At 43.8% G+C, this 288,358-nt stretch overlaps 1 protein-coding gene and 3 long non-coding RNA genes across 8 annotated transcripts; 3 read left to right on the forward strand and 1 right to left on the reverse strand.

Annotated features, from left to right (window-relative positions):
- Window positions 1-40,099: 40,099 nt before the first annotated feature.
- Fam240b (family with sequence similarity 240 member B) lies at window positions 40,100-69,860 on the reverse strand. 4 transcript variants are annotated; one of them, XM_071602769.1, is made up of 4 exons: window positions 69,471-69,860; window positions 68,919-68,951; window positions 49,224-49,368; window positions 40,100-40,628 (listed from the first exon to the last, which is right to left on the reverse strand). In XM_071602769.1, the coding sequence occupies exons 3-4, from the start codon at window positions 49,364-49,366 to the stop codon at window positions 40,535-40,537; spliced, it is 237 nt and encodes a 78-aa protein (XP_071458870.1). In that variant the 5' UTR covers window positions 49,367-49,368; window positions 68,919-68,951; window positions 69,471-69,860; the 3' UTR covers window positions 40,100-40,534. The 4 variants fall into 4 exon arrangements, with proteins under 4 accessions (XP_071458870.1, XP_071458868.1, XP_071458869.1 ...); XM_071602767.1 differs by having other exon boundaries at window positions 69,316-69,860; XM_071602768.1 differs by lacking the exon at window positions 68,919-68,951 and having other exon boundaries at window positions 69,316-69,860.
- Window positions 69,861-76,509: 6,649 nt separating this feature from the next.
- On the forward strand, window positions 76,510-235,244 carry LOC139702151 (uncharacterized). Of its 2 annotated transcripts, none has more exons than XR_011704749.1 (3): window positions 76,510-76,784; window positions 134,872-134,966; window positions 235,143-235,244. It is a non-coding gene; the product is annotated as an uncharacterized lncRNA (long non-coding RNA). The 2 variants fall into 2 exon arrangements; XR_011704748.1 differs by lacking the exon at window positions 235,143-235,244 and adding an exon at window positions 224,698-225,199.
- LOC114104748 (uncharacterized) lies at window positions 95,262-114,039 on the forward strand. The gene is made up of 3 exons (XR_003584886.2): window positions 95,262-97,136; window positions 111,724-112,388; window positions 113,505-114,039. It is a non-coding gene; the product is annotated as an uncharacterized lncRNA (long non-coding RNA).
- LOC114104747 (uncharacterized) lies at window positions 138,211-160,016 on the forward strand. The gene is made up of 4 exons (XR_003584885.2): window positions 138,211-138,681; window positions 138,772-138,868; window positions 153,026-153,127; window positions 159,354-160,016. It is a non-coding gene; the product is annotated as an uncharacterized lncRNA (long non-coding RNA).
- Window positions 235,245-288,358: the final 53,114 nt, after the last annotated feature.

Here is a 288,358-nt window from a genome sequence, read left to right on the forward strand (position 1 = left end):
TTTTGTTACTTCTCAAACCACTCCCTCTGGCATTTTGCCAGGCACCATCCAGACTTGTTTACGAACTCTAACATTCCCCTGGCTAAATGCCAGGTGTTATTTTGACTTCTTTACAGACTCTAACACTGGGTGACCTCTGTCCTGAGGTCTTGGACTAGTATGCATTTCATTCCTTTGTCCCTGGGAGGCTAGGCTGCAGGGTCACCCCCAGACCTGGCGTCCCTCTACAGAATGTGCAGCGAGAACCACAGCAGCCACAAGGAAAGGGGATATAATGCTTGACCCCTGCCTGTGTCCTGGAGGCCAGTGACAGCTGCTCTTCATGTCCACCCTGGGGCTCGGTCCCTGCCTCCCTGTACCTGCCATTCAAAGTTGAAAGGGAAGGTTTCCCTTCCCCTTCTCACTTGTCCCCAACATCCTGGGGGTTGCTGGCTTGGTAGCTTCTCTTTGAAGCAGGTTGCCCAGATAAGCCCTAACATTCTTCACTTTGTCATTGTGTCCGAACATCTGGTTAGAGGTTGATCTGCCTTCCCAGCCCAGGGAAGCCCGCAGCCTCCCCGGGGGTGGTCAGAGACTTCCGTCTGACCCCTCCCTGAGGTCGGGGTGCTGCCTGGTGGTGGGTGAGGCAGGAGGCAGGATGTGTGCCTCCGAAGTGGTGAGGACCACGAGGCTCATGCTCTGAGGTGGAGCACCAGTGTGCAGAGGAAGGAGGGAAAGGAGACCCCAGACCCCTGCCAGACCCACTCGGTTCATCAGAACATTTTGGCCGTTGACAGCCCTGTTGTTGTTCTAGGGCTTGTAGCAATCAGGAAAGGATCCGAAACATAAAGAAACAAAGCATTTTAGGGTCAGAGAGAAGATTCTTTTATTAAAAATAAATTAGTACTGGGGATTGAACCAGGGGCCCTTTTTATTTTGAGACGGGGTCCTGCTAAGTTGCAGGAGGTTTTGTTAAGTTGTTGAGACTGGCCTCGAACTCAGAGTCTAAGGGGCCGGGATAGCAGCCCTGTGCACCACCGTCTGCTGAGAGTGGATGGTGACAAGCAGCATTTGCTCCCCAGTTCTTCGGCTCACACCTGCCATCTGCACTTCAGACACTAGGTGGCAGCAGGACACCGCGCGCTAAGGTGCCTGACCCAGCCTAGCTGTCTCCACTCAGCCAGGCCCAGGCATCTCATCCCGGATGGAGGGTCAGCAAGGGTTTGTGATGGCCTCTTCTCACATCGTGCTGTCCTCTTGTCAGTATTGCTTCTTCGTTTTCTGACTTGCTTTCTCCCACGGGTAAGAATATCACATGGCTGTTGGAAAGATTTTTGACAAATATTTCCCCCTATTTGCTCACTATTCGCTCACCCATGTCGATGCCATGATCCGACCTTCAGAGCTCCTTTCTCATGAAAGGGCTTGCTTTCTTTTTAAAACTAATATTCCATTATTATTATTATTATCATTATTATCATTATTATTATTACTATTATTATTAATGAATAATATTAACTTTGGTACCGGGGGATGGAACCACTCAGCCACATCCCCAGCCCTTCTTATTTTTTTAATTTTGTGACAGAGTCTTGCTAAGTTGATGAGGCTGGCTTTGAACTTTCCATCCTCCTGCCTCAGCCTCCAGAGCCTGCTGGGATTACAAGTATGCACCACTGCTACCAGCTCCCCCCAAATTTTAACATGAATTCAAAGGGGGGAACATTTCCAATATCTTAAGTGTAAAACAGATGAGGAAAAAATCAAACATATTTATTTGGCACAATATTTAATTTAGTTGCCTGTGAAAGAATCATTCAGTCAACAAATATGGCTCGAGACTACTGTGATCAAGTGGGAATAAAATAAATTACAATCAACCCAGCATGAATTGGAACTAGAGTTAGCACAAGCTTAATAAAACTTACAATCTTTAGAACACGAGAACTTATGAATTTTTTTAAAAAAAGTCATGGTGTGTGTTACCTCTGAATAGTGGGGTGACTATAGTTCACCTAAATGTGTTATATATTTATACTAAATATAAAAATGTATTTTATATATAAATTATATAATAACTAGAAGAGTCATGATAACACATCGAGTCATGATAAGAAGATTGCAAAGCTAATTACCCTGATTTGATCAGTACATTTTTTATATGTATGGAAATATCACAGTGTACTTCATAAATATGTACGATTATTATGCATTAACTCTTTTTAATGTTTAAGGAGAGGGAAATATTAATGATCCTGATTTGAGCATTATATTTTTATATGTGTATCAAATATCTCACAGTCTCATACATTTATACAATTAAGATGATAACTGATGGAAAATGTTTATAAAACTAGCTTTATTGAGGTATAATTCGTATCCCACAGAACACCAATTTGAAGGGTGTGATTCAACCATCATCCTAGTGTGGCAGTAGAACTTTCATTACCCCGTAGAACTTCCTTGTGCCCCTTTGCACACAATTAGTTTTTACATTTGGTTGTTGCAAGATGCACTTGCAGAAAACTAATATTTAATTTGCTTAGTGGGAGAAAATGTTTTTCTTCCTTTTGTCAGTGTGTGTCTGAACCACCTGTTCAAATTTTATTCACAGCCTTGCATCAGAAACTGTCTGTTCCGTCCAGCAGATGTCTCTCCTTGTCCCCACAGTCCTGTAGGCTCAATCTCCTCTCTGGGTCTGTGTTCATGCTAGTCCCCTGGCCCAGAACCCTTGCTAGGGTTTAGATGTGAGGTGTCCCCCTAAAGCTCAGTGTGAGATGGTGCAAAGAGTTTAAAGGTGAAATGATTGGGTTACGGGAGCTTTAACCTATTCAGTGCATCGATGCCCTGATATGGATTAGCTGGGTGTCAACTGCAGGCAGGTGGGGTGTGGCTGGAGGAGGTGGTCATTGGGGTGTGCCCTTGGGGTATATATTTTGTGAGCTGAGCTCAGTCTCTCTCTCTACTTCCTCCTGGTCCATATCCTGCGCCACCTTTCTCTACCTCACTCTTCTGCCATGATGTTCTACCTCCCTTCCAGCCCACCTATGGACTAGACCTCTGTAACCATGAGCCACAGATAAACTTTTCCTCCTCTAATTGTTTTTGTTAGGTCTTTTGGTCACAGCAGGGGAAAAGCTGTGGATGAGTGAATTGGACCAAGTCTTTCTGTCCTTTACCCTGTGCCCAGACTGCACCATCTCCAAACAGCCTGGCGGTGTGCCACACCTGGGCCTCCCAACCTCAGAGCCTCTGGTTGATGGAACCTGTTTGGCATAACCTGAATGTATTTCATTTCTCTGATTAACTTTGAGTGCTTTGAGGCTGAAATGATCAGGTACACTCCTTTGTCCAGTGTTCCTGAACTCCTGGGGCTCAGGTCAGGAAACCTGAGATGACCCGGCCATTGGCTGAGTAATTGACAGAGCAGCAGAAGGATACTTGGCAAGAGTGGAGGAGGTTGACCTGTGGAAGAGCTGTCAGGTCAATTCAAGATTAGAGGGGAAGTGGCTTTAGGCCACTTAGGGACCTTCTAAAATCTAGAGGAGAGAGGAAAGGAGTGGAATATGCCCAAGGACTATTTGCTAGACTTTTTTTTTTTGGTACCATATTCTACACAATTCTGGAAGGTTTGCAGAAGACTCCTGGAAGCTCGTCCTTCAGGCTCTGCCCCGTGTGCCTTTTCCCTTTGCTTGTCTTCCTTTTGTGGTGCTAGATCTCAGCCAGGAGCAGGATCATGTGTTGACTCCTGTGAGTGCCTGCAGTAGGTCCTCAGACCTGAGGGTGGTCGTGGGAACCTCACAGTGAGGGAATGGAAGGTGTTATGGTTTGGATAGGAGGTGTCCCTGGAAAAACCTGTGTGTTAGGCAATGCAGAAAAGTTCAGAGGTGAACTAAAAAGATCACAAAGCTGTAACCTAATCAGTGGATTGATTTATTTGACGGACTGATAATTCGAATGGATTACTGGTGGTAATTGTAGGCAGGTGGCGGTGTGGGTAGAGGAAGTAGATCACTGGGGATGCACCTTTATGGATTTTATCTTGTCTCTGGAACCTTGTTCTCTTCTTCCTGCTTGCCATGACCTGAGCAGCTCTGCTCCACCTTTTCCTTCCATCTTGGTGCTCTGTTTCACTCAGGCCCAGAGAAATGGAGTTGGCTGACCATAGACTGAACCTCTGAAACTGTGAGCCCAAAATGAACTTTTCCTCCTTTGAGGTGTTCTTGTAAGGTACTTTGGTCATGGAGACAAGAAGCCAATTAACACAGAAAGCATTTTGCATGCTTAAAGAGCAAGGTTTGGCTGAAATGTAAGGGACTTGTAGAAAGAGAAGGCTATAAAAGTATATTGTAAATGTCCTACTTGCCAATATCTTTTTGGTTTCTATTTCAATTCATTCCATTTCAGTTGGGGAAGATATTTTTTTTGTGTGATTTTCATTCTTTAAATTATGTTGAATTTTCTTCCCATGATGTGATACAGGGTATGACTTCTCTCAGTGACTGTTCCTTGTTCAAGTATTCTGTTATTGTTGGGTGGAGTAGTTTGTAAATGTCAGTTAGATTGAGTTGATTGGTGTTTTTGTTCAGTTCTTCTTTTGTATCCTTGCTGATTTTCTATGAACTTGACATATCAGTTATGAAGAGAAGAGCTTTGAGGTCTCTAACTTTAACTGTGAATTTTTTTCATTTCCTTTCAGTTGTATCCTATTTTACTTCATATATTTTGAAGTTCTCTTGTTAGGAGGATGCACATTAGAACTGTCACATCTTCTTTGTGAATTGTCTATTTTGTCATTATATAATTAATGTTCCTCCTTATCCCTGATAATTTTTCTTGCTTAGAAACAGTTGCTCAGCTTTCTTTTGATTAGTGTTTACATAGTACAATCTTTCCCACCTTTTGTTTTCAACCTACCTACTTTTAAATATTCTTGAAGTAAGTTTCTTATAGACAGAATATAGTTAGGGCATTTAAAGAATAAATTCTGACAGTCTCTGTCTTTTAATTGGTATGTGTAGGCCATGTATATTTAGTGTCATTATTGATGTGTTTGTATTTTGTCTATTATTTTATCATTTGTTCTCTGATTGTTCTATATATTTCTTCTCCTTCCCCCCTTTTCTGTCTTCTTTTCTTTATTTGAATAGTTTTTAGTCTTCTATTTTAATTCACCAATTGAATTTTTGACTACAGCTTGTTGTATAGTTTGTTTTTAGTGGTTTCTCTAGAGACTGCAATGTTTGTATTTTCACCATCTTCTAGGAGTTAATGCTTTTACTACCTGAAGTGGAATTTTGAAGCCTTACCAATATAAGTCATTTATTCTCCAGTCATGTTGTAGTTGCCATATTTATAATATCAATATATAACACAGAAAAAATATATAACACAGAAAACTCTACCAGGCAACACAACATTTCTTTTTCATGTTTTTCTTTCAATACTCAGTACTTTCAGGAGTTTAAGAGAGTAAAGTAGTATTGTATGGTGTTTACATTTTTGTTTTCTTTACTTCTTCTTTCCTTCCCCCCTGTACTGAGGGTCGAGTCCAGGGCTGCCCTACCACTGAGCTATATCCCCAGCTCTTTGTATTTTACATTTTATTTTGAGAAAGGGCCTAAGTTGCCCAGGCTGACCTTGAGTTTGTAATCCTCCTTCCTCAGCCTCCTGAGTAACTGGGATTATAGATAAGCACTACTTTGGCCACTTGTTTCTCTTTCTTCACACTCAATGATCCAAGTTTCTCTCTAATATCATTCAGCATGCCTGTCTTCTGGTGATAGATCTATTCATGTGAAATTGTCTGTATTTTACCTCATAAAAGAAATATTTTAACTGGATATAGAATTCTGGGTTGACATTTGTTTATTTACTTAGCCACTTTAAATTATGACATTTTCTTTTGGTCTCTATAGATTCTGATGAGAAGTTCATAGTCATTCAGATCAGTACTTTCTTGCATGAAGTGTACTATTATTCTCTAATTCTTTTTTTATTTCTATTTTTTAGTACCAGGGATTGACCTCAGGGGCACTTAACCACTGAGCCACATACCCAGCCCTATTTTATATTTTATTTAGAGACAGGATCTCACCGAGTTGCTTAGCACCTCGCCATTGCTGAGGCTGGCTTTGAACTCACGATCCTCTTGCCTCAGACTCCTGAACTGCTGGGATTACAGGTGTGTGCCACTGCACCAGTCTTCTCTGATCCTTTTAAGGAATTTTTGTTGGTTTTAATCTTTCACAATTTTATCACAATGTGTCTAAATGTGGATTCATTTGAATTTAACGTTTTGCTTAGCTTATTGAGTCTATAAGCTTTCTTTGCCAAATTCAGAGGTTGTCAGTCTTTATTTTTTCAAATATATTGCTTATAAATGTGTACCTATAAGGCTGTTATAGGTCTATGTCTCCATCTCTCCATTGTTAGAGTCTGTAAACAAGTCAAAATAACACCTGGCATTAGCCAGGGGAATGTTAGAGTTCGTAAACAAGTCTGGATGGTGCCTGGCAAAATGCCAGAGGGCGTGGTTTGAGAAGTAACAAAAGCGAGCCATTAAGTGTGGAGATTCCTGATTGGTTGACTGATGTATGTAGTTTATGCTAATTAGATAAGCTGTGTGGAATGTATAAATACTGCTCCTGTCCTGCAATAAAGGGCTCCCACTCCTGCTGTATCAATGCACACAAGTTGCTCGTCACCCCCCCCCCCGCCCCCCCCCTCCCCCCGTTATTTTGCTGCAGCCAGACTGCGGCACTCCATTGCTAACTTGGTGCATGGGTCTCACTGATGAATGTTAAGCCTTTTCATGTTACTGTTCAGGTTGGAGGTTTTGTTTGTTTTCTTCTATCATTTCTTCTCTGTTGTTCATATCAGATAATTTCTGTTGTTCTTTGAACTTATGACCCTTTAGGCATCTCAGTTCCACTACTGAGCTCTTCCTGTGAATCTTTTATTTCAGCAATTGTAGTTTGTAGTTTCAAAGTGTATATTTAGTTCTTTTCTTATATTTCCATTCATTTGGTTTGCCTTGTGGAATAGCCAAAATCACCCAGAAAGAAGAACAAAGTTGGAGGTTTTGCATTTTTTAACTTCAAAACTTATTACAGGGCTGGGGTTGTGGCTCAGTGGTAGAGCGCTCGCCTCGCACGTGTGAGACTCTGGGTTCGATCCTCAGCACCACATAAAAACAAATAAATAAAATAAAGATACTGTGTCCATGTATAACTAAAATATATTTAAAAAAAACTTATCACAAAGCTATGGGAGTCAAAATAGTGTGGTACTGGCATAAAGACAGACAAGTAGACTGATGGAATATCAGAACTAAGAAAAATCCAGAAAGAATCCCTCACTTGAAGGTCAAATGATTTTGCAAAAGGCACCCACCAGGACCATCCAATGCAGGGAAAGACAGTCTTTTCAACAAATAGTGGTGGGAAAAGTGGATGGCCACAGGCAAAGAATGAAATTGGATTCTTACCTTACACTTTATGCAAAAATTAACTCAAAATGAATTAAAGACCTAAATACCATAAGACTCCTAGAAGAGAACAGGGCAAAATCTTCATGATGTTGCATTTGGCAGTGATTTCTTGATATGACCTCAAAGGCACAGACCACAAGGGGAAAAATATAAATAAACTGGATTCATCAAAATTAAAAATATTTGTATATCGAAAGACTATCAACAGAATAGAAAGACAACCCACAGGATGGGAGAAATATTGGCAACTCATATATCTAAGAAATTAATATCTAGAATATATAGAAAATTTGTAAAACATAATTCAGAAACCAAAAACTCAATTGAAAAATGGGCAAAGACTTGAATAGACATTTTTTTTTCAAAAAAGTTACACCCATGGATGATAAGCACATGAAACAAGGCTTAACATCACTATTAGATAAGTGCAAATCAAAACCATAATTAGATGCATTTCTGCTCTGATTAAGTTGCCTGTTATCAGGGATAAATAGGGGAGATAAATGCTGAGAGAGATGTGGAGAGATTGGAACTCCTGTGCACTGTTGGTGGGGATGTGAAATAGTGGGGCCACTGTGGAATACAGTTTGGTGGTTCCTCAAAAATTAAATATGTAATTATCTTTCTGATTCCCCTTCTGGGTACATTTCCAGAAGAACTGAAAGCAGGGAGTAGAACAGATGTTTGTCCATCCATGTTCACAGCCGCATTATTTGAGTAGTCAAAAGGTGACTGCAGCCCGGGTACCCATCAATGGGTGGAGAGATAAGCATCATGCGGTATGTGCACACACCGGGAAGTTGTTCAGCCCTAAGATGAAGGCAGCTCTGACACGCAACAACACGGGTCCACACTGATGGTGCTGTACTGAGTGTACTGAGCCAGTCATCAAAGGATATCTATTTTATCATTCAACTTATAAGAGACACCTAGGGTGGTTAATTTATAACCCAGAAATAGGAGAGAGGCTACCAGGGGGCTAGGGGAGGGGAAAGGAGGAGCTGGTGTTCAATGGGGACAGAGTTCATTTGGATAGTTAAAAAGGTCGGGATATTGATGATGGTGGTGGTTGCATATCAGTGCCTGTGTGTAATGCCACTAAAACGTACACTTAACAATGGTGACAGTGGAGAGTTCTGTGTTACACACACAGTCATCCCTCTGGTCCTGGCAGAGCCTGCAGTTTTTGCATCCACAGATCCAACCAACTGGAGGTGGAAAGTATATGAAAAAAAATTCCACAAAGTTTAAAAAAGCAAAGCTTGGATTTCAGACAAACCAGGCAGGCACTCCCCTGAATACATGGAAGGGAGTGAGGGGAAGGCATGTCCTGCCCTGGCTTCCCGCCATTTCACAGATCTGTGTCTCTCTCCTGCGTTTTATTTGTGGCCTGTGTGGTCAGTTAGGCCTGTGATGGACATGGCGGTGCCTGTACTAAACAAATGCAGACTGTTTTTTCTTGTCATTTTTTTTTCTAAAGAGGACAGCATAACAACTATGTGCATAGTATTTGCACTGTTTTGGGTAGAATAGATTATTTAAAATATATTGTTTGATATGTGTAGGTTATATGCAAATATTTTATGTAAGGGACTGGAGCATCCATGGATTTTGGTGTCCTTGGGAGTCCTGGAAGCATTCCCATTTGAACACTGATGGATGACTACATTTTACTACGATATAAAAGAATTTTGTGAATTTAATTGGATTTGCTAATTTAATGACATTTGTGTGTAACGTCACCATTGACAATTATGTGGTAGTTATGCTGTTTCATGGAAGATGATTCTCAATCTGAATTTGAGTAGTGGATTTGAGGAATCTCCAGAAGTGACCCCTAATATCCTGAACCTACTAACTCTACAGAGGAGAGTCTGGCTGGTAACAAAGCTTCTGCTTGTCCAGTTAGACATGAGGCTTCATACAGGTGTAAAAACGCCTAGGGTTAGAGGAAGGAGAGGGCAACATAGGGCAGTGTGGTCTACCCCGCCAGGCACACCTGGAAATGCAGTCCCTTTTGGAGTGGCCTTAGGGTGCACCTTAGACCTTTGGCCAAAAGCATCTCCTCTAACTTAAACATGTATTTCTGACCTGAGGATGAGGGTGGTTTGGGGACAACTTGGCCCTCTTTGCCGTCTTCTTGGGTGGATCTTCTTACCTGGACATGAGGTCTCACCCTCCTGATGGGGAACACTGCCTGGGACAAGGTGACCTTGCACGCAGCCAGAGGAAGGTGTCGATGTGCCGCCTGCGAGTGCTGGAAACAGGGTGTATCTCGGAAGTTAGGTGCCATTTTATTAGAAGATAAATGGAATTTATCCAAACACTGAAAAAATGGATTAGGATTCCCCTGGTGTCTTGGGACAGATTGAGAAGGAGCAAGAAGCCAAGGTCTGCGACTTCTGGCCAGGGACGGGGTGACACGGGGCGGGGGGGTGGGGGGTGGTTGGGGGCTGGGCGGGGGGGTGGGGGGTGGTTGGGGGCTGGGCGGGGGGGTGGGGGGTGGGTGGGGGCTGGGCGGGGGGGTGGGGGGTGGGTGGGGGCTGGGCGGGGGGGTGGGGGGGGGCTCCGCCAGGTGGCGCTGTGCGCCCGCCCTGCGCCCCAGGAGCGCACTCGCCCGGCGGCAGGTGGGGAAGCCAAGGGAGCTTCTGTACCTTTCCGAATCCCGAATCCCGAGGGTTGGGGCAGGGGCGGTTCCTGGCAGTCAGTCCTGCGCACTCCTGCGGGGTGCTCCTGGCCCAGGCCGCCAGCGGGGAGGTGGCCGCTGGTCCTCAGGGCAGACTCTGCGACGGCTTGGGACAGGCGCTGCCCTGGGAGGAGCCGCCACAGAAGCTGGCGCTGGGCAGGTGCAGGGTGGGCAGCTCCTGGGAGGACCCTCGTGGGCGCTGGGATTAAAAGAAACGGACGCCTGAGCAAGGGGACCCATCCTCCCGGGCGGCTGTCACTCTGGCGCAGCCAGGTTCCTTAGAGATTGCTGTCCTTGCTGACACGCCCCCTTCCCCTTCCTGCCAGCTCTGTGGCTCTGTGCTTCCTCACACGGGGGCTTCTCCTGGCTGCAGTCTCCAGACCTCCCTGGAGGCTGGAAACCAGAGGCTCAGCATTTCTGAGGGAAGCTGCTGTCCAGGCGAGAGGTCATGGTAGCTCATCCAAGAGAAGCTGTGTTGTTTCCCTTTTTAGGTGGTACTTAAAACACACACACACACACACACACACACACACACACACACACTTTAACATTACAGTGGCTCGACTTCTGTACTTATTACCTTTGAATGAGAAATATTTTTCTACTTTTCTTATCAGCAGAAGTGAAGCCATTTTTACTGTACTATCGTAATTTAATAGAACAAGTACCTAAAGACTTTTTTTGTTGTAGATTATTATTATTATTATTTTTGGCAGATTTTGTCTGTCCAGTTTTATAAAATGGGTGGAAAATTTTCCCACAACTGGGTTTTGGATTATTAGCTTTGAGAAAGTGACCCCCTGGGGCCCCTCCGATGTGCCCCTTGCAGGCTGGGCAGTGAAGGCTGGGTCTTGTCCCACTGTAGGGTCAGGCTGGCTTCATGCCAGGAGCAGTTCTGAGAACCACATCCTCAGGCGGTCCCCTCTTGTGCCCACAGTGAGTGCTTACTTGATCCTGGAGGGTCCAGTCTGCCGGACATGGAGGCTACCTGAGATCCAGCCCGTCGCCCTGAGGCCACTACAAACAGAAAAACACAAGATAACAGAAAATGAGGCAGTGAAGAGGACAGTCAACACCAGAGACAGGAAGTTGCTGCCAATGACACAACCCTGAATTTTTCAGTAAACTCTTTTTTTAAAAAAAATAAGTAGAAGGAGTGCATTCTAATACATTGATAAAAGCATAGCATGGAAAATACACAAACCGATGACATGCGTTATCATTAAGTGTCATGCACTGTGTCTGATGGTGTGAGCGTATTTTCCTGTGACTACAGCACAGGGGTTTGTTTACACCAGCTTCCCCACAAACAAGTGATCATCTAGTGACAGCTAAGGGGTTCCTGGGCCATCAGGATTTTCATTCCTTTGTAATCTTACAGGGTCACCGTCACTTGCACGGTCCATCCTTGACTGCAGTGTCATCATGCAGGGCATGACTGTCCGTGCTTTTCTCTCTTTGTATTATTTTAAGAACTCTAGGTGAATTCATGGAGGAGGACCGAGTCCTGCCTATGACACAGCAGGTTAATCGTCCCAGCGTTTGTGGATGCTGCAGAGGGAGGAGTGAGGGAGAGGGAAACTGTGGTCCTGAAGCCGCAGCTGGTCCTGAGACATGAGCACCTGCATCCTGAGCCTTGTGAAAGGTGCAGCTCATTGGCTTTGTTCTGGGACTAGGGTCACCTAGGAGAGGGGTATCTCGTGTCCCTGCATTAGCTCATCTCCTGCTCAACACGTCCTCATAGCTCCTTGTCACTGCCCTGTTTTAATGAATGTGACAACTTGATTGGCTTCTTTCCCTCCCTCCAGTCCGTAATCTCTGTGACGGGAGGGCCTGGGTCTGTTGGCCTCACCTCTGGATTCCCACCCTCAGCAGGGTGCAGACCCAGAGAAGGCCCTCGGTGCACTTGGAATAAAAGGCAGCTCTTTTGCCGAGGCTCACACCGCTCTGAGGGGCTGGGCTCGGCCCCTCCGATCTCACCTGAGTCCTTGGAAGTGCCTCTAGAGGAAGTGTGGGAGCCTGGACTGGGCACCGGGGGAGAGCATCTCCACAGAAGGCCGGGACCCACTCGACTTTACCAGATATGTTTCAAGAAGTTCTGACGGGCCAGGTTCAGGGAGACGGTGGTGATAGTCATGGTCCCCTCCACGTGTTCCCTGTTCTTTGGCGTTTACCATCTAGTGAGGGAGCTAGGCCTAGTGAAACAGGCCGGAACACAAGCGGGCAGTCACACACTGAAGTCAGCAACCCCACACTGTAAAGTCAAGAAACGGGTGTCACCACAAGAGCAGCCACGGTGGAGCTCAGCCTGGACCACGGACTCGGGGAAGGCTTCCCTCGGGCAGAGAAACTTCTGCTCCGAGTCACAGGAAGCCCGAAGGGGGCCTGTGCAAATGTCCTGCGTGCAGAGGAAGTAGAGCTTCCTCGAGGACCTGAAAAAATGTGAGACCCTGGGACCCTAAAAGCAGGAGAACCTCGTGCCAAGAGCAGAGCAGAGGTCAGAGAGGTCAGGTCAGAAAGATCCTTAGGTGTCAGGGGTTTCAGTCTTAAGAATGGGTGGTTTTGAAGCACAGCGGGGGATGGCTGGAAGCTGTATCGGTTGTCTCTTGCTGCATAACAAATGACCCCCAGACACAGTGCCATAAAGCAACTCACAGCATTTCCTCACAGTTATGTGGGTCAAAAATCTGGTCATGATGTGGCTGACTCCCTGTCTCTGGGTCTCCCAAAGGGCAACCAGATATCAGGGGGGCTGCAGGCATCTCAGGGTTGGCTAAAAGAGGGCCGCACCTAAGCTCACTCACGTGGCTGTGGGTGGAGACATCTGTTGTCCCTGGACCTCTCCATGGGGCTGCTCATGACATGGAAACGGATTCCCCCCGGGGCGTGGAAGGCAAGGGGAGGAGCTGGGCAGGGAAAGAGAAGAGACAGAGCAGTCTTCCCGCAGCCTCATGTGAGTGGGACAGCCCATCACTTTCGCCACATTCTGTTCATAGAAGCAGGTCACGTGATGCAAGTCACACACGAGAGGAGATTCTACCAGAGTGTGGATACCAGGGGGTGGGGATCACTGGGGCCACTGTAAGGGCTGCAGTGTGGGGAATGGACGGGAGGGGCCGCAGTCCATGGAGAGGCTTCAGAGGCCATTGCCAGAGATGAGCAGACTGGAGCTTGGACAAGGGTGTCCGCCATGGTCCTGGGGAATCTGGCGGATATGTTGGAGAGATACTGAGGAGGTAAAATGGATGGAAATAGGGTAGACTAGGTTGAATGGGGGAAGGCAGAGTCGTTAGGGAGAACTCCTAGGTGTCTGTGTTCTCCATTGGGTGGACAGTGGTTCCTACCACTCATGAGGCTGGGGAGCATGAGACAAGGATCAGGTTAAGGGAGAAAGGTTGGGGGTTCCCCGTTGGCAAAGAGCCATGCACAAGCAACCCGAGACTCTGGGTCACCTTCCTGGACATGCTGAGCATATGGGCAAGTGCTAAATCTTGGGCTCAGAGGTGAGGTCCAGGTTTGAGATTTAAAAGTGGAATCGTCAGCGTGTTGTTCAACACTGATTTGAGGAACCTTCAGGGTGACAAGAGCCGGCTCTGGGACTGAGTCTTGGTGAGCTGCATGCCATGGCGGGCAGAGAAGGAGGAGCCTATGAGAAGGGATGTGAGACAGGACCAGAAGGGACGAAGATCAGGAAATGAAGCTTTTGAACCCAAGTGATTTGGTACGAAGTGTGTTGAAGTCTCTTGCGTCTGCAGTGGGGGTGGATTTATTCATATGCATGTTCACAAACAGGATCCCTTCAATCCCATTCAGCCATCGAATGGGCAGCTGCCATTCTCCTCATCGGCTAAGGAGGGAAACAGGCTCAGCAGCAGTGACCCAAGCACAGTGGAAATGCCGAGACCTGGAAGAATCTGGGAGGTGAGCCAGACCTCTGGGGCCTGCGCCTCCTGCCACTGCCTCAGGATAACCGTGGGATCTTTATCTCATTGGTTGCCCAGACTCTTTTGATCTACTGATTTCAAGTCTTCTGGGGCTGGGATTCTGATGTGTGTTTTTAAAGAAGCCTCCCAGCTTTGTGCAGCCAGGCTAGGGGCCTGCACAGGGAGCATCACCCCATCTAGCTACAGCCTGGACACTTGCAGAAAGCCTGATTTTAAGAGTCTGTCAGTATTTCACAAAGAAGAATGAAATTATGGCATTTGCCGGTAAATGGATGGAACTGGAGAGACTATCATGCTAAGTGAAATAAACCAGACCCAAGTCCAAGGTGGAATGTTCTCTCTGATATGCGGATGCTAACACCACTCTGTGGTTGGGATCATTAACATCCTGTGTCTGTCCGTGCATTCTGTTCCCACTCAGGCCTCACCAGGGGAGTGCAGGGTGGTAGCAATTCAGGAAGGTGTTTCACCCTTGTGCTTGATAAGCATGTGCTGCTGAGTGGTGGCCTTCAGTGGCCCTCACCCTACTGGCCTGCCATCAGCCTCTGACGCTGTCAGCCACTCCCTTTTTCCTGAAGAGTCTCCTCCGTGGGCTTCCCGGTGGCAGATGAACCATGGGGTCTCTGCAGTAAGGGCTGCAGAAAAATTCACCTGGCTTCTTCAGTGACATCCTAGGTGAGGTCTTCATGGCACTGACCTATGATGACATCGTGGCAGGACTTCATTCTTATTGATAAATGGTGACCTTTGCAGTACTAATAGTCAAAAGAAAAACCTTACTTACCCATGAGCCAGCAATCAGAGACAGCACACCCTCCAACTCTCGGCATCTTGAAAATAAAAACGAGCAGTGTGCCAGAACACCAAGAAAATGGAGCCCTCGTTTGCACTTGGGATTGTTGGGAATCACGGCATAAGCAGTGCATGCAGCGCGGGCCTGTGACTAAATCAACCCCCACCCACTGCAAACGCAAGTTGCTTCAATATGCTTCAACCAAATTACTTTTGATTGTAAAGCTTATTCAGGAGCTAAATGCAAATTACTTCTGGGTGTGCTTCCTTCAGCCAGCTGTTGAGGATTTTAAAGTGCAAGGGTGCAGCACCCATAGATCTCGTTTTGTGCAAACCCAGCGGTGCAGGTTTTCTAAGCAGGGTTTTGAGCCTGTGTTTCAGAGCTGCATGTTCCAGCAACGCAGCCAGAGCATTTAGGAGGATGGTCATGGGAATGTGGTTTGAATGACTGGATGTGCTCACAGTTTCATGGAGAGACTTTTTGTATGGTCTGTGTCCCAGATGGCACGTGCTGGACCTGTTGTAGGATGATTGACAGTTGCAACAGATTACTCTTTAATAAGCAGAGAATACAGAGAGATAGGTACAGTCTGAAATTATGCAAAGAAGTCAGGCTCTCATAGTTATAGAGAGGGATTATGAGCAGAGAAAGGAGAAAGCTGAGAGGGCAGCTAGAGGCGCCGGTATTCCCCAATAGCCTGGACTTCAGACTGTCCCTTTGTCCCATAACCACCCTAGTATTTCCCCATCAAAAATACCATTACCATGAGGGACAGGCACTAATATTTATTTGTACTTGACACACCTTTTCTTACTTAATAATCAAAACAACCCTACGAGATCCCTATTCCCATTTTGAGATGTGGAAACTAAGGTCCAAAGTCATATGGTTAGAAGTGGTGGGGACAAGATTCGAGTTTGACAAGCCCACGGATTTGCCACCGGCTCTTCCCCTGCTGCTCACACAGGCTTGCTCCTGGACACCGCAGCAGCTGGGCTGGTGGTGCCCCACTTCTCTGCGCCCCCGCCCTCACTGGTGACAGATCTTCTCAGGTCATGTCTTGTCCCTGAGAGATGACATAAGTTAAAAATGTTTTGTAGAAAATAGTAACCAGCCAGGTGTGATGGTGCACGCCTGTGATCCCAGCAACGTTGGAGGTTGAGGCAAGAGGACTGCAAGTTCATAGGCAGCCTCAGAATCTTAGTGAGGCCCTGAGCAAGCCAGCGAGAACTTGTCTCAAAATGAAAAGTCAGAATTCCCTTCACATGTTAAATTCTGCAGTAAAATATTCATAACTTTTATTTTTTTAAAAGGACCTCTTTTAATTCATAGTAGGCCATTGTCTTGCTTTTCTGGTAACTTTATAAACTCTTCATTCCTGGTGAAGATGGAGGCTACAGACAGAATCCATTTTCTCTACTGAACATCTCCTAACTTGCCTTCCCACTGCCGGCAAGAAGGTCTTGTTAAAAAGCCAAAGCACTGTTAGTGGTCTCAGAGCCTTGAACAGTATATCAACTAGAGAATTGGTTTTCAAATAACCAACAGTGTGTGAATTAGGGAAGTGACAGAGAGTGTATTTCATAATAACTCATATTTTGAGACATTGGTACAAATATCAGCAAAATATAGTAGATAAGGCTTTGCTTGGAGTTGGGAGACTAGACAAGAAATTCATCCATGTTGGTTTTAATTTCCTCATTGATAAATGAATGAATTGCATCAGCTTAACTTACAAATTTTTCCTGTATCCTTTGACTCTTGGTAAAGTAGTATTCTTCACTGTATTTCACTAAACATGTCCCGGCTTGTAGCTGTATTTCAGTATTAAAGGGTAGAGAGAAACATGTTGTCACGGAGGTTCCAGAAAGGAAATGGTTTGCAGGATTCTCACTCTGGTTCTCAGCACTTCTGGGATCCTTGGAAAATTTACTTAAACTCTTTGAGCCTTAACATTTTCCAAGAGTCAGAAATAAAGATATTTATTTACACATAGTGAAAGCTTCCTGTACCATTCATTTGCAACCATTAACAAAAAGTCACTCTTCACTGAGAAGACTCACTCTCGCTGAGAAGTTTTAAGAAGCTGGCAAAGTCTTTAAATCATTCTGAAAACATATGAACGATGATGTGATGATGTGACAAGTCAGTGTTGCGAGCCAGCCAGGACTGTGTGCGTGAGCTTTGTGCCTTTGAGCGTGTGAGGGAACTGGTCTGCCTTGCTGCCTGACTGGGCTGGGCAACTCTGCCTTTGATCCCCTGGAGCAACTGAGATGGGTGTCACTCTCCAAGATGTCAGTCAAACTGCCGACCAAGACAGCGCCAAGCAAGACTCCATCCTCCGAAACCGGACCCCTTGTTCTCTTGTGATCTCACCCCTTGGCCTTATTTGGATGGAATGTTCTATCCAACAGCGTTCCCCAGTAAAATCCAGGGCTGGGGCGTGCTCTGTGTCTCTTGCTTTTCTTTTGCCTCCCTTTTGGGAGTGGAGACTGAGGAGCTGTCACTGCACCCCAGAAAAGGTATTTTTCTGTGTTTGTGTGGTCTTTAGTCGTCAGCCCAGTTCCCATGGAGTGAACCTGATCAGTCGCGGGTCGTGACAAGTCAGGTTGGGGGCACACCTGTGAGCCCAGCACTGGGAAGGTTGTGGTGGGAGGGCCACGTGAGTCCAGGAGCTCTAGACCAGCCTGTGCCACACTAGATACAAAGTCTACCTGATGTGATGACGACGTGTCACCCTGTCATTGAGATTCACGATGTATGTACCTATTTTGATACAAGGTGGAAAAATGTGGAAGTCTGAAGAGGTTCAAGAATTGAATACCCTCCAAATGTATTAGAGTCACTTTTTGATAATGGCTGGAAACGAAGGATGTAGGAAGCTTTCACAATGTGTAAACGTTAAGATTTGTAAGGCAATGATTAGTTCATGTATTTGATCCATGTACTCGATTTTATTTTGCTAGACAGGCATTATATTGTTCTCATGTAGTATGATCAAATCAATGAAATCCTTACAACACTGATGAAATGTGATCCATTCCGTAAAAGTCTCACGTGGCTCTTCCCATACATGTACCAGTGATATATGAACTATGTGTTACTAATAGAGATTTAAATTATTTCAGGCACTTGGTGATCTCACTTCATGCCATAGCTTTATCTTTGGAATAAAAACAGATTCAAGGGACAAGAGAGGTGACTGCAAGCCTCTTGGGACTGTGTGGGGTCTTGCATTCTGCCGGTTCCTGTGTCTGCTTACAGGGGTCAGTGGGAAGGGAACATCTACCAGCCAGCTTCTTGATACCTTCCTGCACCCTCAAGTTTGGCCCTGTCTTTCATCATCCGGGAGGGAGCTAGTTCAACTTTCTACCCAGGACCCTCCCTTCTACCCTGATTATTTTTCAGCTTTCAAAGCCGAGGATATTGTGGCGGTTCTGCTGCTCAGTGGGAAGCCCCTCTCTCGACTTTGCCCAAGTCCTGAAGTCACAAAACCACAGACTGTTCTCATGAGTGTGACGTATTAGCTTTGTCTTCTGCTGGTTTGCACAGAAATTAAGATGCTACCTTTCAGTAGAGAATTTGCCTCAGCGCACAGTTGAGAGGGAAGAAGATGGGTAATACCTCAGGGAGTCAGAGGCTGAGCCATTTCTCAGGTGTGTTCTAAAGAGCAGAGCCACAGGCTTCAGGGGACGGAGGAGGGAGCTGGAGCTGCCACAAATGAAGGGTGTCATTGCAGATAAGTCTGGCTCACTGCTCCACAGAACTAATGTGAAAATTCCTTAATCTAGACTGAGAAAGAGAATATCAGAGATGAAAGAGGGATCCTCATTATCTACCAGATGGACTTTAAAAGGACAAGGAAGGAATATTTTGAACAATCCTATGTCCACAAATTTTATGACATATATAATGACCAATTCCTTGAAAGACACAATCTTTTAAAACTCACACAAGAAGAAACAGATCATCTGAATGGGCTCATATCTATTAAAAGGGATGAATCAATAATTAATAACCTTCCAAAACAGTAGACACCAGTCTCTGGTGGGTACACAGGCAGATTGTAACAGACATTTGAGGAAGAAATGATGATAATTTTCTACAGTATGTCGCAGAGAATAAAGCAGAGGGAATACCACCCTGAGTCACGAGGCCAGCATCACCCCGACACCCAAAGCACACGAAGACAGTACAAGACGGGAAAACTACAGACCAGCACTTCTTACAAACATTGATGCAAATACCCTTCCACAAATACTAGCAAGTCCAATGTTATATAGAAGGGAAATATGTCACACCCAGTGGGGTTCATTGCAGGTGTGCAAGGCTGGCTCAGCAGGCTACCAACAGTTAGTGCAATCCACCAAATCAACAGGCTAAACCAGAGACACTTACATCATGATGATGAAGGGCTGCATGTGGTCACTTCTGAAAAACCTGGTGAGGTCTTCCTGTGGCTTCTGATTGGAGCTTTAGGGTGAGAGATGCAGGATCCACAAAGGTGAAGGCAGCCGTGGATGGCCCATGACACGCTGGCACTGTCACACGGGACTGTGCTTCCTGGATTACTTTTAAGGAGGACTCATGTATGTCATAGTAGCTCTTGGGGCTTGAGGGTAAGATAACAGGGATTTTCAGCCTGCATGGAGTGTGTCCTTAGAGCAATTTTAAGTATTTGATGTTGCTCCTGGCCCGAGAGTCTCAGCAAATGGTAGGCACTTCCTGGAGGGTTGACTGCTGATGCAGAAGGTCTAAAAGCCGGAATGGGTGGTGGTTTTTATGTTACATGTAAATATAACTGGATGCTGGTCACAGCAGAACGGGTTAAAAACCCAGATGCTCCTGGTGGAGAATCCCATGTGCAGTAAATAACAATCTAGAAGAAAATTAAAAGGAGCTTTCCTGAAGAGCACTACACACCTTGGCAGACACTCCTCAAAGAAGACGTGGACAAATGGCAAGAAACTGTGACTAAGATGAACTTCTCATCAAAATCCTGGGGGGAGGAGAGGGGAGATTTGGCAAAGTACCGCTAAAATTCTCTTGTAGGTAAACATTGAGCAAACCAAAAATCTTGGACAATCAGGAGTACTGTAGGATTTCAAATACACTGTGGACGCACATCCAGGTAAGGTCTGTGATAAAGACAGAAAGAGCAGAGACTGTGAGGGGTACCCCCTCCCCAGAGGAAGGGCATATTGATGGATGTCAGAAGTGCTACCCCTGGTCATCAAGGACAGAAAGCTCAGCAGTCAGCCCCATGGGCACAGCTGGTGGGGAATGGGTGTAGAGTCTCCTCTCAAACCATCTACTGACCACAGAGTCTCCAGCCCTTCAAGGTCCCCTGATATGGCCTGGCTTCATGTCTCCACCCTAATACAATCACCTTGTTGGCACGGGCTCTCCACTGTGGCCCACAGCCCTGGGGATACGAAGACCTCACGAGGTGGACGTTCCGAGGAGCTGGAGGTGATGCCACAGGCCTGGAGAGTCAGCCCTGTCTGTGCAGGTGGGCTCTGCAGACTGAAGCCCGAGGAGGGGCTCTGGCCGGTGTGTAAAGGGACAGGATTCTGGAGTGAGCAGGGCCTGGGAAGCTCTTCACCTGTCCGACCCATGCGTGTTCAGTGGCACTGTCCTGAGGACAGAGCCTGGTCCACAGGCAGAGGCAACCAGGGGAGATGGCAGCCTCAGGGTCAGTTCCAGGTTCCGTGCCCACAGTGGAGTGTGTCCCCCTCGGTGTGGATGGCATCTGACAGTGAAGGCTCTGAGGTTTTTTTTTCCTGCTTGATTACTCTCTGGTTGGAGGATGGCGGTTTTGAAGAGGTTCGGGGCATATTCAGACAGCTCTGGTTTGGATGACTGTCCCCCAAACACCCATGTGCTAAAGACTTGGTCACCAGCCTGGAGCACTCCTGGGAGATGGTGGATCCTTGAGAGGCAGGACGTAGGGAGAGAAATTGAGGACACTAGTGGCATGCCCCTAAAGGGGATGTCGGGACTTCAGCCTCTTCCTCTCTCTTTTGCTTCCCAACAGCCATAAAATTAGTAGCTGCTTCTCCCATGGACTTCTGCCACAGTGTCCTGTCTCACCACAGGCCCCAAAGCAAGAGGCCAGCCATGCAGGGGCTGAAATATCTAAAACTGAGTCAAATAAACCTTTCATTCTTATAATTTGTGATCTCAGGTTTTTTGTTACAGTAACAGAAAGTTGCCTGAACAGTTGCTGTGCATGATATTTGTTTTTATTTCTCCAATTCATTCATTCTTTCTTTGTCCAACTGCATTATGAGCTGTTATCCTAGGATGTTTTAAAACATAGACTTGACTCATTTTCTGGAAAAAAGGACAGTTATAAAGACTCAACTACTCTATACCATGACCCTACTATTTCTTGTATGATCCTACAAGAGGACAGACAACAAGATCAGGGCAGACAACATGTTCTCAGAAAAGAAGTCTTCACAACGTAGGCACAACACAGTTGTTGTTAACTATGTTAGAGTCCAAAGATCCTGTCTTTCCTGTTCTCAGGAGATGTTTTCAACATTTACAGTGCTTTATGGTAAAAGTCCCAGGAGAAACTGAGGAGTATCCATTCTTGGGATGTTTAGTGTCTTTAAAATTAAGGCAGAAAAATCCAGGCAGAGTGTCACACACCTGTAATCTCAGCAGTTCTGGAGGCTGAGGCAGGAGGATCCCACGTTGGAGGTCAGCCTGGGCAAGTTTGGCAGATGCTATCTCTAAATCAAAGAAGAAGGATTAGGGGTGTAGCTCCTTGGAAGAGTGCTTGCCTAGCATGTGTGAGGTCTTGGGTTCCATCCCCAGCACTGCAAAACAAAATAAAAAGTAAAGCAGAAAGGGATAGAACATTATCATTGGCGTGACCCACCGGAAAGGCCGAGGGAGTGACTTGGTGCTTGCTTGGGAACACTCATTCCTAGGAGTCAGAGGGGCACTTCTGAGACGGCATGTCCCACCTGGGCTGCAGTTTCAGCCATCAGACTCTCCTCCAGGACAGAGGGCACTGTGTCTAACCCGCGGCCTCTTTCCTGAGAGTTGAGCACTTAACATTCTCTCAGAAGAGTTTGCAGACTAATGCTAAATCTTCCCGAGACTGCAATACTTTAATCACTCTTTCTCAGATTTATGTTAAAAGCAATTAAGGAAATCTGTGAAGTAAAGAACATAAATTACTAGATGAACAGTTGACATTTAGTGCCCCACTATTAGTGATTAGAGAACCCTTACGGTAGGGTATTGGTGGACTCTTAAAAAGCAGTCTCAAATTATGCAGAACTGGAATTCTGCGGAGCAATTAGAAATCTAAATAGAAAAGAGGTTTTCTCAATTAAGACAGCTCTGACTTGACTATTATTAAATTATGGATGAGCTAGACTTGGAGAGGAACGAAACTTTTTTCATTAAAGAGCCCAAAACAATAAAAATGGGAAAGAGACGAGAGATAAAAGCCTGGGCTTCTTTTTTTGCATCAGATATCTACACCCTGTAAAAAAGCGGCTGAGCTTCTTGTGCGAGAGTTTAACCACCTCCATTATCTACCACCGTCCTGCTCTATAACTATAGATTGGTAATTAGCAAGCAAAACAAAAGTAAGCACCTAATAAGTTAGAAAAAAATAAACCCAGGTCTTAACGTACTTACATATTAGTCATTGTAAGACTCCCGAGTCCATTGTCTGATCAGCTGGTTATTGTCACCTGTTTTTGTCCTCAGGTGGGTTGTGGTCCTAAACAGCACCTGAGGTATTCAACATTCCTGTTGGAAGCACACCTGGGAAAGGTAAGCTCAGCTCGTGGGACCCCACCTCCTCAGCATGCAGTTATCGTCACAGGAGCGGACACGGGACCCCAGCAGAAGTGGAGAATTCTGAAAGCACCATCCCAAAGGCCCAGAAGGGAGCCTGAGAGAAGCATGGACCATTGGAAAATGTCACAAATGGTAAATAGGTGAGATTGGGAGGGGGCGGGTGGGGGGGAGTATATTTAACTGGAAAAAAATGGAAGAAACGCTTGGTGGAAGAAAGTCGAAAGTCCATTTTCTGTGATGTCTCATACACTTGGTTTAATAGAGGAATCGGGGAATCCCCTGCTGGGAAAGGTCAGCAGAACTCCCAGACTTTCTGAGGTGACTTTTGGTGAGGGCTGAGTCCTCTCATGCTCATTTTCTTGGTTTTCTCAGGGGATGAGGAATTCTTTTTTATATTTATTTATTTATTTGCATTCAGCAGAATACTTTGTGTCTTGATTTTTATGTGCTGCTGAGGATCAAACCCAGGGCCTCACATGTGCTAGGCCAGAGCTCTACCACTGAGCCACAGCCCCAGCCCCCGGATGAGGGATTCTTGAGAACCCCCCTCCTTGTGGGGGGATGGTTTATTCCCAATTACATGCTAGGTAGTTTTAAAAGCTAGATAGACATTAAGAAAAGCCACGGCAGGGACACCTCCATATAAATAGCTAAAGGATTTGTTAAAAAATAAATGAAGATTTCAGTGTAATCAGAGCCCCGAAAAAGGCTTCTAAATCCTACCTGCTGTTCAGATCACTAGGTGCTTCCCTGGGAGAACCTCAGAAGATTAAGTAGGTAGAAGCCAGACTCTTTTGGAAAAATGCCTCTTTGCTCTGAGCCATCATGTTTGTGGGGTGACGCAGTCAATATTTTATTAACACCAGGAGCAGCAGCTCTGCGTGCGTGTGCAGGGCCCAAGGAAGAATGGTGTTCTGGCTCTCATGCCTTCTGTCCTTGTTTACACAGCAAACGAGACTGGTATTAGCCGCCCTTGGAAATCTGCCCTTTCATATCTGACATTGAGTTCATCTGGTACAAATAGAAAACCTTCAGGAAATGTGAGTCTGTCTTCTGCAGAGGTCACCGTTTGTTATGTAAACAGAGAGCCCACCTCTTGTCCTGGCTGGGTCCAGCCAGCTGCTCCCTGGCCCTCCCTGAAGATGGATCTGCTGTCACCTGTGACACCCGAAGCTCCCTGGGTGATGGCCTTAGGGGGCCCCTGTGCTCCCCAGAACCTTCCTCCTCTGGCTGAGGGAATTTTCCACAGTGGTGAACGACACATGGCAGCAGAGGCCTTCGCCAACCTGCCTGTGCCTGGAAGAACAGGGAGAGAAGGCTGCCCATCCCGATGGACATTTCTTGGCCTCTGGCTGGTTGTATTTTGGTCTTGTTATATTACTTTTGTCTTTCTGAACTAGATGTTGAGTCCTCTTCTGATTTATGCTTCTGAATCACCAGGAAGTCAGGTTTGTAGTCACTGAGTGATGAAAGGACTGAGATAGGACAGCATCCTTATAGCCACCACCAGGGCTCAGAGAGTACCTTCGGCCCCTGCTGTTGTTGCTGCAAGACAGAGACTCATACATACCATGAGTGACCATAGCCAAGCACAGCAGTCTTCCTCCTACTTAATGCCCAGCCTGTTGAGGCTAATTTAATTCCCAGCCAAAGGCCAGACTTTGCAGCCAGATTGAAGAAAGTTGCATGGTGCCTTCCAACTCAGCGAGCATTGCTCTGTGCTCCTTTCACCCCCTTTTCACTGGTTCTATGATTTCAGCCTTAAGTTTGCTAAGTGAATCCTTGCAAATGCATGATCATGAAAAATCTTAACATCAGGAATGGTTTAGACTAGAAGGGCTGGACTACGGAAGAACCCAATAGTGGACTAGCAGCTCCTGAGAACTTCACTCAAACAGTCATTACCCTTTCTCCACAGCCACTATGTGTATGTGCACGTGTGTGACCATGTGTGTGGATGTTGAGGGCATTGATTTTACCTGAAAAGTCAGGAACAGTTCAAGGACAGAACATATGCATGAACAATCAGAGTTACCCTGTGCCTCTGGGAGGATTCTGACCCCTGACCATAGTGATCTTGATGCCCTCACGCACACACTGTGTCCTCAAGTGAGGTCACCATGCTGAAGACCCATGAAGGGAAAAGGGAGCAGGTACCAAGTGTGAAACACAGAAATCAGTGGAAACGATCTGCACACTGACAAACTTAAGATCAGACAATCAAACCACTAATTGAAGGAAATGCAAGCACAGAAGTGCTTACGTCGGGAGAGAGGATTTCATAAGTAAGGATCAGAATGGAAATCAATGCCAAGTAATAATTGTGATGAGGATAATGTCAGAAATTTATGAAAAAATACAAAGAAAACAACAATCAAATACTTTGTTCCCCGTGGAACAGTTGGGAGTCCTTTCAGAACCCGTAGAAGGGGAGACTACTGAGGTAAGATGACGGAGCCTGGGGAAGGTTTCTTATTTTTAAACGAAGGGATTTTGGAAAATCTCCGAGGAGGTGGGTTACAAGCGTTTGGGGGAATGCGCTTGTTTGTGTCGCTGTGAGAAAGAAGCAGAGCTACCCGTGTGTTCTGCCCCAGGGGATCTGTGGTCGCTGACATGGAAACAGATGAGCTGGGCCAAAGGAGAGGAGGCCGGGGTCACGGAGTGAGGCGCGGAAGGGAAAATGCGGTGGAGGTGATGAAAAGCAGATTTGTAGATGCAGAAACAGGGAAGCCTACTGGGAGACGGGAAATGTGGGGTGCAGGACGTTTTTGGTCAGTGGAACCTTTGGCTCAGTGGGGCCAAGGCTGGGCGCCGTGGTGGTGGGAAGGGACAGGTGTGAGGAGGTTTTGGCTGGTGACCTCACTGCGGGGCGCCTGTCTTTCTTTCAACACCGCCTGGGCCAAAGGCTGAGGAGTCATCTCAGCACGCACTGCTCCTGCAGAGGGAGCTTTTGCATTTTGATCCTCCCTTTGATCCAGGAGATTAGTGTGTTGTTCTTCACCACTTTCTCCCTGAGGAGGGCTGGACAGCAGGATTTGGAGGAATCCCCTGGGGGTAAGCCTGGGGAGGCAGAGGGCATCCATCCTAAGTCCCCCCTCCCCCCAGGATTAAGTGGAACTCTGCAGAAAATCTGGAAAACCTTCAGCTTCAGCTCCAAGGTGGTGTCTGCACAGGACATTCCAGATGTTGGAGGCTGAGCCTGGGACGTGGCTTCTGGGCTGGGACTTGAAGGGTTTGCATGTCCCCAGACAGTTTTTTACTATCATGTGGTGCCACCTCCCAGACTTTGGAGCAGCTGGACAGTCAACACACTCTGAAAACCCACAGAGTGGATGACCCGGTGTCAAGTGTCCCAGGGCCTTACAACCACAGGCCACATCTCTTTTCACTACTCATGGCTTTGCCTGTGGTACACAATGACTAGAAGATTCTTATTTATAGCTCTGCACGCAGGCCTTGATAGAGTGGCCTCTAAAAAGTACAGTGGAGACTGTCACTTGGAGCAAAGTGGAGCGGAGTCTTTCGTGCCAACATCAGATGTCACACCCGACCCAGCCCCCGCGAGGGCTTTTGATGCCTGTGCATTCGGCCCTTGTCTGTGACACCCAGGATGCTGTTTTTGCTTCTGCTGATCATCCCTGATGTCAAGGCAGTGCCCAAAGTGGGAAGGGACACGCGAATATGAGCCGTTCTTGCTGTGACAGGGCGTGTCAGAGTCCTGGGCCCATGAAATCCCAAATCAACCTGGTCAGGCCCCAGAGCCGGGTTTTCTAGAATCAGGCCTGACGAGCTTTCCGTGAAATCAGTGGATGCAGGCAAGTCTCAGGCTCCGGGGACGCTGTCTCCAGACCCACAATCAGGAGGGGGTAGGTGGCTGCTCTGCAGATGTAGCGGGGCAGGACCGAGTTGAGGGTCTGAGGCAAAGGAAACTCTACATTAGTTGACAGAAATTACAAACTGCTCGGGAAGTCCAATTCTGGGTTCCACAGATTCCAAACTTGGATGAATAGAATAAAAGGAAACCTCCAATTGAAAAGCCGACAGGTGGTTTCCTCAGATGTTTAATCGCTGTGGGGAAATTGCTCTTCAGCTTGAGACAAGAAAGAAAAGGACACTCACTGCTGGCTTTGGTGTTCCAACGGCAAAGCCAAGATCGTGCGCTGTCACGAGTTCAAGACAATGTGGAACCGCGTAGTTTTCTATAATAATGTCAGGATGGTCTTCACCGTGGGCAGGTTTGCATTTCTTCATTTTTATACTTATTTATTGAACTAAGATGTGCCAAGGCCCACCCTGTACCTTACACTCCTCCGGGCCATGGGTGCTGCCCTCTTGGAACTTGCAGTGCAGGGGTGGTGACAAGATACCATCAACAGTCACAGAACTCCTGCTGAGGGTGTGAAGCCGAGGGCAGTTGGGACAGGCCACCAGCCATGGTCTTGGAAGGACTCTGAAGAAGGGACTTTTGAGCTGAGATCTGAAGGGCAAGTCAGAGCTTATCAATTAAAGTCCTTGGGAGTCGAGGGCAGAGGACAGGCCACACAGCACCTGGGAACTGATCTTGGTCCTGAGACTAGTGGGAGTGATTGGAAGGCTCTCACCAGGGTAGTGACATAACTTATGTGGTAAATAATCCCCGTAGAGTAAGGTGGAGACCGGCCGGAGAGGAAGGGGCAGTGGCTGACCAGTTAGGAAGGCATCCAAGTTCATTGGGAGAGAGAAGTTGCCACTTGGACTAGGAGAGTGACCTTGAGATAGAAGAGGATGGAGCTGAGAGAGTTCAGAGGGCCAAAGGCTGAACTTGCTGATGGGTGGGTGATGGGTGGGCGAGAGCAGGCACCTGTCCACGTGTCCGACGGGTGGGGTGGCCAGTGACTGGGCTGGCGGCACAGAGAGAAGGGACTGGAGAGGTGGACGAGTCTTGTTATGGACAGGTTGGATTTGTGAGCTCCCTGAGATCTGTAGCTGCCCGTGTGTGGGGGTCTGGAGCATTGGGGTGTTAACTCAGGGTTCACCGAGGTCCACTCTGCTTTTTGGTAGGGCCTTTAGTGACAGTCCCTGACACTTTTTGTTTTCTCCTTTTGTGTTTTTAAATTAGTGCACTGTAGTCAGAGGGAACAGTGGGGCTTGTTATGCACAGAACCTGGTCAGTTTCATTTCCCAGCCTCGCCCTGCCCTCCCCCTCCTTTCCAGGCCAGCTGTCTCTCTGCTGGTGTCCCTTCTGTTTTCCTGGGACTCTCCACAGGCCTTGCACGCACATACATTCCCCCCGCCTCCTTTTTTCCTCTCTAACTTTCACATGTGAGAGAAAACATATGACCCTGGATTTTCTGAGTCTGGCTGATTTCACTTAATGTGATTTTCTCCAATTCCATTCATTTTCCAGCAAATGACACAGTTTCTTTCTTCTTTATGGCCGAATAAAACTCCATATTTCTTTTCTCTCATGTTTCTTTTCCCATTCACCTGTTGACAGGCCCTGGGCTGGTCCCATAATGTGACTGTTGTGAATTATGCTGCTATAAACACAGGTTCGCATGTGTCACTCTCACAGCAATGTCTTTAGAGGCATGCCTGTCACCAGGCGTGTGAGGACCCAGGGCCACTCCCTGGAGAAAACAGATGCAGCACCCACCCACCCAGTCTGCCTCGTGCAGCCCGCAGGCTGCTCCACTGGGCAGCTGACACCAACAATCTTCTTCTTATGAATGGCTGCTCCCAAAGAAGCCAGTGTGGCTTTGTGACAGAATCCCAGCTAAGCTGTCCATGGTGTTGGTGGCAGATAAAATGGGGTTGGGTGCGCATGACTGGTGAGCCCTTGGTGTGTCCAACTCTGGTGGACGGTCCTCAGACAGCTTCTGAAAGGTCGCCATGTACGGCAGACACTGGGTGCCAACTGGTGGGAGCTGACGTTGTGTGTGGTCACAGGCTGGAGTGTCTGGGACAGCTGCCTTTTCATTTAATGCTCTTGGGAAAAAAAAAATACACAGTTGAGATCCGCCTGAGGCAGACATGGCATTGGATCTGCGAGCTCCTCTCCTCTCTGTCTCCATCTGTAACGCCCAAGACCCTCCCAGCCTTGCTCTGAACTAAGCCCATTTTTTATACACACTTCACAGTGAAAGGAGTGTGAAGGCTCCCACGGAACAATCAGATGTCAGGAAAACACATGCAGGGCACACCACCCACACTGAGCACGCAGTGGATGCCTGCAGTTAGTCCCACAGGCCTCAAGAGGTAAACATGGGATGGATTGAATGACAGCCTTTTAATTGTGCCCGCGGATAGAGCCTACGGAGTAAAGAAAGGGTTCAGGCCAAATTCTGGGGCAAGTTCAGAACTCAAGCTCCCTGGAAATGGCTGGTCATAATCCATTTTAAAAGTGGATAAAAATGAGAAAGACCATTTGCCATGATGACTCACCCTCAGATTCGAGGGTAATTATGTTCTGAGGAAAACATGTTAATTTACAAAAGTGGAAGAGGATGACCTTGATGGGTCCCCAAGAAAACACAGTAGGATATAAATGAGACTATGTGCAAACCAATATGGCGGCCGGCTAGGGGAAAGAGCCTATTTTGATAATAGAAGGCTGGTGGGAAACCTGGGGTGGGGAGAAGGACCCAAAGGGAGAAGACCAGCCTCGTTGCCCCCTCCACACCCAACTGCACCAGCGTCTTCCAAATTCGGCTCTGTGGGGAGCCGGGCCAGTGATTCTGCAGCACCCACTCAGAGTATTCCGTACTCTGAACGCTACAGTGTCACTCAGATTTGCATAAACTCCTCACTAGGGTAGTGCCAGTCAGTTCAGGAGACTGTTAACTACGGGGGTCTTTCCCATGAGCCCCTAGACCGTGGGGTCGCGGGGCACTTTACATCTGCCATTATTTTAGTTAATAAAGACCATTTTGAATTTGAGTTCTTGGTCTACTTAAAGTCCCATTTCGTAGCTGGGCTTGTGTAAATATTCCCTTATGGTGGCTCTCAGACAAAAGCTTGGCCTTGGAAAGGTCAAGATCCCTTGCCCTCTTCCCTTACAGGATGTCCCAGAATTAGCTGTCTGCTGTATAATTAACAGTGAGTGGCCATTGTCCCTGGTTCCAATACTGCAAAGCTTTGGGATTTCCGGAGTCACAGGAGTGTCTTGGTCATCCAGGAGCCTCTTGGATCACAGCCAGTTTATCCTAACAAGGTGACTGGGGATGGGGGCTGGTTGCTGGAAAGACCAGCCATGGCCTAGAGGGTGGGTCCTTGAGCCAGCCTGGCCTCCCGCAGGGAGGAGGCTGTGAAGTGACCTCAATGGCGTGGCTGATGGCTCAACCAGCCACAGGTACGTAATGGAAGCCCGCTAAAAGTTCTGACTCGGAAGCTGGGTGGAGCCCCTCGTTGGTGGACCTGTTGATGGACGGGCAACGGAAGCTCCCTGAGGCTCCAGGGAGGGTGTGGTGGCTCTGTGTCAGGACCCTCCTGCACCCTGCCTGTGCCTTATCTGGTCGGTCCTCATCTGAACCCATTATAATAGAACCTGTGTCTGCTTTCCTGACTTCTGTGAGTCATTGCAGTGAATTATCAAAACTCTGAGGTGTCATGGGAACTCGTGGACTTAGAACCAGTTGGTCAAAGTACAGGTGGCCTGGAGATCCCCAGATGTATGACTGGCATCTGATGTAACCCAGTTTTGTTGGGGATCCTGTCCTTTAACCTATGGTGTCTGGTGGTCACGCTGGGTGGTTAACATAAAAAAGGAATTGTACTGTAGTTTCAAGGGCTGTGTTCACGACAGGGAAGGAGATGTCCTGGTGGGCCCTGGGGTCCTAAGGATTCACGTGGGGCCACATGCCCCAGGTGGGGTTAGTGTCTCTTAGCTTCACGTCATCCTGTCTTTTGTCACTAGAGGCAAACATGTCTTAGGAGACTCGTCGATGTGTGAGTTGGCCTTCTGCTTACTGTCATGCCACTGAAACAGCTTGTTACCTAAGTAGTTGGAGCCTCGCTTTCTCAGGGGTCTGAAAGCTGTGTTTTCAACCTGTGGTGTCCACGCGTTCCATACATGGGTTGTTACCCACGACGGTTGATGAAGTGAAGAGGGTCAAGTCCCTGCCCTGTGCTGAGCAACTGGTGCCCACACTCTTCTCTGAAAACATTAAACCCAGCATCAGTTCTTGAAGAGACAAAGGGAGGGACTCCACATAGCGCTGTTATCTGCAGAGACAAACTCCTCCTGATGTGTCATTCACAGGAGGCAGAGCTGGAGAGGATCCCCCCACCACTCAGCTCAACCCCCTGTTAACACACTCATGAGGGCCCTTCTGCTCCACCCCTGGAACACCTCTTCTCCTTGGAAGCCCCTGGACGCAGCACTAGTAAGGGTTCCCCAACCCTGTCTTTTATGATTTTCAGAACACTCTGGACTCAAGTCTTCTCTGTTATATGCGACAAAACATCCCCTTCACTCCAAGGTTTGAATTTTCCTTTTCCCATATAATGTACCCAGAAGAACCAGGGCTCCAGTATTAAAGATCATGCACTTTTTTTTTTCATGTGATTCTTCCAAAGTAGAGTTTATCACCCCATATTGAAGATGAGCATGTTTGTCAGTTTTCTGCTACTATAATAGAATTCCGGAGATAACTTATGAAGAGAAAAGGTTTATTTTGGTTCCCAGTCCATGATAGATTGGTCCCATTGCTTTGGGCCTCTGGGGAGGCAGCACTTCATGATGTCAGCTTATGGCAGAGTAAAACCACTTATATCTCAAGCCAGGGGGCAAAGAGGGAAAGAGGAAGAGGTTGGGGTCCCATAACCCCTGGGACCTAAAGACCTCCCACTAGGCCCCACCTCTCAAAGGTTCCACCAGTTCCCAGCGGGAAGGAGACCAAGCGTTTGACACACGGACCTTTGGGGGACACTCGAGATCTAATCCACAGTAGCAAGGAAACTGGTGCTTACAGAGGCCAGATCATGTGCCAGTGAGTGACAGCTCTGAGATTAGCTCCCAGAACTGACTGACTCCCAAACCCATGCACCTAATCCCCGGCTCTGCAAATAACAACTGGTTATTCGTTTTTGAGACCTGGTGACATTCCCAGCAAGCAACACTTGGACGCTGGATTGGTAGGTTTCTGTGCCTTTGCTGACTACCCTTCCACCTCTCTGCTCCACACCAGGAAGGTGCAGGTAGCTGGTGACTGCTGATCACTAAATGTTAAGTTGATCTTAGGGAAATTCTTAAAAGAGTAACATGACCAAGACATACTGAGTTAAAGAATGAACTCTTGTTAACCTCTTTGACCTACTTTTTAACTGAGTTTTTAACATCCAAACTGGACTACTTGGCAGGGTCCTCCCAATCATAGGACTTGGCAGGGAGAGAGCAAACACGGGATTGAAGTGACACGCCTGTGTCCCTCACGTGTCCACTGGGCATCATCTTTAGACTGCCCAAGTGAAGGTGGTCAGGTCCCCACCATGTGCTGCGTTTGGGGCACTTGGCTGTGCTGCCGATGGCTGAGCAGAGAGTTCATGGGGACAGGGGGTGTCTGTCTCATCCTCGTGCACAGCACAGGGTAACAGAGGGTGGGAACAGCGTATCAGAAGATGCCTACCCGGGGAAGGGGGAGGATGTTAATATCAGTGACTCTGCACCCTGGTCTGTTGGCTTCTCGCAGTTGAGAGTCCACCCTGCACTTCCCGCCGGCCACCTTGCTCAGTGTTGGTGCTCCCCCACTGGGAGAGTCCTTGCATTCTAGTTCATGTTCCAGAAAAGTCCTGGCAGAATGAGGAAGGGCACCTGTCCTGGTGACTTGGACGCTTCTGGTGTGAAGCCAATGGAAAGGTTGAGCTTCAACTAGACCTCGAGGGGCATCTTGGTCCTGAGGGTCATCTTGGTCCTGAGGGTCTCACCAAGGCCCTCTGAGGTCCTGGCTGTATTCTCCAGGTCAGTTTATGGCCACGTCCTAAAAGTCAGGTCTCAGGTGTTAACCTAACCCTGGGGGCCAAGGGTCTGGCTGTGGAGGGAGGGAGGGAGGCTTCTCCGCCCTATATCCCTCTGCACATTCTGAACTTTCCCCTCACTGTGGTGTAGGTCACCATCTGAATATTTAAAGTACTGAAATAAAGGTGCAACTGCCCAGCGCTTGCTTTGTGTTCTGGAGGGACAAAGTCCCTACACCTTGACAGGTAAACAGGCCAGAGCAAGGGGGTACCTGTCCCCCTCCCCATGCTGTGAGCAGGACCCCAACCTCTGCTTCTGCAATATCATGGACACAAGTTTTGGCATATCCATGTACCATCCGTCTTGTTATTTGCTTCATATTATAGAAAATATACTCACTTAAAAAATTTAATTAAATGCATTTCAAAAATACCTTTTCTATCTCAGTTGACTTTTACCAATATTTTGTAACACAGCTACTGGAAATTTTAACAGATATTTTTAGCACCACTGGTCCGAATACCACATGTAGGAAATACTAGTGGTGAGAAAAATCTCGGATAACTCCTTACCAGTCAGGACCAAGCACCGGGAGCCCTCCCTGGACACAGTCCTGGAATGGACGTGGCTATTAAAGATCCACCCATGTGTTTATCGCACTGTGGGTCACACCTGGGGCATCAAGGAGTATCCAAAGACATGAGGATTTCACCTAAGAGGAACTGTCCCATATTTGGTACAAGTCCCAAATAAATGATGTTTAAAATATGGATCCTTGGCTGAAGCTCCAGGCAGGGGTGCCTGGCCAAGAATGGGTGTTCACACCACGGGACTGTCCCTGTGAACAGCGGTGCAGAGGTAAACAGCACACCCATGCCCACCTGCCTTTTCTCCCACCAGTCCCAAGATTGCATGCCAGGGTGGGAATGTCCCACACCTCCCAGATCCTATACTGTGTGCCAGCCTAATTAAAAACCCCATTTTGAATGTCAACATTCTGAGGCTGAATTCTGAAGGGCACCAAAGAGAAAAGGAAAAAAAGAAAATTATCCTAAACCACAGCTCTGGGTAAGCATCAGGAGGGGAGAGTGGTCCCGGCAGGTAGGGCCTCCCCCATCTAGGCAGATGTGCATGAGCGCAGTCCACACATGAAGAACCTCCACGTGCAGGCCAGCGGTCAAAGTGACCTTGGATCCCTCCTGCCACCTTCGGTGTAATTGCTTGAGCCACATCCTCTGCTGTCACCTCCTCTCAGCCGGCTTCACCAGAGCGCAGGGGTCTGCACTCCCTGGGTCGGGGAGGGCAGCTGTGTGTTGGGCAATCGTGGGCAATGCAGGTTAGGGGTCCATGATGAAGTAGTGACGGCTCTTTGTGTTTCAGGTGTCCTCGGCACGTTGCACAGGCTGTCTGCCCACTGTCCAGAGGTAGGGAAGGAGGCTCAGAGAGGTTAAGTGACCTGCCTGCAGTCTCCAGCTAGGCAGATAGCCCAGGACTTTGCCTGGCATCCTGCCTGGTGGCCGACCCCAGAATCCCTGTGCTCCGCAGACTCAGCCTCCAGGGGCCTCGGAGAGTTCCCATGACACTAGCGTGTAAAAGATTCTGAGGAATTCAGCAGAAAATTAAGAAAATGGAGCTGTTTATGTTTCTGCATCTCAGCACTTCTCATTTCTTTGTCCAAGAGAGCTTCCCTGCTTGCTTTTTAAAACTGGGGTTATTAGTACTCAGGACACAGGGAGACGGGAGGCAGGGTGCCAGGTGTGTGTGTGGGGGGTCAGGACACAGGGAGACGGGAGGCAGGGTGCCAGGTGTGGGGTGGGGGTCTCAGGATGCAGAGAGGCAGGGTGCCGTCGGGGTCTCCGCTCTGCACAGGCCTGGAGGAACTCCTCCCGGCTCCGTGTCGTCTCTGAGCCTGTGTCCCCAGGTGCTGTCAAGTTGCTGTCCAGGAGCAGTCACAGGGCCAGCGGCTGGGCAGGATCACTAGGTGCACTCAGGGCTGTGTGTGTTGGAGCTGGTCCCAGAAAAGCCCTCCTCACCCCAACATTATCCAGGACATTTTAATTACAAGAGAAAAAGAACATTTCCCCACGCCCCCAAAGTTGAAGTGGAAGGATCTAGTAGACGGAGTTGGTCTCACATCTGTCTGGGACCAGGGACTAAAGGTCTCTGCCTGCCTGAGCTTGGCCTTCCCATGAGATGGCTTCCTTCTTGGTACTGCTCTCCCATGGTGAGGGCAGGATGGAGGCTCCATCAGCTGCTCCCCTGGAGTCCAGGCAGCCCCAGGCCCTACCTCTTCCTGGACACAACTGGGTCATGAGCCCACCTCTCAGCCACTCTCTGGCACCAACAGGATGTGCCACTTCTTTGATTAGCCAGGCTTGTGCCATATGCCTGGAGTGGGCGGAGCCCTCCCTTCATCACATGGAAAGTGAGGGGGGGTGTCCCCTCCTGTCTGTCCATCACAGTCTGTTATGAGAGCAAGAGGGGGCTGGACGCTGGGCAGATATACTCAATGAGGGTGGTTTGCTGGGAGCTGGGAGCAACCTACCCTGTGGCTTCCCCTTCAACACAGCTGTTCCACTTCTTAGAGCTGCTGGCTGAACCTAAGCAGGTAAGTGAACAAGTGTGCAAAAAATGTGTGTGCAAATATGTGCATGTGTGAGTGTGTATGTGAGATGTTTATTAAAATGTTGCTTATAGCACAGAAAAACCAGAAAGTCAGTCCAAAGAGAATTGTTTAATGAGTTATGAAATATTCTTAGGAGGTTTGCACAATCTTTCCATGTGACCATGTGTGCAATAAAATAATCCTTTGCCAGGAATCATTTGTAAATTCTAATAAACAGGAACATGCTCAGGTAATTCATCTGTAATGAATCTGAACTTTTATTAAAGTTTTATTTTCATGTAAAAGGGAATTGTATAAAAATGGGATTTATTAAGAGAGGAATAATAATTAAATAAATCACTCACTTCTAAATACTATTGCAACCAACAAGAAATGATGCAGGTCTGTATTTGTTCATTTACACTGTCTACAGTATATTATTGAATGGAGAAAAAGGTTCCAAGAATTTTCTCATTTTGGAAAAATTGCTTATCTATCTTTTTGAATATGAACAAGTAAAGAGATTTTAGATAATTTCCCCAATATTAGCAGTGTTAATTTCTGAATTGAAAGTGCTATGGAAAATTTTAATACTCTTTTAATTTTTTACCACAAATGTGTATGTTTGTAATCAGAAGAAGTCAAGTTATTTATTATTTTCAAAGAAAACTCATTATAGTCTGAGCTCATGTAGGATTCCTCAGTCCTAAACCTGTTCATAGAATCTGATTATTCAAGGATGATATTGCACCAGTGACTGCTAGGGAATTGCTCTGGGTTCCTGTTTCCTGAAGTCCCCTCTCCTGTCCTTGCATGGTCATCTGGAGGCCTGCACTTCAGCAGATTTTGATGCTCATGGTGTAGGGGGAGGTGGGCCACCTCTGGGCTCTGCCCATCTCATCTGTAGGCCTAGAACAGTAAAGCTTTCCTACTCAGTGTCTCTCTCCTGTCCCTCCTCCTCTCTCCATAGAAGGGGGAGGCTGTCTCCAGTAGCAAAGCCGCCAGGTGCCATTGTGTCTCTGCCTCTGGACACAGGTGCACCCAGGCCGGCCTGGGGCCTTGCACAGTGGTCTGGAAGTTGAGAAACCCTTTTCAGTCTGGCCATTAAATTGCTTTGTGAAAAGGAGCGCGTTCTGCTTTAATTTCCTGTCACTGACACTGAGTTGTTTTTTAGCTGTCCAAAAGACAAAAGGACCTTTGCTGCCGCTCTGTCAAGCATCCATCATGCCGCAATTTACAATTCACGAAAGCTTTTTGGAGCAGTTGAGCTCACCTTTAGGTTGCTGTAATTTTAAGCTTTTGCCATTCTTCAGTCTGTGTTTCCAACAAGGTTATTATTAAAGGAAAAGTGCTAATTAAGTTTGAAATAAAAAGCTGGAAGTTTCAAGGTGTTTATCTTGAGTCACGGCACAAGGCAAAATTGTCCTAATGTGGTCCCTCATCTTAGTACTCAGACCACACTCTTTGTTGTATTTCTGCTCAACTCGAAAGAGTGGAGGGTCTGGTCTCAGGATGTGGTATATTTTCCAAAGAAAGCTGTTTGGATAAGCAGAGATTCAGCAAAGACCATCCCTGACACCTGTGGCATGCATTCTCCATGCTGTGGCCAGGGTTGGTTGACTAAGTTACTGAGACGAGTTCTTAGCAAGTTGCTCTCCTGCTTACGAACCTTGGACGACCCTCCGTTGCCCTTGCAGTGCAGCCCAAGCCCCTCGCTGTGGCGTTGCAATACCTTCCCACTCAACCCCAAGCTGCCACGTCCCTGTTGAGCGCACGGAGGCTGGTTTTCACCTTTACACAGATGACCCTCCCTCCAATGCCTGCCCTCACCCTCCCTGGGAGACCACCAGGCCTCCCGTGGTCTGCAACCCCTAAAGGCCCCTCAAGTTCCTCTGAAAGGCTTGGCCTCGCAGACTCAGATTCAATAGCTCGTCTTAACTCCATTCTATGCCCTTGGGGGAACCAAGGCTGAGCACCTTGGCTGATCACTGGGGTCTCCTGGGCATTTTGAGAAAAATACAATTTCTAACCCCCCACCCCGACCCCGTCAGACCAACAGCATTAGAACCTTTCAGAGAGGTGCCCAGGAATCTATGAATTTAAAATAGTTTTCCAGGTGATTTGGACTGATAAGCAGGCTTGGGTACCACAGCCATGCATTTTCCATGGGCTCAGGCTGTTGATGGCCAGGAGGAAGCAGAGAGGGGTTGGGGGAGGTCGAGCGCTCAGGTGCACTGAGGGCTCTCTGTGTGCCAGGCTCTGCTCTAGGAAATGTCACACCTGCTCATTGAATCTCAACTACCTTGAGCCATAGATGTGGGCATGCTCACCGGCACAGATGAGAAAACCAGGGCTCAGTGGGTGGGGCACCTGGGCCGGGAGACACTGGTAAGTAGTGGAGCTGTGTTTTTTCTTTTTTTACTAGGGATTGGACCTGGGGGGCACTTTACCACTGAGCCACATCCCCAGCCATTTTTTAAAATCTTTTATTTTGAGACAGGGTCTTGTCAAGTTGCTTAGGGCCTGGCTAAGTTCCCGAGGTTGGCTTTGAACTTGCGATCCTCCTGCCTCAGCCTCCCGAGCTGCTGGGATTACAGATGCATGCCACTGTGCTCTCTATGGGCTCATGTTCTTCTACTTCTCCTTCTCCTTCTTCTCCTTTGTTAGATAAGGGTTAGTTAAAATAAAAATTTTAAATGCACTGTGCCCCACTCCTCTCCATCCAACCAACCTGCATGACCAAGGTATTCTCTTTGTTCGTGTCCTCTCCCCCCCCCTCCCCCCCCGTGGAGACCCCAGAAACAGACTGAAATGTCCAAAACTGTGAGCCAAAATAAATCTTTTCTCTGTGGAAGTTGATTTATTTTGTTCTGTGATGGCTGACTCACACACATGACATGATCCTATTAGTGAATTTCCATAAAATTATATGCACAGGTGTTTGCATATTTGAAAACTGGGAAACATTAACAGTGTAAATCTAGTCAGTTCATTCCTCTACCTAAAACATGCCGATGGCTCTTTGTTATCCTGTGGATAAGTCCGGAGTCTTTAGCCTGGTTCAGAGGTCCTTGTTCCCTTCTCCACTCTCCTGTAGATAAGCGCCTGCCTCATTCTCTGGGTCACACGAACACATTCTCTTCAGGGCCCGTGGGTCTCTGCCCCTCTGTTCTGCCTCCTGGTGCTCCCCTTTTCCAAGACACCTCCTGCTCTATGTTCCTGGATGATTCTCACTCAGACTTACTTGCCTGTGCTCAGGTGTACAGCGTGAGGTTTGCATGTGCATATCCGCAGTGAAGGGATCATTGCTACAGTCTGAGGCTCAGCTTAAGAACCAGTTTCTTGGAAGGTTTCCCCTGACCTTCAGAGGTGGGGGGGTCATCTTGGAACTTATTCCTGTGGTGGGGGGTGGTGGGAATCTCTCTCCAAGCCTTCTTGCTCTCTAGGGCTCTCTCAGCCATGGTGAGCTCTTTAGTTTTCTGGAAGAAGCACATCCTCTCGGCACATGTCATCTGGGAGGCCTGACGTGTCTTCCCAGCACTGTGGAAACAGTCCCCTCACCACACCCTCTGTCTCTCTGGACCCCTGTGTTCCTTGGAGGCCCGGGGTTCCCACTCTATCCCCTCTGCTTCTGTCTTGCAGTAGGAATTCCGGGGCAGAGGAGCTCTCTTCCACACCACTGTAGACGGGCACCTGCCTGGAGATCGGGTCTGAGAGCCGAGAGGGGGCTACTGGGGGGGATGACTTCCACTTCCAGAACCTGCTGATGCTGACGCTTGCTGTACCAGAGAGAACTGGCCGAGGAGGTGTTCAAGGCCAGGGCAGGTAACGTCAGGGCGAGTGGTGAGGGCATGGATCCACTGTTCATTTAGCACTATTATTCCCTCCCTTCCTTCCCTCCTTCCCTCCTTCCTTCCTTCCTTCCTTCCCTCCCTCCCTCCCTCCTTCCTTCCTTCCCTCCCTCCCTCCCTCCTTCCTTCCTTCCCTCCTTCCTTCCTTCCTTCCTTCCACTGGAGAATGAACTCAGTCTGTTTAACCACTGAGTTACATCCCTAGCCCCAGCCCCTTTTTATTTTCAGACAGTCTTTGTAAGTTGCTGTTGGAGTCTGTAAACAAGTCAAAGTAACACCTGGAATTTTGCCAGGGGAATGTTAGAGTTCGTAAACAAGTCTGGATGGTGCCTGGCAAAATGTCAGAGGGAGTGGTTTGAGAAGTAACAAAAACAAGCCATTAACTGTGGAGATTCCTTATTGGTTGACTGATGTATCTAGTTTATGCTAATTAGATAAGCTGTGTGGAATGTATAAATACTGCTCCTGTCCTGCAATAAACGGCTCCCACTCCTGCTGTATCAACGTACACAAGTTATTCGTCACCCCCCGGTTATTTTGCTGCAGCCGGACTGTGGCAGTTGCTGTGGCTGGCCTTGAACTTGTGATCCTCCTGCCTCAGCCTCCTGAGCTGCCAGGGTTACAGGTGTGCACCACTGCACCTGGCTTCCTACATGTTCTTTAAAAAAAAAAACAAAATGTTTTTAGTTGTAGATGGACACAATACCTTTATTTTATTTGTTTATTTTTATGTGGTGCGGGGGATCAAACCCAGTGCCTCAAGCATATTAGGCAAGTGCTCTACCGCTGAGCCACAGCCCCGTCCCCTACATGTTTCTGATAAAACATGTTTATGAGAAAACAAAGCCCAAATTCACACGAAGAGGAAAAATTGGTTTCATTTTCAAACCATACTGATAATTTTTTAAAATAACGATAGCTTTATTTCTGCAGGCTCTTGCATCTCTGTATATATAAATCAGGAGGGAAACAGCAAAGCATTTTGTTGTTGTTTATTTTTTGACTTTCCCATTCCAGGAGGTATGGGGAAGCCAGGTTTCCATCGAGATCTTTACCTTCTGGAAGTTCAGAGAAAACATTCAGATTTCAAAAGGAGAAGAGAATGGGGAACTAGCTTATGCTACGTGGATCTTTGAAACCTGGGGGTGAGGTGTGTGCTAATTCCAAGAGCTTTTTATATTAAATAACCCAAGCTCGCTACGCTATTTGCGGCCCCCCGTGCTCTGTGCAGAGAGAGGACTGAGGTGGATAATAACTCCCATTGGTGCAGGAGGAAGCTTCCCAGGCAATTCCCTTCATAGATGGGCAAACAAACAGAGCGTCCTGCTTAGTAAGGCAACATGACTTGGGTGTTAGCTTTTTCTCCCAAAAAAAGACCCCTGGTGGCTGGCTGTCTTTGAAGCGGGCGAGGCAGACGCCCTCAGTGCACAGGGCCAGCCTGCTTCTCCTTCTCGTCAGGACGGTCCAGCATCCTCAGCCTCTGCTCCAGCCTCTGCTTCCATTCTTCCCGGAGCCTGGGAGGGGACACAGCACATGAGGTCATCAGCCCATTTGTCTCTAAAGCTGCTGTCCCTGCAGAGGGTTTCCTTTTTTAGGAATAGAAAAATAATTCTTCCCAAATTGATATTAGACTTCCTATCGCAGTCCAAGTAAGGCATTTCTGTAGCAGTTGACAAGCTGGTTGCAAATTGTCTGGAAAGCCATGTGCCTGTGATCCCAGCTTCTCAGAGGCTGAGGCTGGAGGATCACTCTAATCTAGGAACTGGAGGCCAGCCTGGGCCATATAGCAGGACCCCATCTTAAAAGAAAACAAACAAAACACCAATAAAAAAACCCCAATAATAATTTCTATTGTCTTAATACTTACTATAAGTTAATACAAATTAAGTCTTAATACTTAATTTATATTGTCTCAAAATTACTACCTGGTTAATACAAAGCTGGAATCATTATAATGTGGCCTTGGCAAAGGAACAAGCTGGGGGGCTGGCACACAATAGAGTCCAGAAATAGACACTGATGTGGCTAATTGGTTTGTGATAAGGGGCAGAGACAACTGAACAGAGCAAGAATAGAATTTTTAAAAAATGGGTGCTGCAACATTATTATATATCTATGTTTAAAAAAAATGGACTTTGAATCTACTGGGTGGGAATACTTTTCCTGTACCCCCAAAAGCATGCATTAAAATCCTAACCACCATGGTGATACTGTTAAACTTTGCTTAATTATCAGCCTGGAAGAAAATGGGAAGAATCTGTAGGTGTAGGGGATTAGGTAATATATACTTAATATAGGAAAAGCCAAATGCAGAAAAAAGAACAAAGAAAAATTAGATTCACCTTAATTTTTCACTCTGATGAGTAACTCTACAATGAATGCAATACTTATGTTCTTTCCATATTCCAGTCTGTTTTCCTGAGAGAGATTCCCATGGGTGAAATATCATAACTTAGAAGGGATAAATATTATGAAGGCTCTAGGCACCAAATTGGCTTCAGGAAAACTTATTTAAGTCTCTGCTCAATTATGGGCCCAGGAAAGAATGGAAGGAATCCGGAGTCAGCCTGTTGTTTAGTGGTGCCCATGGCTGACGCACCTTAGCAACCAAGGACTGGAAGTTGAAATGTGGATAGAAGAATGAGGGACACAGGGGAATGTTCCAGGACATCCACCACCGTCTTCCTCCTATGTTAACTTTAAATAAAAGTCAGTGACATTACAATAGAGCTTGCCTGCTTGCAGAGGGGTGCAGAGCCTGGGACTGCTGCTCCCAAGTGGGAAGATGGCCTGAGAAACAATCTGTCGAGCTTCTAGGACCTTCTATTCGGATGTCCACCTATTAGTAATTTTTATAATTATATTTCTTCACTGTGGTTATGAACTTGTCATTCTGTATTTTAATTTCTAATCAGCTTCTCCAATCTGAAGAATATCCAGCTTTACAAACTCTGAAAGGTTCTATAAAAAAACCCTCTTCCACCTACATTGATTTTTGTCGCCTGGGATCTTTTACCGCTGACCAACAAGGTTTGCTGCCTGGGTGTGGCATTGAACTTGATGGACTTCTTAATACAATGCAATGTGGATTCATTATTTCACAAAAGGAGCTTTGACTTTTACTTGGTCAGGTGGTCATGAAAACTCCTCACTCAGACGTGGTGGACAACTGATGGGCGGCTATTGGAGCACTCCTGCAGACGAATGTGGATCTGCCCCAAGTCAGATGCCAAGGCCAAACTTCTTGTGGGCTGCTCCCGGCCAGTGACGGAGCCCAGCTGATCTCTGATTGCACATCTATTCCTGAAGGAGCAGAACTTCTTTCACAGGTGACTTTGGCTCAAGGTCTCCCCAATAGTCTGGCCCAAGTTTATAAGGCCTGCATTGCTGTCCCCCAACCCTCCTTCCTTCCCTTTGTCCTGCATGGAGGTCAGGCCTGCCTCAGAGTCTGAAGACTCTTGCTACCTTCTCAGCCTTCCTCCCAGTGGTGTGCTGGAGCTGGCTTTTAATACATAGTCTGTGAGGGCCAATTATTAATTATTAGATTTTTTGAGTTCATTATTAAATACAGACATTATTAAAAATAAATTATAGAAACTTATAGTTAATTAAATTATATTAAAAGAAAAGATGAGGACAGAATTCATCGCTTCCTAACTATTTATCATGTTTCCCAGTGCTCTGTGCTCTGCGGGTTATTGAGGCCTGGGGCATCTGTGTGGTAAAGGACTGTACCACAGGGTGCTATAGCCAAGTGTCACTTCTGAACTCATCTTCATGGATGGCACTGGTAGCTTGACCAGTGGTAGGAACATTTGCACCACACAGATGTCAAACACTATTATACACAGATTTAATTTACGTTTTTGTTCATTGCAGGACAACTATTTGGCCCTCTGGCCCAATCTAGACAGTTTTTGTAAATGAAGTTTTATTGGAGGATGGCCCTGTATGTGTGTGGACCTGTTTAGTTGACACATGGTCATCATTGCTTTCTCACTACCATGGCAGAGCTGAGTCACTACAGCACAGACCGTGAGACTTATTAAACCAAAAATATTTATTCCCTGGTACTTTTGAAAAAGTATTTGCTGACCCCTGGTCTACATTTAAGAGAGCCATGGGGGAAATTTGAATCATGCCGACTAAAGTTAGAAGAGTGGCACGTCTATAGCTATCACGTTTGGAATCCAAAACAGTTGAGGAAATGTTCTTTCAGAATTAAAAAAATCCATTATGAGCAATGACGTGCACTTGGTGGAACTGGATAGCCATTGAATACTTCTTTGTTGTTGGATTTTGTCAAATCATGCTTGCATTGCATGGTGGGCTATAGATACAAGAGGTTGCCCAAAACTCCCAAGAGCATGCTGGGAGAATCAGTGGGCTGTATAGAATTTCCGGTAAAGATCATACTGCATTTTCCTGTTATTTGCAAGTCGTGTGCTATAGGGCCTTGGTATCCGTGAGATTTATAGCAGACGTGTGCGTGGATTCACATGTGCTTCTCCCCAGAGCCAGTTGCTAAGCAGGGATCAGCACACCCTCGCTTCTTCCCATTTTTCTTCCATAGGTGCTTCCCCCAATAAATTGTACGCACATCTAATCTTGCCTTGGCCTCTGCTTCTTAGAGGACCTGAATCAACACATTTGGTCTGATGCATTTCTTCTAGGACGCTGCTTAGGAATCTGGGATTCATAACACATTTATCCACTTTTTATAGTAGCCCTGCCACTATTTATTGCCAAACAGTGAAGGATTCAGGTTCCCATCTTCCCAAATGACCTTTAAATCCTAGTTTATGAATATTTAGACTGATTGCTGCTCCTTTTTGGTCAATATCTTTCATCGCTGTATTGCTTCTGCTTAATTTTGGGTTCTTAGTAAACTGGTGAATATAAATGGAGCTTTTACTTTGCAATGGGGGCGGTCACCGTGAGGAAGATAATGCTTAAAAATTAGTGTATAGATTGAGATACGTGAGTGGAGTGAGAAAACAGGCACTAACGCTCACGAGGGGCCTTTTTACCTTCAGCCTAGAAATGCCTCATTTTTCAAAGGGAGGCCAAATCTTATTTATTATTTGCTGTTCTGGATCCTTCCGAGTTGTGCAGGAGTTGTGGCTCCTATCTAGAAACACAGATTCTCCTTGGTAAGTATGGGCCTTAACTAGAAGGCAGGGTGATGCTTGTGAAGGTCTTCGCCATAATTGTAATGTCCTTACTGGGCACCAGTAAGGATCAACTGGGCCCATCATTGTACTTTTTCTGTCATTTACCAGGCATTAGACATCTGTGTTATTTGGGATCCTCTAAGAAGCAGATTTAGGAAAAACAAAGTGGGAGGAACAGAGTGGTTAGGAAGGGCCAGCAGCCTCCAGTGCTGATCTGACGTCAGTGGAAGAGGGAAAGGGAGCAGAAATGGCGGGGTAGGAAGAGCCCCGTGGCACAGCCCCCAGCCCCCTTCTGAGAAAGCTTGGGTTGGGCTGACCGGGAGTCTCTGAGCAAACCCTGGCCCTCGGAGGAGCCCTGTCATGCAGGACTTGTGTGGGAAGAGCACCTGCCATGCTTAGTCGCTGGCTGGGGGCTGCCCGAGGGGCTCCGTCACCATGACCGATGTGGGGAGGTGGCAGCTGGAGGATCGGTCAACTGTACTCCGCAAAGGAGCTCAGAGGGGGACCAGAATTGTGGCCGTAATATGCGAAGAAGAGAAATGAAAACAGCAATCCCTTCCCTCGAGGAATTTATAATTGACGGATTCCTTGATCTCCTAGTTCAGATCTCATTACTCCAATCTTCTCTCCTGTGTTTTGTTTACTATGAAATGTTGGATGGTGATTTTGCTCCTCCTCCTGCATTCCAGGAGGGACCGGATCTTTATAGTTGTTTTCCATGGTGGGGAGAGTGGGGTCTGAGCTTGATTCTGTGTGTTTCTATGTGACTCCCCAGGTCACAGGGCAGAGCTCAGTCAATCAACACAGGCCAAAAAGCTTCCACATGCTCATCTGAGCAACTCCACTTACCAACCACATTTTCTATTCTCGTTTTGGGTGACAAATCTACCTAAAAACGTCCTCTCTGCTTATCCTTTGTAGACTAATCCTTTTTTTTTTTTTTGGTAGCAGGGATTGAACCCAAGGGCCTTTGACTGCTGAGCCACATCCTCAGCCCTTTTTTATTTTTTATTTAGAGACAGCATCTCACTGAGTTGCTTAGTGCCTAGCTAAGTTGCTGAGGCTGGCTTTGAACTCATGATCCTCCTGTCTCAGCCTCCTGAGCTGCTGGGATTACAGGCATGTGCCACCGTGCCTGGCTTGTAGGCTAACTCTGTGAAAAGTTTGAAATGGCGGTCTGGTTTGGCCAGCACATGAAGAGCAGGGGGTTTTGTGGTTGGCAGTGATAAGCATCCTGATGGACAGAGCTGATCACTAGGCTGCAGAGCAGAGGGTGGGAATGGGCTCTGGACGGGCTTGATGTGTCCCCTTTTCAATCTCACCAGGTCTGATCACTATCCCACACTGAGTTCTGCTAAATTCTGAAGACCTCCCTTCTTGCATTAAGACATTTCACTGAATGGCTGTGTAGTTTCTCAGTGATAGCTATAGGCTAGTCATGTAGCTTTACTTGTTGTCAGAGTTATCATCTAAACAGATGCTTTTAAAAATAAAAGGGAATGAAAGAAAAAGTTAGACCAGAGGGATAGCTGTATAGCCGGCCCACCCCCGGCCCACCAGGGGGTCTGAGTGACCCACCAGTGCCTGACTATTCTCCCTCTGTCCCCAGGGGGTGGTTTGCAAACAGTTCCAACTTCTCCAGGGGAACGACACATCCACGCTGTGTTGCTAGACTCGATGGAACTAAGGGTGGTGTTGGTTCCAGTTCTGGGGCCACCTCCTTCACCTTGGGACCCCACCTCCAGGGCCTCTGCCAGATACACCGATCACCAGGGGAAATGGATCTGACTGCCACCTCTAGGTCAAAGAACCAGCAGGCATGTGCTAAGCTTTGGCACAAGATCTCGCCAGGTTAGCTGAGCAGAGGGAGAGGGACACAAGACGTCACTGCCTTTATCTGCTGTATCTGCTTTTCATAAGGGGCTGCTGGGAAATGTGGAGGTTTTTGTTTCCACCCTTCACATTGAACATCTCTTGATTGCACAGTGGTGGTTTTGCCTTTTATAGATGGAAGGTAGAATTTAAAAAGTGTGTGTGTGTGTGTGTGTGTGTGTGTGTGTGTGTGTGAGGGGCGGGGTGCGGGAGGGAGAGCAGGCACTGATTGTCCTGGAGTTCAGGAGGCAGAGCCCACAGGGCAGGGGAGGTGAGGCACTGGGGTGTGCCCTCCCTCGGCCAGCACACCCCAGGACACGGTTGGTTCTGTTAGGACAGTGCTCAAACCGTCTGCTCAGATCAGTGGGGATTTAAACAAACATTCTGCCTTTCTGGTTTCAATTTCAAAGTATCTAGACTCTAATTGGGCAGTCTGTTAAATGTGGGATATGTGTGTGGTGTTTTGGTTTTTTTGTTTTAGCAAAGTAGGTTTTCATTTGTTGGCTACCGGATTAAGAAGGCTTTAGGTTTTTTTCCCCTCTTTTTAAAATTTTTACAGTTCATAAAAGCATAGCTCTGGAAAGTGAGCCCAAGAATGGACCACAGAAAAGTCCTTTCCCCAGCTCCTCATGACCCTCCTGTTCTGAGCTATGCAGAAGTGACATCCACATCTTTAAACATTCATTTGGGGAGATGATGATGAATGTTGCATGATGGGCACATGGTGAAGATTTATTTGTTCTTTGGTCATAGAAGGAAGAGAAAACTACTCCAGAATTTGGAAGTGGATGCTTTCTGGGGCCTACGGGAGCCTAAAGAAATAACACGTTTGTTGTACAGACCACTGGCCATTGGTTGCCTTTTAAACAAGTGACTTATTCTCCTAAATACACCATGGCATAGTGTCACTATGGAAACCTTGGGGAACATAGGAGTGTGCATCCTGCCATTCCTCCAACTAAAAATAGCCACTTATAGTATCTAAGCATATTTTCTTCTAATCTTTGTCCTATATAAGCATATTATATATATGTATATATATATCACTATCCTTAAAAAAAATCAAATGATATCAGAGAATTTGCCTTTAATCTAGCACAAGAGGGCTTCCGGAAAGGAAGTTACAGTACAGGGCTCAGTGAGGGGTCTGGCTCCCATGGTCCAGGACCAAGGGAGAGAGATGTCCTCACTTCCCTGGGTGCCCTAGCATGTGACCCTCCTAGGAAGGCCTGATTTTGCCTGACAGGCAACCAGCAACAAGGCTGGACTGATGGGAAAGCTTGTCTCTGGGTATGGAAAGCTTAAAAACTATTTTTAAAATGTGATGTTGAGGGCTGGGGATGTGGCTCAAGTGGTATGCGTGTGGCCCCAGTTTGATCCTCAGCACCACATACAAACAAAGAGTTGTGTCCGCCGAAAACTAAAAAATAAATATTAAAAAAAATTCTCTCTCTCTCTCTTTAAAACAAACAAACAAACAAACTTGATGTTGATAGCTAGGTATGATGGCACACTCTTCTAATCCTAGTGGCTTGGGAGGCTGAGGCAGGAGGATCGTAAGTTCAAAGCCAGCCTCAGTAATTCAGCGAGGCCTTAAACAACTCAGTGAGGCCCTGTCTCAAAAATCAAAAATAAGTAAATAAATAAAAAGGGCTGGGATGTAGCTCAGTGGTTAAGCACCCTGGGTTCAAACCCCAGTACCCCCATGCCCCCCAAAAACGTTTAACCTGTCTGAATTGTGCATATTTTCAGCTCAGCGCACATTGGACAGATGCAGAAATTATGAGCCCTACTGTCCAGCAAGACATGCAACTACCATCCCACTGGTGAGTGGGCTCTTCCCACCTGGACAGAGCTGCTCCACATCACCGCATACCTGAGGGCAGTTGGCTGTATTCATACACACACACACACACACACACAGTTTCCCCACACCCGTGGAGAGGGTTCCCCTGTGGCCAGGCAGACTTCTTTGTGTAGAGCAAGAACGTCCACCTGCCCATGGGGAAGGGCCACGTACCTGTCCCCCCCCTCCACAACTTTAACATCTTAACACTCTTACCATCCTGGATGTGGGGTATTATTAATGAGATTGGTTTTGCACACAAAAAAAAGTATCCATCAACATGCCCTGACATTTAGTGTGACCTTGCGTGCTGGGCACTGCAACAGTGCAGTGGTGAGGAGAGCTTTTTCCCTCAGTTCATGGAGATGTGAATGACAGGACTTCATTTTGTTTGCGTTTTCAAAAGGCTTATTCACTTCTGTGAGCCACTGGCTCTCAGGGACACTCTGCCCTCCAAGGACCCTCTGCTTCTGCTGACATGGAATGCTTTAGGGCCAGGCACCCAGTGAGCATATTACAGAGCACAGACAGCCCTACTCAGTAAAGAATCTCCTGGCCCTAGGTGTCATAGTGCTGCAAACCCAGTGCCAACGGGACAGACACACCTGAGAAACCCTGGTGTGGATACTGGCAAGAGAAGTGGTTGCATTAACCTTGGGTTTTAGTTTCTGGGTTATGTGATGTTTTGGCATCTTAAGAGGTTTGCTGGCTGGGGAGAGATTGACCCTCCCAGAACTGGCTTTCAAGATAGCAAAAGGCTCAGCCAATCTCCAGACCAACTTTTCCTGAGGCCCCTTACTCAGCCCCCACACACCAGGCAGAATTTTCCCCACCCTGGAGCCCCCTGGAGTCGAGGACCAGCTAGAAACCACTGCTACAGCCCAAGTCCAGCAGAATCATTCAAAGGAGTCCACTGTGCATTTCCCACGGGCCCCCTCCCACACCCAGGAGGCTCTGGCTTGGACTTTCCCACTAGTTACTGACTCTGCCACTTGACCCTAACCCGGACAGACACATTCTGGGACCTGTGAGCCTCAGAAACTTCTTCCTTGCAAGCCTGTTGTCACTTCCTCCTGCGGTACTGACTGTGTCACACACCTGGCCTCTTGCCATCCTGGGACATCGGGTGATGAGCTAATGCAGTCCCTGCTCTTCACACCTGGTGGACTTCTGGGGAAACCTGTTGTAAAACAGCAATGGGGAGACAGGCCACATACTTTCTCAGGGCGCTCCGTCCCTGGCGATGCTCCTCCAGTTCTCGGTAGCAAGTCTGTTTGCTAATTTCCTTTTCCCAGAAGCTCTTGAGCTCTCTGCAGGTTTCACAGCAGAAGACTTCCCGGCGCACGTATTGATTGTTCATCCCTGAAGCAGAAGCACAAAGTCAACCCGGCCCTTTCAATAACGCCACTTTAATTTTGGATGAGTCTGAAGCCGGCGGCTGCCAGATATGCTTTTTTTTTTTTTTTTCCCTGTTACGGTAGACACATCACACGCTCAGATTGTGAATCTATTTTCTCAGCTGCAAATGAGGATAATAACAGTTACATCAGAAAATGCTGGGAATTTTTTTTTTTTTTTTGAAATGAGCAATGTCTTGGTAACCCTGCCAGACTCCCTGATTCTATAAGGGCCCACCCCTTCCAGGGCCTTGGAGCAATGTTGCAATTCTGTAAACTATAGAAAAATTATAGTAATGTAAACAATCTTTTGAACACAGAAATTCAAATAAACTTTGTCCAGTGGGATGCAAATGATTCACCTATGGATATCAATCAATATTTCATCCACTTGTAAATTCATTTGCGTATTCCTGATTGCCTATATGTGTGTGTTGTAAAAAATTTCCTTTGAATATCAGTTGTAATATCTTACTAGTTTTCTCATTATTTATAAATAAAATAAAATCTTTGGTATGTATTCATTCTATACTTGGGCGAGAGTCATGATTTAAACTTTATTAAAATATCCTTCAATATTTATTTGGTAGTGTGTATGTGTGTGTGTGTGTGTGTGTGTGTGTGTGTGTACATGTGTATAAAATGAGTAGATAATCAAAAACTCTGGCCAGCAGTAGTGACTCAGGAGGCTGAGACAAGAGGATAGCAAGTTCAAGGCCAGTCTCAGCAACTTAGCAAGACCCTAAGCAATTCAGCAAGACCCTGTCTCAAAATAAAAAATAAAAAAGGGCTGGGGATGTAACTCAGTGGTAGAGCACCCCTGGGTTCAATCCCCAATTATAAAAGCAAAAACAAACAGAAAACCCGAACACAAAGTCGAACAAATAGTAGGCAGTCAGTAAATGTTATATATATTTTTAAATTATTTTTAGTTGTAGATGGACACAGTATCTTTATTTATTTATTTGTTTGTTTATTTATTTATTTTTGTGTGGTGCTGAGGATCAAACCCAGGTCTCTCACCTGTGAGGCAAATGCTCTACCACTGCGCTACAGGCCCAGCCCAAATGTTATATTTTTTCCATTCTTCCTCACACGATGACAATGACCCCTACCATTTATTGAGTATTTACAAGTATGTTTGTTTATGTGTGACAGGCATCTTACACACACTGTTCCTTTGATCCTCACTGCCACCTGTTGAAATGGGGGACTCTCCACTCATTGTTCAGATGAGGAAACTGAGAGAGACTTGCCTGTGACCTCATCACTGAAAATGGATGTGCTGGGTGGATTTTGCACCTGGGTCTGCTCATCTACATGGAGGATGCTCTTTGCTTTTCTGATCCTCAGCACAAGGAATGGCTACTGCCTTTGTAAATGGCTACGTCCTCAGCAAACTTGCTGAGCATGTGCGTGTGTGCATCTCATGAGAATGCACGTGTTTTCTACTTCAAGGTATTCACTTGGTACCTGAAAGTTGCCAATTTTCTGGATCTTAGTGGCTTCGTTAGGCAGGTAGATGCAAAGAACTGTAAAACACATCTCTCCCTGCCTGCTGGTAGCACCTACTCAAAAGCTGAGCCTCAGTCCTGGCTGAAGACTGGAAAGGAAACTGGTCCCTCTTCCCCTGCTACAAAAGCCAGTGATTCCATGCCAAGGCAGATCTCCCCGGGCCAGTCCAAAGGACTGGGTGTGGAGAGGAGTTTAAAATAGGCTTCAGAAAAAAGCCATGATTATTTAATAAGTACAATACATAACATTTATATTACCAATCTGTTATATTGTAATAGCACCGGATGTCCATGTCAGAGGGTCAGGGAAGCCTTCCCTGCAGAAATGTCCTGAGACAGGAAGAGACTCACTTTCCTTATTCTTCCTTCTGGCCCTATCTTCTAATCATCTGGTAGTTTCTGTGGTCAGAGCTGCCCAGGAGCACATGGATGGGTGTGGTGACCTGGGACTGCCTGGGTGAGGATGAGGGAGAGAGACCAGGGCAGCCAGAGAGTGCACTTCCCAGGTGCCCACCACCGTGGCTATTCTCTGGACAATTCTCACTTGTAACACAGCCATTCTCCATTTCCCCCACTTTTTCCCCCATTCCCCCCCCATTTTTGCTTTCTTTTTTTTAAAAAAATAGACATTCAGTCTTTCAGAAGTTTTTCCTAATTGGTGCATTATAATTATACATGGCAGTGGAATTCATTATGCCATATTTGTATTGCACATGACACAATTTGATCTTTTTAAAATTTTATTTAAAAGGTAAAAAACATTTTTTTTTTTTTGGTGCCAGGGATTGAACCCAGGAATGCTTAACTACTGAGACACATCCATAGCCTTTTTTACATTTTTTTATTTAGAGACAGGGTCTTGCTAACTTGTTTAGGTCCTTGCTAAATTGCCTAGACTGACTTTGAACTTGTGGTCCTCTGGCTTCAGCCTCTTGAGCCCTAAGGATTATAGCCATGTGCCTACACACCTGCCTCCAAACTATTTTTAATTGACAAGTAAAATTGTATGTACTTACCACGCACGACATGATATTTTGAAATATATCTACCCTGTGGGATGGCAAAAACAAATGAAATAATGTCTCACTTTGCACAAAAAGAAGCTGATTTTCAGAGGCAAATTAATGCCTCTGCCAAGGTCACACAGCTCGAGAGTGGGGCATTGGTCAAAAGGCAGAGCCAGCGCTCCCCCCAGCATACAGAGATGTCCCTGGAGAGAGGAGGCTTGGCTCTGCTGCCCTCTCTCAGGCGCTCAGAGGTCTTTCCTGTGACTGACAGACGCAGAGGTGTTTGTGACTTAGTGAGGTCGAGTTTCTTGGAGAAACTTATTTCAATATATTTTGTGTTAAATGCCTTGAAGCATTTGATAGGACTTCAGTATTCTTAACCAACTTGAAGGATCCCTTTCTAAATTATTATTTTCAAAAAAGACTGGCCTGGAAATGGTAATGGCCCCTTTGGAGGCATCTCAGCTACTGAGGGGAGGTCAGAGAGGGGACGGGGTTTTGTACTTCCTGGGAAACAGAAGTGCCCAATTCCAGGGCCTTGTGTGTCTTTCAAGGCAGGGGCCGTGCCCCGGAACCTCTCTGAACTCCAGCTGTCTCCAGCCTGACCAAGACATCCTCCTGTCCTCAGAGGCCACATCTACCACTTGTCTTCTTTCCTAGGCTAAAGGATTCGGTGCAAAGAATTCTAATAAATTCCTCATTACTGGACATCAGAAGGAAAGCTATTAATGAAAATAAATCAGATTTCATATTTTCACAGAACTGGGGTGTTCATTGCTTGCCCTTCTGCAGCAGCTAGATTTCCTTGTGCGTTCGGCTGGAGCTCCAGGAGGAACTAATCTTCTCATTTTGTGGCGTTTCAAATGACAGGAAGAAAATAATGCTTGCTTTGAACCGAGAGGAGATTGTTAGATGTTCAACTTGCCCTTTAAGTAGGCAAAAATAACACCCCTCTCGTGTATGATGAAAATGCTCCTAAAAATTTCAAGTTCAGATTAAGTATCTGGCATTCCGAGAAAAGATGGTTTGGCCCAATAAGTCCTCATGGAAATGTTTTCCTTTTCTCAGTATTTAACATTTTAAACTGAAGAGTGTCATGGAGAAGGATGAGAGGCCCGGGCAGGAGCCCAGTCCACAATGCATGTCACTGTGTCATCAGGTCTGCTCTGTTGGCGGGAAGGTGGGGTTGGGCGTATGGAGAGGATCTATCCCAGCAGGCCCTGCAGGTGCAGCATCATGAGCCGAGGCAGAGTGCTGTCCACACAAACCCATGGAGTAAATGGAATCCGAATGAACCCAAAGGAGGCCAGGCCGCGGGCTCTGAGGGATGGGCAGTGTGCTGGGCTGTTTCTGGTTCTCTTCTGGGCAGTAGGCGGCTGGGGAAGGAGCTGGGGGCTGTGTTTCCTGAGGAGCTGGGTGCAGTGGCTGTGACCTTTGGGAGGACATAGGGAGGAGTCCTGAACTCACATGCCCTCAGGGGCCGGGCCAACCAAGCCACTGGGCCTGAGCCACAGGGAGTCTCAGTGCACTGTGGTTTTAACAGGAGCCTGACATGGTGCCGCCAGACAGAACACGGCTTTTCCCTGATGCAGGCTGAGGGCTGCCTGCCTGCGTGTGCCTCTTAGGGGTGCATTCTTTAACTTCAGCTTTGGCCTTGAGACTTCTGGAAACCTCCTCCCTCTGCGCTCCCTGCAGGGGTCCCTGAACTACTCTGCTTTGCTTTGCAGCCTTCCTACCTCATTCCAGCAGCTTCCTTCCTCCTCTGCACCTGAGCAGACTGAGAAAGTCCCAAGGACTTGGCCAGAGCCACAGTTGGAAGTGGAACTCTTCCCTCCCCCCAACCCCCGTCGCCTGGCCTATGGGGGACAGGCAGGCACAGCTGTCCTCCCTGCCCTCCTGCCCCACTCCCAGACCTGCAGGCTGCACCCTGGCAGCCAGATTGGTGAGGGAGCTGAGGAGGAGGGCGGCGGACTTTGTCACTTCTGTGGCATTGAGTAACAAGCCCTTTGCTCACTCTGGGCCTCAGTTTTATTACCCATGAAATGGAAATTAAGAGTGATAACCTAGAGGAAAGTGGCTCAGACATGACCTGCCCAAAGGCTGTGTGCTTGTCCCCAGGGAGCTCAGGGTCTGTTGCCTGGCCCCTGGCAAGCATTGACAGTGCTGACTTGGACCACCACCTAAATGTCCTCTCCTTGTCTTCAGTTTATACGCCATGTCAAACGCTTCACTTCTGACTGACTCAGCCCATATTTAAGGTTTATTTATCTCTGTTGCTGGGCTGTCAGAATTAGAGAGCCTAAGGTCATGGGTATAAGAGCTTTCCCAAATTGTCCAAGGTCCAGCACTGGATAGCAGACAGAGAAGCCTTTAGCAAAGCTCTTGGTGGTGAGACTCGCCCTTGTACCACTTAGGATGTTGTATTCCTGGGCTCTTCGTGGTGAGGCCCTGTGGTCACAGTCACTGAGGGATGCGACTGTATTGCTAAAATTGATAGCTGCCACTTTGTTAATGGCCGGGCTCAATCCTCCGGTGATATTACAGCCCAGTTGCTGGTTTTGGTGGAAACTGCTGGGAAACTTGAACTTCAACCTTCAGGATTATGACAAGTTCTATAAGAGGAAATACACGGTGACACACTGTGCTTTTCTCCCTCCCCTTTATATCTGTAGCTTGCCTTTATGAGCGGCATGGTGGTAGCTGGTATCTGCTGCTTTGGACCCTCAAGAAACAGAATTGATGGGAATTTTAGGAAAATATCAAAATAAGGCAGGAAAGAGGAATAAAGGGCATCCAGTTTTTCTGGGGGTATTGATGGAAAATCAGAGCTCTGACAATTGCTTTCTCTTTCCAGAGCCTGATTCAGGCAGAGAAAATCAACTCCACACCGCAGGTCCCTGGGGCTGCCCCTGTTGGGGCTCACGTGGGCGCTAAAAGGCATTGCTTTCTCCAGTTGCGCTCTCTGTGGGATCAAGAAAGAGGGAAAGCTGCTGTGAGCTCCTGTGGGATGGATCAGTCGTTTTTTTATAATCACAGAAATAAGAAATTCTAAAGAATGGAGGCTTGTCAGCCGGTGGGGAACCTGAACCCTCCTGAGCCACTGTCAAAGAATTGCAAGATTAAGCTCCTATTTTTTTTTTTTTTTAACATGAGGATCATTTCAAACTCAGGTAGGTGTCTCCATTCTGTTCTGTGCGATGGATTTTTTTTTATATACCCAGCTTCAGATCTTTACACTCACCCCTCATAAGTTTCAGTTTGTGACTTTCGGATCCTGCGGTGTCTGTGGATGGGAGGGAAGAATTCCTCAGGTGAACGCTTGAATCTTTTTCTTTCCCTCCAATCCTGAGATTGGCTAAGAATAGAGAATCTGTCTTTTGCCTGACACCCAGATAGCAGTGTTGTTCTCTGTCCCCAATAGCTTCAAAATCAAGAGCAGCAAATTTGACTGTAGCCGTCAGAAGTTCACATCTGTGAGTTATTCTGTTTATTTTCATAATAAACACTTTAGGGGTACTGTCTGCTTTCCCAGACTCACTCAAATGTATCAGGTTTGCTGCATTTATGTTTTGTTTCTCCAATTTTTATAAACTCTTAGGTAAAGAGAATGCTTTCTCTTCTTTAAGATAAACAGAAGGATAAATGCATTGGTATCGGCCACTGAAATGCAGCCTTGGAGCAATGACAGGGAGCGGAGGGGAGTCAGGGGAAGGAGCAGGCCTGTCCCACCAGGGCTTCAGGTACAACCTGCCTCCACTCTGTCACCTACCGGCTGGTGGGCTGCAGGGTTACTTTTACGCTCTTTGTTGAATACTTAGGGAAAACCCTCCCTTCTTCAAAGTGCTTTCCATCTCACCTTCCCATCTCACGACCCTATTCTTATCCTCCTTTTACAGGGAGAGTGGAGAGGCATGTCATCGCTCAATGTCACTTGTTGACTGTGATGGACTGGGATTCAAACCCTGCTCAAGTGCAAATCTGGCCAGCCAGAGAGACAGAGGGCAGCTCCTGGGAATTGCTGGGTAATACAAGAAACAGGTGCTCTCGTTAAATCTGCTCTAACTGAAAATCTAAGCTCCAAGGGCTGCTCTCTCTGTACCTGTACCCGACATTCCAAGGTCAGGTTACCAATTCTTTATCAGGACAGAACTGGATTAAGTTTTTTTTTTCTCCAAGAGTATTTTGTGTTATTGCATTAAAACAAATGTCTTTTCTCCTCTTCAGTATTTTCTGCCCAAGGTACTCACAGGTACCAGTTTTATGTGAACTAGTTTTATAAGAATCGAATAAACAAAACCTCGAGTCCTAACGCTAGCTCCTCCCCATCATGCACAAAGGCTGGAGATTCTGCCTCTGTAGGTGCCAGGGACTCCCTGGTCCTCCATTTCCTCTTGGTGGGCTTTTCCACACATGGTGGCAATATGTTTAGGTCAGAAGTTGCTGGGTCCAGTTGCCAAGAGGCTACAGTTGACGGTGGTGTTAAGACCACAGGGTTTCTCTTCCCATCCCACCTCCCGGTTCCAGGCTCCAGGGAATAAATGTCTTCCTCCTCTTTCTTCCTTCACCTACACCCATGGAAGGTGAGGTGTGACGTGGAAGTGCCTCTCAGTTTAGCAACTTGCAAGAACACTTTTCTTTTCTCCTCCCCTCCAACTTTAGCCAGGCGATTTGCACTTAAGTCTTGATTCCCACTCTACAGTTTTCCAATTAATATAATTGATATCCTTCAAAGCCATCTCAGATTTGGCTGACAGTGTATTAAGTCTTATGAAGAAGCTCAAGGGAAATAAAATTACCTGGGGCAATGTGAGTTTGGGGTAGCAGGAATTTTTAGCTAAAAGAAGACTTATGGGGGAAAAATGCTTATACTGAATGTGTCCATAATGATCCAGTTCCTTGTTTTCTCTGGGGTTCACCTGAATACTGGAGTGTGTCATGTTTGGGTCTGGAATGTCCACCAAAGTCTCAGAATGATATAGGCGAATTTAGCCATGTTCAGAGGTGGGGCTTTGGGAGGTGATTGGTCACCAGGGCTCTGACCTCATCATTGAATCCATCCATTGATGGATTTATAGCTGAATGAACTCTTGGGAGGTGGTGGGAACTGTAGGATGTGGGACCTAATGGATCCTTGGGGACATGACCTTGGGGACTATATCTTGACCCCAGGCCCTTCCTCTCTCTTTCTCTCTCTCTGCTCTCTCTCTGCAGAGTGCCAGGGTGTGAGGAGATTTCTCCTCCAGACCATTCCTCCCTGATGTGCCACCTCACCGCAGGCCACAGCAACAGAACCCTCTGACCATGGACAGACCTCTCTGAAACCATGAGTCAAAATCAGTCTTTCCTTTTCAAGCATTTTGTCACAGGGACAAGAAGCTCTCTATCACAGGAGACACTGGTCATGAAGGAGGGACACCAACAATTTTTAGGGAAGTCACTATGACTTTGGGGCCTTATGACCTTGAGGAAAAATTATTGAACCTTTCTGAAGTTTAATTTCTTTATGGGAAAAATGCATTGTTCTGAGAATTAAATGAGCTAATGTAGTAAGCAAAGGCTTCACACAATATCTGGCCCATCACCGTCATCTGTAATCCTATCAGCCACCTGCATTGAGTACAATTCCAAATATTGTCTCATTTAATTTTTCAATACACTGTGATAGGCTTTATTATTCCTGTATTTGGGGACAAAAAGGAACTCTGGGAAGTTAGGTGACGTTCCCCTAGTCCCAGGAATCTTGCCCAGGCCTGCTCGGTTCACAGTCCCCAGTCTGCCTGGACATGGGGTGCTGACATGACTCAGGAGTGACTCACAGTGAAGGACAGATCAAGCTCTGTAATTGCTAATTTGATCCTAAAAATCATCTCATTTCATGATATCGGTAGCTCTGGGAAGTGGGTCGTATGATCCCCCAGCTAGCAGACAACAATCCAGGCATAGAAAGTTGAACTGCTTGATAAATCATGGAACCGGCCAATGCCGGCACCGTCTGAACCTGTGCTGTCCGATGCCCAAGCTCCTGCCACCACCTCCCACGGTTTGAGCCACTTTCCTCATTCATTTAGGGGAAAGTTCACCAACCCCAGGAAAAACAAGGATCCATGAGCGTCTGTCATCACAGATTCTAATTACCCCAGGGTGCTCTGCGAGAGGACCGCTGGGACCCATCCAGGTCTCGAGCGTCTCTGCTCAGGGTCAGGCTCCCTGCTAATGAGGTCAAACAGCAGAGATATGGGTGGAGAAGCAGAGCTATGGGTGCCATGACAGGGAGGAGGGCCGAGAAGATGGCCAACATCAGAACAGTTGGTTGTTCTGGTCAGAAACGGAATTTCAAAATGTTACAAGGATCCACATGAATGAATTGGATGAGACTGGAATGTGGACACTGGCAGGATTGTACCAATGCTTGATTTCTTCAAGTTGACCACTGTGCTGCGATTTTGCCAGAGAGTGACTGTGTTTGGGGTTTTACCAGAGGGTGACATACTGGAGTGTTTAGAGGGGAGTGAGGGGTCATGATGTGTCCCCTCGTTCTCCAACGGCTCAGAAAGAACACGGAGGTGGAGAAAGCAGATGATAAAGCCAACAGGGGAAGACACGGGCACTCGGGCTCGTGGTAAATGGGAGTTCTTTGAATTATTCTTGTAACTGTCATCTTAAAATTATTTCCAAGTAAATGTTAAAACAATAAAAAAATTACTTTTATTTCCTTACAAGAGAAAAAAAAAATCCTGCTATTTTCCTTTCCTTCCCCACTTGCTGTCCAACCTCGTAGGCAGAAGCCCACTTTCTGTAACTACACGGTGGATATGCTCTACCTTGTAAAACCCTGGTACTGAGCAGTTTACTTTGCTAAGAAGAATGAAAGGCTTAAGAAATGGGTGGAGGGCATTGCCAAAGGACAGGGGAGAAAGCCTGAAAGAGTTCCCAACAACCAAAACTGGAGCAGCAACACGAGTTACATGGTATTAGTTACGATCCAAAAAATGAATCCAAATTGATCTAAATGACTGTGATCAATAAATGAAAGAAAAAGAACTATTGATTTTTATAATTCCAATGAGAAGCTGTAGAAGGAATTCTGCAGACAGAATTCACCAATGAAAGGCAAACTCAGTGCATGAAGCATGACCTTTGCAGAGCCACGGAAATACACCTCTGAAGGTTCACTGATGCCTGACAGTGTTCACATGCAACTGGACCTTCTTCCTCACCCGCCCCTTCTCCCCTCCCCTGGAGACAGGGATGACTTGGATTCCAGAGCAGAAACGAAGCCCACCTTACCAGGAGGTCAGAGGTCACATCACCAGTAGTAAGTATCATCCACATCACAAGCCCCGATATCACACGATACTACAGAAAGATGTGTCACCTCTGTGGTTCACTTCCCTGAACTCCAGAAAGCTCAGTCTCTTCCTGAGAAAATTACAGTCAAGCTCAAATTTGGGTACATTCTATGAAATTCCTGATCACCCCTTATTAAAGGGTCAAGGTTGGGGCTGGGGTGTACCTCAGTGGTAGAGGGCTTACCTAGCAGGCATGAGGGCCTGGGCTCCAGCCCAGTGCAAAATAGAATAGAATAGAATAGTCCAGGTCATGAAAGATAAGGAGACACTGCAGACCTGTCACAGATGGAGAAGAGGAAGCAGACAGGACCCACCCTGGCCCCATACACTGCAGGTAAGTGCAGCCTGGTATTCTGGACTGAATCCTAGAACATATAAAGTGCATTAGTGGGAAAAGTGGGGCATCTGAATAAAGTCCACAGTGAACTTTGTCACTTGCACCAGTCTTCATTTCATAGTTTTGACAAATGTTTTGTGGCTCTGCCAGGTGTGAACGTTGGAGGAATCTGGGTGATAGATATGTGGGCACACTGCGTGCTGTCTTTATAACTTTCCCTAAATGTGAAATTATTTCAAAATAAAAAGTATATTTTTAAAAAAGGCTCTAAGAAGCACATGCATCTTCCTGACATCACGGACAGGTGTGAGTTATGGGCTGTTCTCTAGCTGAGGAAGGTTTTCAATGCACACAGAGATACTGTGTCCCAAAGCCACTGGCCCTACCTGTCACGAAAAAGAGGCCTGCACTAGGAGTTAGGAGACTTCTACGTCCATCTGGCCAAGTTTCGTGAATGTCCATCTTTCTCATGTGTCAAATGGAACCATTCATTCACAATACAATGCAGTTGTTTAATCAGCTTTCAATTGAAAAAGCTGCTCTGGGGAATGTTTAGCACCCAACAGAATACATGCTTAATCAAATCTTGAGTGTGTGTGTGTGTGTGTGTTTATATATATTTATACACTGATTATCCACATATCAAAGGCCACAAACTCAGAAGCTTAAGAGTTCTATGGAAAATTCTAGAATGTGTGGCTCTCTCCAAAGGAGACATTGCCACTCAGTAGGGTTTGGTCCCAGTGTTACCTGATATTTGAGTTTTTCAAAAGAAGATAAAAATCCTGATTTTATTTTCCCAAAAAGTGTAATCTCCTTATTTTAAAATGTTGCTAATGAATTCAAGATATTTCAGAGCATTGTGCTGAACATCAGTCAGAACCCTGGCCTGACAGGGCTTTGTGTGTTCAAGACAAAGATGCCTCTGGGTTTGTCATGGAAGCAGAGAGCTCCTGCCTGGGGCTGAGCTGGGACCAGGAGCCAGGGCTGGCTCTCTGTTGGCTTCCACCCCTAGTCTTGTCCCTTCAACTAGACTCTCCACTGCCCTGGGGCGAGGACCTTGCTTAACCCACAGCCTTGCCTCAGTCTGTCTGTTGAGCAAGGAATTTGTCATTCCCCATGCTGACACCCCTCACCCACTCAGTTAAACTTCTCCAAAGAATCATTTCACCACCACATTTTATATCCTTTGACACTTCTTAAAAGGGAAGCCGGCCAATAATTCGAAGTTTGGCTGAAATATTGCTTCTCCTCTTCCTGGCTTCAGTCTGCCAGCCCTGTGGTTATGGCTGTTCCTAATCAAGGCCATTTTTTTTTTTAATCTGAATAGAAAATGGACTTTTATCTCTGAAAGAGTGGGTGCAGGCCAGGTTATGACCCCAACTCACTGGAATCCAGAAGCTGTAGTTTTACTTTTAGTTAAAAGCACAGTCTCAGTCGCACTTCTGAGAGTGGCATGCAGGCAGAGGCCCCCAGTCCCACCCTGCAGTTGGATTAGCTGAAGGACACACAGCGAGACCCTCAGAAACCCTAGAGGCTGCAGAGGCAGATCCAGGAGGAGGCCGCAGGGGGCGGAGCAAACACCAGCTGCCCGGAGGGGGGGCGAGGTGATTGACAGGGGTCAAGAGCTGGAGACCAGAGCTTGAGACAGACAAGCAGCTTTTATTTTTTAGGGTAGCCCCCCCTCCCCTTTTTTTCTTTGTGTCGGACCTGAGGATGCTACGAATATCATTGCATGCCATAATTTATTCCATCTTTATTGTAAAAAAAAAAATCTCCAGAATAATTTGGTTAAAGGATTAGAAAGTTTTACAATATTAGCAAAGATGCTCCTTCAAGATTGTATTTTAAAAGAGCTAAATATGCCCATAGTAAAATCTTTAAAAAAAAACACTGAAGTATATAAAACGAAAAATTTAAAAAAAAAATATTCTCTTTACATTGCTGCCAGCAGGACTTCCCAATAATATCCACTGGGAATGACGTCTTGTTAATATGTCCATTTTAATGAAAGCATATGAGTGCAGACCTATGTGTATATATGAATATATGTATTCTGTGTTTTGGAAGCTGGGCTGAGCTATGTGTTCTGTTCTGAATTTTGCTTTGTTCACTTAAAGTATTTTCTTAGTAGCACACGTTGTTTTTCGTGTCTGCGTTATCATCTACTTACAGATATGCCCGACTTTATTTAATCATTCCCATAACAATGGGCATCTAACTCCTGTTGTGGTCTATTAGACACCTTCAGAGGGAATCACGTTTTGTTCACATGCTCAAGTCTGAAGCATCACCTTCTAGATGGATAATTGCAGGGCAGAGTCATGAACTGTTTTCTTCACAATTCCGCATGGCCCTCTGCAGGCATGCACGTGCAGTTATGTGAGTGCTAAAGTCGATCGTGGACTTGGAGGGACCCCTTTTACAGAGGCACTTTCAGTTTCTTCCAAGGCCGAAAAGACCAGTGCATGGATCTTCCTCTTAGTGGAAAGACACAGCACAGAGGAAGGTCATGTGCTAAGGAGGGTGAACCTGAACCTGTCACTCAAGACAGACCCTGGACAGCTGCTGCTGCTTGAAGCATATTTGTCAAATTAATAAATAAATGAATCACATCATGACGGTGCTTATAGAGAGGGCATCAAGATGTGTCTCAATGCAATGATGCTTCAACCATGAAAACCCTTTATCACTTGAACAAATAAATTTCACCTTTAACCAGTTTAATTGCATTCTTATGCTAGCAGGAAAGACATGCAGTTTGAGGTATGTAAAAAGAAATGTTCAAAGTTCTGACAGCAGATAGGTATTCCACCTGGCTAAACTATAATTTCTATTTCTCCTATTTTCTTTGAGTGGTATTTGGTGGATAGTTACCATATTATTAATAATGTACATTTTTTTCTTAAGTACAAGTTTAAATGCTTTTTATTTTATTCAGTTTGCTTGGAAATTTTCTTTTTGTAGATTTTGGAAGCTACTTTGCTTTAGTCTCCCTGTCTGTGAATTGAGGCTCATCCGGGTCCCTCTGGCTCTGACAGTCAGGAAATCACTAAATTCTAGAGAAGAATCGGTACCTTCTAAATTACAGGGGCTTTGAGTTTCACTTTCTTCCCATCCAGATGAGGATGTCTGGTTGCCTTGTACATATGTGAAAGGTAAATATCAATAATTAGATATGCCTTTAGCCATCAGGACTGCAGGGGATAAAAGAGTCAATTTCTTTGCATCCCCTACAGCAAAAGTATTTTTTTCTAGATTCTATCTCTTGGGATAATTAGTCCTATTTGCAGTAGATCATTACCAATTTGGAAAAGTCTTTATTCCAATGGCGATTTACTTGACTGATTAACTTACGCTTGAAGACTACTAGAATTCACTCTTAAATAAATTTTAAATGACTATCCACTTAGCCAAATAACATTTATTGAAACTTGACTTTGTGAGGCTCAGGCATTTTAATCTGTGTAACAAGGGACTGCAGAATCACCAGTTGTATAAACCAAAACAAAAGCAAATTCTGCCATTTAATTTCCAACGTCTCAGGCTACTCACTTGATAGGGACCCCAAGTTACAGATTAATCCTCCTGATCACCAGCTTCCTGGTTTATAATGGGGTCCAGCACCTATAATGCATGTTTCTTGGGACTCATCAATCAGCATGGTATATTCCTTATTTTGATTAATCTCAGAACCTTCTCACTGAGATGGACCCTGATTTCTGACTCTTTCACATCCTTCAACTTGAAATTCAGCATCACTGACATTTAGAAAAAGATGGAAACAATCAAAGATAGAAAAAAAAATCTTTTGGTTCATTTAAGTCACTCCCAACTGGTTCCAGGATAGGAGAAAAGTGAGTTCCAGGGGCCACCAAAGGCCACATGTATAAGGGGCCGTGTCCATTTCAATTTCTAACCCCAAACGTGAGATGTTTTCACACCTGACAACATACAAGCTCAACACACCATACCTCAAAGACGAATTTGCAGGTGACTGATCTCCTGCTAGGTGTGGAGGAGGGCAAATGTCCCAGCCCCGTCCTCCCTCCTGGGCTCTGGTTTGTGAAGGCCACAGACGCAGTCCTGAAGTCTCATGCTGTAGCTCTTTATATAGAGACTGGAAGGGGTTACAGAAATCCTTCAGCCCTTCAAGGTCATTTGAGCCAAATTAGTAGCAGAATCAGATAATATCTTTCCAGGGACATTGTAGCCTTCCCTTGTGGTGAGAGATGGCTCTAAACAAATTCCATCTCCTGCCACCTCACCCTCCCCAGGGCAGACGGGCTTCTGTTCTGGCAGGGTCATGAGTGCTGTGCCTTGGCCCGGACGGGGGAGATGGTTTAGACCATGGACTGGATTACCCATGCGCCTCATTCCTCTGTGACTGTGAAAACCCAGCCTCTGCCCCTTGGTGTGTAAAGGGGACTGGGACGGTGGGTGGGACGAGTCTTACTTGGGTGTAATGTTACAGGAAGACTTAGAGGCATCTTGTTCTTGGGATCCATTAATCCTTGAACAGAATCTGGTGATGACATATCACGGCCTGCTCAGCTGGGAGCAGGAATTGACCCCTGGTGAGTATTTTCCAGTAAAATGCATCCAAGTGAGATCGACTTCTCATTTTAGAGTGGCTCTTATCTCATTATGGAGGAGCACATGTTGTCCTCGGGAAAAACATTTAGAATACTCACTCATCTGGGCCCAGAAATAGCTCTGGTTTTCATCAAATCCTTTGACGAGGCTACTAATTGCAAACCCATTACTTGGTTCAGCGGGTTATAAATTTATAACTTATATTACACACGACAGCCTCGTCTAATATTGATGTTCAGATTTTATCTTGCTGAAGTGGTAATATTTAAGGCTGAATCTGTGAAGGTATTTTAATTATCCCATTTACTATAATCTAGATGCCTGATGTAACAGCAGAGCCAAATTTACAGATGAGTATTTTTTTTTCCACAAGAAGAAAGAAGAGTTAGTTCTGAAAACTTTTTGCAGTGTACCACCTATGTATAAAAAACAATTTAATGAGAAAAATTCAATTAAAAATGTTTCCAAGGAATATATTTAAACCATAGTGGTAAGTTATATCTATCTACCCATCTATCGATCATATATCTCTATTCATCCGCCTGTTTCTATATCTATATGTCTTTCTGCTTAAGAAAATGTACTGAAACTGATGGGTGTGGTGGTACACACCTGTAATCCCAGCAGCTCGGGAGGCTGAGACAGGAGGATCATGAGTTCAAGGCCAGCCTCAGCAATTTAGCAAGGCCCTAAGCAGCTTAGCGAGACCCTGTCTCAGAATAAAAAATAAAAAAGGGCTGGGGATGTGACTCAGTTGTTAAGTGCCCCTGGGTTCAATTCCCCAGTACAAAAAAAGAAAAAATATAAATATATAGAAAACTTAATAATGACAACATAATAGATCAAAGAGACAGCATGACCTATGTTGGGATTTTTCATGTGAAAAAAAATGAACAGGGAAGGAGTTTGTGTTGCATGAGTTTAGGATTGGTTAGTTGGACCAATTTGGAGGTCTCTGGGCTATGGGGGTGTCTCTAGCTGTCTGGTACCTGCCCTGGGCAGATTTAGGGGAGGGGGTGTGTGAACTTGACGAAGGAGCTGGTGTGGACATGGGCCAGGGCTGGGTGGTTTGCATACTGAAGCAGGGCTTACAGGGAGTCCTTTGCTGTCTCCAGGGACAGGGACCCAAATGCTAGAGCATCAAGACTACGGAAGACAAGAAAGCAGTCACACAGTCTGGGTGACCGAGGGAACCCCCTCTGGATAACATCTCCCTGTTCCCTGCTGCTTCCAATGTCAATGGCACGCCAGTGACACCCAAGGCCCAGGGTGTCAGTCCTGCAGCCCAGTCTGCTGGGGCCTGGGTGCAGCTGGTGACCGTGAGTGGGCAGAGGATGGAGGTGACCTCTTGGCTGGGCTGAGCTGGCTCTGGGAGCCTCCGCCCTCTCCTGAGGGCCCCGCACCATTTCTTCTAGTTCCTCCAGTTTCTCCTGACAGTCATCCTCCCAGGTCGAGTCTCAGGGGACTTATTTTCATTCTTAGCCTCTGCTCTCTGTTGATGGTGGCAGTGGGAGGCACCGGGGTGACAGAGGAGTCTAGGGGCTCTGCCCTGCCTGGCCTATGACCTTGGGGGAACTTTCATAGGGTGCATGTGTGATTTTTTTTTTTTGTTCCAGAAAAGAAGTTTTATAGCTTTGCTCAAATCCTTAAAGGGCTCCAAGACGGTTTATCAACAATAGCAGCACCACCTAACATCCATGGGATATGTAGTACCTTCTATGCACGACTTTACACTTTTTATGAGTATTAACTTTTCTAAAAAAATTCTTATCCAACTTTCTGAGGCACAGAAATAACCCTGGTCACACACTGCAGATCAGGGGTCAGCAGTTACAGAGTTCAGGACAAATCTAGCCCACTGCCCTTTTCTAAAAAATTAATTATGCACTTAATTTTATCATCGTAAAATACTCATAAACATAAAGTTCACCATTTTATCCAATGAAGTATATGTTTCAGTGGCATTCGATGTAGTCACAATCTTTTTTTTTTAAAGAGAGAGAGAGAGAGAGAGGAGAGAGAGAGAGAATTTCAATATTTATTTTTCAGTTTTCGGCGTACACAACATCTTTGTTTGTATGTGGTGCTGACGATGGAACCCAGGTGCACGCATGCCAGGCGAGCGCGCTACCACTTGAGCCACATCCCCAGCTCCTGTAGTCACAATCTTGAGTGATCATCACTGCTATCTAATTCTATTGTCCCTCATGCTCATTAAGCAGTTAATCCCATTTCCTCTCTCCCCTTAGTCCCTGGCAATTACGAATCTGCCATCTGGATATTTCTTATAAATGGAATCTGGCTATTTCTTATAAATGGAATCATAAAATAGGTGCCCTTTTGTTTCTGGATTTATTCATTTAGCAAAATGCTTTTTAAGTTTCATCTATGTTGTAACATGTATTAGAACTTCACTCCTTTTTTACGGCTGCATAATATTTCAAGGTGTGTATGTAATGACCTTTTATCTATCTGTCAGTTGAGGGACACTTGAGTTGTTTCTATCTTTGGCTATTGTGAATGAAAATTTGTGTACAAGTCTTTGAATGCCTGGCTTTCCTTCTAACATTGCCTGTGTTTGTAAATAAGTTCTTTTTCAAATACAGCATGGCCATTCATTTAGACATTAGGCAGAATTTGGTGAAGACTTTACAGAAAAAGTTTGCCAACTCCTGCATGAATCAGTAGTCCAAAAGTCCAAGACCACCGGGTTAACTTGGGGACCTCCTGAGATTACTAGGACCCGCCCCACCTTCCGTGGCTCTATGGGCTCTAACCCGTGCCTCCTACCAGGGGGGTCCCCACTACAAACTGCGAGGCTGCGGGTTGCCTGGGAGGCCCCCTGGCAAGGGGTTTCAGAAACAGTGATCCCGTTTTTTGTACCAACTTCCTCTACCCCCCACACTCACCGCAGTTCCCCGAGGAGCAGGGGTGGCCTGGAGCGCTTCAGTGCCATCTCAGAACTGCTGGCCTCAGAACCTACAGGGACCCTAATCTGCCAAAAGGACCCCCAGACTCACATGCATTTGGAGGAAGTGGCTCTGACGGCAGGATGAGTCTTATTTTAATTGACCCAAAGCAATTTTGATGGCAAATTTTGAACCTTTGGATCTTCTAAATTGTATCATCAGTTTCCATCCGAGTGTAAAAACTTAAATGTGGCTTGAAGTGGCACCCGGGGGGACAAAGGCCGCCCGTTCCCTGTGTTGGCTGAGCGATGGGATTAATATCAGCTCACCCCCAAACCTGGGCCACGCTGGGCAGCAGCCCAAGGTAGATTTTTTTGAAGTTTTTATTTCATGTTCTTTTTTATTTGATAAATATTTTATTTTAGAAGCATTTGACCTTTACAGGAAAGTTACAAGGATATTAGATAATTCCCACGAACCCCATGATTCCTATTACTGAACATCCTTTATTATTAATTTCTCACTGCAAGATAGAGATTTTGAAAAGTGTATGTGGAAGTTCCCTTATTATTTCTCCAGTATAAAACATGGATGAACCTGGTTTTGGGTTGTATACTATTTATTTCTACAACAGCATTTGCTATGAAAGCACATTATTGAGCAAAAGCATCAAGAACACTTCTGGCTGCATTTGCAAGAACAGTAGGTAGTGTATACACATTCATATCTGTGTATTGAATGTATGGGGCTGTGATGTGCCTGCACCCAATTAGCAGAGGCCTGTTATTGGCCCCGGAGACCAAGGAATCCAGGAGGGCTCTTCCCTGCCCTTCAGTAGGAAAAACAGTTTGTTCTAAGTCCAGCAAGTGCCACAGAATCAGCTGTGGCTGCACTTTTTGTACATGCTGAGGCACAAATAGCTCCATGTTTGTAGGTGTTTTAGTTAGCTTTTCTGCTGCCGTGACTCAAAGACTGGCCCGAACAATTTTGGAAAAGGAAAAATTTATTTGAGGCCCATGGTTTCAGAGGTCTCCATCCATAGACAGCTGGCTCCATTCCAGGTGAGGATGAATGTGATGGAGGAAGAGTGTGGTGGTGGGAAGCACCTCACATGATGGTCAGGCAGCAGAGAGACCCTACTCACCAGATACAAAATATGTCCTGGAAAGGCCCCCCCCAAAACCCACCTACTCTAGTCAATCTAGTCAATCCCCACCAGAGGATGAATTCACAGATTGCGTCAAGGGTCTCATTTCTCCTTTGAATGTTCTTGATCTTTTGGGGGACACCTCAAATCCAAACCATAACAGTAGGCATAGTGGAATGAACTACCAAAGAAAGAATAGCCCATTCAGATGGGCCCAGTAGCTTGAGAGAGGAAGCTTGTGGGACCCCATTTAATGACTGTGCTGAAAACTGTCCTTTCGACCACCCCTCACTTATCTCATTAGTTCCCCAGGCCAGGGAGAGCTGTATGCACATTGCTATAATGCAGCTGAAATACAAATCCCAACCATTCCTTTCCAACTCACTACTGACCCTGATTTCAATTCTGACATAGAAATTGTGAAGCTTCGGGGCACAGTGGCACACATCTGTAATCCCAGCAGCTCGGGAGGCTGAGGATCACAGGTTCTAGGCCAGCCGCATCAATTTAGCAAGGCCCTGAGCAATTTAATGAGACCCTGTCTCAAAATATAAAATAAAAAGGGTTGGGGATGTGGCTTCGTGGTTTAAGCACCCCTGGGTTCAATCCTTACTATAAGAAAATTTAAAAAAAGAAAGAAATGTGAAATTAGTTACCTGTGCAGGGAACAGGCAGCTAGCAACTGTAGCCTGAAAGAAAAATGTGCAAAAATAATAATAATCATCAGAACTCTCAAGGGGGCTGTAATTGTAGAAAAAAGGCTGGGATTTACAAGAGCAGGATTTCTGAAACCTCAAATCAGTCCATACACCAAGAAAGAGCATGGTGACAGATGAGGACCAAGGAGCTATTCTGGATGACAAGATTGAGTCACAGAAAGGAAACCATGAGTTGACCTTTAAGACTGTATGTGAATAGGAGGGGAGTCAGAAAGCGAGAAAGGAACAGATGGAGAGAAAGTAATGGTTCAGCCTCTATTAGGAAATGTCCCCAACCTAAGAAAGGCCAAAGCACTGTTGGTGAAAAAAACAACAAAATATAAGATGAACTCACCCAAAAATATCCTGGTGAAATCCCTGAGTTCTAAGGACAAAGCAAGGTAGACTAGGGTTCCAAAGAGAAAGGTGAAGTCCTTTAAGAGGGCAAGGGCAGCTGGCTGGCGTTTTTGCTCATTATGGGATATGAACCAGGAAGTAGGAGTCTCAAACCTGCCGGGGCCAACATCGGATGTTCCTGGACTTGTTAACCTCAGGGTGCGTCCATTCGTTGCCGACCTGGAGGGAGTTGTGGAAGCAGTCTTGCAATCAGATGGCACCTGGGGCAGCGTCAGGGAAGCGATGGTGACATATGGCTTCTGAAAACGGGTGATAATGATGACACATAGGTTTCCAAATCAGAGGCACATACACATTCATATCTGTGTACTGGTATGGGGCTGTGATGCGCCTGCACCCAGTTAGCAGAGGTCTGTTATTGGCCCCAGAGACCAAGGAATCCGGGAGGGCTCCTCCCTGCCCTTCAGTAGGAAAAACAGTTTGTTCCAAGTCCAGCACATGCCACAGAATTGGCTATGGCTGCACTTAAGGGGGAATCTCAGGAAGCAGGGAACCGAACATCAGATTTCCTGCGTCTGAAAGGAGAGCTTTGTAGGGAAGGGAGGCGCTGGGAGGGGAAGGCAGCCTCAGGCCCCTCTTGGTGTAGTGGGGAGGGGAAAGGAAAAGAGCTGCAGGGCGTGGCCTGACTCTGCCCTCCTTGCCCTGCAGGGCACTTGTTAGGGCCGGGTCAGCCCTGGCTGGGATGCTGGCTGAGGGAGGGACATGGGGCAGTGGCCCCAGGAGAGGTGGTGTTTGCTTAGTGACCAGCCTGGACTCCGCTCTTCGGTGGCTTGTTTCTGCTAATGTCTCTGCTCAGTTATCCATTTTTTCTTCTTCTTCTTGTTTTATTTTTAGGTCTAATTCCAGAGGGGTCGCCCTTCTGTCTGCAGAGCGCAGTGGTCAGCCGGTGCCGGGTTACTGATCCTGCTCAGGTCTGGAGCCACGTCGTCCACGGTCTGCAGACGGGTCTGGGCGGTTGAAGTTCATGGAGTCTGCTTTGATTTGATTTTTGCCACGCCTTCTCCTGTGCCTTTTGTGCGTCCACATGGCCTCTTACTGAGCCAGGGATAGGCAGATAGTGGATGTTTTCTGATGTCCTGCTCTCTTGCACAGCCTCTGTGTGCCTGTACCCTGGTCCGGCTCAGTCTTCCAGACCACCGGGGATAGGTCTGAGCTCACCAGGGTCCACTATGCCTGGCTCATGCCCTGGATCTCACCCTTGTCACCTCTCCTCCTACTCAGCTTTCCTGTTGCTTGCCCCCACCAGAGCTGCAGACCCGTTGCTCTTGTGTGTTTATGTGCAGCCAAGATTTCTGCTGTGCCTAATAAACTCTCTGGCTTTTCTGAGCACCACTTGAGATATAGTCACGCTTTGTTTGATCACAGGGATGAGTGCTCAGGGCTGCATTGTTAGAGATTCTGTTTCTGTATGGACACTGTGGAGGTTGCTTACACCGACCCCCGCCTGGGTGGTATAGGTCAATCACTCCTTTATGTCATCGAGAGATGCAGTAAACATGAGATGTGTGAGCTGTTGGCCACATAACACAACACACTGTCTGACACTGAACTTCTCTTAATGAGTAGGACTTCACTCAGAATAATGGTAAAAGTATGTATTAGAAGCCTGGCCCAGTGGCACATGCTTGTCATCTCAGCTATTCAGGAGGCTGAGGCAGGAGGATTGCAAATTCAAGTCCAGCCTGGGGTACTCAGCAAGATTGTCTCAAAATAAAATCAAAAGTGGTGGGGATGTAACTCAGTGGTTGAAGATTTATTTAGCAGGTGTAATTCCCTGGGCAGAATCCCCAGTATCACACCACACACACACACACACACACATACACACACACTCACCCCCCCCCCACAAGTATATAATAGTAAATACATAAACTGGTAGCCTAGCTGCGTATTATCATTAGCAAGTGTTCTATATTAATTGCATACACCATATTTATTCACATTTGTATTGGTGCATTACAGCTGCACCTAATGATGGGATTTGTTGTTACATATTTGTACGTGTGCACAGTTTAACAATATAATTTGGCCAATATCACTCCCCAGCACGTCCCTCCTCCCTCCCCCCTTCCACCCCTTGGTCCCTTTCCTCGAATAATCTCCCTTTAACGTTCATGAGGTCCTCCTCATCCTTCTTTTCCTTTATTTTCCTCTGGCTTCCACATATGAGAGAAAACATACGACCCTTCACCTTCTAAGTATGACTTATTTCACTTAACATAGTCGTCTCTAGTTCCAGCCATTTTCCTGCACATGACATGATTTTATTCGTCTTGTGGGCTGCATAAAACCCCAGTGTGTATATATACCACATTTTCTCCATCCGTTCAGCTGCTGATGGACCCCTGGGCTGGCTCCGCAGTCTGGCTGTTGTGAATTGGTGTGCACCATGTTTTTATATGACTGGCAGTGGACTACACACCACTACAGGTATCTAAGTGCTGTACTGTGACGTTACGTGGCCGAAACATCACCAGGGGGTGGGAATTTTTCAGCTTCATTATAATCCCGTGGGTCCATGTGGCACAGTCCCTCACTGCCCAGAATGTCATCGTGCAGCCCGTGACTGTGAATGGCGTGCCCTCAGCAGGGAGGTCTCCTCCCGTGCCCTGCTCTGGTATAGACCTTTTCCCGGGAGGTTCAGTAGTTTTTCTTAAAGAAATTCTTCTCAATCTCTTCTTGGCTATTGGCTGATTTCAGATTTCTCAAAGAGTTGTTTTTCTGACAGTTTTGTTCAGGTCTGTTATTGTTTTGAGCCAGAGGATTTGATGAGCTCCTTATTCCAGCCCTCGAGAAGCCTTTGCTTCACTAATTTTGTGTCTTGTTTGCTTTTAACCTGTCCAAGAGGATTCCAGTGAGTGGCCCTAACTGAGGTCCACTCTCTGTTTTAAAGAGGGAGGGAGCTGCTCTGCTCCTGTGGCCGTCAGAGGTGGCCAACTGTGACAAAGAACAGCTCACGTCCAGGAACCCCCTGTCTCTAGGAAGGTCAAACAGCCTGACCTCAAATTAGTCCTAACACTGTTCAGATGAATGGAGGGATATTATTCACACCTGAAAAAATGACTAGTGTCCTAAATAGGAGATTTTGATTATTAAGCATTTACTGAAGGCTTCCTGGAGGAAAGACAGGCACTGAGTTCAGCTGTGAACATGTGGTCATTGCACGGGACCCTCAAGACAGCCTCGGGTCCCAGTACCGCCCAGGTTAGAAAACTGATGCTAGTCACAGCCTGAGGGCCTCTCACCTCAGACCCACGTCCATGAGCTGCAGAGGAGACCAGAGGCGTAGCCCTGGCTGCACAGAAAATCGGGAGCATGGAAAATTCCCATTCTTGGGCCCCTTTCCAGACAACCGGAATCAGAACCTCTAGGAGAACGGGCCTGGCCAGGGTAGACTTGAAAAGGGGGATTCTAACCCTTTCCTGCCTCCAGAGCGAGTGGTCGACAAAGGCAGGTGGAGGCAAAAGGTTGGGCCCTGTGTCAGACATTGGCTGTAGGCAGGTGAGGCTCTTGGGCTGGGGGAGTGGTTGTAGGAGGCTGCAGGGAGGCCTCAGGCCATGGGTCAGGAGGAGGGCCCTGGGCCAGCTGCTGTTGGAGACTTCTAGACAGGGCTGGGTCTCAATGCCAGGCTGAGTCATGAACGGTCACCTCAGCCTTAATAGCCCAGCTATGTGTGTGTGTGTGTGTGTGTGTGTACACAGACACGTATGTATGCATATACACACACATACACACTATATGTACATGTATAGACACATATGTATATGTACACATATATGCACACTATATATTTGTGTATATGTATAAAAATGTACATATATACATATATAACACTATACATACTATATATATTATAGATATATAGTTCAATACATAGCATCATTAAATGCATATTTTTAAACACATAGCATATTTAAAAATAATTAGACATATGAATATGTCTATGTGCAAAATGTAGAAATTTATTCATATTAATATGTAGCCAAATTTATAAGACCGGGGTGCTTCACTCAGGCATAGAAGAGAAAACATAAATGTGCTCATATGTATTTATATTCACACACATATATGAATACAAATATAGATTTATAAATAGATAACACATAAAATATACTGATATATCAGTAAGTGCATAAATGTATCGATATGAATGTCCAAATTAAACATGGCCTAAGAAACACACACACACACACACACAAACTCATCTTCCCATCGGGGGCCAAAAGGCAAGCTCAGCCCCTCCTGAGGGGTGCAGTGGAGAGTGTCCAGGTGTCTCTTGCTGCAGGGTCCTGTTGTTCCCTGCAGAGCACCACCAGCAGAGCATACTTTTGTGACAAACCCAGCTCAGGTGCCCTCATCATGTGAGCAGCTGGACTCTGGTCCTTGGTGTGTCAATCTGGATGACAACCCTTCTTTTGAACATGCAGGGGGCCACCCAAGGTGGAGAACAGGTCTGTGGGGGTGGATGAGGTTCTCCCCAGAGACGAAAATCAGCTAGGCCTGAGCCCCTGAGCCGGGGCGGAGAGCACTGGGGGCCGAGGGGTCCCAGGTAGTGGACCCCGCCCTGTCTGTCCAAGGCTACACAACCTGAGCAAGCCTCTCCGGTTGGCTGTATCTGGGGACAAACAGAGTAGAAAACTGGATTGGAAACACCTGGGGTAAAGTTCCTGGAGCCTACGGTCTTGTTTAAAGGCTCCAGCCCATGGGATTGGCCTGACAAGAAGGGGTTGCCGGTCAAGGTCATTGCGGCCAAATTGGGGCTTTGCTTTTAGGGTGGGGCAGAGTTGGACAAGCAGGTGTGTGGAGGTGGTGAAGTGAATGTGTTCAAGGCACCAGATACAGAGAGCCCTGGAGCTATCCTGTGGGCAAGGGGTCCTGGGCCAGCAACTCTGAGACTTGGGTCCTCAAATCTGAGCTGATTCCTGAATGGTCACCTCTGCCTATAAGCCCAACTGACACACCCATGAACACACACACACGTACAAACACACACAAACACAGACAGAGAATATAAATATTTACAAGTACATACAAAAGAATATACAGCATTTAAATAAATATCTAAACATATGGATATGTATGTATATATTATAGATGTTCACATTATAGGTAAGTAGCTGTACCTGCCATAATGGGGCACTTCAGCACACATAACGAGGCCTTGGCTGTGCGTGGAGGCAGCTCGGGCCTGGCATGTGTGTGGCTCTGGGGTATCTATGTGCAAGGAGGAGGTCCTGTATCCACAGGCCACGCAGGAGAACCTGGGCCTGCAGCTCTGTGAGATTTCCAGATCTCATGATCCTACTGCTAGAGTTAGTAGTGAATGGTCTCCTCAGACAATATGGGCCCATTTAAATAAATATAAGTGATATATATGCACATACAGTAAAAGATATTTGAAAATATCGAGAGGCATATGTAACATTTAAATAAGCCCGCAAACGTGACTCTGTGTGTGTGTAATATATACATATATGATATAGATATTTATTCCTATCTATAATATAAATGAATAGCTATTTCTGCTGCACTGAGGTACCTTTTTAGATAGCATAGAAGAGAGAAAAAAAAAAATATATATATATATATATACACACACACACACACACACACATATGTACACACACACACAGACACAAATATGTATATTCTGAGCTTTATTTGCCCGGCCAGGGATTGTCACTCACTTGATCTGATTGTGTGTGTGTGTTAAGATGACATGGGGCTTAAAGAGTCACTGGAGGTGGCCCCAGGAGGTTTGGAGCAAGGGACCTCCACTCAGGATGATGGGGTCCTTGACGATGGCTGTAGGAGAGTATTTCTAGTCATGTCAGGAGTCGAGGCACAGAGGTTTATTTTGGAAAACAAGAAATATAAAGCCCTTCGAGGGAGGCTATGGACCATCTCAATAGTGAGAGGCACCTGGGGTTCTCAGGCTCTTCTTTTAGAGGAAACTAGTTGAGGGGTGTGCGTGGGGATGTCACCAGCCTGGTGATACCAAATGGCCCATGGCGCTCTGGCAATTCTCAGGATCTTTACTTTGGCGTCTTCTTCGTCACCTGATCAAGAGGTCACCTTGGGAAAGGATCCTGTGTCTTAGGTTTCTGAGACAGTGCTCTGAATCATGGGTTTCGTATCTTCCTTTTCTCTCTTTGTTCTAAAGGTACCTGTGTTAGTGGGCTACTTCACAGTGCACAGGGTAATTTTGATAAGTGGGTGAATTGCCAGTAACTTGTAGATTTCCCAGAAAATTGGGAGTGGCAGGCCTGGGAGAGAAACTGGCGTGGGAGTAAAGGTCTGGGGATTCAGCGCGAGGCTTTCGGGTGCAAGGTGTATTTTCCTGGTCCTTCTGTTGTCTCCTTTCTACCCCTCTTCTTGATTTCTTCTACCTACCTCAAAAGGGTGTCCCTGTGTTATGGGGAGCCGCTTCAGAAAACTCTCTAAGTCTGAATTCAAATCAAAGAGAGCTTTATTTACCTGGCCAGGGACTGTCACCCACCTGTAGAGACTGAAGCTCTGGGAGAGCAGCAATTTCCTGGCCTATATCCTGGGAGCTTAGAGACGAAAACCACAGCTCAGGGGCTTTACTTAGTGTCATGCAAGCAAGCCAGTCATTGAAGCTAAGACGGCAACTCGCACAACAACTCATCCTGGGTCTGAGCAGGTGTTGGACAACCATATTCCAGCAGGAGTTTACTGGGGTTGAGAATCTACTTCAAAGTCCTGGGTCACCAAGACCACCATATCTGGGGTTGGGTACATTCTGTGGGGTACAAAGTACAGAAAACAATATATGATAAGAAAACAGCTTTCATTTCAGTTTCTCAGAAACCGCTCTTGTAACGGTGTTGTATAGAAGGCAGCAAAATGGAGTTTTAGGCCTGCCTGTGACAGTTCTTGCTTTATCATTCTCTTATCTCACTTATCAAAATCGTATATCTATAACCTATATTTTTACTAATATATAACCTATAACTTACATTCTTATTGATTGTATTTATCAGTTCGCACCACAACATTCCCCACTGGTTTTATGAGACTTAATCATTGGTTTATTGAAGTTTAGTTTTATCTAAGTTTACCACGTCATACCATATTTTCAAGGACCAGCAGTTTAATCTTTAGAAGCAGGCTTCCTGTCTTTTTCTGGCCTCAAGAGTTTCCGAGTACAGCTGTGTGCAGCATGCATGTCTGAAAGTGAAACAGAACAGAAAGAAAAAAATATTGTTTATCGTCGGGTGTCTTCAGGTGGATCTTCTGTCGGAGCTGTCTTCTTGATCTGGGAGCGGTGAATCCAGTGTTGCTATCCAGTGACTTTTACAGCAGCAGGGGTGGTCAGGATGACTGGGAAGGGTCTGTGCCAGAGAGCCTCCACGGTGGATGGATGATGGCTCTAGTCTGGAATGGGTGAGTGAAGGTCTCTCCTGCAACCGGCTGCTGGACTGCCTTAGTTAAAGCCTGGGCCTCGGGAGGCTGGCTGGCGAGCCTGTAAGGACCTAAGAAGTGAGTGTTACTTACTTCAGCTAGTTTTTTATCTTGTGGTCTAGGAACCAGCAAGGGTGGTCTTAGAACAAAGGGAAAAAGGAGGCCCGTCCAGGCTATGCCAGTCTCCAAGTGCAATTAGTAAGGGTGTCTTTTAGAGTTCCATTTATCTTTTTAACTTGTCTTTCACTCTAAGGCCTATATATAAGTCCCATTTAATTCTAAAGACTTTAGATAAATTTTGAGTTATCTTAGCTATGAAAGCTGGGCCATATAGGACCCCATGGCTATTGGGAGGCCGAATCGGGGAACTATCTCCTGAATAAGTGTCCACATATATCAGCAAATATTTATAACCATATTGTCTAGGTTTTACTGAAGTGAGGTTTATTTTTCATTTTGGTGTCTCTGTGTTCTGATGGCCTCTGTAATGTATGATAGCCACCTTTTCTGGTAACCAGAGGGCTTTTAGCAAAGCTAATATCTCCTTCAGCATGTTTGATATCTTTCTGTTCTGAAGTTAATAGCCTTCTCTCTTTATAGAGAGCTCCATGTACATGAACAGTAGCAAAAGCCTATCTACTGCCAGTGCAGATATTAACAGTCTGCAAAAGCCTATCTACTGCCAGTAGAGATATTAACAGTCTTTCCTTTGCCGGGTCTGGGAGCCTGGGTAAGTGCAATTAGTTCTGCTTTTTTGTGCAGAAGTTTTAAGTCCCAGAGGTTGAGCCCAGATAATTTCATTTAAAGTAATTATAGTTGCCCCTGCACACCTGATTCCATTTTGGACGTAGCTGCTGCCATCAGAGTAGAGTGTCTCGTCTGGCTCCAGCCAAAGTGTGTCCATCAGGTCTGGCCAGGACATTCTGGAGTGACTCCAAGATTTCCTGACAGTTGTGCAGCAGCTTGGAGGGATCATTGTCAGAAAGAAGGGTGGCCGGGTTTAAAGCTGAGATTTTTGGGAATTTTATTCTGGGGTGGTCTCAAAGAAGGGCCTGGTATTGGGTGGCATGAGCATTGGAGAGCCAGCACTCTGGAGGGCTCCGGAGTAAGGTCTCCACAGCATGTGGGGACACCACCTGTAAGTCTTGCCCCAACGTAAGCTTATGTACCTCCTTAACCAGGATTGCTGGGGCAGCGATGGCTCGGAGGCAGTTTGGCCATCCAACTGTAACACAGTCCAGTCTTTTGGATAGGTATGCCACTAGGTGCAGAGACTAGGGCTTGCTTCAGTTTGTCAAATGCCTCTTGTCCTTTCTCAGCCCAAGTCAAAGAGTCCTCTTTTCCCCTGAGCTAATGTACAGGGGCTTGGCTAGTTCTGCAAAACCAAGGATCCAAAGGCGGCAATACCCAGTGGCCCTGAGGAACTCTCATGTCTGACACTTAGTCTTAGGGCGAGGCATCTTCACGATTGCTTTAATTCTGTCCTGTGAGAGAGTCCTTTTTCCTTTTTCTAGGTTTCAGCCCAAGTAGATGGCTGTCGAGGTGCATAATTGGGCCGTTTATGTTGACACCCGGTACCCCAAACTTTTTAAGGTTTTTAACAAGTCTCTGGGGACCTGTTCACATTTAGTTATGGTTTTTGGTTGTTGTCAGGAGATCATCCACATATTGTAAAAGTACAGTCTCAGTGTGTTGCTGCCTGTAGGCTGCGAGGTCCCAGCTTAGGGCCTCATCAAATAGAGTTGGAGAGTTTTTAAATCCCTGTGGCAACTGTGCCCAGGCCACTTGTCCTGAAAACCTCCCTTCTGGATCTGAATATTTAGAAGTAAAAATCGGTCAGCTTACCTTGGCCCATGGCAAGCTGAAGAAGTCGTCTTTGAGGTCCAGGGCAGTGTACACTGGGTGAGAAGGGGGCAATGAACTGAGGAAGGAGAGTGTAGGGATTTGGTACTGTGGGATAAATTGTTTCCACTCTGTTGTTGACTTCTTTTGGGTCCTGTACCGGTCCGTAGATTTTTGTCTCAGGTTTCTGGACAGGCAGCAATGGTGTATTTTGGGCTGATTGACAGGGGATCAGGATACCAGATTCCTGCAAGCTGTGGATGTGAATGGCTCTGCCTTTCTTAGCTTCCAGTCTGATAGGATACTGTTGGATCTGCACAGGGGTGGCAGGGTGGCAGTGCTGGTGAGCTGCGCTATAATAGGGGCTGGTGCGCTGGAGAATTGGTTTCTGCCCCTGGGATTTTTTTTCCCCCTGTATACATGATTTTTTTTAACAAATGGTTCGGAGCAGCACAGGCCAGATCTGGAAAGTCCTATTGGTTTTAAAACCATTTCTTTAGTTGTTTTGACAGCAAAGGAGTTCCCTTTTGGCTCTTCTAATTTTGGATTTTAATCCAAACCTGTATATAGGGCAACTGATCTGGATGGCCAGGCCACCCGGAGATGACTCTGTGAACTTGACAGGCGTAGAGAGGTCGGTGGTCCCTTCTGGGGGCCCTCCGAATTTAAAGTCTGGCCAGCCTAATTCACAAAGTTTTCTGAGAGAGGAAGCATTGCATGATGTTTTCTAATTAGTTGTTCTCTTTGAAAACTCTTTAAGGTTAGACAGAAAACATTTAAGGGGTTTATAAAATGAACATGAAGTGGACTGATTTTGACACATAATGAGACTGAGACCAACAGTGAGACAACAGACAAGGACCACAAATAAACCTAATTGACCAGAGATTTGGATGGGGTTTTCAACCCCAGATGGGCCAGTGAGTGACGTCTCAACATTGCCCTGGACTGGGAAATATGTGCTGGGTCCAGCTGTCCCTGACATCCCCAGACTATGGATCCACACAAACCAAGTTTCAAGTTTCAAGCTTACCCTTCCCTGGAGAACTAAGTTGCAGGTGCAAATCGCCAGTGCTCTCAAATAGGCAGTTTGCAGGTTTGGCAGGAGCCAATGAGGAGAGGACCCGGGGCTGAGGAGCTCTCCCCAGAGGCCTTCCCCAGGTTGTGTCCGGCCCACTGGGTCTCCTGGGTGTTTCTGAGCATTCTCTCATTTATGAGAAAGGAAATACGAGCCCCCAAAATGTTATGGGGAGCCTCTTTAGAAAACACTCTAAGTCTGAATTCAAATCAAAGAGAGCTTTATTTACCTGGCCAGGGACTGTCACCCACCTGTAGAGACTGAAGCTCTGGGAGAGCAGCAACTTCCTGGCCTGTATCCTGGGGACTTAGAGATGGGGCTTTCCTTAGTGTCATGCAAGCAAGCCAGTCATAGAAGCTAAGATGGCAACTCAGATAATCGCATCTTGGGTTTGAGCAGGTGTTAGACAACCGAATCCTGAGTTCAAGCAGGTGGTTAGCGGGGACGAGAATCTACTTCAAAGTTCTGGGTCATCAAGACCACCAAATCCTGGCTTGAGTACATTTTGTGGGGTACAAAGTTCAGAAAACAATATAAGAAAATAGCTTTCATTTCAATTTCTCAGAAACAGCTCTTATAACAGTTTTTTTTTTTTTTAATAGAAGGCAGCAATATGGAGTCTTAGGCCTGTCTATCTCACTTATCAAAATCTTATATCTATAATCTATATTTTTTACTAACTATAACCTATAACTTACATTTTTATTGACTGTACTTATCAGTTCACACCACAGTCCCTGTTGGGGTCCCAGTCCACTCAGAGCTGCTGGGGCATTCCCTGGGTGTGGCTCCTGGTGCTGAAGGCTACCCATTCTTGAGCAGGCTGGTTCTGGCTGGCTCTAACTGGACCGGGAGAGCCTTCCCTGGTGGGGCTGGTTCGTATCTGGTGCTTGAGGTCAACTCCCCTTTGTGAGAGGCACCTAAGACCAGAGAATGGCCTGAAAAAGCTTCTTGAAGATTCTAATACACACCCTACAGCCTGGGACCTCTTAGTTCATGATACACTAGACGTTGGTTTCAAATAAATAAACCTTGGCAAGGCCCTGAGTAAGAAGCCAGGCAGCATCTGGGTGCATGAAGTCTTGACATGTGGCAAGAACCAGGAAGCGCCAGTCATCTTCTCCAGGGCACTGTCTACACTGACCTCCCACACCTCTCAAGAGTGACCAGTGGGACAAGGGTCTTAGAAGCACAGTTGCTCTTGATGCACACTGAAAATGCTTTGTGTTTGGATACTGTCCACACCCAGCCAGCTAAGTGGGATGGACTGCTTTGAGGACAGCCTCACTGCCCTGGGTTCTAGAGCAGCTGTTAACAGGGTGGCTGAATTCAGGTATCTTGGAACCCATCAGTCCCACGCCTGGGTCTTGCTGAGGGGTGGAAGACTTGCAGTTTGTTCACACATTTCTTAGGGCCAAACCACCATCTCTGTGGTCCCTGAAATCTGGCTGCTTCTTGCTGTTGGGGAGAACCGGGCTGCCAAGAATGGCTTCTCCTTTTCTGATTTCTTTACTATATTTTGAGGGAAAATAACAGCAGGGGCTAGTGAATGTGAAGTTCAACTGGTCAACCCCAAGGGCCACCCCTGTAAGAGAAGGCTTGGGTCCTGTCTGCAGGAGGGGAGGAGTGAGGGATTGACGAGGTGCACATTGAAGGCCTCCCCTGCTCTACTTGGGGGCGGCGGGCGGGTGGGGCTTTGGTGGGAGAACCCTGCTGACCGGCCCTCAGCCTCGTCCCCACTAGGGGGCTGCATGTCCTGTGGGTTCTTGGCTCTGATTGAAGCTGGAGTAGGGAGGTCTCTGCCTTCTTTTTAATGCTACCGATGTTTTCTTCTCTGGGGGAGTGACTGCCCGGAGGGCTGCCACATTCATGGAGACGATGAATGAACTTCTATCCCTGGTCCGCATCCTACAACTGATGGTCATGTTTCAAATCCTGTGGATTCTGTGCTGGCTTTTCACTTCCAGTGTTTGTGCCTGACGTGTGACACGTCACTCTCAGAAGCACAGAAGCCGGCATCTGGGAGATCCTCTAGGGTCATCCTGTCCTACAGTGTTTAAGACACATGGGACCACAGGGGCTGAATGTGGCACCCAAGCTGCTCTTTCATACAGCCTGGGGACCTCTGTTGTCAATCAAATTGCAGGGAAACCCATGTGCCCCTGAGTGGCACCATCTCCCCAGGTTATAGAGAAGGAGACCACTGTGCGTGTGGATGGTGACATCCTCGGTCTCTGAGGCTGTGTCCTACACACAGGGGAGCCTGGGCACCTGGCACTCTAACTGTATTAGAATGACATGTGAGTGTGTCACTCAGAGAATTTATACCAACATTCCCAAGTGAGGAAGTCTCAGGAACAATCATAATGGTAAGAACTGCAAAAATAAGAACAATCCATTCACTAGTGAAGGCTCCACGTGGGTAGGGTCTTCTCGGAAGTAACTGTGACATGTGACCATGGCAGGAGTTTGTCAGGTAGTGACAGGCCATCATAGGCATGTGGAAGCAGAGGTGCTATGCCTGGAACTTGGAAGGTGCAGGTTGCTCCGTTAAATTGCATTTTTAAAAACTTTAGAGATTGAAGACAAGTTACTAGGGAATCTGGTTGGTTACCAAGTGAACCCGAATCAACCCTATGGGGGATATTCTGAATCCTATGGCTGGAGGTCTTCCTTCTCCTCTCTTACTCCCCTTTCTCTCCTCCCTTCCTCCTGTTTTCCCTCCTCCCCTCCCTTCCTTCCTCTTCCCTTCCTTCCTTCCTTGATTTCTACTCCCACAATAAGGGCGTAACAGAATCTCTGATGTGAGAGTTTTAAAGGGCTCCTGTGATTGGGAATAAGAGCATCACTTGGATTCTTTTGTATCTGCATCCAGCTAAGTGGCTCTCACTTGAAAGTGTGCTGTACAGACAGGAACCCACCATTACCATCATTTCCCCTGCTTTTTAAAAACTGCAGTTTAATCACAATGTTAGCTAAGCCCATGGTGGTGATGGGGAGGAGGCGTGGAGAACATTTAGGAACCAGAAAAACGTTTCTTCCATGAAATAGAAGAAAAAAAAATTTTTTTTCCTTATCTTTCTCTAGGCAATTTTCTTATCTTTATAGTTTATGACCATTTGAAAATGATGACAAAATATTATTTATTCAGGTTCTCATTCTCCTCACTCAGATAAGACTTGGCTGTGTCTCGTGGATAGACTGCCTGGGCTGCAGGATGGGCTCTGTATGGTGCAGAATCCAGACCCTAGGCCCTGGAGGGACATGTCTCTCTACCTGCCCCTGTGCCCGTCCCTATCTGTGACTATCGGGAGTCTAGCTGGGTCCTCAAATGGGGTGGGGGGTTGCTGGGCCTTTGGGCTGCGAGTTGCTGATTTTTTTCCTATCACCTGTGTTTCTCTTCTTCCTGGCTTTAAAAAAATCATTGGAACCTGAGGTCTGAAAATGATTGAGGACACAAATAAGAATATATAACACATCCACAAAAAAGTGTAAATAAAATATGACTTATAATTCCTTAGCGGGGTATCTATGATGTCAAATTGATCATAAACAGAAGCCTGGGAAAAAAAGTTATTATTTTTTTATGACTGAAGTTCAGAACCTGAAATACATATACAAGCAGCAATTCACACGGGCATAAAACTAATCTTCAAAAATATGAAAACCCACCGAACAGCATGCTTTTTCCATCACTTGTAGATTTTCGTCAACGCCGAATGTGTGAGAAGGATTTAGCAGAGATAAAAAGTGCCCACCTTCTTCTTTTCTGAGGGTCACTGACGAGTGTGTTTCCATCTCGTCTCACAATTCTGTGAGGTCTCCCATTAGCTGATGATGGCTGTCCTCACCTGATGTGGTGACTCCAGGACGTTTACCCAGAGCCACTGCAGGTATGAGATCTTCTTTCTCCCATCGCTGCATTGGAGGAAAGATTTCCAACATGGCTGCCTCCAGACACTTGGGTTTGAAAGTCTCTTTGGCCTAGGCTCCAGGCATCAAGAAACAGGATGGAAAGGAAGGGCCAGAGCCCAGATGCAAGCTGCCCTTGGTCTGTGCCACACAAGCAGAGGGTGAGTCTGGGTGCCGCCATCTGTAGACCTTGGCCCCGACCCAAACACGCCATTTGTAATTTGTAGTGAGATTACAGAAAGTCAACATAATAAGCGATCTCAGGAAGGAGGATTATTTCTTGAAGGTCATGATTCATTCCCTACAGTTTTTCTGTTCCTAAAATAGAAGAATTTACATAAAAGCCTCCCAATAGCTTTTCTTCTTCAGGCAAAACCACTTTCTGCCAGATAAACCCAACCTCTGCTTGATTTCAAGTTCCCTGGCTCAGGTTATTCCTAGTTGGTAGCTGTGCTTAGCAGTTTGGAGTTACAGGAAGGAGCCCAGCACCAGGGGCCCTGCAGGTGCACAGGGAGCTCTGGGCTTGGGCACAGCCCTCCCTCAATCATCAATTCAGAACCAGTAGGGCTGCCTTGGCTTAGAAGCACAGATCCCCAGTCCCCGGGGGAAGTTAGGAGGTTGGCCAATAGTAAGGGGGAGGCCAAGATATGAGGAAGGGTGGAGACACCTAATGGGAATCATGGGGAAGGGCAACCAATTAGTCTTCCTGGTCCTGAATGTGGTCTTTGGCACATTCTGAATATCTTCCACTGAAATGTGGGGTGCTCACTGGCTATTGGTGAAATTTTGAAGCTTAAAAATAATACTTTCACCCCGGCTCATAGCAGCATTATTCACCAAAGCCAAAATGAGTTGGAAACAACTTATTTCCATCTACAGATGAATTGATAAAATGTGGTACATGGGCACCTTGGGATATTATTCAGTCTTGGAAAGAAAGAAGTCCTAACACACGGGGAGGACTGTGAAGACATTCTGCCAGGAGAAAGAGACCGGTCACAAAGGACATGCATCCCACGACTCCAGGTGTGTGAGTGTTTGTCAGCTTTCCATTGCTGTAACAAATACCTGAGATGTTCACTTGGAGAAAAGGATTATTTTGGCTTATGGATTTGGAGGCTTCAGATCATGACTCATTGGCCTGTTGCTTTGGCCTGTGGCCAGGAAGCTCAGCATGGCAGAAGTCGAGCAAACCCTGCTCACCCTGAGGTGGGGATGTGAAAGGACAAGAGGAAGAGACCAGGTCTTGCAGGAAGCTTCTGGGCTCCCCCCCAGACCTCCCACTTGGCCCTCCCTCTTAGAGGTTCCACCACCTCCCAGGGCCTCCAATCTGAGGATCAAGTCTTAAGGCATGGGTCTTCAAGGGACACCCCAAACTCAAGCCACAGCCCTGAGTTGCTAGACAAGCCAGGTTCACAGGGACAGGAAGCAGAATGGCACCTTCCAGAGGCTGAGGAAAGAGCAGATGTTGAGTGGGAATTCAGCAGGTACAGACTTCAGCTGGGGAAGATGAAGATGTTCTGGAGATGGACCATGGTGATGCTGGTGCGACAGTGTGAATATACTTCACTCCAGGGAACAGGGCAGTTAAAAATGATTAAATGGCAAATTTTATGTATATTTTATTGCAATAACTTTTTTAAAGTAAAAACTGAAAAAGCTTTCTGGTCTGCAGATTTTGAAGTTGGGTAACTTTCTTAGCTACCATGAGGCTCAGTCTCCTTGTCTGTTACGTGTGGACCATGACTTCCTCCCTGCTGTACGGATTAAATGAGGTGATGCATGTAAAATTCACAGCAACGTTCCAGGCACACAGGAGGGACTTGATAATTTTCCCCCCTCTGGATCAGGCTTTGAGGTCAGCAGTATGGTTAGATTCCTGCTCTTCTACACACTGACACATCTGTAGTTTTCTCACCATAGCCTTTCTACCTTAAAGCAATGCTTTCATTAGGATTTTTCATTAGAAGTAAAATAAAACTCCATCCTTAAAGAGATTTTTTACTCTCCAGCAAACTTTTATTCTGCATATTAAAAAGTATTTTCCATTTTTAATTTCCAGCTAGGCATGTCTGCAGTCAGACCTCTAAGCACAGGAAGTCTCTCTTCTGTCCTTTTGGGCTCAAGGGCAGGAAGAGGACTCTCCCTTGTGGAATTGGTCTCCAACTCCCAGGCATCAAAACTGCCCTCTCCGTCTCTCAGAGAAGTTTTGTTCAGGTGATGACTCTGGAGGGGCTTGAAAAATATTGAATTTTCCCTGTTGCCAAAGGGAAAGGACATTTCCCTCTATCCTTTTCCTTATTGAGATAATTTTCTCTTGCGAATCTTTCCTGTGTCCTTTTTTGATAGGTGTATGTTTTATGCTTTTGTTTTTTTAAACTTCTTTCTTTTTTGTGCTCTGGGTTTGTCTGAGGCCGAGTCTCCTCCTCCTCTCCTCCCTCTTCTTTTGCTTGCTTGTTATTTTGGTATGATTTCCAAACTAGAGAAAAGTTGTGACAACACCACAAGCATCTCCTGCATATGACTTTTACTCAGTTCAATTTGTTGTTTACATCTTGACCTACTTTTTTCAAATCATTTTTTATGTCTCTACATATTTTTTGAGTCACTTGAGAATTCGTTTGCAGCTATGATGCCCCTTGACTATAACAGTAATAATATAATATGCCTTTTTCTGACGTTTTCTAAGGAGATGTCCTTTTTCCTAGGCATTTATGCCTTTATTTGTCCTTTTATTTATGTCAGGTTTATATCACTATGAACTCATAGTTCCTTATCTTATTCCATGAATCACATTCTATTACTCCCACTATCATTATTTATAGTCCCAAATTTGGCCATTGGGAGCCTTTTATTCTGGCTCTTGGGTCCTTTTAATAGATCATTGTCCTTTTTGAGGATATTTTCATACTTTCTGGTAAACAAGATGTCTGGGCTTATCTTGAAACTTGCCTGCCCAAGGCTTTAAATTTTCCCTAGGGACCCTTGGTTCATTTTAGAGAACTGCACTTATAAACAAAGGTCTAGCATTAATCATCCTCATTCTACTGGCTTGCTGTATATTCTAGACTTTCTCAGGAAAACAAAATTAGGAAATATGAGTGTGTATGTGTATGCATATAACATACACATTTACCTCTATTTTTCTTCTTAATATATCACTTACCTGTTTAGGTATATCTCTACCTACCTACCTACCTACCATCATCTTTCTAGAAGATCATAGTTGTACTGATATCTCCACTTCCAGTCCAATACCACAGCTATAATTTACTATTTACTGTTTTTATATTTGCAACTTCTTTTTTCAATGGTGAGGATTCTGGGGTGCACTGCCATCAATATATTTATTTTGTCATTGCAGAAACTTAGTATACCCAGCAAGTAATATGAGAATTTCTTTCCACGCCACTGTGAGAAGCAAACCTACTAACTGTTGTTCAGTATTTTTTAAAAAATATTTATTTTTTAGTTGTAGTTGAATACACTATCTTTAATTACTTTATTTATTTTTATGTGGTGCTGAGGATGGAACCCAGGGCCTCGCCCGTGCTAGGAGAGTGCTCTACCACTGGGCCTCAACCCCAGTCCCTGTTGTTCAATATTTTTTACAGCTGTTTTTAAGGTACAATTCACATACAATGAAATGTTAAAACTTACTCACTTGTGTCTTTGTTCCCTTTCCAACCCAACCTTCCTCCTTAGTATGTTCATCTGTGTAGGAATTCATCAAGTTCAGTCATTGAGTACTTTCCCTTCTGTGTCTGTCTTTTTTCACCAAGAATAAAGTCTGTAAATTCATCCCTTTTGGTGTACAATGGTTTATTACTATTTTATTGCTGAGTAGTGTTTTATTCTACCACAATTTGTCTCCCGTTAAACATTTAAGTTGTCTGCAGTTTATGTTATTATGAAGAAAGCTGCTGAATTTTTTGTACAAGTCTTAACTTTCTTGAATAAATACATGAGTGGAACTAGTGGGTCACAGTGCAGGGGCATGCTGAGTTTCAAAGGAAACTGACAGAATTTTTCCAAAGGGATTATATCAGCCAAGTCTGAGAGTTCTGGTTGTTCCAAGTTTTTATTAACATTTGGTGATGTCAGGCATTTTTATTTTAATTATTCTAGTAAGAATGTAATGGAGAGGCCTTCCCAGTACCCACTGTGCCCCCCTGTGCCTGTGCAGAGAGAGGCACCACACACTGGGAGTCCTTATTCATCAAAGTGAGGCTCCACAGCCCAACATCAGGGTACATATAGGCTTGAGGATGCTGCTGTTAAGAAACTGAGATATTGTGACTTCTAACAAGGGACAACAATGAGGACCTGGTAAGATGTCACCAAGGTCCCTGTGGCCTGGCTGCACCAGAGGTATCTCTACTAGGGGTGCTAACAGTTATCCTGTTGCGGAGGTAACAGGAAATCTTACATGGGGTTGCCTCTCTCTTGTTTCTCCTACTAACAGCAACTTCTTATGATTACCCTCTCACTAGTCATATAATCTAATACCTCCATATTCTCACATCTTACCTCATAAACATCTCAGCCAACCCCCCAGGCCTTCTTCTACCATCAGAAACTGTAAACCATTATGCAAACCTATTGACTATATGGTAGATGATAACCAAACTCATAATTTCTGATTATAGTGACTGTAAATGTAAAAATAGAAGCTAACCAATCTGTGGCTGCTCACTTGGAAGACAGGAACTCAGACAATGAAGACAAAATATACAATCTTGAAGATAAACTTGACCTCACAGTGAAGATGGTGAGAAACCATGAACAGAACATCCAAGAACTATGGGATACCATCAAAAGACCAAATTTAAGATTTATTGGGGTAGAGGAAGGTTCAGAGATTCAAGCCAAAGGAATGCACAATCTTTTCAATGAAATAATATCAGAAAACTTCCCAAGCATGAAATATGAATTGGAAAATCAAATACAAGAGAACTATAGGACACCAAATGTACAAAATTAAAATAAATCTACACCAAGACACATTATAATGAAAATGCCTAGAATAAGGATAAAATTTTAAAGGCCACAAGAGAGAAAAATCAGATTACATATAAGGGAAGACCAATTCGAATCTCAGCAGATTTTTCAACCCAGACCTTCAAAGCCAGGAGATCCTGGAAAAACATATACTAAGCTCTGAAAGAAAAGGGATGCCAACCAAGCATCTTATATCCAGCAAAATTAAGCTTCATATTTGATGATGAAATAAAAACCTTCCATGATAAAGAAAAGCTAAAAGAATTTAGAGCAAGAAAGCCTGCACTGCAGAACATCCTTAGCAAATTATTTCATGAGAAGGAAATGAAAAACAACAGTGAAAATATACAAAGGGAAGAACTATAATAAAGGAAAAGCTAACCAAAGGAGAAACTAAGTTGTTGAGAGCCACAGCCGAAGGGGCCCCAGCAAACTTCCAGCTGCCAGCAAACTTTCAGCTGCCGGCTGATGATTGGCTCACAGCGGCCCCAGCAACATCTAGCTGATTGGCTCCTCTGCGGTGATGCTCATTGGACTGTTTCCCTGCCCTTTCAGACCACGGAGCTGCTCATTGGGGGACTTTTTTGGCTCCGCCCACGTGACCCAGCCAATCGGCCTCAAGAGCAGGAGAATTGTGGGAGGTGGAGAGAAGCTTGTGTGGGAGAGAGAGGCTTGTGGAAAGTCGGTGGTGGCAGTTGAGGCTCTGAGGGTTTTTCCTGAGAGGCTGTTTTGTTTGGCGTGTGTGGTTCTAAAAATAAAGTTAGTTTCTTTTGACAAGTGGCTCCTGATTGTGCCCAGCCAGACTGCGGCACTAAGTCAAGTTAAATACCAAAAATAAATAAAAATGACTGGAAATACAAATCATATCTCAATAATAAACACAAATGTTAATGGTTTAAACTCACCAATCAAAAGTCATAGACTGGCAGATTGGATTAAAAAGAAAGACTCATCTCATAGGAAAAGACGTCCACAGTCTGAAGGTGAAAGGTTGGGATAAAATATACCATTCACATGGTCTGCATAAACAAGCAGGGGTTTCCATCCTCATATCCAATAAAGTAGACTTCAAACCAAAGTTAATCAAAAGGGATAAAGATGGACATTTTATACTGCTTAAGAGAACTCTACATCAATAAGTCATAGCAGTTATAAATATATGTTCCCCAAGCAATGGAGCATCTATATTTATCAATCAAACTCTTCTCAAGTTCAAGAGTCAAAGAGACCACAACACAATAAATAATGTTGGGTGACTTTAACATCTCTTTCACCACTGGATAGATCTTCCAAACAAAAGCTAAACAAAGAAATTATATAACTCAATAATACAATCAATAACTTAGATTAACTGACATATATAGATATATTATAAATGGCGAATACATTTTCTTTTCAGCAGCACAAGAATCCTTCTCTAAAATAGACCATATATTATGCCACAAAGCAACTCTTACCAAATATAAAAAAAGTAGAGATATTAACTTGCATTCTATCAGACCACAATGGAATGAAATTAGAAATCAATGATAAAATATAAAAGCTACTCCAACACCTGGAGACTAAATAATATGCTATTGAATGAACAATGGGTTGCAAAAGACATCAAGGAGGAGATTAAAAAATTTTTAGAGATGAATGAGAACACTGATACAACATATTGAAATCTCTGGGACACTATGAAGGCAGTTCTAAGAGGAAAGTTCATTGCAAGGAGTTCATTCTTTCAAAGAAGAAAAAGTCAACAAATAAATGACCTCAAAGCCCTAGAAAAAGAAGTACAAATCAACCCTAAAAACAGTAGAAGTCAGGAAATAATTAAAATAAGGGCTGAAATTAATGAAACAAAATAAATAATTGAAAAGTTGACAAAACAAAAGTTGGTTCTTTGAAAAAATAAAATTGATAAACCATTATCCATCTAATGAAGAGAAGGAGAGAGAAAACTCAAATTACTAACATCCGTGATGAAAAAGGAAATATCATGATGAACACTACAGAAATACAGAAGATAATTAGAAATATTTTGAAAACTTGTAGTCCAATAAAATAGAAATATCGAAGGCATTGACCAATTTCTAGAGGCATATGATATGCCCAAGCTAAATGAGGATGATATATGCAATTTAAACAGGTCAATTTCCAGCAAGGAAATAGAGGGCACCATCAGAAGCCTACCAACCAAGAAAAGCCCAGGACCAGATGGATAACAGCTGAGTTCTACAAGACCTTTAAAGAATAACTAATACCAATACTCTTCAAATTATTTCATGAAATAGAAAAAGAGGGAGCACTTCCAAACACATTCTATGAGCCCAGTTTCACCCAGGTTCCAAAACTAGACAAAGACACATCAAAAAAAGAAAACTTCAGACCAATATCTCTAATGAATATAGATGCAACAATTCTCAATAAAATTCTGGCAAATCAAATTCAAAAACATGTCAAGAAGATAGTACACATGATCAAGTAGTTCATCCCAGGGATGCAAGGTTGGTTCAACATATGGAAATCAATAAATGTAATTTATCACATCAATAGACTCAATTATAAAAATCATATGACCATCTTAATAGATGCAGAGAAAGCATTTGACAAAATACAGCACCTCTTTATGTTCAAAACACTAGAAAAACTTGGGATATTAGGAACATATCTCAAGATTTAAAAGCTATCTATGCTAAGGACATGGCCATAGGAAGGATGGAGGAATGAGTTAGACACCATTACCCTAAGTACGTGTATGAAGTCACAAATGGTGTGAAAATACTTTGTGTACAACCAGTGACTTGAAAAATTGTGCTTTATGTGTGTAATATGAAATGAACTGCATTCTGCCATCATATATAATGAATTAGAATGTAATTTAAGAATGTAATGGAATCTCATTGTGAATATCATTTAAATGTCTAAGATAGTGATGCTCAACGCTTTTTATTTTTATGTTGATTTGTAAGAATTCTTCATAAATTTTGGGCATAATTCTTTGTTAAATGTAGGTTTTACAGATATTTTCTCCACCAAGACTCCAAGACTCAAGAACTCATGCCAATTCAATAATTCATTCCCTTTACAATTAGCTAAAAACCAAACACCAAGGGGAAAGGAAATTAGAGATGTGTAGAAAAACAAAACCTAGTAAATCTTTTATTTTTATTTTCTTTATTTCTTATTTTTCTTTATTGGTTTTATTTTTAAATACATGACAATGGAATGCATCATAATTCTTATTACACATATAGAACAATTTTTCATATCTCGGTTTGTATATAAAGTATGTTCACACCTATTCATGTCTTCATACATGTACTTTGGATAATGATGTCCATCACATTCCTCCATCATTGCTAACCCCCTGCCCCCTTCTTTTCCCTCCCACCCCTCTGCCCTATCTAGAGTTCATCAATTCCTCCATGTTCCCTCTCCCTACCCAACTATGAGTCAGTCACTTTATATCAGAGAAAACATTCACCATTTTTTTTCTTTTTTTGGAATTGGCTAACTTCACTTAGCATTATCTTCTCTACCACCATCCATTTGCCTGAAAATGCCATGACTTTATTCTCTTTAATTGATGAGTAATATTCCATTGTGTATATATGCCACATTTTTTAGTCCATTCATCTACTGAAGGACATCTAGATTGGTTCCACAGTTTAGCTATTGTGAATTGTGCTCTTATAAACATTGATGTGGCTGTGTCCCTGTAGTATGCTGTTTTTAATTCCTTTGTGTATAGTCTGAGGAGAGGGATAGATGGGTCAAATGGTGGTTCCATTGCAAGTTTTCCAAGGAAACTCCGTACCACTCTCCATATTGGCTGCACCAATTTGCAGTCCCACCAGCAATGTATGAGTGTACTTTTTCCCCACATCCTCACCAACACTTATTGTTGTTTGTCTTCATAATAGCTGCCATTCTGACTGGAGTGAGATGATATCTTAGAGTAGTTTTGATTTGCATTTCTCTGATTGCTAGAGATGATGAGCATTTTTTCATATATTTGTTGATTGATTGTACATCATTTTCTGAGAAGTGTCTCTTTGGGTTCTTGGCCCATTTATTGATTGGGTTATTTGTTTTTTTGGTATTTAGCTTTTTGAGTTCTTTATATACCCTGGAGATTAGTGCTCTATCTGATGTGTGAAGGGTAAAGATTTGCTCATTTAGGCTCTCTATTCACCTCACAGATTGTTCTTTTGCTAAGAAGAAACTTTTTAGTTTGAATCCATCCCATTTATTGATTCTTGATTTTAATTCTTGTGCCACAGGAGTCTTATTAAGGAAGTTGGGGCTTAATACCACACGATGAAGATTAGGGCCTACTTTTTCTTCTATTTGACGCAGGGACTCTGGTTTTATTCCTAAGTCCTTGATCCATTTTGAGTTGAGTTTTGTGCATGGTAAGAGATAGGGATTTAATTTCATTTTGTTGCATATGGATTTCCAGTTTTCCCAGCACCATTTGTTGAAGATGCTATCTTTTCTCCAATGTACATTTTTTACACCTTTGTCTAATATAAGATAATTGTAACTTTGTGGGTTAGTCTCTGTGTCTTCTGTTCTGTACCATTAGTCTACAAGTCTCTTTTGGTGCCAATATCATGCTGTTTTTGTTACTATTGCTCTGCAGTGTAGTTTAAGGTCTGGTATAGTGAGTGATGCCACCTGCTTCATTCTTCCTGCTAAGGATTGCTTTAGCTATTCTGGGTCTCTTATTTTTCCAGATGAATTTCATGATGGCTTTTTCTATTTCTATTTCTATGATGAATGCCATTGAGATTTTGATCAGAATTGTATTAAATCTATATAGTGCTTTTGGTAATATGGTCATTTTGATAATATTAATTCTTCCTATCCATGAGCAAGGTAGATCTTTCCATCTTCTAAGGTCTTCTTTGATTTCTCCCTTTAGGGTTTTGTAGTTTTCTTTCTTTCTTTCTTTTTTTTTTAATAAGAAAAAGCTTTTATTTTACCTTCCATTTTTCTTTTTCTTTTTTTATTAGTTGTTCAAAACATTACAAAGCTCTTGACATATCATATTTCATACGTTTGATTCAAGTGGGTTATGAACTCCCATTTTTACTCCGCATACAAATTGCAGAAACACATTGGTTACACATCCACGTTTCTACATACTGCCATACTAGTGTCGGTTGTATTCTGCTGCCTTTCCTATCCTCTACTATCGGTTTTGTAGATTTCATCCTATAGATCTTTCACCTCTTTTGTTGATTTCCAAGTATTTTATTGTATTTTTTGAAGCTATTGTAAATGGGGTAGTTTTCCTCATTTCTCTGTCACTGATATAGAGAAATGCCTTTGATTTATGGGTGTTGATTTTAAACCTGCTACTTTGCTGAATTTGTTTACCAGTTCTAGAAGTTTTCTAGTGAGGCTTTTTGGGTCTTCTAGGTATGGAATCATATTGTCAGCAAATAGTGCTAATTTAAGTTTTTTTTCCTATATATATCCCTTTAATTTCTTTCATCTGTCTAATTGCTCTGGTCAGTGTTTCAAGGACTATGTTAAATAGAATTGGTGAGAGAGGGCATCCCAAAATTGTTCCAATTTTTAGAGGGAATGCTTTCAGTTTTCCTCCATTTAGAATGATGTTGGCCTGGGGCTTAGTGAAGACAGCCTTTACGATGTTGAGATATGTTCCTATTCCTAGTAAGTCTTTTTGAAGGAATGCACACTGTGTGATGGTTTGGCTATGAGGTGTGCCCCAGATCTTTCATGTTAATGCAGGAATATGCAGAAGAGATGATATGATTCCATTAGGAGAGCTGGTACCTCCTCAGTCCACACTAATTAGAATGGACTAACTGGGAGGTGACTAGGCAGGTGGGGTGTGGCTGGAGGAGGTGGGGTCCTGGGGGTGTGCCCTGGGAGGGTGCATCTTCCCTGGGGTCCCCACCCTCTCTGTCTCTGCTTCCTGGAGGCCATAATTTGAGCAGCTTTCCACTGCCTTACTGGTCCTCCATGATGTTCTTCTCCACCCAGGCTCAGAGCAATGGTTGGCTGACCTTGAACTGAACTGCTGAAACCATGAGCCAAATTAAAGTTTCTCTTCTCTGAGTTGTTCTAGTTGAATATTTTGGCCACAGTGACAACTGACTAATACACACTGTGTTCTCTCTAGTGCAAGGACAGAAATCACAGATTAGTGGAGAATACAAAGGAGTAAGGAAAATAGCTAAGTCTCCCCAGGAGTACCTATTTTTACATAAGTTTAAATATTTTATTTGTATTTTGCTTAATCAAACTTAGATTTGAATGGATATTTAAAATGTTTGATTTTTGACTATAAATACAAATAATTTCCTGATTAATTTTGTCAGAGACAAAAGGAAGACTTTAAAATTTGCCTCCTACTTTTGGCTTTATCAAAATAATGAGAAAAAAAATGCTAATGCTTGTCTTTTAAATTGTATGTGAAAGTAACATTTTAAGTTGATTTTTTATATGTTTATATGTTTCTAGTTTGTGAGGAATATGTTGTGAGGAATATGTTGGCATGTGTGTGCTATTTACTTTTGAATATAGATATTATCCAATAACAAAACAACAACAAAAACAGAACATTATTTTCTTTTTTTTTTAATATTTATTTTTTAGTTTTTGGCGGACACAACATCTTTGTTTGTATGTGGTGCTGAGGATCGAACCCGGGCCGCACGCACACCAGGCAAGCGCGCTACCGCTTGAGCCACATCCCCAGCCCCAGAACATTATTTTCTAATGCAATTAGTCTCTAGAAATGAGAAGTTAATTTTCAAAGATGAAGGAATTCTGGAAGCATCTCCATCTTTCTACAGCTCAAGGCTTTTAATAATTTAGTGGAGAAATACCACAAGAATGACCTACTTGAATTGGACTTTGTCATTAAACGCCAAAGGAAAAATAAATTGCATTGCATGAAACGTAAATGGAAATGTAATACAAAACATACCAAATTGGATATTTTCTTTCTCCAGAAGTTTCTACAGGGAACTGGAGACCATATTGGAAAGAGCTGGGAATTCAATCCTGGGACTTAATGGCTCTGCTCTGGTCCTAGTTGGCTGAATGGCATTAACAAGCTGCTTCAGATTTTTGGAATTTCATTTTCTCTGATTTGAAACGAGAGCCTTGGAGAGGAAGGGTTCCAAGGTGCATGACCTACAGGAGCTTGGAGGCTCAAGTAGCCCTCGAGCCCTGAAGAGGACAGAAGGGCGAAGCTAACAGTGTAAAAATCCACATCCAGTCACCTCATCAGGTCACAGCGGGAGCTGGAATATGCCATGAGATCACGCAAGCGCTTTGTCCTTACTATGATGCTCATTGAAACTGTAATATTTTGGACCCACAGAAGCCTCCTTTTGCCATTAGTTAATTAGTCAAAAGATCTGAATTTTTAGTGCCTATAAAAATACTCTTTTATCAAATTTGTGAGCCAAGGTTAGAGGAGCAGTAGAAAGTAGGTTCTTGATCAAAAATGTGATAGCTGGTTGTTGATCTTCCAGAAAGGGCAGCTTAATTCAGAAGTGCCATAGGCCTATTGTTACCAAGAATTGATTTATACTCTCAAGGATGTGCAATGTGTCATTTCAGGATTTAGCTGGAAACCCCAAATCATTTGAGACCATGGAAGAGACAGATAAGGTTTTTTTCTGAGAGGAGTATCCCTATGAGCCAGGGTCAGTATGCCATCTTCTTTCAGCGTCAACTCTTATCAGTGACCGTGGTGATAATAATGATGACGATAATAAATAATGGGATGAACAGGGGGTGAAGGAGGAGGAAAGGTTTTATGAGACTATTTTTGGGAAAAAACACCCAGGAGAACGTTCTCTATCTTAGTAGTTCTCAAAGTGTGCTCCCTGGACTAGCAGCGTCAGACTCATGTGGCTGCTTGTGAGAAATGCAAATTCTTGGATCCATCCCACATGGAATGGATGGAACTTACTGAGGAACTCCAGGGGTAGGACTTGACAATCTGCCTAGCAGATTCCAAATGATCTTGATTGTTCTCATTGACATTTGTAGGTTTTGGTGCCAGTATGGAACCCAGGGCCTTGCTCACACATGCTAGCTGACTGTACTACCACTGAGTTCCATCCTCAAGCCCTATCAGTGAAATTTCTGTGTCCCCTCCTAGCCTCCGTTCCTTTAAATGCCTGTGCAATATTCTATTGAGTAGATACACCACTTTTATTTTACCCAGGTGTTTGCACTTTTTGGCTATTACAAATAGTGGGACAATGAGTGTCCAGCTGTATTTTGCTTGGTGAACTTGTTTATTTATATTTGATTTCCTTTTTTATTATTGAAGGGTACTTTATAAGCACTGAAATGCACAGATCTTATTGTACAATCTCATGAATTTGGTAACATACCAGTGCTACCTGCTCCCCTGTCAATCCATTGCTGCGGAAAGTCAATAAGAGCCAGAAACAGAAAATCACCATGATCTTTGCATACATACGGCTTCTCTGATACCTGCTCAAGCTGTCAATGTAAGTATGAGAGGCTCCATTTCTCACCTCCACACAAGCTCCGATTATGATTAAGTACTTAATTTTTATTAATTTCCTGCCTGAAATAAAGAGCATCTCATTGATATCTTGAGTTACATTTGTTGGTATAATTGGCTATTCCCCACTCCCCCCACCTTTGTTAACTTTTTGCATTTTCCCTTTCAACAACCGGGCCAGGAGGTGTGCTGATCTTAAATACAGGATTGACTTTTCCCTGTCCCCACCCATCATTTCCTCTAAGAATGACTTCTGGGCTCTTCCTTCACAGACCCACTCTGGAGGACCAAGTGACCCCATCAGCACTCCTTCTGCCCCTTTTCACTGTCCTTTCTGGATAAATGCAAAAGCCCTTCCTATGTTCACTTCTTCCCCTCTCTGTCCCCAAGGACACTCCAGAGACCCTGTCTTCCATCTCTCTCCAGAGCCCAGCAGAGTTCCTGCCACTTGTGGGCTTGCCTTGGCCTAAGTCTAACTTCATCTGTAGGGTTTGGGAGAAACAAAGTAAAGACAGGTCATGCGTCATGGCTTAGCTGCGCTTCCCAAACTGCATGTCATGGCGAAGATCACTGACTCTAAAAAAACAAAAACCCAACAGTTCCTTCCAGGCTCAAAATAATTATGATGGAAAGAAAGGCAGAGTTCTTCTATCACATTCCAGGTTACTGTTGATATTTTGGGTGTTGATTAATTTTTTTAAAGCATCCTCTCTGCACCACCACCATGCATTAACAAACCTAGTGATTGTTCTGTTGCTGATGCTACTCTCTGGCCGGGCCTCTCTGACTTGTTTTTAAAAGTGGCACCTCTATCAGTGTGTGGAAAAAGCCTGATTTTGGCTTTTTGGCAAGGTGATAATTTATAGCTCTTCCCATCTAGCTGCATTCTTTTATTTTAAAATTCAACAGATATTTACTCATCAGTTACTAGATGTAAATGCAGGGGGACCATGAGGACCTCGAAGACTGGGTCCTATCCTCCAAGGTAAATCTAGCCCACGGTGGCTCAAGGTAAAGAGAAGATGACATTGACTACAGTAGATGAAAGGCTGGGGACGGAGGGGTCATAGCCAGACAGCCAAGGCCAGGGAATCCAGAGGCAAACAGATGACAGACAGATGGGCAGATAAACAGATCCCATGGAGAGGTCCCCTCAGAAAGCCAAGGTTGGTCTTCTTGAGATTGGGGGAAGCCCATTGTGAATGACCTCTCCAGGTTACTGTAGACCCTATCTTAGCCCCTGATGGTTTGGAGTTGATTAAATGCAGATGAAGAAGGGAGGCAGGGAGGCTAATCCCAGAAATTAACCCTCTCCAGCAAGGGCATATGTTACATCCGTGGCACCCACAAAACTCATCCAGATCTTTGTAGGAGTGGCTTTTACAAACCCTTGCCTCATTTGTATTTTCTTAAGGGTTCAATTTCTCCTTGGCAGCTCTGTATTTTCCAGTAGAAATATGCCACAATAAATTCACACCTTTCCTGGGGACGAGAGGCAGATTCCTATTTACTGGATGATTTGTTTACAGTCTTACCTTGTGTTTTGGATGCTTTCATTGTTTTCAGGTATTGATTAGCGAACAATCGATGACTCGTAAAACTCTCATTAAAGGCGACTTTTCGCATTCCGCAGACTTTGCCAGGGCACTGTCTCTCAGGGACATGATTATACAATTATTCCTACAGAATGTGCGTCCACAAACACTTGTCAAAACCCTGTGAGAGGCACTGCTGGAGGTCCAAGGAGACAAAGGGACTCAAGAATCAGCCTTCTCTGTCTCTGTTCTACTCTGGGCTCTGCTGATCATCAGTCCACGCTCCATTAGTATGACCTCGACTTTTTCAAGTTCCACGTGGGTCCTAGGGGGAAACATTTCATTGAGACAGGAGGAAAAAGTTGTGAGATCTATTGCACAACAGGGTGCATTGTGTCAATAGCAATGCATTGTGTATTTCAAGAGAACTAAGGGAGAAAGTTTCACATGTCTCACTGCAAAAGCAATCAATCAATCAATCAATAAGCAAGCAAGGTGATGGATAGGCAAATTAATTAGCTTGATCCAATCATTCTGTATTGTATGCATATATCAAAATAAGACATTGTATCTCATAAATAGATATGATTATGATTTTTTAATTAAAATAATGTTCATGGCATTTTAAAAACATAAAAATAGAAACACATGTAACAACTGTTTCAATTCAAGGCGTCACCCTGTAGTGACAGGAGGCCTCATGGGGTCTCTCCTTGGTGCCCTGGGGGATGTCAGAGAAAAGGGTATTCTTGCACACTGTTGATGGGAATGTAAATCAGCACAGCCATTACAGAAAACAATAATGAAGGTTTCTCAAAATACTAAAATATAACTACCATGTGTCCAGCAATCCCACTCCTGGGTATATATCCCAACATCTTTTAATGACTGTTAGATACCAGAACCCTGTGCTAGGGGTGGTGTGAAGGACCAAATGAGACAAATAAACACACACACACACACACACACACACACCCAACAAGCTCTTAGGGAGTTCATAAATTGTGAGGACTGAGACAAATAATCATTAGGTGTAACAGAGAAGCAAAGTCAAGGGGCCTTGGAAACCAAAGGAGGGAGAGGGAATTTCTGTTCGGGCTTCAAGCAGAAGGTGACATTTGAGTAGATTCTTAATGGATAGTTTTGGTTTCAGCAAGGACAAAACTCCTAAGTGCAAAGGCAAGAGTCTGAGAAGGTTGAGGGCACGTGTGAGGCAGAGTTAGGATGCGTGGCATAAAAGGGGTGAGAAATTCATTCATTCCCTATTCTCATTATGGAAAATCAGCTGTATCCGGCACCCTCCTCCAGCACCTAGGAAAACAGGCCAACATTCTAGGACAGACAGATTGCTAACAGTAGAATAAGTAAATATTGTAGCATAATAAAGGCAGAATCCAACAGAGAGCATCCCAGGCAGAGAGGACAGCCAATGCAGACCCTTAGACAGGAGCAGGCTGCCATGTTCAGGTCGGTGAAAGTGGGGTCAGAGTGGATGGAGGAGAGTAAACTGGAGAGGTGATCTCAGGCCCAGCTGTGCAGGCCTCCAAGGCCATCATCGGAAGATGTTGGTGAGAAACTAATGTGACTCCATTTTTGAGAAATCAGCCTCTACCTCAGAGCAAAGCCTGTCCAAGGAAGGGGGCGTGACCCTTGTCCTTGGAAAAACCCACAGAGCACTCCTAAGCACATACCCACCCTGCTGAGTTGTTTGTCTGTAAATAACAGGAGAGGTCTGTGGAGCCAGGTGTCCCTGATCAGTTAGGCTAGGTGAGGACCCATAGCAACCCCCTAGCAACCTCAACCCCCCTAGCAACCTCCAATCAGCATGAGACAGGGAAAATACCTGGGATGCCAGATGACCCCCAAGTAGTTTATGGTGGTTGATAACATGTTGAGAAGCCATGTAGTCTAGCACGTACACCCTTCGTGGCCTAAACCCATCAGTTCAAACGAACCCTTCTCTTGTATTAACCAATCACCCCTACCCAAATTGTTCCCGTCATTGAATGTGCTAATCAATGTTAAGAGTTGTTGTTTGATTTTCCCGCGGTGTGGAATGATTTGTTGTGTGATGTTGTGATGCATACAGTATCCCCCCAAAACCTATAAAATCTCACTGAACAAAGGACCGGGACTCACTCCCTGGGACCGCTGCGTCGGGAACGGCTGTGAGTCCAGGCTCGAGCTGGCAATAAAGACTCTTGTGTGATTGCATCGGATTCAGCTTCTGGAGGTCTATTGGGGTCCCACGGATCTGGCATAACAGTTGGCTGCTGCTCTGAGAGAGGAGGAGTCCTTATTGGAAGGTTTCAAGCCCCAGAGTGAGGTGATCTGATCTGACTTTGAATAGATCCATCTGGTTTCTGGGTTGAGACTAGACTTTGGGCGAACCCCGGGGGAAGCAGAGAAATCTGTTAGGAGATTGGTGTGGTAATCCAGGCAGTAAATAATGGTGGGTGGAAGTGGTCACCTTCACCTTCTATGTGTATTCTGAAGGACTGGTTGAAATTTACTGCCTACAGGAAGAGCCGTCTAAGGCTGAGTCCAAGGCTTTGGGCATGAGTGGTGGCAAGGAAGGAGTGCCCTTAACCAAGAGGAAAACCTGCAGGTGGCCTTGGCGGTGAAGAGCTCACTGTCTGGATGTTAGGTCTGGTGTATCCATCAGGCCTCCCGAAGGCGATGTTGGGTAGGAATCTTGTGTCAGGAAGATACGTTTTGGGAATCCTCAGTGTTGAGGATATGAAGACTTAAGCTAGATGAGATCCACTACATGTTAGACAGAGGAAGAGGACTAAGCAATGACCTGGTGGATCCCATGGCAGAGAGGCCAGGGAGGTGAGGAGCCCAGCAAAAGGGACGGAGAAGGTGCGGCCAACCAGGATTTGTGGCATCCAGGGAGCCAAGTGAACAGAATGTCCTGAGAAGACGACCATCAACTGAGTCGTATGCTGCTGATTGGCCTGAGATTGGGCCACCGGATTGCCAACCTAGAGGCCACTGTGGCCTCGACATGACCCATTTCAGTGTGGAGTGATGGCCCGCTCAGAGGGCTCTCAGAGAGTGGGAGGAGAGGGACTGTGGGCAGCAGCTGGAGATGATGCTTCCGAGGAGTTTTGGTTAAAGGGGAACAGAAAATAGGAACCAGATCTGGAGGGGAAGGGGGGTCCGATCTTTGTTTGGGGTCCCCCGGAGGCCTTGAGGTAAGGAGTCCAGCTGAAGTGGTTTATCTGGGGTGTTTGGGGACCCTTGACAGGGGAGGGGATATTGAGAGGGAAGCGGATGGGCTTCCTGAGGAGGACGTACCCAGCACATCTCATGGCTGCTGGAACTCAGTACTTTGGAGAAGCTTGGGGAAAGGGACGCACACTCACCAGAATGATCCCGCCTGGAGGGTGGTGACAGGGACGTGGTGTTCATGTGACAACTCTTGTCTGCTGTTGGTGGGAGGCTATTTAGGGGAGTGTTAACTTATTGACACTTCTGGAATGTTAAGGGTGGGTGGGGGACAAAATCAAGGCAGAAGAGGTAAGGGCAGAGGGTCAGGAAGACAATAAACAGCATCCATTCCAAGTGCAGAGATACTTCTCAAAGAAAGATGGGAGAGATCATTCTCTCTGTAGATGAGAATGACTGTGCATGTGTGTGTGCATGCAGGTGTGTGCGCAGGTGTGTGTGTACGGGCGGGGAAATTGCTGGAATGATACACTTGATAGGCAAGAAAGGAAGGGATGAAGAGCCCAGGGGAGGACTGGCCCCGGATGCTGTGTGGAGAGCCACCTGCAGGAGCCGGTGGGAACCCAGCATGTGGGGTGATGACGGGTGGTGGGAAGGTGGACCCCTTCTCTTCTGATGACTTCAGTAAAATCACGAACTGAGACTGAGCTTTGGGTGGGAGTGGGAGGCTTGCCAAGGAGAAAGGTCAAAACGCCTGTCCATCACGGGGGCCGGCCAGGCACCTGGGTCAAGCACTGTGACTTCTAGGCAGCTCAATGGCCCGACTTCTGGGAACAGCCTGTGAGCCACTTTCAGAGGCCCCTGAATACGTGGTTAGATATGAAGGGCTGTTTTCTGTGCCTGGGAGCCAGGGAGGCTGCAGTTGAACTGAGGAGTGACAATGAGTCTGAACTCAGAATCTGTGAGGAATGGGGGTGGGGGCTGGCTGGTGGGGACTTGAAGTGGGAATCAGGATGCTTTCCAGTTAGTCTGGCAAGACCAGCTCATAAGGAGCAGGTGGAGGGGAGGTGGGCTGGGCATAGTTTTGGGGTTTCAAAGGCACTGAAACGCTAGTGCTCCTCTTGTTAGTGGCACATGCTTGCCTTCTAGAATTATCTTCAATCTATGATTTCTTTTCAGATATCTTCTTCTTCTTTCTTGGCATTGAACCCAGGGGTGCCTAACCACTGGGCCACATCCACAGCCCTTTTTATGTTTTATTTTGAGACAGGGTCTTGCAAAGTTGCTCAGGGCCTCACTAAGTTGCTGAGGCTGGTCTCAAAATCGCAATTCTCTTGCCTCAGCCTCTTAAGCTGCTGGCATGCATGACTGTGCCCAGCCTCAAGTATCTTTTAAAGTTTATTTTTTAAATGTGAATTATTCTGGTTAAAAGTGAATGATGAGGTGTATGAAGCCCCTTAACTGGTCAGAGGCAAACTATGTTGAAATGCTGAAGAGAACAAGTGATGGGAACCCCGCTCTTCTCTCTATAAACCCAAGGTCCTTGTGATGCATGAGGCAAGTGTCAACCCATGTATTAAATAGTAGTAAAGAAAATTACTTTCTTGTTTTTAATAAAAATACATTCAAATAGAAGTTCTCTCACGTTGTTGCTGTGACATGTTGGATTGATAATCTGGTTCCCATGGAGTCCCCTTGGTCTAGACCAGTGGTCCTAAAACTGGGGTATGCACCCCCTGCCCCAGTGTATGCAAAGACTTTTTAGAAGGTACACAGAAATAGATAACTTTAAGGAGATCGACTTGTGCAGGTTCTAAAACCGATGTCTTGATATTTACCTGCAAGAGAAAGTACTTCTGTTTAGTGGTTTTCCTTTTCTGCTCCACTTTCACAATCACCCTCACCTTCTTCATAGGTGAAAGGCATCCCTCTCACCCATCCAGAATCTTCCTGTGGACCCTGGTCCCAGCCTACAATGTCTTCCTGGCCACTCAAGGGGCGGCCGAACAAATCCTTTGGTCAGTCACCATTCGCTTCCTTATAAGGTACATTTCCAATAAATACTTTTTACATTTAAAGATCCCTTTTCAAAATGTAGACTATATGTGTGTTGTTCAGACCAACTAGTTATGGTCTAAGAATACATGTAATTGTAATGGAGGTCAGAAGAAAAAATTTTAACACTTAGAACTTCCTGGTTCCAGAAAATAAAATCAATTAATTTCAACTTATGCATCTTGTGTTTTGTTGCAGGAAAGTATGGTAGGGCTGTAAATAAAAGCCTTTCAAGCATGAAGCAAATTAAATTAATGTTAAATGTCATGCAGGAAGTGGAATGAAGTACAATTTCAGAGAATGACTAGAGTCAGTGTTTCAGTTGTCAGAGAACTTGTTCACGCCTCTTTTTAAATGGAGGAGGGTAGATATGAATTCTGTTTGGTATTTGTATTTGATTGGATACATTTAAGAGTAACATAATAATTTTATTTCTAAATGTTAATATTTATGACACCGGTATCAGTCAGGGTTCTCTAGAGGAACAGAATCAACAGGAAGTACAATTATAAATGGAGAATTTACTAGGTTGGCCTATGCGACCAGAAGCCGGATAGTCCACAGTGGCCGTCTGCAGGCTGGAGAGCTGGAGGAACCGGTAGCTGCGCAGTCCAAGAGGCTGAAGCCCCAGAACAAGAGGGATCAACAGTGCTACCCTAGTCTGAGACCAAAGGCTTCTGGAGAATCATTGGCAGAATCAGCTTTGGAAGAATAAAGAAGCCAGAATCCAACATCCTCAGATGATCACAGCAGCAATCAAGAACCCATTCAAGAATCCAGCTTGTATCTGCTGCTTCCTTGTTCTTCCAACTTTTATTCCATCCAAGCCACCATCCTATTGGATGGTGCTTCCTACCCTTAGGGCGGGTCTCCACTTCAGTTGGCTATCCCACATGCCAATCATTCCTAGAAACACCCCCATCGACACACCCAGAAGCCTCTTAATCATTGACATCTCTTCATCCAATCAAGTTGACAATTCAAATTAACCATTACAACACAGGAGAAATTATATTTTTGGACAACTATTTCAATTTGTGATGAAAATATTTGGACATCAACTTAATCCATTTTATTTCATTGACCGAGATGTGGAATACCTATAAAAACTTACATGTAGTCCACAATATAAAACATAATTATATAACAATACTAATAATTTTATTATGATACAGTGATTATAATAATATTACTTAATATGATAATAATATATAAGTCATAGGTTATGATTTCTAATCTATTCTAATGCACCTGTGTTAATTTCATTGGAATCTTGGCAGAATTGAAAATGGGGACTTAATTGTTTAGCATATGATCATAATCATGGCTGCTGGAAATTCTTTTAGGGAAAATGTAGACCTCTGAAGTAGACAGCTCTTTAGAAAGTTTATAGGTAGATGACAGAAGAGAGAAGCTAGAAGAGTCCTAGGGTGCTGGGAGACTTTTTCATTTTGGCCAAGATTTATGTATTTATAAGATATATGTATTTACAGACTTGAGAATACTCATAGGAAAGAACCAGAGTCTCATATCTATACTTGATTCTTTCAGATCATGAGTTCTGAATTCAGGTTTAGAACATCTCGGCCCTTCCACATCTAAAAGTCTGAAGCCACCTCCTCAATAGTGGGACTCACTCTACCCACCAGGCATAAGTACCTTCTCACAGGTTATCTTCATTTTGGTTTTGAAAATGCTGAGAAAAAGCTGATTTGGTGGGAACTTTAAAACTCTGCTCGTTACTGGGTCTCACCTGGATTCATGGGACTCCCCATCCATCTGTTCCCTTCCATTTCCCACTTCAAGTTCCCATCAACTCATGTCAGCTAGACTGAGGAAGAGGAAGAGAGAAGAAGACAGAAATCTCTACTCTCCTCCCTTGAGTAAAATAATGGTGCCGATGTGTGGCCAAATAAAAACATAAGTAGGTTCCTCTGGAGTTAAATTTGAAAGAAGAGTACTTGTGGGCATTTTTAAAATAATTTCAACTAAAATTTTAAAGAAATGAGTTTTCTGGCACAAGCTTGAGAGGGAGAAATCATAACTACCCTCCAACATAAGTTTCTGGCTTGTGGTTTCAGCTTTGTTTCTAGAGATTATGCTTATTACAGAGAATCTTTTCTACTTAAAGATTAGCTTTGGGGGCTGGGGTTGTAGCTCAGCGGTAGAGCGCTCACCTCACATGTGGAAGGCTCTGGGTTTGGTCCTCAGCACCACATAAAAATAAATAAAGGTGTTGTGTCCAACTACAACTAAAAAATTATTATCAAAAAAAAGATTAGCTTTTGGTTGAAATTGAGATCAGTTCAGCAAATACTCTGGAAGTGGGCTACATAGACTTGAGAAGTTTCCAACTTGAGGGAAAAGTAGATGGCTACACAGTACTTGTGCACGTCAAGTGGATGTAAGATAGAGAGGCGCCTTCCTTGTTTAGTATGTGAGATCCCTACCTGGCCTCCACTTCCAGGACTCACCGGGTAATCGGGTTTCCTCTCCCTGTGTGTGGACAGCCCAGGATGATGGGTGCCCTGGTGGAATGAGTGTCCACATGATGTTGGTAGCCCCTGGTCTGCTCGCTCTTTTAAGACCCCGAATTGCATCTCTCACCAGATTATTGTTGAATCATTATGTTGAGGATACTACAATTTCAGGATTTGTTTTCCATGTAGAAATCAATGTATTCTAAAACTAAGAAATGGTTGGACAACTGGTTGATGGAGTTTTTTAAGACCAATCAAAACCTTTAGCTTGCTTGGATCTTCCTTCATCTTAAAATGATTTCATACTGTTTAAATTGTATGTATTATTAACTTTTTTCTTATCACAATTGATCCATGTCATAGATATCAACATTCAGATATTATAATAACAATTTAAAATAAATAGATTTTGATCAAATTAAATGATTACTATAGAGGAAGAAATTAGAGATGTGGCTAATATTGGCTAAAAATGAAAACTGCACATCCAGTTGGGGAAAAAAACTGTTTTTTTCTATCACCAGGGCACCATGACTGTTTGTTCCCCGAGGTGAGGTTATTTCGTTTGCACCATGAGTGATTTAATTGGCACAAATCTGGTGGCTTTGTTTTACATCTTGAGTTTCCTAATTGCAGTTCTATTAAATTGGAAGGAAACAAAGGCAATTTTCTTATTTAGTTATTCTGCTGATGGTGAACTACAATGAGGAGAAATATATTTGTTTTAATGAATTCCCGTGCATCTGCACAGGAAAAAAAGAATCACTTCCTGTTCTTTTTTAACTTTACAATTTTTAGGTTTCAGTGTTACTGAAGGAGAGACATATATTTCTCCCTTTGAATATTTGTTTGTTAATGGGGATGGTGGGGAGAGGGAAGTGTAACCCAAAGAAGGTTAGATCCACCTTGCCCTCAAGGTTTGAACACGTTTATCCCCACAAACTCATGTTGGAATTTGATCGTGGTGGTGTTGGGAGGTGGGTCTTCTGAGAGGGCATGAGATCATGGAGGGGAGGGGAATGCCGTTCTCTCCTGTGTGGGTCAGATTCCACGGGATTCCATCGGTTGCTACGAGAGCAGGTTGTGATAGAGTGTGTCTCTTTCTTCTGTGTCCACCTGCTCTTCTGCCTTTCTGTCATCAGCACAAGGCCTTTTCCAAACTTCTTGCCCCATCATAGACTTGCAGCCTTTAGAACCAAGTGCTGAATCTATTTTCCTTGATGAATTACCCAGACTCAGGTATTCTGTTATAGCAACAGAAAACGGACCAAGACACTTACTCTTGTGAAATTATTATTTTTTTCTCCGTACCATCTCCCCAAATAGAAATGACTCATGACTTCCCAGTGTTTACCTGATACACCAGGAACTTCTTGGTCTAGCATTTGCAATTCATTTTCTTGCCTTGTCTTCTAGTACTTGACCCAAGTGAATTCCCTTCTGCAAACAGGAACCAATTTACTGACTCCTTTTCCAGTGTTCCTAAACTAATTTTCCTATGTGGAAACCCCCGTCTGGTCATGCCCAAGGGCCCAGGATGAGGCAAGTGGAAGAACTATGTGGGGGTAGAGGTAGGGGTAGGTGGAGGGCCTCTGAGTCAAGTCACACTTGGAGAGACATGATCCAGGCGTGTGGGTGAGCTACTGCTGGATGGAGAAGTTGGTCTACAGCTGCAGGGAATCAAAATTGCTATCAGCAGAGTTTCCCCACACTTGAGGGAGGCCTGAGGGAACACTCAGTGTGATAATGAACAGCTGCCTAGTGTGCCACTTGCTAGTGGTAGGGGGTCAGTAAAGATGTGTTAGTGTTTGAGTTTTCAGAAGTTGTAATAAGGAACAAGCCACAGAGATTTCCTATGAAGAGGCTCCCCAGCCTTAGCACCATTGATAACTTTGGATTGGGCAAATGTGGTCAGTGTATGTGTGTCAGAGGATGTTTTGCATCTGCTCTGTGGAGGTCAGGAGTAACACTCCTCCCTCAAGTTGTGACAACCCAACCATTGCTAAATGTTCCCTGGGAGGGAACACCGTACCCCATTGAGAGCCACTGGTATAAGCTAATTTTCCTCCATTTACATGGACCTAGGTCATCTTAGAATTATGTTTCCTTCCTTCAACATTTTTAACAAGCAATTACATCTTGTTGTCTAACACACCAAACCAGACCTCCATTTCTGTTCACCTGCTCCTTGGGATTGCTTCATGAAACTGCCCCCAGACTTAAAGGGCCAATAAAGTTACTTGCTGAACAGTGTCCAGCTCCTTCCCTTTGTCTTTTGTTAGAAAGGCAAAAGATGAATAAGTTGGATATAAAAGCCAGCTGATTTATGCTTTTCTTTTTTCCTGGGAGAGGGATTCTGCATTAATTCATTGGAAAAATGAGTTAGTGCCTTTTGTACAAGGAATAGTGTCAAGGTCTGTGCTGAGAAGATATTTCAGCCTGACTGTGACACAGTGGATAAGATGTGATATATTTTGCCTCAATATCGATGATTTTGTCATCCTCATTAAATGTACCTGTTGATGGTGCTTACCTGGATGACAATGAGCTATTGTTCCCCAAGATCTCTGTAGAATGTGCGGGTGTACCTGGGTGTTAAATTGCCCTGTCAGGCTGGCTCTTGGGGCTCTCATATCACTACATGCCACACTTTTATTGAGTTTGTCATCAAAGCAGTGGGCTGTTGGGTTGTTATTCATCCAACTTCCGTTTCCTTCCCGTTATTCTTTTATAAGACTTCACAATGGAGTGGTGCTTATCTAAATAACTTATGCTTGGATTTCTTTTCCATATGTATTGCTTGATCATTGGAGAGAAACCCATCCTGTGTTGGTTTTATAGGCTAGGATGGGATATTTAATATTTAATATCTTATGACCAACTTATTCACTAAAACATATTTAAATATGTCTTTAAATAGTGTGTGGATGGACTGAGATCTCTAGTTTAGTATGGACACCCTATATTTTTATTGGTCTATTGGAGACTTGATATTTTTCAAGGAGAATGTGTCTGTTTTCTTTTCAAGCAAAATTTGGTTGATGCTAAATTATTAGAAAGGCCTTTCTTTTGTGGGGCTCAAATCTGCCATCTGGGATTATTCTCTGGTCCGTTCTGTGGTTCTGTAATACACTGCCTCAAAGGTGCCTTCCTCTTCCATTTGAGCATCCTGCAAGTATTCCAAGGCAACCCTTATCTTCACCCAGTTTGAGGACTTACTCATATGTAATACCTCTTGTCTTTTCAGTTACTTCCTAAGTTAAGCTGAATGATGTTCCCATGGCCAACTCCACCTGCAGGAATACCCCAATTTTTCCAGGTTTGGTGGAAGTGCTGGTCTCCTCCTCCATGGGCTCCTGCCTGACCCAACTACAGGAATCGCTCTTTCTCTCCGTATTCCCACGGATGCGCGTTTGTCATAACCTTGAACTCGTCCTTCCCGTGTGCTGTGTGCACTTGACCTCCCTCCCCTCCCCATCATGCCGTTTACCCTGTGTGGGTAACTGTTCCACAGTGACGCAGATACGGGTGATTTATTCTGGGGATGCTGAGTACAGGAGCCGGTGGACTGGGAGAAGTGCAGCTGGCGGGCATATGCTGTGTGAGGAAGAGATCTTCTAAATCACACTTTTAATTTTAGAATCATTTAATTTTACAGAATAATCATCAAGAGAGTAGAGTTTCCCGGCTATCTTGCACCTAGTTTTCCTGATTATTCACAACATGTGGCACATGGGTCAGAATTAGCCACCAGCACTGACATCCTGACATACCATTATGCACTGAAGTCCATACTTTATTCAGAATTTTTTTTAAAGCTTGTACCTAGTGTCCTTCTGTTTCAGGATCCACTCTGGACATCACCTTAAATTCAGTGCTCAGGTGTCTTTGTGATCCCTCTCCACTGTGACTCTTTTTCAGACTCCTTGATGGTTTTAAGGAATGCTGGTCAGGTGTGCTGTAAGACCCCTTTCTATTAGACTTTGTCTGTTTTTCCTTACGATTAGATTAGGTTTATGCCTTAGTGGAAAAAAAAAACATAGGTAAGTGCCATTCAGATCATATCATTTTCAAGTGCACACTCTCAGTGTGACTCCTCACTGAGATTCACCTGGATCACCTGGCTAGGTGACGGTGACAGGTTCCTCACTGTGAAGTAACTGTTTTCCCTTCTTTCTGTACTGAACACTTGGGAAGGAAGTTTCTGTGTGCAGACCACATGTAAGGAAGTATGGAGTTGTCCTTTCTCTTCTTCCTCCTCCTCCTTTTCCTGGGCTGGGGATTGAACCCAGGACCTCATGCCTGCCAGGCAAGTGCTCTACCACTGAGCCACACCCCTAGCCCTTGTGCTTATCCTTCTTGAGGTTGGAATAGCTACATAAATTAGGAAGTCTTCTGCATGAGAGATTAGCCTGTTCTTCCCATTTATCTATTTATTCATTTATATCAGTCTTCTACTTTAGCTTACTGGGTAGATTTTTTTTTTTTTTAGGTTGAATTGTAGCTTGGTCTCGCTATTTATCATCTTCTCTAGAGTTGTAAGAGATTTACCTGAAATCTCTACAGCTGCTCCAAACCCACAGACGAAACACTAAGCCAATGTTTCATGCGTTTAAAGGGGAGACAACACATGGGCATTCCTGCAGCTTGTAAGGCATGTCAGATATCAGAGACTCATTGAGAGTCCCTGGGGTTGCCTTTGCTCTTGGCTGCTCCTGCCCTGCACAGCATCAGAGCCCCCAAAGAGGCTGATGTTTTATTCCTGGATATTGACATTAAACTATGTCCTAGTTGTGCTATTAACTCTACAAATCAACCAATTTTGATTCAGTGAAATATTCAAGACTATGAAGCATTTTATGAGGAAGTTAAAAAAATGTACATTATCACTTGAAATCCCTAGATATTCTCAGGGGTTGCTTGGCAAAGCACGGGGAAGAAGCAATCACAGATCCAAGGCTTCTTGAGTACTGCTTGAGAGCTTCCTCCCTCCGATTTCTCCTCTTGTTCTCTCCCCTCCTTTCCAGCTGTTTTTGTATTTGCCTGCTCATCAAGGGCTCACAGGTAAAAGACTGGATTCCCATGGACATTTGGATTTCAGGTAAACCACAAGTTATTTTTTTTTCTTTAGTGTAAGTGCATTCCAGGTAGTGCATAGGACATACTTCTCTGAGCTTCTTCCCTCAACATGTTAATATAGTCCAGTTGTGAGAAGAACATGCAAACACGAGGAAAAAAGCAAGTAGTGCACAGGGCATACTTTAAAAAAACTGCTTATTTAAAATAACTGATTTTCTCCTTTTCTATTCCTTGTTGTTGTTAACAGAGAGAATACTTTGCACAAGGATTTCTGCTGATTTCATGAAGGCATTCAAACAACCCACACTAGGAACTTAAATATCTTTAGTTCTTTTTAAAAGTAATAGTTATTTTGTTGTGTTGTTGTTAATTTCTAAGTAGAACCAATGAGAAACAAGTATTGGATTTAAAGTATTGAGATACAAAATTACTTTAAATGTCTGTAATTGTTAGTTTTCTGTTGCTGTGACAAAATACCTGAGAAAGTCAACTAAAGGAGAAAAGGTTGATTTTGGCTCATGATTTTAGTTCATGGTCAGCTGACTCCATGGCTGTGGACCTGTGGTGAGGCCCAGCATCATGGCAGAGGACATGGTGGGGCAGACCTGCTTACCTCAAGGAGGCTGGGAAGCAGAGTGGAGAGGGAGGAAAGGGCCAGGAACAGGATGTGACCTGCCAGGGCCTGCCCCCAGTGACCTACTTCCTCCAGCAAGACCTCACAGTTTTCACCAGCTCCCAGGACTGCCTTCAAATTATAAATCCATCTGTGAGTGAATCCACAGAGAGTCAGAGCCCTCGTGATCCAGTCTCTGTCCAAGAGCCCCACCTCTGAGAACGGCTGCACTGGGGACTCAACCTTCATCACAGGGGACTTTCAGGGACAGCCCAGATCCGAACCATGACAATAACCTTGTAAGTAAATCAAGGGGCTGGGGTTGTGGCTTAGTGATAGAGCGTTTGCCTAGGATGTGTGAGGCACTGGGTTCGAGTCTCAGCACCACATATAAATGAATAAAATAAAGTCCATGGACAACTAAAATACTTTTAAAAAAAGAAAATCAGAAATTAAAATGGCTTGATTTACTTATCTGAAATTTGAATTTAACTGGACCTTCTGTATTCTTATTTACTAAATACATCAAACCTGTGTGCATTTTTTTGAGACCATTGAAAAAAATGGAGTTTGGGTGTCTGACACCAGACATTCTGATTTAATTTGTGCAGCCTCGTAAAGGGGATTTTTTTTTAAAGCTCTTGAAGTGTTCCCAGTGTGCAGCCAGGGTTGAGAATCATTGCTGGACTAGCAACATCTAATTAGACAGGCATTTTTTTTTTTTTATCTTACTATCAGGAGCAGGGGCTGAGAGCCCTGCAGGTGAAAATCAGGGTAGAAAACCATGCAGTTCTGTCTGACGACGAGGTGGGCATTCACGACGAAGGTGCCTCAGAGGGCTCTGGGCATCAGTGATGCAGAATGGATGAGGGGATACAGGACACCACTACTGTTCTCCCTCTGGAGAGAATGTTCTCCTGACACTGATTTTGGAAACACGCGTGTTCACACAGACCTCGTGTAGGATGCCTGGGGATTCCTGCACTGACTCCTGCCCAGATCCTCAAATACTGTCCATCCCCCGGTCACCACCACTGATCCCAGATTCTTGCTGTACCAGCCCCTCTAGATGGCTCCCCACTCCTTGGGCCCCCAAAGAACCCTCAGCACTGCTGTGTGGCTCCAGTGAAGTTCTGGCACACTCTTCCCTCAGGGATCTGTCCAGATCACCCCTGTCAATGGCCAGAACTTTCGAACTCAGACAGAAGCCACTGGTTTCTTGGTCATTTTGTGCTGCCCTGGTTGTTCTCAGGACCTGGGTTGGCGTCTGTGTGGGTTGGTTCTGAATTGGCTCCAAGTTCACGGCAGGTGCCTGGTTCTGGAGCTGGGATTACCTGGGTCTGGGAGGGCTTCGTCAGCCTACACTGCATCTGGAAGCCACTCAATCCTGGCCTGCCTGCCCCCTTATGTCCTAGGAAGGGATGCCTGTGCCCGGACCCTTGACAGCCCCGAAGGGAAACAGCTGCCCGTAACGTTTCTGCACTACACATAACAAGAACTGGTTGAAGTCTTCAAGGAAAAATATGGATCCATAAGTGGAAAGATAGGACCCAAGGACCATCCTAACAGCTGTGTGGCTCTCGGAGGAGAGAAGCCACAGTCCGATGGCTTCATGTCCTCACGATGAGGAGGAGCAGATGAACCCTGTGTGGGAAAAGCTAAATAACAATATGTCAGACAAACAGTAATAATACTCCAAAGAGTGATGACATACCGAGGAGTAATGAGCTCTCCACCAGCTGGATGTGACTTCAGATTTATGCCTAACTGGCTTCTTTACCGGAGTGAGACCTCACAATGTGTGACTGATAAATAGCGGGGCTTGTTGATATTTTTATAGTGCCACTTCTCCCAGTGCAGAAGTCCCTGATTTATTACAGGTTTTAAAACTAAAATCTGGAGCACATTTCCCCATTGAAATGATATAATAAATGGTGATTAAGCATCAGACACCTGCTTAACCCCAAATGTATCTGTAGTGTACCAATTTTTCTACTTTATAGCCAGAATTGAGGACGGTGGCTCACAAATCACTTGGTTGCAGCCTTGGTTTCTAGGACAAAATTCTTCTTTCATTATATCCCCACCCTGAAGGCCTCTTCTTCCTTTTCTGCTGCAAGAGAGAGGGGCATTCTGGCCTTCCCCACCCACGAGTAGGCCTCAGTTCTCCTCACCCCTCCCCAGGGGGAAAGGTTAAGGGTGAGGGTCTGCTCTCCTCCCCTGCCTGAGTCATCCCCCTGGGTAGCTGGGAAAGGCCAGGGATTTTTGGTGGGAATTTCCAAAGAGGGTCCATGGGCCTGAGTTGGAAGGTAAAGAAGGAAACTGGTCCACGCTGAGTTACTAAGGGCCTCCTCGTTCACAATTCTAGAAAAAAACAACTCAAAGAGATGTAGGCAAGGGGCTGCCTTCAGTTCGTCCTGCCTCTTTCTTCAGGAGAGTGCCCAGCCACTGGCCCCGCCCACTTCAGGAGGGAGTCAGTCAGGGCAGCTGCTCTGTGTAGCTGTCATTTGCTTCAACAATGACATCATGGAACAGTGCGATCCAGGCTCAGCTTTCTCTCTGTTCTGTGGAGTCCACAGCCATGATTTCCCTGGCATCAGACCTCAGAAGGCATCTCTAGCTCAGAGCTCCAATGTCCCAAGTGTACTTACTAAAAGCTGTTAGAGGCCAAGGAAGGAGTCCCCTGTCCCCTCCAGATATGCCTTTGCCTTTGGTGTTATTTAAAAGCGAGCATTTGTTCCGAGTTGGTAGAGACAATGTTTTGTACTGAGCTGTAGCAACACTGCGCTGCCCTCCTCAATTTTCTGGGTCACTTTCTAAAGCTACATTTAGAAATGTTGATTTTTCTTAAAACTCAGTGTCTTTCCTAACAGTTACTGAACTCATCACTTACGTTTATTTTTTTTTCTTCAGATATAGAGTGATAGATCCAAGATCTAGAACACTCCTTTGTTTTCAGTGACCCCCCCAATCTCAAGGGAAATGGGGGCAGAGAGATGTCATCCTTAGGGAGAAGGGAGAGCTTTGCTCCAGCTGGTGCTGTGCACGTGATGGGGTGACGCTGTCCCCAGGACTGGGGACCAAGCAGGTCCAGAGGCAGAAGCAAATCTCCATTTAACCTAAATGCTGCATTTCCAGGACATCAAGCAAATATATATTTGGCCTTCCCCACTCCATTCAAAGATGTTTAAGTAACAGAGGCCAAAGAGAATTTTAAAAATGTTTTCCAGGGGCTGTGGATGTGGCTCAGTGATAGAGAGCTTGCCTAGCGTGTATGAGGCCCTGGGTTCCACCATCCACAGCACTGAAAAAAACCTTATTTTTTTCAAATATATATTTTTGGAAATTAGGTGCTGATCCCCCCCCTTGTAGTGTTAGAAAATCTGATTCTCTATTGATTAAATGTAAATATAACAAGTCTTCAAGAAAGGAAGAACCTGGGAACATGTGGAGTAGCTTATCAATTATCTACTCACCTACGTATTTGGCCAAAGATTGTAGAGAAACAGGAGGATGTAAAAGTAATAAGTAGAGGAAATCGCCTTTGCTAAACTAATCAGACTCATGGATGACTTTGTATTTCTGCGGCACAGGCTGGCATAATTCATCTTGGCAAAATCTCCACTGCACCCTTGTGTTTTAGTAACAGCAGAAAAAAAATATCAAAGTGTTTCAAAGATATGTGGGCACTTGGCCGACAGGACTGAACCAGGAGACCCCTAGGTTAATCAACGGGGGCTCATTTAGCTTCTGTTTTTATGGGAACTCAACTGAGGATCTGCCCACGTTCCCAGCCCTTACTGATCCCTCTGGTTCAAAGCACAAGTGTTAAGTGGAAGATTCTATAGGAGAGCAGAGACCAGAAAGCTCCATCTGACAAATCTTCCAAAAATCTTCCTTTAGATTGAACGAATAACTGGCTCAAATCAACCTTTTCAAAATTTTGCATTTTAAGAAAAAAGACCTTGGCATTTATATTTGATGATGATCATCAAGAGGAGAAGATGAGAGGTAAATAAATAAAACAAGGAAAAGAAGCAAGCTAAAGAACCATTGTGAACAGTGAAGACGTTTTTTTCCCCTTCAATAAGTTTTGTATCGGAAACTATGAGGCACATATAAAAATCTACAGGAAGTGGGAAAGATTCCTCATTACCTGCCTGGAGGCAATTCACTTGCTTTTGGCAAAGCTGTTATAAACTGACAAATACACAAGATGGATGACATTGTAACACACACCTAGTGCGGAAATGGAGTGCAGAATGAAATGATCCATATCAGGGGGAAAAAGGAGCCACGGAGAGGCTGAACAGCTGCGAGGCTTCCACACAGCATCAGCTCTGATAAGAAATCAAGCCCCGACTTTTACATTCATTTTCCTGAGGATGATAGCATCTTTTCTGTATTAGCTCCCTGTCATGATTCTATCAATCATGTCGGAGCCACTGAGTGAAATTTAACACGAGCGCTGCAGAACGTATTGCTTCGTTGATAACCATTTAAATGAACTCGTTTAAGATTAACATAATGCTAAATTATATGACATTACTTCTTTGGTACAACATAAGCTCAGCAGCTGAGATGCAAAATTGCCCGTCGACTTATGAATGGATCAAGAAAATGTCGTATAGATACATTATATTTAATGACATTAAAATCATTAATTCCTGTTTCCTTAAAAATAATCCCCAGGAGAGTGTAATTCCTTCTGACCAATTCGGTTCCATTTTGTTCATCTTGGCATCCAATTATTTGAAGTCAACGTTTTAGCGAAACATCTTTTAGCTCTCTGTACCTTTTCTGTTTAGTGTGTAGGGCTGGAGTTCCAGATTTGGACCTGTTTTTGAGATTATCTTCCTGCAATAGCCCTCCGGCCTCTGAACTTCTGCCCAGGGGAATTCAAGCTCTCATGCAGAGGTGGAGGGCAGTGAGCCACAGAGAGCTATAGACCCCACCTGCTCCATGATGTGTGAGGGGCTTTGGGCAGGACACCCCACTTAGCTTTTCTGCCTTCATGTTTCAAATGGCACCAACACAGCTTACTCCGTGTGATAGCTGGAAGAGAGAAATGACTCATTAGGGTCTTATTAAGTATAGCTACAATAAGGACAGTTTTGTTATGAGCACTGGGAAACGAGTCAGGTGTGTGGACATCTGGCACCTCATCTAACCTTCGCACTCAAGGGTACACAGTCTTGCGTTGGTCAACTTTTTCATTGCTGTGACCAAAAGACCTGGAAGAGACAAGTTAAAAGAGGAAATGTTGATTTTGGGCTCATGATTTCAGAGGGTTGATCTCTGCTGGGCCAAACTTATTACTCTGGTCCAAGGTAGGGCAGAACATCATGGCACTGGTGTGTTGGAGGAGTGCTGGTCTGTTCATGGTGACCAGGGGCGGGGGTAGGGAATGCCTCCGTTGACCCCACCTCCTCTAGTCACACCCCACCTGCATACAGTTACACCCAGTCAGTTCATTCAAACTAGGATGATTATGTTACAGCTCTCATAGTCTAATCTTTTTGCCTCTGAATATTCTTGTATTAACACGGCAAATTTTGGGGGGACACTTCATATCCAAACCATAACAGATCACACCTGGGAAAACTTCTCTCAGCACAAGGAGGGGGGAGAGTAATTATTTTGCCGTAGCTGGAGCTTAAGTTTCAGACCTGATGCTAGGCAGTAAGTTGTAAAAGTGTAAGTTATGTATTTAACTTTTTAGAGTCTTGGTTTTGGTCTATTTCAAATGGTGTTGATAATAGTGCCTTCTAGATTTTATAGCACTATTATGAGAGAACAATTAGTAGAGATACATATTTTAATAAGTAAAAGCCTTACTGCATATGCAATACTATCAATATTCATATTCATAAAACATATTACAGATAGCGTCACAGAAATGGATTTCTCTGCCCACCCCTTCCCTTAACACCCTTCTAGTTGGAATCAAGTCTTTTCTCGTCTGTACTCCATTATACCTTCAGCTTTGTTTTCACTCATTGTATTGGGTCTCGTGCTTTTATCACTTGAGTGTATATTTTTATGCTCAATAGAATGTATGCTCTGTGGGGCAAGGAACATAACTTAGTATTGATCATGCACAGTGAGTCTCTCAATAAATAAGGAATTGAATGTCCTCAGTCAGCTAGAGTGGTCTTTCTAATGATGGTAACCACTTCCGAACCCCTGTTACCTATCCCCTTCTCTGTTGCATATGTCACAACAATGTAAAGAATGGACTCAGGGAGCTTGAGATCTTGAACATTGTTGAATTTTTCACCAACTTTTTATAGGTGGAGAGTGAAGACACAGGTTACCTCCCTGTCTTTCCAGTATTCTTGTCTCAGCTCAAAAAAGTCTTCAGAATTTTCCACAGAAGATATTACATATTTACAAATATTTCTAAAGCTGAGAGCAAAATTTGAAAACTGTAGCCCAAAACTCTTAAAACTGAGGGAAATCTAGTTTTAAAAAACATTTCATTGAGTAAGACCATCCCGGTCTGCAATGACTCAAATTCAAAGGTGTAATGAATCTGAGGTAGTTTTTAGATATCAAGCTAATCCTCATTGACTTTGTTAACGATTTATTTCACAGAGCAGAAAATTGTAGTTTTAATGAAGTCTAATTTTTCATTTCTTTCATTCATGGGTTATATTTTAGTGGGTTATATTTTTAGTGTTGTATCTAAAAACTCACAGCCAATCTCAGGGAACCCAAATTTTCTCTTATGTTTTCTTTTAGAGTTTTGTATTTTACTTCAATGTGCACAATTTACTTTATGTAAGATTTGTGAGAGGCTGAAAGTCTTACAGGTGTCTGTCTGTTCCAACACCAACAGTCATCCTTTCTCCATAGAATTGCTTTGACTCCTTGAGGAAATATCAGTTGACTACACATATTTTGGGCTCTATTTTGTGGCATTACTTCATTCTTTCATCAATATACCACAATGTCTTGATTATTTATAGCTTTATAGTAAAACTTGAAGTTTAGTGTTAATATTTCATATTTGTTCTTCTCTTTTGATAATATACTGGCTATTTGGGGTCTTGTGCCTTTCTATATAAACTTTTGAATCAGTTTTCTGATATCTATAAAGGACCTTGCTGGGAATTTGAATCAAGTTGGGAAAAAATGACATCTGACCAATATTGAATTCTCCATTCCATGAATATAGACTATCTCTCCAATTATCTAGATCTTTGTTTTATTTCATGAAGTTTTCTAGTTTTCCATAGAGCACTCCTAGGCACATCCCCACCCTGCTGAGTTATTCATCTACAAATAACAGGAGAGATCTGCTGCCCCAGGTGTCCCTGACTCAGTCAGGCTAGGTGGGGACCCACAGCAGCCCCCTAGCAGCCACCAATCAGCATGGGACAGGGAAATACCTGGGATGCCAGATGACCCTCCCAGTGGTTTATGGTGGTTGATAACAAGTTGGGAAACCATGTAGTTCAGCACGTACACCCCTCTTGGCTTAAACCAATCAGTTCAAATGAATACCCCTTTTGTACTGACCAATCACCCCTACCCAACTTGTTTCTGCCAGTGAATGTGCTAATCATGTTTTAGAGTTGTTATTTGATTTTCCCGCGGTGTGTGATGATTTGCTAAGGGATGCTATGATGTATGTGAAGTCCCTGCCTTCTCCAAAGAATGTATAAAACTGCTGCAAACCCTGGGCTCGGGGCCTCTCAGCGTCACCAGTTGCTGTGTGTGTGCGTGCGGAGGACCGAGCTAGCTCGCAATAAACACCTCTTTGCTGCTTACATCGATCTTGGGTCTCTGGTGGTCTTTGGAGGTCCCGAATTCGAGCATAACAAACCCAGGGGTTCTTAACCACAGAGCCACATCCCCACCCCCTTTTACATTTTATTTTGAGACAGGATCTTGATAGTTGCTTTAGATTGCTGAGGCTGGCCTTAAACTCACGATCCTCCTGCCCCAGTCTCCTAAGTCACTAGAAATACAGGCCCGCATCAATGAACCTGGCTTAATATTGTTTTTAGTTGTTGTTGGTGCAGTAATAAGTGGTATGTGTTATTCTGCTTATTGAGCTCCCTGGATCTGTGACCGCCATTGATTTTTAGAAAAAGCTTTTCTGTCTACCCTTACTATTGCTACTCATTATTTCATATTTTCCATATGAAATTGTGTGCAGTTCTTGAGCAGTTTTTTTTTTTTTTTTTTTTTTTGGTACTGGGGATTGAACTCAGGAGCACTCCACCACTGAGCCCCATCCCCAGCCCTGTTTTGTATTTTATTTAGAGACAGGGCCTCACTGGGTTGCTTAGGGCCTTGCCATTGCTGAGGCTGGTTTTGAACTTGTGATCCTCCTGCCTCAGCCTCCCAAGCCGCTGGGATCAGCTTGAGAAATCTTATTGGCATATCTTCAGCCTCTCTGATTCTATCCTTGGTCATGTCCAGTCTACAAAGCTTATTAAAAGTACTTCATTTTCATTGAGGTTATTTTTATTTCTATCATTTCCTTTTGATTCTTTCTTAGAATTTCCGTCTCTCTGACTTCAATACTCATCTTTTCTTACATGTTTGTCTCCTTTCTCCAGCACAGCCTTTAACATATTAACCATCGTTATCTTAAATGCTCAATCCGATAATTCCAAAACTTATGTCATATTTGAGTCTGGGTCAGATTGTCTCTTCAGACTGTCTTTCCTTGACTTTCAGCATACCTTATAGTTCTTTGTTGAAAGTCAAACTTGATGTATTAGGTGAAAGGAACTGAAGGAAAGAGGCCTTCGGTTTGAAGCTTTATATTAATTTAGCTGAGACTTGGCTGAGTTCAGGGCTTGCTGTGGCTGTAGATGAGGCTTCAAATTCCTCAGATGCCCTTGTTATCTCCCCTGTTTTCTTTAGTATCCCCAAGAACTGAGATGTGCAGCTCTCTCTGATGTGATCCACTGTTGTGATAATGGAGCCTTATTGAAGGGTGGTAAGGAAGGTGGGGGGAGTGTTGTATTATCTGGTGCCTGAATCTTAGTTCTAAGCCAGTCTGTGTCCCTACTTGTGAGTTTCCCAAGTGTCTCCCAGCTCCTCCTCCCTCCCCTTTGGTGGGATAATGAGGCTGGAGGGGGCTAGAGTTGGGGAAGTGCCCCCCAGCTAAGCAAAATGAGGCTCCTTTCTCTGGTGATGAGCCCTATGTTAGGGAGAATGCTCTGAATATATTTCAAAATTATTACTTTTCCTCTCCTACTGACAGAGGCAGGAGGTGATTTTTTCTTTTCTCTTCGCTGTGAAAACCTGGTAGGGTTTACGATGGTAAAACTCAGGTGAAGGTGGGATCCTTTCAACCATGCAGCCTCCAGAGTCTCACAACCTCACCCTGGTCCAAGCCCAGCCAGTGGCAAAACACCAAAATTACCATTTTAATATTTCTATTGGTTTGTGCTCCAGTAGCCTCTGCGCCTGTTAAAATGATCCCAGCTGTACCTCTGTTTCTTCAGATTCTGGGGTTATAATTTTCCTTGTGACCTCAATTCTCTGATGAACCCAAGAAAAATAAATTATTTTCCAGGTTGTTCCGATTTTTTTTCTTATTGTGAGGACAGAAGGGACAACTTCAAAACCCTTGACAGGTTGCCGTGTAAACTGGAAGTCTGGCTTTTAAAGAAATAGCTGTCTTGCTGGCAGCTAATTGTAATACCTTAAAAATGTACTATTCTGATTAACCAGGGGCCCACTGCCACTGAAAATCAATATGTTAGGTGAGTAACTAGTTCTGACTGATGTAATTTAATTCTATTTTAGGAGCTCCCAAATTCACTAAAGATAGCCCCACCTGAGAGCTTCAACTCCATTTGCACATATATTAGGCTGTTTCAAGCAGTGAGGATTCGGAAGCTTCCAAAACACCCATTTCACATCTCCTCGCTGGAATTGCCTGGCACGTTTTTCTGGTAAGCCAGACACTGATAGGCAATTTGGCAGACGTTGCACAAACAGCTTCCCTTAGTTCTGCCTCCAGGGAGAAGCAATGCAGGCTGCTGTCTCCATTTACAACATTCTTCTAGGGCACAGCTGCCAGCCTTCTTGCCAAAACAAATAGAACTGAGCCTTTGCTCTACCTCGTGAACTGGCATTAACTATTTGTAGCCCAGAAAGATAAACTTTTTAAAAAAACTTTTTGATAAGGGTGTTGAACATGGTGGAAGAGTGGCAACCACTGTATAGGAGCTGCTCCCTAATGCTGAATAAAAACCAGAGTCCCCTGGTGGCATGGTGAGGCAGGTGGCCTGGGGAAGAGCACGGGGAGCAAGTCAGAGCCAGCCACAAAGTAGAACCCAGAAACACCAGTTCTTAGGATGGAAAGAGAAGAAAACGAATTCACTGCACCTGCGCCAGGTGCAGGGTGGCTCAGGGGGCAGGGAGCTCCCCTCCAGGGAGCTGAGAGTGTCCTAGTGAGTTTAAGAAGAAGCAGACCCACCATCTGAGCAGAAGGAGCCTCATGAAGTGAGCTGGCGGGGCAGGGGGTCCCAGCACTTCTCAGACCACAGAGTGAATCAGGGACGTGGTGGCAGCCTAGAGGGCACCCTTGTTTAAACCCTTTGTGTGGGAGACAGCGACTCCTGTGGTTTTCCTTGATTTCCTTTTTTCTTCTTTTTGTCCTGCAGAAGCAATGGCCACCTGTGCTTGACTTCCCTTTGGATAGGCGGCCACCCAAGCCTTGAGTCAGTCTGGGCTCAAGGTGAGACTGTGGCCTGGAGAAGCCCTGGGCAGTGGCTGCTGGCCTTGCAAGTGCAGAGCAGAGAAAAGCAAAGCAGGCTCCCTGAACTCTGTGACAGGGACAACGCTGACAGGGAGTAGCCGTGGGTCGGGGCTGGTAGGAAGCCGCTTTCTGTAGCACCCTCCACAGGCTTGGCCACCCCAGGGCCCCTATGCCTAGAAGTGTCTGGAAATTTGTTGAAAAAACGTGGGCACTTTCCACATTTCCCCCAGTACAGGGACCAAGGCTCTCAGAACTAGGGGCACAAGAACAATCCAGATCAATTCACAGGCTACCGGGGTGAGAGAACGGGCAAGCAGAAGCTGCTAGACCTACCCTCCCGTCTCCAAGTACTAACACACGGTGATGCCAAGGGTGAATTCTACTGTGAAATGCACAGCACTTCCCCAATGCTGGAGCTCAGCATGTCAAGTTTGTCCATTTGGGACCAGAGCTGAAAAATGAATGAACTGTACAGTAATTGTGTCCCACAAGCCTCCTTAGAGCTGAGGGACTCTAAAACCAAGCCTCAGACAGAAGGGTCTCCAATGGAAATGCCTCAGCAAGGAGAAACTGGGAGCACTTCCCGATTGCTGCTGCATTATCTGTTTTTTTGGAAAGTGTTTTCTGTGTCTTTCTCACGGTTTTCTTTACAGTTCAATCTAATTTTATATGTTTTTCAGCTAATTGGGTTTTTACTGATACTTTTCTTTTTTTCCATATCTGTTCTTTCCCCTTCTTTTTCAATCCTTCTTTCTTTCCTTATTTTATCTTCTCTCTTCCCTTTTTCACCTTTTTTTCTTTCTTTCATTTTTACAATACAATTTAGTATTGAGTGTACTATTATTAACGCTTAGCTTTCCAGCCTATTTTATATTATTATCACCGACTTTTTTATTGCCTACTAGAATAGTAGAGATTAGACACTTTGATTATGCTGATTGGATGTCTCCATGCTAAGATATTCCCCGGCTCAGGGTATACTGTAAAGAGAGAGCTGCTCACTAAGTGACTGTCACCTGACAGGGAAGAGGAAGGCATCACAACAGAGATCCTCACAAACACAAGCAAAAAGCCAAAAAAGACTCCCCAAACCTTGTAACCCCTAAATAACTGAATCCACAGATATGGAAGTAGACGCAATGATGGACAACACATTTTAAAACTTGACTGTTAAAACAATCAGTGACTTAGAATAAGATCAAAGTAATCTAACTAAGGAGAATGCACAGATTCTAAAGAAACATTTCAATAAAGAGATTTTTGAAGAACTAAACAGAAGTCTTGGATACGAAAGGAAAATAAGTCAAATAAAAAACTCAGTTGAAAGTCTCTCCAAGAGAGAAGTAGAAGACAGAATCTCAGAGCTTGAAGACCAAATGGACACACTTGAGTATTCAGACAGTATTAAAGAAAAAAAAAAGCACCTATGATCAGAATATCGAAGAACTCTGGGACAATATTAAGAAGCCTAAGTTAGCCTTACAGGTATTGAGAAAGGAACATAGAGCTAAACTAATGACATTGATAAGCTATTCAGCAAAATAATAGAAGAAAAATTTCTAAACTTTAGAAATGATGCAGACTTATAAACACTAGAGGCATTTAGAACCCCAAATAAACAAGATGAGAAAAGACCCTCTCCACAACACTTGATTAAAATATAGAAGACCCAGAACAAAGATAAAGTAAAGTGGCAAGAAATAAATTCAGGTCATAGTTAGAGTAAAACCAATCAAAACAACAGAAGATTTCTCAACAGAAACCTTAAAGTCCAGAAGAACTTGGAATGATATATTTTAAGCCCTGAAAACAAAACAAAATAAAAACTTGCCAACCAAGATTGCTGTATCCAGAAAAACTATGCTTCAGAATCAGAAAACAAAAAAACTTCCAAGCTAGGCATGGTGGAGCACGCCTGTAATCCCAGCAGCTCAGGAGGCTGAGGCAGGAGGATAGAGAGTTCAAAGACAGCCTCAGCAACTTAGCAAGGTCCTAAGCAACTTAGTGAAGCTCTAAGTAACTTAGTAATACCCTGTCTTAAAATAAAGAAATAGAAATAGCTTGGGAGGTGGCTCAGTGGTTAAGCACCTCTGGGTTCAACCCCCTGGTACCAATACAATAAAACAAAATAAAAATTAAAACCCCCAAACCAAAAAACCTTCCAAGATAAGCTAAAACTAAAAGAATTAGTGACTAAGACAGCATTTCAGGATATACTTATAAGAATCCTATAATAGAAGACAAACACACACACATACACACACACGTAACAACAACAAACAAACAAACAAGAGAACTTGGGAAAGAATCAATCTCATTAGAAGAGTAGATAAATAAACAAGAATTAGGATTGAAGCAAAATTAGGAATGACTCAAAATGGCAGGAATTAATACATAACAACACTGAATGTAAATCTATTAATTTCTTCAATTAAAAGATATAGACTCTCAGAGTGGTTTCAAAACAAGACCCATCTATTTTTTGCCTGTAAGAAACACACTTCATGGACAAAGATGTCCACAGGTTCAAAGTGAAAGACTAGAACATGATATTCCATGCAAACAAACCTGAATGTAAGCAGGATTAGCTACTCTCTGACGAAGCAGACCTCAAGCCAAAATTAGTTAGGAGAGACAAAGAAGGTCACAGATACTGGCAAAGGGAGCAATCCAACAAGAAGATATAATGACAGTAAATATTTTTGCCCCAATACTGGTGCAACTAATCACATAAAATAAACTCTTAACCATAAAGGTTTAGTACAATAGTAATGGGTGATTTCAATATACCTCACTCACTAATGTATAGTTCATCCAAACATAAAATCAATTAAAACATACTATTAATTAAATAGACTTAATGTCATCTACATAACATTCCATCCCATAACAGTTGGATACTTTATTTTCAGATAATTATGGAACTTTCTTCAAAACAGATACAATTTTAGACCACAAACTTGGCCTATTTTGGAAAGCTAATTAAGGACTATGTTGAAAAATAAATTATGTTACCTTAAATTGGAAAATCTAGAAGAAATGGATAAATTTCTAGACATGTATGACCTACCAAATTGAACCAAGAGAATGTAAGAAAACTGAAACAGACCTGTAACAAGCAATGAGAGCAAAGCAGTAATAAAAACCTTCCAACAAAGAATAGAAGATGGATTTTCAGCTGAGTTCTACCAGACCTTTAAAGAAACTAATGTCAATGCTCCTCAGATTATTCCATGAAATAGAAAGGGAGGGCACTCTTCCAAATTCATTCTATGAAGTCATATCACATTCATACCAAGACCAGATAAGGACACATCAAGGAAAGAAAATTACAGGCTAATATCATTGATCAACATAGGCACAACAATCCTTAGTAAAATAGTAGCAAATAGAATTCAACAACACACTGAAGTTAGTTTCATTGTACGGGTGTAAGGATGTTTCAACATATGCAAATTAATAAACCTAATATGCTGTATAAATAGGATCCGGTACAAAGATCACATGATTATCTCAATAGATTCAGAAAAAGCCTTCAAAAATTCAACACCAATTTCTGATAAAAACCTTGAAAAAATAGAAATGCAAGAAACTTACCTCAAAATCATAAAGCTTATCTATGACGACCCAAAGCCAGCATCATACTGAATGTGGAAAAACTGAAAGCACTTCCTCTAAACTCAGGAACAGGACAAGGATGTCTACCCTCATGACTCTTTTTCAAAATAGTACTTGAAACTTTAGCCAGAGCAATTAGGCAAGAGAAGCCAATAAAAGGGATACAAATAGGAAATAAAGAAGTTAAATTTTCTCTGTTTGCAGGTGATATGATCCTGTACTTGGGATACCTCTCCCCCCCCAAAAAAATTAAACCCTCCTCCAGAATATATCTAGAGATGATAAACAAATTCGTCCAAGTAGCAGATACAATATCAACATACAAATGTCAATAGCTTTTCTATACATCAATAATGAATCTTCTGAGAAAGAAATCAGGAGAACAATGCTATTCAAAATGACTTAAATGATAAAAACAAGACTAAATCTAACCAAAGAGGTGAAAGATCTATACAGTGGAAATCATAGAACATTGAAAAAAGAATTCAAAGAAGGCACCAGAAGATGGAAAGACCACCCCCCTGCTCCATAGGCATAGACAGTCAGAATTAATAAGGCTACAATAGTCATATTACCAAAATCCATCTACTGATTCAACGAAATTATCATCAAAATGCCAATTATATTCTTCTCAAAACTAGAAAAAAAAATCCTGAAATTCATATGGAAGAATGAAAGACCTCAAGTAGCTCAAGAAATCTTCACACACAAAAAAGTAAATTCGGAGACACCACAATATTTAATTTCAAATTATATGACAGAGCCTTAGTAAAAAAAAAAAATCAGCATTGTACTGGAAAAAAAGAAACGAAAAAACAATAAAACAAACCAGATATGAAGACCAATGGAATAGAAGATACAGAGACAGATTCAAACAGTTATAGTCATCTGATTCTTGACAAAGGAGCCAAAGATGTTGAATAAAATATAGCTTTTTTTTTTTTTTTAAAAAACAAACGATGCTAGGAAAACTGGATATCCATCTGTAGAAGAATGAAACTAGAACTCTCTCATCCTGCACAAAGGCCAACTCAAAATAGATCAGAGACATAGGAATAAGCTCAGAAACTTTGCAAGTGCTAGAAAAGAACCTAGGGAAAGTCTCCAACATGTAGGTGTAGGCAGCCATTTCCACGTAGAATTCCTGTAGTTCAAGGAATCATACCAAGAATTAATAAGTGAGATGGCACTAAACCTAAAAGCTTCTGCACAGCCAAGTAAATAACTAACAGCATGAAGAGAAAGCCTACAGAATGGGAGAAAATCTTTGCCAGCTACTCTTCTGACCATGAATTGTGATCCAGATATCTAAAGAGCTCAAAAAAAAAAAAAAAAAAAGCCAAATGACCCATTCAATAAGCAGGCAAATGAATTAAACAGACACTTCTCAAAAGAAGTACAAATTGTCAATGGCATGAAAAAAAAATGTTCTGCACTGTTAGCCATCAGAGAAATGCAAATCAAAACTACACTGAGATGCCATCTCACTTCAGTCAGAATGGCAATCTTCAACAATAGAAATGGCAATAAATTATGGTAAAAATGTCAAGGCAAAGACAGCCCTTGCACACTGCTGGTGGGAAGGTGAATTAACACAGCTACCCTGGAAACCATGATGGAGCGCCTTCAACAAACTAAAAATGAAACGATGATATTACCCAGAAAAGGAGGTATATACACACAGTGGGGTTTTATTTGGCCCTAAAGAAGAACAAAATGTTGTCATTTGCAGGAACATAGGTGGAACTAGAGAGCAGTATGTTAAGCACAATGAGTCAGAAACAGACAAGTTCTGTACATTTTCTCTGGTATGTGGAGCTATGGAGAAGAAAGGAAATGAAAGTCATCTTTGAAAATAGAAAGGAGACCATCAGAGGAGAGTACAGAGAACAGGGGGAAGGAGGAGGAGGAGGAGGAGGAGGAGGAGGAGGAGGAGGGGGGGGGGGAGAGGTAGGCAAATGAAATGGATCCAATTATGTTATGTGTACATGTGACTATGTCACAATGAGACCCACTCTTCTGTATAGTTAAGATGCACCAATAAAATTTAAGAAATCAAAAATACTTTTGTACTTCTTTTTAATTTTTAAAAAATGTCATTCCCATATATTAACCCCTTGTCAATCTCAATTTGCCCAGTTGTTATTTTGACAGGTAAACATTGAAGACCATCCAGCATTTTATGATCTATATTGTTCATCTCCCACTATGACCAAAAAGCCAAGATTTTTGTGTTGAACCATGGAGGTTCAGTATAAAGAAAGAAATAAGGTTTAGCTTTATCTCCTGATTTGTGAGTAGAAGACCCGGTTTGAGAACGTGTTCATAAGCAGAGCATCATCTTTCCTAAAGCCAGTCTGTCACATAAATATTTTTGCCAGCTATGTAAAAACAAAGTGGAAAGTTCAAGTGAAAAATGAAATCATCTTGGAAGCACTAAAGCCTGCGTCAAGCAACTTAAGAAAAGCTGCTGTGTGGATATCACAAAGTGTGGGGGGAATTCGCCTTGCTGGGTCATGGAGCTGCAGCTACGTCACCTGAGCCATTGAAGATGACCTGGGAGGGAGGCTGTTGGTTGAGACTCAGTTGTAAACAGTGGGATATGTTCTAGGAAAGTTGATCAGAAATGGATTTGTCACAGGGAATTGAAAGTTGCAGATGGAGCCATTTCAGGAATGACTCTCATATTCACAGCAAAACCAGGCCACTAAGGATGTGCTGCGCCTCCTGTCATTGAGAATCTCTAGAGCCCAGAACCTGTTTCTAGAGCTATGAGCTCCAGAAACACACTGTCTCCACCTTGACCCGAAAGCCCCGATTGTGGTGACCAACTCCAGCTCCAGCCCAAGCGGAGCAGGAATGCCTCTCACCGGCGAGACCTAAATAGCTCCTGGCACTCTACCCACCAGAAAATCTTAAGGATGTGACTTTCCGCTTCCTAGACTCTGAGAGAAAGTGTCCGGGATGAGCCACCCTTGGCATTGGTCACAGGCATTACCTGATGGAAGATATCTGATTTGTTTTCATGTTGATGTCTTTATTTATTTATCTATTTTAAAAAGCCCGTTTTAAACTATACACATTTAGTCGTATTTTAATTATTTTTCAGTTCCCCTGTTTTTTTTAGGAGACCTTCATATTGTCAGCCATGGTTTGGGCAAACATGTTTAATTCTCAAGAACGTCTTTCTGTAATAGTGTATTGGTGACAACACGTGAAGACAGGGTCTTTTGTCTTCTTGGCTTAGTGGAGGGGTCCTTGGCAAACTGGGACCACATACATGGCCAGCAGACTGTTGTCAAAAATTGCTTGTTTGTTCTTTTTTTTTTTTTTTTTTTTTTAAATCACAGCCACACAGATTTGTTGGCATGTTTATTTATCTGGGCTGCTTTTGTCCTGCAGGGGCAGAGTTGAGCTGTGTAGTGATTGCAGGGTTCACGAAATCTAAATATCCATTTTCTTCCCCAGAGAGGAGGGTGGGGGATGAAGCAAGAGCTGAGGCTGAGGAGAAGAACCTTCTTACCTTCCACAGCTGATGGAACCCATTGCTCCATGGTGTCTTAACCTGGAAAGTGGGAAGAATAATCAAAACCGTACATCGTACTGGGCTATTGTTTCAAGAAGGTGTTATGGTTTGCATATGAGGTGTCCCCCAAATGCTCATGTGTGAGACAAGGCAGGAAAGCTTAGAGGTGGGAGGACTGGGTTAGGAGAGCCTTAACCTACTGGGTGCGTTTGTCCCCTGATAGGGATTAACGGGGTGGTAACTGTAGGCGGGTGGGATGTGGCTAGAGGAGGTGGGAACCTGGGGGCTTGACTTTGGGGTATGTATTTTGTCCTGGTGAATGGACTCTCTGCTTCTTTACTGCCATGTCCTGAGCTTCCTTCCTCCTCCACACCCTTCTGCCACGATGTCCTGCCTTGCCTTGGAACCAGAGCAACGGAGCCGGCCATCTATGGACCGAGCCTTCTGACCAGTGAGCCCCAAATACACTTTTCCTCCTCCAAAATTGGTCTGGACAGGTCTTTTGTCACAGAGATGAGAAATCTGACGAGAACAGAGGGGTAAAGCATGAGCAGTAGAGTTCTGCTACTGAGCATGATATCATTTTCACAGATTTAACACATGCACACGGAAAACAATTAGAACATCACATAAAGCTGTGAAGTGAAAATGTGATTTCTCCCATAACACTCTTCACTCAAAACTGTTTTGTTCCTTGGGTGTAATTTCAAAAGAAAATTATACACTTACTCAAATGTATATAAGTAAACAGATTGCTTCTATTTTTTTCCTCTGACAAATCAGGTAATCCTGTCGTGTACTGTTTTGTGCAGTGTGGACCTGGGTTCCCATTCTGGTTGTTCCCGACCAGATATGTGGCCTTGGGCTGGTCATTCATCACTCTCTCTGGAAGAGTCCTTATCTCTCTGATCGTCATGGAAATGAAATGAACCAGGACATGTTAAGTCTGCAGCACAGCTCCCCAGGCACAGCATGACAAATGCCAGCCCTTCGTTGTCATTATTAATATGAGTATAGCAGGATTTCTAACCCAGGTCCCTGAAGATTTTTTAAATAGTATTTAGTGACCTGAACATTGACTCAGATTCCATGGCTCTCTAGAGGTCTTGTCTGGGCCAGAGGGTTCTCCTTTGTAAAGGGAAGGGGTCAGAGTGGATGATTGGCCACACATTTGCCACCTGAAGAGTCTATGGATAACATTTGTTGCCTTTCCATGTGTGGAGAGAGGAGGCGAAGCAAGTCACCCAGGAGTGGCTGGAAACGCCCACGCTGGGTCCCCTGTTGATGTGGGCTGCAGACCATCTTGGAGCCTGGGCCCTGAGCTCCAGGAATCTAGGGAGATCACCCCTAGGCAGTGAGGCTGTGGCCTGGGGCAGGTGCAGCTCCCTGGATATGTTCTCTCGCCTTTTCTTCTCACTCACTCTTCCCACAGGGCTTATGGCTTCCTGGAAAAAGGGACCATTGGCCAAATGTGCCTCCCTTCCTTCCAATCTGGCCCCCTGACCCTCACTCCTGCAGCCTGGGGTGGCACATTGTTAGAAAATAGTCCTGCATAAGCCTTTGCCTTAAACCCTGCTTTCTATGGAAGCTCTAATAAAACAGTCTATAAAACTTTTTTTTTCCTTATTGTTATCATAGTATCTAAGCAGAGAAATGTTCTTAGGATCGTTTTTGGAAACGCTGCTTCCTGTAATACTTTTGGCAGTTGATCTTCAGCCTTCCTCTGGTACTATTGGAATTATGAGCTTAGATTGTTCTAGATACATCTTCATCCTTTCCTAACACCCAATTCTGGCAGGCAACAAATGCTTTCTCGTCTGTTTCTACCCCCTCACTTCACTGCATTAACTCAGGTCAGGATGCCCTCCTGGAGGACATGAGCAGACTAAATAACAAGGGGAGGGGATGGTACAGATAGCCCTCAGCTACAGAGGTCATCTTGCTAGTAAAGCAGGACTGGGAAACACAGAAGTAGCCAAAGGGTTTCCAGCTGTTTTGTTTCACAGCTAAAATGTCACAGAATGGTCCAGGTTATATTTGCTTCAACTTTGCCTCACCGCTGCCAAGCATTCCCAAGTCTGGAGTGCAGTGTCATGGAACTCAGGCGAAGGCCTGTGGCTGCCCTTTCCCTCCTGCGTGAAGGTTCTCTGAGACACTGAAGCAAGCAGGTCAGCGAGGTGCTGGGGGGAGTTTTCATCAATTGCTATTATTTTCATGCCATTCAGGCGAAACAGTGAACAATTTAAAAGTAAAAGTCCAGAATTGCAGGCCCATGAAAACAAGAAACCCGAGGATGATGAGTCGGCCAGGCTTGGAGTACCTTTAATTCACTAAGAATTAGGTGGAACACCAGGAAGGGTAAGTGATATGGAGGTCGCATTTGCTTTGGAAAAGATCCTGTTACATTCAAAGAAGGAATAAACCTGTTGGGACCAAATCATGAGATGTAGTAGGTGCTGCTTCAGTTTCTCTGATATTCCAAAAAAAAGAAAAAAGAAAAAAAAAAGAAAAAGAAAAAGAAAAAAAAGAAAGAAAGAAACATGCAGTTTTATGACTCTCAACTGTCGCACACTGAAAACTCTGTTGAGCCTGGGAGCTTAGGCTTGATGCTCTTGCAGACACTGCTGCCTACTTAGAAAAAGGAAAGAAAAACGTTGACATTAAAGATGTTAAATGGAAGTGCTGGGAAGTGACATTGGCTGAATTACGTTGTTAGACTGTGAGCATGGACAAAACATGTAAAAACGAGCCCCATCCTTATGTACAAGGATAATGCACCCATCAAGAATGTGGGGGAGACATCAGTCGGCACCAATGGGTCAGTCAGCAGCTGTTTATGTGCCCACGGTATGTTTATGTTTCTCAGCCTCGCACTGTGACACCTTGGGCTGGGGGACTCTGGGTTGCTTGGGGACTGTCCTTCTTGAGGTGTTTTGCAGCATCCCAGGGCTCGACGGACTAGATGCCAGTAGCAACTTCCACCTCCAGTTGGGAGAATAAAAAATGTCTCTAGAAATGGCCGAAGGTTTTCCCAGGGAGCACAACGCCCCAGAACGCCCCCTGGTTGAGAAACCGGAGGCTGGTGCAGCCAGGATGCAGGAGAGTGGTAACGCGGAGGCCCGCCCTCCAGGAACTGAGGCCGAGATGAAGGGAGGCCAGAACGCAGAGGGGCTCAGACAACCCAGGAGAGTGCCCCACAGCGGAACGGCACAGGCGGGCGTTGAGATGAACTCCTGGGGGCTCAGTGCTGTGGCTTAGGGTTCTTTTTCCCTGTTTTTTGGCAAATGTCTATCAAGTGCTACCCTGGGACAGAGGCTGTCTTAGATTTTGGTAACACATCAGAGAGCTGGACCAAATCCCTGCCTTCGTGGAGCGCATATCCTTTTGGGGAGCGCTATGGCAGGAGAGGGTTTGGGTGTGTCCCCAAAGGTTTCTGTGTAGGAAGCTTGGTCCCCGGGAGATGAGAGGTGGAGGTGCCTTTAAGAGGCGGGGTCTAGTGGAAGGTGAGTACGTCATTGGCGTGCTGCCCTGGGAACAGGCCACTAGAGTTCTCGCGAGACTTTGGTTAGCTCCCGCGAGAGTGAGTTGTTATAAAAGGGGCAACCTTGGCCCCAGAAGCTCTTCGGCTTCCTGTCCGCCTCTTGAGCCTGCTTCTGGGTTGTTCTGGCGGGAAGGCTCCCTTGGTCTCTCAGTGCCTCCTTGACTTCTGGCATAACAAGTCAGCCCCATTTTTACTGTCCACATCTAGAATTAGCCATTTCCTTAAGGATGGATGCCATTATTATTATTATTATTATTATTATATACACGAACTGGGAGATGCACTAATTTTAGGTGTACAGCTCAATGAATTTTACCATATGTGTACACTATGATGTAACCACTTATCAGCTAGCAAGTTCCCCAGGGACCCTGTGCATGTATTTCCTCCTCTCCCTCCCTGTATGCAGAGGTAATTATATGTACATTTCAGATCCTTATTATCCTACTCAACATTATGTCTGTGAGAGTCAGCTATATTCTTGCATATAGCAGTAATCATTCTTTTTTCTTCTTTTTTTCATTGCTGTATAATATTTCACTCAACTTTCGATGAGTAGTTTGGTTCTTTGTAGTTTTTGACTCTTGTGAATAAAACTGACATAAAGATTTTTTTTAAAACCATGTTTTATCGTCATAAGGATAACAACTAATAGTCAGATGGGGTTTTTACACTGGAATCAACTAATGTTATTCCATAGCTTTGTGGCTAGATGTTTGGATTACTCTATTCCTCTCACCACCTTTTGGGCTGTAAGAACTGTGTGCATTCCTCTTGCATAGAAATAAGTTACTTCTCCACATATCCTTGCTCACCCTGCGAAAGCTCACCATGTTCTTCATCAGCAGGGAGTAGTTAGTTGAGATCCTAACTGCCATTTGTGACTCATGCACACCCGTGGAGTGAGCAAATGAGCAGCACTAAAATAGAAGTGAATGCAGACCCCAGGGGAGGCACACGGTGAAGACTCCCCAACAGATAGTGGCTCCAGGGAGCGTGGGGCCTCCGGGTTATGACGTTCATTCCTCGTGACTGTGTTGGGGGAGGCTTCTATTCTGAGGAGCATCCTGGTCCACTGAGTCTTTCCATGGAGCAATTTGAGGTTTATAGTCAGTGACATGGGAAGTTCCTCTGGGAGGACTCTGACACATCCCATGTGCCCACTGGGGTTGAGACTCAGGGTGTCAGAGCTGGAGCACCCGGCTGCAGACTTGAGCACGCACACATCCCTCCCCATCCTTCTGAACATCCCTTCAAAGAGCCAGAAAACCACTAAAACCCACACAACTATCAAAGCAAATATAGTTAAATGAAGAAACAGTTTCCATTTTGGAGAAATAATGCCGTGACATCTCTCTCCTTCAGGTGACGTGAGGACGAGGAGTTTTGCCTTAGCCGCCCCTCACTGCCTCACAAGGCAGCGAAGCTCTCCAGTTTCACATCCTCAGAACTGTGGAACGGTGAAGGTCCCTCCGCCCCTCTCCTCTGAGTTCATGTTGTATATGCACACATGCACACCCAGGTACATAAACTCACATGCACATACATACATACACTCACACATGTGCAAACAAATACGGATACCCACATACGTACATGTAGGTATGTATACCTATACATCATGTATGCACACAAAGTATGCCATGTGCATACACACATCTTCAAATTTAGTGTTATTATGTTAGATAGTTTCCTTGCATTCCTAGTTTCTTGACTGAATATTGGATGAAAGGATGTTGCGTTTTTTCAAGTGCACTTGCTGTCTGGGTTGAGATGCTCATGTGTTCTTCCTCTTTCTGCTAATGTGATGTATTACGTTGATTGATTTTCATGCGTTCAAGCCTAACATTCCAGGATTAGAATCTACTTGGACAGGGTGTGTAATTCTCTCAAAGTATCATTTAATTCAGTTTGCTAGTATTTTGTTGAGGATTTTTACATCAGTATTAATCAGGTAGTTAATCAGTATTAAATCTGTAGTTTTCTTACTAACTTTCACATCAGGGTAATGGTGGCTTTATAAAATAAGCTCAAAAGTCTTCCTGCTCTTCATTTTTGTTTTTTGGAAGAAGTTGAGGAAAATGGTTATTTTTCTCTTTAAATATTCAGTGGATTCTCCAAAAGAGCCAGTTAGTTCTGTCTTTCTTTGTTGGGAGTTTTAAAAATATGGATTCCTTTTCCTTTTTGGTTATATGTGCACATATATACATGTGCCCACATAATACAACTGTATCATATAAATGTATCAAATGTGTACACACATATATATACTCAGCTAATGCTGCACCCAACTATGAAAATATGAACGCTTTTCCTTTAACACACAAAAAAAGACAAGGGTGCTCACACTCATCATTTCTATTCAGTGTAATACTGGATGTTCCAGGTGAAGCAATTAGAGAAAAATAGGAAACAAAAACCACCTGGAATATAAAGGGAAAAATATATTTACCTCTGCAGATGATGTAATTGTGGATGACGTGATATGTAGAAAACTCTAAAAATTCCTTCAGAAACTATTAGAACTAATGAAGAAATTCAGCCTAATTTCCATTGCAAGATATAGAATTAGCACACAAAAATGCATTGTGGATCTATACACTAACAACAAATAACCCAAAAGGCACTTAAGAAAATAATCTCACAATAGCATCAAGAAGAATAAAATGCTTAGGAATAAACTTAACTGAGAAGGTTAAAGACTCAAATGATGAAAACTAAAACATCACTAATCATGCTACTTAATGTGATCTGCCAATTGACTACAATCTCTTATTGAAATTCAAGTGGCATTTTTTGCAGAAATAGACTAAAACAACCCTAAAATTCATATGGAATCTCAAAGACTCTGCAAAGCAAAGCATTCTTGAAGAAGAACAAAGTTGGGGTCCTCACACTTTTGATTTTAAAAATATTATAAGGCCATGTTATTTGAAGTAATGTGATACTGTCATGAACCAAATAAACATAATAACAAGTTCAGAAATAAACTTTCATATATTTGGTCAAATGAATTCAACAAGAGTACCCAGACCAAACAACTGGGAGAGGAGAGTCCCTTCAATAAATGGTGTCAGAAAAGCTGACAGAAGAATGAAGTTGGACCCTCACCTTATGCCACAGACAAAATTTACCACAGATTACAGATCTAAGCATAAGTCCTCAAATTATAAAACTCCTAAAAGAAAGCAAAGGGAAACGCTTTGTACTATTGGGTCTGGCAAAGATTCCTTGGATGCATCACCAAACTAACAGGCAATAAAAGAAAAAAGAGAAAAATGAAACTACATCAAACTTACCTGAAGGTAAATTGCTTCTCCATTGGTTTATTTATGCACAACACTTCTACTCTTCTTCCGACTTCTGTACCTCTCCCCTCAACACCCCCCACCAATTATAACTAATAAGAACATCTTATGAAGTCACCAAATGTCCTTCAGGAGCAAACAGAGGAACAAGACGGATGACAGAATGGGAGAATATATTTGCATATTCTATCTGTAAAGGATTAGTATGTAGAATATATAGAGAACTCTCACAACCCAGCAACACAAAGCAAACAACCCATTAAAAATAAACCAATGAATTAGATAGATATTTCTCCAAAGAAGATCTACAAGTAACTGACAGCCTATGAAAAGACGTTCCACACCAGTAATCATTAGAGGATGAAAATAAAATCACAATGAGATAAACTTATGTAGGGGGGGGATGATTACTATCAAAAAAATTAATAAATAAACAAAACAGCAAAAAACAAATGCTGGCAAGGATGTGGGTAAACTGGAATTCTGGTAGACATGTAAAACAGTGCAACTGCTTTGGAAAATAGGATGGGATCATGAAGAGGTGTTTACACACCCATGTTCGTTGCAGCATTATCCACAACAGTTTAGAGTTGGAAGCAACTCAAAGGCAGGTGAAAAGATGAGTAAGAAAATATGTTACCTATATAGAGTGGAAAATTATTCAGCTTTGTAAAAGAAGGAAATTTCTTATCATCCTACAATGAAACTCTACTAAGCAAAATGAGCCAGTCACATGAAGCCAGATAGTCCAAGATTGCATGTAGGTGAGGTATTTAAAGCAGACAAACTCACAGAGACAGAAATTAGAATGTTGCTTGCCAGAGGATGAGGGGAAGGAGAACTGGGAGTTGTTCAATTGATAGAAGTTTCAAGTTGCAAGATGAAAACGTGGGTTGCACAGCCTCATGCACATAAAGAACGCTCCGGAACTACTTAACAATGGTGGAGATGGCAAGTTTCCTCTGTGATTATTTAATCACAGTGAGAAATAGACACAGGAAGTCGTTGGACGTAAGGGAGGCAGGCACTGGTGTGTCACCAAAGTCCATGAAGACAGTGACCACCTTGCTTCAACCCACTTGTCTGACTCTGTGCAGATTTTAGCAGTGATCGTCCTGTCTCCTGGGCCTAACCCTGGTTCCAGGGGCTTGGGCAACAAGATGCTCTTTGGGAAAACCAGGGCACCTACAGGAGCAGCGTGGGCATTATAAAGACATTCTGTTGAGAAATATTAAAAAACAAATTCTCTCTGTACTTGGAAACCCCCTTGCCTTAAAGTGAAGCGCACTCAAGATCAATATGCAATCTTGTATTTTTTCCTCTTGACTCTCTGAAATCCCCAGATCTGTCTTGTTTATAATTCCTTGTGATTTGCATCTTGTCTTTCCTCCCCAGGCCCAGCCCAGGCTCAGCTCCATGCACCAGGAGACCTGTTCTGGCTGCTTCCTCCCCCAGCTGCCCTGGTGACTCTGCCCACTTACAGCAAGAGCTTAGTGTCAAAGAGGCATTTGGACGTGTAACAGCCACCGTGCCCCCTTTTTTACTACCTTCAACTTTTAAGTGGTTTCTAATTCTCCCTGGAAGTTAAGGTTCCTAAAGCCGTGGATGAGCTTCTGAATCCATTCGTCACTCATAATAGACTGAGTTTTCTGTCATCCTCTGGTAGAGTGTGTCCCATTGATAGGCTAGCAGGTGTAAATTGTCTCTCCGTTGATTTACTTAGACATCACACACGTACTTTCCACCCCTCTTCAGACCTTCTGCACTCTTCCCAGGACGCCCTCCATGAAGTATAACCAACAAGAACATCTTCCGATGTCACCAAATGTCCCCCAGGAGTGAATTTCCCCTCATTCAGTACTACTGGGTAAATGATTCAGCATTAAGGTGCTTTCCAAAGTGTTTTTTTTTTTTAATTCAATTCCTAAGCCTTTGCTTATATCATCCTTCTTCTTAGGGCTTAGGACCATTTTCTTTACCTGGGCAAACCTCTGGGAAGCTGAGCCAGGCCAGACCATGGAGGCTGACCCAAGGTCCAAGATTGGCGAACACAGGTGAACAGTTCAGATCTTCTACGTTGGATTCTTATGACAGCAGAACTCGACCAAGGCCTTGCTGTTGATGTCATTAGATTCGTGGTATTTCCAGGGCTGCGGCTTGGTCTTGCCTTCCTGCATCCAGCACTGTGACCTCTTTCCTGTAGTTGCTTTGAGGCTCTTGTTGGAAGTGGCCATTCTGTGCTTGACCAGTCCATCTTCTCTCTTTGTAGCCACCACAGCCCCATTCTACAGCCTCCTCACCCCCACTTAGATTTCAAGTGCCTTGGGGCCAGGAGCTATGTTCTATTCCACTGTTTGATTACATAATTTCCTCCATGGAATAGGGGCTGAATCTATATTTTATAAATTGAGGAAACATGAAATAAAGTACCATCTTGTAGAATCAAGAAGAGCCCTGTGTTATCAGCACTTCGCACTTACCACCCTCTCTGCCGATCACTCACACCTGTGTGTGCACTGACGGGCGACGGAGCTGGGGTCCTAGGATGGGTAGGGTGTACTGGTGTGTTTTCACTCAGTGGCCTCTGGGGATCCTGGGAAAGTCGACCTCTCATGAGCAGATATTTTCCTAAGTGGAATAAGGGAGCATTGTCCCGATTCTTAACATGATTGTGAGAGGCTTCAAATTATGCTTCAGAGTCTAAAATATATTTATCAGCAAATATGAATCAAACTGATGTCATGTAGGGGTCTCTCTGTGCTGGTAATTCCTTCCAGAGCTGCAGGAAGGTCAGTTTTTTAGGCCTTCAAGGGCTCTTTGCGTCCATAATTTCAGCAATACCATGGCTGGCTCCCTGTTGAGGATTGGAACCGATCGAGGACCTTGACAAAGAGAAACCCATAGAATTAAGAAGACAGCATCAAGCTTACAGAGTTTGATAAGGTAGAGATCTGCACGATGAATTTTTATACATCTTTTGGCACGTGTTTTTCCACTTTTGGAATCAAAATCAAACAAAGAAGCTTTTCAGGAACAATTTTAAGGGTCTGGGGCTGTAGCTCAGTGGCAGAGCATTTGCCTAGCATACAGGAGGCCCCGGGTTTGATCCCCAGCACCACAAAAAGCAAACAAATAAAAAATGTTAACTTTGAAGGTATTTGCACTTAGGTTCTGAGGGGCAGAATGAGCCTGCGGATGATGAAGTGGGCTTTCCTGATTGCTCAGGACCCCAGAATCATGGGGAATATTTACAGATGCCTGTATTCACTGCTCTCCTCTGAATAAATTTTATGTGCTTAAAAAAATGCTTTTTGAACAATCAACCTGCAAATTTTTACCATGAAGCGATAGCATATAGCAAAATAGTGACACAGGACTGTCACCAGTTTCAGGTACTTGAACATCTTTATTTCGATGAATTTCTCCTCTTGAAACTGCCTCACCGAGAACCATTTCCTTATAAAATTCACTTACCTGCCTGATGCTCAGCCCAGAAGCAGCCGTGAAGTGATCTTTCATTTACTTTTTTTCAAGATTAAAAATCATAGCTTGAAGGTGTTTTTACTAAATGATGTGAATAATGCTAGGGAAAGAAGTGGCAACTAGTATGCTTTTAAAAATTATTCCACAAATGAGACCTTCTATCTTGTTGGAACTATTGACCCACTGTTAATGGATGACTATATATTCTGGGTTTTATATTGGGACAGGTTTTAGCAATCAATATTCTAGAAATTATGAGACTGATAAACTCCTTGAGTATCTGTGTTATTGAAGAATAAAGCAAAATAGACTTCAGGAAAATAAAAGGGATAAACAGACAACTGTTACTATACAAATCCTTCATTTCCAGGGAAACAGTTATTGCTCCCAGGATTACGGAAGAACACACTATTGCCAAGTGTGTCTGATGAAACTTGCATTTTTCTGAAGCCTACTAAATGGGCAATGTACTAATAAGAGTTGCCTCTTGAATGTAACATAAACTGTTAAGGTGTTAAGGTCTGAAATGTTCTTTAAAATTTAGCTGTTAGAATCAATCTTTTCTGCTTAAGGATTTTTGGTCAACAAATTGTAATTATATATACTTATGAGGTACAATGTAATGTTTTGATATACGCATAAAATGTGTCAAGATTAAAGCAAGCTAATTAACATGCTGTCACCTTGTTTACGTAGCATTTTTTAAAATGGTGAGACATTTGAAGTTTACTTTTCTAGTTATTTTGAAACATATATCACTGTGAACTATAGCCCCACCACTCCACAATAGATGTCAAACCTGTCTCCTGTCTATTTGGAACTTCGTACCCTTTGGTTGGCAGTTCTGCATTCCCTCTGCATTCCCTCCCTCCACACTAACTTTCTTAGATTCCACGTGGAAGTGAGGTCCTGTGGTGCTTGTCTTTCTAGTTAGGCTTATTTTACTGAGCACAATGCCTTTTGGTTCCAATCGTGTTATTGCAAATGACAGGATTCTCTTTTTTTCTTTTATATGACTGAATAATATTCCATTGTGTGTGTGTGTGTGTGCATGTGTGTATATACCATGTTTTCTTCATCCATTCATCTGCTGACAAATACTGAGGTTCATTCCTCTTGAGGGCCACAGCTGAGTTGGGAGGACGCATAGCATTTTTGCCAGAAAGGAGTGGTTGAGAGGTGACGCCAGCAAGCCATTGAGATGATGATGGTTATGTTAAGCTGTGTATTCAATTGTATATTAGACCCCTGCTGTCTGCCTTGGCCTGCTACTTTGGAGTTCTCGAGGGGATTTCTGGGGAGTTGGCGTTGGTTGGGGAAGTGCCGGAGGAGGGATTTCCGGTTGTGTGGTGTTCCTGGAAGGGCCACGTGGGTGGTGTTGGCAGAAAGCGTGTGTGCAGTGCCGGTGAGAGTTGAAATAAAGTAGTTGCTGTTTGAACCTACAAGGCTTTGTGGCGGCTCGGTTATTTGTGCCCAGCCAGACTGTGGCACATTCCATGTCTTGACTATTATAAATAGTGCTTCAATGAACATGGGTTGCATGTTCATGGTTGAACATGAACATGGGTTGACATAATGTTTACCTAGTGGTGGGATTTCTGGATCACATGGGAGTTCTATTTTAGTTTTTTGAGGATGTGTGATACTGTTTCCTATGCTGGAATTTACATTTCCACAAACAATGTACAGGTTCTCTTTTCTCTGAACCCTCTCCAACACTTTTGATCTTTTGTCTTTTTGTGGAAAGTCATTCTAGTAGGTGTGAGATGATACCTTGCTGTGGTTTTAATTTGCATTTTCCTAGTGATTAAGGATGCCGAGCATTTTCTCATGAATCTGGAATTGGTCATATATCTTGAATTGATTTTCTCATGAATCTGGATATTTGAACAGCATCAAATATAGTCTTAAATACTGTAGCATCTACTGACCTGTAGTCATTCATTGGCCTATTTTAACTGATGTGAAAGTATTATTGTTATTTTAAATAAAAAACAATAATATTTAAATATATGTATAATGCTACTACTATGACTAATGCTAATTATTCTTCCATTGCTTACTAAGTTTGCAAGCTGTTAGCCCCGTATTAGAAGGCAGTGGAGGTAAACCTTGATTTCTCTGATTTATTATTTTTGTCTCTGGAATCTCCAGTCATTTCAGAGGATAATTTAGGGGAGCATTTGCTTGATTTTAGCCTAATATTATTTGTAACGGGTCAAGTTGACTCTGTTACTTCAAATTTTGTGACATGTTTTTGTAAGATTTGAGAGACTTCATCATTTTGAAACTCAAAATCCTGAGAGATCATTTTTAGTGGTGAAGTTTTCCAGGAAGACATCACATGGTGTTTTATTAACAGAAAGACATCAAGATGGATGACTGTCTTCTTCTAATCAATGCCAGAATTACAGTTTAGTAAGAGTCACTGAAATTGCACAGAGAAATTGGGAAAACCACACAAAACGCAGAGCATCACAGCCAATTAGAGACTTTGGGGAATGGGCCTTTGGGAAAACCAAATCTTTCTAGTAACAGGTTTTCCCATATGCCTTGGTGAGGTATTATTTGAGTGCGAGGGAGAGAAGTTCACTTAGCCTGGGATAAAATGTAATAGTGGAAGGGCCATGTGCTCTCTCAGGTCACTCAAAGGCAGGTGGCACCACGGAGCCTCAAGTGGCAGTAGAATCGGCAACTTGAACTCTAGGGTCTGGGTCCTCTCCAGCTCCTTCTGTTCTGCCCCTTTGAGGGCTCCCAGGGAGGTGGGCCTTCGCTGGGGAGAGAGGATCATAGTAGCTCAGACTGGGTCAGGAGCCCTATAGTCCTAGCACGTGTGTCTAAGGACCTAGGTCTGGGCCCTTTCCTTCCCGGGGGTGTGGGAGCAGCCTCTCTGAAAGGCACTGGCCACATTAGCATCTCAGCACTAATAAGCCATTTGGGTTAGCCAAGCTCGCTTGCTTACTTGATAGTAATAATGGTTAATTTTTTTTCTAAATTACATTCTAAACGCACCAGGGGAGTGCTTAGAAAACAGTTCAGACTTTTTGCACTAATATATTCTCATGCTGACCTGGTACAGCAGCAACTATCAAAGCCAATCATACTCTGGGGGATGGTCTGTGATCTAGAGTCATTTTTTTTTTTTAACTTTCCTTCTTTGCTCCTCGCCATTATCCATCACTATGATCACTTATGTACTTTTCCATTTTACACTTTTTCCTACTTTTTTGGCTTGGAAGTCAAGGAATTCCTTCCTATGATTAAATATCATGTAAGGATAAATAGTTTTTGTTTCTTTCTTTTGAGAAAACATCAGGAGCTGAGAGCATGAACATTTTCCAAGTGTGCTGGTCGCAGGGCTTGTGACCCCGAGGTGCCTGCTTTGGAGTAGGCAGAATAGAGGAGGTCTGGCTACCCTGGGTTCTGTTCCCAGGCTCCAGCATTTAAGCACATGATTCCCTTTAGTCGATTGCTTTACATTAAAGATTTACTTCCTCTGTGGGTTTGGAAATTGTTTCTAAAAGCCGGCTTTTGGGTCCACATATGTAATTTTCATGAGCCTGTGCTGACCTATCTGTCTGATGGTAACGGAAACAGCAAGAAAAACCAAATGTCGGTGGTCACGTTTTGTTTTATTCTCAGGATCGGCAGAAATTCTTTTGACACTATTCACCAGTTTTTTCTTCAACTTGCCTCAGATTTCTCTTACCCTTTGCATGGATTTGTGGAGGTGCTGTCCTGATATTTTCTCTGTGGGCCTCACTGAAGTCTCACTGAGCTCAGGGCCCTTCTTAGAGACCCTCAGTTGCTGTGTGCTTAGCATCTTTATGATGAGTCTGGTTTTGTTTCATGCATGAGCTTCATTGGCAGAAAATCATTATTCCTTATTTCCTTGCTTAATGCTTGGGAGACATGGGCTTGGCCTTCTGCGCTCCTGAGTGGATACTTGAAATGAGTCAAATGCATCTGCTTTAAGTAGATATTGACTAAGAGAAATGAGGGAACACCCTAGATACTCAGCCCACATTGAAGTCTTTGTTCCTGTTCTTTGTTTTTTAATAGCATATTATTTATTTGGACAGATTGGGACTCCTGTACGTGTTTAAGAATTTCATCCCAGCCTGGGTTTGATTCTTAATAAGCATTTCACATCTGTCTTTCACTGGAATTTCTACTGCTCTAATTACATGGGTTGTTTAGCAACCATCTTATTTGCAGTATACTCAACATGTTTGCTGCATGTCTCCTTACTCCAAACAACACTTGTAAATCACAGCTAGGAGAATGTCAATATCTGTAATATTTTCAAAGTCATTGCAAACAAAATGAAAAATAAAATTTGAGGGCTCAAAAGGATATTCAAAAATATCTACTGCAGTGTCCCCATTTGAGTGAAAGAAACTGAGGCCCAGAAATTCAAAGATCAGGAAATGCAACTAGTCAGTGGTATGCCCAGAATTTAGTATGTCCCTTAAGAGAAGATTCAGGTTCTTGGAGGTGACTTGGGGCTAGAGGCCATGGGGTACTGTTGTCATAGAAATATGAAGATTCAGCCTAGGGGAAAAAAGAAAAAAAAACCCTCAAGAAGGCTGAACTTACTGGGTTGACAGAAATAGCCATGATACATTTGTTTGGCTAATACCATAAACAGATTGGATTTGTTAAATGTTTTTGACATTTTGTCTTCTATATTCTTTCTCTCCCTCCTCCTCACATCCATCCTGTGATTTTGCATTTTAGATCTTTTATGTCTGTTTGACAGTGTTGCCTTTTGATATTTGACTCATAGAGGGGATTTTGGAAGCATGACCTGGCTGTGTGGTCTTCTTGGCCTGGATGTCCTCTGGCCCTGTTTGGAAAAATAGCTAAAATAATCTGGCAAGTGTCTGTCTGTCTGTCTGAATGAATCCCAGTTGGCTTAATTAGTACACTGAAGTCCTAAGAACCACTCCAGCTACTTCTTATGGAGCCGGTGACAGGCAGGAAAGGAAAACATGTGCAGCTTTGCCTGAAGTGGACCTTCGCCATGCCGCTCAGGTGAAACCTGCAGCCAACAAAAAGAAGTGTATGATTTCACGGAAGGAAGGACAACCACAACAGGATATGTGGCTGCAAAGATCTTCCTGCAAACCAGGAAAAAGTGTGGGACTAAGTTTTTTCATAGCATTTGCTAAAAAAATAAATTCAGGTTCACACATTTATATCTTGTTTCGACACCGTGCAAAACACAATCCCGGTGCTTATGGGAGATATGGCCTTCCCTGGGCGCAGCTGCCACAAAGTGGCCGCACCATCCAGCTGAGCATTTATGATTGTGGTGATGAGCCCATTGCTCTCTTTCCTCAAGAAGGCAGATGAGAACCCAGCATGCCCTGCTCACCTCCACCTCATGGGAGTTCCCCTCCGACCTCACTACCGCTGGGAGGTGAGGTCCCCATCGCCCTCGGTCACCTCTCCAGATCCTTGTTCTGTGCTCTCTGGAATTCCTGATCAACACCATCTCCATGTATACTCCTTTCCTTAGACCTTCTCTCCAATTTCCTGGTGCTCTCCAACCACGTGCCTTGTGGCTCCTTCTGACCATGTGTCCTCCTTCCCCTTCAGAAGCTGTGGCTCTGTTGACCTTGGTTGCCACTGGGCAATGTCACCCATATCCTGTGAGTCAGGGTTCTCCAGAGAAACAGAATTGATAACAGACTCTCATAGCAAGACAGGAGGGACTAGGCATGGTCATTACAGCCCTCATTTCTATAACTGGTCACGTGGTGGCAACTGGTATAATGACCTCCTTCCAGTACCCATTCCGTATCTGTTTCCTTCAGTGAGCACCTGAGCAGGCCATGCTCTTTACCTGTCATGGCGACCCAAGCCTTCATTTCTGAAGCCTCTGGGCCATGGTAGTCCTGCCTGGATTGGATAATTAGTTTGTCATCAACCTGATCCCAGGATATGGTAGTGCTAAGAGACACCCTAGGAGGGGGGGTGGTTTCCTGTATTGCAGACACATTGTCCCTTATTGCTGTCAGCAGAGCGATCTCCTCTTGTTAGCCAGGCTCCTTCAGTGACCTCCTCCTGGGCCTGTTGATTCAGGGGCTCAAGGAGCTGGAATTCACCGGGTGGAGCCTCCACTTCCAGTCCAGTAGAGTTATCCTTGTGCCTTCTGGTGGATGCGCTCCTCCTGCGGTGACAAGGACACCGGGTCCGCAGAGCACGAGACTGTGGGAACAGGAAGCAAACGTGCACATGGGGCAATGGTGAGTGGTTCCCAACAATGGCGCAGTAATGCAATCCAACAGCCCTAATCTAAGCAGATTTCCAGCAGGCACTGAGGAAAGTTCTGAAAATCTGAAGGCTGAGAAATCCCACCATCTGCCACCGGCAAGCTGGAGACCAGGGAAGGTGGTGGTTGTTCTCACCTGAGTCTGATCACCTGAGAATCGGGAGCCCTGATGGTGAAAGTCCTGGTCTGAGGGCACCAGACCAATGTCCCAGCCCAAGCATCCGGGCCAAGAGTAACAGTTCTCCCTGGCTCTGTCCTCTTATTCTACTTAGGCCCTCTATGGACTGGATACGGCCATGCTGGGGAAGGTCCTATGCTTTACTTGGTTCCCTCATTCTTCTGGAAACTCCCAGACACACCCAGAAAGGTTTAGCCAGATACGGGGCATCCCGTGGCCCAATCGAGTTGGCTCCTAACATCCCCCATCACACCCATGCTCTTTCTACTGTCCCCTGCTCCCTCTGTGACTGAAGCCTTCAGTGGGTCTCCTTCTTCCTTTCATATTGATCTCGGCAAGATCAACATCTGGGTGGATAAATATATAATAACTGCCCCCCCCCCGTAGGTCTTATCTCTCAAAGCAAAATTTAAAATGTTACTTTGCAAATTTTGTGGCTTTATGGAAATCAGTAGGCTGAGCTATGTATGAAGGGAACAAATCACATATCTGAGAAGTCTAAACTTAATAATAATTTAATTTTAAAATTCAAATTTGAAAAATTACACAAATCATGGATTGAGCAGCAAAGTTTAATTATTTTCTTTGCTCAAAAAATAGATTGCTGGGGCTGGGGTTGTGGCTCAGCACTTGCCTAGCATGTGTGAGGCATTGGGTTCGATTCACAGCACCACCTATAAATAAATGACTAAAATAAAGGTCCATCAATATCTAAAAAAATATTTAAAAAAATAGATTGCTTAGTTGTCTCACATCTAAATAATGGCTGACCTGTAATTTTTGTTTTAGTCAGGACATTTAGATCAAGTACTGGTAAATAAACAACTTCAAAGTCTCTGTGGTTTGAAATAGTAAAGGACTCGTTCTCATGCATGCTGGATACTCAGTCAGGACAGACAGGGGGCTCTGTTCCACACGGACACTCAGGCGTCCAGGCTGGCTGGGCTCCACGCTCTGGGCAATGCATCAGGAGGGATTCAAGGTCACTACAGCGGGGATGAGACTGGAGAACCCACACTGGGACTTCATACCTGCCTCACTCTTGCTCATACTTCTTTGCTCAGAGCGAGACAGTCATGAGACCCTGCTGAATGTGAAGGGCAAGAAACGCAGTCTAACCTGTGCCTCAGTAACACCTCATGCGGTCTAACTTCAAGCCTCTCTAGTGTTCTGTGAATTGCATTCACGACATATGCATAGGAATTAGTATAGGAATAAGTGGAAAAAAGTGAGTTGATCAGGAGGAGGGAGTGGATTCAGAGCCTCGGGCGCCTCAGGCTGAAGGTCAAGACTGTGATATCAGAAAGTATGTGTAAAACAATCTCTCCTGGGGGAGACATGTTCAGAGGCTCTGATGCTTCACCAGTTGGTTTTAGGGTGGTTCCTTGAGCAGTTCTGCTTTGTCCTGAGGAGCAACTGCACTGAGGAGTGTGAGGCTGTAAGGCTAAGGACCAGAGGGGCGAATTTGAAGGTAGAGTTGAAGGTCAGCACAAGGAGGTGGGATCTCTGGGAGTGACCACCAGGGAGCCCCTGCATCTTCTGTGCAGAGGAGCAAGGAGCTAGGAGCCACGTTAAGGGGGTGAGGACTGGATAGAGGGGCTGGTCTGCATTCGCCTCTCCTGTGACATGTTCTTAACATCTTAACCATGGGCTGATGTTTAAAGAATATAAATGAGAAAGATGTTGGCCAAGTACTTTGAAAGCTTCAGCTACTTAATACAAAGTGTGATTTTTATTGCACATTGCCATTTGGGATTTTGAAAGATTAATCTGTAACTAACTTTCACAGACATATTGCAATGATGTTTTGAAGGAAGAACTCATATTTATGTTACACCCATTGGAATGAAAGTCCTTCCCTGGTATGTGCATTCTAATTTCGAGGAGGGATGCGCCATTTCTGGATTTCACTCATTTGCTGATTTCACTGCTTGCGGATTCGTCTCTGAGAAATGACTTTTAGAGTGAATACCGTTTCTTCACGTCCTCAGAATTATTCCTGGACCTGTTATGGTACTCTGGAAGGGCAAAGCCTAGAGCAATCTTCCTGCTGCCAGAGACCCCAGGCATTTTTTGTCCAGAAGGTTTCCTTGTACAATCAACCTTGATGAATGTACTATTGCGCCTTCTGAAAACTATTGTATTTCCTTCCAGAGAACCTAAGGTTGCTGACTGGTTGTTGATTTTCATTCACAAATAGTTTAGAGTTACATCACACACCAAATGTAAAGGGCTGCGTCCACAGAAATGCCAGCCGTCCCTAACTGTGGGCGCCTCAGACCAATTGAGCTGTGTCTGAATGTGTTTTATACTTTCATGAAAACAGAAGATGTCTTTGCAATCTTGGTTAGTAGGTTTTTACCCTCAGGCTTTGGAAAGAGGGAGGGAGAGGGAAGGAGAGAACAAAAAGAAGAAAATAGAATAAGGGAAAATTGGTTGAGTTGTGACAAGCTATGAGATTGTTAATGATAGTGATATGGAGTTCGGTTTTGAAACTTAGAAGATCTCAGAATAAACTGGGAGAGGCTGGTTCTCCCCCAGTTGCTCATTTATGCCATAATTGGTATTACCAATAACGTGTGCTAGTGTATTGATTTTTGTATAGTTTATTTTCCCTGTGACAAAGGATGTAAATTTGAAAAGTGACAGGTGTGGATCATTTGGGGACACTGTAAAACCCTGGTCCAAATGGGAATCAGGCCCATTTGTCTCATTATTGTCATCATGGTTTTCAGATCCTTGCATGTAACCAGATCCAGACTTTTAAGTGAGCTCTATACTAATGATACCTGCTTTGAAAAAAAGAAAAAGAAAGGAAAGAAGAATAAAAGAAAGAGAAAAAAGAGGCCTAGCAGTGCAAAGTAAAAATCAATACATCATGATTCCCATTTATTTTTTGGCAGGGATATAGTGAACATGCTAATAATTTAAAATTATCTGGGTCAGTATCTGATGTATTGAATACATCACCAAACAATGCAGAGGCAGCAGCAGAGTAGAGCTAGAAGCCAATTAACACTTCCCCTGTGTATCGCCACACATGCGTATTGTTAGGTTGTGTTTTATGATTCATCTGTGGAGGCCCTTTTGTGATCTGGGTGGTGGTGGCACTGAAATACATCAGTGAGGATTTTCCCGTGGAGCCCATGGTGTGTGCCACAGTGCACAGTGAATACCAGTGATGGATTTTGTTGAGGAGAAAGAACAATCTGATAAGAAATAAAATGAACTGATAAGTATTTTCTCTATATATGTGTATTCGACAGAATTCCAAAAATGACCTCAAGATTCTACACCCTCATCCCCAGGCCTGTGAACAGAAGGAGTTAACACTTGCATGGCTGTGTTATAGCATATGACACAGTTGACCTTAACATAGGGGAATTATCTTGGTGCGCCTAACCTCATCACATAATTCCAAAGCAGGGAGTTCTCTTTGGCTGGTAGGAGAAGTCAGAAAGACTCAAAGCATCAAGAGGACTCAATATATATGTGTGAGAAAGAATGTGGGTTGCCAAGAGAGGTACAGTTTGATGGCTAGAAAGGAAATGGGATCCCCATCCTCCAGAGGCAAGGGACTTAATTCTGTCTTTAACAAGACTGAGCTTGGAAGAGGACCTTGAGATTGAAGTGTGTTAGTCAGCTTTCTGTCACTATAACAAAATACCTGAGATAATTAACTTATAAAGAGAAAAGGTTTCTTTGGGCTCACAGTTTCCAGGTTCCCTGAAAGATTAACCCCATTTCTTTGGGCCTGGAGTGAGGCAGCACATCATGGTGGGAGTGCATGGAGGAGCAAAAGTACTTGCATCATAAGCCTGGGAGCAGAGGAAGGAAGGGAAAGAACCAGAGCCCCACAATTCCCTTTGAGGCAGCACCCCAATGACCTAAAGACATCTCACCAGGCTCCATATCCCAAAGGTTCCACCACCTCCCGATAGTGTCCCAACAAGGAACAAGCCTTTAGCATGTGGACCCATGGGAGACAATCAGTATCCAAACCCGGTGGGAACATAGCTAGCTCCTGTCTTGATTTCGGCCGTGTGAGATCCTGAGCAGAAGGCCCAGCTACTCCAACCTGGAATCCGTGCCATTACCATAAAGACATATGAGACAGTAAGTGGGCTTTATTTTAAGCCTCCTAAGTATGTGATAATTTGTTATGCAGCAATAAAAAACTACCATGATGTGTCGGTTCCCGTATTGAACACAGTAAACTTCTCATCTCCACTTTCCCTTTCTAGCCCCTCCTTCTGTCCGAGCAATATCATTCTCTATGAAAGATATATGAAATTTCTTTTAAAAATAATTTTCCTTGAAATATTAAAAGAATACTAAATATCAACAGCCCTTCATTATGAGTCAAAGGAGCCGTAGCCAGAGATGTAAAATAATGACCTTGTCTTGCTCGGCTCACAAAAGTGTTGTAGTTGTTGGGCCTGTTAAATGTGGCCCATCAAGTTAAGTCAGTCAAGTCCTTAAGAGATCTCCTGCCTACGGTCAGGCTGGAGAGGTCACACCGAGGAGGAAGTAAACCTCCACACTCAAGGTGACCCGCCCAAAGTGACCAATGGATTCGATGGCAGAAATGTGGGGGTGACACGCCTGGCTGGGGGGCTGGCCTTAGCCCTCATGAGGAGGCTGTGTCTTCTTGCCTGACCCGATGATTTGGTATGAAAAGGGAAACTCATGCAAAGACTTGGTTCCCCTTTTCAAGAAACAGTAGAAACTGGGCATTAATGATGACCACGCTGAGGTCCAGGGGTCCAGAAATGGTCACGACCGTCTTCTCCCCAGTGCAGAAGGGGGATGCCACTTGCCCAGTCTCCTGCTGCTGGGGACACAGGGGCAAATGGAGGATAATGCAAAAAAAAATTGCTTCTTTGTTCAATGCATCTCAATGCTCAGTTTAATCTAATCTAATCTTCTCCTCGCTTGCTTACTTCCTGTAGCTAATCCAGGCACCTCTAAGAGCAGGTCTATGGCCCAAGCGCCCCTCCAGGAGACAGAGCTGTTATTAACGGCAGGGGAGCAGGGTTTGTCCGCATGGCTCATCCCCTGGACCGATCACTTTCTCCTAGGATCTGCTTGATTTTTACCTCCTTTGGAGGTAGAAGAGGCTTTGATGGGTAGGAAGTGCAGTTGCGTTTTTGGTTCATGAATTTCCTTCCTGGTACCCAGCCTCTCCTAGACCATGGCTAGAGACAGAGAATCCCTTGCCTTTCTTAACTCTGGATTGTTTGAGTTAATCAATTTATTGATTGAAAAAAAAAAACATATATATATATATATATCTGGTTAGAAAGCATTTTTTAAAAAAACTTTTCACTTTAACTGCGACAAAGATGAAACGTGGTACCTACTGTATCATTTCTTTGGGGGCCCAGGACCATCATCTCCTGATCTTCTGAGTGTCTGATTCCCTTCTGGGTTTTGTTCCCTCCAATGACAACAACGAGCTTTCTCTATAAAAGGCCATGTTTGAACGTGACTGTAACCATAGGCAAAAGTTGTCTTCTGAATATAGAGGAGTCCTAGAAATCAATGCCTACTCTTTGAGTATCACTAGTGCAAGGGTCCTAAGTGTCCAGCCTCACCTTACACAGGCACAGTGCAGAGCTTGAGATTCACATTCATGTGCTTTATCAACCTACAATAGACGCACAAGAGCCCAGGTCTCTGCCCGAAAATGTCAGCCATGGAGGCAGGTGAGTGTCCAAAGGAAAACCTACCAGGGAAGTTGGGCGGGGAAAAGCTGGTGTCTAGGTAGCTCTGCACTGGGAACTTTAGCTTTAGAGCCGGAGTCATAGAAAGGCAGCCAGGCATATTCATAGAGTGAATACTGTTTCCAGAACATACTTTCATTCCTTCCTACATTTGACTGTTGACACTCAAAAATCAGAAGTAAAATGACCACCTCAAAAGGAGGCAAAAATTTTGCCTTGATAAAAGTAGATATTGGGGCTGGGGATATAGCTCAGTTGGTAGAGTGCTTGCCTCACATGCACAAGTTCCTGGGTTCAATCCCCAGCACCGTGTGTGTGCACATACACACACAAAATAGATATTGGTTGTCTCGCCTGACGTGAATCTATTCGGCTCTGTCATTAGTTTATCAGACTCTTGGAAGAATAGACTGGATGCGTGCAAATGCTGAACACAACTATGAGGATCTGATTACCGGCATTTTGGAGGTTGGTTCTTTTGGGGATCTGGGATAGCGTGAGAGTGGGAGACAGACCCTTTCCAACCTACTCCCTCTTTTCCTAGTCCAGTGGAAAGTGACGAACACTGAGAAAGGATTCTCCTTGCCCCTGACTATGAATCAACGGCAACCTGTTCACACGCCCTTTCTTTTGGGTGCTGCCTAAGGTGAGCTTTTGTTTTTCGGGATTGGGTGCTTTTGCTTAGGTAAATCCCATCCTGGTGGCCTGGTGTGGAGCCCTGGGATTGCAGGTGGCCCTCCTTAGCCAGCTTCACCAATTTAAAAATGGATGAAGGTAGCTGGGTGCAGTGGCGCATGCCTGTAACCCCAGCAGCTGGGGAGGCTGAGGCAGGAGGATCATGAGTTCAAAGCCAGCCTCAGCAACAGTGAGGCGCTAAGCAACTCAGTGAGACCCTGTCTCTAAATAAAATACAAATCTTTCACTTTCAGTCTGATTTGTGTCAAAGGTGAGTCCAAGGCACTGCCTGAGGTCCAGGCAGTGGATTCTGGCAGATCTTACAAGATGGAAAGTGGGGACAGCCTGGTGGCTTGTGCCAGATACAGCCCTGGGAGCGTTTCTGGTGGAGAACGTTCTTAGGGCTTCCTTCCCTTTTCTTATACCTCTATTTTGCCCAGATCAGTTAACCAGGTGCTTCTTTCATAAAAGGAGTTTAAACAACTCTCATCAAGTGCAAGCTCTGTTTCAGGGTTCGTGAAAGCCGCGTCTGTGCGGGGTTGCTCCTGTCTCCAGGGCAACCAGGGTTTTAGGTTTTGTTGTCATAGAGACCTGGTAATTCCCAGGCCAGGGATGGCAATCCACAGGCCAGTGCTGGCAATCCATTTCTCTAAGCCCATGAAAAATGTGTATTCAGCACACTAAGGGACAGAGTGCGGGTGATATGAGGGGGCTGGGTGGCTATAGTAATGTCACAGCCACGATCCTTCCCTTACGGTGACATCCCACTGCTAGCCACCAGTTCTGATGCCCTGTTCTTCGGGTGGTGATCTAATGTGATCGTAACACCATGTGATTGGATTGGTATTGAAAGCCATGCTGTAGTGAGTGCTCATGGCCATTCTAAGCTTAGCCATGTGCTATGTTCTGATTAGTCTCTCCAGAACATTCTTCTTTCTGTGGAATTAATGATTGCCCTTTTTCGTCTCTATGTTTTGTTTTCTAGGTACTTATAACCAATATTCAAATGAAATTAGTCTTTAGCGTGGTTTTTCTCTAAAAACAGAACCTAGTACAAAGGTCTGCGTACATCTAAGGTGTTTGGGAAGAGATTTTAGGAAGCACTAATGAGCGGCCCACAGAGCATGGGAGAAAGAAAAGCCAGTTTAAAAATGGATAAAGGAAGCTGGGTGCAGTGGCGCATGTCTGTAACCCCAGCAGCTGAGGAGGCTGAGGCAGGAGGATCACGAGTTCAAAGCCAGCCTCAGCAACAGGGAGGCACTAAGCAATTCAGTGAGACCCTGTCTCTAAATAAAATACAAAATAGGGCTGGGGGTGTGGCTCAGTGGTCGAGTTCAATTCCTGGTATCCCCTCCCCCCTAAAAACTGGATGAAGGATCACTTTGGTGAATGGGGTTTGATTACTGCCAGGACCTTATGGAGAAACTGCGTGGAATGTGTTTTGGGATTGTCCACTTAATGGCTCCTGTCCTCCGCTGGACGCAGGTTGTCCCTGGGGAGTGCACCCTCTCACTTCCCAGCTCTGCAGGTCTGAGTGTGGTGTCGGGTTTTGCAGGTGTCCTGAGAAACCTCAGCAAACGTCTCTGCAGAGAGAAGTGGGTCAGTGAGGTGGGCACAAGCTCAGGAGGCACCTGCCTGGCTGTGTAGGGTTTGGAAAGGGGAGCTGGCGGTGAGACTTGGGGCCATGTGCTGCGCCTGACTTCTGCTTTGAGCGCCAAGTTCAGGTGCACCTGAGGTCACTCCTTCCTGAACTGTGGGCGGGAGCATTTGGTCTCATTCATGTCCCTTCTGATGTTTTCTATGCCTGGTGTAACCTAAGAGAGTGGCAGGGAGCTGTCTTTTCTCCAGACCTTCCTGCTCCGGTTTTCTTTTGTCCTTGTGGATGTATCGTGTGTTTTTGCAAAGACAATCCCTAATTGTCATTTCGAGAGTGAGTAGAATTAAAGGCAAGCTTCCTCTGCTCTGGGGAACCCACGTGCCCCTTCTCAGGGAAGGGAAGAAGCTCTGTGCTTTCTACCTCCCAACCGAGATCTGGATGAATGGATGAGTGGATCCCAGTTCCACATCAGGTTGGTCATTGGGTCTAAACAAACAGAACCAGCCACCTTGATAGAGGACTGTATTGCCAGGGCATGCGCGGTATGCTTTTTATTTCTGTACATTATTACACCTTTGCAGTAATATTATACGTGGGATTTTATATTCTTCACCTTCAGTTTGCATTCTCTGTGTTTTCTTTTCTGCATGACTTTTAAAAAGTATTTTTCATCCCTCTTCCATCCCATTTCTACTTTTTACATCCTTCTCTAGTAAATGACGTCGACAGTCTGTGATGACCGTCTGATAGCTTTCTCTGAGCCCACATAATCCTATGTTAAACTCACACAGTTCCTGCCCAGGGACTGAGTGTTTGGAAAACACATTCTATGAGAGTTTTTAAAAGCTGTTTTATTGACACGTAATTTTCCATTTCATAATATTTACCCTTTAAAGTGAATAATGTAAATGTAACGTATTTGAAGCATACTTATAGAGTTTTGAAACTATCACCACTATCTAATTTTAGAATATTTTCATCTCTAAAAGAAACACCTTACCCCTTAGCAGTCACTGCCTATCCTTTGACCCGCCCCTGGCCGAACCCCCCCCAGTGGATACTCATCTGCCTGCTCATTCTGGACATTTCATATCATTCACTGGAATCATGCAAGCCATGCTCTTTTGCGACTGGCTTCCCTCACTTACTACAGTGCTTTCTAGATGTACTCATGTTGTAGTGTCAACACTGAGTTCTTTTTCAGGGTTGCTTAACATTCCATTGTATGAATATACTACATTTTAGTAACCCATTCATCAGTTTTTGGACATGTGGGTTGGGTCCCCTTTGGGCTAATATGAATAATGTGTTATGTTTTGAAAATCAGGAAGTGTGAGTTCTCCAGCTCTGTTCTAGATTGTTTTGGCTATTCTCAGTCCTTATCATTTTATATGAATTTTAAGATCAGTTTGTCAATTACGCAAACAATCCAGTTGGGATCTTGAAAGAAAATGTGTTGGATTTGTAGATTGTTTGGAGAATACTTTTTGTCGTTTAACAATATTAGCTCTTTCAGCCAGTAAGCCTGGGAGCTTATTTATTTAGATCTTATTTAATTTCTTTCAGTAATGGCTTGTTGTTTTCAAGCACAAATCTTGCAATTCCTTTGTTAAAGCCATAGCTGAGTGGGTTTTTAAATCTTATTTTAAATGAAATTATTTTCTTTGTCTCATTCACCATGTGTTCATTGCTACTATACAGGAACGCAGTTGGTTTGTAATATTCATTTTTCCATCATTTGTGTTGACTTGTTTATTAACTCTAATAGTTTTCTTGTGGATTCTTCTAGATTTTCGGTATACAAGATCATATGATCTGCAAATATAGCTTTACTTCTTTTTTCAATCCAAATGCCTTTTGTTACATTTATTTGATTGATTCATTTGGCTAGTCTCTAAAAGGTGATTATTATTATCAATTATTTTACTAAAGAAATGTACTATACTCACTTTACCACAATAGTTTTGAACTACATTTTCATATTAATATCTGTTTATCTTCTAGTTTTTAGATTTCCTTTTGGCCTGTGGGGCACTGAAACATATGTTTATTAATATTCAAAATTTTCAAAATTATCTTTGTGTTGTTTTATCGCTTTCAAGATTAATTGGCCCCTTGTCAGAGAATATCAGCAGATTTTTCATCATTTGAAATTTGTCGAGACATATTTTCTTTTTATAATTGCTCTGCCCGTGTTTGAAAACGATGTCTTTTTTGGCAGCATGTGTCTGGGTCAGTTTCATGTTGTTCAAATCTTATAAATCTGCACCTAGTTTCTTCTATTAATTATGATAAAATGTGTTAAAAAGAAAAATAATCACAAAGGAAGCTTTTTCTCATAGTTCTGGGGATTTTTTAATTTATAAGTTTTGAGGTTAGGTAATTAGGTGCATATGTGAAATTAATTGATAATAGTAATTGCTTTGTCTTCCTGATAATAACCTATTCACACCAACTTTTATGGTCATCTTCCTTTTTTTTTTTTCCTTTTCTAGACTAGCTTACTGGTGTGTTTCCTTGTGTTTTAAATCATCGGCTCTTCTGTGTCCCAATGTCTCTTATCCATCTTCTGTACGCAGCAGTGAGTGGGGTTCTGTGTTGTGTTGTGAGAGTTTGTTCATTTTCACTTTAAATAAATGCTGTTCAACTAAATGTTATTTAAACGAATATTTGGTTTTAAAATTTTTAATTTTTAAATTTAAATTAAATTTAAATTTTTTTTATCTAATGCTTTATTTAAAGCATTGGCTTAATTGATTTAGTTCATAATTGTCCTGTTATTTAAGACAGTTACCAATATGTGTAGATAGGTGTCCCTCTACCATCCTGTGTTCATAGCTTCTCCGTGTTGCTATTTCCCTATCCTTATCTTCTCTCCCCTTATTTATATTTCCTGATCTAATTACCCCTTTTAATTTGGATGTTGTACACTCATTTTTTTTTTTCATAACATAGAATCCATGTTTCCAGAGAAACAACAGGGACACAGACAGACAGACAGACAGATATGTTTCTTATGGGGAACTGGCTCACGTGGTTATGGAGGCTGAGAAGTCTCAAGATCTGCTGGAGGCCAGGTGGAGGCCCAGGGGAACCAACAGGTAGTTCCTGTCTGAGTCTGAAGGCCCGAGAACCAGGTCAGCGGATGGTGTAAATTCCAGTGTGAAAGCCGGCAGCCTCACCACCCAAGAAGAGCCGCTTCTCAGTTCAAGCGTGAAGGCAGGGAGAGGTCACCTGCCTGGGTCATCAGATAGGTAGAAGCGGCCTCACTGAAGGAAGGGCCTGCCTTTTGGTCCCATCAGGCCATCAGCTGATGAGTTGAGGCTCACCCACATTAGGGAGGGTGATCCACTTCCCTGGGTCTGTTGATTCAAATGTCAATCACATCCACAAACACCTTCACAGACACACCCAGAATAACGTTTGACCAAATACCTGGGTGTGCTGTGGCCCAGTTCAGCTGACACATAGTAAGTATCACACTTAATTGATTAGAGTCTATGGGTTAATTTGTATTTTTACTTCATGCCAAATAATACAAAGGTCCTGGAACATTCTTAGATCTTATTTACCTTCTTTCTACTTTTTTTTCCTTTTGCTTTTTTATCGTTAAAATTTTATTTTTTCAATCTTTAAAATCCCATGCTGTGATGTTATTCTTTCGTATTTTTTTTTGTGACAAAAATATACGTAACATTCAATTTCTTATTATACCCATTTGTAAGCACACAGTTCAGTAGCATAAAACACATCCACAATGTGAAGTCACCATTACCCCGTCTCTGCCCAGATCTTTTCCTTATCCCCACATGAACCCTGCACTCATAATCGATAACCCACTTTCCCTCCGCCCTTATCCTCTAGTAAGCTCCCATCTAGTCTACTGTCTTCATTAAATTGCCTATCCTAGGCACCTCTTAGGCATGGAGCTATACAACTTCTGTCCTTCTGTGTTTGTCTGCCTCATTTCACTGAGCAAAATGCTGTCAAGTTCCTTTCACATTGTAGCATTTGTAAAAATTTCATTCCTTTCCATAGCTGAGTAGTATTCCATTGTGATACTATAGGTTCTCTGCCCATCCATCTCCTGATGGACACCTGGGCTGATTCCACCCTTGGTATGCCGTGGATAATGCCGATGGGAACATTGGTAAGCAAATCCTTTTTTAGTCCCACCTTTGGTGGCCAAGACGCCATTTCTCATTGAATGGTCTTGGACTCCTTGTCGCAGTCCATTGATCATATGGAGCGAGTTTGTTTCTAGCTCTCTATCCTATTCCATGGTTTGTCTGCCTGTTCTCATGCCAGGACCATACTGTGCCACCCACGTGGCACGCCGGTGGTGGGAATGGGGTTCTCCGGTGTTACTGTGAGGGACCCTTCTAGCAGAGCAGAGGGGAAGGTCATGTGCATTGGGCGGTCTGTCCCCTAGGAGAGCCATTGAAGTTCCCATGGCTGTTCTCTCCCTGGCTTCCAAGCCACAGAAGGTCCTTGTGTGTTTCCAGGTGACTTCTTGCAATGCTGCTCTAATTACTGTAGTTTTGTGTTACGTTTTAAAGCTGTAAGCAGAGTATTTGAACTTTCTTCTTCTTTCTTCTAGGATGTGTTGGCTATTTGGAACTCCGTGGCAATTCCGTGAGAATTCCAGGCATCATTCAGTTTGTTTTTCACCAGCAGCTAAAATGTGATTTCTCTCTTGCTGCTTCTGAGAATTTATTCTTTATCTTTACTTTTCAGAATTTTGCTGATGATATGTCTTGACCTGAATTTTTTTTATTTCTTCATCTTGTTTGGGATTGGCTCAGCTTATCAAATCTGTAGATTTATGTTGTTTGTCTCATTTGGGAAAAATTCTGCTTTTAATCCCTCCAATATTTTCCCCCCCACTATCTTTTAATACTCCTTTGGTATCCCTGCTGAGAGAAATGTTAGATCTTTTCTTATAAACCCACAATTTCCTGTGTCTTTGTTCCAGTTTTTCCCAGTATATTTGCTCCTAGTTCTTCAGTTTGATAATTCCTATTTTTCTACCTTCAAGGTCACTGATTCTTTGCTCTGTCCTCCCCTTTCTGCTGTTGATCCTATTCATCGAGTTTGTCTTTGATTATCACGTTTGGGGTTCACAATTTCCACTCCGCTTTTCTTTGATACCCCATTTCTTTGCCAAGACTTCTAATTTCTCTGCTGAGATTTTCAATTTGTCTTAAGCATGTTCATATTTTCCCACCGCATCCTGAATATCAAATACAATCTTTAAAGATGACGTCTTGACTGTGTTTTAAAGCTGCCCCTTTATTTAGTGATTAAATAAGGTCTGCATTGTATCACAGTCATCTACTCTAAAATTGAATATTGGTAAGATGGAGTGCTTTGGCTTTTCATTCCCCACCGAGGGGTTGAATGTGATTAGGTTGCAGTTCCTGCTATGCAGCAGCTCACCACCAATTGAGTTTCCAGGGCTTAGTGTCTGCCCTGATATTCTCCCTGGTAACTTTAATCGCTGCAGGCAAGCTCTCAGGTGAAGCAGGTGCCCACAAAGTCTGGTGTGGATGGGAAGGAGGTGCTTTGGTGTGCAATCTGGCATACCTGAGCGCCCGATCTGAGAGCATTCCCTGGCCATGAAGACTGCTCTTTTCATGGACTTGGGCCGTGGTTTATTCTTTCATCATAATTTGCCTAAGTGTGGTGGCTGAGAGTTTGGCTTTTGATTCAGGCAGGACGTTGTCACTTATAGTTTCTGTCCTCAGTCAGGGCAGGCAGCCTCAATTTCCTCATCTGAAACTGGCAATAACATCAAGCTAAATTCCATCAGATTTCAGGGAAGATTCAATAATGTGACATGGTGCAGGCACATGGAAGTCTTCATAAATGGCAGTCACTTTGAAATTAGCAATATATAGTACCCATCTGCTACTCCACTGCTAAGACCTTAGACCAAGCTTTCCACCTATCTGATAATTTCTAAGATTCATCCTGTAGTCTTCTGCTTTTTACATCTATTCAACAAGTATTTATTGAGAATCTGCCGTGTGCAGTTACCGTTCTAGTAATGCTCATGAGTGGGTGATTCTGAACAAATTAATCTGGAGCCCTTCCCCCATGACTGCAAAAGCTTTATCATGCAAACTTGTTTGTTTATATATGTTTACATGATAAACTTGTTATCATGCAAGTGAAATAACACTATAGAAATCAATAGAACTGTTCATTCTCTTCTCCTCAGATTAACATACACCGTGTTCACAGATTTTTTCCACATTGTGCATTGAACTAGTCATTTCAGCAGTAGATGGATATGGTAAATCCCATGGAGTTTATTAATTAAATAAAGTCTGGGATCAAGAAGCAATCCGAATGTGTATGCTGGATGAAAGAAAATATAGTAGAAATTAATAAGCTTGAAATTAGCTTTCTAAGGCTAAAACGTTTTAACAAAATGAAATAAATTGTGCAGTTCCCCCCAAATATTCACTTTCACCAATAGAATCAGAATTCACTTAGTAAAGACTCACATCAATTTCTAATGAGGGAATCAGAAATACATAGTCATTTGGACAAGAAAATCAATATAAGTGATAATTAAATACTATAGGGGATTAACAATAGAGGAATAAAAAGATCATGGAAGAATATAGTTGGGTTTTCGAGAGTATCAAGGAGGAAAGGAGCTTGAGAGGGTCTTCCTCCCCAGGTGGCTGCAGGTGGAGGCAGGGAAAGGGGGCAGGGATATCAAGCCCGCTGGGTGGTCCTGCTGGGGTGAGCCAGCCGGCGACCAGTGAGGACTGGTAGGCAGGAACACCTCCAGAAAGTCCAGGTAGGCTGAGGACGCGAAGGAATGCTAAGCTAAGTGAGGCAGTTCCAGGATCTAACTCCAAGCAGAGCATTGTGGTGGGGATCTCACCCTCTCATCAGTTCTGGGTCAAGAGCTTCAGGGCACCCTGAAACCTACTACAGAAAACACGTCGCATTTAGCTATTCCGGCACATCTGAAATAAAACAACAGAGGAAAAACAGCAACAAAAATTCTTCCTTAGCTTTGTGTAAGAAAAACACAACGGGTCTTAGTTCAGCTGTGTGCCATGCTTTACTTGAGACAGGGGTAGTTAAGAGTATTCATTTTTAAGCTTACTTTCTTGGCAGAGAAATATGTTCCTGGTTCAGTAAATGTGGTTTCGATTGGGATTGGAAAACAATATAATTCAGGATCCCTTCATCAATTGTCTATCAATTCTCCCGGGGAACAGAGCTTTATTAGCTCATGTCTCAGTTAGCTGCACTCACAATCATGCTGCATAACAAGCCACTCTGAAACTCAATGGCCTGTGGCTAGTAGCATTTATTTCTTGCTCACATATCTGCAGTTTGCCTTGAGTTCAGTGGATCAAGGCAGGGCTGGGCTTGGCTCCAGGGTGCTGTTGGGTTTCAAGTCTGCTTGTTCTTGTGTGGCACCTTCCTGGTGCAAGCAATTTTAAGGACAATGGCAGAAGCACAAAGGTCAAGGTCAATGTTCAAGTGCATAAGTTCTGCCAATTCTCATTGGCCAAAGCAAGTCACCCAGTTTGTCCTCAACATCAGTGAGGAGAGAAGTGTGCTTCCGCCCCAGAAATTAAGAGGAAGAGAGGGAATCTTTGATAGCCTGTAATCTCATGCCCCACAGCTAGTACTAAAACCCTAACTGGGCTCTGGACCAGTCCTGGTGTTTTCTGTCCCTTGGCCTTTGCTTCAGGGAGTGCGGTCCACTTACCTTCCCAGCTGTCCCTTGCTTGGTCATTGCACGATTGTCCTTCCATGGTCTTGGGTATTTGGGCACATTCCTTTCTCTCGTCCATTGTACCCGACTGACTTTCTTAGAACGTAGCGGACATAGTCACTACCGTAATTTTCTGCCAAGTCCCTAAAGCGTCATGTTTATCCCAGGATGTAAGGTGGGTGGACTCCCGTGAGGCAGGGGGTGTAAGTTGGGGCGCAGCTTATTACTGAGCGGAAAGGCAGTTCTGCCTCCCGACTCTAATCGCGGTTCTCCACCACGTCCCGACTCAGCCAGGTCCAGATTTTAATGTTGCCCCTTGAAATACATAGAGGACCTCAAACCTGGGATGGTGACTTTATGTAAAAATAGGGTCTGGGGGAGGCAGGTGGCACTGGGGGCCTTTTAAGCGGCCACCCACCTGTCCCCAGCTGACAGGTCTGGCCCCTGCCCTGTCCTGACGTGTGGTCCACTGGGGGCCCAGCGGCTCAGCGGGGCCCGCAGGAGGCTCCAGAGCAGCCCAAGTGGGTGAGGGCCGCACCCCCAGGTTCAGCTCCAGTCCCACTGGGAGAAACGGGGATCAGTGCGGTTCAGGAATCGATTCCAGCATTTCATGAACCGCGGGGCCCCAGCCGATGGCCGCTGCGAACCTGCCGCTAGCTGTCCCCTCCGTGAGTGGCGCACAGTTCCCGCGGTGGTGGGCAGTGTGTCCTCCGTCCACTGTCTGACGACCGCTGGGAAAAGGTAAGCGCAGGTGTGTTGCACCGGCCTCTGCGCCCTCCGGTCTCCACCGTGCTTCGTCTTCAGCGCGGTGGGTGGCGCATTGCTTGTCCAAGTGGGAGGGACCGGTCATCTCGGTCATCTCCTTCACGGGCTTCCCCTGCTCCCTGGCTAAACCTCCAGGGAACTCGGACCCCTGACGTCCCTTTGATTCACAGCAGCTGGAGCAACTGTGAAAAGGTTCAAGGGTTTGAGCTCTGCTTCCATCTCCCAGTGGGATTTCCTCCAGGCTTGGTGACATCAATGGGTCACATCCACGGATGTCAGGTCTTGCCTGTGCGGGCTTCATTTATTGGTTGGGAGTTGTGTTCTTCAAGAGAGATGATGTCATCCCATTTGCTCAGGCCATCTGGCACCTGTTGGTGGCCCCGTCCCCACAGTGCCTTAGTACCCATTTGGGAGTACCTATACTGAAGTCCTGGGACTTTAGGTGACATTTATCAGCAGCCTGTAGGAGGTCTCCAAATCAGTACTACCTCAACTGTGGCACCTGGGGGAAGGGACAGAGCTGAAAATTACCCAGGGGAAAAAAAAGAGAGGAGAGAGAGAGAGAGAGAGAGAGAGAGAGAGAGAGAGAGAGAGAGAGAGAGAGAAGAAAAAAGAAAGAAAGAAAAGGAAGCAACTGCACTAACATTCTTTTTGGTTTTTGACCATAATTATAGTGAAAGTGTAAACGCTGAGTTCTGGAATTTCCCCCCTTGCAGCAAACAAATAAAGTAGTGAATCAATTATTCATTCTGTTCCACTACCATGAAGGACTCTGGCCAACTGAGGTTTACAAGCCAGAATGTTGTACTTTAATTTTATAGATTTTATGACATGATTTTTCTAATTTAGTAGGTCAGGTTGTAAAAGTCAGTGCAATAACAAAACGTCCTTTTTAAGAAAAAAAAAAGTTGTTTCTAACACTTTCCCATTCACTGTGTAAAGAATCATGAACAGAACTCACATGACTTTACCATGTTTCATTTTGGCATAACGTGGTTAATGTTTAAATGGAAACTTCAGTATATTTTTCTGTAAATTAAAAAAAACTGGGGCTTGGTTGTGGCTCAGCGGTAGAGCACTCGCCTCGCATGTGCGAGACCCTGGGTTCGATCCTCAGCACCGCATAAGAATAAATAAGTGAAATAAAGGTATTGTTTCAAAAAAATGGTCTATTGAAGCGCATCTCTGCCATTCCTCATTCATGGGGATTTTTGCAGCAAGCAGTCAGCATTCCACACGTGACCTCTGAACACAGTGCTGCTTTGGGCCATGTACTTGACAGAGTTTGGAAGAGTATCTTGGTATCACTATCTTTTTCAAAAGATCCAACTTTTTCTGGGAATAGTGGCCCACGCCTGTGATCCCTGTGGCTCAGGAGGCTGAGGCAGGAGGATCACAAGTTCAAGGACAGCCTCAGCAATTTAGCAAGGCCCTAAGCAACCTGGCAAGACCCTGTCTCAAAGAAATAAAAAGGGCTGGGGGATGTGGCTCAGTGGTTAAGCGCCCCTCGGTTCAATCCCTGATACAAAAACGAACAAACAAACAAACAAACAGAAAAGATCCAACTTTTCTCTCTGCCTGTGCTGTGTTTTCTTTGGGGTCTCTTTGAACAGTGGATGAGTATTCTGCTATATTATGCTAGTGTTATTGGGTTAGCCATCTGCTGGAAGCTTCTCAAGAAAATTGTGAATCACAGTGAAGAGTCGTGTTGTCTGTCAGATGCCCAAGGGTTAAGTCCTGTCACTTAGCTTATAGTATCAGTTTGATATTAATTTTAAATTGTGGAACTAGATGTACACCTTCACATTTCTGCTTTTCTCTGCATCTCCCATTATGCTTTTCTTTTTAAATAGAAAAATATTTAAAACATTGTTGGACAGGCAGAAACTTGTGTCTGTAACTCATGGGCTGTATCCAGATTCAGCGGAATGGTATTTACATGTTATTTTTGATTTTCCATCAGTGTCTTGCATTAATGCAAGATTAACTGCCTTGTTGGTTAACCACTCTTGTTGTGGGTATAAGAAACAACAGAAACTTACCTTGAGGTGCCAATATTGCTTGTTTTCTAGCAATGAATTTGCTCAGTGCAATTGTTGGTTTGATGACTACCTTATTAATTCACATTTTGTACTGATGTAGGTTTAAAAGAGAGTTTATTTTGCTGGGCATGGAAGCGCATACCTGTAATCCCAGCGGCTCATGAGGGTTTTGCAGGAAGATTGTGAGTTCAAAGCCAGCCTCAGCAACTTAGTGAGACCCTATGCAATTCAGTGAGACCCTGTCTCTAAATAAAACACACAAAAAGCCTGGGATGTGACTCAGTGGTTAAGTGTCCCTGGGTTCAACCCCCCGGTACCAAAAAAAAGTTTATTTTGTGTGTATGTTTAGAGCCCTTGGATTTTGGTGAATTATAGAGGAGTGAGGAATAGAAGAATTGATGTTTGCTGGTGAATTCTTGAACAGGCAAGGGACCTGGTGATACCACCAACAAGGCCAGGTCTGTGTGGGTGACTCTGAACATCTGAAAGCCTGTTGTTTTACTGGGTGTATTTTATTTTCAATATATCAACTTTTGTGGATTCCTTTAAAATCTGCTCAAAAGTAACACTGTCAAAACTACTAAAAAGTATGTAAAAAAATTGTGCTGTTGATTAGAATTTGTTACTTGGATTTAAAAAGATACAGCCTTTGTAGACATGGTGATGTTAAGAGAAGGTCATATTGGATTACGGTGGGTTATTTAAATAAAAGGACTCTTGTCTTTCCAAGGAGAGTGAGATGGAGACAGAGACACACGGGTGCACAGGGAAGAAGCCATGTCACCCTGGAGGTAGAAATTGAGAGGAGACAACCAGAAACCAGGAATTGCGAGCAACCACCCGAAGCTAGGAGAGAGTAAAGGAGGATTTCCCACCAGCCCTCTGCTGATGGCTCACACCCTGTTCCCGCCATCAGTCTTCTGGAACTGGAGATTGCCGCAGTCTGGCTGGGCACAATTCAGGAGCCACTTGTCAAAAGAAACGAACTTTATTTTTAGAACCACACACGCCAAACAAAACAGCTCCTCAGGTAAAACCCTCAGAGCCCAACTGCCACCATCGGCTTCCCACAAGCCTCTCAACCTCCCCCACTCCTCCTGCTCTTGAGGCCAATTGGCTGGGTCGCATGGGCGGAGCCAAAAAAGTCCCCCAATGAGCAGCTCCGTGGTCTGAAAGGGCAGGGAAACAGCCCAATGAGCATCACCGCAGAGGAGCCAATCAGCTAGAAGTTGCTGGGGCCGCTGTGAGCCAATGATGATTGTCTGGCAGTCTGAAAGTTTGCTGGGGCCCCTTCTGCTGTGGCTCTCAACAGGAGATAATAAACTGACCTTGTTTTGTGCTACCCAGTTTACGAGAGCAGGTTATGGAAACCCTAGGAAGTGAATACACAACACCTCCCTATAGGACATCAATATCCATTGTATTTCATTTTTCAAGTTTTACTTGTTTTGTACTGGGTATTGAACCCAGGGACGTTTTACACTGAGCTACATCCTCAGTCCTTTTTATTTTTATTTTGAGGAAGCAAAACCTTTTCTAGTTTCCAAGATGAAAAAAACCAAAAATCCCGGGTGAGGGCTTTGGCCGGCTTTGCCAGTGTGGCTGGGTCAATGAGGACCGGTGGGTGGGCTCCGTCACACGTCCTGCCCTCACAGGGCCTGCAATTGCCAAGCAGTCACAAAGGCCACAAAAGACAGCAGGAAACCTCTGAACATGACCAGAGGTGGAGGCCAACACACCCTCTGGGTCTCCAGCCAGCCCTCTGTATCCACCATCTGTCTGATGGGCCGGAACAAGAACCCAGAAACAGGTGGAACTACCAGGGTATTATCTAGAAAATAGTTACAGAAGATAGATGCTGTGTAGGCTATAGCAGGACATTGTTGTGGTCCCCAGAACCCTGAATTTCATGTCCACTTAGAACAATGGGATGTGACCTTACCTAGAAATAAGCCAATGAATGCCAGGGGCCATTGGAAACTAGGAAAGAGGCCAGGAACACATTCCCCTGTGAGCCCCAAGATGAAGCCAATGCTGTCAAACCTTGATTTTGAACTTCTGGCCTCTGAAACGTGAGAGGGAATAAACCTCTGTTGCCTTAAGTTCCCAGGGGGCGGTACCTGGTCGTGGTAGCTCCCATAAGCTGGTGCCGATGATGAACTCGAGACTATCTCGTTTTCAATACCACTGAATTACAAAGTGCAGTCTTTAGAAAACACAAGAGGGTTAAAATTGCTTAATAAGAAGTGTAGTTATTTGTATCATTAGGAGGAACATCCTTTGTTTGCTAAAAGAGAAAATTAAATTTTTTTATTGAAGTGGAAAGATTTGCCTATAATACTCATTATAATTAAATATGCCAATTTATCACTGATCGTCCTGATTATGAAACAAAATTACTTTAGAGGATGGGAGTGTGAATACCACAAGGACATTAAATAAAATATATGGAAGGGAATGAGGGAATTTCCACAGACTCGCTTGGTTCAATCAAGATTTTTCTAGAGTTGCGTTCCATTTTCTTTAACGATAATATCATCTATCTGCACGTCCATGGGGAGAGAAGCAGGATAGTTTATGAAGTGCAATTACTTTCAAGCTAATTTGATTTGGTATTTTAAAGACAAACAATTCCCAACATTGGTCTTTCGCTCTGTGGTCCTGTTACCAAGTTCCTTATGAGGAGGCCCAGAGCGCATGGTTAAGGCAAGTTCGACCAAACCTAGTTCACAGAAAACTCTCTAACCTCTTCATTTGGTTTCTTGGCTTATTTTCTTGAGAATGGAAGAGCTGTGACTTTTGCACTATTATGAAACTTGACAGAACCTTGGCTTATGTTCTACGTCACACATAAGTAATCTACTTTGAATAGTTCTGTCGCATACCGGGAAATAGAATTTTTCCCTCTCTGGGAAGGTCTGGTCTATGCTGTTCTTTTTCCTTGTGATGCAGTTTTATGGGTCAGCCCGACTGGGTGGAAGGGTACTTACTAAAAAATCACTGGCAATAAAAACTTACTCGTGGGCGTGCGTGACGGTGTTTGTGTGGGCTGAGCTGACGTGAGTGGGGCCATCTTGAGTCATAGCCCCTGTGGTGGCCATGGTGAGCGCAGTTGGCCCTCCCCTCAGGGCTTCCCAGTGTATTGTAAGTAGAACAAACCACTGGAGTGGAATGTGGAGCTTTAGGACCTGGACGGTGCCTGGCTCTTGGATATTAGCTGCGTCAACCAGGTGACCCAAATTGCAGGGCTCCATTTGGCCTTGCTGCTGCCCAGGACCAGGCTTCTGCCAGCAAGTCCCTAATCAATTGCACTCTGGGCAACCCTGGATCTGTCCACCTCTTTGCTTGGGCTCAGGGCACCTTGAGGCCACCAGTTTGTTCCAGAGCAGTGTCCCCATAGAGATGAGCATCTGGATTGGCAGACTGAGTGAAAAGGACTCTCCCACCGAGATGTGCCCACGTCACCCAACCCTGTGGGGCCTGTAGAACAAAAAGTTAGTGGAGGATCAGATCCTTTGTCCCCATTTGAGCACTCTGCACAGCATCTCCTCCTGATGTCCTTCCTCAGTGCTGCTGGTCCCGGGCCTTGGGTCTCAGGCTGAGCTGTCCCACCTGTTCTCTGGGGTCCTCAGCTTGCAGATGGCAGATGATGACTTCTTGGCCTTCATAGTCCTGTGAGCCAATTCCTGTTTTATACCTATGCATGTGTGTCTTCCTCCTTCTCCCTGAGCATGTGTGTGCATGTATATGTGTGTGTGTGTGTGTGTGTGTGTGTACACACATGTAGAGCTGCTGAATCCGTTTGCAGTTATGACTTTGAAGGTGACTTTGGTGAGGTCCTCAGCTTGCACAAAGCACTCATTTTGAGCCATGCCTGCACATTTCCATGAAACCCTGCTCAATTGGGGCCAGCCATATTCCTGAGGTGGCAAACCCACCACCGCTTCTCATGCACCCCTCAGTGTCCCCGCCCTACCTGTGTGGCTCTTCATCCAGACCGACAGGGTTTTCAGGCTTAATTCTCCTCTTGCTTTATTTTTCTGGCTCTCTCTCTTCCGTTGCAGCCAACCTCCTTTACATTCTGAACAGTCCCAGTATGGAAGGGATTCAGTTTGGTCTCCAGGAGGCTGCAGGCATTTGCCCAGCCTCTGGCTCCTTGGGATCAGAAACCTTGGGGGCCTGGGCCAACTTTTTTCACCAGAACCTCTAAGTCAATTTTCAACCAGGGGCTATTTGTTCCCCTGCAGCCATCCCTAGGGGACATTTGCCAATGTCTTTAGGTGCTTTGGGTTGCCACACCTGAGGGAGAGCCGCTCCTGTGTCAGAACAAGTTAGGGATCCTGCAAAAATCCTACAACACTGGGGACAGCCAGGCCCTCACAGCAAATTATCAATAGGAACGCGGCTGAGAAACCAGTTCTAAGTAAAATGAATGTCACTGGAGTGAAAGAAGCTGCCCTGAGACCTTCACGTCCCCTGTTGTCTTAAATTTTCATTCGATGGATTAGAGACACACAATGATCTGCCTTTCTATTTTGCTATTTATTTCTGAGGCTTGGGTCTCCTAACTTTCCCTGATATCTTTATGTTTTCATTCTTAACAAATTTGTGGTGTTCACCTTTAGTCACCACCATGACATGCCCAGTTTCCCAGCGTTGTCACTTGTATGACATATGATGACATGTTGGCAATGCCTGGGGGTGGGACCCGGAGATTGTGCACTTCTGCCACAAACAGTCTCTTGTGGCCCCTTGTGGCAAAGAGGAAGGAAAATCCCATCTTGGATCTTAAGTCTTCTTTTGTGACATTCACACCATTACCCTGTTATATTTCCATTTCTTGTTTTTAGAATGAACAAAAACATTATAAAGCATTTTGAGAAACTAAATAAATAACAAAACTAAAATTTAGACTGATGAACACATGCAGTGTTGTGCATGCAATGACTCTAAAATACTTTTTTTTTGGGGGGGCGTACCAGGGATTGAACTCAGAGGACTCACTGAGCCACATCCCCAGCCCTATTTTGTATTTTATTTAGAGTCAGGATCTCACTGAGTTGCTTAGCACCTTGCTTTTGCAGAGGCTGGCTTTGAGCTCACGATCCTCCTCCCTCAGCCTCCTGAGCCGCTGGGATGACAGGCATGCGACATGGCTGCTGGCTAAAATCCTTCTAGTTGCCAGAAAAGTTGCAATGGGAAGTAAAGCAGGGTCTAAACTTGGAAGCCACAAGATTCACTGGGAGCTGAGCTCAGCAAGGGGAGAAGAAAGTCAGGGTAATATTGTTCCTTGAGGGGCAAGAAAAAGACAGGTGGGATCCCCTCCCCGGCAGAGCTGAGTTGTTCCTACACTTTTGACCTTCGTCCTCTGACGAAGCCGTAACAGAGGATGTTTCCATCTGCCCATTGAGAATCATATAAATGCAGGAATTTTCATTAATTATGATGAAGAATTATACTTTCATGATACTGCATGGTAAATAACTGGGCAACTTGAATGGGTTAAAACGGAACATCTGGAACCAGAGTCAGAATGAGCTTAGCATGGCTGGGAAATGTCACAGTCCCTGGTGACCTAATTCCTCTCTTCATTTCTCTTTTTTTTTTTTCCCACACACAAACAGATTTCCAAATCCCCCATCCTCCTCCAGGCCATCTCTGGACACCTACGATTTGTCTTTGCTACTGTTGAAACCGGGACCTCAGGGGGAGCAATTCCCTGAGAGAAGTTTCAGCGCAGAGAGAACAACAGATGGCAGATCTTCATGGAATACTGTTCACATAGCCCAGCGCTGCCCTCTGATATTGAGTTTATGGTTAATTACTAAATGTGCTAATTGATTTTTTCCCCCAAATCGGTACACTCAGATATGTGCCTGGCAATTTTCAAGGACATAGGTGTGCAAAAGATAAAGTGTCATGGACATCCTCTAACACACACACCTACACATGCACACACACACACACACACACACACACACTCCAGAAATTACTGCAGTTGGAGAGATTTTAATGCAAATAATTGACACAATGCAGAATGGTAATGTGCAACAGGTACTACGAGGCTTATAAAGCCCAATGTGTTAAAATGGAACTCTTCAGGTCATCATGATATGCAAACCCTACACATCCTTCCCACGAATCTGGAGCAATACAGTAAGGAACATTATTAACTTGCTCACTTCTTCATCCCTAGCCCAGATTCTTGCGACATCAATTCCTGTGACTTCAATACATCTGACCTGAGATTTTTTAAAACTTTTCTAGGTCAAGACAGCTAAATTTGAACTTCAGATAAATAACCAATATTTATATAGTTTTTAGTGTAAGTATGTCCCAAATATTGCTGTGCATTTTATTGTATTTTTTATGGCAACCCTAACCCCAAGGATTGCTTCTTTCAACCCCATTTATCTGAGCCTGCTCCGCAGCCTTCCAGGTTAACATCTGCCCTGACCTCCAGCTTCATCTGCAAAGGTGAGCTTCCCAAGTACCTGACCTTATCATTTTTGTGAAATTTTGACAGAGACAATATAGAATGGGTATAAATCCAAACATGACGTGTGTGTATGAGTGTGTGTGTGTGTGTGTGTGTGTGTGTGTGTGACAGTAATAAATCTTTGACCACCTCCCTGTTACACTCAGAGATGTGATTCAAGGGAGGCCTTGTTTCAGACAAATGCACAATTTCTGCCGCCACTGGTTTTGGGCGCCCCCTGGTGGTCAAAGCTTGCCACTCGCTCATGGCCACCCACTAGATTTGCGGATGGGGCACTGGCGTCTAGCAGTCAAGGTAATTTAAACCTTAGGATCTACTCTGAAACAGGGATATGGAAAACAGACAGCAGGAGAGAAGGGGACCCTTGTGGGTTTGGACCAACGATAACCAAATCATAAAGAGAAGAGAGGGTCCTGCCACCTCTAGGATGAGGGGAGCTGTATCAGTTTTCCCTGCAAAAGACCAACATGGGCCTGCTCTCCTTGGTTGTTGTGAGCGTACCTTCTGAAGTGTGTCACAATTAAAAAAAATCTGAAATGTCCTAAATTTAATTACAAGGGTCAGAAGATTGAGGGGGAGAAGAAATATGGAAGTTAGTTAGCTAACAGCTTCAGGGCAAACCAATAAATGACTGTCACACTCCTGCGTGGATGCTGACTTACAGCTTACGGTTGACCACAGGTGCCATTGTGCCCTGTTTATATTAAACTTTGCAGACTATTCACTCCTGCCAACCCAACTGCAACAAGGACCTCCGTAGGGACTCTCCTCCTACCCCAGGAGTCCTGCCTTCAGTGACCCGCCCCTCTTAGCTGTAGCCAGTGGAGGTCCAGGGTAAACCATTCATGCTTCTTCTCCATTCTCCATTCTGAAAATGCTCTTGGCTCTTAGGGCCTGCAGACTTCCCCCAGCTGCTCTCCAGCCTTGCTGCTGGTGGTTGTGGAACTTGTCCCAGCGCCATCTGTAAGTCTCAGTGGATCCTTTTATTTCAGACATGTTTTGTTCTCCAGAGATTTGACTTAACACTCTGCAAACAAAAATGCCTTAAGAGCCAGGAGATTCTTAGGCTCCTTTGATCAGTGGTGGCCTTGGCTTCCTCTGACTGGAGAATTCACAGCCAAGTACTCTCCATTATATTCTTCTAGATTCTCTTTCATTTAGATTGTGTTCCTTAAGCTCCAGGGCATGCATATTCATATTTGTCAATATTTTGGGGTTTGGTAACTAAATAAGCACTGAAAAAGGACTATTGCTTTGGGCTGGGGATATAGTTCAGTTGGTGGAAAGCCTGCCTTGCATGCACAAGGCCCTGGGTTCAATCCCCAGCACCACACACACACACATGCTCGCTCTCTCTCTCTCTCACACACACACACACACACACACACACACACACACACACACAGTCTTGCTCTGAGGATGGTGACTTTCCCCCTAAAACTTTCCTTATGAAGCACATGACAATAAAAATATTATAAAACAAGGGTTCTTTCAGGTCCCTTCTTGTGCTGGGCAGAGCACACACTCAGCCTGGAGTCTAGCATTCTCCATTGCCCTCTCAGATCCTTACCCAATGTTGGTCTCCTAGAGGCCTCAGGTTACTCATCCAAAAGAATGTTTAAATTGCTTCTCCTACACCAAGTGCAGGGGGCGGGGCTTCTCTCTGGAATTCCATCAATCTGCATTAAGACCAAACCCACAAAAGGGAACCCAGTTGCCAACCATCTTCATCCTGGAATCTCTTTATTGAAGCAGTGACAGAGGAACACAGCCACCTCTGGAGGGACTTGATTATAAAATACTGTCTGCCCCTTGGGCTCATTCACATTCCAAACAGAATTCGTTTTGCAAACTAATTTTTGTCTCTGGGTTCATTCTTGCCTTAATGATCATTTACAATCCCTTAAAATGCCTAGGGGGCCCATTCTCCCAGTTCCCTTATAGAAAAAAGTATATAAATTGAATCATGCTGGGCTGCTGTGTGATTCCATTATGCGACTGCCTCCTTGCACATAATCATTTTCTTTGTCCTTTCTCCTATTTAATCTGTATATTGTCCATTCATTCTAGCAAACTGAGTGGAGGAGAATTTTCCCTTTGCCTCTATACCTGATGATAAATTATATACAGTAAAAATTATATACAGAAGTCCTCCCTTATCCATGGACAATACATTCTAAGACCCCACTTGGATGCCTGAAATCATGGATAGTATCAAACCCTATATACAATTGAGATAGCTGCTAAATGACTGACAGGTAGCATATACAGCATGGATACACTGAACAATGTCCCTGGTGGGATGGAGCAGGACATTGAGAGATTTCATCATGCTGTTAAGAATGTTGTATAATTTAAAACTTATGAATTGTTTATTTCTGAAAGGGAAACCTCAGATAAGGGGGAACTACTGTAACTTGAATTAACATCTGGGTTTAACTGGTAGTGTTGCTGATGTGTAAAATTTTGTGTTTTCAGGTTTTTATTAATGTTATTCTTTTCTGTCTTTCATCATTATTTTGAAGGGAATGTATTATGGAACACAAAGAAATATTAAAATTGCAAGAACATGAATACTAGTAAATGTGACCATTACTTCTTTTTTTTTAAACAAATATAATAAATTGGATAGATTACTTCACATAAAGTGTTTTATTTGAGCTACTGTTTTGCATTTGGACTATTTTTAACTAGCCCATATTCTGTCTAAAAATTCTTACAGGATTTTTAAATTCAATAGGATTTTTAAATTTAATTGGAAACAATTTATTGGATATTGGTTAAGAGAGGTTATTTCAAACTTTGTATGCAAGTTCCAACTCTTGCTGTCACTTTGGTGCTCTTCAGCAAGTTTTGTCATCTGGATAAAAGCTGCTATTGAATTTTCTTGCTTAGATTATGTGATTTGGTTCAGAGGAAAAAAAAAAAACCCCTGCTGTTATAGTGTATTTTGTTTCTCTATATTTTAAATGGAAAATTATGTAAGGAGGTAAGTTATACGTTTGTTTCCCACCTGTGGTATTTAAAATGTGGCAGGCATTCAGAGTTGTCATGAAGACTCAGGCCAAAAATGCTTTATTGCATATGATTAGCCTCATCTTACTTTTAAAATGGAATGAAATAGGGCCATCTTAATATTCATGTGTTCTATCGAACAGAGGATTGAACAATGAAAGTGGATAACTTATTTTCGCTCCCGATACAAATAGTTTTACCTTGCCATGTTTAGAGTCATTGTTTTGGCTTTGCATTAGAATACTGTGAAATGGATCACAAAATATGCTTTCTGAGTTGCACTTGTAAAATGATTTTATGAAATGTACTTGACCCCACTCTGTGCACAGAGGCATTTCAGACTAATCACACGCTGCTGGGTGTAATCACAGCAGCATGGACTGGTTTCCCTGCAAGGAGGGGAGGAGATGGTGTGGCCCAGGATACGGTGTTTAGTCCTCGCATGCTCACTGATGGTGGGCTTGGTGCAGTGGCTGAAACAGGATGAAATAAGGAGGGGTTGGTCCCAGGGGTACTTGGTGTCCATCCGCCTTACCTAACTGTCGGGTGGGTCTCCAGGATCTAATGAGTCAAGTTCCATCCTTTGCCCGGGGCCTGCTACCAACTTAAAGTTCTCCTAATCTCCCTGATCATCCTGGTCTGTAGGCTTTTTTGGTCTGGAATCATTTTATCTTTTTAATTAACTAATTTGCTTATTATTTTTATTAACACATCCATGGGATTCACTAGTATTTCCATACATGTATATAGTATGCTTTGTTTTTATCCAGCTATTGCCCATCCACCCTTTGCTACTCTTCCCAGCCCTGAGTAATCATAATTACTATTTGACTTTCAGTTAGTTTTCTTTCTTTCTTTCTTTTTTTAAGTTTCCACATTTGATAGAGAACATGCAGTACTTCTCTTTCTATGTCTGGCTTATTTTGCTTGATAGGATGCCCTCCAGTCCCATCCATTTTGCTGCAAATGGCAGGATTTCATTCTTTTATGGCTGAATTATAGTACACCATTGTGCCCATATACCATATATTCTTTATCCATTTATCTGTTGATGGAGACTTAAGTTGATTCTGTACCTTAGCTACTGTGACTAGGGCCACAGTAAATATGAGTATGCAGGTATCTCTTTTGTCTCTGAGTTCATTTATTTTGGATATATACTCAGCAGTGGATAGCTGGATCATATAGTAGTTCTCTTTTGTAGATTTTTTTTGTTCCCCATGGTGGCTACTATGGTTTAGATATGAGGCATCCCCAAAAGCTCATGTGTGAGAATGTTTAGAGGTGAAATAACTAGAGTATGAGAGTTGGAACCTAATTAGTAAATTAATATAATGACAATAGATTAGCTGGGTGGTAACTGTAGGCAGATAGGGTGTGGCTGGAGGACTTAGATGGTGGTGGGGGCTTTTGCATTTTGTCCCTGGTGAGTGGAGCTTTCTCTCTCTCTCTCTCTCTCTCTCTCCCCCCCCCCACCCCCCCATCCTCTTTACCCTGTTCTGAGCTGATGTTCTGCTTCACCTCGGGCCCATAGCTATGGAGATGGTTGTCTATGGACAGAGACCACTGACACTGTGAGCCCCGTATGAACTTTTTGTCCTCCCGTTGTTTGTGTCAGATCTTTTAGGCACAGTGACACAAACCAGTGGCTATACTAATTTGCATTCCCACCAACAGTTCCATTTTCTCTACATTTTACCAGCTTTTGTTCACTTTTTTTTTTTTTTTTTGGATAATTGCCATTGTAACTGGGGTGAAATGTAATCTCATTGTCGCTTTGATTTGCATTTCCCTTATGGTTGATGATGTAGAGTATTTTTTTTTTTTGCCATTTGTATTTGTTCTTTTGAGAAGTATATATTCAGATCCATTTGCCCCTTTTAAAAATTGGGTTGCTTCTCTTGTTATCGCTAAAATTTTCAAATTCTCTCTGTATTCTGGATATTAACCTTTGCCAACAAATAGCTGGCAAATGCATTTTTTCTCACTGTGTAGATGGCTCTTCATTCTTTTGATCATTTCCTTAAGCCTTGCACAAGCCTATGGATCAAAGACCTTAATGGAAGACTTGATACTTTGAAACTACCAGAAGAAAACATAGGGGAAACACTTCAAGACATGGGCACAGGCAATGATTTTCTGGATAGGACCCCTCCCCACCAAAGCATAGGAAACAGGAGCAAAAATTAACAAAGGGATTCTATCAAAGTCTTTATGGCTTCATAGTTCACTGTTCTCGCACCTGAGAAAACTCTTATTTTTCCTCTGTTTACCCAAAGCCTAACCAATTCCCATGACTCTGTGAAGCCCCTCTCCTCTCCTCCCAGCCCTGAAGTTACCTCTCCTCCTTCTGTGCTCCTTGGCCATGTAGTGCCACTTAGATCATCTCCCCTAGGACTGACCCCATGCAAACCCCTTGTGACCCGGACTGTGCACTTTTGATATTTTCTATTCTCAAAGTAGTTGGCACAGAAAAACCTGGTGCCTATGAGGTATCCAGTAAGAATTACTGTAGGTGAATATTTAAAAACTTAAAAATGTGGGTGAATACAATTTTAAAAGGTAGGAGGCAAAGGATGGTGTTTCCAAGCACAGTTTTTAAAATATCTCTGAATGCCAAGAGAGAGTGTGGTGAGCGTGTCCACATGGTGTGGCAGCTGCATCGAGAGAGGACACATATGCATTTCGCCCCATCCTCTGTTCAGTTGAGCTCATTTGGAATTTAGTAAACCACCTTGCTATATGAGTACTTGGTTTCTCTCCAATTTCAAATTTGTTCATGGAACTTTAAAAAGTCCTTTGTTTTAATGAATTGTTTAATGACACATCATTTCTCCTTTACATATGGCAAACTGGAAACCACCTATGAAAGTACTGTTTTTCTAGATCAAATTATTTTTAAAAAGAAGCAACAGCATGCCTCTACCTAAAGAAAATCAAACATATGTTTGATAGCATTTGGCTCTCGTGAAACCAATTTCTGAAGAACTAAATTTGCAAAAAAAAAAAAAAGAAGAAGAAGAAGAAGAAGAAGAAGAAGAAGAAGAAGAAGAAGAAGAAGGAGAAGAAGGAGAAGAAAGAATAAAAGATCAAAATTCTTACTTTCACTTGCTAAATTGATTTGAAAATTCAGACAAATAGTAGACAAAGAGAATTTATAGAAAAGAAAGTAATGAACCTTATATATAATAAAATGCAAAAAATAATTGTGATTCTTGTTCCTCTCTTGTCTATTTCTCATATGTGTTAATTATGAAAGCATTTATTGAAATTCATACCATCCAGGTTCTGGTGTTGAGATTTCACCAGAGGTCAGCCAAACCATCTGTTTCTTTCTCTTTTGTTGAAAACAACAGAGCTACATATTTAATGTGCCTTCAAAATAAGTTCACCCTCACTCAGTTATAAGATCTGTTGGATAAAATTTTGAGCTGAATGAAGAAACAATTTGTTGAAAATGAAGACCAGAAATGTGTGTGTCCTACCATGTCACACACACACACAGGGAGGACTTCCTGCCACTTGGAAGAACTGAGACACATAAGCCAGAAGGAAGTGAGAACAGAACCCAGATGGCCACTGGGATTGTTGTAAATGCAACAGAAATTTTGGTGTTCAGTCTTTTGCTGTGGCTCCAATTGAGAATCACAAGCACCCAGTTAAGACAAAAAAGAATGATAAATGATACTGATTTTGGTGGTAAATGATACTGATTTCTTCTTATAAGTGATTTATCTCTTTACCTAAAGAACTGTCCCGCAAAAGAGCTGTGACCTTTTGATGTCCCTTTGAGCAGAGATTGCAGCCAATTTAATAATCAAACAATAGAAGCAACGGTGTGGCCTGGAAATCAGCACTGAAAGCAGGACACCTGGAACCAACACAGATCGTCTACACCATGCTTTCATTGGTAAAATGCAGTATTTATCAAAGCTTGCCATAGTAGATTGAATGATGGGCCCCCCTCCCAAATATATCAAGCCCTAATCCCTTGGCATTGTAAAAGTAATTCTATTTGAAAATTTTTTTTTTTTTTTGCAAATATGATTAAGTTAAAAATCTTATCCTGGTTTTTCAGGTGGGTCTTAATTACCATCATAAGTGTTCTCAAGAGCCAGGAATGGTGGCACATGTGTATAATCCCATTTACTCGGGAGACTGAGGCAGGAGGATTGTGAGTTTGAGGCCAACCTGGCAACATAGCAAGACCATCTCAAATACACACACACACACACACACACACACACTCTTAGGAGAGACAAAACACACAAAGACATGTGGTTTAGAAGCTTTTGGAGGTTTTTGGAATTGTGGGAGGAATAGGAGAAAGCAATGGAGACATAGATTGGAGTAATGTGGCCACAAACCAAGAGATTCCAACAGCCCACATGTTCTGATTTAAGTATAAGATGTCCCCCTAAAGCTCATGTGTGAATCGATGCAAGACAATTGATTGGGTTAGGAGAGCATCAACTTCATCAATACATTAATCTACTGATCGTGATTAACTGGGTGGTAACTGTAGGCAGCTATAGTGTGGCTAGAGGAGATGCCGGTGGGTTTTTTTTTTAATAGAGTAAATTTCTATTTTATTTAATTACTAGTTATTTTTGCTTACATTCTTTTTTTATTTTTTTTAAATTTTTTTTTTTATTAGCTACACATGGCATTACGATGATCTTGGCAATTCATACATTTGAATCAATTGGGGTATAATTTCTCTTTTTTCTGATTGTACAGATTGCAGAATCACACTGGTCATAGAGTCACCTATTACATACAGCAATCATAATGTCTATTCTATTCGATGCAGGTGGGTTTTTTGGGATATGCTTTTGGGATTTATATTTGGTCCCTGGAGAGTAGAGGCCCCCCCCCCCCGCCCCCCCTTTCTTTTGGGATGACTTGAGCTGCTCTCCTCTGCCACACGCTTCTTCCATGATGTTCTTCTACACCTCAGGCCTCAAGAAATGGAGCTGGCCATCTATGGACTGAGACCTATGAAGCTGTGATCCCCAAATAAACTTTTTCTCCTCTAATTATTCTTTTTCGGTCTTTTGGTAACAGCAGTGAAAAAGCTGGCTAAAACAGAAGTTGATACCAAGAATCAGAGTCATTGCTGTGACTAACCTGAACATGTGGTTTAGAAGCTTTTGGAGCTTTTTGGAATTGTGGGAGGAATTTTGAGACATTTAGACATGCAAGCTGGAAAAACTTTAGATTGCTGTAAGTGGAACTTAAGGGACAATTCTGGTGGGAGTTTAGAGACTGGAATGCCAATAAGACTATGGATAGTAAAGACTGGGGTCACGAGGTTTCAGAGGAAAAGGAGGACTCTATTGGAAATTGGACTAAAGGTCATTCACCTTACATTCTGGCTAAGAAATGATCTACATTTTGTCATGTCCTGAGGCTTTCTGTGAAGCTAAAGTTAAAGGTAATGAACTAATTATGATCTGGCAGAAGAAATTTCTAGGTAGCACAGCATTCAGTGGGTGACATGAGTATTGTTGGCAGCTTTTAGCCAAGTTTATTGTGATAATCAGGAGCAGAAAGCAAAGCAGAAAGATTTGAAAAACTTAAATTTCATCAGAAAACAGTAAAACCAGGGCTAAGGAACTTGTGGTAATTAAAGAGAATACAACCCAACCACTAAAGAGAAGCTGCTAAGTACTTTACCCCAAAACTATAAGAAACACGGCTTAAGGACATCTCAGTAATTGGCAAGACCACACCCATCTCAAACTCAAGGATGTAAAAGTGAAAATTCTTTCGAGACAAGACGAGTGGGGCACCCTGCTTGAACAGGGAGTCCTTCGAAGTTGTTTCACCATGCTCAGTCACCCAGGCACTGAGAGGCTGCTGTAGCCATGGTCCTTAGAGGTTTGGCTACTGCTCAAGATGGTGGCAGACCATGGAGTCAACCACATGGTGCTGGTTCTGCAGGATGTTGGCATTAGAGGGTCATGGAGGCTTCCATCAAGATTTCAAAGAAAGGCCTGGGAGGCCAGGAAAGCGCAGCAGAGTTGGAGACCCTGCAGGCAGCTCCTGAAAGAATGATGCATGAGGAAGTGAGAAGGAAGCCAAAGCTGCAGTGGAGACCCCCAAGATTAAGAGATGCCAGTAACAGGGGATATCTGCTAAGGAAAGACACAGGATTGAGCCAAAACAAGCTGAGGTCATGTGGGCTGCAACCAGCAAAGCCATAGAGTCAGAGCTACACAGTCCTCTGGAGAGAACAGCATGATGCCATGTGCCCCAGATGTTGGACATAGAGCAACAGAACCTGTCTTTGCAGCTGGATTTCAGTCTTGCTTTGGTCCCATCCTTTTTCATATACCCTCATTTCTTCCTTGTATAATGGAAATGTTTATTCTGTACTTTTATATGTTAGACATATGTAGCTTGCTTTTGATTTTTATGGGGGCTCATGCTGAGAGTTTACCTTGAGTTTCAGAGGAAACTCTGTACTTGGAATTTTGATAATGTTGGAAGACTGGAGACTATAGGGATTCTTGGAAATGAACTAAAATGTCTTTAAATTGTGAGATAGGCATGAGCTTTTGGGGGATAGGGATGAAATGTTATGGTTTAGATATGAGGTTTTCCCCCAAAGCTCCTGAGACAATGCAAGAAAGTTTGAAAGTTTAATGGTGAAATGATTGGGTTAGGAGAGCATTAACTTAATCACTGCATTAATCTATTGATAGGGATTAACTGGATTAACAGGTGGAGTGTGGATAGAAGAGTTGGGTCCCTTGGGATGTGCCTTTGGGGCATATATTTGTCCTTGTTCGGTGGATTGCGCTCTCTCTCTCTCTCTCTCTCTCTCTCTCTCTCTCTCTCTCTCTCTCTCCTTCCTGGTATAATGTCTGGAAGTTCTTTCCTCCACCACACTCTTCTTCCATGATGTTATGCCATACCTCAGGCTGTGAGGTATGGAGTTTGCCTTCTACAGACTGAGACTCCCAAAACTGTGATTCCCAACTAAACTTTTCCTCTTCTAATTGTTTTTGTCAAATCTTTTGGTCACAGCAGCAAACAAGCTGACTAAAACACCCCAGAACAGATTCTCCCCTTAAGCCTCCAGCAGGAGTGTGGCCATGTTCAGCCCTGCATTTGGCATTCTGGCCTCCAGAACCATGAGACTAAAACTTTCTGTTTTTTAAGCCATCCAGTTGTGACAAGCTATTACAGCAGCCACAGAGACTAACACGCCCACCTGGTACAGGTCCTGGGGAGGATTCAGGTTGAGAAAGCATGATCTTTATGGCATTTTTCCTTTTTCCCCACTAATGTTCAGTCAAATATGTCAAGAGGATTGGAGAGTGTTATGATTTATCGATTTGAAAATAAGTGATAAGGGCTTTTCATGTGCCAGTCACTATGATTAGCTCTGGGGATGAAGCATGAATAAAACAGAATTCCTTTCTCTCTCCACAGGCCTTACTTTTTAGCAAGAAAAAAAAAATGCTTCAAGTCATGAAAGCAAAGGGACAGGGGGTTAGTGACATTGACTTCAACCAGGACAATCAGGGAAGATTTTAGCATGATGTGGACACTGGAAGGTGCTCTACCGGGGGACGGGCCTTCCAAAGGCAGGTAGCAATGCTAACAGTGTGACAGTCTGCAGAGCCTCTAGAAAGGCCGACAAGATCTATGTGCTGGAGACCCACAAAAATCTCCAACGCCTCCTTTCCACACAGCCCTCTACAATTGTAGAACAATGTTTTATTGTTTGTAAGACTAAGTCTAAGGACTGCATTTTGATGAGTTTACAATTCAACCTCATGGATCCCAAATTGTTGGAGAAGCTGCTGTATATGTATGAGCTCATACAATGTTTGTCCCATAGTAGGGATTCCCAGGATTTTAAATGAGTCTGATATTTTAAAATCCTTCTACCACTTTTATCCTTGGATGGCCACCATAGTTGGTGGGTAGGCAGTTTTATTGTATTAACTATGGCCAAGACGCTGAACCCAAATACTTTTTGTATAATTCTTTGATGTGTTGTCAGACTGCTGTGTGCATTTTTTAAATGAAACTAGTCTGAAGATCTATAGAAGTCTGGTTATTCAGGCAGTAATTACCTTATGAATTCATGAAAATGACCACAGGCTATGCAAATGACCAGCTTTGGGCTGCCCCCTCACCTTTGGCAAAATTCTCCTGCTATGGATGAAAAAGACTTTATTCTTAGGGTTTAACAAGAAGTAATTTCTAATGAGTTGTCTAAAAATGGAAACGTGTTTTTATTTTTAGAATGGGGTCACTTTAGGAGACCTTTGTATATCCTACATGGGGAATTCAGATGAATTGAAACATTTTTGAAAATCTAGTCCTATGCAGTCTTTTTAAAGAGCCAAGCTGCATTTTTGAATTTCTCTAATATAATGCAGACCTCCACCATTTAGAACAATCACAGTTGGCCTCATTCACTGCTCGGAGCAGGGATAAGCCTCCGATACAGCTTCTCAGGTCATGGGGGAACTTCTCTTCGTTCAGGTGGAAGAGTCTCAGTTACATCTGCAGCAGTGCCTAATGTTCCCAAGCCCTATTCCTCTGTTTGGTGAAATGAACACAAAAATTTAAATGGGGGTTGTCGGCACCCCTTTTCTATTGGATAGAAATTTGCAAACCCATTACTATGATCTGAGCTGTAATTTTATTGTATATTATGATTAAATTTGTTTGCAAGATTGAAAGTCTTGTTCCTTTTAAAGAGCAGAAGCATTTACAGGCTTGTCAGCACTAATTCATATTCTAATTAAAAAAATCTCTAAACAAGAATATCAGTCCAGGTGTACAAACTTTACAGTGTCAATCATTTCTCATTAGAAACTACTTGTCTTGTAGGAGGAAAGCATTGCTAAAATCTTTTTCTTTTTGAGGGAGATTTTTTTTTAAATCAATTTTTATCCTTTCACATTGCTATGTTTACTGTAAATGAAAACCATGAGAGGACCTTTGATAACAATATATATCTGATTATTGCTTTAATGAATACATGAATCACAAAGTTTCAAAAGATTTTCCTTGAGCCCCCCAAAAGACTTCTAGAACGTTAAGTAGCCTGAGCAGAAATGTTGTCATTGGGCTGTTATCACCAGTATCCTCTCTTGAAGGAGTTCTTTCTTATTTCCTATACTTAAAAATATATATATAATTTCCTTTTCTCTTTTTAAAAAAATTTAAGAATTAATTTTTATGTTTTAACTGTACATGAAAACATAAAGATTGTACATATTAATGAGATACCACAGGACGTTTCCATACATGTAGACATGTGTGATGTCTAAATCAGGCTAAATAGACCTGATGGCTTTTATCTGAATGAACAAATGAATGAATGAACTTGTTCATGTGTTTGCATGTTATATGTGTAGCCTATCTTTATTGTGACTTTATTTTCAACATTCCCAAAGGATAAATCCAGGTCTGTGCGTGACCCCGGTGGTTCAGGGAAAAGGAGGATGTGGCAGCTTACTCAAAGCATCCAACTGACTTCTTCTTGGTGGACGGTTTAATGTAGTGATACCAACAGAAGCATGAAAGTTAGACTCTCTGTGTGTAAAGTTTGTTATTCTTAAATTACAGTCTTGCAACCACTTAGCTATGGAGCCGTGTTCTGACACACATGTCATGAGGTGGTACTGTCTGGTGTGGACATCACGGAATGTACTTCCACGACCCAATATGCCTATGGTGTCACAGTGTGAGGGGACAGAGAGATGAGGGTGGTGGGAACACAAGAGAATAAGTCTATGAAATGAGCACACTGTGCTGACCCCTGCCCAACAACCTGCAACCTGCCTGCAACACTGCCTGGCCTGAGTAGGAGGGATAAGTCACATTCCTCAGCAAACTGAGGCAAGGGGTGAAGGACAGGCAGTTAGTGTAGGTGATGAATGATGGGGGTCAAGAGGATGATGATGTTCACCACTGGTTATCAAGCAGAGAGGACAGTGGGCTGTTAACCTCTGTGATCGTGCCCCCAGGCACTCTGCATTGCTAACAACCTGGCATCCATGCTCTTGGTCACGTATGCAGGGAATGAAGAGAAGGCAATAGTCCAAAGGGGGGTTCTGGGGTCTATAAAAGAGCCAGACACCCCCTCCCGTGGACACCCAGCTCTGGGGCCCCTTCACTTTGGAGAAGTCTGTTGCTATCACTTTCTTTAAATGTACTTGCTTTCTACACTTGCCTTGGAGTTTCCCAGGTGTTTAAGCTTCAGCATGGGGGACAAGGATCTGGTCCTGATCGATAATGGGGTCCTATGGGACCACTGTCACACAGGGGCCCCTGGTCGGTCAAGACGCTGTTATGCAGATGCGTGATTCTATCAGATACAACAGCGGCCTAAGATTGTTTTCTTCGTAGCATCTTCCACTATTTGTATTTACTTTCCTGTGCCATTATTTTCCATCTGCCCCCACTCCCCATCTTTCCATATATGGCCCACGAGATCTTTCCCCATGAGCTCTTGTCTGGCGTAAAACAGACACTCAATAATTCCCGCATGAAGGTGAATGGAAGAATGAATGAGTGAAGCGTTCCTTGTATTTGTAGGTTATTTATGACGCATTTTGTGGTTTCTCTGGCAGCACTGTCTTTTCCTGCTGTCTTTCACCTGACCCTCTGCAGGGGAGGTTGTCTAGGTAGAATAAATCACCATAGGAGCCATCGTTGAATTTGGCGGGGAGTCTTGTAGACCTGTTTTCCCTCGCCTTGTGGGGCCTCGGCCGCAGGTACTTGACAAGGAGCGCAGATTGCAGAGAGTTCCATGAGGAGGGTGGAGCACGGCCTCTGGCTTCACTGTCCATCTACCTCACTGACCAGGCAACAAGGAGGACCCTTTGTTGCAAATTTCCCAAAACTGTGCATATTTAGACTGATTTTGTGGCCACTTGGTAGGAGTGAGTAGACAGATGCTGCTATTGCTTTTTAAATGAATGTCACGATCCCAGAATGGATTTGATTAATTATTCAAATTGACAGTATTTCTTTGAGATTTCAAAAACACACCAAAAAAAAATCAGTGATAGATTGAATCTGTACACAAATTTACTTTATATTACTATAGATATATTTTTAAGGCTTATGTCTAATACGTGACATCAGATTCTTCTGGCATTGAGACGAGTCCATGTCTTTGTGTCTTCTACTATTACAGAATGAAGCAAAGCTGATAGCGATATCAAAATGTCAGGTATTTTTTTCTCATGTGACACATTTAATGCTTTTCTGGTCACTACCCTTCATTGATCCTCTCTGACCTTCCAGCTATAGCTTAGTTACACATCTGACTTTTTTTTTTTACTTTTTCTTGATCAGGCTTTATATTCTAACATACTTTTCTGGATTAGAATTAAAAAAGTAAAACTTACCAATTCACCATGATATTTGGTTAGCAAGAGACAGCCAAGCTTCTCCTGGGGCAACTGGTTATAGAAAGGTACAGTAGATACTAGATATCATTTGAAAGTTTAAGCACGTGTAAATTTTGCTTTAGATTTTAAACAGTTTTTCCGTATGCATGTGGTAGTATTGACCTTGTTCTGGGCTTGGGTTTGTTCCTTTTTACAACAGTTTTCATCTAATTTGGCTGATGAAGAGAGAAGAATGTACGCTGTGAGCGCCTAGAGTGTTTTGTGTTCTAGGCCAGAAAGTTTGCAGGTTATTGAGCAACCATATCAACTTGATGAAGGAGGTGGCATTATTTACTGAAGAAATGAAAACTCAGGGAATTGCAGGTCTTTGATATTATTCACTGAGTGCTCAAGCTGGGGTGCTCGTCTGCTGTTTGCTAGGTCCTAAAGTGCATATCATTTTGATGCAGTCAGTTGGAGAAAGAAACTTGCTTAACATGGAGAGTTTCCTTTTAAAATTTTCTATCCACCTAAGAAGACGCCGCATTCCACCGCTGGCTGTGAACTTATTACATTGGAATTGAAGCAACATGAAGTGCCAGAAATGATTTGCAGAACAGGGTCTCCTTGGTCTCCTTTCACTGTGTAAGTGATGGAATTAAATGGACTCGGTGCTTTGGGGGCCATGGGAAGCATTTGGGGATTTGTTAAGAAATCAGCAGAAAATGGAGAATGATGTCAGCAATATGGCCAAGTGGCAAGCCCCAGGCCTCATTGCCCCACAGAGACACATCGGTTAACAATAAGCCTTCAGGAGAATTCTAGTAAGAGGTCAGAATCCCAATACCCCAGGCAGGCTCACAGAGGAGCTTCAGAGTGCCCGAGAGCAGGCACTCTGAAATACATAAGGAAGGCCATTGCATGTCCACCATGATAGATCCTTCCCCAGGCTGGCACGACACAGGAAAAATGGGAGAAAAGGCCCAACTCGTGGCTTCTCCTGTGGGAGGGGGAAGAATGGCACCTGTGTCTACTCTTCTGGTTTTTCAGGGGCTGCCCAAGGGACTTGTCTTTCTCTCCCACCTGACTTGGAGCAGCTGGGGGGTCTATTATACTCTGGAGACTCTGGGGGGAGGGACGAAGGAGAAGCAAAGAGCTCAGTGGCTTGATGTGACTGCAGAGGACTCAGCAGAGACAGAAGCTGGCACCACGTGGAGTGACAGGGGAAAGGGCCCAGCTCGTGGGCAAAGAGTGGGACATGCATCAAGTCTCCAGCTGCTGCGGGGCTGCCAAGCAGCAGGCTCCTGCCTCACCTGCCTTGGAGCGCTGAGAGCACCTGCATACTTTAGATGGATGTTGCTCAGGAACTTAAAAGTGGAATTACCATATGACCCAGAAATCCAAAGGTACCTATCCAAAAGGACTGAAACAGGATCTGGAAGGGGTATGCGCACGTTCCTGTTCATAGCAGTGCTATTCACAGGAGCCGAAGCATGAAAGCAACCTAAATGTCTCCAGAAGGATGGATGGATGAAGAGAGTGTGGCAGGTACAGACAAGGGAGTATTATTGAGTCTTAAAAAAGAGGACCTTCTATTATATGGTTCAACATGGAGGAGCATTAGAACATTATGTTCAGTAAACCCGCCACAGAAACACTGAATGCTTTTCCACTGAAATGCAGAACCTAAATTAGTCAAAGTCTTAGAAACACCTAGTGGAATGGTGATGGCCAAGGGCAGGAGGATGGGGAAAGGGAAGTTGTTGAGGCACAGGGTGTTTGTGTCCAAGGTGGAAAACTCTGGAGAGAAATTGCACAACAGCATGCACATAGTTAGCACCACTGTTCTGTACGTTTAAAAATGATTAGGATGATGAATATTACGTTGTGTGTTTTTATCGTGTAAAAAGAAACAAAAAACAGAATGTACAGAATCATGTCTCAACTCTGAGGGATCTCGGCATGTGACATGTTGAATTTCCCCCCTTACTTAAAGATATGGAAGCACCAACTCCATTATCTACAAATATGACCTTATTTTGAAATAAGATCTGTGCAGATGACCAAGTTAAGGTGAGGTCCTTAGGGTGGACCTAATCCAATCTTACTGTGTGTGTCCTTAATAACAGAGAAAATTTGGACCCAGAGAGAGACACAGAGGGAGAGAAGACAGCATAGGGAAATAAGGAGAAGCATCTACCAGTCCAGGGATGCCCAGAACCAAGGGAGGCACACACAGGTTCTCCCCAGAGACCCCGTAAGGAACCACACCTGCCCTTACCTTGAACTTGAAGCCTTCAGAACTGAGAAACAATGAATTTCTGTTTTTCTGGTCCGGCCATTTTGGGTGCTTTATTATGGAAGCCCTAGGAAACTACCTCACAGGGTGGGGTCCAGGGCTTTAATCAGTCACACCCTCTTCCTTCAATACCTGAGTTTGCAACTGAATGTCATAAGCCCAGATATGCTACCAATGACATCTTAGAGCAAAATAACTGTGTTTTCCCCTTTAACTCTACCGACAAGCCTTCCACACTGGGTCCTTTTATAAAACCCTTCTTATAGACTATAAAACATTAAAAAATGTGCTTTCTTCCAACAGATGTGAAATAAAAATGAGGTTTTCCCAGGACTGAGTTATTGATACCCAAATCTTTTAGGGCATTTTTAGAAATTAGAGTGTTCAGGGTAGATTGAATTGCCATTTCTTTTGGCTGGCGTGTGGGGGTAAGGGTGGCGGGGAGCTTGCCATTAGCACTGAGAAAATATTTCTTAAACTGTAAGTAAAGAAAATCGTGGCTTCTAATATAGAGCAAGACTCCAGGTAGATGCATGAATTACAAGCTAAGAGCTGACGTCATTTTGGGAGGCTCCCCTGGATCTGAGTAAGGAAGCTCTTCCAGGGATAATTTGATTTTGTCAAATCCCATGACTCATCTCCTAGGGAATGTGATTGGAAAAGAGACTCACAATAACTATGATTGAAAGAATCCCAGTCTCTAAACCTGGTTCTCTCTCACCAGTTTCTATCTCCTTGCCAGAGACCCCGTGCAGAGCAGTTCCACGGGAAGAGCTTGTAGGGTGCATTGGGGGTGCTGCTGGAGAAGGGTCATTCCTGGGTGCTTGTTTGGTGATAAAGAGCCTTCATTATTATCATTCTGCAAGTAATTAAGATTTTTAAGATAACTCCCCTACTATTAATGATAACTCAGACAACACAGCCACAGGGAGACAACTTCATTAGTCTGTCTTCTCTCTTATAAATGTGAGAATTAAGAGCTGTTATTACTGTCACTCTGTCTCCTGCTCATGACTGCTGCAGACTAGTGCACCAGACTAATTGTGGTCTCGCTGAATATAACATGTCACCTCCCTAGTGTGGTGACAGTGAGGACAACCCACCAAGAAGCAAGTGCAGGGCTGCTGGGATTGTGAGTGTCTCCAAATGCACGCACACCTGTGTTGGCCCTTATCACTCGCAGGCACACGGGCTGTATTTCAGTTTTATAAATTCTTTAAGAATCTTGGAAAGTGAACTTAAGGAAGCAAGATGGGACACTGAGACATCCCCTGGACATTGTATGTGTGTCCTCTCAAAGGAAAAATACAGGTTTTTCAAAAAAGAAAAAGGATTCCAGGTAGTGCATATATATAATCCCAGCAGTTTGGGAGGCTGAGGCAGGAGGATCATAAGGTTGAGCCCAGCCTTCGCAACTTAGTGAGGCTCTAAGCAATTTAGTGAGACCCTGTCTCAAAAAGGGAGGGAGTGCTGGGGTGGGGGTCCGTGGTTAAGGGATACTGGGTTCAATTGCTGGTATCAAAAAAAAAAAAGAAAGAAAAGAAAAGAAGCATCAGATTTCTTTGTGGAGATAAAATCTTAGAAAGCACCAAAATGCACATGTATTCAGACTCTAAGGCACTTTCTAAGACTCAAACAAGACTGTTACTGAATTCACTATAAATATAGCATTAAAAAATAAGAAAAAATGTGTGTCTCCATTGGAAGATAAAGATCATATTAGGAAAAGAAAGAATGTATTATATCCTCCATGAAAAAACCTAAAGTGTAGATATCTCTGTGGTGGTTAAACAAAGAGAGATTAAGAGAACACCAAGGTCTTGGAATTGTTGGATAAATGCTTGGGCATTTGGAGAATTAAGACATCACAGAAAGCATGTATTCCTCAAAAACAGCTTCAGCAGCCCCCTGATATTGCTAAAAGGAAAAAAGCTCCTTGGAGCTGTTTCTCAAGTGTGGCATTTCTGGGGAAAGGCCAGGAAACGAGGTTTTGATTGAATGAATGGACCTACAGACAATCCTGTCATAGTCAGAGTTTGAGAATCATCCTGCAGGCTCCAACGCTCTGCCCCTTCCCACATGGCTCTGGGCACAGCACTGAGCTACTCTGCCTGTTGCTTCCTTCTTGGATAAAACGGACCCACACTGGCCACCCATGAGTGAGATGATGTCTGGGAAACTACTCTTCCAAGTGCAGTGTTATATATTTGGGGACATTCGAGTCTGCAAGTCTTCAGAACTGGAAATAGAATAACTGCACTAAGGGAGTTGGTTATGTCTCCAGAGGCTTCCAAAAGATTGCTTTACTGCAGTGACATTCATCTATCCTCAGGCCAGTAGGCTGTACATGTGGCTGCAGATTGCCAAGGTCCGAGGTCAAGAGCCGCCACCTTCCCTGGACCCTCCTTCAGCAGCTCTGACTTCCAGGCCAGGGGAGTACACTTAGCCCAGATTCTGCAGTAGACCCCCATGGTCAAGGTCAGAGCACTAAGAACTGGTGTGGATTGTATCCTCAGAGTCTCCAGCTCATGCCGGTGGGATACCATTGTCCTCACTCTCTTCCTCTTTACATCCACGTCTCCTTCCTGTCTGTCCCGTGGACTCAAACTTCAGCATTAGACACCAAGACAACAGCCTCCTGGGATTTCATAAGCAGCTCCTGCAATTATACACCATCAAGGAACTTCCTTCCTGTAACAAATGTCAGGATAATAGAATTAAGAATTATGTACTCACAGATTCACAGACATCCACCTCCTATTGGTTGATTCATGGTCAATATAGTACTAGAAGCAGGTAGACTTTCCTCAATTAAAGATGCATTTTACAAACAGCAGGACCACTGAAATATTTTTAAAAGAAGCATAAATAACACATCAATAAGGGAGATAAAATGGAATTATAAATACTTAATCTGAAAGCTGCTAGAAAAAGAACAAGAAGCAAGAGGTAAACAGCAAGATGGATGGTAAATTAAAAGCCAATCATATCAATAGATACACTACATTTTAATGAAGTAGACCAGTGAAAACAGAGATTATTAAATTGGATAAAAAATCAAGAATCCACTCTAATCAACCTGTAATAAATATACCTTAAATATAAAGGCATATAGGTTAAAAGTAAAAGGAAGATACACTATGCAAACAGCTGCTATATTAGCACTGAAGTAGACATCATAACAAAGAATATTTCCAGATATAAAGAGCATCAACATTTAACATGAAAAGAGCAATTCATTCAGGACAATTCTAAACGTGTATGCATCTAAGAACACAACTCTCAAATGCAGAAAGCAAAACTGATTGGACAGAGAGAAGAAATCGACAAGCTCACACTCAGAGTTGAGACTGTGATTCTCCTCTCAGCAATTGAGAGAACACGTACACAGAAAGTCAGTCAGGAGAAGACCAGCGTCCACTGTTAATCTACCAACATGCTTGGCACTCATAGATGCTCCACTTGACCACAGCAGAATTACATGTTCTTTTCAAATGCCAGGGAACAGAACACCCACCAAGGTGACTGTACGCTGGGCCATAAGGCAAACACAACAAATCTGAAAGAATCAAGACCACATGGAGTATCTTTTCTCACCCCAATGGACTCAAACAAGAAATCAGTAGCAGAAAGAAACCTGGAAAACCCCCAAATATTTGGAAATCAAACAACTCACTTCTGTGTAACTCATAGGCAACAAAGGAAGTCACAAGGGAAAATAGAATATATTTTGAATGAAAATGAAACATCAGGCATTAGAATTTGGGAGATTCAGGCAAAGCAATGTTTGGGGGAAATTGTGGTATTAATAGATTATATTCAATACGAACAAAATTCTCAAATTAATGATATCGTTTTAATGTAGGCAATGGGGGGAGGCAAAAAGAATGCAATAATTAGAGCAACAATTAATGCTTTTTTTAAAAAAAGCAACATAATAGAGAAAACTCAATAAAATCAAATTCATCATAGTATCTCCCTATAACTTTCTAGTTTTAAAAAATGTTCAAGGATTAAATTTTAATTGGATTTAACTGGACTTTTGCAGGACAATTTTCATGTACTTTGGGATGATAAATAAAAACATCAGTGCCTAATTAGGTTCATAATTTTATTTTTTTTGCAATGTTATCAGTGCTTACTTGTCAATATCCTTAAAGATAGAACTTTATGGAAAGTTTCATCTACACTCTGAAAATGCTCCCAACTGATTATTTTCTTAATCAATATAGCAATTTCTAAGTTAGCTTCTACCAAAATTGTGTCAGTCCTCTTTAGTAGCTGATTTTGAGGATCTAAAACAGCAAAACAATGAATTGATAAATCTTCCAAAAGGTGAGCATTCTAACCTCCATGTTAACTATTCCAATGGTTTTGGTTGATGGTACGTATTTTCTTTGGCACATCTGTATATATTTAGCTTATATTTTCTTTTTAAAAGTGCTTTTATTAATGCATTAAACATTATTAGAATGTATAATCATACTAACAGTGGGGTTCATTTTGACGCATTCATAAGTGCACATAATATGATTGTTTCATTTCAATCTTTGGTGCTTCACTTTTCCCTCCCCCCTCTACCTCCTCCTTTCTCTACTGTATTGTTCTGCCTTCTATTTAATCACCCTTTAATTTGGTGCATTGTGCATATACACAGAATCCATTGTGAGGTGAGATATTTGTACATGCACATGGCATAGTTTGGTCGATTTCTTTCCACAGTTTCTCCCCTTTTCCATCCTTCCTTCCTCTTGGTCCCTGTCCTCAACTTCAATGTTCCTTCTTCTATTTCCATGAGATTCCCCCTGCCACACTTTTCTTTTTTTTTTTTTAAGCTTTGAGTACCTGTTATTCTAGAGCTTGCAATCCAGTGTCTTAGTAGCAGAAACCTGCTTATTATTCCTCTCATCTGAGCTGTACCAGAGAGCCCCACAGCTGCACACATGCCAGGTAGGGGAGAGCAGCAGTGTTACCTGGTCCACATCCTCTGGGCTTCAGGTAGACAAAATCCCATGCAGATGGCCTGGTGTCAGCAGGGTTCCAGCTGTGGAGAGGCACTGGCGCCACCTCTGGTGTCTAAACAGTGCTGATGCTGGCGCTAAGAACAAAATTCTCATATTAATGATATAGTTTTAATGTAGGCAATGGGGGAGGCAAAAATAATTCAATAATTAAGAGCAAAAATTAATGCTTTTTAAAAAAGAGCAACATAATAGAGAAAACTCAATAAGATCAAATTCATCAGAGTATCTCCCTGTAACTTTCTAGTTTAAAAAATGTTCAAGGATTAAATTTTAATTGGATTTTTGCAGGACAATTTTCATGTACTTTGGGATGGTAAATAAAAACATCAGTGGTATATATATTGGTGGTATAGTGCCCAGCATGCACAAGAGGCCCTGGGATCCTCTCCAGTGCGCGAGTGAGCACACACACACACTCTTATGTGCATGCACACACACACACAGCCCTGTGTGTGTGTGTGTGTGTACCAAGGCTAATCTATCATCCCCAGAAATTCTAACTTCGTTGTTCTTGGGGCAAACACCACATCCTATTTTTTTCTAAAGCAGTGAAGTTAAATATTATTTACCAGAATTAAATTCAGCTCTGTGAGCTGAAATTCTAAGAAATATTCAGACGAACCCAAGTCTTCCTTCTCACCCATAAGGATTCAAGGTGTTAAGCATATTTTAAAGATCTGAAGTTTAAAAACAAATATAAAATAAATGCCATAAATAGAGTTCTAAAGGGAGAGCAGCAGGTCTACGCTATATATGATACTGTAAGGTTTTTCATCTTGAGAATGTAAACTTTTGTAAGTGAAAGTGTGAGTTGTTCTGTATGTGTAAAGCACGCTGTACCGACACATTCTCCATGACTAGTAATGTCATATATATGTACGTATGTACCAGGGATTAAACCCCAGGGCACTTAACCACTGAGCTACACCCCAGCTCTTTTTATTGTTTATTTTGAGACAGGGTCTCACTAAATTGCAGAGGCTGGCCTTGAACTTGTGATCCTCCTGGCCTCAGCTACCTGGGCCACTGGGATTACAGTCATGTGCCGGCATGCCCTGTAATGTCATTCTTTTCTAAAGTGAGACTATTTCATTCAAACATCAATGATCTATTGCTCATTTTTCTAAGGTCATGGGAGTCGGCAGTATGACCAGGTAAAAGCATTCTAGATATTTCAGGCAGAAGGGGAGCATTTCAGTCCTTCTGTAATTGTCGATAGGTCTGGAAATGGGAATGCTCCTGCAGGCTGCCACCAGTGTTCAGGTCAGCCACCTTTTGTGGTGACCCAGGGAGCTGCTGCTACTGTTGCCTAAGTGCCTCGGGTCTCCAGCTGCCTTGCATCAGAATGACAGGTGAGGCAGGCAGTGCCGGGAAAGCACAGGGAGAAGGAGAGGAATTCTCACTGTCAAGCAAGTAAACCAACTCAGACACACTGCAGCAAAGTGACAGTGGAAAGGTGGGCTTCAGAACTCAGTGTGTGAATTCTGTGGAATTGGAACAAAGTTTTCTGCTCAGATAGGCTACCTTGATCAACAGGGTGGTCACAACTTTTATACTTCCCTACATTAATATGTGATTTTATGAATTCCATTTGTTTTCCCTAGCATGTCAGAGAAGATTGTGCTTCTGATACTGGCATGGCACATACAGGGCTATTTTTGTGTATTTCTGATTGATGACTTTTCTCGTGCATTTTTGTTTGAAGTGGACTTTCAGCAAACAAAATTTACTCAGTGTTGAGAGCCCCTGCAAAGCAATGCTGGAGATAAGAGTATCTTTTGATCATAACCATCCTACCATTGCATGTGCTCTGGCGTGTAGTCTAGCACCCAAGCTAAGTCCAGGTCTTAGTAGCAGTTAGTTGTTTTGCCTCTAAACCATGTGGGTTTATTTATTATTATTATTATTTTCTATGATTAACTGGGAAAGCAAATAAAAAATTAAACAATTTTCAATCTCCATCGTTTGTTATAGAAACAGGAGAGTTGACTAGCTAAATAAAGATGATGTGTAGCAGCAGAGATGGCTTACAGTGCCTGTGAGCTCCATGCCATCCTGTTGGCTCTGTGTCTCTGTGACATGCTGTCGGGTTCTGAATGGGGATCAGAAGGAGCCTGCGGTGCTGGGGGATGGAGAGCACAGGCACAGTCTCCGGCCAGGAGGAGTCCTTCAGAACTTGAGTTTGTTTAGTTCCTCAGTAGCTGCAGAGTGGGCCACTTCAATAACACTATTAGTTTCCTAAATGCTTGCAAGTAAAGATGGAACGGTCAAATCATCTCCTGGTTGGTTTTAATTCAATATGAAAGGGATGGGGTGCATGGTTGCCAACTTCAAGTTCATCTGGTTTCATAAGATGGCATCCAAAGAATTAAGACTGGATTGAGTTTAGGGAAACAAAACATCCATGTTCTTAATCTTTTGGTAAAATAATTTCTCAGTTTAGTTATTTTGAAGGACACACCCAAAGCTGTCTTATTGAGGGAAAGACATCAGCACCAAGGTTTTGAAATGGGCACATAGGAAGACGAGGATATCATGATTGCTTATCATTTTTTCCTACTTCTGAACAAGTTCTTAATGGCTATGCTGTGTGGTCTCTAAAAAGGAACTCCCACCAAGTATTGTCATTCTTGTCAGTGGGAGGGTTGGCTCTTGAGCTTATGGGCTCCCAAATACATCTCACTGAAAGTAATTGCCATCCCATCAGCCGTGAGAAGGAGCTTGCCTTCCCATTCCTCCAAAGATTTACGAGTGCCTCATGATTGGATATTATGAGCAACAGCTGTACCTTATAAAGATGACTTTTAAAAATAAACTGTTATTGTTATGCCTTAGCTCCTGACCAAAGAAACAGGACCTAAGTCTGACTGATGGTACAAGCTGGTTTTCTATCACGAAACAGTAAATGGCCTTGCTTTCTTGTTATTCTTAGCTTGGATTAAAAAAATAAGAAAGACAAATAAGATTATGAACTTGATAAATGACTACATCCCGCAGTGATATACATCGAAGGGTTATTATAAAACCAAGAGTCCTTGATTAAACAGGGAACCTGCTGGTGTGAATTATTAAGTGACTCTTGTAACTGTCACCTCCTGAGCCTGTCATGAGGCTGAGCTTGCAGGCATGGGCTTTTCTGGAGATCTCAAGCAAAGCTGAAACGGCAGAAGAGTTCCCCAGGAGCTAACTCCAGTCAGCATCCCAAGATAGGAACCAGAGAGAAACTAAGATATTAAAGAAGCAAGAGCCACGCACCCATGAAATCTGAACTCAGAGCTTTGTGCACGCAGCCTGCATGCAATATGGAGGCGGCCATCTGCTTGTTAGAGACAAATACCTTTCTCCTCTGCTTCCTCTGGTCATGGAACCCAAGTGCTAGTCAGGCACACAGCCACCCCGGTTCCCAGCACTTCCCAGGTCCCTTGCCCTTAGGGGCAGCCACATGACTAAATGCAGACAGAGGGGTAGGAACAGGCATGGCGGATCTTTTTGGTCCTACCTTTAGGCAGAAGAGGTGAACCCAAAGTCACTGCCTTTGGAGTGCAGATGTGAGCAGGACCCCAGGACAGGAGCAGTACAGGACCAGCTTGGGGACCCCAGTCCCATCAGACTTGGCTTTCTTAGCTGGGGAACCATGGGTTTCTATTGTATTTAGGCTCTGGGGCTTGGGATCTTTGATAGCTGCTGAGCCTGTCTTGGCTAATACAGTAGATATTATTACTTAGTTCATACAAGGAGAAACTGAGGCTTCGTGTTGCTGAAGTTTGGATAACTAAAAAGTGAGTGTTTTACATCAAGCCGTCTGTCTAATTTCTTTTACATTATGTGGCTTCTCCAATCAGTTGATAGGTACTTGGTGATTCTCACAGGAGTGCATGGCTACTCTTGACCTAGAAATAGTTCTTCTCTGAGTGGAAAGATTTTTCCCTTCAGATGGCATTTGGGGAGAGTAACCCCTGGGGTAAGGTGGGGGAGGCAGCATCCAAGGCTAAGGTAGGGCTATGCTAGGGTTGTGGATTTATAGGAGATTTTAAAAATCAACTGCATTTAAATACTTGTATTTCTGCATGTTTGATAGTTTTTTCCCTCTAATATCCTTGAGTACCATTATGATGATTAAATTGATGTCTGTGTATATCTTGAGTTTAAAAGAAATGTTTTATTCCTTTTCTGGTGACCATAACCTAATACCACCAGAACAGCTATTTTTAAAAAATGTTTTTCTAACTCATAATACAGATATCTCTCTCTTTCTCTCTCTCTCTCTCTCATATATATATATATATATATATATATATATATATATATATATATATGATAACTATAGATATAGTGTGTTTTTTTCCCTTTTTGTACCAGAGACAGGGATTGAACTCAGGAGTGCTTCACCCAATCCTTGAGCTACATCCTCAATCCTTTTTTATTTCTTATTTTTTTGGTACCAGGGATTGGACTCAGGGGCACATACCCACTGAACCACTGAGCCACATACCCAAATATATATATTTCAGTCTTCCTAAGTTGCTGCAGCTGGCTGTGAACTCCTAATCCCTCTGCCTTGGCCTCTTGAGCTGCTGGAATTATAGGAGTGCACTACAGCACCCGGCTTAATTTTTTATTTGGAGACAGGGTCTTGCTAAGTTTCTGAGGCTAGCCTTGAACTTGTGACCCTCCTGCCTCAGCCTCTCTAGTCACTGGATTTACAGATGTGTACTACCATGCCCAGCTTCTAAATCTATACTAATCAAAATAATTCTATTGACAGTTCTACCAATTATGTAACTAGGATTTCTTATGAACACATCCACTTTCTCTCCCAGTGCAAATAATAATAAAAGAAAAATCAATGCAACATTATTATTTCTCTTGAATTAATAATTCTTCATTATTTACAGAGGCAAAATGTTTACCATGCAATAATAGTACTAATTTCTTTTTCCAGTGATGGACATAGCATGATAATAATAGTGTGATGTTTACTTTTTGTTTTTTCCTCTAGACTCATTCATCTTGTGAACTTAAGTCTTTTGATCTAATGGGGAAATTAATCCATGTCTGACTATGGATTCCCACTAACAAGGGGACAAGTTCTTGGGAGTCTCTTACATATAGTCTTTTGTTAAAAGCAATAATATATTGATTCAAGCTCATGCTGCCCTGTGAGATAGCAAGGTATTCTATTAGTCAAAAATCTAGGAATTACAGCTTCTTCTGTTCATTAATTTTCCCTCTCTCTCTCTCTCTCTCTCTCTCTCTCTCTCTCTCTCCAGGGATTGAACCCATGGGCATTTAACCAATGAGCCACATCCGAGCCCTTTTTAATTTTTATTTTGGGACAGGGTCTTAAGTTGCTTAGGGCCTTGCTAAGTTGCTGAGGCTGGCCTCAGACTTGTCATCCTCCTGCCTCAGCCTCCAGAGACACCAGGATTACAGGTGTGCGCCACCACGCCCAACTGTTCATTTTTAAAAATTGCTCTGTTTGATTATGCTTCATCCCATTGCCTTTATTTCTGAGTGTATTTAGTCTCATGAGTAGTTGGAAGATTTAAACATCTCCTCCCAAGTTTTTCTTGAAAATGATAAGAATTAGAAAACCCTAAGGCAATGAGTAAACTGACAAAGATGAAGCCTATTATTTTAATTAAAAATTCAAATAAAATCATTTATGTTCATGGATTATAGATACATAAATTGGTTGAAGGAAAGGATAAATTAATGGGGAAGACCAGCGAACCGCAAGGACCAGCCGTTACCTACTGCCTTAGCTGGGCCTGCGTTTCAACAGCACATCCTCAGGAAAATTTTCACCTAGAGAAAATATCAATTAAGCTTCAATGATTTTGATTATAGAGAGTGATTATCATTTTATATCTTCCTGCTGGATAATGCTTCTAAAAGCTATGACTGAACATAATTCTTTTTTTATAAGCATATGAAGAATTATCTTTTGTAGACTGAATTGAATCCAAGTAAGAAGATAATATGGATTATTAAAAAGTCCATCTAGGGCTTGGGGTGTAGCTCAGTGGTAAAGCTCTTGCCTGGGCCCTGGGTTTAATACCCACCCCTGACCTAAATAAATAAACAAACAAATAAAAAAATAAATCCCTCTACTTGCTGTTGAAAATCTGAAGTCACTACAAAGACACAAGTGGAAGAGACATCAGTTTTTACCATAGATTGAAAAATGAGGAGCATTATTTCAAATCCTGGGGAGTGAAGTCAAAGCATTCTAATTTAGGATGCATGTGGAAAGCAGGAATAGGCTACAGTGCTTCATAGTCATAACTATGATCTCACCCAGGACACAACATAATTGTCACCTAATGGTTTGCGGTGATTCAAGCTCCAGTCTGGAGCAGAGATGTCCTGCAGCTCTATTAGAGTTTGTCTGACAGGGCAGAGGCTGACCCCCTGAAGGACTTAGAGGAGAGAGCAGGTCATTTCTGCCCTGAATAGCAAGATTGCTGTTAACCCTGGGAGGAGACTTGCGATTTCTCATGGGCAGAGCTGGCCACACTTTGGTTTGAGAGAGGCCAAGGCTTATTGGTTCATTCTGGGCAATGAATAGTGGTAGCAAAGGGGAACCAGAATCATCCCATGCGTTGTTCTGAAGCAGAGAAAAATTCCCTTGAAATCTTAATGTCAGATGACGTCTGTGTACGGCTATGTCTTGGGCAGTTAGGAGGACATCAGAGGAGCACAGACTTATCAGATATGGAGGAGTCAGTGCCTCAGGAAACACTGGAGAGCAATGAATGTAAATTGTGAGACCGTGACTGCGTTAGCCTTTCACCACTGTGACCAAAACACAAGACAAGAACAACTTCGGGGGAAAGTCCACCTTGGCTCATGGCTTCAGAGGATTCAGTCATGGTCAGCCAGCCCCCCTGCTCTGGGCCCAAGGGGAAGCAGGACATCATGTGGAAGGGCCTGATGGAGGAGTGGCCAGGAAGCAGAGAGAACATGGGAGGAACCAAGGGCAAAAGATGTCACCCCAAGGACCCCCCCCCAGTGACCTACCTCCTCCAGCCATGCCCCAACTTTCTACAGAGGAGGAGGCATATAGGAGTCCTTCCAAATGATGAGTCCATCAAAGAGGTCAATCCACTGATTAAGCCACAACTAGCATAATCTGATCATTTCACCTTCTGCGTTAACATAGGTGATTTTGGGGGACTCCTTATACCCAGACTATAACCCCTACTCTACAGACAGGGGGAACCTGCAGTGGGGACAGGTGTGGGGCGAGGCTTGGAGCTAGAACGACGGAAAGCCCTGTTAGGCCTGCCCTCTGCTCACCACACCATCCGGGCCAGCAGATGTGCCCCGTGCGCAGGTCTAACTGGTGATTCATGTTACCTGACCTTCCAGAGCCAGCAAAGTCCCCAAGATATCCCAGGTGAACATCCTCCAGAGGAGGCGGCTCTGGGGTGGAGGGTGCTCAGAAACGGGCACAACTGAGGAAATCTGAGGACACCTCATGGTAAGTCAACCTGGGAATGTGGTCAGGATCGGGAACACCTGCGTCCACCCTAGATCACACACTCCTCCTGCAGCATGGCCAGTGTTGGAGGTCATCTCATTTCCTTGATGTGCATATTTCACAAAGGCGTTAGCTTTGTGTGTAAGAATGGGAAGGTGTGTGCAATGTGTGTGTAAGCATTTAAAATTTTGTAAAAATTTGAAAACAGCCTATGATCGTTCCTATTAAGTAGAAACATCGATACAAAGGCTAGGGAAGAATGAATAAATTTGTCCCCAAACAAAGGATCTACTCAGTCATTAACTCTGGATGGTCCATCCATGCTGAGGCTGTGCAGAGATCTGTATAGATAATCAAGGCAACTGGATTTTACAGAGGGTGTTTGGTCCTGGAGGGACAGGCTAGCTCCCTGGCTACCAGTTGTGACCTTACCACCACAATAATGGCCCTTTTGTTGGGAGACAATGGAATAGGGGAAAAGAACAAAAGATTGAGAAGAAAAAAAGAAGTGAATGCCTTCTCTTGTTCTCTACCATCAGTTTATAACTTTAGGACACTGGGGTTGTTTTACTGAAGCATGTCTTTGGAACAGTAAGGCTGTTTTAGGCGTTGTTGGACACTACTGAAATAGATAAATTATTATTGTCGGCAAAGCTGAAAGGAAATAACAGCCTGCAAGTTGCCCAAGTCCTACCAAAGTCACGGTGACATTAAATCACTAGAAAATCCTGATTTATGGGCAGTGAAGGGATTCCCTTCCCAGATCCTAAAATATATGGGTATTGCAGCCCTTAAATCCAACCCCTCCCCAATTCTTTGTCATTTAAATAAATTTTAAGAAACTGTCATGCTACATTCTAAATCTGAGGAATTAAATCAAATTGTGTGTTTTTGACACTGGAACCAACAGAAGCTTGTTACTACATTAGAAATAAAAAAAGGAAACTGCTGTTCAGATTATACTCAGATCTTGGGAGAAAAACACAGTATATTCTCTAGTCACAGCAGTCCAAGAAAATGTCAGCGTAAGCAAAGTTTAATTAAATAAGTCAGAATGGAAACCTCTGGATAAGGCAGAATAATGCTACTGTGAAGTCGTCCAAGTCCTAATCTCTGGAACCTGTGACAACATTCCCTGACATGACCAAGAGGAACTAAAGCTGTTAGAGGGAATTAAGGTAGCTTATCTAGTGATGTCAGAATGCAGAGATGATTTTGATGAACGAGGAGCAATTGTTGGAATCACAAGGTCGGTGTAAAGTGGAAGAAGGCAGAAGAGCTAGAATGATTCCGATGAGAAGGATCAGCCATTGTTGGTTTTAAAGATGGAAGAGGCCGTGAGCAACCAAGAATATGGGCAACCTTTAGAATCTGGGAGAAGCAAGCACACAGAGGGAGTAACCACGTGTGGACAGGGCCTTTAAAATCCCTCACTGCACCAGGTCAAGATACGTGAACAAATGGACATTGGTCATGTGCTATCAATTAATCCAAGAATTCACGGGTCCCAAGATGGGGAAAGAAACGTCCAACAGCACTCTAGAAAAACAGAAGGTCCAGGAAAATGACTTTGCCTTAACATCTACTGAAACTTTCCGTGTGCTTTTTATATATAATTTTGTTTGCTCCTCTTAGTTACCTTTTAAGGCAGGCAGAAGGCTGGACCCAGGGCTGTGAGGTGGCTTCCTCCATGTCACACGTAGAATGTAGCTCAGTGTGTCCACGTGAATGTCGGAACAACAATGACTCTTCCCAGGGAACTAGTGGGAAAGTTAACATAACTTGCATCCACTTATAGAAAGCCCACATTTAACATTTAAATGCTAGAGAAAAAAAATGTGATTAAAGTGTTAACCCATCTGTTGAGATGAAAATAGCATGTGTTATTACCTTTCATTCCAGATCATTTAGTAGATCCATGTGATTTTTTTTTTGTGGGAAAGTATTTCAAATGTCATTATATAAAAATAAAGATGGAGTCAAATTCCAAAATTCTCTTTAAATTCCAAACTTATTTTTTAAGTTTCTTTTTAGTTGTTGATAGACCTTTTTTAAAAAATTTATTTACATGCAGTGCTGAGAATCGAACCCAGTGCCTCACACATGCCAGGCAAGTATTATTTTTTAAGATCTCAACTGACACATAGAAAATGAAAACCACCAGAATAAAAAAAAAAATTGAACTTTTTCTCTAGGTCCAGGCCACCACATCTATGTCTTTTCTATTTTGATTTGTTACTATCCAGAAATAATCAGTACATGCCATTTTCCTATTCACAGAAATTCCTTTAATGCAAGCTTGGGAACAAGCTTGGGAATGATGGGATTTTTGTTCAGTCTGATAATTGCCACAGTGTACATCTTGGTCATTTCTTTTTAAGTATTTTAAACAACCATTAGGTCCTGCTGGGTTGATCTGTTATGTAAGACATACGCAACACAGCTCACACACAGCTGGGGTTTTGCAGTGAACCCAACCATCCCAAACCCCATGCCCCCAAATGTGGGCTTTTTGCATTAAAACACCAATGGAGTGTGAGGGCAGGTATTTTAAGCAGGATTTTCATGCATCTTTATTGGGCAATTAGACTGCAGAGGCTACTTTAATGAGCTCTTATTTCTAAAGAAATAATTAGCTCCAGTTGCATTATTTTGACCTATGACTACTTCTTCATGAATAAAATTATTCAACTGTTATGGGCTGAATCAGGTCCTGACCCCAAATTTGCATGTTGAAACCCTAACCCCTCCAGTACCTTAGAGTCTGGCAATATTTGACAATCGGGTCTTTGAAGAGGTAATTAAGTTGAAATGAGGTCCTAGAGTGAGCCCTAATCCAACCTGATTGGTGTCCTTTGAAGAAGAGATTGGGATGCAGACATGCGCAGAGGAGAGCAGGTGTGAATCGGCAGGGAGAAGCTGGCCACCTCCATCTGGGAAGGCTCAGCAGAAACCAGCTTTGCCAACACTATGACGTGGAGTTGGGCAGGTTCTCGTGAATTAGAGTAACGAAATCCACAGACACAGAGTGAAAGCCAAGTCACAGGATTTACTAGAGTAATAGAAAGAAGGCAGGGCTCCCTAAGGGGTGAGGCCCCAAGAGAGGGATGCCTAGGGGTGTCTGTCGTCCAGGGGTTTTTAAAGGCAGATCTGATGCCCCTGTGCATTGGATTGGTGGGGTGAGGGATGCCAGCCTGGACCAATCAAGCTGTTTAAGCTCTGAGTTTAATAAGTCAATTAGAAGTGCACAGCAATCCCTTATTTACATAATTAAAGGAACAGGTTCAACCCTGTGGTTTGACATGTCTTTTGGGGAGAGGAAGCCCTTCAGGTCAGGGTCTACTCTGTGGTTGACGGTGGCTAGAGGTCAGGGCAAGGGCAACTGAGGAAGGGCTGTGGCTGAAGCTGTGAGGAACAGAAATGGGTATATTAACTCAGAAGGAATCCTTGTGGCTAAAGCTGCCAGGGAGTAGCATTGCACAGGGTGATCTCCAGATGATTCTGGTCCTTCTCCAAGGCCCTCATCCTGGCTGCCTCGGGGTCTCGATCTCAGACTTTGGGCCTCCAGAATTGTGAGAACATAAATTTCCATTAATCAACCCAATCGGTGGTGCTTTGTTATGGCAGCCCTAGCTGATAACTACAGCCCCTGGACAAAGATCTGCCGCTCTGTCTTCAGAGAGCGTGAAGGAATTAGAGGAAGCACATCGGAGCAGCCTCAGAGAAGCCTCTTTACCACGTTACACAATCGTTCAATCCATCAGCCCCGGGAAGGCAATGCAGGGTTCTGCCTGGGCTTGTCCTTATTTGCTACTTACCGTCTTCTGCCTTCTGGGGGCTCCTCCTTGCCTTCTTTGCCAGTTTCTTCCCCTGCTTGTTGACCTCTGCTTTCTTCTCATCTGGGGCAGGTCAAGTATGAACTCCCTGAACAGGTTTTCTTTTTGGTACCAGGGATTGAACCCAAAGGCCTTTAACCACTGAGCCACCTCCTCAGCCCTGTTTATTTTTTATTTTGAGACAGGGTCTCTCTTCAGTTGCTCAGGGCCTCACCAGGTTGCTGAGGCTGGCTTTGAATGTGCCATCCTCCTGCCTCAGCCTCCTAAACTGCTGGGATTACAGGTTTTCTAAGGGGCACGAGGGCCACCCCATTCCCAGGATCACTGTGCTCTGTCTCCAGGCTCCACCCCCCTCTCGGCCTTTGCCCACCCCTGGAATGCCCCTCCACCCTTGCTCCCCAGACAGCACAGAGGCTTCCATTGTGGAGACCCCCCTGCTGCCCTGAGGGCTGGACTGGCCCCTGTGTGCTCCCAGGATGCCCACCGCCTCCCTCTGCCCTGGCGCTGTGGGGCTACCTTGAACAGAGCCGGGCATTGTCCTCTGCCTCCAGAGAGGAAGCTCCCTGGGAGGCAGGTAGAAGCTTTTCCCTTTGCTGCCATCACCACATTAGGGAGGGGCAGAATGTGTCTTCCAGAAGTCACTTCTCCAAGAATCCCACTCAGGAAAACCAGACAACAGTGAGATGGACCATTTTTCATTTTTAATATTCATTTTTTCACTTTGAGTTACAGAGCTAATTTTATCACCGAGCAATACTTTATACAATTGCTTTCATTTCATTGAAAGTCTGTTTTGAAAAAAATGTATGATGGAGTAGCATAGAAGAAATCAGGACAGACAGCAAGGAGACACAGAGGGACAGAAGGGAGGCCGCAGATTTATATCTAAACTCCCCATGAACCTCCTCCCTATACCCCCCCCCCCCCCCCCCCCCCCCCCCCGCCCCGCCTGTTTCCCTCCAGGCATGAATTTGTAAGAGGTCCAGTAGACCTTAGAGTCCCCTTAGCTTGTTCACAGTGCCTACATGTCTTGTTAGCTCTGGGACATAGTTTTAGGCTGACTAAAAGAAGCCTAGAGAGAGCTACTGTTGGGGACCTATAATGTGGTCATTAACTAGACAGCCATGCCCGGCTCTGTCCTCTGTGATGGGAGGAGTCCAGCTCATGGAGCTGATGCCCCCCCCCCCTTCATTCACAAGGTTTCCTTTTCAGGAAGAGGCCTGAGACCCCCGGGCGGTCTCACCCTTGGATGCCTACACCCACCCTTTGAGTGCGTATCCTCCTCTGCTGCAATAAATCTCTGTGCTTCACTGAAGAAATCTCTGCTGCTGTCTCTTTTGAGTATCCTGAAATTCCTTTCTGTGGTGTCGATCAAGAACCTGCCAGAGCAGGGTTGAGCTCCCTTCTCCCCTCTGGGGACCTCCTTGGACTCCATGTGGTGACTAACTCCCTGTTGGGTTTTGCTCGTGTTTTTCTGTAGGTGATACTGGTTTGGGCTGCTTCTCAAGGGTTTCGGGAGACTAAGTGGTTACATATACCTAAAGTGCCTGGAGCAAAGCCTGGTACCTTTATGCCCTAGTCAAATACTTGTTTGACAAAAGGTGGAATTTTGGAATTACCAGCTCTGTTGTAGGCATTATTCCTTATCCAGAATGTCCTGAGAATCCTGTTCCCTGGACCCCTGGCCTCTACCACTCAGCACCCAGACCTTTCTCTTTCTCCCACTCTGTTTCTTAACAGATGCAGTTAAACTTGAGGTCAGGAGGACGGAGATGTGGACTCCAGCCAAGTCCTGAACACTCAGCTCACAGGTCCTGTGGCCAGGCGCTGTTCCCAGGGCTTTATTTACTTCACATAACAGAGGAGCAGTGAAAGGAGTACTATTCTCCCTATTTTAAGATGAAGACATTTAGACTCAGGCAGGTGAAGTGACTTTTCTAAGTTCAGGTTGCAGAGTCTGGCCTGAGCCTAAGCTGTCTGGCTCTAAGTCATGTGCCGGCTTCTCTAAATCCAGGAGGCCCAGGAGTCCTGCCTGTCTCAACAGCCTGGGTGTCCAGTGACCTCAGCTGTGCCAAGGAGTCCCTGGTCAAATCTGGGTTCTGTCTTCCCAGCATCTGACATGTGTTGGACCAGAGAAGGGAAATGAATTTTTAAAGTCGATCTGGAACTGAGCTGAAGGTGGGGTTGGCATCTACTGTGTGTGTGTGTGTGTGTGTGTGTGTAGGTATTCGTTCCTATTTTTGATGTCCTTGGAAAACTGAGTGACATCTGGTGACAGTACCTGCAGCCTGAGACAAGGACCCAGCAGCTCCCTTTCCCAGAGAATCTGGGTGTCCTCTCTTGTGGTCACTGGAACACTGTCCACCTTACCCATTTGTCCCATGGACACTCCTGTCGGCACACCTGGCGGATGGGATGTCAGAAATCTCGCCCTGTCGTAAATACGACTGGATGGTAGAATATGTAGCTGGTTTATTTCTAAGGGGATCCTAGAAAATAAAAATTGGTTTGGAAAAATTGGAAGCAGAAAAGGGGATTTTTTCCAGAGTTGACATTCTCACAAGAATCCAAGCATTAGTATGGGAGGGGCTGCTCAGAATAATAATTTACTTAAGTGTCGCAAATTGGAATGCTGATAATTAGATTTCATGTGTTGCTCATTATGCTCATTGCTGAAATGTCCAATACCCTGCTGATTTAGAGAGTGAAATAAACATTAGACTTTTTTTTTAATAGCTGTAGTGTAAAATTTTCAAAATTGGACTATGAACAGCTCCACTGGGTTTTGTCTATTTTTTTTTCTTTAACCAGTTGGCCTTTGCCATTCCCTGTGTTTGTGTGGTCGCTGGGTCTTTGAGTAAGTCCTGGCAGGACATGTCCCTGCTGTCCTGCTGTCCTGCTGTGCTGGAAACCGAGGCTCAGTCCCCCAGGGGGTGTTAACATCCGTCCCTCCTAGTGAAGCTTTGGTGGTGATTAGATGATGCAGCAGAGGCTGCAGAGAAGGACCTGGGGCCTTGCTGGCCGCTGTGCCCTGTCTTCAGAAAGAGACACTGCGGCCTCTGCATGTGGCTCTGCAGCTGCAACGGGCCAGCAGGCAGGCGCTGGGCAGGGAGGTGCTGCAGGATTCCTCAGAGTCCCTTGAGCCCCTGGAGGACCAGGTGTCCTTCATCTCCTATGCTCCAAGTTCCCTAACCTGTGACTGTCCCCACTCTTGTGAGACCAGTGAATAATGAAGCCATGTGTAGAGGTTTTTAGAGATGGTGCCATGTGAATCAGAGTGCCGGACGTTTGAGGACGTTGTTGTGGGGACAGTCGTCTTTTAGGAATGGAAGTCCATCCCTTCCTCACACCATGAGTCATCTGCGCTGTTCAGGACCTCCATATCTGACAGGGTCTTGATACAAATGAAGGTGTCCCAAGAACAAAAAGCTACGGGAAGAACTCAAATGTTGCATTCATGATGGTTGTCAGTTTGGCCTTTTGACTTTACTATGCAAAGAAAAATGTGTAATTTCTTATTTGGGCAAAAACAACACAATACAAACATCTTTGTGAATACAAAGTGCCATTCATCACTGTGAGGTCCCATGTCAGGAGCCATCTGACTCCAGAAACAGGGGGCCCGAGCAGCTGCACTGAGACATTGGGGCTTCTCCACACCAGGTCCGCCTGACCCTGGAAGAGAGGGACCAACAGCCACTGTGTGCATCCTGCTCTCCTGGAGAGAGGTGACCTCCATCCTCATGGGAAATACCCTGTTTCAAACCAGGGGGCTCATTGTCACTTAGCAGAACCACAGAACCCTCTTCCTTCCTCTGGTTGTCCCCTGGGTACAGGGGCTGGCAAAGCAGGCAGGACACCTTCATCCACGTCACCCTCAACCTCGTGGCCTTTACATTGTCCACGTAGCCCGGTCACCCAGGGTATATGCCTGTCCAATAGCCAGGTCATCACAACCTGAATGTGAATCCTATATTCATTTAGAAACTACTCTCATTTGGAAACTGCATTCTTCCGTGATGGGCTGAGCTTCATGCCCCAAAAGCAGAGGTGCGGGTTTTCCATGAACTCTAAATAATCATGTTGATTACGTTAAAGTCAAGTTAATACCAACTTAGTCATTACAGGTTTATATTTTATTGTTAGCTCCCTTATCTATTTTGACTCTTAGGTTATCATGAGGACAGCAAAAGCTGTCCCTTGTTTTCTAAGGAATGGACTGTATATGTCTATTGTGTACACACGTATGCAGATGTGTGTACACACAAATACTAGCTATGCTTGCACACATTTAAATTGAAAGATTATTCCCTTTGATAAGTATTAGGCATTCAAAAAAACTTGAGAGTGTTGTTCGGTCTGAGTTGACTAGGATACTCATCATTTATGACATTAATCCATTATCGTTGCCTAGAATCTCACTAAGGGTCAGCCTCCCCTGGCCTCCTTCCAAGCACATGTGAAGGGGCCAGTGGGGAGAGTCCTGCCAGGTGTCCTGAAGGGTGAGGCAGGCGTGGTGCACAGAACCGCCCCCAACAGACGGCACAGCACATGGGAGGGCCCAGCAGCTCTGGGCTGGACTCAGCGATGTCACACTGCGGCTCCCTCCCGTCCCCAATCTGCCCACCCCCACCGTGGGGACCCAAGGAAGATGTAATATTCTCTCGCTAGTCACCCCTCAGGGCCTCTGCAGTTCCTTCTGGTGGTGCCCTGACTGTGTGTTCCCTCTGTCAGACACCCCTTCAGTCAGGGAGGCCTGGTGAGTCTTTATAGCACAAGGTCGTTTCAAGGTCACAGGTCAGGGCCATCCGCCAGGTTCTGCTCACTCACTGGCTCCTCTCTCTGCTCGTGCAGACTTTGTTTCTTATTATGGAGGAGGGAGGGGACATGACCCCTTCATGCCTGCTTGGGAGGGGAGACAGGGTGCTCTGAGTCTCTGGGAACCGAGGCCTGGCAGTGCCGCCCTGACCAGGTGGGTGGACAGAAAGTCCTGCTCTCAGCTGGTGATAGACAGACTGGCCTTTGAAGAAGTGAGTGGCTGTGCTGGCTGAGAACAGACCCTGGGCAGGAAGCCAGGGAAAGGACTGCTGGTGGGGAGCAGGTGGGGGAAGGGAAGGCAGAGGAATCATAGGGACAAGTGGGCAGCTAGAGGCCAAACCACAGCAGGTGTGGGCAGACGCCAGGGACCACACATAGTGGCCCAGGGACTCCCTGGGCCACTGGGAGGTGTGTGTTCACCAGTACATGCAACAGGGAGACTCTAGAGCCATCCATTCAGCTGTCCTTGGGACCTTCCTTTGTCCTCTCCACCAGTGGCACTCCAGGACCCAGGGCGCCATCCTTCCTGTTTGGAGGTTCAGATTTCCTCGCCATCCTGGTGGGTTTTCTGGGGCCACCAAATGCTCTGAGTTCTGCCCTCACCTTCTGTCCAGCACCTCATGCTGTAGGTCAGGTCAGGGCGCATCCCCTCATGAGGCCTTAGCACCTCCAGTCCTGGTGCATTGGGTCCCTCTGAATCCCAGGGTCAGCTCCTGAGATCTATCATCTGTCCTGTCTCTGAGCCTCACATTCTACTTGGCCCCTTGGAGCCAGTGAATGCCATTAGGGAGGCTGCAGGCCCCTTGCAAGACGTTTCTCTTCTTTCTAGGTTCTTGGTGCTATGACTCCTGGCCATCTGGATCACTCTCTGATACCTACAGAGAGCTTAGCTTTTTGTATTTGATCTCACTTTGGGTGGTGGTCCTGGTGAGGGGGATACTTAATGCAGTAAAGATGCTTTTGACCTTGGAGAACCCTACAGGAGAATGAAGACCCACAGATCTAACTTCTCCCCAAATAGCCAAAGACCTGTTATCTCTGAAAGGACAGTTTGACATTCTTGGGGGCCTCCCTCCTTCCTACAGACCTGCTTCCACAATCAGGGTCACTTTGCTGTACTTTTTTAAGTTGAGATAAGATCTGTGCACATGAAATTAACCATTTTCAAGTGTACAACTCAGGGCATTTACTAGAGCTACAATATCATCCCGCTATCACCTACAGTTAGTTAGATACAAAACGTTTTCATCCCTTGAGAAGGAAATCCTGTGCATACTAAGCAATCTCTGCTCCAGCTTTGGGGAAACCATGAATCTGCTCTTTTCTCTGGGATTTCTTATAAATAGAATCATACAGTATGTGGCCTATTGCGTCTGGCTTCCTTCAAGTATCATGTATTTCTTTCAGGTGTGATGTCATGGTCTATCAGTATTTCATTCTTTTTTTTTTATGGACTAATGTTCCACCGTGTGGATGTAATATGATTTTTTCCATTCATTGATGGGACTTGAGATTGCTCCCACCTTTGGGCTGTTGTGAATAGTATAATCAGTATAACTTTCATATCCATATCTGTCATGCTTTTATGTTAGCTGAACATTAGTCTCTGAAACAACTGGATGGAGCTTTTGAAATGCAATCTACTCTCCTTAAAAAGTTACCAATAGCGTGATCCCGTTGCTTGGGAAGGGACAGGCTCAGGGCAGGATAAGTATCAGGTAGGGCCACCTTGGGTCTGCGGTTCAGTTTCAGACCCCATCCTCTCAGACTCATGGAAGTAGAACAGTGGCCTGCCACACCCTCTGTCCCTGTGTGCCCTGTCTCCATGTACTGCCTGGGAGCCCAGCCCCATGACGTTGAAGAAGCCCCTCAGTCTGCACAGTGGTGCTCAGTGCCCTTAGCTGTCATCTGAAATCTGCAATTGAATTAATTCCTGCAAAAAAAAAAAAAAAAAAAAAATTGAACTGAATGGGGCAAAGGGGGGAAGCTGTTCTGTCAAATACCTCAGTGCTGCTACTCCAGCCATTTGATTTCAAGCATCACCTTAGAAATTTGAAACATCTATTTTACAGTAATTTGTAGAAACTTTGTCTTCTGTTTTAGAGATGAATATGGAGGACCACAATTGAAACACGTCCCGGGCTTGTGTGGTGTCATGTGTTATCACTAAGGTCATCAAATGATCCATTTCATGTCACAGCAGCCCTGTGTGGTAGGTGCTGTCATGACCCTGATTTACAGGTGAGAACACAGAGGCACTGAGAATGACACAGATGGGGGCCCAGCGAGGACACAGCCGAGTGGGATTCGAACACATCAGTCACTATGTGGGTCTTAGCACAAAAATCTGCATCTAATTTTCAATCCCCATTTAATATTTCTGCTAGCTTGAAAAAAAAAAAGACTTTGTGTTAATGTGATAAAAAATGGCTACTGTGACGTTCTGGGGAATTTTTCTTTCTTTTTTTTTCCCCCATGTTTAATAGCTTTGGAACTTGACTTTCTCAGCACCTTGAAGGAATCTGTGTCAAGCTGGTTTTGGAATGATCGGCTTCTGCCTCTGCTGATGAATCAGGCTAATCACCAAGTGGGGGTATAATCTCACTTTTTTGAGTGGTTCACAGACTTTGCTTCCTAATTTCTACCCCAATTTACATTCTAACATTATAATTCTGGAATGCCAATGGACAGCTGCATGAATAATTTTGTTCACAAACAAAGATGCAAAAACTGGAAGAGAAAATAAAGCTGTTGTGGCGTCTGTGTCACGAGTGCACGTGATTTTCTCTCCTCCAGATTTTCACCATGATCTTTTTAATTTGCTGCCTCCTCACTCATTCTAAAATAGACTTCTCTCGTCTTGTCTTTTTTTTTTCATGGCTCTGATGGACCAAGTTAATTATCACAGAATGTAAGCATCTGAGAAACTCACATTTTAATCACGAGATAACTTAGGGTGTTGTTTCAAGCAGGTCTACTTACGTTTTTCACGTTTGTTCCACATAACAGAAGCACTTTTAAAACGTCAAGCAAGATATAATTGTTCTGTTTTATTGCTTATTTAAGCAAAACAAATAGAAAGCTTAATGCTATTTGTTGGATTGCAAACCCTAAATGACATTTAAGAAATATCACTCTTGTATATTACTCAGCCATAAAGAAAAATGAAGTTATTGCATTTGCAGGTAAATGGATGGAGCTGAGAATATCATGCTGAGTGAAATAAGTCAAACCCCCCAAACCAAACACCAAATGTTTTCTCTAATAAGTGGATGCTGATCCATAATGGAGGCGGATGGGGGATAAAGGGACTTTGGATTATGCAGAGAGGAGTGAGGGGAGGGGAGGGTGTGGGGGTTGGGAAGGACAGTGGAGTGAAATGAACATTATTACCCTATACACATGTATGATCACACACCCGGTGTGACTCTGCATCATGTTCAGCCAGAGGAAGGAGAAGTTGTGCTCCGTTTGTGTATAATATGTCAAAATGCATTCCACTGACATGTGTAACTAATTAGAACAAATTAAAATAAAAAAGAATAAGGAACCTGTTTCTGAGTGAAAAAAAAAGGAGATGTGCATCGTGTAACTCATGGGAATAGGGAGAGTTATTAGAAATCTATTAGAAAACTAATAAATTCTTATTCTCAAGGGAAAAAAAGAAATATCACTCTTGCAAAAAAAACAAAAACAAAAAACCCAACAACAACATCATATGTGGAAACTGAAGAGGAAAAAGGATAAGAAAAAGGAAGGGGAGGGGCACCTCATGAACATGAAAGGCAGCTTGGTAGAATAAAGGAAAGGGACCCAGGGAGGGAGGGAGGAGCAAAAGGGGAAGTACTGGGTGATGACATTGGTCAGATTATAGTTTCGTTGTGTGCATGTGTGAATATGTAACAACGGACCCCACCATTATGGATAATTATAATGCACCCATAAAAATATGCAAAAGAAAACAACAACAAATAAAAACAAAGCAAAACATGAATCACATTTCATATTTTCCTGAATCCATTTGTCCTTTTAACCATAGGGAGTGCTAACCCTCATGGAGCACACAACCAGGCATATTAAGGACTTTACCTCTCATTATTACCACAAAAATGGTCTCATGTCACTATGTATCCCATTTTATAATCGAGCAACCTCAGTTTCAAAGAGGCACAGTCCTGCCCCAGGCCTAACGGGGGGGGGGGGGGGGGGTGCCCCTTGGAGTGACATTTCACCAGGCTGCTGGGGCTGGTGGCCTGGGCTTCTTCCCAAGGGCAAATCCCCTCACTGCTTAGCATCAATGAGCCATGGTCAACCTCAGTCTGAGAAGATTAAGTGGAAAATTCCAGAAATATATAATACATAAGTTTCAGCTGATGTTTATTCCATTACATTGTTATACTTGTTCTGTTTCATTACTGTTAATCTCTTTCTGTGACAATTTATAAATTAAGACTTATCATAGGTATGCATGCATAGAAAAAAAAAGGGAGTATGTGTTGAGTTTGAGGCTAGTCACGATTTCAGGCATCCTTGGGGCATGGGGAATCTTGGGACCCATCTCATACAGATGAGATTGTACTGCTAATCCATTTGTGAAATTTTTACTATGACAAGACAAAGAAGTGTAAAGTGTGATTCCTTCCTTCAAGGAGCTCCCAGGCCAGTGGGGATTTGTAATGTACTAGAAAACCTTGTAAAATAGCAAGTGTTCTCCCTCTGAGCCACAATCCCAGCCCTGCCAAATTCTTTATCACACCACAGACTATTCTCTGGCTTTGGGTGTAGAATGCCCCACATTTGGAGACTCTAATGCAGGTTAGGGATAGAAAGCAGTTAACTCAATATTCTAATTCATTTTGATTGCCATCAGTATTATAGTCTTACCAATAATGCTGGCCATATTGCTAAAATGTATATGTAACTCTAAAAATAAGTAAAAAATGCTGCTATATTTGCTAGAATCTCATTCAACCATTAACAGTGAGTCTAATCTATCATCATACTGTATAACCAGGATGTCTCCCAGGGTGCGGCCTCTCAGGTTTGCAGGGCTCCATTCAATTCTGTCAAGTTCCACCACAGGAGAGCTTTCAGCAATGTATGGCTTCACCCTCCCCCTGCATTTGGTATTATGAGCCGTACAACAGCATGCCTTGCTCTTAGATGCTTTTAAAGCTCTGATGTCATATTGAATTTCTCTCACTGTCTGACCCTCTTAGTCATTATCATCATCAGGTAGAATTTCTGCTTCTCTCCAGGTACCCCCAAGCCTTCCACACTTGGAAGAGGTGTTAGTGAGGTTCAGCCATGGTGTGGCTCTAGATGGCTGGTGGTAACCCCAGTTGGCTATGCCTCTCCAATCAAGTCCACTCCCATTCATACAGGATATGGTTACCTAAGTACAGACCAGTGGATATTTCAACCATTAGGCCACACATCCACGTTCCCTGTCAACCCCGATTTTACCAGATGGGATACAAGCACAGTCTGCTCTTTCCAGACCTTCAAAATTTTGACATAGCATAAAAGCATAGTTATAGTCTTTGCTTAGACATTATCTCTGCTTCTGGTATTTAATGTTGTACCCCTGGTCTTGGGACTACTGCAGCACTTAGGTTAAAAAAAATTGAGGTGATGTGAGGAAGAAAAACATGTCTAGCCATGTTCACCCCATGGGAAGAATCCTACCAGTATCCTCCTTTAGAAAAAGAGAAGTATCTCTCCAGTGGGGATTTTCCCTTCACTCCTTTCATTTCAGATATAAACACAAACTTCAAAGGCACACACCAGCAATTCATGCCCAAATCTACCCCCATTTGGAAAGACCAATGTTTCAACTGTCCATTCCAATTCTCTGTCAAAACATTCCTCTGAGGATGTAAACTCCTTCTTGGTCTGAAGGAATGTGACTCATTGGGTCCAGTTGGCGCAGTTTCTTCTGTTCTGGTTCTTTGTAGAGTACTGTGAACATTGGCATCAACCCACAGATCAGCAAATCTGAGTCAGGAGAAAGCGGGTACTCCCGTCTGGACCCCTCGGTTGCCACCCAAGGCTGCTGGCATCCGTCTCATTGAGACCCTCTTCCCAGGGAATCTGCTCCGTAGCCATCCAGAGTCTCTGTCTCTCCTGTTGACAAACAGAGCAGTCTGTAGTGGCATTTTGTGCTCAGAAGAGACAGAAGGCGTGAGTCTGATTCAGTTCCTGGCTGCTCTGTGGCGGCCCCTCAAGGTCCACTCATTTCATGGAGCTTGGTGAGGACTCAAGAAAGCCCACGGAGATATCCGATTTCCTTCTGGTCTTGGAGAGGTGGTTTTCTGATAGGAATTGATGTGTCTGACTTTAATGCCCGCCTCCAATTCCTACAGTGATTGTCATGGGCCGTGCCCCCTGTGGCGTCCCTTCATCAGGTCCCTTGTCCATTGCTCTCCTGGCTTGGCCACCTCAGGTCAACGGCCAGCTGTCGGGGAGAAGAGGCTACTCGGTGGTGAAGGGACTGAGTAACTCCTCACACTCTCCTTGGCATGGTCTGAGTGTCTCCACTGGAGGCACATGTTGAAACTTAGTCCCTGTGTCCCGAAGCCCAGTCTGTGTGAGTAGTGTCTTATAAAAGGTTTGGTGAGGGCAAGATCAGCCCCCTTGCCCTTCCACCTTCTGCCATGTGAGGACACCTAGCTTGCACCATCTCTGAGGAATGGACCCTCACCAGACACCAAAACTGCTGGTTCCTGGATCTTGGACTTTCCAACTTCTAGAACTGTGAGGAATACATTTCTGTTCTTTATAAACCACCCAATCTCAGGCATTTTGTTATATCACATGAAAAGACTAAGACTCCTTGAACCATGTTCGTGCACCAACTGTTTCCATTTTATTAGAAGATTCTTCTAGTCACTGTCCTTCTGTTGGAACATTTATCTCTCCAAAATTAACCAAATCATGGTAATAATTTGGGTTTCAATATTATTTTATGTCTGTCGGTTACAGGAGACATTTTGATTAATTTCTAATCATAAGCCAGTAATTGTCCTTCAAATGGAATCTTTCTGTTCCAAAGTCCCAGTATTTGCTTCTGGGAGGTACTTACAGGCTCTTGTCATAAGCCTCGTCTACACTCCACACAGGGCTAGTGTACCTCAGAGAAACCATCTCAACCAGTACCTCAATTCTTGTTCTTTAGTGCATAGGGCCAGGCAACTTATTGGTTCCCACTTACCATGTCCAATCCCTGAAGGGCAGATCTTACAGGCCTTCTGTTTTATGATGCTGGGTCAGAGCCATGTTCCCCAGTCAGATACACTGTCCTCTTCACAATGCATCCAGGCAAAGAGACACAACGGTTCAGGAAAAGCCTGTTTAAACATCACCATTGCCATCCAAGCTTACCTCATGCCAATCCACCTTGCATCTCCATATTCTCTCAATTTAACTGCAGCTCCTATTAGGACTTAAGTAATGTGTTCTTCCTTCCACCATGCATGGGGCTCATGTGTCAATGAGTTCTAGAACCTTCTATTCTGGTCATGTTACCCATTCATGTTTATAATGCTTTGAGTTCCAGCAGGGTATCAAGCCAGGGGGCCCTGCACCTTGCAGACTTTATCTTGATTAATCAGGCCATTGCCCCAGATTGGATTTCTTATTGTAACCTTTGTTTTATGGCTTTCAAACTTCCTCCAAACTGGGGTAAGTAGAGTAGACTCATTTAAGGTCCTTTCATGGGATACCTGCCAGAGGGTATCTAACCTCCCAAAGGACTACATTAAGACCTTTGTTTCTACCCCATTAACATTTGCTTTATTCATCCGATATTTTGGGTGTGGGAGGGTACTGAAGGATAGATCCCAGGGGCACTCAACCACTGAGCTACATCCCCAGCCTTATTTTACATTTTATTTAGAAACAGGGTCTCACTGAGTTGCTTAATGCCTTCATTTTGCTGAGGCTGGCTTTGAACTCATGATCCTCCTGTCTCAGCCTCCTGAGCCACTGGGATTACAGGTGTGTGCCACCATGCCTGGTTTATTAATCCCATTTTTAATGACTACCTAAACTTTTCTACCTTACTGAAATGAGTCCCTTGATTTTCCTCTCTGTCTTTCCCCATTTTTTTTGTTAAGAAATCCAATTTTGGGGGGGGCTGGGGATGTGGCTCAAGCGGTAGCGTGCTCGCCTGGCATGCTTACGGCCCGGGTTCGATCCTCAGCACCACATACAAAACAAAGATGTTGTGTCCGCCGAAAACTAAAAAATAAATATTAAAAATTCTCTCTCTCTCTTAAAAAATTATTAAAAAAAAGAAATCCAATTTTTGTTGTTGTTGTTGTTCATTCATAAGAGATCAGAGGGGAAATGGATTCAGCAAATCCACAAAGGCTCCTTGGACTGTTGCTTGACTTTGCAAGAGTAGTAAAGATACTTGGGGTGTCCATGCAAAAGGGGCCCACTTAATCATGCTGGATGAGTATCCTGATCATCATGAAGTTTGGCTTGCATACAAAGAATATCCAACTGCTTCCTCTGTGGGGTTCCAATTCACATTCATGGTGGGGAGTCAGACAGCCTCCTTCTCAGGGCCAACAACTACACACAGTGCCTTTCAGTCTGCTTACCAGGCTAGCTGGGCCCTAAAAATAACCTGCCACAGGCCTGATTTGTGTGTGGTGATGTGTGGTTTTTCCATAGTGAGTTATGGCTCCTATATCAAGAGAAATATAACAAATCCACCTCTGCCTGGACTTAAGCCAGGCAGAGCTGCAGGTAAATTGCTTTAGAAAGAGAGAAAGAAAGAAAGAAAGACAGACTTGTGGGGGTCAGCACAGTGGGCCCAGTTTATAGAATTACTCCCTTAAACTCATGTTCCCACACTTGTGCCAGTCTGTTCCCTATTAATAGCACAGGTGTGATTTCATACCATGGGTGACCCTATAATCCCCCAGAGGATTAAAATTCCCTCAAAATCAAAATTTCCTCACCTTCTACTCTTCATCCTTTCTCTTCCCAAACTCTTGCTGGCATCCGAGGCCAGAGGTCTGACTCTAGGGGTTTCAACCTGATCCAGCCACTTGCTCCAAACATCCAGCAGAAAGGTCATGGTGAAGAGCAAGAAAGGAAACTTTGATTGATGTATCTATATTGGGAAGGCCAAGCCCGACCCAGCATCCCGGGCCTGCCTTCAGGTGCTGACAGGAGCTTTGGGTTTCAATAGAGGAAGGACAGGCAGAGGCCAGAGGTCTGCCTCTCTAAGCAGCCTTGGTCAGACTGAGGTCTGTTGACCACTCTCAGTGCTGGTTCAAATCTTGCCTGAGTCCTCAAGGGGGACAGGGTAGGTCAGGTCAACGATGGGCTAATGGATCTTGTATCACTAGTTTGTAGATGAACACTCCTTAGATGACTGTCATACCTATGTGCAGAGCCGAGCAGGAATGTGACCCACAGTTTAAGGTAACAAAGGAGACAGGTACAAAATGAAGTCAGAGAGGGCGAGCTAAGAGTCACTGCTTCTAGAAAGGCAGCTAGTCTAAATCCCTGCTATAAAATGTTTCAGTGAGTTGGTGTCGTTCTAGAGAGTCTCAAATTTTTGGCACCCAAAGTGAAGAAAACCGCATTTTGTTCTGTGGAGAATCTCCAGGGAGGAGTTGGAGCTGACTTCCTGGAGAAGTAGAATTTAATCTGGGATTTGTAGTATCACAGCTGCATGGATGGAAGGGCAGGTCAGTCTAGGGCCTAAATGGGAGGAAAGGTTGGTGCAGGCAGCTCGAGGGGATCAGGGCAGGAACATCAGGGGCACATGTGGAAAACTATGAGCAGAGGGATGCTTGGAGGGGGCTGGAGCAGGTGGGGGCAGGTGTAAGTGGAAGGAGGTAGGGAGCCATATTGGAGATGGCATTGAAGGCAAAAGTAAGACATTTAAAAAGTTATGCAAAGCAAAATGGGGAGCTCTGGAGAGATTTTATCTTGGGAGAAGTGTGATAGAAAAATGTCTTTTAAAATAAGAAAATAGTGGGTTACACTGCTGATCTCACCCAGCTGTCAAGGTTCCCCTGTGAACACCTGCCCCTCTGGATTTCCTCAGGGTCCTGGGCATTTCAACCTTTCTCTGATATACTCTGCTCACCAGTTTCCTTGCCTGCGTCCTTTCGTAGACATCAAGGTCAGGAGACATGATGTGAATTCAGGCTCTGTGTCCTCTGTGATTTGTATTATCCATATACTAGACATCTATTTTTCTCATGACCACAGTGAGTGGAGATCAAGACTCTAACACAGTCCTAACCCTGAGGTTCTCAGTTTGGGTAAACAGTGTCCAAAGAGACCACTAGCCATCCTGAGATGGAGCAGGATTAAAATAGAAAATATCAAAGAAATAAGACACATGGAGGGACAAAAACAGGAAAGAGGAAAATTAGAAAGAATAAAAAGTAAAAACACTGATTCAAGTGGATAGGTTGGGTCCTTAGCAAGGGAAGATGAGAAGTGATAGGAAGTGATAGATATTGTACAATGTTCCACATGCCATGTCTGTCTCCATCCCACCAAGCACCATATCAGAGTATCTAACAGGAAGCCTCACCTGACTGAAGGCTGGGTGATCAACATCCCAGTCCTCGGCATGGCAGGAGAATTAGAATAGAATATAAAAAGACAAGAGCCAGGCAAAGTGGTAAAAACTTGTAATCCCAGCAACTTGGGAGGCCGAGGCAGGAGGATTGCACATTCAGAGCCAGCCTCAGCAACTTAGTGAGGCCATAAGCAGCTTAGGAAGACCCTGTCCAAAAAAAAAAAAAAAAAGGCTGAAGATGTGACTCAATGGTTAAGCACTCAAGGTTCAATCCCTGGTACCCAAAACAAAAAGATGGGCTGGGCACAGTGGTGTACACACTTCTGAGAGGCAAGAAGATCACATATTCAAGGCCAGCCTCAGTAACTCAGCAAGACCCTGTACCAAAATATCATAAAAAGGGCTGCAGCTCAGTGTGCTAGGGCCTGGGTTCAATCCCTAGTACTGAAAGGAAAGAAGAAAAAAAAAAAAAAAAGAAAAGAAGGAAAGACATTGGAGAAAAGTTGATCGTTGATCATTTAATCAAGTGTCAATCCTCAAATGTTTATCATATTTCTTAAGCAATAATACTCTTATTTATGATACTCATGAATGCCAATTAAATATTAAAGCAAGTAATTCTTTGCTAACTCAAAAGAAACCCTGATTTAACTTATTTATATCTTTCTTGGAGTTTTATTAATGGTAGTAAATCATCCAGTGATCTATTACATTACAATGACAGTTGACATTTACAGGGTGTCAATGAGGATCTATTTATACACAAATTAATTACTAAACACCTAAAGGCGTTCAGCTGATCCTGAGTAGGAGGGACAGGACAGTCCCCTTCCCACCACTGACTTGACACTCCTTGGTTCTAATTCACACCAGAGACCTCAAAGCCAGCTTACAACACACCACTTACAAGTAAGATCAGAACTGACCCCGGAGCGGCTGAATAACTTACTCAAGTCCTGGTGGCTAAGATGTGACCGCCCAGCTCTGGCCTCGGTTGCTGAGGCTGCAGAAGTTAGAAGTTCACAATGAAAACGAAGTTTACTAATGGAAAATATTAGGAACTTAATATCCTGATAAGTCCTAAAGACGACAGTCCCATTTTCCCTGTTTAATTACCCACCTCCTGTCCTAGTGACTTGAAACCACAGCCAAGAGAACCAAGGGTGACTGTGACAGTCATTAGGGAGCAAGCCTTCACCGTCACCAAGTCTTAGGGTGAGAAGTAACTGGATCAATCACAGCCCTTCCCTTTTGCCCGCCCTAATTCTAAAATCAGCCAATCACGGAGGTCATAATCCAGAACTCCTCCAATCAGAGTGAAGGGCAGCTCTGCCTCGGTTCCATATCTAAGCAGGTGCCTGCTAACCCATGCGCAGCGCGCCCTTCTGCTAGCAGTAGAGGTTGGCGGGGGGGCCATCCACTTTCAAGCACCTATTTGATTCTTGGGGGGCACCTGGTTATTTCTAACAACAAGGAAAGAGAGATTTGAAATTGAGCTCTCACAGTCGTGACACTTAAACCATGCCTTTGCATGTTAATGACAGTACGTCAGAGGGCAGAGGTAGACTTCACGACATGCTAAATGCCTGGTCGCTGCATACGCTCTGCCACACCTATAGCCATCCGCTGTATCTGCAGATCCCGCATCTACAGTCCAACAACCGCAGACCAAAAGCATTGCTTGTAAGTGTGCCTGGCCTGGACACTCACAGCCCTTTTTCACCTCCTTGGTCCCCAAACAATACAATATAACAACTATTTACATAATGTTTGCACTGCATGAGGGATAAGTAATTTAGAGTTGACTTAAAATATATGGGAGGATACATGTCCATTCTGTGCAATACTGTACCCTTTTATGTAAAGGGACTTGAACATCCACAGATTTTGGCATCCAAAGGGCATCCTGGAACCAACCCACAGATACCGGGGGATGACGAGGAGTATGGGCATCTTTTGCTGCAGATTCAAACAATTGTCCTGTACAGCACTAGTCAAGAATATTTGTCGGCTGGGCATGGCGGTGTACATCTGTAATCCCAGAGGCTCAGGAAGCAGAGGCAGGAGGACCACGAGTACAAAGCCAGCCTGGGCAACTTAGCAAGGCCCTAAGAAATTTAGTAAGTCCCTGTCTCAAAATAAAAAATAAAAAAGGGCTGGGGATGTGGCTCAGCGGTTAAGCACCTCTCAGTACCAAAACCAAAACAAAACTGGTCATCATGAAGGGATTCTGTAGCAAACTGCACTGTGGTGGTGAGCTTCCAGAAACCCAAAGAGAAGAAATAGCTCTCAGAAAAAGGAGCCCTTAGGACAGAGAAAGCCCAGGGGCCTCTTGTTTCTATTCATCCACTACAGTGACCAAGATAAGCGTTTGAATGTCATGTTTATAAACAAGAAGCTTCTGGCCCAACAGCATCAAGCTTAAGCCCAGTTCACCATTTTTTCCTCAAGGAAGAGTGGCATCTGTATTTTCTGTGTTGGAGGAGTCACAGAGTATTTTTATGTCAGAAATTGTAAGGGTCCCGCGAAACGTCGGAGAAAGAGACCACCAAGTGACCACTCATGCAATTGGCAGAAGGGGATTTACTGAACCAGCATGCTGGGGCTCCGTGCCCACTCAAGAAGGGAAAGCAGCCCAGAGCCCCGAGCAGGGGCTGAGCGCTGCTTAAGTACACTTTTTTTGGGGGGAGGGCAGGGGTTTTACATACATCACAGTCTCCTTTAACAAATCATTATACACCGCGGGAAAATCAAACAACAACTCCTAAACATGATTAGTTCATTCATTGGCGGGAACAGGTCAGGCTGGAGTGATAGGTCATTTCTAAACGGGGTACACATTCAAACTGATTGGTTTTAGGGCCTAAAGGACTACGTGACCAGTTACACAGAGTCCCTAGTTATTGGACAACCAGGGAGTCAGTGGGAATATTTACTGGGCAATTCCAGTATTGTCCTAACAGCTACAGGGATTTCAGGTTTTGCAGGTAACATAACATATCTAACAATACCTCCTTTACATTTTAACTCAGACCTTGCAGCTTAGAAACTTTACAACACCCGGTCTTTTACCCTTTAACTTTTACGCTTTAACTTCAATTTCTTTTACCCTTACAAAATAACCTGGGATTGAGGTTGGGTAAGGAAACCAGGAATCTGCACCATGCTGTTCTGGTTGAATAGCACTCACAAAAGTCACTTGAGATAAAAGCCTGAGAGTCAGGAGTGTTTAAATCAGCTAACAGGCTGTGGCTTGGTGAGAACCACGGAGATGATTCTGACTGCAGAAGCAAATGTCCTGGGAAGATCAGAACCATGGACTTCAGGGCTGAAGTGAGGTGAGAGAACACAAGAGAATCCTGGGGGCTCAGGAATCCCTAACTCAGATGAAGCCGTGTCCTGGTCTCTCCTGCGACCTGAACAGAGTGGGTTCAAAAGAGCTGGCTGCTACATTAAGCTGAAAAAATGGAGAAAAGCACAAGACACAGAAGTAATGTTCATATTGAGGGTAGGACGGCTCCAGCCTGGGTCTTTCTGCTAATATGCTGTGTAAGAACAACTTAGAGAAGGGACAGTTGGCTTTGGCTCACAGGGTCAGAGGTCTCAGTCCACGGTTGGCTGACCATTGCTCTGGGCCAAGGTGAGACAGAAGAGCGTGGTGGAAGGGCGTGGCCAAGGGAAGCAGCTCAGAACATGAACTCGGCTACCAGGAAGCACTGGGGTGGGGAGGAGGAGGAGTACATAGCCCATGGCCACACCTCGGTGATCTACTTCCTCTAACTACTTCTACCTCCCAGGAGTCCATGTGGCTATCAATGGATTAATCCATTTACTGGATAGATGGACTAATTCCCTGGTGAGGTCAGAGCCCTAGTCCTTGCTCAGAGCCCCACCTCTGATCCTTGCTGCCTTGAGCACCAGGCTTCTAACCCATGAATTTTTAGGGACATTCCAGACCCACCCAAACCACAGCATATGTTCTGTCTCACAACACCCCACATCTTGATGATATCTGTTGCAGGATCTTTAACTCAAGAGGAAAAATACGCATAGAGTGTTTAAAAGGATGAATCATTCTTCAGCCTTCCTCTCCTGAAGAATTGACCATTTTATCATTTGGTTGCTACCAGTCCTGATTACAACCAGTGGGAGGTAAAAAGTGAAGTTGGGAACTCACTATAGCTTCATATTTTATGCTTTACAGCTGCCAAAAAGAAAAAGAAGAGAGAAGAAAAAGAAATAAGAAAAAGAAAGAACCAGAAGAAAAAAAGAAAGAAAAAGAGAAAAAAAAAAAAGCTGAATTCAGGCTCTCAGTATGATTTGTCTCTATTTTAATCTTGAGATTTGGGCCATGGTTTTTCACTTTAAATACACAGGCACACAAACACACACAAAATATTCCTGGAAAAGTGGCAGTGTTTTTTACAGATCATCTGTTTATTTGTTAAACTCGATATGCCTTTCTTTGTTTGTCTTCCAGATGGAAAGACATCTACTCAGAGACGACTTGGAACAAGGTGGTGGTTATATCATTTTAAGAAAAGGGAAGAATACAACAGACACTAGTATGGCAGTATGTAAAAACGTGGATGTGTAACCGATGTGATTCTGCAATCTGTATACGGGGTAAAAATGGGAGTTCATAATCCACTTGAATCAAATGTATGAAATATGATATGTCAAGAGCTTTGTAATGTTTTGGACAACTAATAATAATAATTTTAAAAAAAAGAAAAGGGAAAGTGATGACCATGAGATTGCTACACAGGAAACCGGACAGACCTCTGCCGTATGGAGGCTGGCTCTGTTCCAAGGTTTCTAAACTTGATGTTGCTAGTTGAAGTGCAGCAGTTTGACTCATAAAGTTTGAGCCCTGCTTTGATTAGTTGATGTTAGGCAACTGCTAGTGGGATGTGGAAGGTGGTGGGGGGGGACGGAGGCCGAGGAGTTCTGAGGGGATGGTGGGACGTCATGGTGGAAGAGTGTGGTGTCCTGCTAAGTTCATGGCAGCCAGGAAGGGCGAGGGGTGGGGAGGAGAGAGAGAAAGAGTCAGTTCATGGCAGCCAGGAAGCAGGGGTTTGGGGGTGAGCTGGGGAGGGGGCGCACATCTATGAAATGAGCTGCTTCAATCCTACACAAAGTTAATCCTTTTGGAAAAACCAGAAACTTCTCCAAAATTTATGCTGAGATAATGCGCCAAGGTCAAAGTGTCCTCATGTTAAATAAAAGAGGTGAATGTTGGACGCTTGACTCCTGGGACACCAGCATTAATGCCCACACTTAAAATATACATTGTAGTGAGGATTTAGAATAAAGAGAAAGAAAAAAAAAAAAACCTCGAGCATTTTGTGTAATTCGATAGCATATTCCTATTCGTGGATATGGTTTCAATATAAAAATTGTGGGGGAAAAAAAACTTGAGAGAAGTCTACTCCCACCCCTGGTCCTCCCTTCCTGTTCTCAGCCAGCCTTTGTTGTGTACTGGTGGACTGTGGTCAGGATGGGTTGTGTGGCATCGGGGGAGTATGCAGTGCTGCCAGCTACTGGCATAGGCCTCTCTGTGCAGGGGGCACAGCGCAAACACCCCCCTAGATAAAGGTAGGCATGACGGCTTTCCCACAGCCTGCTCAGTAGAGTGTGTCAATCTCTCAAATGAATCCCTGCCAACGCCTTTCCCTCTTAAAGGCACAAATGAATGTGGCTGTCATTTACATGCAGGAACCACGACTTAGTTGTCACTGCATCCAGGAGCTGTTGAAGTGACCTAATTTCAAGTCATTTTTAATTCAGAGATGATCTCTAACTAGGGGAAATGCCATCATCGCTCCTTTCCCCGGCCACTTCGCCTTTCACGTGAAAGCAATGTTTGGACGTTTCTTCGCCTACTGGCTTTATGAAGAAAAAGTTAATCTACCAACCTGCCGGGTTCAGCTTCCTAAACCTTGCTTATGCAAGGCTGCTTGATCACCTCTCTCCTTCTCTGTCTCATGCACACACATGTATGCACACAGGTACATGCTTATGTGGACTTTTATGTGATTTAATCAACATCTAATCATTCTTAGTGTTTTGTTTGCAAGTAAACAAAATTCTTTATGTACACAGACTCGTCGGAGGCCAGAATATTTTCTACTGGCAAGTCATCGTCTTATATACAGAGATTTCATCATTCCATTTATCAAAAAAACTCAGGCTTCTAGCATTTTCCTTTTGTTTAGGAACTATGCTATGAGCACTTGTCAGAAATAGTGGATCAAAGTCAGAGGTAGGTTTTCCACCCCAGGTGTGGCGCATCCAGCACGTTCTCAGGTACGCCTCCAGTGGCCGCACTGTCATGGCGGCTCTGCCTTCCAACATGGCTCCCTCCACTGCCCTGCCAACAAGATCTCTCTGGGAATGCAAATGTTTTTTTCTTTGTATGTATGAAAAGGGCAAGTGCTCCTAGCAGCAGCCACATACATGGAAAATTATACATTTGACCTGCTAAAACATCTCTATCAGGTAAGAAAATGTCAGGTAATTAGAAATACTGGGAGAGCTCATGAAATTTTATATGTCTACCTGATGCAATTTCCTTTGAAAACTAATGCTTGAATTTGAAAGTGTGTTAAAAATCAAAGCATGCCTTTCTCTTTCCGGGCATGCCTCATGCTGAGCACTGCCACTTATCTTTCAAATTTTAAACACTTTGGAGCTTTTCAAATGAACAAACTCTTATTTATCAATAACTTCATTATTTTTAGTCTATACTAGTGAAATGATTCATTTTAACCCCAAAGCTATTCCCTGTCTGAGGGTAGATGATGGCTGGCGGTGACAGATGACTGAATCCCACATCTGGAGATCCTGCCACCTGTAAACACAGCCTTTGATCAGCAGGGCCTCTGCTAGATCTGGTTCCACCTCCTGCAGTGATGACATCTATAAACCCACATCTAGAATTATTTGGCACTTTAGATCCACATAGTCTCACACAACAATCCGCATCCTAAAAGAAAATGTGACAATTTTCCTTCCAAGAATAATGGCATGCAAATAAACTACAGAAAGTTTTAAATGAGAAGACTTTAGAGACCAGTAAGAGGGTGAATGGGATGATCAAGCTGGAATTTTAAAAACCAGTGGACTGTTCTGTGATGCAGATGTCTTGTGTCCACGGATCATGATGTCCTATGATGGAAAAACCAGAACTGGCTATAAAATGAAATTATAAGAAAATAACAATGAAGAACCAAACCCTGGGGAGAGGGTTAACTCCCCTCCTCTGCTGTCAGCCGGATTCACCAAGGTTGGATTGTAAGTAGCCTCTCGAGGAGACTGACTACTCCCTGTTGAAATGTAAACACTCTGTGCCAGGCTCTTAAGGCCAGAGATGCAACAGATACCTGTGAAAAGAGTCCTTTCTTCTTAGACTTTGTAACTTTCTGAATCTGTAGGAATGTAGCTGCATCACTTAGTTGCTAGGCCAATTAACTGCTATCTGAACCATAACCTCCTAGGCTATAGTTCTTAGAACTACAGCTCGTAGGGAGGTAAACTCAAGTCACCTTGAGTCACTGGTGCCTGTGGTGAAGGCCATTTCCTGGTGACACTGCAAGTGTGAGCTACTTATCATGAAATTCCTGTACATGGTCCTTGGTTCTGTAGGCCAAGAATTCACCCCCCCTCACCCGATGTTGTTAAGAGAAATGATGTCAAATATACTGCAAAAGCTCCATGTGACCTCAGCTCTGGGGCCCAGAACTTCAGAGCACTAGCTCCCCTGGGTCAGGGTTAGCAGAGCCTGGTCTCTTGCTGAGCACGATTTCCATAACATTTACAGCCTACAACTCAAGAGGAGCCAAGAAAACAACTCTGACAGCTTCAGAATCTACCTAAGACATAGAGAGATTAGGTATTTGGCCAAATCTTCCATAACTGTATTGCTTTCCCCCATGGCCTGATTGCTCAGAATACAAAGCTAAATTGTCAATAATTCAATAATTTGAAGCTCGTTTTTTTTCCATGCTATACGACATGCACTTTTGCCTGTATGTATTAAGCTTTCCTTTCAGGATTCCGTGAGCACTTACTGTCATGCTTGTGAATCATCTGTGTGTGACAGTCATCGCACACAGCCCGTAGTGAAGGCAGCCACGGGTAAAACTAATATTCTCCATTGAATTATGTCCTGGGGGGTGTGAGACAATGGGCATCTCCTGAACATGTTGCAGAAACACCTGGCGGACTTGTTAACCCTAGGGCTGAGTTTCTCACTCAGTAGGCCTCAGGGAGAGCTTGAGAATCTGCATTGGTAACAGATTCCCAGCAGATGCAGACGCAAAGAGTTCAGGGACCACACTTTGAAAAGCCAAGGTGTAGGAATAAGGCTTGGTGGCTGCCATTGATGCTACGAGAGATAAAACCAGGCGGTAACAAAGAAAGTGTTCATCTCCACACATGGGCTGACAGTTTTGCAAACTTACTGAGGGGTTCACGCTGGCTCTTTCACCCCCTAGGCCTAAATTATATGGAAAATATAAAGGCCATGTCTAACAATGGATTGATTAGCTGATCAATGAACTAACTTATGAGCCTTTCATTGACTTTAAAAAATCATAATTGAGATGAGTCCTGTTTAACACAGTGTGAACAAAAGTTTGGAACAATAAAAGTTTCACATATTTACCATGTGAAGTGACACTGAATGCCCACTCTTGATGAGCTAGGGGCATCACCTGGAGTCATCCTGACAGTCATCCTCATTCAGAGTGTGAGGGACCAGATGGTGGGTCATTTCTAAAACTAGGGTGGATAATGGGACCTTGTGGAGTGGGATGTAAGCTCCTCAGTTAGAAATTACCTTGATTATTTCCCCCAGAGTATGCCAGACAAGTAGGTTGGTTTAATTAATTAATTAATTTAGGTACCAGCTATTGAACCCAGGGCCACTTAACCACTAGCCATATACCCAGCCCTTTTTAAATTTTATTTAGAGACAGAATCTGTCTCTAAATAAAATTTAAAAGTTGCTTAGCACCTTGCTACACTGGCTTTGAACTCATGATCCCCCTGCCTCATCCTCCAGAGCCGCTGGGATTACAGGAGACATGTAGGTTTATTCAATGAAAATCAGAGGCACAGATCACCAGAGACAAAGACTTGTAATGAATGTGTAGGGGCTGATGATAGTGTCCCAAGCCACTGTGTCCCCACAGTGCTTCAGGATGTGTGGAGCCCATCATTGCTTCTGTGGATCAACCCCATCAAACAACTTGTGCAATTTCACGGATATATCATGTACTGAATGGCGACATCAGCAAGTCATTATTATGTGCATTCAGTTGTATTTCCAGGCTTTATTGAGGTTGCATTATCCTCTCCCTCAAAGAGCAAGATGTGGCCAACTCTATCCTTTCAAACACAGGCACACCACATCATTCTCCTCAAAGTCCCAGCCCATCCAGGAAATACTCCTAGATACATCTCAAGGACAAAGATGTCCTCATCTTGCCTCCCAGAGATTCAAACTTTGGCTAAGTGCAGTCTGAACACGTTACCATGCTACATAGTAAAAAACAAAATAGTCTTGTGCCATGGCACACACCTGTAATTCCAGTGGCTAGGGAGGCTGCTGAGACAGGAGGATCACGATTTCAAAGGCAGCCTTAGCAATGGTGAGGTGCTAAGCAACTCAGTGAGACCTTGTCATTAAATAATATACAGAATAGGGCTGGGGATGTGGCTCAGTGGTGGAGTACCTCTAAGTTCAATCCCTGATACTGCCCCAATAAAACAAAAACAAACAGATGCTTCCTAAGATTTGACTTTGTAAATATTTCATTCCTCCTTGGAAAAGCAAGCTAGATAATCCATGCAACGTGTTGATTGCAATACTTCTTGGTTCACGGTAGGCAGTCAAGAAAGCATAGCTATCATGACTTTAGTCAGATTTGAGTATCCCAAGGCATAGATCAGCACTCCATATTTCTGATCAAGTACCTGGAAGGCAGTGAGTGCCTAGCTGGGAGTGTTAATTATTTATTTTCCCGTGTACAACCTACCAGGGGTTGTCAATCTGGTTCCTATCCTAATTGGACTAAAAAAAACAATTTTTTTCTACCATTTTCCATTGGTGATTCTCTCAGGGTTGAAAAGGAGAGCTAACTATTCCCCATCCTGTTATTGCATCACCACATTGACACTGTGTAATTCCTCTAGCTTAATGTATAGATCCCCCATGAAATCTTAATCCAGCTTTAGGAGCAGGGTTGAGTCTACGCAGAATGATCAAGAAGCAGATGGAATTCACTTTCACTCCCCTCTCCTACCCCCAGGACTCAGCCCTCTCTCTCCTCCCGACTCTTCCATTTGTTCTGAACTCTCGATGTCTTTTTCCTCTATTCATTTCCATCCCATCCATTCCATAACTATTGATTGGGAGTCTCCACGGCATTACCCAGGGCACTCTGCTAGACACTGCAATTAAAAAATAAACAAGGCTCCATCCATCCTCCCAGTTAAAGGCTTTCTTTAAGCAGTTATGAAGATATCACAGGCAGGGACAGTAGCATTTTTGTGGACCCCCACCCCCATAGCACAGTAGTGACAGGAATTCAGCTCAGCGAGTTAAATGCTGTTAACAATATCCTCTTTTGTATCTTATTTTGACTCTTTGTTCAGAAAAATATGTTTTATGAACTATGTAATAAAAACGTCCTGAGAGCCTGCCTTGTTAGCAAATTCTCTGAAAAGCTCTTCCTATGCATTTACTAAATTAGTCTGTTTTCTGCCGTCCTTTGTTCCCATCGGATACATTTTAAGAACTCCTTCCTCCTGAAATTACCATAATTAAGTTTAAGCTTACTGTATTATCTTTTCACATGTTGTGCATAAGTGTGCACAATTAGTCTACTGTATTCATGGCTACTTTTATTTTTTTTTGGTCTTGATTTGTTTTTCTCTCCTCAGAGTTATATTGCTAGAACAGGAGTCAGGAGCCAGGAGCAAGGGTTCTGCTGAGATTGCTGTCCTCAGGAAGAGAGCTTCTTAGCACTTGGGTCTCTATGTTGCAATTTTAATCATACAGTACAATGTTGCTAGCCACAGACAATTGGATCCCCATAATTGATTCATCTTGCAGAACTGAAATGTTGTATCTTTCTGCCCTCATCTGCTGGGTTTTCCCTTCTTCCAGCCCCTAGTGACCACCATCCCGTTTCTGTGTGACTCTTTTAGATTCCAACTAGGTGAGGTCATGCAGCATTTGTATTTCTGTGTCTGGCTTATTTCACTTGGCACGATGCTCGCCAGCTCCATCCAGGTTGCTGGAAATGGCAGGGTTTTCTACTTTTTTAAGGCTGGATAATTTCATATTGTATGTGCATACCATGATTTCTTATCCAGGCATCTGTTTTAATAAACATTTATCTTGTTTGTTTGTCTTGACTTGTGAATAATGCCGCAATAAACATGGGGATGCACATAACACATCAGGATTCTGATTTCTATTCTTTGGGGTATGTAGACCGAAAAGAGGCATTGTTGGATATTCTGGTTCTACTTTGAGTTTTTTTTTTTTTTTTTTTTTTTTAATTGAAGCATCCAGGGGTTCTCAACCACTGAACCACATCCCCAGCCATTTTTCTCTTTTATTTTGAGATGGGGTCTCACTAAATTTCTTAGAGCCTTATTAAATTACTGAGGCTGGCCTTAAACCTGGGATCCTCTTGTCCCAGCCTCCCAAGCCACTGGGATTATAGGAGTGCACCACCACACCTGGTTCACACTGTTTTCCATAAAAGAGGTATCAGTTTACATTGTAACCATCAGTGTATAAAGCTTCTTTGTTCCCTCACACCCTCACCAACATTTAGTACACTTTCAATAACAGACATCCTGAGAAGCATGCGTGATATGTCATTGTGGTTTTGATTTTCATTTCCTGATGGTCAGTGATGTTGACCAATTTTTTATATGCCTGTTGTTCCTCTGTATGTCTTCTTTTGAGAAACATGTATTTGGGTCCCTTGTTCATTTTTAAAGAGGCTATTTCCTTTGTGGCTCTTCCTTCTATGTTTTGAATGTTAACTCCTTATTGAAATTGGGCCCTCATCTTATGCCATACTCAAAAATCAACTCAAAATGCATTAAAACCTATATATAAGACCCGAAATCATAGAACTCCTAGAAGAAAAGCTCAGGACAAAGCTCCAAAGGACAATGATGTTTTGGATGTGATACTGAAAAGCAAAATAAATTAAAAAAAAAAAAAAAATATATATATATATATATATATATATATATATATATATATATATATATATATAAGCAAGTGGGAGAATATGGCAATAAAAAACCTCTGCACAGCAAAGGAAGCATCCAATAAAATCAAAAGGCAACCTATGGAATGGGAGAGGACATCAGCAGAGATATTGTGGATGGGCAGAATCTATTGAGCTACATAGTAAAGGCTTGGAGCCGCAGTGAATTTAATACTGTACCTATGGAACAGGTCCACAGCAGTCTTTCAAAACTGCAGATTAACAGTATTAAAAAAAAAAAAAAAAAAAAAACAAAGAAAATCAGTTGACTACAAAGGTGGCAAAGAAACCCATGAAAATACAAACCTACCCAATAACTTTATCTTCTAAATATGATGGGAAAGGTTATCATTTAAAAATCCTTCACTAATTCATCCCAACATGTCTCTTTGCTCCTCGTAGGAACATAAACTGCAAAACTAAATAGTCACCATGTGATCATATGAGCTACTCTAACCTGCTTTTACTTCTGCATACCAGTTTTAGAATGGAAAAAGATCTTCAGAGGACGCATCAGGTACCAGGCATCTGGCATTTAGCCAAGAGCTCCCTTAAGCTGAGCTATTGCCTTCAATCCTGCCTGGCCAACTGGACCTGCTGGAAGTTGTGAGCTAGACCACAACTAGAAGGTTCCAGTTTCTCTCCTTCTCCAGAGTGAACAGCCATGACTGACAGGAGGGGGATGAGCATGGAATGGCTGACCCTTGACTGGCGAGCTTTTCTCTGATGGAATTTTAGACTTTCCGTGTGAATACACATCTGGATAGAAATGCAAGGTAGAGAAGGAACGCATGAGGTGTAATTAGACAATGATTAATTCCCTTGGGTCCTTTGGCTTCCTAGAGAACTGATTACTCATAGAGATGGGGACCCAAACCATAAAGCTGGGAACAGGTGAGTGTCACATTGGGACGTTGCTAAGAGACAGACCCGGCCAAGAATAGGAACCACTGAGGTTGGAGGAGGGAAGAAGAAAATATGTGGAATTGAGGAAGGAGTAGCAAAACCCGGCCTGCCCTCCTGCCACGTGGAGGCAAGGGTGCACCTGCTACTGTGGAGTTACTGGCACCACAGCAGGAGACTCAGACACGTGTCACCTTGCCACCTCCTCCACCTCCTGAGTGAGGGACTCTTTGCAGAAGGGCGTTTGCTTAGGAGCTGGGGAAGGATAAAGTGTCTGGTTTGACAAGGATCTCCCTGACTGCCAAGTAATTTTGCAGAAATGAGGCCTTAGGCTCAGAGGGCTTTGCAAAGATTTCTAAATCTGGCTCCGAGAAAGAATCATCATTTGTATGACTGTCACACAAAGGGAACATATGGCCAGTCAAGAAAGAAGACTGTACCCACACCATGGGCCTGATCTATTTCCCTCCTGCTTGAGAAAGTGAGGAATGTGTGAAAGTAGAAGCCCTCTCCCCCTTCTCAGCGTGCACACACACCTGAATGTACACGCACACACACTCATACTTACACGCTCTGTGCAAGGAGGAGGAGGAGGACTTCTATTTGAAAGTGGTTGAATTCCAGAGTGAAATTTAAATTTGGCAAGATGCTGGCAACTCCCTTCCTCAAATTATGACCATAAATATCTCCAGACATTGCTAAATGTCCCCTGAGGAGCAAAATCCCCTCCACCCCCCAAGTTGAAAATTCTTGCTCTGGGGAAAGATCTCATCCTTGAGTGGCTGCATCTCTGTCCTTTTACCTGTTACTCAGACATCCTGTGCCACAGAGTGTAAATTAAAGGGAATACACCTACTGACAAGCCACGGAAAGAGCAGATGTTTGCTAGCAGAATCAGGGGAAAGCTAGCAGTGCGTGGCAAATCACTGGAATTACTTCTCTATGGGAGACCCTTGGCAGGCAACCTCAGCAAGTGTGGGCTTAGATGTGCTTAATTTTTATGCCAAATATCAACTGATTTCTTAATTGTACGCCCATGGCATTTTCTAACTCATACCCAGACTAAGCAGAAATGTAGCCTCTCCCTGCACATCACAAGATGAACTGCAGATAAAGCTGCAGGGGACCTAGATGCAGTGTGAAAATGAAGTCATTAAGTTTTCAGCCTGGGATCTGACTTAGGTGTTTGGAAAGCTCTTCTGTCTATTCTCGGACTCCTACAGGAACATATTGTGTCTCACTTCTCCAGGTTTTCCCAGAACTCTGCCCAGGCCTCTCTCTAATCAAGTTAGTGGATGTCCCTATCTTTCTATTGGCTGAGAGTCCATAGTGTTTACACCCACAATTAACTCATTTTCAGGCACAACTGGGTGTGCAGTTAGTATATTCAATGAATGACTGAATACCTCACAAGCTGAAATACATGCACATCTGTTATGGTTTAGATATAAGGTTACCCCGCAAAAGCTCATGTGGGGAGACAAGGAAGACCACTCAGAAGTGAAATGACTGGGTTGTGAGTTTGGGTTATAATCTAATCATCTATAATATAAATGATTGGGTTATAACCTAATCGGTCTATTGATTTACTGATATAAATTACCTGGGTGGTAATTATAAAAAAGTGGGGTGTGACTGGAGGAAGTGGGTCAATGGGGGTGTGGCCTGGGGGTTTTTGTTTTGCCCTGTTGAGTGAAGCTCTCTGTTTCCTGGTTGTCAGGTCCTGAGCTGCTCTCCTCCGCCAAGCCCTCCCGCCATGATGTTCTGCCTCACCTCAGGCCAGAGCTGTGGAGTTGGCCAAACATGAACTGAATCTCTGAGACCGTGAGCCCAAATAAACTTTTCCTCCTCTATATTCTTCTTGTCCCTTCTTTTGTTCACAGTGACAAAAAAAAAAAAAAATCTGAGTCAAACAACATTCGTGTTTCAATTGTGCTACACATAGCAGGGTCCCCCTTCTCTCTTCCATGTTAGGAAAGCAATATTCAAGGACACCATAAGGGAGGCTTTATTCAGGAGTGAGGGGAGGGACACTATTGAGATGGATACGGGGACCCACCACAATGGAATTTCCTGTGAAAGAGAAAGTCTGAGCTCTAAATCCAGCATGGGCCAGTGGGAATTCAGAGACAAAATCCTTGTGGAGGTTGGTGCATGGAAAAGGAACATCCAATTCAGGGGTGTCTCAGTCCTTTGCTTTAACTAAATACTCAAATTAGGCGATAAAAACAAACAAACAAATAAACAACAACAACAACAACAAAAATCAGGGACTTATTAGCTTACCGTTCTGGAGGCCAGGAAGTCCCAGAGTATGATGTCCATCAGAGCTTGTGTGGCTTCAGTCACAGCAGAATGCATAAGGGCCAGCTGGCTTCTGTGGAAGAGAGAAGCACAAGAGGCAGCCCTGCTTTCTGACGACCTATGCTTGCCATAGCTATACCCTTCCCTCCTGCAGGAAGTCCATGCATCCCTCTCTCAATGGCCTCCCTATCCTCCCACCTGCATTCAACAGTGTCACATTGGGTATCAAATTTCCACCTGAGTTTGGGTGAGGACAGATCCCATGCTAAACCAGCCTAACAGGACTGTTGCTGAAGGCAGGTTAGAGGGACAAGGCCTCACCTGGGGTTTGGTGGAGGGAGAGGAACCAGATGGGAAGTTATGGGGGAATAGACGTTGAGAGCGAGGAGTTCCTGATAACCTGACTTAGTAGGGTTCTGGCTAATCTGGATTTTATAAGGAAGAAGCAGGTGGGCTGAGCAAAGAACCAGGAGCCTGACTCAAGTTTGCTGGAGGCAAAAATCTGTCAGTGATCAGGAGAATCTGTTTCAACAGGGTGGAGAGAGCCCAGGGCTCTCCGCTGGCTGGTTGAGGGTTGGTGGACATTGTCATGGCCTGTGCTCCTCAGTGTGCATGGAGTGGGTCTGCCCTCGCTCTGCCTCCAGATGATTCCTCTTTCCCTTCCTCCGAGCTGACACACACCGGCTGGGCCCAGCTGGGCTCTGAGGCTAGGCAATCACTGCTACGTCCTCTGCCACCTCAGCCCTGGCTCTGCCCCAACCCCGTGTGCTTTCTGCCGGATCATTTCCAGTCTAGGAGCCAAATCACCATAACACCCGGATGATCCTATTAACTTGGGTTGGTTTAGTGGGGAGCTGGCACCAAATTCTGGTCCCTGAGCCATGAGGAAATCTGGGAGACAGTTCCTCAATGACTGAAAAAAAAAATTGAGAGTAGACGTTCACTCCTGTCTTGCCAGTGGTCGGTGGTGCTGTCCCACCTGGTGATGTTCAGATTGATGCCGCTACCTTAGGACAACAGGGGAGAGCAGCAGGACAAGGCACACATTGAGAGTGGGAGAGAGAGAGGCTCAGTGCTTGATGACATAACAGGTCCACACCAGACCCTATGCTGCCCTCTCTTCTAGACTCTTGCTTGTGAAATTAAACTATATAAATCAGTTGAATTTGTTTTCATAACTTGCACGGAAAGATTTCTTCCTCTGCCGCAGTCCGGCTGCAGCAAATTAACGGTGGTGGTGGTGGGGGGTGACGAGCAACTTGTGTACATTGATACAGCAGGAGTGGGAGCCGTTTATTGTAGGACAGCAGAGGTATTTATACATTCCACACAGCTTATCTTAATTAGCATAAACTAGATACATCAGTCAACCAATAAGGAATCTCCACACTTAATGGCTCGCTGGCGTTACTTCTTAAACCACTCCCTCTGGCATTTTGCCAGGCGCCATCCTGACTTGTTTACAGACTCTAACATTTGCCTGGAGGGTTCCAGCGGCTGTACAAGCTCCCTAGGGCCAGGCGGTCAATGGGTGTGGACTTAGGGAAGGGCCAGGAAGTGGGCATCGTGCCCTGCTTTAGCTACTATCTTAAACAGCCAAGGATAAAGCATCCTGCTGTGCCTTTGAAAGGAAGGTCCCTTTTTTTCCCTCTGGTTTTACACTTAAGAAAATCCCATCAACACTTCTTCTTGCTATTCTTTATAAGCAAAAGGGCAGGTGGCTGGGAGCTGGGGTGGGTCAAGTGGAATTTTAATAAAGAAGAGTGAACTGACAACCTGTTGCTAAAGCCACAACTTGTCCTAAAGCTTGGAGGCCCCTGCACTTTGCCCTTGACCACCTCACTCACCTCGCCCCCTCCCTATACAGCATCACTTAAATCCCAGTCACAGCTAGTGTCTCTGGGGTTTCCTCCACCACATTGTCTCCTCCAGGCTCCAGGTTGACCTCATCTGGATGCCACCTCAAACTGAAAACATCCAAAAACAGCCCAGGCATGATGGTGCACACCTGTCATCCCAGGGGCTCAGGAGGCTGAGGCAGGAGGACTGCAAGTTCAAAGCCAGCCTCAGCAACTGCAAGGAGCTAAGCAACTCAGTGAGACTCTGTCTCCAAATAAAATACAAAATGAGGCTGGGGATGGGGCTCAGTGGTACGAGTGCCCCTGAGGTCAATTCCAGGTACAAAACAAAAAAAAAAAAAAAAAAAAACAAAAACCTGAAAACAAACTCTGGTCTTTATTTCCAGGATCTCTTTTCCTTTAAGCATTTCTGGATTAAGAAGCAGCAGTTCCAGCAACTCATCCACCTAGGTTCTGCTCTTTCTCTGGCATTTACATGAAACTCATCAGTAAAAAAGTCTCCTTCCCAAATCTTACCACATGTGACCCTAATTGAATGTCCATCTCTTCCAAAATTCATGTATTGAACACCTCATTGCCAGTGCTGCAGGACTCAGGACTCGGGGGCGAGTTCTAAGGGGAGGTGCTTAGGGCAGGAAGGCTGCAATTTCAAGGACAGACCAACGCCACAGTGAAGGGGGGTTGGGAGTGGGCTCTCTCCTTCTGCTCTTCCACGGTCTTCCTCCCTCTACAGGATGCAGCGTCCAAGGTGCTATTTTGGGAGTGGAGAACAACCCTCCCCAGGCCCCAGACTTGCCACCACCTTGAACTTGAACTTCAAGCCTTCAGAATCAAAAGAAATGAATTTTTGTTCTTTGTGAATTATCCAGTCTCAGATGCTCTGTCATAACCACATACACACACTAGGGGGCGGGGAGAGGGAGGAAGACACCCTCTTCTCTAACTCAAGCTGTTGTCATTGTCACCAACCTTGTGTCCCCACCTCTGCCCTTGCTTTCTGCTAGCTGCCCAGTTTAACTTTCTAACTCACTACCCATAATAAACTTTCCCAGGGTATTTGTATGGCACTGAGAACAAAACACAAAATCCTTTTCTTTCCTGGGCTGTTCTGAGATGTACTCTGAATGTCACATGGCATTGACCCTAAGGAGCCTGGAGAAAATTGTCTGAGTAGGTGTGTGGGCTTCCTAGCTTGGCCATTGGCATATCAATCCCTGGTGGGCAAGGTCAGAGTCCTCTGGGAGATTGATACAGCCAGAGAGACAGTGAGGGAGTGATCCATGCTCCGGTCACCGAGGGGTTGACTAAGAATAGTCTTTCATCAGCTAACCTATTGATTCCATTAAGAATTAAGAACCTGTTACGGTCTTACAGTATGGCAGCGAGCCCTGCCCAACCACTTGTACATTATTTATGGGGGGAAAAAAACCCAACTCTGCTAATTGACTGCTTTGTGAGTAATGTAATACCAATTAAATCAGAGTTACTGGAAATGCTTTTTGTAGTCAAACTTTCCCAATCACTGAATATTTTCCATGGTATCTGTCCACGTGGCAATAAACTACTCCTCATCCAAGCTAGAAACGGGATGTGCCACTAAAATCTAATAAAGTTTTGGGAAAGTTTTCTAAATGTCTGAAAAGGCAATTCTGCTGTCTCTCTCTCTAAATGTAATTGAAATGCAGCGAGCGGGAGCCCACGGGGACTCTGCTGGTGTCCAGATGGACAGTTCTGCTTCTCCTGATGATGAGCTGTACTATTGAAAATTAATTGGTATTTTCAGCTGTGCCGGGTTGGCAGCCAGCTCACAAATAGAGCTGATGGTTTAGTATTCACAAAACATTCATCCTCAAACTCTAACTCCAAATTAATAATTTGTTTCAACTCATGCCTCAACGTTTAAACTTTAAAAAAAAATCACATGAAGTGTAAAAAGTTGACCAAATAGTAACGAAGCCATCTTTGAATAAATAAATTGCTGATATTTCTGACCTACGCAAAATGCTGTATTGGGGAAAATGCTGAGAACATAGGAAATTCCAGCTAAATATTAAGCTGAAATGCCTACAAATCCAAAATATTTTAAGTTTGTCTATCTTTGGAAAATTAATAGAGGAAAAATAAAACCAGACATTTTAAAAACCAAATTGGACCATTCATGCTCATTATGTCATTATATAAAAGTTATACAGATTTTATGAATATTACTTAGTATCTATGCCAACTTTATATGCTATAATCCCTAAACAATCTGTTTAGATTTGCATATTTGCACATTTTAGCATCTTATATAAATGGAAGCTTGGTGTATACATATTCTTGTGCAGCAATATTTCTTTTATCTAATATTATGTTTCAGGTTTTCATGGACATTGCTTCTTATAGCTGCAATTTGTTCTTTTTCATTACTGTATATTATTCTATTTCACACATATCCACACATGTTTCTTCCACCCAACTGGTGATGTGCACTTCATCCTTTCCATTCATTAGATTAAAGCAAATAATGTTGCAGCAAACATCCATGTACATATCTCCTGACACTGCAAGTTTCCCTTGAGGATACAAATCTTTGAAAGATTTCTGTGGTAGGGTTTATACAACTTTTGGCTTGTAAAAGTTCTTGTATCCCTGGATACTCCTGTAGAATGTGCATCCAGGTTGCTCCACATCTTCCTCAAGACTTGATGCTGCCCAGCTCTCCACTATTTGGGGATCCGATTGGTGCCTGATTGGAAAATTAGCAGTTAATTGTCCGATTTCACCTTCATACACTAAACCAATAGTTACAAAGTTTCATAGTCTAGGAGAGAGATTGTTCAAAACTTTCAGAGATGCGATTCATTTTAACTTTTCAAAAAAATATTTAGCCCATTTTATGAGTAAGTCATTTTCTCTCTCCACACCTCAGCTTCTGTGTCTTTAAAGCAGAGGTACAGGTTGAGTATCCACAATGTTCGAGACCACAAATGTTTCAAGTTTTGATTTTTTAAAATTTTGGAATATGTGCATGTACGAAGATATCTTGGGGATAGGACACAAGCCCAAACAAAAGTTCATTAACGTTTTATATACACATAACCAGGGGATGATTTTATACAATATGTTTAGAGTACCTGCATTTTGACTATAAGGCATCACATGAGGTCAGGTGTGGGGTTTTCCATTTGGGCACTATGTCAATGCTCAAAAAATTTCAAATTCTGGAGCATTTTGGATTTCAGATTTTCTTTTACTTCCTACTAGGGATCCTGAGATGGCCCAACTTGAATGTGAATACGGAGCGGAGCGTAGGAATAGGCGTGATAAATCATGTTATTGCTATTAAGTGAGGCCTTAGAGTACAATTTCAGGTGCAGGAAGAATCCCCAAACGTGAAAGGTGAGAAGTCAGCCGGGACTTACAGAGCTCACTCTGACTTCCAGCCGTGACTTGACCACATGCAGCCTGTCGGTTCTGCTTACTCACGTTCGAGGGCTCCCTTGGACCTGGTAAGGTGCCAGGCACAGAAGTGGTTTCAGCTTCCCCCTGGCGGGCTCTGGTACACTGTGCAGATGATAGAATATTCTCTATGGCTCTGAGATCCTTTCCAGATGTTTTAAGGTATAGATTTGTATTAATGGGGGGGGGGGTCATGGGATGACAGATCAGCAGATGGCTGCATTGAACACACAGTCTAGGGCTGGGCTGGGGCTCAGTGGCAGAGCCTTGCTTGGCATGTGTGAGGCACTGGGTTCAGTTCTCAGCACCACATGTAAATAAACAAAATAAAGTCCATCAACAACTAAAAAAGAATGAAAGGAAGGAAGGAAGGAAGGAAGGAAGGAAGGAAGAAAGAAAGAAAGAAAGAAAGAAAGAAAGAAAGAAAGAAAGAAAGAAAGAAAGAAAGGAAATATAGTCTAAAGCTCTCCGTTCCCAAGAGGAGGGTCACACCATGCCAAACAAGCCCTCATTGGATAGCACTGGGTTGATCAGGAGCAAAAGAGGAGAAAAATGTGGGCAAAGGCCTTCCTGATGGTTTCCGGGGGAAGCAATGGGTGAGGAAGGATGAGCAGGTCATCAGTGAGTGCTGGGCATGGGGACTGTCCGCAGTTGTCTGGTAACCTGTCTCCGGGATGATTTAGGATGGGGGAATAGTGACTTGAGGTGTGAGGGTTTGATAGGGAGGTGGTTGTAGGGGCTGTGGGCTCTGGATTGGCTGGGTTGCATATGTAGGAGGTGCTTCTGAGTGAGTGCTGGCCGTCTCTACGGAGGGGGAGTCTGACCCGGGCAGCGAGGCCACAGCATCAGGAAGATTGACTTTTACCTTGATCCTCTGACTGCTGAGTACTGTGTTTTCCTACTCTAACCTTTGCTTCCAGCAAGTCTTTGCCAACAGGTTTTGGAACCATAACCTTTGGGGCTGCTGGGTCAAGGAGTCCCAGAAATAATGCTTCTTCACTCTCTGGCCATATTATCTGCTCCTCTTCATATGGCCTTGGGTCTGCAGCCAGGGGTGAGGCTGAAGCACCCAGGTCTGTTTAATTGTGTTGTAAGGCACCCTGCTCCCCAGGGTGAAGGGACGTCAGTTTCCTCATTGGCATCTCGCCTTATGATTTTTAAATTCCCTTGAACAGAATGAATAAAGCGTAGGGCCCCCACCCTTAGGCAAGGACCTGATCTTTCTAGCACAAACAGCCCCACCCTAAGATTGCATGGGTCAGCCAGGTTGCCCTAAGTAATTTTATTAAGACTGTCCAGCAATCCTTCACACAAAGACATTCCTACAGGCCTAACATCCCAGAGGTGGGCATGATTTTTCTATTTCTCAGTTAATCTTTTAATTTATTGACATATATGCTGTCTAATTCTCCATCTGACAAAGGTGATCTTAGACTCCAGGGAAGGGGGCAGAAGTCTACGGCTGACATGTTGAAGCAGTGCTAATGGATTTTTGGAATGAAAAAGACCCAGCCAAAGGCTGACGACAGACTTAGATATTGCAACACACTTAATCTTAATGCTCTATTTGCCTGCACGCACCACTGCGAGCGACACTGGGACAGATTACGAATAGAACACGGGGAAGACCTATGAAAAAGAAGCTGAGATTTACTCACTGACATTAAATGAAATATGACATAATGACATAATCTAGATAGGGTCTTGATACTCAAGAAAAATTTGAAAAATTGGTGGTAAAACTAAAATTGAAACATATACATGTGTTCTGTGGGCAAAACCATCAAGGTTGTAGGATTAAGGAAGATTGAACCATACTGCCAGATATCCCCAATTCCATAGTCTCCTTTCCTAGGAAGTTTATGGAGAGTGGTTAAATAACATTTAAATCTTGATTCGTCCCATGAATCAAACCCATTTTTTAAAGATGGAAACATATACTAACTTTGAAATACCTTATTGAGCTTGCTATTCTTAACATCTATCACAATGCCCAATATATAATAGAGTCTCTGTAAATGTTTATAGAGTATGAATGGATGGATGGATGGATGGATGGATGGAAGTTGGATAACTTAATATTCTTTTTACTACATCTATTTCTCTTTTAGCTGTAAATACTTCTTCCTTTTATATAAGGTTCTATCAGGTTTAGTGGACCAAAAATGATTTCAATAAAAACTTTATCTGAAATGATGTATTAAACTTGTCCCTAACCTCCCAAGTAAGATGGCGGAGACTTCAACTCCTGCAGGTTTCGCAGGGATAATATCTAGTGACTATGGACTCTTTCTGTGTTCTTCAACAGTGGCTTCCATTGGAGAGAAGCTCTCCCTCCTTTTAATGTTATGGGGAATAAATCACTTTTTAATTTCATTCTACAGATAAAAATTAAAGAATTAACCACGGGAGAGATCCACCCGAGTTTCCTAGACATTCTTGGAGCACTTCCCAGTTTTGTCTTCTGAGGATTGGGATGGAGGACACGTAGGAAGGACAGAGGCCATAGAACCGTTCAGAGATGTTGTTGTTCATGCCAATGGATAAGCAGGTGTCCTGCTTTGTCACTTTTGTGGCCATGTTTAAGGTCAGGGTACTGCCCTTTCTCATCTTAGCCTGTTATTTTTAAAGATTCCACATCACAGGGTGATTAATTGTTCAAGAACCTGGCTGTCAAGCAGAGCTGCCCAAAGTGAATTGGAAAAATTAGAGCTGCACTCTGCATAAGCCGGGCTCGAAGCCTCATTTTTATTATAAAATAATGAGACTGTGAATGTCGTCGTGTTACTTTAGAAAACACAAATTCATATTTTACGTTGGCTCTGTGTTTCTCATTATGTTGAAATCAGGTCCCCTTTTCGAAAGCATGTAAGAAAATAACATAGTCAAAAATAATATCAAAATATAATAAGAGAACAGCCACGGGAAAAGCTCTTCCCCAAGGATGTGGGGTAGGTGGCCACAGGACGGATGAGAGATTAGAGAAGATGTTGACTAAGGATGGCTGTAAGGGAGCTGGTAAGATAATTGTAAAGTTAAGAGGCCCGAGCCCAGCAAGATAGCAGAAAGGAAGAGCATTATCTAGGAGAGATGTCAGAACTCAGTGAAGGCTCTGATTCCTTCTCTGGAGGGGACTTGCGTGTGGCCTTGTTAAAGTGAGTTTTTTTTTCCTGCTGTTGGTGGTCAAAAGTGCAGAAAAAGATCTTTTCTTCACTCGTGCAAGATGTTTAAATGTGTTTAATAATTTGTATTTGCCAGAGGAGACTTTAAACTCAGGAAATGAAGACTCAAAGAAACCACAGGTAAGTTTACATTTTTCACGCTAGGATGGATGAGATAGCCATGAAGAAGTACATGCGGACAAAAGGGGGTTCCATCTAAAGGTGACACACTGGGAGGACCTCTGTGAAGTCTGTGGGTTCAGATTCCCCTCTGTGGCCCTGTGTCTTCAGAGAAAGGGAGGGTCCTGGGAGGAATGTGCCCCTCACAGGAGGGACGTAGGACCCCTCCAGGCAGGGCCAGAACCTCCTTGCAGGTTTTCACAATGGGCTTAAGGTGAGAGGAGCCAGGGACACTCAGAGTGACCTTCCGGGTTCTGTGGTTTCCTCTAATTTCAGGGTGCCACATTTTAGGGTGGCGAGTCCTGCAGGCCATTCACAGGGATCAACGTGTTCTTTCTTTTTCTCTTTCTTGGGAAAGGTCCAACTGAACTGTGGTGTTGCGGGGTCAACCGGGGAGAAAACATGAGACCTTTCCCTCACTCGTGCACAGTCATGCCTGACACTCCTATGACCAGATACAGACCGAGGAGAGAAATGACAAATTTAAAATAACTGCTTTGGGACTGGGAATGTGGGAAGAGTCCGATGATCTATTCTCAGACAAGGTCTTGGTACTGAACGAGGCCCGTTTTGCGGGCCGTGCGGTATGCCCATCACCAAAAAAGAGATGAGTTTTGCAAAAGAAAGAGTTTTCTCACGAGGTGGCCCAAAGCTGAGGAGGCAAGAGCACCAGGCATCAGATCCCCCTCCCCAGGGCAGGGTTTGGGAGAACTTAGGGAAGGAAAAGGGGAGAGAGGTGAGGGAAGATGGGGAATGGAGCAATGAGTGGGCTGTGCGTGCTCATCAAGCTTCATGGCTCTTCCTGAGCCGCGTGCTCAGATGGTGGTGTTGGCGGGCTCTGAGGGTGGAGGTCAAAGGTCACCCATGGGTCACTTGCACAGCCCAGGAGAAAATGGGTGTTCCAGCTGGTTTGAGCTGCCCCAGGTTCCTGAACAACAGCTTGGACACCTATTACCTTCCTGACGCAGGCATCAGATGTCATCTAGAGCAAAACTCGTGGGAGAGTCCTACATGGTGAGATGACCCCCGAGATCGGCAATCAAGGCAGGTAATGGAAAGAAGGTGAAATTAAGGGGTTCATTCAGATTTGTCTTAAGTTTCACAAAGTGCCATATTTGCGGGTAGCGTGTTCTGAGGGCTGGCATCCGTTAGCCCTACAGCCTGGGATACAAATGCCAATATCTGAGCGCAGCAGAGCACAGAAGAGAAGGGAGGTGCTCAGTTCTGGGGACAGGTGGCTCTGTGTCTGAAACTTGGTTCATTCATCTTGCATGGGAAATGAGGATGTGAGTAGTTTAGTCTTGCAGTAAAAGGGAATCTGCAGTTCAGGCTCCCCGTGTGCTGGCTACAGATGAGCATTATGTTGGACACGATTTCCTAAACACACACTCCACTGGCAAACACACTCAGGCTTCCTGCTCACTTATAGAATGAACTTTGTGATTCACGACTTAAGAGAGGAATTGGCATCGTACCCACAGGGTGGTTTATCAAAGAGAATTCCTAAAGAACACAAATGATACATATCCCTCCCATCAAAAAAGTTCATTTTTCTTTCATTTGACTAGGAAGAGAAATTCTCCACAATAGGAGTGGATTTGGAATAAAGTAATTTACTTTCGAATTTAAGGTGAGAGCAGAGAACGTTGCTGGTCTTCTTGAAGGTGAGAACCATACCTAATTGCTTTTTCCCCTCTTGTTTTTAAAGAGCACAGAGTTTATTAAAAAAAAAATTCTAATGGTGGCAAGTGTCATTCTTGAAAGGTATCTTTTATGGCCCAATGGAAATTTTAACTGAATGTCATTTTCAAGGATTCCAAAATGCCCTCTGAAAGGAGCCAGCAAATATTCTGGAACAGTTTCTGAGAAGGGGTGAAGTGGCACCCACCCCCTTTCTCCACAGAAAAGTCTTAACTGGGCTTCTCCCAAAATCTTCACATTGGCTGATTTTAGGACTGTCATAAAAAGAGTCTCTACATAAAAGTTCAATGTAGATTAACTTCCTATTTTTGTATTGCCCTGTTTACCTGGACACTGGCCGGGAAGGAATCAGCACTCCAGGTGCTGGACACCCCCTTACTAGTTTTTCACAAACAGTATCCAGTATAGTAGTTTGTAGAAATGTGTAAGCAAGGCCCCTGGCCTTGAGCTGGGCTTCACAGAGATGACTACATTTCTAAGATAAGATAAGTTACTAGTTGGGCTCCATGGTAACAGCTGGCAGGGGAGGGAAGAAAGGGGAGGAGAAGCTCTCCCCTTCTCAGGTGCTGTCCTTGAAGGGTTAACTTGCCCAGAACAGTGAAAGAAAAAGCTGCTTTTGTGTGAACTTTTGCAGACTGTGAACTTCTGAGCCCCTCCCCTCACTTGCTGGGTATAAAGTTCTGAAACTCCCTGAACTCGGGGTTCAGGGGATTGATTGATTACAGCAAAAGCTGTGCCCTCTGAACCTGGCTGCAGCCAAATAAAACTGTTTCCTGCTATCTTTGGTGCCTTGCCTCATCTGTCCCCTACAACAGGGGGAGACTCCTGGCACTCGCTCTCCATGGTGGTACTAGTCTGCGCATGTTCTAACATAAAGTTACAGATGTTTGCGTGTAACCTGTTCTTTAAATCGATTTTCTCAATTATATACAACATACTCTAGGAATGCACGTGAGTTTCTACAAATAATTGATAAAAATACCGCTTACCAGTTACCTAATCATCAAATCAGACAGTCAGGGCCAAAGGATGTATGGAGCATCTGGGAGGCCACCGTTAGGAATTCGGACATCATTCTAAATGCCTGGGGGTGGTGGTGGGAAATCCAAGAGTTTTAAGACTGGGAGGGATGTGGTCTGATCTGATTTAGGTTTTTAAAAGATCACTCCTACCTGTAAGAGGAAGGGGAAGCGGTGGAGGGGTGAAGTGGGTGGGACTGGCTAGGGGGACATCACAGAGGCTCAGCAGGCAAGAATGCTGGGTCAGAGCCCAAACACTGGTCTTGAGCTGGTGATCAGTGGGTTGAACTGAGGAGGCGGAGTGGATGTGAGGGGCAGGAGAGGGCAGCGGGCGGTGACAGGCTTCTGGTTGGTGGATTTGAGAAGAAGGCAGGTTCGTTACCTGAGGACAGTTAGGGTTGGGCCAGGCTAACTCTGCATCTCTGGGTCCAGCAGGGAAAGAAGCATCAGTGTCACCAGCACCAACCACACCTGCCAAAGGTCACTGAAAATACATTAGGGAACATCATCTTGGACTTAATGTTAGTCCTTTCCTTGGAGCTTCTTGAGATCAAATGTGTTCAAATATTCAAAGATGCTCTTTGCAGGGCAAGCAGTACCTGGAATTGAGCTCAGGGGCACATGACCACTGAGCCACCTCCCCAGCCCTATTTTGTATTTTATTTAGAGACAGGGTCTCAGTGAGTTGCTTAGTGCCTCGCCATTGCTGAGTCTGGCTTTGAACTCATGATCCTCCTGCCTCAGCCTCCAGAGCTGCTGGGATTACAGGTGTGCACCACCGCACCTGGCTCAAAGATGCTCTTTGAAATGCTAAGATGACAACGTGGATGTCAGACATCCTTCTTGTCACGCCAGATTTCCTTTAGCTTCTGCTAGGCTAAGTGGTGTGTCCAAGCTGGCAGGAATGTGCCTATTTGGCATTAACCAAGGACCTAAATAACATCATGGCCAGACATGCACAGGCTTCGGTGGCCAGGGTTACCATTCTCTGAAATGCCTGCACTCTGCTTTCTCCCTGACCTTGTGACAGTTTTGCACCCTGGGGTTGAGGATAGGTTGGAAGAAGGCTTTGTCTCCTCTGCTTCTGCAATCACAACAACACATTGAAAAACAGGTTTTTAAAGTTGAAAATTGGAGCTATTAAAGATTGTTCTGGTGACTTTTGTGTTTATAATGGTTGGTGGCTCCTGAAAGAAAACAGACCTGAGGGCTAGTGGATCTGAGTGGACACCTTGGCCAGGGTTCAGAGGGGGGCTCTGTGTGGTCGAGGCAGCCTGAAGGTCACAGAGTTTTCTCTATGGCTCCTAAGCTTTCAGTGCTCTTTATCTAGAACACCCCTATACAAGCCACAAACATATTCCTAATTTTCTCTTTGTTCTTCATGATCCTCCTGCCTCAGCCTCCTGAGCTGCTGGGATTACAGGCGTGCACCACCGTGCCTGCTAATGTTTTAGATTTTGCATTAACATTTTTATACTTCTAGGATTGCTTTGGTGTGAGATGCGACAAGGGAATCCAAACATTGCTTTTTTCTATGTGGCGAACAATTTATTTCGACACATGGTGTCTCCCCACGTTGCCAGTCTTATGTAGCTGGGGCCAGTGGCTGGGCTCTCAGAGCCTGAACAAGGCATGCATCTGGACAACGGTTCACTAAAGGACTAGGGTGAGGTGAGTGAGATGACCAGCTCTTTCGAGTACTGTGCTAAGTACCTCAACATATGCCAGATTAAACCAGATGAAATGGCTGGGTTTTGAATAGAAAAAAAATGGCCATGTATCTATAGTTTTTATATGACTCAAGCTAAACATTTTCTTACTGAAATATATTTAATCTTTGCAAAGTCTCTGTATCTGAGAAATCATTTTATTATCAAACAATAACTGCTCTAACTGAATTATGCTGCATATGAGGTGGGGTCCACCTTAACATCCCATGATGACACATGTCACAGACTGAAGGTGGAGAAGAGCCCCGTAGTCGACTTCCAATGTAGAGAATTCTAGGCTCATGCAAAGTGCTCATTAGTAGAAAAGGAATTCCCCCCACCCCCGTGGGTCTGTGGATCCTATGATTTCTAAAGCATGAAATTTAATCTACAAAATTATTACAAACTGAATAGTTTGTGAAAAATGTTTGCAGTCTGAGACATGGAGATCTGAAATTTAGCGCTTGCTTTGTGAACTTGATTCTTTTCATTATACAGTTTTCTCTTCTGCAAAGTGAGATTAACAGCATTTACCTTTTTGGAGAAGTTGAGTTTTAATGAGTTAATGTCTGCGATGTGTCTGAATGATCCCTGGCAAGGAAGAGACACTGAATTAATGTTTGTCCTTTTTCAACTCTTCCCTAAGGCAGAGTCTAAAAACCACCCCCTTCTCTCAAGATTTGACAGCTTGAAACTTTAAAAAAAATTGTATTTCTTGTATGAATATTGATATGTGGGCAATTTTCCATCACCGGCATTTTGACAGCTTTTTAATACAAAAGGACTGGGAGATTGCAATCCAGTTATTTTCCATGAATAATTTCACTAATGCAATGAGCAACTCTACCATCAGTGAGCTAATTGTGAGTCTTGGACTGGGGCCAGGACTGGGGGAAGCAAGTGCTTCTGTGAACCTGGGGGTAAAACTCATGGGCCACCCAAAATCTCAGTAATAAGAAAAATAAAACCTCAGCACAATGTTAAAAATAAAAATTAAAACAAAAAATCCATGATGAACAAAATGCCAGCATTTTAGATGAAGGCAGGATCTGGCAGGGTCAGGACTAAGGTAAGGATTAGTGAGATGACACTCTTTGTTAAGTACTGTGCTAAATATTTCAACATGTGCCAGATTAAAACAGATGAAATAGCTGTTTTTTTTAATAGATAAAAATGACCATATGCCTGTAATTTCATATGACTCAAGATAGACATTTTCTTATTGAAATATATTTAATATTTGCAAAGACTCTACATCTTAGCATTCATTGAATTATCAAACAATAACCACTTTCACTGAATTACAATAAAAAAGAAAGTGAATTTAATCCTATAGATATTGGGGAAATCTGACCATCAGCCTCCTAAGTGTTTGGCACAGAGGATTTAGGTTCAGGAGCTGACGGTAAGGTCAATCAGTTCAAACTCAGAATCTGCAAAAGTAAATAGGACTTTATTCAGAATCATAAGAGTTGCAACTTGGAAAACACAGAGTCAATTACTTTTAAATCAATGTTCCAAGAAAGGCCGAAAGGGGGGCACTAATATTAGTATGAAGTATTGGTTTATTGCCAGACAGTAATAATTCATATTCTCTCTCTCTCTCTCTCTCCAGGGATTGAAGCCAGAGGCACTTAACCACTGAGCTACATCCCCAGCCCTTTTCATTTCTTATTTTGAGACAGGGTCTTGCTGAGCTGCTTAGGGCCTCACTCAGTTTCTGAGACTGGCTTTGAGCTTGCGATTCTCCTGCCTCAGCCTCCTGAGATGCTGAGTTATAATCCTTTTATGGTGAGGTTTCTGTTGGAGTTGAGGATAAGTGCTGGCTGTGTCACAGGACCTGTGTGACCATTACAGAATGCATCTGCTTAGTAAAAATGTCCTTAAAACAAATTTCTGAAAACCTCTTGTGTCAGGTAGCTTTTTGTTACTGTGTCAAATTACCTGAGAAGAACAACTTTAAGGAGCAAAGTTTTTTTTTTTTTTTTTTTGGCTCACAGGTTTGGAGGTTTCTGTCTGTGGCTGGCTGGCTCCATTGCTTCCAGAAGCTCATCCTAGCAGAAAGGAGTGGAGAAGGAAAGCATCTCACTTCATGGCAGCTGGGAAGCAGAGAGAGAGAGAAGGAAAGGGTATAGTCTTGGAGAGGCTGCTCCCTTCTCTTGAGTGTCTGTCTCAGCAGATGGGCTTTTCGGGTTACTCATCTGCATGGGTCCCATCAGGAGTTCTAAAAGGCCACCTTGGACCCAGGTGTCTTCTTCAGGCCCTAGTTCAGGTGCCTCACACTGACCAGCACACTGTGGATCTCAGGCTCAGCTTCTGGGAAGGGGAGGTGAGCAGCCAGCTTGCACACTGCCTCACGTGGCCTTGGGGGTCAGGGCCAGGCAGGGGTTTCATGTCAAAAGGAGAAAACCAGAAGACCTGGCTTTTCCAGTAAGTACCGATGGGTAGAAATGAGCCTGGCTAGGCAGACAGGTGGGGATCGGGGTGCATTCTCACTTTATATTTGAGGAAACAGAGAAGTCCAGTACTTGGACGCAACTCTGGTATCTATGTTGTGTGACCTTTAGTGAGTTAATTAATGTCTTCAGCTTCTGTAAAATGTAAAACTGTAAAATGAGATAAAAATCCTTCCTAAGGCGCGTGCCGTGGCGCATGCCTGTAATCCCAGTAGCTTGGGAGGCTGAGGCAGGAGGGTCCCAAGTTCCGAGCAAGCAGTAAAGCACCCCTGGGTTCAATCCCTAGTACCAAAAAAAAAAAAAAATCCTTCCTGAATCCACATGGCTATGGAAAAACAATTTTTGACCAAAGTTCCGGGGCCATGCAGTGGGAAAAGGAAATTTTTTGCAAAGAAGGGCTCTGGAACCACTGGGCACATGAAAAATTGAACTTTGCTTCATGCCTTGCAGCACACACAACTACAAACTCTAAATGGTTCAGAGACCTAAAGGTAAATGCAGAAACTGTAAAACTTTTAGAATGAAACAGAAGAACATTTATGGGACCTTGGAGTAGCCGAATTTTTCTTGGATAAGTTACCCAGAGAGGCAAAAATCCCCACGAGAACAATCTGAAAAGTTGGGTTTCAAAAGACACTGAAACAAAAGTGAGAAGACTGGTGACGGAGTTGGAGAAAAGATTTGAGAAACACAGACTCAGGCAGAAGGGACTTTCTTGCTGTCTGAGCTTGATGTCCAGCCTGTAATTTTATGTATGGTTTCCTCACCCGTACGTCGCATCCTACTCTTTAAAAAGCCTTTGATTTGTTTCCCAAAGTATTAAAAATAAATGAAAAAGCCTTGTCCTAAAATTGCTTTGGGGACATTCCCACTGGGAATGATAATACAAAAAAAAAAAAGAATGCTTGTGCCCTGAGATGAGAACACTGTTGTTTGGTATTTGCGTTTATTGCTTTTTCCTGGGTGTAACACAGCCTGAAGACTACAGAGTGCAATTGGAATGCAGTTAATAAATGGATCTTCTCTACTAGCCCAAAGCAGTCGATAAACTGCGTTTCATGTAGTTCAACTGAGATTATTGTATCCTATGCCTTACGCTCTGAATCTTCACCGATTTTCATGAAAAAGATTCAGAATGCAATTCCATCCTGATCTCCATTTTCATACACAGTAAAACAGACATGATTACAATATGTTTGAGATGGTTCTGACCTACAGAATGTAAAGGATGCTGGACTAAGGAAATGCCTCCCATCAAGGACAAGTGTAGAGGTCATCTATATGATTCATATTTACAAGTGAAGCTCTTTAATAGGAGTTATAGATTCTAGAGTGTTCTCTGCTGTGTGGGCAGAGACTCAGGCTGGTTTGACCCTCACAGGCACATGGACACTGAATGGTGAGGAGAGTGTGGCTAAAATCATGAGTGGTGTGTTTATCAGTAATTATCTAGAAGCTCTGGATGCCCAAGAGAGCATCGTGGTGGAGGGCGAGCTTGGCAAGGACGCGTGGAGGGTTATGGGATGGTGAGGGGGATGTTAAGTGGTTGGCTTTGGGTGCACTTTAAAGGTGCGTTTGCTTTCCCTGTGGGGGCACTTACTTCCCCACACAGGTCCCTCCACGTTCAGTAGGAACACCTCTGTGTTGGGATGAGCATGACTTGTGGAAGCTGATCTAAGAACAGAGGGCCACAGGAAAGAGAAGACAAGGGACGAGTTAGGGGCTCCTTGTGGTTTTCATCATGTGTGATGTCTGTCCCTGGAGAGTCCTGGCAAGGATATCCGGCCTGCAGTGCCCCTGGGAAGGCTGAAGGAGAGGGAGGGTGAGGCACCCTCCAAGCCTTTATCAGCCAACAAGCTGTGAGTTAAGGGGCAAGAGCCAACAAGAAACCTTACACCACCTCTTAATGACTGCAGGCCCAGGAGTGCCTGTGCCCTCTGCCCCTGTGGTGGTCGCTAACTGACTCGCTGTGAGACTCCAGAGGCTTTTCAAGGTTCTTGCATCCTTGGGGGTCCCTGTCTCCTTTATGTCAACCAATAGGTCGATGAGAAGCTGGTGTCAGTGGTGGCATCAGAGCATGGCCTGCTGGAGAAAGAGGAGCCTGGTGCCAACAGTGTCGGATTTAGAATTGCATTTGGATGCTCAGTTCCGGAGGTCAGTGGGCCTTTGATTGATCTTCTGCAACCCCGACATTCGCACGGTGCGTCCCATCAACATGCACCTCCCGGGCTGCACTAAGAAGCCTGAACTTGCCTGGCACGGTTCATCCCAACGGCTCGGGAGGCTGAGGCAGGAGGATGGCAGGTTCAAGGCCAGCCTCATCAATTTAGCAGCTCAATGAGACTCTGTCTCAGAATAAAAAGGGCTGCAGATGTGGCTCAGTGGTAGAGCACCCCTAAGTGCAATCCCCAGCACCAAAAAAAAAACCAAATTTTGACAAATTTAAAATCTTTCAGTAAAGATGACAGGGTTGGATTTTAACATTAAAAGGTATCAGAGGGAAGTTAGAGCAGAAGCATAAAGAACAGGTGGTGGTCGTATAAGCTCAGAATGAAACTTCATGAAATGAATACGTAGAAGGTGGTGACGGGTTAGTTGTAGCAGGACAGGGTGGGTCTGTGGATGGTGACCAGGAAACGTCAGGAAGATTTGATGAGGGCTAGCCATTGACAGAGAGTTAGGGTTAGGGTGAGAGAGGGGATTCAGGGGCAGGAAGAGGATTTAGAAGAAGCAACGAACTTAGTCGAAGATAAGATGAATCTTAGGTCTCTGAGAAAGATCCAACTGCAGGTCTGTGGCTTGGCAGAAACATCTGGATTAGAAGTCTATATTTAAAAGTCAGCAGAATATGAGAGATGAAGACAGGCCTGTGGATTGATTTTAAGCTATTCAACAGCTATCTCAAGGTCCCAAACAAAATAGGAGTGAAATTTATGTCTTTTGGGTTTTTATGACAAGGTTGAATACAAGTTGAAAATTTCATCTGAAATCCAAGGTGCTCCAAATCCTGAATATTTACTGTGTCAATATGATGCCCAGAGTAGGAAATTCTGCACCTGACCTTCTGCAATGGGTCACAGTTAAAACTTAATGCTAGCTGGGCATGATGGTGAAATTGTTAACTCACAAATAGTCTCTTTTCAGTTTCATGAATCCTAATTTCACACTATCCCAGTGGCTCTGGAGGCTGAGGCAGGATGATCGTGAGTTCAAAGCCAGCCTCAGCAAAGTCGAGGTGCTGAGCAACTCAGGGAGACAACTGTCTCTAAATAAAATACAAAAAAAATAGAGCTGGGGATATGGCTCAGTGGTTGAGTGCCTGTGCTCAATCCCTGGTACCAAAGAAACAAACAAACAAAAAAAAACAACTTAATGCTATACATATGAAGTATACATGAAACAAATAAATTAATAAATTCCATGTTTAGATTTGGGTCCCACCCCCCAAATTTCATTATGTATATGCATATATCCCCAAATTTGAAAAAAAAATACCAAATCAGAATAATTTCAGATAAAGGATACTCAACTCTGTTATATATATAACAGAGTTGATGTTTTGATGCTTTGATGTTTCCAGTTCTGGATATAATATGTGAAATTGCCGTAGCTTGGATAGTTTGAAATTGTTAACTCACAAATAGCCTCTTTTCACTTTCATGAATCCTAATTTCCCACTATCCCTGTGTTTGTATGTTGTCTTTCATTGTTTTGGTGCAGTAATAGATGTTTAGATCTCAGAACTAAGTACAAGACAGTGGGGTTGGGCTATCTTCGTGGCTCAGGACAGTGTTTGAAACAATCTTGGATTGGTTGGGCTAGATGTGTGTGGGCAGAATCGTACAAAACCTTTCCTGGCTCCTCGTGAGGATCACACCTGAAACAAAGACAAGGGGAAAGCATGTCAGGTTTATTTAATTAGAGTTTTACACATCACAGGGGCCCTCGGAGAAAAAGACCCAAAGATGGCGAGGGATATATACATTTTTTATGCTTAGGTTTGATGACGATGTAGACCTGTGCTTGGACGGTGAGCTTTGGTCTGGAGGGGGAATAGACAGACTCGTCTGCTGGATTCTTCTTGGCCTCGGTGAGCACTGATTCCCCCAGGGTCCAGCAGGACATCTCTGGAACCAGAGTCTTGCCACTTTCATTCAGGCCAGGTAGGTCAGAGAAGTTCTTTCGGGCCAGGTCCTATACAGGACAGCAGGGAAAGTCAGAGTGGCCCTTTTGTTTTTGAAGTTCTCCCCCTCTCCTTCAGTGCAAAACACCAGAGTTTTGTGAATCCTGATCGGTGGAATGTGGAAAATGGAACAGAGTCTTGACCTCTTCACTTGAATGTGGCACCTTGGCCACTACAGAACTGAAAGCATTTGAAAACACGAAATTCAGAGGAATTGGTGTGTGGCAGACTGGATCCTCTACTGCCAGTGACAGTTACACCAGCCGTGCCTGGTGTCCGCAGGAAGTACATCGTGGTCACCAGCAGAAACCCAGATTCACCAAAAGGCAGCAATTGAGCAAAAATCATATGTTGTATGAGTTTTCAGTGAGACAGTTTTAAACACTTATGGCATGGGTCTAAAATGTCCTAGAGTTTCATCAGATGAAAGAACCTATTTCCATTTATTAAAGAAGAATTTAAGTGACCACCAATTGTTAGTACTGATAGCTCTGCACTTTCTTCCTCTACCCATTTGCAGCGTGTACATTTACTACTGAAACATTCTGAGGGGAATTTCGTCTTTACACTTACACGCTAACATTCTAGTAAATCCTCATGCCCCTGTGATATGACATCTGATGTAATTTTGCAAAAGAAATTATCAATAAACTTTTATATGTAATTAAAAATAAAGAGCAGAGTTAATAACCAAAATCTTTCATCTTGACATTTTTATTCTTGCAAGTTTTTTTTAAAGCCCTTAATTGTGCTTTTCTCTAACCAACTAAAGATTTTAAATTATTTTGAGATAGCTTGACTTTCCGTGTGAGTGAAGGTGATTTTTATCATTTGCATTGATAGAAAAAATTAAAAGATAAGTAGGAGGGGGAAAGAAGAATAACCAAGAGGAACTGGGAGATATTAAAGAGAAGAAGAAATCAAGGCGTTTCCTACATTCTCATGCAATTGAACATTGGGAAGGACTCAATCATTAAGTGGACAGATTTCCGTGGAATAAGAACAGCAAAATACCTATTTCATTAATGCAGAAATGTCTGTGTCTTCAGTCTCTGTGCGTTGATGGAGACTCTGAGGCTGTCCTGCAGTGTTCTCTAGCTTCTGAGGGCCACCAAGCCTGCAGGGAGGGACATGTATCCCATCTGCTATTCCCCTAGGTGTGGCTAAGGGGTCTTTTGTTCTTTGAGTTCCCAAGGAGAACATCATTTGCTTTCCAACAGGAAGCAATTCTTCCCTGCACAGAAGCAAACACTGGGGCTCTTATGCAGGGATCACACAGTAGATGACCCCAACCCTAGATGACCCCGACCCTAGATGACCTCGACCCACCTATTCTGTTTTTTCCTGCGGTGTCTTCATATGTTACCTTTCCTAGGTGAAACCTAGTGTTTGAGCCCTTGGCTGCTCTAAACCCAGAGGATGATAGCAGGGGAGGGAAAAGAGGAATCAAACTAATATTTATTGAGGACCTAGCATGAGCCCAGCACCATGAAAACGACCCCCTCCATGTCTGTTATCTTCTTAAATTCTCATGGTCATTCTTTGGGACAAGTGTTATTCTGTTTACAAATGAGGAAATAAGCTCATAAAAGATAAGCAGCATGCCCAGGCTGCACAGAAACTGCAGAGTAAGGATTTGAACTCTGGATTTTTTGAAACCAATGTCCTTCTCTGCTGTGTCATGCTTTCTCCTGTGCAATGGGAAAAAAAATATCAATTTATCAATAATTTATTCTGTTTTGACTTCCAAATGAGATCTGATGTGCATATGCTATACATGATACCTAAGAATAAGGTGAAAACAGAAAGCCATTCAGACCAAGGGGAAAGGATTACACATGCAGCTAAGCTTAGTACGATCACCAAAATTACAGAGAGTTCCTAGGTCTCTGTTAGCTGAGAGGAAGGTGAGGGATGGAGGGTCCCAAGGCTCTCAGGCATTTCTCAGGGCTGACCTTGGGCTGTGATCTGACCTCCAGAAGTGCTCCAAGGTCCTTAGGAAAGATCACCTTCTGTTTTGTTGAGTTTAGGTTTTTAAAAATTATTTGTTTGTTGTTTTGCTGATAATGAACTATATCAGGAATTTATTCTGTACCAAAGGAAACCATTGTGAAAACACAGTAAGTTTACGTGATTCTCCAGATTATGCAAATAGATGCTGTTTGCATATGCAAAGTTCTGATAAAATTCATCATGTCAAACTTCTGATAAAATTTAAGGGCATATTATGAAATCGCCATTCTTGAAAGTCTATAAATAATAAATGAATCCAATGGAGGCTAAATACTTTGCTATTCAGTGGTCTAACTTGAATAAAAGAGAAAATCCAGAGAATCTTTGGTGTGCAGTCCTTAGGTCATTGTGTGTAAATACACTGCAGATCGGGGTGTTTTGTTTAATTTCCAGGAAGCTGTTTATATTTTGCAGATTTAGGCCTCAATGCACCTCTTATTAAAAAAAAAAGAAAAGAAAAGAAAGAACCAGAATATTGCCACAGGGGTCCTGAAGTATAAATTTTATAGTCTGGTTACACATGAAATAGTTCTAAATATGCCAAATAAAGCATATTAGAAAATGCACCTAAACTGTGGAGATATTTTGACAAGTGGATAGTATTGTATTTTCTGGAGTAACTTTTTATATTATAGATTATATAACCCCGCCTGTTTAGTGCTGCTAACAAGCCTATATTGGAGGACTCTAGAATTCTTGTCAAATAGGGGGACTGAGGCAGAACTGGGATCCCGGCTGGGAAGTCTGGGACACTGTGGGTGTGCTCCGTCGCAGAGCCTCTGTTGTCAGGTTATGAGTGAGTTTACCACAGTCCATGGAAAAGAAAGGAGATAAAGCAGCAGCCCCTCCTGAGAGATTTTAGACCTAAACGCTAGAGCAGTCTTACATTCACGGGGAACTGAGATTCTTTCCTCTGGATGAAAAGTCGGAACCGTGTCCCTTTTGCTTTGACTGTTATAACAACAAAATCTTTTAAAGACTTCTGCAGTGCCAGACTCCACTTCAGGACTCTCCTTTTATTCCAGTTCATATTTTTTTTCTGTTCCTGATTTTTAAGTTTAAATGTATTTTTAATCATTTTTTTTTCTATGCTAATCTTTCTGTTCAAATGATCTGGAAATAGGGAGAACCCGATACAGAGCGATAGATGGCCTGACTCAGGCAGACACAGAAGGAGGGCAGGAGAGGGACAGATTTCCCAGAGCAAGGAACAAAGGCCAAGGCTGGCAGGACCCCGTGGGGACTGATGGACTGAGCTCATCTCATCTTCCAGGCCACCAGGGACGAGCTAGGGAAGGATTCCAATAGGTGGACCCAGCAATATTGCCTCCAAGTGTTGAGCTCAAAGCTTGAGAATCATATTGACGATAATTGGGGTAAAGACAAGCTATGAAGCAATGATTTCAGTCGCTGCTTACTGCTCCTCAGTTAGGTAGGGCTCTTTGCAGGTGGTCAGAAACAGGTTCACGCTCCCTGTGTCCCGGGGTGGGGGGTGGGGGTGAAGGTTGGTGCCTGGATCAGCGTCTCTGGCTCCGACACTGTCCCTCCCTCTCAGTGTCTGCAAACACAGGCCACTTCTTCTCCCTCTTGCTTTCCACTTGTTTTAGTCCTAGTCCGTTGTTTTTTTGTTGTTGTTGTTGTTGTTGTGACCCAAAGACCTGACAAGAACAAGTGGAGGAGGGAAAGTTTATTTGGGGGGTCAAGGTTTCAGAAGTCTCAGGCCATGGAAGGCGGGCTCCATTCCTCAGGGCTGAAGTGAGGCAGAAGAGTGGGGTGAAGGGAAGCCGCTCACGTGATGATCAGGAAGGAGAGAGAGAGAGAGAGAGAGAGCGAGAGCGAGATCGATCCTCTCTGTGGACAAAAGGGAAACCCCAAAGGCAGCCCCCACTGACCCACCTCCTCCCGCCCCCCCACCTGCCTACAGTTACCACGCAGCAGTCTCTATCTGGGGGTTAATTCACTGATGGGGGTGAGGCTCTCCTAACCCATTCATTCCACCTCTGAACCTTCTTGCATTGTCTCACATGTGAGTTTTGGGGGGACACCAGATAACATTCTGCCCCTGGCCCCAGGCTATCCCCAACTCTGTAGGGCCTTTGCAAACATGGGCTAGGGCTACTTCTTCTCCCTACTGTTTGTCACCCTGTCTGGAACTTCTGTTTACTGCTTTCCTTCTTAGGTCCCTGTACCTTGGGACATACGAGTTCCCTGTTCCCTCCCTACCTGGTCATACTTGAGGTCAGCAGGAGATTCTGGTGGTTTGCAAAGTCACTATTTCATGTGAATGATCTCGGCTGGGCCGGGTTCTCCTGCCAGACCACCCTACAAGCCCACAGGGAGGCCAATGGCTGCCCCCAGCTCATGGACATGCTGGTCAAAGACAGGCGGCGGGAGGGCCACGTGGGCATATCATGAAGTCTGCTGTCACAGGCGCATAGCTTTCCTGCCGACGGCATCTACCAGAAGGACAGCTCTGAGCAGGGTCGCTGTAAAGGGGGCGATCGCACAGCCCGTTCAGTCTGCCCAGGTGAGGGAGTGTGCAGGTCAGGTGCCGGCACACGTTCCCACCTGGAGAGGAGGAACCCCAGCCATGCCCCGGGCCACGGCCACCTGACCCCAGATCCAGAACCACACGGGTCTCAGGCCAGCTGTAAGGAAATTCGCTTTTCTGTTGAGCAAGCTCCAAAGTACATTTCTAGGAAAAGTGGGGTTTGTCCATTGAATGACCATGAATTCTGCTCTTCTACGTGGTTTTCACTGAAACAAAAATCCTCATAGGATATTAAAGGGCATGTCTGTATTTTTTTTTTTTTGTCTCATCTAAATCATGGGAAAAGAAGACCCTGTTTACTGAAAGGTCCCTGGAAGTGGCAACTGAGAAACTATGTGGCGCTTTAGTTGTGGGTATTTGATAGCTCCTCCTTATTTCCCACTTTGTAGAGTGTGCCTTAAGAGATCAGCATAACATATGCCTTCGCAGTATAACTCGGGCTGCCGAATTTTCAGGAATTAAGATGGGACAGGAAGTGCTACTGGAAAGCCAACCAATGAGGTACGTATTAGGAGAGGAAGAAAGTTGACTTGTGCCGAGTATCTTCCATGTGCCAAGGTACTGAATCCCGAATTTTGCTGCATGGCGGGCTCACGTGAAAATCTTTCAAGAAAGTCAATTCTTTTTCCCATGCCTAATTGGCACAGTGTGCAACCCGAGCATCGGGATTTTTAAAAAAACTTCCCAATTAATTCTAATGTGTAGCCAAGTTTGGGGACCACTGTGCCTGGTCATTTCTGTTTCTTATCTCATTTCACTCACAGAAGAACTGGTTTTGCTGATAAGGTCACAGAGGCCAGTTCATCACTGAACACTTGCCTAATGTTGAGTAGCAAATCGGACTGTGAAATCTGATCCTGCAGCTGCATAATTACAAAGCTTGGGCCCTTTCCCCTTCCATACTTCTAGAATCTGTGGGGTTTAAGGCAGACGAGATTTGCTGTTTATTTTTTCCACGCGCTAGAAGCCAGTAGCAAACTTGAATTCATTTAGTGGAAGGAAAAAGTGTGTATGTGTGTGTGTGTGTGTGTGTGTGTGTGAGAGAGAGAGAGAGAGAGAGAGAGAGAGAGAGAGACAGGGAGAGACAGAGAGAGAGAGACTGGGCTCTTTTAGCGAGGGCTGACTTTTGACTGGAGTCAAACAGTGAAGCTATTATAAATTCCCAGGGTGCAGAGGTCCCTCTGACCTGCACATGTTCCTGGCAGCCAGAACTGCGGGAGTGAATGTCAAAGTTGTTTTTGTCATTTTCTATAAACATTTCCTCTTCAAACTGTATTGAATTCAGATGGTTAGCTAGTGGGACACGAGGAGTACCTACTTCATTAATTCCCAAATCTCTTCATAAACCTGTTGGCCATTTGGATACACACCTTCTTCGGAGAAATATCTATACAAGTCCTGTGTCCATTTTTAAATCAGGTTATTTGTTTTCTTGCTGTCGAGTGCCTTTCATATTTTTAATATTCGTCCCCTTCTCAGATACACGGTCTGTAAATATTTCCTCCCATAAGGAAATGTTGAGCAAAGGGTACAAATTTTCATTTGGATAGGAGGAATATGTTTTTGAGATCTATTTCATAAATGGTGACCACAGTTAACAGTATATCCGCATCTTTCAAATTGCTTTTAGAATAGATTTTAAATGTTCTCAGTACAAAATAAAGATGAATCTGTGGGGTAATGGATCTGTTAATTATCTTGATATAATCACTCCACAGTGCACACATATCATCACAGTGTGCTCCATCAATACGTACAATTGTCATTTGTTGATTAAACATATAGAATCAAATTTTAAAAAATCTCATTACTCGATTTTGGCACATTTATAAAGCATATTATGACACCATCGCTAGTTATTTAGCATCAGAGTCACCCTAATAAATGAGGAAAGTGAATCAAAAAACAAATGAAAAAGCTTGCGCTAGGAAAACAAAAAAAAAAAAGCAGCTTCAGATTAAAGCTTGTGTAAAATTTAATAAAAACAGGCAGGCATGTTTATCATACGACACAGAGGGTGTTGTGGTTTGGATATGGGGTGCCCCCAAAGCTCCTGTTAATACAGGAATATTCAGAGGTGAAAGGATGGGATTGTGAGGGCTGGAACCTGTTCAGTCCACCCTGGTCAGATGGACTCACTGGGTGGCAACTGTAGGCAGGTGACCGCAGGAGCAGGTCTCACACAGGATAGGAAAAGAGCTTTGCACACCAAAGTAAAGGAGAGAAGCACACGGGGCCACAGACCTGGCAGAATGGTTGGTCACCTCTTTGGAGGCCGGGGACCTCTGGAATGCACAGAGGGAATGGGCGGCTGCATTTCCCCCTGCCCACCCCTCCCCCTCTCCATCTCATCACTGGGATGTCTAGACACATGTCTGACAGTATTGACCGTGATCCACAAACCTGAGTTCAGAGATTCGCATCTTATTTTTCTCGTACCTGTCTAACGCATGTTTCTGGCAAGGGTTCATATTTATTGCATTTAATACGATGGAAGTTCATCTTGCTCTAGTTGGGTGTTAAAGTTGTCTCAACCCTCCTCTTCTGGTGGAATATAGATATTTTCACTCTTAAGCAATTTAATTTTCATTTTAACCCTTTAAAATATCTTATGTTGCTTTTAACCTGGGAAAGTCTTCATTCCTGCCCGTTCTGTGCTCTCTCTCCCTCCATTTCCACAGCTCTGTAAGACCTCACAAAGATGACGCACGGCACCCTAGAACTGGACACCTCGGATGGATGTGGGCCTCCTTCCCTCCCCAGACCATGCCTTGTCGTAGAAGCTGCTGTGGTGTGGTGTCCCCTCCAAACCTCACGCGGAAGTGCAGTTGCCATGACAACAGTAAGAGGTGATGAAGCCAAGGAGCTGCACCCTCCTGGGGGTGCGGCTGCTGGTCCTCTCTTGCCTTCTTTACCCTTCTGCCCTGTTGTGAGGCAGCAAGAAGGCCCTCATGAGATGTTGGCCCCTCCATCTTAAGCTCCCAAAACTCCAGAGCTGGGAGGCAGAGGATTCCTGTTCACTGTGGATTTCTGTTACATCAGCACAAAACAGACCAAGACGGATGTCCGTTCTTCTTCCCTCCATTAAAAGTCAGTGAGAGAGAAGCCTTGATCACAAGCTCCCATTTGAGTTTCTCAGTCTCATGAACCCGGGGACCTTCATAGCCTGAACTCATAATTGAGCAATTATGCATATTCATGTCATCTCTAGCTATATTTCAAATGTGTTCTCCTTGTCCTCCAAGACTCCCGGTGTCCGTGAGCATTGTGACCTATATTTGGAAGGTCTTCAAGGCAGCTCTAATGGCTATTGAAATATGTTTTTCCCACATCCTCAATGTATAATTTATTGGTTAAGAATAAAATAGAGAAGTGAATTATTAACTGCATCTCAGTGGGTCGGAGTGGTGGGGCTCAAAAGTCACAGAACTCAAACTCAAAGTCAAGTGATTAGAAACAGGAAACTGGAACCTTCCCTGTCCAAGATTTCCCCGTGGGGAGATGTGGCATCTGTAGGGTGATGTCTGAACTTCTTATTCTGACACAGTTGAAGTTGGGAACCTGTCCTACTCACTTCTCCTCGCTTCTCTCCTTGCTCATTATAGCAAAGGCTGTACCGTTCCCTGGGACCTATTCCCTGTAAACTTAAACTCTAATCCTGCATCTGCTTTTCATCTCCTGTATTCCCGCAGTCCCTCCACACCCTCAAAGCTTCGATTGATTCTCTAAGAGCTCAGTTCCAACACTGTTTCACCCACACTCTCAATCCATAGTCCTTCTGTTCCACATAACTGCATCAAACCAGCCACAACCTCTTGCATTCTTAACCCTGGGGTTGAGTGTGTTGCTAGAACTCACCTGCAGATCTAGGTGGGTACTGTTAATGGTTCCTGTCCCTGGAGAGACCAGAGGTGCAACACTGTAGCCCTTATGGCATCCCTTTCCACTTCTGCCTTGGTTCTACCAAATCTTGACCCCCCTCCATAAGGATTACACACTTCTAATCTCATCCCTTCACCAGATCCTGCCTCTCATTCCACAAGAAAACTTTAGCCAGATAGTCATTGCCCTGCCCTACAGCAACCAACCCCCCATATCAAGACACCCACACTTGTCTGCAACAGGCTCTTGATCCCATCTTCTAATCTCAGCCGTCTTGGAGGGAGAGACCCTCTGCTCTGTCCTATGGGTTTCTTCAATCATGTTTCAGATGCTGCTCATTTGATCTTTCCGTAAGTGAAGAATTATTTCCTGGGCTATATGATCTCATTGGATGAGCCGGGCAAAGACATTCTTATCACCCTTCCCTGGGTTTTGATGTCTAGCATTTCCATTTTATTCATAGTATAGTTTTCTGATCTCTGCTGAAACTACTTACCAAGTTTGCAGGATGCTAACTTTTGGAGCCTTAGTCATGTTAATCACAGTGATTTAAAATTCCCTCAAGAAAGTGCTAAGCTCTGTGACAGAGCTGATCCTGGTTTCTGTGATTGCTGGGTCACTTGGGACTGTGTCGTCACTTGCACTCTTGAATGGCTTATAGTACTTTCTAAGTTAAACACTTTGTGTTGGATGTTGGGACTGAGACAAATTGTTTTTATGCCAAAAAATGAGTGTCTCCCTCCTATTAGGCTTTTTGTGTAAAGTTTTATCTGTCTTAAGAGATGTGTGAGCCATGATTAATTATCTTATGTTTTTAAAAGTGAAATTGTTTGGTTTGAATGGTTCATGACTTTTTAAATGTGGGTTTCATTGAAAGATTCAATATAATTGAATTGGAATATTCACTCTCTTGGTTAATCATAGGCCTTTGAACTTACCTAAGTGGGTGCGATAAGCATCTAATGAGGCAGTTATAATTCTCATTAAGTTTTAAACTAGCTATAAAGGTCTTTTATTTCTTTTACTTTTTAAAGTAAACAAGCTATAAAGGAATTCATTCCAAAGTATCCTGCCTGTGGCAGACATAACGTTCTTCATCATTGGCTTTTGATTTTACCAAGCACCAATAAAGCTCAGCAAGTCTCAGTTGGAAGCACTTTCCGCTTTTTAATAATGACCAAGTCTCAATATTAGATTTGAAATCAACTTACTTTTTTAAACAAAAAATTATAGTCTTTGCTTTTCAGAGTAGTTTTAAGTTCACAGCAAAATCGAATAGAGGAGAAGGAATTATCAACCCATACCCCCACATATGCACAGCCTCCTCCGAAACCAACAGCACTAAAATGGGGTTTGCTATAATTAATCGATGCTGACTTATCACTATCAGCCAGAGGTCATAGTTTGCATGTGGCTTTCCTCTTCATGTGGTACATTCTATGGACTTTGACAGATGTGTAATGGTATGAATCCATCGTTATTGTTATACAGAATTACACCAGAATTGCATAGTATTATACAACATAGCTTCAGTGACTTAAAAACACTCTGTGCTCAATTCATCCTTCCCTCCTCCTTAACCACTAGCAAGCACTGATCTTTTTGACTGTCTCCAGAGTTTTGCCTTTTTCGTAATGTCATCAAATTAGATTGCTTTTCATTACTATAATGAAATACCTGAGGGTAGGCTTCTTTACGAAGACAAGAGGTTTCTTGTGGCTCATGGTTCTGAAGGTGCAAGGTCAAGAAGCCTCAGACTTCTTTCTGGCAGGGTCCCAAGGCAGCACAGAGAATCACATGGCAAGAAACAGGGACGCATGCCTGTCTATGTGTCTCCTCCAGTCTCTTTCCAACCAGAAGACATAGAATTCAATCTTGGGGGCTCCATCCTAATGATTTCATTTAATCCTAAAGACCCCATCTCTGCACACACATCACTACGGGCATTAAGTTTCAACACATGAAGTCTCAGGGGACACTAGAAATGTATTGACACCATCCAAGGCTCCTTTGCTGGGCTTATATTTTATGCCTGCAAACAAAATCCTTCCCTTTCTTCAACACAAAACTATTAGCAGACTTTCTTGAATCATTTTCATCAAGTCCCAAACAGATATAATATCTACTCAAAACCTCTGATAACTCCTGAGGGTCGTCAGAAAATTGACCTTAGAAGATACTTAGCAAAAGCAACTGAGCAGGATGCTAATGTACCTGACCCAGGTCAGAAGTCCTTCTCTTTGGTAGCTGAGGTTTGTGTTTGTCCCTTCAACATGGTCCTAGGAAGGGACTCTTCCAGGCGGGTCCTGCAGATGCTCCCTGTCCTGAATTGCGGGTTGCATGAAGGACTTGGATCCCACTTGTAGGAGGTCTGCACAGCAGCCCACATTCTGCTGCTCTCTGGAGGATCTTCTCAGTCATCTGCCCCCCAAGCCTTGGTGCATCTGTAAAGTCGCACTAAATTCTCCCCAGAGCCCTGTACAGCTCCAAAGGTCCCATGTCACTCACCAGGGAAGGTAAAATGCCTCCTGCACTCGGGGAGCTTCTTTTCCCCACAGTTCAAGTTTCATGGGGGAAAAATGAAGCTTTCTCTCACCAACGTTAGGAATCAGGGGTTGAAAACAGCAATTTTCAGTGTCTGTGAATCTTGAAGTTCTGTTTTGACAGAAACTGACAAGGAAAGAAGTTAGGAGGAGGCAGGCAGAGCTTCAGACTTACTGAATGGGAGTTGAGAAAATGTGAACAGGAGATATGAGCTGACATAGCTGGTGTCGGCATTACGGTCCATCATCCCTGAATTTAAAAATGTAGAATTAAGGGATTATGGTCCATTATCCCTGAATTAAAAAAAAAATGTAGGAGTTTCCTGTGTGGTTTGCAAAACAAGATATAACAAGAAGTCCCATTTGGGAACTGAGGTGGGACTTTGGAGTATGTATAATAGAGAGAAATGTCAGGGAGAGGAGGGGAGAGAGTGCTTGCCTCTGGGAAGCTGTAGATGAAGGTGGTGTCTCCTGGGTGCTACCTGTCCTAGAACTCCACAGACTTGCAGCTGGTGCATGGAGGGTGCTGGGTCTCTCCCGGGTGCAGGCAGGTGCACAGTCCAGCCACGTCTCTGGCCCTGTGCTGTCTCCCTCTCGCCTCTGGCTCACACATCATGGTTGATAGCAAGACTCTCTGCTCTGAGTCAGCCAGATGTGGCTTTTAATATGAAAGGAAGTGCTGGGAACTGGGTGCACTCTTCTCTTTCAACAAAGCTCATCTCTCAATTCTATGGTTTTGTCGAGAGCTCAGAAATTCTATTGTGAAATTCAAAAGCTGAACATGAACTATTTTTCTTTCCTACTTTGCAAATGAAGGCTGTGGGACACAAAGGGGAGTTTATAGAAGAAAAATAAGAGAGGAGAGCCTATTAGTTTAATTTCTACATTTAATTCTCTTTGTACACCAATTCTCCTGGGCTCCGTCTCTTGCCCCAGTGCCTACTCGTCTTGGACAGGCCCCCTTTTTCCTCCTGACTCAGGCTGCTTCTCTCAGACAGGATATTCCTTTTTTAAGCCTCCATGGAAAACTCTCCATCATTAGTTTGGAGACCTGGTCATTGTTCCACAATCAACAGAACAATCATGACTTGGGAGGCTGAAGTGGGAGGAGGACAAGTTCAAGGCCAGCCTCAGCAACTTAGTGAGATCCTGTCTCAACATATAAAATAAGAAGAGCTGGGGACTGGGGACTTAGCTCAGTAGTAAAGCACCCCTGGAGATTCAATCCTCAGTGAGAGAGAGAGTTAAAGTGCACTTGGCACTCCTGCAAACATTTTAATGTGTCACCTTTCAAAGAGCAAGTTCCTTCAGCCTCCAGTGGAATCATACACTCTATGGAAGACAATAGCATGCATGTCGGACCCGCCCCAGACAGGAGATGCCACAGTGTTGAAAGCACGTTTATTCCTTGGGAAATATTTTCAATGCTATATTTAACTATGTCTCTGTCATCATCTGCCATTGTTTTTCTGTCCTTATAATCAAAAGGGACATTTTAAATAAGTTTCTTGCTTACCAGTAACCACGTCTAACAAAATTGAACTCTTTTAAAAGTAACTATATCATTTAGATACCATAACAGATTGGTTAATTAACCTAATAGAGATTGCACGTTCTTTTAAATTAGGCATGTTCAAGTTGTGTACCTGTGTTTGGAAAGAACAGCTTTTTAACAATTATCACTGATATATTGGTCTTGACATTTTATGCCAACCTTATGTTTAAATGTGATATCTCATTATGCAATTCTAAAGGCAGGAAACAATATGTCAAGATAGAAATATGTCTATTTTTCTGTGTTTTAATTTCTAAGGCTGGCATTGGCAATTAGATAAATGTTTTCAAGCTATTTTATTACAATATTTGTATCTCATGGAGATGCCCAAATTAATGCAAATATTTCTAGTGAAAGTCTATCCTTCCTCTGAAACTATCTGCAAGGCACACTTGAAACATTTACCATATATTCAATGTTTGAAACTCCTGTGTGTTATTGCTTCAGTGTGCATCATAAGGGAAGAGTCTGTCTTATTCTTGCATAGCTGGTATAGGTACAGATTTAAACTCAGTAATTTTAATAATTTCTATCACTCTTGAGATATTTGGACAATTTATTATTATCAAAATCTCAATGACAAATAAAAACCATAGTGATCAGATTTCAAATATAAGCCTGTTGCCCGGCACTGATTAGAGTATCTCTTATCCCCATAGAAAAACTTTAAAGGCAGCCAGGCACAGTGGCATGCGCCTGTAATCCCAGAGACTTGGGAGGCTGAGGCAGAAGAATCATAAGTTTGAGGCCAACCTGGGCCAGTTAGTGAGACCCTGTCTCAAAATTAAAAAAAAAAAAAAATTAAAAGAGCCAGGGACATAACTGAGTACCAATAAACAAACAAATAAATAAATCTGATTTCCGGATTCTAAAGTTGACCACTTTCCTCTTTGCTATGCTGAATCTTTTAAAATAAATACTAATTCCACATCTTAGCTTAATGACATGTCCAAGTTATTTATTGATTCTTTTGCTAAATACCTTAGACCCTTTTCCAAGACTGACCTCTTTTATAATATACTGGAAAAATATAAGTTCCTGAAAATTATTTTAAAGAGACATTTTTCTCCCAGTAATGTAATTGAAACCCACGGGAAAGGATAGCTGTTTTGTTTAAAAAAAAAATAGCAAAAAAAATTGGAGAAATGCCTTTGTAAACTCTTCTTCCCCAACACAGGTTCCCCACTGGGAATAAAATTCAAGATTTGCTCAAAAACTCATCTCCTGCTGTCCATTGATATATCTTTCCCCTAACTGCTCAAAATTCATTTGCAATTTAAAATATCTTTGACAAAAGCCACCACGTTCTGAAATGTCAAATTTACTGCACTTTATTCCTTCCTCTCTAATTCTTCCAATAAATACACTGTCAGCTGCGGCATCCATTTCCAATTTCCTTTTAAATAAGTGGAGTCGCTTGCAAGCAACTTCTGAGATTCTGTCTTTCAGGGCACAGGGGAAATATTTCATTGTGGGGTGCAGGGCGGGTGGGCTGGTTGGTTTCCTCTATGAGGGAGGCTCCATGCAGTGGGGTGTAGTGCTCTGATCTCCGGGTTTCACTCTGTGATGTTGGACAAGCCGTATTTTCTGAGCCTCAGTTCTATCATGCACACATTGGGATTATAATAGCGCCTTTAGGCATGGTGTGGCGCAGAGAAGATGGTCTAACACATTATTATTATTATGTGCTCCGAGGCAGACAGCACGTCTTGTTTTATTGTGCTCAGAGTGTTTTGCAGGGGTTGCACATTAAATAAACTGTTGTCATGCACCCAGTGGGGACGCCTGGCATGCACACGCCTGGAATCTACTTTATGGGGCCATCATATCTCGCCTGGATTCACTTCTGAACTCAGGCTGCCTCTTCATTAGGAACTAGACGGCCTGATGTAAAATCACGCTCTGAAGATCCTAATTGCCATGACATAGGGTTTGGTAGATGCTCTTAAACAGTGGGTTCAACTCATCAGATTTTCCTAAAAACATGATGTAATTCTAACACAATGAGCTGGTCCACAGAAATACAGATTCTTTTAGATTTTCAGTAACTGGAGAGGTGAAAACTAAAGGCGCAGCGTTAGAGAAAACCGTTTTTTAAAACCTTATGACTGGTAATTATTCTTTCAGCTCTGAGAAAACTTAAGTGTGAAATATTTGTAAGAAGGGATGATTTTTTTCTGGCATATGGCCTCACAGGCAGGCGGCAGCTCTTCAGAGGATACGTGTACCCCATTACCCTCTAGCTCTACCAGTGGGATACCCCATATCTCATTTTGTGTGTTGTTTTTTTAAAATATTTTTTTCTAGGCACAGTTTCCCAGCATCTTTATAAAAGTGTTCATCCAATTTAACACCCTATCTCTCTGCTATGAATAATGGTGGGGGGGGGGTGTGATATTTTACATTACCTACAAGCCAACACGTGTCCTGCCACAGTTGCAGGGATGCTACCAGAAGAAATGAGACTCCTTGGTCAGAGACACAAGACTTCACTACTCAAGAAATAACACACAGCATAAGCATCAGCAGGTCACTTGTCTTTGTCCCCATGTCTCATGGGGTGACATGGATGGACTCAGAAAGGTACATGTAAACACAATGGATTTCATTAGAGAAAAGGGGTCCTGTGGGGTGCGGTGGTGCACGATTGTAATCTCAGCAACTTGGGAGGCTGAGGTAGGAGGATCCCAAATTTGAGGCCGGCCTTGGCAACTTAGGAGAACCTGTCTCAAAATGAAAAAAAGAAAGAGAAAGAGAACTATGAGTTTAGGAAATCCCAATCTCTCATGAAGATCAGCAAGTATGTTCACATTTTATTCCAGAAGCAAATACACATATCCTTGAAGAGAAAGTCTGGAACGAAGGGCAGTCTGTCTGTGCAGAAATGTGAAGGACCCATGAAAAATTACTGCAAGCATCTTCCCTCCCATATTAGGCCAGCGAGTCTGTATATGCGTGAATGATAGACAAATACTTTTTTCAAATCTGCTCTGGAAATCCAGACAAAGGTCTAAGTCAATTGAACAATTGTTTGAAATCAAGAAATGAATATTTTATATTTTGCTAGCAGCAGTTCTCAAGTCTGGTTATTTCAAAAATAGCTCGATTAAGTCCTACTCTGTGGGAGGGGACCGGGCATCTGTATTTTCAAAGCTTTCCAGGTCACTTGTATATGTAATTGAGTTGAGGCGGACAATCACAGAGCCAAAGTGAATCTAGTTCCAAGCAGAATCTGATCAGAGACACAGAAAAAAAAATGAGGCCCTAAATAAAACTCCATGAGATAGCTTCTGTCAGTGAAGAAACCTATAGCCTTTGTCAGGGAGAATTCCAATTGGACACTTTTTTTTCCCTTTTACTATGTAGACTAATTATTTACTAAAATGAGATCTATGGTTTAATTCCTATGTAGATAGAACTTATAATTTTGATGAGAGGCAAGACCAATTAATTCTCTTTTTACTACTCGACCGACATTTTGATTAAAGTGTTTAAGGATGGTAGCGTTGACTTTAAAAAAAATATTTGCGTACTTTGCAAAAAAACATGTATCTTTTTGCAGTTTTTTAAGATAATTGTGTAAGCAAAGCACATTTTCTTTCCTCCCGTGAGAATCCTCATGGTATGTCATTCCCAATATTTTCTTTTTTTTTTAAAAGAGAGAGAGAGAGAGAGAGAATTTTTTAATATTTATTTTTCAGTTTTCGGTGGACACAACATCTTTATTTGTATGTGGTGCTGAGGATCGAACCCAGTGCCCCGCGCATGCCAGGTGAGCGTGCTACCGCTTGAGCCTCATCCCCAGCCCCCAATATTTTCTTAATACAAGTGAACAGTGGCTGTTCTTACACCTCATCTTTGTCTATTAATCGATATTTGAGAGAAAACAAACCCAACTTTATGATAATCTTCTGATATTGGTTTTAACGAGCACAAAGCTTCCACAGAGACAGCAATGATCTCGTACAATCTTGTTCTGATGGTACAAGATCCTGAGGAGGAAAGCTACAAAACTCTGATGGGAAAAAAATCGAAGAAGATATAAGTCAACGAAGAGCTATTCTAAGTGCTCAGAACTTCTCAACTTGATTTATAGATGCAATACAATCCCCATCAAAATCCCAGCAGGTTATTCTGTGGATATTGAAAAAGTGATTCTAAAGCTTGTATGAGAAGGTCAAAGCCCTAGTTTGGCCCCCCAAATATTGAAAAGCAGGCATGCAGGACCCACACGGCTTCAGAAAGTCCCGTGAAGCTGCAGTGGTCAAGTCAGCGAGGTGCAGGTGGTGGAATTGAGAAACAGATCAGTGGGATTTCCAGGAGGCCAGAAGTGAACCCGTACACACACAGTCAGCTCGGCTTTGACACAGGAGCACACGTAATTCAATGGACAAGGGACAATCTTCTCAACAAATATGCAGGAATAACTAGACATCCACATGCAGAAATGTGAATCTAAAAACAGGCCTTATACCTTTCCCAAAAGTTGAACCAAAATGGATCATAGACTGAAATATAAAGTGAAAAACTCCCAAATTCATGGTAGATAGCATAGCAAAATGCTTATAATGTTGGTTTTAGCCATCACTTAATAGATACAACAACAAAGACATGATCTATGAAAAAATTAATAAGTAGCCTACAGTAAAATGAAAACCATTCTGCATGGCAAAGGAGGCTGTTAAGAAAATAAAAAAGACAAGCTGGGTATGTTAGCAACTCAGGAGGTTGAGGCAGGTGGATCATGAGTTCAAGACCAGCCTCAGCAACCTAGCAAGACCCTATCTCAAAATTAAAAAAAAAAAAAATTTTTTTTTTAAAAAAGGCTGAGAATGTTCTTTGGTGGTTAAGTACTCCTGGGTCCAATCCCTGGTAAGAAAAAGACAAGTGTTGGGGGGAGAGAGAGAGAGATTATGAGCGCAAGCTTGTGTAACACATAACAGATAAAAGAGTGATATCTAAAATAAACAAAGAACATTTCAAATTCAACAAGACAAAAGCAAACAACCCATTTAAAAATGGGTAAAAGATCTGAACAGACACCTCACCCAAGAAGATATACAGAATGGCAAATAAGCATACACAAAGATCAGCCATGTCATATGTCACCAGAGAAATGCCAATTAAAACAACATTCAGATAGCACCCCAGACCTTCTGGGATGGCCACACCATACCTGATGCTGGCGAATGGGGGTCAACAGGAGCTCTCATTGGTTGCCTGTGAGAACGCAGAATGGTACAGTCACTTTGGAAGACAGGTGGACAGTGTCTTATAAAACCAAATGTACTTTACCCATAGATCCAGCAATTGCAGACTTTGATATTTAACAAAGGAGATGGAAATCTTAGGTCCACACGACACTGGCAGCTGTTGGTTTTAGCTGTTGGCTTTATTCATAATTTATAGCAGCTTTATTCAGAATTGCCAACATTACGAAGCAACCAAGATGTCCCTCAATAGCTGAAGAGATAACAAAAAACTGTCGAAGCTGCAGGCAGGGGATTATTACCCAGTAAAAAATAGACATGAGCTAGTGAGGCACGGAAAGGCACCGAGAAAAGAGACACATATTAAGTAAAAGAAGTCAAACTGTAGAAGCTGTATACTGGAGGGTTCCAAGCAAGAACATTCTGCAAAAAGATAAAACTATGGGGACCGTAAAATCATCAGTGTTTTCCAGCAGGACAAGACAGTGAGTGGGGACAGCACAGGGGACAGTGGAAGGATTCTGTAAGCTCGCTCTCTCTCTCTCTTGCTCTCTCTCTCTCTCTCTCTCTCTCTCTCTCTCTCTCTCTCGTAGTTGTCGATAGACCTTTATTTTTATTTATTTATATGCGGTGCTGAGAATCCACCCCTCAAACATGCCGGCAAGTGCACTAGCGCTGAGCCCCAGCCCCAGCCCCAGCCCCAGCCTCTATAAGCTCTCATAATGGTGGATCCATGTCATTATGCATTTATCATAACTCACAGAATACACAGCACAATAGTGAACCCCCAAAGTAACTTTTGGACCTCAGTTGAACATGTGGACACCTCAGCTCATTCATTGAAACCAGCGTCACAGGGGATGTTACTACGAAGAGGAAACTCCTGCGAGAATCGCCTATTCCCACTTCACAGCTGAGGGCCCTGTGACCTGGGAATGGAAAGCCACCAGTCCGTGGGCCCCTGCTCTGTGGGTGGCACGGACATGGCTTGTCCTCTGGCCTGGGGCCCAGAGCTCTTCAGAGGAGGCCCTGCAGGCAGAGTCCAGCCGGGAGCAGGGCTCACCCACCCTCGGGTTTGCTTGTTTCCAGAGGAGAAGAAATAAGGCTTCGGGTGAGTCTCCAGTGGGAAGAATCAAGGCTCTTGTTAGAAGGCAGGAAGGTGTGATTAGTGACAATTTTAGGTCCCTGCCACAAATTCCAAGGGAACCGATGGAGAGAGATGGCAGCTGCGGTCCTTACCCTGGGCCTCCCTCTGTCCCCGTGACCTTCAGGTCTGCTCACTCTGCCTGTCCACTGTCCACATGGAGCCCTTGACTTCGGGAATTAGGAAAGACGAATGTGGAATTTGTTTCACGGCTTCTGTCTGCATCCTAGGAGCCGTTCTGTGCTCTGGTGGCGGTCAGATGGAAATCCAGGCGACAGCGGGTCTTCCCTGTGCACGTGGAGCCTGGCTGTTTATCAAAGGGAGCGAGTTCCTAAATCCAGGGTGGCCTGTGAGGCTGGGTGTGCCTTTCATTTCTGGGCCCCGGCTGTGTGGGAGCAGCAGTTGGCAGGGGAAAAGCTTGTCACCTTGGCTGCTGTTGTACCTGCTGCTCATCTGAGAGCGGGGGACAGATCACATTTTTCTGGGGGCCAGGAAAGCAGGCAGAGGAACTGCGGTGAGTTCATTCCCAGTCTGGGGGTCAAATCCAAAGCCAGTTTCACCCCCCAGCTGTTGGTGGTATCCCTTGAGCTACAGAGAGCTCATTCCGGGAAGCCACATAGCTTGGATTCTGGCCTTTGGGAGAAGAAAGAGGCATGTTTTCCTTCCCTTTGCCTTTTAACTGTTAAGCATGTGTCCCCCTTTCCAGGAGCAAGATGGACCAGGGAGACCTTTTTTAAACCTCGGAACAAGAGGTGGAGTATTTACTACGTGGGGTTTCTGAAAGTAGCTCAACTTTACAACTGGTGTCCCATGAAATGAAGAAACAGGTACTGCCTTCCAGTAAAAGCTGACATTGGCTGCGGATGTGGCTCAGCGGTGTCCTGCGTGTGTGAGGTCCTGGGGTCCATCCCCTGCACAGGAATAAAAAATCACATTGGTGACATTGGTTGACATCTCTTCCTTCATTCCTTTCTCAGGGCACACACCCTCCTCATTCTCTGAACTCCCACAATGATTATTATGTGGAACTGAATTATATGCTGCCTGAACATCACAAAAAGACAATTGTAGAGTTTGGAAAATCCTGTTCATCATGAAATCTAGACCCTTATTTAGCAGAAGGAGCCCCAGAGATGGATCGTAAGGATCAGCGTCATTTCATAGGGAAGTAGAGAGAGCCCTTCTCGGGGTCTAGTCTAGGCTCTGCTGTCTTTGGAAGTGCAGTTTCCGGTCCAGCCAGTGGGGTTATGAGGTCCCTGAGAACAGGAGCCAGGCCCTAGGCCGTGGTCTCCTGGGTCCCCCAGAGACCACAGATAGAGCAGGTGCTAGGGAGTCCATGGGGTTGACGCACACTGTCTGCAGGTTAGGTCTCTTCTCTCCTTAGAATTCAAATGGGACACATTTTTCTAGATATTCTTACAAAATATTCCATAATCAACACACAACATCAACTATTAACCCCTGAAATGGGAGGGGAGCGATGCAGATTTGAGTTAATTTTTTTTCTTAAAGCTTTCTATAGACCATCATCTAAGGCCAGTAAAATATTTTTACTCTTAGAGGTTACTAGATTAAAAACCAAACTTACACTGGAACTGCAGATCTCTGCAAGAGAAGCAGCTGTACACGATACTCCCCATTTCAGAAATCCAGGAAGACACAGGAATTTGCATCCAGGGAGCCCAGAGAGTCTGGGTTCTCATGACCAGTATAATCATCTTCACCCACCCGCCTCCTGCCTCCCAGAGCACGCATTCCTCATCCTAAATCCCTGGCTCAGCAGCTCATCATTTTTCTGGTTACAGGGAATCACCATCCCCCAACCCAGCACCCTCCTTCCTTAGAATGTGATCCATATCCGAATATTTCCTAATGCATATGGAAAATGGAAATCAGTATTCAGGAAAGCCACTTATTGGATTCAATAGTTTAATGTGGATTAATACTGTGGGGGTTGTCATTCCCATTCTGAGAGGGTCTCAAGTGGGTTTCCAATGTCTGTTTTCCTAAGAAAGGCCATGCGGCTGGTACCTACAAATGATTAATGTCCCAGTATTTACCTGCCCATTTACACTACCACCTCCAGAGGAAGCTTTCATCTGAAACCTCAGAGCAGTGATTTGCTAACAATAGATCATGTTTTTTTTTTTAAGCTCAGGTTTCCAAGCATTTTCTTTTTCTTTATACTTTGCAAGTTTAATTTAAAAATCTCTCCTTCAAGTTTTACTGCCTGTATTGTCCCATTTTACATTGCTATAACAAAATACCTGAAGCTAGATAATCTATAAAGAAAACAGGTTTATTCAGCTGACAGTCTTAAAGGACAAATGTCTAAACAGCATGGCACCAGATCTCACAAGCCACCTCCACTCTAGGAATCATGGTGGATGGCATCGGAGTGGGAAGAAGAGCCATCATATGGTGAGATGGGAAGCCAGAGAGTAGAGAGAGCCAGGCACACTCTTTTATTACAACTTACTCTCTCAGGAAACAGACGTCCCATGAGAACTATCTTAATCTTTGCCCAGGGCAGTGCCCACAGTGACCCACCCACCTTCCACTAGGCCTCCCCTCTAAGTTTCTACCACCTTAGTATCACCGCACTGGGAGGCCAAACCTCCAATACAAGAACCCCCTGGGGGTGCACTACCTTCAAACCATGTCATTGCCTTAAACAGTATTCTGAGGCAATTTGGGGACATATTGGTGTGTTCTTCCCATTCCAGAAAAAGTCTCATCAGTATCATTATTTTTAAACATTAATGGTTTACTGAAAATCCAATCTACACGAAAAGTTTCTAGGGAGGGTGGGCAGCTAGAAATAACTGCAAGGGTTTGAGCTTGAGAAACACTAATTGGGATGATATAACCAATTAAACAGAAAGAGAGTTTGAAGATGCACTTTGATCAGAACTGCTGATTTCAATACAGAAAAATTATATTTCATATTAAAATGTTGATTTGTTTTCATAGCGGGCTAGATATATGTGGTTTGTAGGAAAATAATTTCACACTTTAGATGTTAAGAAATACTCAGCAACATTTTCAAACGTAGCATGCCTATGGAGATTTTTATTAGGCAGACACTTTTAGTTTCTGAATAAAATATGATCTGAGAACAGAAGTTTAAGAACAAAAAAAATATTTAAAAAAAATCTTTAAATCACGACATCTCCAAAAAACATGCAGTAGATGATTTTCATACAAGAACAAAATGATGCCTTTTCAACAGTCTCTGCAGGTCTTTTAATAAACAGGGAAAAAGGAATTTACACAAAGCCAAGCTTAGGAGCCTCACGGGTTATTTGACACCGACTCTAGTTAATTTGTGCAGAGGTGAGTCCCTCCTTTTTCTAGTTCCCTAAACCTCATGATCATCCGGTCTCAAACACAGTGGATGCCATCTCCAAGTCCCTGAGGTCCTACTGGGAGCGAGTATGAGCCGTTCCATGGCAGACCCACCTCTGAAGAAGTGCCTTCAGCTGAGGTGACTTTTCCTCATAGCAAGTCACTCTGTGTCAGAAAGAGTCCTTAACTGCAGCTGCTACTTGTCCTAACTGGAAATCATGCAAGATTTTAAAACTCTTGGCACCTTATTTTTTCCTGAAATAAACTTGTATTTGTTTTTTCATTTATTCAACCTTTTAAGCCAAAAGGCAAGACAAATATATGACTTGACTTTCCGATAGGGACATACTTACTGCTCATGGCCGGGATTGTTTTCATGGAACAAAAGTGATCTCGAAGAAAGCTGAAAAGACTTCTGTTATTGACTTATTTTGTTTTGTCATTAAGTGAAAAGTCTAGGCATTTGATTTAGAGGAATTTAAAAAAAAATCTCTTTCTAAACATTTTACAGACAATCCTCAACACTATCACCTACTCAAAACCACTCAGGTCGATTCTACCTAAATTTAAGTGTGAAGCCATTTCACTGTTCATCTGATTTTTTATCTACCCATATTTTAAGGGCTGGTGTTTGTTCCTTAGTTCAAATAACGTAAGATTTGTCCCATTGTAATGATGGAATTTTGACTAAAAATAAAAACTCCATCCTATAGAGCAGTGTTTTCAGACAATGTATTATTTATTCATCCCATGTTTCAAAGATTGATCCTCTTGTTGACAAATATTACTCTAACTCAAACATCTTGAGTTTCAAATTCTCCCACTCAGTCATGTAGGCAAACATAAATAAATGATCATTTTGCAACATAACAAAGGAAAAATAAAGGTTAAAAGGGACATTTTAAAATAATTTTTTTTTTTCCAAAACTGTTTGGACTCTGTGGTCAAGAAAACCCTGTCTCAAATATTTATTCTCTCAAATTCAGCAAGTCCATTTCCATAATATAGACATCAAGGATCAGAACCACAGACTCTGAGTCATAAGAAAAAACACGAGGAAAGTATGCAAAGCCAAAGTCACCATCTCTCCTCTCACCCCAAGCCGTAACCATCCTTGGTTTCAGGGACGGCCAAAGGTGGCCGCCATCTTGGCAGTTAACCTACAGAGCAGACGTTCTGTCTCCTCTGGTCCTGCTCTCTCTCATTTCTGTTGAACTGACAAATCAATTTTACCTGAGAACATGTCTGTCCGCTCCATAACCACCGTCAACCCCTTGGGTGCAATGCCAACCTTGTGTCCAGCTGGTGTCCCTCACCTTTTCTTGATCCCTCCTGGTCTGTGGTTTGAATGTACCCAGTTATCTTTGAGATCAGAACCTGATCATGTCATCCACGTGTCTACAACATGCTGAAGGGATGCCATTATTCCAGTGCTGTTGATGGCTCACTGCTACAGTTTGGAACTCAGGGGTCCCCAAGGCCCGTGTCTTGAAGGCTTGATTGCCAGTCTGTGGTGCTTCTGGAAGGTGGTGGAACTCCTGGAGCCTACTGGGAGGAAGCTGGATCCACTGGGGGGTGTCCTCAAAGGGAATGCCTGGCCCCCAGGCCTCTTCCTGTCTCTCTCTCGCCCCCTGGCTGCCACGAGGGGAACAGGCCTCTTCTGCTCCGCCCTCCCACCATGAAGTACAGCTCCACCACAGGCCCAAAGCCACAGGGCAAAGTGTCCTTGGACCATGGGGTGAAACCTCAGAAACTGTGAACCAAAATAAACCTTCCCTCCTTTTAAGTTGGTTGTCTCAGGTATACTACCAAAGTGTCCTAAGACTGAGTAGCAAACATACAGCCATCTCCTGCCACAGCAAGGAGACATGAGCCAGTCCTGCTGGCTGAGCCACATTAATTCCTCCTCATTCTTCAGAGCTCAGCTCACACGTCTGTCCTCGCAGAAGCGACCCTCGATGTCCTAGAGGCAGGCCTTTTGTTTCCAAGTAACCATGTGGCTTTCATCTATAAGCGATCAAACGTTTAATTTTGCCTCTACTTAACGCATTTGATGAAACCCTCTCCAGGAGACCAAGTGCTCCTGGAGGTCAAACCAGGTGTCAAACCACTCCCAAACATTTGCTGGAAAAATAAACAAACAATGTGAAACATCACAGAGCGTGGCCATCTTCCGGGTAATAGGGACTGGGTCATGAGCTGGTGCTCCCAGGGAGCTCGGTTCCAATGGCACAGCTACAAATAGAGACCTCAATGCACAGAGGTCACAGGGAGTGACAAAGATTGACCGAGAGGGACCATGGGTGGGGAGGCAGCTGTGTCTGGACTGGCGGTAGAAGGCCCTGTGAGGGTGCATTTGAAGAGAATCTGGAAAGCAGTAAGGGACCAGGTAGGTCCCTTGGGCCAGATCCCAAAGCATCTCCCAAGACAAGATTGAATTTGATTCTGAGTGAGATGAATATTTCTTTTTAAAAGACATGGTTTGCTGTTTTAAGAAGAGCACTCAGGCTGCTCCTTGGGGAATTTCTAGCAAAGCCTGAGCAGTAAGATTACTTTGGAAGCTACACTAACAGTCCTGGTGACAGAATCTGGATTCTGCATGTTTTGAAAGCTAGATCCTTCAAGGTGCGCTGATAGAGTAGACGGGGGAGGTAAAAGGGTCAACAGTGATGTGAGAGTGTTAGTCTTGGAGGAATGGAGTTGACCTTAATTAATAGTGGGAAGTCTGGGAGGGGTGTGAGCAGAGAGGGGCAGTGCTTCATAACGGCTCTGTGTGAATGAATGAACGAATAAGCAAATTGTTTAAGTAAAATATATCTGCCAGGCATTGTGGCCCACATGTGTAACCTCAGGAACTCAGGAGGCTGAAGCAGGAGGATCACAAATTTAAGGCCAGCCTCATCAACTTGGTGAGAACTGATCTCAAAATAAATAAATAAAAAAGACTGGGGCAAAGGGCCTCTGGATTCAATCCCTACAACCAAAAAAAAAAATCTGAGATTTCCTTATATTTTAAGGATCCCAAACATAGAAATAAATAACCTTGGCATCTTTTATTAGTTCAGTTACTTGAAGGGAGTTATGGGTGGGGGGCAGGGGTCTTGGAAGATCAACAATTATGAAAATTTTTTTAGGACTTTATCAAAACAATATTGTATGTTGTTCTGATAGCTTTATAATCATAGATATAAATTTGATAAAATACATATGTAAGTATATACGTATATACATATGTATATCAGCAACCATTCACATCTTGTGGTAAGAATATTTGAGAGAATTCATTTTGTTACACACTCCCTTTGAGAAAATCACCTCTTCAGACAACTACAAAAATCTGAGAACTGAAGGGTATGTTTTCTAAACTGTCTACCTGGCCAATCCATTAGCTAGGCAAGTTCTTTATTTGGCTTTGGAAAGGTAAATATTTACTAAGTGGTAGTTTCAATATTGGAACCTAGTTCCCTTCTCCACAAGTGCTGATATTTACACACTGAAGTTTGCAGAATGAGTCCCACTGAAATCCCGCTGTTGACTTGGTGGCGTTGTAAGATTGAACTCCAGGAATATATGACCGCATCCATCCCCCCCTCACCAGCTCTGCCAAAATCTGACAGAAGTACACTCTTGTTCCCACAGCCCTGGGTCAGTCGGCTACATCCACTCCTAGCAGAAAACTTTTTGCTGTAGACTTGATTCCCATTAAATAGTTATTCTGATGAATCTGCCTGTAGATAGAACTATAATAAAATGGGTTCTGTTTTTTAAAAATGCCTGGCATAAATGATACTGTAGGGAATATAGAGAAAAGATGCATGAATCCCTTTTAAGATGCTGATGGTGAGTTCTGATAATGCTTTGTTGGAACAGAGGAGTTCCCACAACCCACCCTCAGGCACGTGGGAGGGCTGGGGATGACAAGCAAGAGCAAACCATGGAGATAGGAGTGCATCGGTGAGAATCTAGCTGGGCATTTGTGTTTGTGTAAAGTAATGATAAAATACTGATATTAAGATTCTTAAAGTACTCACCAATGGCTGGAATTCATAACAGCTACATCACAGAATTTTTACTGATGGACAGGCATTTCCTTTAATGAGAACACAGCCAATAAGCAAGAAACCAAGAGAGTGTGTGACCAGATGAGTATTTTTCTAGACTAACACTGAAATTTTTCTGTTTTTTTTTTTTTGACTGTAGAAAAAAAGTACTTAAGATTAATATATCTCCAAATTGGCATTTTTTGTCAGGATATCATGACTGAGGAATTTTTTGTTGTTATAAATATCAAGAGGTATATGTTTTTGTACTCCTATGAATGTCACAGAAATGAGATACCACATCCTAGGGAATATTTTAAAACCAGACATGACAGTTTTTCCAGCACTAACTATTCATGGCTATAGATAAATTAGCATTACCTGTGTGCTTGGTTGCTAAGTGTTGTGTTCAGACAAATTAAATGTTAGGTAGGAATATCTGTTCACTGAAGTAATATTTTTTCTCATATTTCTCAGAGGTATATTTTGTTTAAAAAGAACTATTGTTTTTAATGTAAGTTTCAATTTTCTTCCAAAATAAAATAAGGTGTCAATGGGCTGGTGTTGTGGCTCAGTGGTAGAATGCTCCCTTAGCACATGCAAGGCCCTGGATTGGATCATCAGCACCACATAAAAATAAACAAAACAAAGGTATTGTGTCCAACTACAACCAAAAAAATAAATAAAAATGATAATCAGAGAAAGATAAAAGGTTTTGTTCATATTGACTGGTGAATACTAAAGGACAGGTGTCTGCTTGCCATCCGGTTTCCATGGTGTAGACACATTAGAGTATTGAATCAGTTCACGTACTGCAAAGGATCCATCAACATAATATGGCCCCAGCACGTCTAGAAGGCTTTATGCTATGCTATGGTTTGCATCTGGAATTTCTCCCAAAAGCTCACATGTGGAAGGCTTGGTTCCCACTGCAGAGGAGGGGCCTCGGGGAGGTGATGGGATTGTGAGGGCCTGACATCACGAATGGGCTGATAGCTTAAAGGGACTATTGGGAGATGGTGCAAACGGGGCCTCACTGGAGGAAGCAGGTCACTGGGAGAGTGTCCTTGAGGGGGATATTTTTCAACCACCTGCCTCCCAGCTTTCAGCCACCATGAGGTGAGCAATTCTGCTCCACCATGCACTTGGCGCCATGATGTTCTGCCTCACCAGAGTCCACAGAGATGGGGCCAAGGAGCTACTGCAGAAACTTCTAAGCTATGAGCCAAATACATCTTTCCTCTTCTTAAGCCTTCTCAGGTCTCAGGCGGCAAGGGAAAGCTGATTACCCGCTGTGAATAAAGACACCTCTCCATCATCCGCAAGGGCCCTCCGAGGTGAGAAGAAAGTGTGCTGTGGGCATGGCATGGTATTTGTGAAGAGATATGATATGACAAAAAACAACAAACGAAACTTCCTTTTCATGAAATTGCTTTCTCTATTAATCAGCTATGGGCATATTATCCATTTTAACTGGAGAAAGAAAATCCAAATTTGAGGGAGTGCACCACATATTGATTTAGTTTACTTAACATGTACCTAAGGTGTCTGAAATTGATGTAATCACTTCCAATGACCAATTAAACTTAACATAAAAGGGACAGATTCAAGAGCATGTAGGACAGAGTATATGGGTTTTTGAAGTCAGGGAAATCAAGATTCCTGTTGGTTCTTTCCAACAAATTGGGGAGCATTTAAATAAAGACATGCATTCTTAAAAGTATTCGCTTTTGCCATACGATAAAGCTGAAGTCCCTCAGAACAATGGAAAACACTGATATTTTGGACCACACACTGGATATGTCCCTGGGTACAGAGAATCAATAGCTGTAGTTTTGCTCACTGTAGTAGCTCTAACAGTATACTCAGAGTGACATAACCTTCGTTGAACCCTAAAGATCTTCTGTGTGCAGCTGAATTAGCCAAGTCACTTAACCCAGGTCTTTGAAACCAATGAGGACAGAACCCAAGAAAATCATGCTCTGAGAGAGTGAAAATGTTCAGAAAGGGACCATGACAGCCAAACTTATGTCCCCTGGCTTCCAGGCCTGCAGATGTGTGTCGGCTTTGGCCACCATGGTTGTAGGGAGTACAGCTCCAGTTTTGGTCTGGGGTATCTAAAGGGGACACCATTTTTTCATAACTTGTTCCCTAATCTGATGTGAGTTTTAGTAATTTTTGAACCAGTCAGTAAGCATATTAAGATGAAGCTGATCACCCTGAGATGAATGTCACCAAAGAAATAAATGCAAATTACGTTTGTCTACACATATTACAGTTGGATGACACACTTTTGTGTATTTACTGATTGTAGTCTAACCTGTCTTCCCTTAGCATAACTAAAGTCAGAATATTTAGTGGTGGACAGCTAATAAATTATTTCCAGCTATCTTCGTTGGAGGTCCCTTTCATAAAACATTTCCTTGGAAGATGTCCATTAATCCTAATGTTATCAGACTGAATCTGAATTTTCAACACATTCTTCGAGACGGTGTTTTCAAAATAATTAGTCCCTATAATGTAGATCCTGATTGACGTGCTAGCTGCTATTACATTTGTGAAATCTAGATGGGAGAGTCCCAGGAGCTGCAGGTCTGCTAGAGAGGCAGTCCCAGCCTTCTGTCCCTCTTACCCCTGTCTCTCTGCCAGGCTCCCCCGAGCAGATGAAAATCCCATTTTGTGGAACCAAATTCCAAATCAGAGGAGTCTACCCATTCTAGCTAAAAACAAAAGTTCACAATGTGCTCCTTCAGATTCCCTAATAGAAAATAGGAGTTTACCAAGATAGCCAATTCCTTCATATTTGTTGTAGGGTCACTATTAGCTCCTGGAACCAAAATTTCCCAGAGATTGTTCTTTAAAATCTAATCTTTTGAGATGTGTCAATAAAAGGGCCCAGCTGCATTTCCACCCTGCACAGATAACCGGGGTCACAAGCGACTTGTAGGTTCAAACAGGAACTCCTTTATTGCCCGAACCCAACAGGAACTCTCTAGAACTCCACCAAAACTCTGCGAGAACCAATGGGAACTCAACGGGAACTCCGCGAGAACTCAAAAGTAGCGGGCACCTGAGGCAGCAGGAGCCGCCCCACTGCCGGACAGCAGAGGTCCACATACACAACTGAATACACAGCTTGCCCCAATCCAGCATCATCCAGTTACAGCAATCAGTCACCATCCCAATAATTATACACAGCTTAACTTAATCACCATCATCCCAATGGCTCGCTGGCGTCACCTCCCAACCACTCCTTCTGGCAAAATGCCAGGCACCATCCTGACTTGGCTGTGGCTCTCAACACCACTCCACTTTCAGAGATTTCTAGTACATATTATCAGGTTATAGACTCAACAAAGACCCTTGTTTAGAATTAGCATTACCAGATGTATTTGCCTGAAGATCCTTTTTTTTTTTTTTTCAAATATAATCTGTAAGCACGCATGTGTCGACTCTAGTCTGGAGGAAAGTGCATCTGTAAGTAAGTGCCCAGATCAGTGACACAATGGTTTTGAAAGAGGGTTTGACAGATTTCTTATAAAGTTAATTGTAGTTTTACCATGTGATCCAGCAATTGCACTCCTGGGTATTTACCTAAATGAGTTGAAAACTCATTTAAACCACACAAAAAACCTGCATAGGAAAGTTTGTTGCAGCTTTATTCATAATTGTCCCCAAAAGAAAGTAACAAAGTTGCTTTTCAAAGGGTGAATGGATACTTTGCACACTGGAATATTAGCAATAAAAAGAAATGAATTAGCAGGCCATGAAGAGATACACCAGAACTTCATGAGAGAAGCCAATTTGAAAAGGCTACAAGTGTTTGATTCCAAACATACAACATTTGAAAAAGGCGGAACTATGGAGAAAGTAAAAATATCCGTCGCTGCCAAGTTGTGGGTCCAGAGAAGAGGGGTGAAGAGCAGGAGCTTGGGAACTTCAGGTCATTGAACTTCTGCATAATATTCTCGTGGTGGACGGGTGAGGTTATGCCTTAGTGCAAAACCCAGAGAACCAACCAACCCAGAGTGAACCTGAATGTAAACTCTGGACTTTAAAGATTTATCAGTACTTGCTAACAGAGGTGCCACACTAGTGCAAGATGTTAATTACAGGAGCAACTGTTTTGGACAGAGTAGAGGTACAGGGGAAGTCTGAATTAGCTGCTTTATTTTCTATAAACCTCATACTGCTTTAAAACTATCACTACTTACTTATTTATTTTTTAAAATAGCCTAACGTTTTCAGTGATCCGTGCTCTTACCACAAGCAACACTTCCTCCCAGCCAAAGGAGGTCTTTCCCTTTTTCACAAGCTATCCTCCAAAATAAATATATGTAAGAAAACCATCTGCAGACACACTGTCACAGTCCCTTTTGTGTCATTATGACAAAATAACTGAGATTGGGTACTTTATAAAGAAAAGAGGTTAATTTAGCTCATACTTGTGGAAGTTCAGAATTGGCTGCTGGTGAGGGCCTTGTGGAGAATTGAGTGACATGATGAGAAAGGCAGAGACAGAGAGAGAGAGAGAGAGAGAGAGAGAGAGAGAGAGAGAGAGAGAGAGAGAGAGAGAGAGAGATATCATACAACAAGAAAAAAAGCAAGAGACTGAGGGAATCACTCCCACAGGAATTTGCTACTTCTGTGAGATCTAATCCACTCCACAAGACCATCACTAATCTCTTCACAGGGTCCATCATGACCCATTGACCTTCCACTAAGCCCTCCCACTAGCACATGTTAAAGTGCAATCAGAGAGTTCAATTCCCCAGGTCTCTCTGTCTTGCATTCCAAGAGAAAGGATGGGTTTATATAGACCTCTTTTTCCAACTGCCTGTGAGTCACCATTTAAACACACTTTCTAGATAAGAATGTGCAGAATTTATTCTTTCATGTCAGGTGAAAAATTCAATAGCTTAAAATGTAAAATCCAGTAAGAAGAAAATAAGTTCAGAATTATTTCTTCAAAATGCTCTCTTCTGAGGTCTCTGTCCATTTTCTTTTCAGAATGCATTTCTCTCTGTTATTGGAACGGATTCTCTTGGGCTCTGCTATGATTTCTCTGACTTGGAGAAATGTTCCTCCATACATTTTAATGTCCCCCTCACCTCTCGGTGCCCTGGAGCAGCTGACGGGAGGCAGATGCAATATACATGTTAAAGCTCTTGTAGGCAGAGTTCTAATCTCACCCTGGACACATAGAAGGCTGAAGAAGTTCTGGGGAAGGTGAAAACACAAGTTCAGCCCAAGCTGTCCACGTCAACAGTGCAGATTTTATTATAGGAGAAGACTGGCCATTCCTGAGTGTGCAAGAAGTGGTTTGCTGCAGGATTCTTGGCTGGAATTTCCTGGGTGATCTCCCATCCAGGTTGGCCATGAGACTGAACTGGATTCTAATCCTAGCTCTCTCAGTTCCTGGCTGTGACCTAATCTGTGTGCTCCAAAAATAACTTTCCCCTTTTAAATTGAAATGATGGTGTTTTTACTCATAGAGCTATTGCAAGAACCTGTAGTAGTGAATGTGAAATCTCTAGCACAGCATTCAGAATTTTAAAAATATATATTTAGAAGTTATGTTGGTGCAGGCCTGTAATTCCAAAGATTTGGAAGGCTGAGGCAGGAGGATCCAAATTCAAGGCCAACCTCAGCAACTTAGTGAGGCTCTGAGCAACCTAGTGAGATCCTGTCTCAAAATAAAAAATAAAGGACTGGAGATATGGCTCAGTGGCAAAACACCCCTGAATTCAATCCCCAGTACAAGAAACAAACAAACAAAAAACTGAAAATAATTTTAAAAAGCTCTTCCTATTATTTTTATCTTCTATATTGCTTAGTAACATGCCTAGCAATGATCTATGAATGAAACAATTGATTTCTCTCTACAATGTAGCTTTTATTGGTTGAGTAAAATTGTATTTGAAGTTGAGTAAAATTGTATTTGGAGCTTATAGCAGAAAAAAAGGGGGAATAAGAAAGGAGAAAATGGTCAAAGCTATTGTTATTGGATAGGTGAAGCACTAATTAGAATGATATTGTCTTTTTTTAACTTCATTGAGGCTAATTTAAAGTAAACTTCTGGCAGTGGTAACATAAATTGGGCAAAATATGATAAAGGATTCATTGGATTGAAATGATTGCATAAAGTTCGTGGGAGGAGCTGATGTTGGAGCTGATGTCGATGATCTTGGTGTCTTACCCTGTTCCCTGCCCTCTCACAGTGTTCTGCTAATCCACTTCCAGTTCCAGGCTTACTTCTGCTGTGACGGTCACAGGAGAACCTCTTTGACCGTGACCGGTCTCTCTGGGCTGACTGGCTGACTGTCCATTGCCATGGTCCATCATGTCCCCGCAGGCACCGCCATGGGGGAGGAGCTCTGGTGTAAGTGAGAGCAGCCCTGCAGGCACATGAGCGCAGGGACCCCTTTTTCAGGTCCGATCATCTCCCTGTAAAGTCCATTCTTCTTGGCCAGTGAGGCCAGTTAGCCCAACGGAGCCTGCAGAAAGGCTGGGTGGTTCCTTTCCTTTTTATGCAAAAGTGTTGTTAGTCATGCTCCCAGGAGCTTTAGGTTCTGCAAGACAGACCTGGGACACTCAGAGTCTTTGCCTGGTGAGGAGAAGATTCCAGACATGGAGG

This window comes from Marmota flaviventris, chromosome 16 (assembly GCF_047511675.1).
Source record: "Marmota flaviventris isolate mMarFla1 chromosome 16, mMarFla1.hap1, whole genome shotgun sequence".
In the NCBI taxonomy this organism is placed as follows: Eukaryota; Metazoa; Chordata; class Mammalia; order Rodentia; family Sciuridae; genus Marmota; species Marmota flaviventris.

What these genes read in the sequence shown, in the direction of transcription:
- Fam240b (XM_071602769.1), bottom strand. Translation starts at nt 49,366, where the DNA reads ATGAACAATCAATACGTGCGCCGGGAAGTCTTCTGCTGTGAAACCTGC. An exon ending in GGACGGAGCGCCCTGAGAAA is followed by an intron (nt 40,629 to 49,223) that starts GTATGTGGCCTG and finishes GTCCCCTCCCAG; the next exon opens with GCTCCGGGAAGAATGGAAGC.